At 53.7% G+C, this 276,098-nt stretch overlaps 13 protein-coding genes across 29 annotated transcripts in view; 8 read left to right on the top strand and 5 right to left on the bottom strand.

Moving 5' to 3' along the window:
* Nucleotides 1–7,729: 7,729 nt before the first annotated feature.
* On the top strand, nt 7,730–15,896 carry LOC141967534 (protein DGCR6). The gene is made up of 5 exons (XM_074921420.1): nt 7,730–7,871; nt 7,968–8,128; nt 8,691–8,791; nt 12,964–13,104; nt 14,975–15,896. The coding sequence occupies exons 1-5, from the start codon at nt 7,744–7,746 to the stop codon at nt 15,056–15,058; spliced, it is 615 nt and encodes a 204-aa protein (XP_074777521.1). The 5' UTR covers nt 7,730–7,743; the 3' UTR covers nt 15,059–15,896.
* Nucleotides 15,897–19,495: 3,599 nt separating this feature from the next.
* SLC7A4 (solute carrier family 7 member 4) lies at nt 19,496–25,853 on the top strand. The gene is made up of 5 exons (XM_074921281.1): nt 19,496–19,589; nt 20,733–21,783; nt 21,893–22,569; nt 23,381–23,489; nt 23,954–25,853. Exons 2-5 carry the CDS (start codon nt 20,802–20,804, stop codon nt 24,145–24,147), a joined length of 1,962 nt encoding a protein of 653 aa, XP_074777382.1. The 5' UTR covers nt 19,496–19,589; nt 20,733–20,801; the 3' UTR covers nt 24,148–25,853.
* Nucleotides 25,854–31,811: 5,958 nt separating this feature from the next.
* Nucleotides 31,812–41,398, bottom strand: LRRC74B (leucine rich repeat containing 74B). The gene is given in 10 exon segments (XM_074921559.1): nt 31,812–31,970; nt 33,385–33,480; nt 33,915–33,993; nt 34,673–34,788; nt 35,380–35,489; nt 37,469–37,627; nt 37,630–37,674; nt 39,545–39,677; nt 40,945–41,083; nt 41,259–41,398. Coding segments are annotated over 10 exon segments (1,176 nt in total).
* A 120-nt stretch (nt 41,399–41,518) lies between these two features.
* Nucleotides 41,519–52,476, top strand: P2RX6 (purinergic receptor P2X 6). Of its 2 annotated transcripts, none has more exons than XM_074921373.1 (12): nt 41,519–41,699; nt 41,816–41,966; nt 42,176–42,247; nt 46,358–46,433; nt 47,163–47,256; nt 47,550–47,630; nt 48,427–48,568; nt 48,749–48,858; nt 49,339–49,432; nt 50,425–50,490; nt 51,270–51,347; nt 52,055–52,476. In XM_074921373.1, the coding sequence occupies exons 1-12, from the start codon at nt 41,563–41,565 to the stop codon at nt 52,091–52,093; spliced, it is 1,140 nt and encodes a 379-aa protein (XP_074777474.1). In that variant the 5' UTR covers nt 41,519–41,562; the 3' UTR covers nt 52,094–52,476. The 2 variants fall into 2 exon arrangements, with proteins under 2 accessions (XP_074777474.1, XP_074777476.1); XM_074921375.1 differs by having other exon boundaries at nt 48,749–48,846.
* Nucleotides 52,477–52,814: 338 nt separating this feature from the next.
* On the bottom strand, nt 52,815–54,897 carry LOC141967512 (transmembrane protein 17B-like). 5 transcript variants are annotated; one of them, XM_074921379.1, is made up of 4 exons: nt 54,479–54,897; nt 54,073–54,176; nt 53,576–53,662; nt 52,815–53,168 (listed from the first exon to the last, which is right to left on the bottom strand). In XM_074921379.1, the coding sequence occupies exons 1-4, from the start codon at nt 54,699–54,701 to the stop codon at nt 52,986–52,988; spliced, it is 597 nt and encodes a 198-aa protein (XP_074777480.1). In that variant the 5' UTR covers nt 54,702–54,897; the 3' UTR covers nt 52,815–52,985. The 5 variants fall into 5 exon arrangements, with proteins under 5 accessions (XP_074777480.1, XP_074777478.1, XP_074777479.1 ...); XM_074921377.1 differs by having other exon boundaries at nt 52,817–53,213; nt 54,479–54,792; XM_074921378.1 differs by having other exon boundaries at nt 52,817–53,168; nt 53,576–53,689; nt 54,479–54,792.
* A 165-nt stretch (nt 54,898–55,062) lies between these two features.
* AIFM3 (AIF family member 3) lies at nt 55,063–105,724 on the bottom strand. Of its 4 annotated transcripts, XM_074921369.1 has the most exons (22): nt 105,109–105,724; nt 96,020–96,171; nt 88,512–88,725; nt 83,350–83,459; nt 81,266–81,375; nt 79,870–79,914; nt 78,494–78,590; nt 76,263–76,375; nt 73,618–73,704; nt 72,970–73,061; nt 70,931–71,061; nt 69,716–69,831; nt 69,297–69,368; nt 68,906–68,969; nt 67,881–67,957; nt 67,038–67,155; nt 65,945–66,043; nt 65,444–65,519; nt 63,550–63,609; nt 60,203–60,307; nt 59,189–59,209; nt 55,063–58,553 (listed from the first exon to the last, which is right to left on the bottom strand). In XM_074921369.1, exons 2-22 carry the CDS (start codon nt 96,048–96,050, stop codon nt 58,514–58,516), a joined length of 1,878 nt encoding a protein of 625 aa, XP_074777470.1. In that variant the 5' UTR covers nt 96,051–96,171; nt 105,109–105,724; the 3' UTR covers nt 55,063–58,513. The 4 variants fall into 4 exon arrangements, with proteins under 4 accessions (XP_074777470.1, XP_074777472.1, XP_074777471.1 ...); XM_074921371.1 differs by lacking the exon at nt 63,550–63,609; XM_074921370.1 differs by lacking the exon at nt 59,189–59,209.
* Nucleotides 105,725–108,770: 3,046 nt separating this feature from the next.
* LOC141967273 (caspase recruitment domain-containing protein 8-like) lies at nt 108,771–119,709 on the top strand. 3 transcript variants are annotated; one of them, XM_074920895.1, is made up of 11 exons: nt 108,771–109,048; nt 109,592–109,624; nt 109,910–109,974; nt 110,382–110,444; nt 111,341–111,402; nt 111,486–111,706; nt 112,994–113,253; nt 113,860–113,985; nt 116,027–116,171; nt 117,230–117,271; nt 118,380–119,709. In XM_074920895.1, exons 1-11 carry the CDS (start codon nt 108,772–108,774, stop codon nt 118,643–118,645), a joined length of 1,560 nt encoding a protein of 519 aa, XP_074776996.1. In that variant the 5' UTR covers nt 108,771; the 3' UTR covers nt 118,646–119,709. The 3 variants fall into 3 exon arrangements, with proteins under 3 accessions (XP_074776996.1, XP_074776995.1, XP_074776997.1); XM_074920894.1 differs by having other exon boundaries at nt 112,994–113,240; nt 113,838–113,985; XM_074920896.1 differs by lacking the exon at nt 109,910–109,974 and having other exon boundaries at nt 112,994–113,132.
* Nucleotides 119,710–120,242: 533 nt separating this feature from the next.
* On the top strand, nt 120,243–151,422 carry POLE (DNA polymerase epsilon, catalytic subunit). The gene is made up of 48 exons (XM_074920893.1): nt 120,243–120,482; nt 120,640–120,720; nt 120,795–120,839; nt 120,990–121,082; nt 121,704–121,858; nt 123,294–123,435; nt 123,744–123,824; nt 124,105–124,212; nt 124,631–124,741; nt 125,023–125,108; nt 125,692–125,811; nt 126,572–126,704; nt 127,362–127,475; nt 128,141–128,353; nt 129,208–129,315; nt 130,125–130,253; nt 130,632–130,734; nt 130,829–130,975; nt 131,601–131,746; nt 132,632–132,780; nt 133,153–133,245; nt 133,509–133,653; nt 134,168–134,325; nt 135,760–135,955; nt 136,667–136,881; nt 137,129–137,231; nt 137,400–137,480; nt 137,559–137,681; nt 137,764–137,982; nt 138,273–138,482; nt 139,714–139,857; nt 140,215–140,355; nt 144,258–144,411; nt 144,523–144,629; nt 145,429–145,605; nt 146,001–146,224; nt 146,338–146,558; nt 147,273–147,477; nt 147,930–148,103; nt 148,390–148,515; nt 149,068–149,200; nt 149,313–149,499; nt 149,617–149,745; nt 149,849–150,042; nt 150,261–150,461; nt 150,706–150,831; nt 150,957–151,046; nt 151,250–151,422. The coding sequence occupies exons 1-48, from the start codon at nt 120,243–120,245 to the stop codon at nt 151,361–151,363; spliced, it is 6,894 nt and encodes a 2,297-aa protein (XP_074776994.1). The 3' UTR covers nt 151,364–151,422.
* Nucleotides 151,423–169,478: 18,056 nt separating this feature from the next.
* LOC141967470 (apelin receptor A-like) lies at nt 169,479–170,592 on the top strand. Its single transcript, XM_074921287.1, has one exon. The coding sequence runs from the start codon at nt 169,500–169,502 to the stop codon at nt 170,568–170,570; it is 1,071 nt and encodes a 356-aa protein (XP_074777388.1). The 5' UTR covers nt 169,479–169,499; the 3' UTR covers nt 170,571–170,592.
* Nucleotides 170,593–176,350: 5,758 nt separating this feature from the next.
* MORC2 (MORC family CW-type zinc finger 2) lies at nt 176,351–225,828 on the bottom strand. 4 transcript variants are annotated; one of them, XM_074920975.1, is made up of 26 exons: nt 225,624–225,828; nt 219,483–219,536; nt 217,974–218,008; nt 216,937–217,005; nt 210,202–210,292; nt 208,555–208,663; nt 207,100–207,259; nt 206,907–207,018; nt 205,096–205,221; nt 199,739–199,818; nt 194,970–195,052; nt 194,009–194,094; nt 190,623–190,763; nt 189,925–190,079; nt 189,654–189,782; nt 188,211–188,316; nt 184,113–184,245; nt 183,688–183,753; nt 183,180–183,569; nt 182,655–182,783; nt 182,496–182,550; nt 181,566–181,707; nt 181,034–181,225; nt 180,845–180,938; nt 179,405–179,584; nt 176,351–178,502 (listed from the first exon to the last, which is right to left on the bottom strand). In XM_074920975.1, exons 1-26 carry the CDS (start codon nt 225,689–225,691, stop codon nt 178,434–178,436), a joined length of 3,054 nt encoding a protein of 1,017 aa, XP_074777076.1. In that variant the 5' UTR covers nt 225,692–225,828; the 3' UTR covers nt 176,351–178,433. The 4 variants fall into 4 exon arrangements, with proteins under 4 accessions (XP_074777076.1, XP_074777075.1, XP_074777077.1 ...); XM_074920974.1 differs by having other exon boundaries at nt 176,357–178,502; nt 179,396–179,584; nt 225,624–225,825; XM_074920973.1 differs by having other exon boundaries at nt 176,362–178,502; nt 179,396–179,584; nt 182,643–182,783; nt 183,679–183,753; nt 225,624–225,820.
* Nucleotides 225,829–243,635: 17,807 nt separating this feature from the next.
* Nucleotides 243,636–266,608, top strand: SMTN (smoothelin). The gene is made up of 21 exons (XM_074920690.1): nt 243,636–243,818; nt 248,883–249,043; nt 249,290–249,383; nt 249,663–249,741; nt 249,833–250,170; nt 251,832–251,937; nt 252,163–252,425; nt 252,576–252,639; nt 253,933–254,031; nt 254,533–254,889; nt 256,036–256,139; nt 258,201–258,317; nt 259,385–259,543; nt 259,636–259,711; nt 259,944–260,108; nt 260,699–260,761; nt 260,929–260,992; nt 261,327–261,497; nt 261,573–261,696; nt 261,770–261,921; nt 265,716–266,608. Exons 1-21 carry the CDS (start codon nt 243,768–243,770, stop codon nt 265,864–265,866), a joined length of 2,958 nt encoding a protein of 985 aa, XP_074776791.1. The 5' UTR covers nt 243,636–243,767; the 3' UTR covers nt 265,867–266,608.
* Nucleotides 266,609–267,306: 698 nt separating this feature from the next.
* On the bottom strand, nt 267,307–269,039 carry SELENOM (selenoprotein M). Of its 3 annotated transcripts, none has more exons than XM_074921121.1 (5): nt 268,884–269,039; nt 268,767–268,802; nt 268,595–268,629; nt 268,114–268,192; nt 267,307–268,022 (listed from the first exon to the last, which is right to left on the bottom strand). In XM_074921121.1, the coding sequence occupies exons 1-5, from the start codon at nt 268,998–269,000 to the stop codon at nt 267,810–267,812; spliced, it is 480 nt and encodes a 159-aa protein (XP_074777222.1). In that variant the 5' UTR covers nt 269,001–269,039; the 3' UTR covers nt 267,307–267,809. The 3 variants fall into 3 exon arrangements, with proteins under 3 accessions (XP_074777222.1, XP_074777221.1, XP_074777220.1); XM_074921120.1 differs by having other exon boundaries at nt 268,878–269,039; XM_074921119.1 differs by having other exon boundaries at nt 268,767–269,039.
* A 3,474-nt stretch (nt 269,040–272,513) lies between these two features.
* INPP5J (inositol polyphosphate-5-phosphatase J) overlaps nt 272,514–276,098 on the top strand; it is an 8,604-nt gene continuing 5,019 nt past the window's right edge. For both annotated transcript variants that reach the window (XM_074921207.1, XM_074921208.1), the window contains exons 1-3: nt 272,514–273,335; nt 274,272–274,382; nt 275,913–276,021. In XM_074921207.1, coding sequence (XP_074777308.1) covers nt 272,551–273,335; nt 274,272–274,382; nt 275,913–276,021 — 1,005 coding nt within the window. In that variant the 5' untranslated portion in view covers nt 272,514–272,550. The remainder of the gene's footprint in view (nt 273,336–274,271; nt 274,383–275,912; nt 276,022–276,098) is intronic.

The raw sequence follows: 276,098 nt of genomic DNA on the forward strand, positions 1-276,098 counted from the left end.
GTGCCACCAGCCCTAGAGTGACATGAACACCTTGAACCAGCACCTGCAGCTTTCCTGTGGGATGAGGGAGCCTTTTGGTGGCTGTCTGCACCCTTTCACCCCATGGAGGGCTGCCAGGGGGCTGGTTTTGTCGCTGCAGCATTTCCTTGTGCCCAAGATGCCACAAGACACAGGACATCAATATAAATATATACAGCAGGAGTAGATATCTTTTAATATATATATATACACAAACACATAAATACATATATATGTAAAAATAAAAGTATATATACACACATTCCTATCAACTCCAGGAATAGATTTTTTTCTATGTGTACATACACATATTTTCATACACACACACACACACACACACACACACACTCCTATCTACTCCCGCAGTGCATAATATATGCACTTACAAATATGTGTGTAAGTATAAATATATATACATTTTTTATATATGCATTTATATTTTTTTATATTTTTATATGCATATATATATATATATATTTGTGTGTGTATATATACACACTTACATATTTATCCAAGCTCCGGGAGCTGAAGGTGAGGATGGCCAGGCCGGGCCCCCAGCCTGCAGCATCCAGGTGCCAGCCCCATGTCTGCCGGCCGCGTGGCAGTGCCACCCAGGCACGTCCCGACACCAGGCCCTCAGACCGGGTCTTTGTGACCTTGAGTCCAACAAGCGCCACACTGGGCGTCTCCCTGAAGATCTGGGGTTCAGGGAGCCAGAGGCATGGGGGTGCCCCAGCATGGAGCTGCTGGGGGAGCAGGGTGTCTGGCGGGGACTTGACCTCCCTGCACCCTTCTGGGCTGCACAGCAGCTCCAGGCTCTGAAGGCAGGAGCTGGCACCTCTCTAAAGCCATTGTGTCCCCACTGACATCATGCTCCTCTGCCCCATCCTCTGCTGCAGTGCAGCGCTTGGGCCCAGCTGCAGGGTGGGATTCAAACTGGGGATGTGCCCTCAGCTCATTGGGGTCTCCAGTGGACCCTCCGCAGCCCCCCTGACCCTCCAGCCCAAAGGATGGGATGCACATGAATGTGTCATTTTGAGGGGGACAGTGCTGTTCCCTGAGCAGCCTCGGGGCACTGGGGAACTGGGGGACTGTTGCTGGACCCCTTGCCTTGGCAGGCATCGGGTGGGCACACAACACCTCCCTGGGCAGCCCGCTGAGTAAACTCAGTTTGGCTCCATTTTAAGACTCTCCTCACCCAATGGAGTAGTGGAAGCATTTGCATGTGATCCAGGGTACCAATTAATCCCAGGCTGTAATGAACTGCGCAGAGCAAAGGGATGAAGCTCAGCAGCTGCAGCGCTTTGGGGCTGCAAACACATTTCTAGCACACAGAGCCATCCCTGAGCAGATCCAAGAGCTTGGGCCTTTATTGCAGCCTCTGGAAGCTCTGTCTGGCATCATTTGGGAAAAATCCCTGGTTTTGCACAGAAAGCACTAGCGCACTTGCATCTGAGTGCTTTGAGCAGGAGAGGAAGAATAATTAGGCAAAAGATAGGCAGAGGCATCTGCACCACCACTACCTGATTTATCCCCGCGCCTGCGCTGGCCCAGCTGCCCGCCGTAACGCGCCTGGCCTTGTTTAGTCTGTGTGGGAGCACAAATCACGGCGCAATGTCATCGCTCTGCCAGGATCTGGATTTCATTAGGAGCCACATGATCAGCCTCGGCTGCTGCCAGGGGCTGGCGGCGCTCCCCCCCCCGCAGAGCTGCACAGGGGTGACAGGTCGGGGCACAGGGCTGGATAAGCGCCCTGTCTCAGGTGAGGAGCAGCAGTCACCTCGCTGGGACAGGGGCTTTGTCCCCCTGGGAGGTTTGAAGACCCTGAAAATATCATTAGGGGGAGGGAGGGTGGCCTGAAGCTGTCCCCTGCTAGCGTGGTGATAGCGGGGGTACAGCAAGATGGATCCCCAGAGCAGCCCTTAGCCCAGAAGATGGGACCCACAAATTTGGGTGACTGATGAACTTTTGGGTCCCCAAAAGTCAGGCTGCTGAAACAGAGGGGCACAGCTGGCAAATGGGCAGCCGGACGGGGCTGCCTGCCATCTGCTGCATCCCACTGCACCCTTTGCACACCTTGCATCCAGTGCCACATTTGCAGTCTGCTGCACCCTCTGCATCCCGCTGTACCCTTGAATCCTCCGCAGCCCACTGCAGCTCCTTCACCTCTTGCACCCTTCGCAGCCCGCTGCACCCCTCCCATCCCACCGCACCCTTTGCGTCCCTTGCAGCCAGCTGCATCCCTTCATCCTTTGTACCCTTTCACCCCTTGCAGCCCATGGCCCCTGCACAGAACTCCCGGCCAAGCACTGCTCTCTCCCCCCACCTCCCTCCCAGGTACAAAGCACGCTGCAGTGACCCGAGAGCCCCCGCGCCGGGCGGCTGAGAGCCCCACCAGCAGTGTGGGGGAAGTAGCTCCCTTGCCCAGAGCAAGCCCAGGTTCGCCAGGCAGGGCTGCACTGGCAGAACTGGGTTGTCCACGGGGTGGTATAGACCTGTCACCCCGTGCCAAACAGACCTGACAACCCCTCTGCTCTGCAGGGAGTGGAGACACAAAGTGATTCCTGGGCTGCTGGGCCACGACTAACACAAATTGGCCGTGGCTGAGCATCCTTGTCTCCTCCCAGGGAAGGATGTGCAGTCAGGATGCCTGCGTGCAGCATCTCCCGAGTCCCCATGGATGCTCAGCCCAGACAACCAAAGCCCAGCCATGTTTTCCAACACTTTTCCAACGATGCATGCTCCTCTTGGCAGGTCAAACCCAGCTTTTCCAGCTCAGTAGCCCTCGTTCCACTGGCTACATCAGCAGTTGGTCGTGAAGGGAGCACGGAGATTTCACCCAGCGCCACCAAGAGCCAGCGACCACCTCAATCCAGATCTTATTTTAGCTGCAGCTCAGGGGTGAAATTCCCGTTCAGATATTCAGCTCCAGAGGCCAGAGCGGGGGAAACACTTTTACTTTGCAGTGTTTAAGTTGGAATAAATCCGGTGAGCCCGAGGCCGTGAGGCTCCTGCAGTCCCAGCCACACTCTCCCCTTGCCCAGGGGATGAACGTGCATGAGGCTGAGGCCAGACACGAGGTTAAAGTGCCCGAAAAAGGAGGGGATAGGCAGCAAAGCCACCGTGGTGGGTGGCCACACACCCAGTGCAGGATGGAGTTGGTGACCTGGGGCTGGAGCCTCTTCCCCGAGGGTGCAGAGGGCTGGTGCAGCTCTTGGAGGGTCCGAGAAGGAGCTGGAGGATACTCAGGCAAACCATCCAAACTAAGCCAGGTGAAGAGAGTAGGATCCAGCCCCAAGGAGAGGAACCACCTTGAGACCTGGACTTGCAGGGGTTGCTGCTCCAGTAGTGTCCCGGCTCCATCCCCAGCTCGGGTACCAGCCAGGGACGAACCAAACGCGCCATGGCCTGGGCTGAGCTGCTGTCGAGTCACTGGCTCCAGCACAGCCAACCCAGTGCTCCTGGCCTGAGCCCTGGATGATGCTGCCTTGTCCCCGGCCCCACAATAAAAGCAATAAAGCCACGTTTGGCACAAAAGCCGCAGTGCATCGGCCTCTTTGGGTGACAGCTGGCTGCCTGGTGAAACCATGCTTCCCGAAGGCTGAGCGGCTGAGGGGGGGGAACTCCCAGCTCCGGAGCAGTGACTCAGAGCTGTGGTGACGTGGCGGCTCTCCCACGGGGACACCAGGCTCGGGCAGCCCTCTCCTGTGGATGGGTTTGTGCTCAGATTTCCCCGGAGGATTATTCCTAATTGCAGTGTGCTCCCGTTGCAAAAACAAGCTGTCCTGCTCCATACATGTGTGCGCCCCGCTTCCACTGCCATCTCTGCTCAACTCAGGGTCCAGAAAGGCTATAAAAATGATGTTTTCCAGCATTTCTGAGCATGCAAACGTGCCTTTGGGGGAATGTAACATCCAGGCATCTCTTCCCTATATGGGCAGTGAACACCTTTGCAAATCTGTCCATCCTGGGAGATACTGTTCCTGCAGGTGAGTGCAAGAAGCCTGAACCCCACAGGGCGACACTTTGATCAGGGGTGCAGTGGTAAGCAGAGCCCTTTGCCCCCCTGGATGTCCCCGCATGTCCCATGCCAGAGCATGGGCTCCATTCCATGTGTGCTTGTCCCACTGCTTCTCACCACCCACCTCTGCACCAGCAGTGTCAGAAAAGCCCTGAGGTTGGTTTGGGGGCTCGAGAAGAAGTAGCAGGCCAGGACCACCCTTAGCTCCCTCTGTGCCAAGGCAAGGAGCACCCTGCTTCCTCAGTGCAGAGCCCCCATGGCCATTAGGACCCAAACGTGGCCTCATCCTGCCCGGCAGGGCACATCGCTCCATGTACATGGGCCAGTGGCATCTGGAGCAGGTGGGGACCATGTGCAGGTCCCGTTGGGCTCTTCCCCAGCCCCTCTCATCCGGGTGAGCTCCGTGGTGGGGGTGGCAGGGAGAGGAAGGACAGAAGAGCTTTCTCACTCTGTCGCTCCATAGCTCAATCCATCTCAGGTTGAGGTTCTCCCTGGACATCACAAGCCAAGTGCAGGGTTGTTTCTGCTCTCAAGCCCCTGGATCCAGCTGCCATGATCTCCTGCTGGGTGCTAGCAGGTCCTGGGGAACATGGGAAGGGCCCATGTATCCTCCACCCATGTGTCACCTGAGCTGCTTGTGGTACCACTGCAGACAGGTCACCTGGTCAGGGACTCCCCCACCCCAACTTGAGCCCACACCCCAGGAGCCTCATGCATATTCCAACACATCATTTATGTGCTCCCTGCCTGGACCACTGTGATGGTTTGACCCAATACAACCACCTGGAGCATACAGAGCATGGGGGGGACGCACCCGGGTCACCCATGTTCTCCAGCCCCCGTCCCCATGCACATCCCCCACACTCCCAGCCAGGGACTGCAGATTGTCCCCAGCAGGCGACCCAGCTGCAGTTCAGCTCACTGAGCTTCTTCTCTCAACTCAGAGCCCCTTGTCCCTCTGTCCCCATGGCACTCATGGAGGTCCCAGAGGAATGCCCTGTCCCCCAGCTCCAGTTCCATCCTCTCACCCTGCACCATTTCCAGCATCCTGGCCCAGCCACGAAGGCAGCACAATACCTCTGCAAAGCAGGGCCAGCTACCTTGGGGTGTGCACACCAGCTCAGATATCTGCACCAAGTCCCCCAAAAGCCCAGCTTTTGCAGGCCCCAGCCGACCAGCCTGCAGAAGGCAGCGCCCGGAGCCTGCTGGGCTAATGAGAAGCGCATGGGACCCACATCTGGTAGCGATTGAGCAGGGAGCAGCACTGGGAAGGGAGGAAGCGCAGATTTCCTGCAGCACAAAGGAAGGGAGAGGAATGTCTGCACTGAAGCAGAGGCCCCGCGTCCCCCTCCCTCCGCCAGCTCAGCTGTGATGCCTTCAGTAGGGGTGCAAAGGCACTAGACCATGCCCTGCTCCTTTGCTGGCAGTGATGGAGCACATCTCTGGGAACATGCTCCCCCTTCCCTGGCCTGAGCCCCTTGTCTCCCTGGCTGCCCCACTTTCCACTTGCAGGGGTGCATGGGCACCCCACAGCCACTGCGCATGGCTCATGCCCATGCAGGCTCTCCAAGCCCTCATGCACAGTCTCTCCCGTCTAGTCTGGTGCTGCTCAGGGCCAGGGTCAAGACTCTGCTGCTCAGGGTCTGCTGTCACGACAATACTTCCCATGCCCAGACACCACTGAGCTTCAACTCCCCCCTCAAAGCAGCCAGCAAGGTGGTGAAGGTGGCAAGATCAAGGCAGGGTCTGCTCCCTTCCATGTCGATGGGGATGTGACACTTGGAGGGGACGAGGCAGGTTGCATTTAGGTCCTCAGCCGTGCAGGCAGCTATGTGGGGGACAGGCAGCTTGTCCGGTCCTGTGTTAGTACCAGGTGAAGTCTTGGCCACCATACCCAATGGCTGCTGAAGGGATTTCGGGTTGAACTGCCGGGGAAATACCTTGGGACAGTGAAACCCTGCAACAGCAAAACCCTGGCTTCAGGTGACACTCAAAGAAAGATATTAGCAAAAGCTGCCATCAGATCTTCACTGCAGAAGATGGTAAAGTGTCAGGGATGCTTTTTTCTTGGTCTTTCATGTTGCCCCAGCTGGAGCTGAGCAGCATGCCTAATAGCTTTTAATTAAAAGACCCTTTTTATCCCTCCACAGCAGCTCAGCAGGCTGCAGCCACCCAGGCTCCGTGCCATGGCTCTGCCTCCAACAGCTCCAGTACAGCAAAAACCTCCTGGCAACTCCCAAGGATGGGGTTGGGGTGATCTGCCTGTTCAAAATGTGGGGCAGCTATTTCATGGGGAATTGCTGCCAAGCTGGGGAAAAAGCAGGCAGGGGATGGGCAGGACAGACAGACACGGCAGGGTTAACTCTATGAGGCAGCAGCCTAAGCAGCCCAGAAGCAGAGGGATCTGCAATCAGCCCACCCAAAGCCTCTCCAGCACTTGGGATTTAGGGATTCTTGGATGGAAATCCAAGGCAACCAACTGGGGAAAAAAAAAAGGGGCCAATTTATATTCAGGGATCTTTGAGGGATGCCCCATTTGCCTGGGGATGCTTTGTGTCCTTCTCTAACATGCCCATTTCTCCTCCCCGCGAGCAGGCAGCACAGCTTTTGTAGGCTTTGAAGTCATATTAAAACCAATACTTTTAAGGCATTTTTAATACATTTCAGTGGATCTTTCATTTTGCTAATTCAAGCCAGGAACCTTTTCATGTGTGCCACTGAAATGAATTTGCAGCTTGGCCAGCGCTGAGCACTGATCTCATTACCTGCACCCAAGAGCTCATGAAAAGAAACCAGTGGTGTGTTTGAAGTCGAAACACGCTTAACAAAGTCCGTGTGTTTTAAGGGATTCGAAGGGTTCCCTGCAGCCGAGTGGCTCCCCGGTGAACACACGGGTGTTGCCTGGTTTTGCTCTGGGGTGGTGGCTGTGGAGAACAGTCCCCAGCTCATGAGTTGGAACGAAACCATGAAACCAAGTACCCAGAGAGTGAAATTCCTCTGATGACGGTGATTGTGGGGGTCACCGCATTTTTGGCCAAGTCACCCTGCACCATAACTCGAGAGCTGCCAGACTCCACCTGAAACACTCGCTCTCTGCAACTCCCTGCCAGGAGGGGGCAGAGAGGGGGGATGAGTCTCTGGAGCCAAGGAACCAGCGCCAGGCCCCGAGGGAATGGCCTCAAGCTGCCCAGGGCAGGGTCAGGCTGGCTCTGAGGAAGGATTTCTGTGCAGAAGTGGCTGTGGGGCGTTGGAATGGGCTGCCCAGGGCAGGGGGGGAGTCCCCATCCCTGGGGGGGTTGAAGAGTCGGGCTGACCCAGCGCTGAGGGATCTGGTGGGGTTGGGAACGGTCAGGGGGAGGGTCATGGTTGGACTGGAGGAGCTGCAAGGGCGCTTCCAACCCAGAGGATTCGGTGAAATCACTGAGCACATTTTTAACGGCGCCTAGGCCCGAGCAGCGGGACACCCTGCGGATACTCTCCCCGCGCGCCCCACGGGATGGGCTGGTGAGCGACCGCCAGCAAAGCCCCGGCGCCCCGGCGCGCGCAGACCTGCGCCCAGCCGCGCGGGCTCCGAGGGGAGGCGGCCCGGGCCGCGCGGGACCGGCCCCGCCGGCGGCGCGGGGCGGGGCGGGGCCAGGGCCTGGGGGCGGGGCCGTGCGGCGGGGCGCAGGCGCGCGCAGGCGCAGTGCGGCGCGGGGCGGGCGATGGAGCGGTTCGGCGGCGGGGCCGGGCCCGGGGGGTACGAGGCGGCGGCGGAGCAGCTGTCCCGGCAGCAGGAGCGGCACTACCGGCTGCTCTCGGAGCTGCAGGCGCTGGTGAAGGCGCTGCCCAGGTGAGCGGAGGGCGGCGGGGCCCGCCCTGACCCGGGGCCGGGGCCCGCCCTGACCCGGGGCCGGGGCCCGCCCTGACCCGGGGCCGGTACCGGCAGCCCCTGCCAGCAGCGCCTCTCGTACACGACGCTGAGCGACCTGGCGCTGGCGCTGCTAGACGGGACCGTCTTCGAGATCGTGCAGGGCCTGCTGGAGATCCAGCACCTCACCGAGAAGAACCTCTACAGCCAGCGACTGCAGCTGCACAGCGAGCACCGCGGTGCGCCCGGCCGGGGCGGGGGGGGAGCACGGCGGGGTTAGATCAGGAGCACCGGGGGTGCGGGCGATGAGGACACGGCGGGGGGGGGGCACCGGGGGAGGGCAGCCCCGGAGCGTGCGGGGGGTAAGCCCAGGGCACTCGGGCGGGGGGGGGGGGGGGGGCACGGAGGGACACAGACCGGGAGCACTGAGGGAGGACTGGGGCGGGGAGGAAGGCGGGGGGACACTGGGGGACAGCCGTGGGACACTGAGGGGGGCACTGGGTGGCACTGGTGAGACACTGAGGGGGCACTGGGGAACAGTCGTGGGACACTGGGGGGGCACTGGGTGGCAGTCGTGAGACACTGGCGAAGGGCACTGGGAGACAGTCACGGGAGACTGGGGGGCGGCACCGGGTGGCGGTCGTGGGACACGGGGGGAGGGAGCACTGGGGGACGGTCGTGGGACACGGTGGGGGGGGACGGGGTGGTAGTACGGGGGGTGTGACCCGGGGGGGCGGTGGGGGGGACACTGGGGCCGGAGTGGCGGTGGCCGTGCCCTGACCCGCTCCCGCCCCGCGGCAGGGCTGAAGCAGGAGCTCTTCCACCGGCACAAGGAGGCCCAGCAGTGCTGCCGCCCCCACAACCTGCCGCTGCTCCGCGCCGCCCAGCAGCGCGAGATGGAGGTGAGGGGGGGCCCGGCTGGGCGCAGCGCTCCCTGGCGCAGATCCCCGGGGGGTCACAGCAGCACCACCCCTGCGTCCGGCATCTCCAGGGGGTTTAACTAGTCACCCCCTGCTGCCTTGCGAGCCGCCAGCTGTCCTGTCTGGCCTTGCTAGCGCAGCCCTAAGGTCCTCACCCTGACTTGGGGGTCCCCTCCTCTTGCTCTGCCTTTTGTCCCAAGATTGTAGAGAGGTTGATGCTGGTCTCCTCTCACAGGTGATTAGTGACAGAACAAGAGGGAATAGCTTTAAAATGCAACAGGGGAGGGTCAGACTGGACAGAAGGCCAGTGGCATCCTGGCTTGTGTCAGCACTGGCGTGGCCAGCAGGGACAGGGAAGGGATCTGAGCCCTGTGCTCGGCACTGGTGAGGCCGCCCCTCGCTGAGTGGGTTCAGTTTTGGGCCCCTCACCCCAGAAAGGCCATCGAATGACTCGAGCGTGGCCAGAGAAGGGCAACGGAGCTGGGGCAGGGTCTGGAGCACAGGTCTGCTGGGGAGCGGCGGGGGGAACTGGGGGGGTTTAGTCTGGAGAAGGAAGAGGAGGCTGAGGGGAGACCTCCTGGCCCTCTGCAACTCCCTGCCAGGAGGGTGCAGAGAGGGGGGATGAGTCTCTGGAGCCAAGGAACCAGCGCCAGGCCCCGAGGGAATGGCCTCAAGCTGCCCAGGGCAGGGTCAGGCTGGCTCTGAGGAAGGATTTCTGTGCAGAAGGGGCTGTTGGGCGTTGGAATGGGCTGCCCAGGGCAGGGGGGGAGTCCCCATCCCTGGAGGGGTTGAAGAGTCGGGCTGAGCCAGCGCTGAGGGATCTGGGGGAGTTGGGAACGGTCAGGGTGAGGTTCATGGTTGGACTGGAGGAGCTGCAAGGGCGCTTCCAACTGAGACGATTCTGTGATTAGGAAAAAAATTTTCACAGGAAGAGTGGTCAGAGAGTGGAACAGGCTGCCCAGGGAGGGGGTGGAGTCCCCATCCCTGGGTGTGTTTAAGGGTCATTTAGATGAGATATTGGGGGATGTGGTGTAGGGGAGAACTTTGTAGAGTCGGGCTGAGGGTTGGACTTGTATGATTCCGAGGGGCTTTTCCAACCTGAGTGATTCTGGGATACTAAGATGAGGGCCCAGGCTCTTGCCATCTAGGATAGCTGCAGTCCAGGTGTGATCTGGGAGTTGTGGAAATTCAGGAGTCCACTCCAAAAGAGCAGTGGTGTTTCCCACTGTGCATTCATGATTCCTCATTATTTGGCAGGCTGAAGCCTGTGTACAGATAGAGCAAGTTTATAGAAAACACAGAGAAGGTACGTGAAATCCACTATTACACCACAGCAAGTAGAAAGCAGAGAGTAGTCAAAAAATAACATATTTTACTTAGTAGCACTGATAAGGAGGAACTTCCTTGAGATATGTAAGCATAGAAATAGTTTCTGCAAGCATCCCGAGGCATGTGGAGAAAGGCACTTCAGCAGGAGCGGTAGGTTCAGTCCCAAAGGACTTATCTGTACATTGGTGATAAGATAGAGGCAGTTTTATAAGGTAAAGGAAATTGCAAGTAGCTATTTATCTTAATCAGTTTAAATGTAGGGGGGAAGTTACTTTACTCCACGTAAGGCAAACAAATAACTGTTTAAATAGAGGCTCGTACCTGACCTTTGCCCATCACAAGCACTACATCAGCGCTTGCTCTTGTGTCTTTTGTCTTGGTGTTCCCACGTCCCTTGTTCTGTATTAAGGTGGCTAAAGCCAGGCTGGGCCTCTATTAGCTGTCCCTGTTACTTCTGTCTCTAGCTTATACTTGCAGCAAGTAATAATCTATACTGCCTGTTTTAAAGTGATTCCAATATTGTATTCACTCATTAAGTGGACCATATACAGGTCATTTCTCCTTGTCTTACATGGTGTGCAACTTCTTCCTACTTCTTTTCACATTCCCCCTGCCTTTCTCTTCTGTTTCCTCTGCCACATGTTACTAGAGTTACTTCTTCCCTTTTCTATCTTCTGATATTTCTGCTGTGGAGCATTTCAGGAATAGATTGATCATCTCTGTTACAATTGGTACCTGTCTAGTCAGAGCTGCCCTGTGTGGTTGAAGGCTTCAAAAACCAGCTCCACAAGATAGCTTGAGATTGGTCTCCCAGTAGAGGTGATACAAGATGTAGTTTTTAGATGTCTCTTAGTGAAACCCATGCCCCTCATAGAGGGTCATCAGCCACCAGAGCTGAAGTAAAAGCTTGTGTTTAAGCCTTAGTTTTTTCCAGGATTTTGGAACTTTTCTGTAGCCCAGAATCAGATGCCAGCCCTAGCAATATGTTATTTGTATGTTTGAAAAAAAGAGTATCTGTTTTTTCCAAACCCATGTAAAGTCACTCGTCAAGCACAGTAAGTGAAGGAGGTGATGGTGTGGTGCCTCCTTCCCTCAGGGTGATTGGGAGTGTATTTGGGGAACAAGGGATTTGAATCCTTCATACCTTCCACAAAGCTCCACAATGAGCCCCTAGACTGAAGGAAGCTTTCTTAGGTTCACTAGCATCCCATAGTGAAGGAGGCAATTCTTCCTTAATAGCATATGGTTCTGTGAAGCTTTCTCAAACCTGTGGACATAATTAAAAATGTAAGATGCTAATTGCCTGCTGTATGTACATCCAAGAAAGATTACATGAGGTAGCTCCTGCTTCATGTAAGTAATAATTGCTCTTGGTTTAGGTCAGGCCCTTTGCAGAGAACTACTGATATGTCTGTGATGTAGACAAACCTCAGCTCTTTTCCAGACTGTCCAGGGCTGAGACCTCAGTCATTCAAATTCTGGCTTTTCCTCAGGACTTGTAGCAGCACACAGGCTTTCAGCTCCCCTCTTGAATGGATTTGCCCAGGTCTTTTAAACCACCAGCCGCTGGCGTAGGAAATCCCAGGCTTTGTGACTTCTCCCTTCCTGTGCAGTCAGGATAACCTACCCCCATGAACATTTCCAGCTAAATGCATGCCTCTTTACTGTGTTACACAGGGGCAGCGTTGCACGAGTAAAATGTTGAAACTTGTGTTGTTTATTTCTTGCAAGAGAATGAGCCTCCCTTTGTATTTAGATGGGATTTGATGCTTCCTGACTTCCCCTGTGTCTTGCTCAGTGCAGTCTGCTCAGGTTGAATTGTCTCACCTCCAAACACATTTGGCTTTTTATTTGAGCTGGACTGTCCTCATCCTCTGCAATCTTTCTGCTCTCTTCTCCCCTCTGGCAGGGTTTCTGGTAGGTTGAGGTTTCCTCCAGAGCAGTACCCCACTCTGCAGCTAGCAGATCATCTGAGTGCTCCTGGAACAAGCCCACCACTCCAGATTTCCAACGTGGTTTTGATGTAGCATGTAGTCTCTATGCTCCATTTCTTTTTCGGGGGCAATGCAGACATTTCTCTGCTGAGCTTTAGGCAGATGTTAGCAAGGTGGGAGGGGCTGCGTTCTCCTGGTTGGGGTTATTTATCCTCATTTGATAATGTTCTCAGTCTGCCAAAAATAGAAGCCCAGCACACTGTAGTCTCAAGTGAGACTTCAGCTTGCTGGTGTCAATATAAAATAAAGTGGCTTTCCAGCTGTAAAGTTAGGTTTTTGAGGAGTTCGGCTCCTTTGATGACTAAATGGGATCTGTGTGTGATTTACAGCTCCAACTCTGTGTTTTAGTGTCCAGGGAACATAGAGGCTTAGGGAGGTGTCCAAGCTGGCCCCTTGGCGAGCTTCAGTGGCCTATGTTACTCCTCCATGTCTGTCTTCAGCCTCACCAGTCCTGTGAGGACTTATTTTGAGCCCATACTGCTGGAGTGCTCAACCATAACCTGCAGCTTATCAAGAAAAGTCGTTCAGATACGGATCTGTTGCTCGTGTTCTTTCCTGGCCTGCCAGCACACCGAACGGGGGCTGCTCCCAGTGCTTTCCCTGCACTTTCTTGAGTGGTAGCTTTGCTAGGAGACATGGCAAGAGGAGGAGGTAAGATCTGGGGCTGTGCTTGCTCCCTCTGCTGTCCTTGGGACTCTTCAGAGCAGGAGTGCTTCAGGTCTAGTCACCATTAGACTTAGAGATAAGAAAAAGAGAGAAGGAAGGAAGATACTCCACTGTTTTGTGTTTTGTTTTTTTTTTTTCTTTCTGTCGACGGTTATCTTTTTTCAGGCTGTGGAGCAACGAATTCGAGAGGAGCAGCGAATGATGGATGAGAAGATAGTCTTGGAACTGGACCAAAAAGTGATAGACCAACAGAGCACTCTGGAGAAGGCTGGGGTGTCTGGCTTCTACATCACCACCAACCCACAGGTTAGTGTGTAGGAGGGAGCGTAAGATCTGACAGTACTCTTGTGTCAATATCTTTATTTTTTAAAAAACCTTACTCTTAATTCTGAATCACTGGGTCAGAAAAAATGATCCATCCTTTGCCTCATCAGCTGATGGGCAACATGCCCTGGGCAGATGTAGTACCAGGTTCAGAATGAAGGAACGGAAGCCCGTTAGACAGGGCAACATCCCCAGCTTTCTGCAATATTTTTCCCAGTGTGGAGAGAAGAAACACTCTGCCAGCAGCCTGCAGTCCTGTGACTCTTGAATGGGTCTGAATAATACTAAAATAAGTGGCTGTGTAGTTTTATCACTCTTGTACCTTGCCTAGCTGTACAAATTGCCTTCAGAAGTCTTTTTATTAGACATCTTGTTAATCCTTGCATGTGACTTACTGGAGATGATGATCTCAGACTGTGATTAGAAAATTGTTCTTGGTTTCCCAGTGCATCTGCTCTTAAAACTTGTGAGCAATTGCCTGGGTTTTTCTCTGTTGTCTTAACGCCACCGCAGGAATGAAAAAATAAAACTTCCAAAGTCTCATTGTAAGGCCACAGAAGTTTGCAGGCAATGCAGAAACAGGCTGTTCTTAACTCTTGTTTTTTCAGCTGATTAAATTTCACTTTGATAAAGAGCTACTAGTGAGAAAAGATGGCTTTAAGTTAGTTAAACAGGCATTTTCTAAAACCCACACAATTCCTAGCTGTGTAGCCTTGAACAAGCCTCTCATTTTTCCTGTGCTGCTATTCCTCATCTGTATAATGAAAGCAGTTCTTTCTCTCCCTTCCTGCCCCTGCCTTTTATGTTATTTTTGTAAGTAATAACCCTTAGCAGGGTTCCTATTTGCTGGGTTTTGTTTATGTTTGCCTTTACAATAGCTTGCAAACCAGACCCAGACCTTGGCTTGTACCTGTGAATGCCACCATCATATAAGAAATCACTGCTGGAATCTGTTCTCCATGCGTTTCCTATCAGCCGATGTGTTTCCCTTCAGTCTGTTGTATAAGATGCCTGCTTATGCAGTTGCTACATCTTTACAAAAATAGATTTTTATTTCCATAGTGTAATGTCTGCAAGTCTGAGTCACAGAGCAGGCTTCACTGAATTAGCTACTCCACCGTGTAGTCTGTGTGCTAAATGGCTGGTGAGCTAAATGTGAGTAAAGAACAAGCAGATGGTAAGGAAGCCGTGAGCTGATGTTGGTGACTGCAGGAGGCAGCAGTCTCTGCTTGATTACAGTCACGGAAGAGGGAGTTTTTGAAGGGGAAGTAAATACCTGGAGGAAATTTGAGGCACCAGCACAGCAGTGTGTTGCACATGCCTTAGACTCTGCTTAGCACCCAAAGCAATCCCTCCTGCTTCCTGCCTGTCTGTGACGGAAAAGGATCAGGGTGTTGAAGATCCTGTTGAAGGACAAGGGGAGGGAGCTGTGCTGACCTGGATGGAGAAACTCCTCTGTGGTGTGTGGCTCTGGGTGGGCAGGGGGGTGCTGCTGCCCCACTCCTGGAGGCTGCTCCAGAAGGGGAAACCTGCCCAACTGGCCAGCCCTCACAGCATTTATCACTAAACCATCCTCAGGAAGAAAGAACCTTTCTAAATCCTTAATGAACTGTAAAGCTCCGGGGTTCCCAAGGCAGCTGCAGTTTGTAGCAGATCTGTTAAGATATTACTGACCTGAATTTTATAGAAATGCTTAAACAAAATGAAGCCTTTGTTTTGTATCTGCATGCTTTTTCTTTTGTTCCCTGAAGATCAGTGGCTCTTGAGTGGGTGGTATAAGGCAGTCCTTTCTGCTTCCTGCAGCAGGGAGTGGGATCATCTTATCCTTACAAAAATGTCTCTTCCTTTGCAGGAGCTGACTTTACAGATGAATTTACTGGAACTGATTCGGAAGTTACAACAGAAGGAATCCGAGTCAGAGAAGGCTTTTTCCTGAATGAGCAAATCTGCTGTTTACTTCCCAGAGTTTTCTTCTGACTTCCCTCTAAAGAATAGACTGTTAATGCATTTGCTTTATATTGTGTCAGGAAGAAGCTACTGGCTGTAGAAGAAATAGCTGAGGCCCTTAGATATCCTTAGAGCTGGGTGAAGCAGACCCCCAGAGCAGGGGGTTGGCTGGAGAGCATCAAACTGCCTCTCCGGTCCTCGGAGCAAGATGTGTCCTGTGGATCTCGCTAAAACAAGAGTTGATGGAGAGGGTTCATCTGCACGTACAGCCTGTGGCACTGGTGACACCTTTTACTAAGCCGGGGGAGACAGGGCCAGGCTCCCAGGCTGCAAAGCCAGCCTAGCTGTGTATGGGTGAGCCCTGTGCTAGGGTGACTCAGCTCAGCGGGTGAGCAGCGCGGTCTCCTCTTCCGATTCAAGGAGGAGGAGTGAGTGTCTCTGGCAGGGGATGGGAGAGGGAGCAGCTGCCCCATCGGACTGGGAAGCGAAGCGGACTCGCCGTCCATTGCCACCTCACCATGGCAGATGGTTGGCAGCTGGGAAGAAAAAGAGTTCAAGGTTTGTCTACAAAAAGATGCTTCTCTGTGTGTTGAGGCAAAAAACAGCCTCTTGAACTTAAAACCCTTCCCAGTGAGACCTCTAGGCAGATAACAGCCCTGGCTTTATTAGAGGAGGATTTCAGGCCTCTGCCCGCCATTACTGGACTGTGACATTTGCAGTGTTCCCACCTAGCTCAGAAAGCAGAGAAGGATTGAGGGCTTTTGCTTTGTTACTTTAAACCAGTTTCCAAGTGGAGAGAAATAAAATATTCTGTCTTGTCTTCTGGGGCTGCAGCTTTCTAAATGTCAATGATTGTGATTACATTTGTCTCCTCCCTGCTCGATGAGTGTGGGGTTTGGGGTGTGCTAGGTTAAAGGTGGGGGGGAACCTTGAGTGTTTCTGAGAACTTTCAGGGCTGAGCTGATGACCCCGAGAGCCCAAGTCGCATCCTCAGTGGACAGGAGTTGGGGCACTTGCTGAAAATTTGGTAAAAGATCGCTTCAAGTATGTAAGAAATGTGTTGGTGCCAGGCAGTGGTGCCATGGCTGCTTGTAGGAAGCAGGATGGTACACGGGAGAGTCTGTAAGCAGTTCTGCTCTACATGTATGAAGTTCAAGTTGGAGAGGCTGTTGGGGGTGGCTGAAAAACTTGGGCCGTTGTGTGTTAAAGGGCATTGATTCCACCCAGGTTACTGTTTAAGGGTGTTCTGGCATTCCCAGAGCAAGGCTCGTGTTTAGGAGACATCTCCTTTGTCTTACTGGTCACTCTTGGCTGCATCCTCCACTGTTACTGCAGCAATCTCTCTTGGCAGCAGAAGGCGGTGTGAGAAGATTCAATGGGTCAGCCAAGGTACTGTGAGCCCTCGTGTTCCCGTGAAAGCAGGTCACTGAAGCTGGGGCGAGCCAGCTGTGGAGTTGGAGAACCAGCTAAAGTGAGGAAACCTGCAGAGGTGTTGGAAGAGCTTGTGGGTGGCCTTTGGGCAGGGCAAGGTGGTGGTAGAGGAGTTGCCTGCTGCTGTAGGCAAACACTGAAGATCAGCAGCTACAAGGACCAGGGAGACTTTTGCAAATTCAGGGCTGTTGCCATCATGGGTGGGTGTTTCCTCCCCATAGGAGTGTGCAGCTGGAGACAAGAGGTACCTCTCATGGGGTCTCTGCCTCCTGGAGGAGAATCCCCAGCTGGAAGGTGGGACCTGCATTGTTGCAGAATCTCCATGAACCACCTTGAATTGTGTGGCTGCTTGACTCGGCTGCGAGCCCTGCACTCGACTGCTAAAATGGTGAGGAGCAGAGTGGGTAGCATTCCCCTCTGGAAACACCTTCATCCTGCCTGTGAGGACACGTACAGACAGTCTGTGGTCCTGACCGGGTGAAGAAGGCATCCGTATTCCTCTGTATTGGTAAGGAAATTGCTTCCCGAGGTGAGGGCAGGGGAGGCAGAGATGAACGATGGGTGCTATTGCAGGAAAGGAGACACTGCCTGGGTGCTGGGGGGACAGCGCTGCCTCCCAGAAGGACCCCCCCTCCCCTTCTTTGGCATGAGCACTCCTGCATTGCTGGAGCAGCGGCAGAGCTGCTGGTGTGGCTGGAGGAGCTCGGGGGCAGCCAACGCAGCAGGTCGGGATTGCTGGAGGTGGGGTCAGCCCCGCTTCACTGCCCGCCTTGGTCCAGAGCTCCCGAGGAGCCGGGAGAGCTGGTCACTGCCACCTCCGCTGCCGTCTGTCCCGGGGATCGCAGCGGCTGCTCCAGCACTGCCATGACAACGGCAGCTCTTGGGCTTCCCGCTCCCACCATCTGGTTGCGGATGGCTCTGCCAGGCAGCTGATCCGAGCTGAAATTTTCCATGCCTGTGGTCAGGTTGTGTTTCAGAAAGGCTCTCCGCGTGAGGTGGGGAGCAGCAGGGTGGTCAGGCATGGCTAATTGGTGGAGAAGGTTATCTTAAGGGAATAAAGCGCCTGAGATAGCTCATGACCAGGGAGTATTCGCTCAGTGCGATTTCAACGGAGGAAAACTTGCTCAGCTCCCCCCCCCCCCCCTCCCAGCATTGCTGGGTGCTACGACGCGGAGGATACACGTATTTTTCCAGGCAAGTGCTTTTGTGTCGCTAGAGGGTGACGCCTTCTTACAGCACTGGCTGTGCCTGTGCTACTGCAGTTGTGTTACTGCCGGTGAAGGCCAGGCAGGGCTGGGACCTGGTGACAGGATCTGAAGGAACTGCAAGTGCTGCCAAGGATTAGTGGATTTTGGCTGTCTCAGCTCCTTGGTTCAACCACCTGGGCAGCCCCCGAGCTCTAGACTGGTGCCCCAGGAAGATGTAGTTGGGGACCCCTTTGGTGGCAGCTCAGGTGGCTTCAGCCACCCACGGAGCTGGACCTTAAGTTCCCCTTGTGTGCCAGAAGCAGTGTGGAGAGGGGATACACAAGAGGATCAAGTTCCTCGTTCTGGTGCAAGGTGGATGGGAGAGCTCCGGCTCTGTGCCAGCCCCGTGTTCACCCATGAGCTGGGGGAAGGTGAATGATAGGTGATAGGGACAAGTCCTGTTTCCTGCTTCCTTTTCCTATACTTTGGATGGAGGAGGAGGATAGCAAGGCCCCCTCCATGTAAGGGGGCTGATTCAGCATGGATAAGGGTGAATTTATGCAGGTGGGAGCCCTCAGTGTTGCATGGTGGGCTACGAGTTGACCATGACCACTCAGGAGTGACATTTGGGGTGATGACTGATGGGTCTGTGGAAACATCAACTTTAGAAAGAAAGAAAACCTAATGAGACGTTAGGAAGGGAGCAGAGAAGAAAATGAAAAACGTTTTGTTGTTGTCAAGCTGCTGGCGCACCGGCACCCAAACACAGGTCTCTTCATCCCGAGAAGGGTGCAGCAGAGCTGGAACAGGCTCTGCAAAGGCTGTGGGTACATCAGGGGTCTGAGCCACCTTCCAGCCAAGCTGGACTCCTCTATCTGAAAACGAGGTGCTCAAGAGGGGACAGGACAGAGATAAAACTACAGGTGACATGGAGAGGGACTTCACTCTCTTCAAACACAAGAGCTGGGGTGTTAAAGGAAGCCTGTGAAAGGCAGGTTTAGGGGGAAGAGGCGACTGTTTGGGAAATTCCTTGCCACGGTAGGCTAAGACAAGTGGAAGGTTTGTGTTGGTTCAGGGGGAGGTGAGGCACTTCTGGAAAAGAAATGTCTTTGGACTTAGGGAGAGGGGTGATTCCTTTCCACCGGGCTGTAGGTACTTGGAGCCAGGTGGAAGCACTGCACACTTGCTCGGTTTTTGTGCCCTTGCTCAGACAAGGGCTTGCTTCAGTCCTGGGCAGCAGGACCGTGAGCTGGTTGGGCCCGTTCAAGCACTCACCTTCCGCTGCTGCCCCTCCAGCCGCCTCCCACTACATCTCTGCTTCGTCTGACAAATAAATACCCGAGCGTGGAGGACGTCCCCATCCTCCAGGCAGCAGCTCCAGAGCAGGGCGGGTAGAGGCAGATTCCTCCCCGGAATAGCCACGGAGGAGAGGAGCAGGGTCTCCATCCAGAGCCGCGCCCAGCAGCCGAGGGGCGGTATAACGGCTCCCTCAGGCTGCAGCGCCCAAGCCCAGCACGTACACGGGGGGGGGCGGCCCTGAGGTCGTGGGGACGTTGCCAAAAACCCGTCAGCCGCTCCGGGGGGCTCGGGGTGCCCCCACCCCCGTTACCCCCAACCTCCGCTCCCAGCTCCGCTGCAGACGGCGCTGGGGCTGGCGCCGGCCGCGCTGCCCCTGCAGCATCCCGGGGCCCGGAGCAGCCCCGCTCCGGAGGGCCCTGCCCCGCCCGGGGTCCCCCCGCCCCGCCGCGGCCCCCAGGGGCTCCCGCCGCCGCCGCGCCGGGCCCCCGCCCTTCCGCCGGGCCGGGGAGGCGGAGCCGGGGCGGGCGGCGGCGGCGGCGCGGAGCAGGTGGGGGCCGGGGCCGGTGGCGGAGCCGCGCGGTGCCCCCGGCCGCGCCCGCGCAGGTGAGCGGAACCCGCCGGGGGGGGGGGGCGGGGGGGCGCCGCGGTTCGGCGGGAGCGGGGCCGGGGCCCGGCATCGCGGTGGGGCTGAGCAGGGGCGAAACTTTCCCCTCTCCCCGCCTAGGGGTGAAGCCGGAGGCTGAAGCCCCCACGGCCCCCACACCCCAGCCGGGGGGTCCCCACCCAGAACCACCCCCCCAGCCTGGGCGGGATGTTCCCTTGCCCGGGGCCATCGAGCGCCGAGTCCCGCCCGGCTGCGGCTGTTGGGTGCGTTGGGGTCGGGCACCCCACTGCTGCCAGCCCCTCCTCGGGGACCCAGATGCAGGCGGCAAGCGGGGCCGGGGGGGTCTCAGCCAGCACGGTCGGTGCCAGCAGGCCTGTTGTCCCCAGGGACCAGCGTCATGCCACCGGCTCGTGGTGGCCTTTCCAGGACCTTTTGGCCCCGGAGGCAGATGGACCCAGGGAGTGGGGCTGCACCGAGAGGCATCAGCCCTCTGAGCTCGACCCACGGTTTGGGGGTGCAGGGAGACGTGTGTCCTGGCACGGGGAGGAGTGTGGCTGGAAGGGGAGAGCATCCCCAAAACCACAGACAGCCCTGGCGCAGCCCTGAAACGGCACCTGAAAGGCCGCAGAGCTGCGGCCTCCCGCTCTCCCGGTGGCAGGTGCCACCTGGGGCTGGTCCCTGGGTGCCGGAGTGTTTCCCGCTTTGGCTGGGGCCTCCCATGTCCTTGCTGGAGCTGCTCGGGACTTGCTGCTGCACGTCTGCATGGGCCACACCTGGGCTTCCCTGGGGAAGCAGCGAGATGCTGGGGGCAGGGAGATGCTGTGTGTCCCCTCAGCGGGCTCCCGACACACCAGGAAGCTCAGGTAGATGCTGAATAAGGTGGAGGGAAGCAGCAAAGAAACCTTCAGCAGGGCCAGAGCAGCCAGGTTTGGGCTTTAATGCAGCTCCATTTTAAAAAGAAAAGCCTGGGAGATGCTGCCCCAGGGGTGCTGTGGTTTCCCTCTCACCTGGCACACAAGCACGGGTCCCTGCCCGGGGAGGGGGGGGGGCTGGTTGTCCTGTGCCACCACCCTGGAGGAGGATGTGCCACCTGATACCTGCCTGCAGGAGGGGATGCTCACACCTTCCTGCTCCTCTGGCAGGTCGTCAGGCAGGGTCTCGCTGCTGTGGACCCCTCACCCTGCCCCAGGGAAGGGCCCGCTGCCTCCAGGATGGCGAGATGGCTGCCTCGTTCAGCTGACCTGACCCGCTTCTGCCAGAAACTCAACCGGGTGAAGACCTTGGAGGATGACATGATGGAGACATCCTTCAACAGATGCCTGTCCACCATCGACTTGACGCTGCTGGGCATCGGGGGCATGGTGGGCTCTGGGCTGTACGTCCTCACAGGCACCGTGGCCAAAGAGATCGCTGGCCCCGCCGTCATAGTCTCCTTCATCATCGCTGGCTTTGCTTCGCTCCTGGCTGCTCTCTGCTACGCCGAGTTTGGTGCCCGGGTACCCAAGACAGGCTCTGCCTACATGTTCACCTACGTGTCTGTGGGTGAGATCTGGGCCTTCCTCATCGGCTGGAATGTGCTGCTGGAGTACATGATAGGGGGAGCCGCGGTGGCCAGGGCCTGGAGTGGCTACCTGGATTCTATTTTCAACCACAAGATAAAGAACTTCACCGAGACCCATGTGGGCACCTGGCAGGTGCCGTTCCTGGCCCGCTACCCTGATTTCTTGGCAGCCGCCATCCTGCTGGTAGCCACTGCCTTCATCTCCTTTGGGGCCAAAGTGTCCTCCTGGCTCAACCACGTCTTCTCAGCCATCAGCATGGGTGTCATCCTCTTCATCCTCATCATGGGCTTCATCCTTGCACAGCCCAAGAACTGGAGTACCCAAGAGGGCGGCTTTGCCCCATATGGGCTGTCGGGCATCATGGCTGGCACAGCCACCTGCTTCTATGCCTTTGTAGGCTTTGATGTCATTGCAGCCTCCAGCGAAGAGGCCAGGAACCCACAGAGGGCTGTCCCCAGGGCCATTGCTTTCTCCTTGGGGTTGGCCACTGGGGCCTACATCCTGGTGTCAGTGGTGCTGACGCTGATGGTGCCCTGGCACACACTGGACCCCGACTCTGCCTTGGCGGATGCGTTTTACAGGAGGGGCTACGCCTGGGCAGGCTTCCTGGTGGCCGCTGGCTCCATCTGCGGTGAGTACAGGCAGCGGTGGTGGGAGATGCCCACCCCGCTCATGGTAGGGGCTGGGAACCGGGGCAGTTTGGGTCTGACATGGTCCTCCTCCTTCTGCCTGTCCTTCAGCGATGAACACAGTCCTGCTGAGCAACCTCTTCTCCCTGCCGCGCATCGTCTACGCCATGGCCGAGGATGGGCTCTTCTTTCAGGTCTTCTCCCGAGTGCATCCCCGCACGCAGGTGCCCGTCATTGGCATCGTGGTCTTTGGGCTGCTCATGGCCCTGCTGGCCCTTGTCTTCGACCTGGAAGCCCTGGTGCAGTTCCTGTCCATTGGCACGCTGCTGGCCTACACCTTCGTGGCCGCTAGCATCATCGTCCTGCGCTTCCAGCAGCAGAAGGTGGATGTCCCCGCACCAGCAGCTGGTGGCCGGCCCAGCTCTGAGTCCCACGAGGGTCCCTCTGCCAGCGAGCTGAAGGAGTATGAGTCTTTCTCCGACAAGCTCCAGCTGGTGGACAGGGACAAGAGCAAGGAGCACCGGGAGCCAGGGCAGCTGAAGGCAGCTTTTGAACCCTACTTGGAGTTCCTCAGCGACTTCTATCCGGGCGAGGTGGTCACGGTGGCCGTGGTGACCCTGATGGTGTCTGCCATCTGCCTCTGCTCCATCTTGGTGTTCGGCAACACCCACCTCCACCTGCCCACCTGGAGCTACTCCCTGCTGCTGGTCCTCTTCAGCCTGGGCTTCCTGCTCAGCCTCCTCCTCATCTGGGCGCACGAGCAGCAGCGTGGCACACAGACCTTTCAGGTACGCACGGGGGCCCCATCCGGGTTGGTCCCTCTGCCGGGGTGGGTGGGGTGGCAGGGCCTCTGGTGGACCCATGGGAGGCCCCAGTCACACGGGGCTGGTGAAAGTGCTGAAGGAGGGCGGAAGGTATCAGCGAGCACTGGGTGTGGGGAGATGTTGATTCCTGGGGTGTCACTCTGTGTGGTCACTGGTCCCCAGGAGGGGACATCCCCAGCAGCTCTGTGTCCATCCGACAGGATCACTCCTGTCCGCCCTGGGTTCCCTCCTTCGCATCCCGGCAACCCCCCACTCCCCTCCTGCCCATCCCAGCTCCTCCTGCCTTTGGCCTGCCCTGGAGCTACACAGTGGAGCTCTTCAGCCTCCAAACCACTTTTGTGCACTTGTGCTTCCCCCTCTACAGTTTCCAGCCTGTCTGGAGCCCAGTGTGGTGCAGCCGTGTGGACAGTAACACCACCTCGCTGCCCTGTCCCTGCCCCAGCTTCTCCAGTGAGGACCACGCTGGCTCTGGATTGTGCCGGGAGCTTGTTTGGTCCTTGTAACGATGCCCATGGGCTGTTTCCAGAGCCCATGCCCACCCTGCCAGCCTGGCTCCCATCTCCTGGCTCCCTAACTGTCTGCTGTTCCTTTTGGTTGCCGTTTTCCTGGGGAAAAAAAAAAAAAAAAAAAAAAAAAGTCATTTTCCGAAAGCCCAAGGGGACAGTCTCTTTATCCCCCACATTTACCAACGCTGGCTTTTGTTTCTGTGGTTTTAAGGCTGGGGAATGAGGTGCTGCAGGTCTCACCCCCTCCCTGGGCTCCTTTTCTCCTGCAGATCCCCCTGGTGCCCCTCTCCCCAGCACTGAGCATCGTCCTCAATATCTATCTGATGCTGAAGCTCAGCTACATGACGTGGCTCCGCTTTGCCATCTGGCTGCTCTTAGGTGAGTGCTCCCGTGGCAGCTTCCCTCGGGGCAGAGGGGAACTGGGCCTGTCCCAGCACTGGCCAGCTGCTTCAGCAGCTCTTCTCCCCCAGCGATGGGTTTATAAAGCACATTGTGCCCCTTTCTGCCCCTGGTTCCCCTTTGGCGATATAAGCTGACGTCTCCCAGCATCTCCCTGACCCTCTCTGGTTCCTGGAGTGTTACGGGTTGGATCCTCCTTCAAGCTCTGGATCAGACCCCCCCTGCTCCTGAGGCACTCAGGAAGTCCTTCCCAGTGAGGGGCTTCACCTCCCCGGGGACTGGGGGTGCCCCTCTTGCTCTTAACTGGCTGCAGGAACCTTTTCCTCCTGCAAGCAGCAGGTTTAAGCCCCCCCACCCTGTGCCGTGGCTCTGGGGTGCCGGCCGCCTCCCTGCCAGCTGCTGGCCTGCGCTCGAGCCGCTGCTGTCCCTGTCCCCCGCTGCAGGCCTGCTGGTGTACTTCGGTTACGGGATCTGGCACAGCAAGGAGAACCTGCGGGAGCCCAGGCCGCAGCGCGTCAGCGCCCGCTACGTGGTGTTCCCCAGCGGCAGCCTGGAGGAGAGGGTGCAGGCGGTCCAGCCCAGCTCCCAGCCCGCCGCTGGGCTGCCAGACACCGACACCGACGACTGCAAGAGATGACAGCCTCGGGGATGGGGGCACCTGGCTACGGGAGCATCTGAACCCCTCCCCACGGTGAGGCCAGAGACCCCCCCTCCTCCTCCTGCTGGTCCCTTCGACAGCAGAGCCACTGGCGCTGCCCTGGGCGTGTGGCTCCATCTGGAGATGATGGAGATGACGAGGATGCTTGCCCTTCCCCACTCACTCCCCACAGAGCAGGGGGCGGGCTGGCTCCCTCCCTCCTCCCCATCCCCATCCCTCGGGAACTGGGTCCCAGCCCCCTCAGCCCAGTGCCTGCCCTGCTCATGAGGAGCCGCGTCCTCCCCCCTTTCCCCGAGCACACCCAAGTGCTGTCAGCATCTCTTCCCGCTGGCCCGTCGGCGCAGCCGGGGATGCAGAGGGATGCAGCGAGTCCCCGGGGCCGGGACAGGCAGGCCAGCGCTGCCCATCCTGGGTCTCATCCTGGCTGCAGTGTGGGCTCTCGCTGCAGCCATGTGCAGTCCTCCTGCGGAGGCAGGGGCCAAACACACTTCCCTGCCGTCATCCCTGCCATCCTCATCCCCAGGGCTGCTCAGGCTGGGGCTGAGGGGACCGAGGAGCAGCTGGGGACATGAGATAGAGTATGAGCAGCTAGGCAGAGACCCCAGGACAGCCTGGCATGGCAGAAGCCAAACTGCATCTTCCCAGGCGCTGGTGTCGGCTGTTTCAGGGTGGACTGGGGGCCGTGCCCGGCTGGAAGCTCTGCTTTAAGGTCATACTAGGGCCAGGCTCTTGCCTCAGCCCTGAGCTGGGTATGGGCACGCAGGACCCCAGATTTATGGCCTTGTCCCCAGAGGTCCCCAGCAACAGCCATGGGCTGGTCTGCCTGGAGCCAGCTCCCCCCTCACCCTGTGCCCTGGCAGCACAGCCTGCACTGTCACCCACCCCAGCATAGGGGGCTCAGCCTCCTGTGATGGCCCCTCCAGGCTCTCTGTGGCTCACGAAGGGCTCTGTGGGCGCTTTTCAGTATTGCCTCCTCCCCGGCGAGCACCCCGTGCTCTGGGACTCACCCTGGCTGCTGTGGTCCTGGTGAGGGGAGACCTCAGCAGCACTGCTGCAGCCACCCCTGGCTGGTTTGCTCATGGGCAGCCTGGAGTGGAAGGGAAGTGGGGGGGGGGGGGGGTTAGCACATTTTGGAAGAAATAGGTGGAGGAAACAGTCAAGCACAAGGTTGCCAAACTGCCAGGCCTTGCAGCATGGACACTGCTCCCTGCAGCTGTGCTGGATGTGCAACATCCTCTGCATCCTGCGAGGAGCTGGGGACCATGGGCAAGCTGGTCCCATTGCTTCTCACTGGCCAGTCCCTGGGGGGGCCCAGAGGGGCCACGGGTGGGTCTCTGTACAACACCCCACTCCCTGGGGAGCCCCTCTGCCTGCCAGCACTGCTCCGCGTCCTGCCTCGCCCGCACGCTGCCTCTGCTGCCCACAGAGCAGCGGTCCCCGCCGTGCTATGGCCCTGCTTGGCACCTCTGTGTAGTGGCTTGTGAGCAATGGGCTGACTCGGTCACCCTCATAAATACTGGTTCTGCGATGGCTCTGGTTGTTTGTGCTGTCTGTCCCCCGCCAAGAGGCCGCGTGGGGAAGCTGCTCCCCCAGCTGATGCTCAGGAAGGGCCCCCAGAGTTCAGGGAAAGGGAGGGTGGTGCTACCCTCTGCCACCCTGCAGCCACGTCCCTCCTGAGCTGTGCCAGGGCAGCACGGGCTGTGCCCGGGGCGCGCAGACCCTGCTCTTGGGCACCGTGGGGCAGGGGCTGGGCTCAGCGGGTCACCGTGTCAGGAGCCCAGTTCCCAGCCACTGGCACGTGCTTCTGGAGCTGGGCTGGCACACGTGTGAGCTGCACAACGCCTGGCTGGGCCCACCGGGAGCAGCTGCTCTGCTGACACGGGTGCTTCATTCACCAGGGTGGGCTCTGGCAGGACTCATGGACACCGGGACCCCCGAGGAGCTGGGGCAGCCTGGCAAAGGTAGCCTGGAGCTTGAGGTTTACAAATTGTGTATTTACAAATACACAAAGGTTCAGGCCCCTTTGTCAACAGCGAGGACGATGTTGAACGGCACCAGGGCAGGTTTTCAAAAGCTGCCAAGGGGTAAGAGCTGAATGGACAGGAGATCTTGGGAACCAGCGCAAATAATGGGAGTTAAAAGTGAGATAATCCGTAGATACTCCCGTCCCCATTGTTGTTGCTCACTAGGGAAATTTCCTTCCATGATAACAAACTCATTCTTTATTAAAAAAATATTCAACAGGTATCCAGGGAGGCAGATAGACTTAACTCTCCTTATCAATTGTTGGCTTTTAATCTCTGCTGTAAATCCACTGTCAGCAGGATAAAGGAGAATAGAAAGAACTGTAGTGATGGATCAGGAGCAAGGGAGTCCAGCACAAGGCTGGGGAAGAGCAGTAGAAGTCCTAACAGAGCAGGACAGGCTGAGGTTCAAAACACTTTTATGTTCTCTTTAGGAGGAAATTCGATAGAAGTCACATCACAAAATACTCTCAGCTGCCGCTGGCGCCGAGCTCACCCAGTGTGGGCTCTCGGTCAACCTTTTAAACTAGTGAAGAGCTGTTGAATGAGCCTCATAACCATCGATATTTAATCTATTTTTAAATGTTCATTTGTAAAAATGCAGACAAGTTACTGTAAGGCTGTGCCATAAAAAGCAAGCATGGATATGGGGTACCCCCCAGCACAGCCAGGGAGAGGCAGGGAGTGACGGGGATATGGCTGGCAGGGAATTAAAAGCTTGAAACATAATTAATGTCAGCCTGGGAGGCAAGTGTCCCCTCTTGAGCACACTTGCGGGTTTTTTTAAAATAGGACTACAAAATTGGTCAGTTCACCCCTGTCATACACCATCCTATTGCAGTTAACATGCCCTGCACAGACACAGAACATGTATTAATCGATTTTAAATTGCCTACCCATTAATGCACACACAAAACAAGGGGGTTGTCAGCAGCCACTGCCACCAAGGGAGCCCTCCTACAATGATCTGTTCTTGAAAACTGTGTCAGCAGGAAAAAAAAAAACAAAAAAAAAAACCAACCAAACAACCAAATTAAATAGCATCATCAGTGCACCCCTGTGTGTGTGATCCAGCCAGACTGATACACAAACCACCCCGTGTACAGCTCACAGAACCCTGTTTCATGGAGCATGGGGAGACAGGCACTCACTGGTTTACACTGGTTTTCCACAGGAGTATCTTTATCCAAATTAGCTTTAAAAAAGCAAACTTCATATTTTCTGGGGCTCACGGAAGTGGTCTAATCAGCCTAGCTGGACTGCATGGAAATCGAATTACAGTGCCTCAGGGAAGTATGTAGGTCAGTGGTGTATCGGCTGGTGCTGGGCTCCGGGAACCTGGCAGGGTTTAGGGCCATGGGGCAGGAGCAGCCCCAGCACACGTGCTCCCGGGCTGGGCTAAGAGGGTTACTGTGATCTGGGGTGATAATCCCCCCGGACTGCATGGCAGTGGGCAGGCAGGGCTCAGGGCTGGCAGAGGAGGAGGATGTCGGAGCCTTGGGGATGCAGGATCACTGCTGTCACCCACACGGCCCCCGCGATCTGTGGGAGCTCCTGCAGGGATCGCGGGGGGGTGGGGGCCGCAGGAGCATCCCAAACTGTTTCAGAGACAGTTTAATCACAGAAAACGCTGAAATAATCAGGCACTGACCCACTTGCATACCTGAGCCCTTGTCCGTGCTGGAGGGAGGAAAAGGGGAGCCCTGGGCACTGGAAGCGGGCGGTGAGCTGGTGCTCAGGAGAGGGCAGCTCGGTGTCCTGATTAAATAATTTCCCAGCCTTGTGTTTCTAAATTATCCCTCCCCCCACCCCAGCTCGGAAAGCAGCACAGCCAAGCTGCAGGGCCCGTTTAAGGCTGGCGGTAAGTAATCCTCTCGTTATCCCCCGCGATCCTCCCCCTGCAGATACAGCCGGAGGATGAGGTAAGCACCCAGCTCCAGCCTCGACATATCTGCTCGTATCTGCTCCTTCTGCCGGCTGCAGGGCAAGAAAAGATGGCACAAACCCTGGGTGCTGTTGTCCCCTCGTCCCCCCGCGGCCGGGCCCGCAGCCGGTGGCTGAGCACAGGGTACCCAGAGCATTCCCAGGGGCGGTTGTGTTCTGTCTCAGCAGTCCCTGCAGCCAGGCTGCCTTGGGGCCGCAGCTCCTCCCGGTCTCACCACGCAGCGCAGATGTTTTCTAACGAGTGGTACGAGCGTAGGCATGAATGATGCAGTCCCATCCCAGCAGCAGAGGCTCCTTCCCGACAGCAGACGGCCCAGTCTCCAACCACGCAGCCACAAAAGGAGAATAAATTCTTCACCACAGGCACAGGAGACAAGGCAAGAAGCAACGGACTTAAACTGCCATGAGGGAGATTTAGGCAAGAGACTAGAAAAACTTCCTCACGGTGATGACAGCTTTGCCTCAGAGGTTATGAAATGTCCATCAGATGCTGTCAGGAGTGGGCTGCAGTGAGCTGCTCCTCCTCTGGAGCACAGACAGCTGGTTTCTCATGATCCCACCTGCCCAGACTTCCCTCACTAGACTGGAAGCACTTCAGGGCAGCACCAAACACTGTGGACCCCGATCCTTGCTGGGACAAGAGCCGGGGCACTTTTGTGCACGGCAGCACACTCAGTATTGTAAAGGAGATGAAAGTGTTAATGAAAAACCTCTCTCCTGCACTGGGGGAGAAGCTAAGAGTCATGTTGCAGAGTCCTCTGCCCCAGCCCTGTCTCCAAATGATGCTTATTAGTAGCTGCTGTAGCTAAAACTTTTGTGATCACCTCGATAACTTACAGGCAGCTGGAGAAGTCCCAGAGCACAAGCTGGCTGATCTTTCAAAAAGGTGAAGGGGTGCGAGGAAATTCAAGGCCTCCAAAAGGACACTGATCAAAATGAGAGCTGCCAAGAATTAAGGAAAAAATACCATTAGTGCCAATTAATATGATTTATGTAACCTCTGTGCTTTACTGGGGACAGGAGCCTGGAAAGAGGCAGCAGTGCTGCTGCACTTACAGTCCCTTCCACAAAGCATCCACCTGGCAGCTTTGTAAAGAAACCAGAAAGGAAAAATACTGAAATAACACTCAGACACACAAAAAATGGCTCAGTACTTGAAATGACATCGTGAGCAGAGTCTCAACAAATCTTCTGGTGAGTTATTCCATGATTAATTCCCAGGCTGAAAGAGAACACAGCTGAGTGTGGAGGAAAGAGGAATAATGATACCAGCTGGGGAGATCACCAGGTAAATTGGGAATAACTGGTACTTCAGTATAAGAGAAATACAGCTCTCAGTGTAACTTTCCACGTGTTAATTCCTCATAACCTTTTGTAGCAGCTGCCAAAGCACAGCAAATCCCTACAGCTTCACACACAAAACCTCCCGCAGACCAGCTCTAGCAGCCTGTTCCCCCTTCTCCCTGCAGCCCTCCAGAAGGGCAAATCCTGCCTGCGCAATCCTGACTGCTCACGGACCGGGCAAGTGCTCAGTTTTCCACAGCCACCTCCTGCTCTCATCAAACCTGCAGGAGAACTGAACATTCAACATATGTACCCCAGTTACAGCGCCCCATAAACCACTGCTGGCTCACCAGGTATTCCCAAACGGTGTATTGGTAGGTTTATTGAGCTTAAAACCACCCAGCTCTGACTCCAGGGACTAATGAATGGATATGTGTCAAGGCAGGGGCAAGTGGACCTTCTCTAGTTACAACAGCTGGTGAATAAGGATGGACTTGGTGTGTAAGAATTTTTTACCCACCTTATTTTTTAATACAATTTTAATTTGCATCACTTCTTTGGAGAGCATGGTAAGGGCTAGGGGCAAAAGACATAATAGAAACAATAAATGGTGACTAAATTTTTTAAAATATAAGTACTTATACTGATTTAAATCTAGCCCCATAACAGCTTCTGTGTTTGATACACAAATTTTTCACCTAGAGATCAAGGGGGAGTCAGGATGGTTCTGAAATTTCTAGAAACAATCCAGATTGACAGACCTTACAGCATGCAAGAGGCCTCTCCAAATGGTGTGAACAGACATGTGTGACTCCAAGGCTCAGACATTATTTATTAGATACATGACTGTAAAATAATTTGAACATTTATAGGACAAACTCCATTGTGTAAATCATAACTGCATAGAGTTATTTTCAAATAAAGAGGCAAAAACTCATCTTCTTCTAAGAACTAACATTAAGTGCAATTTCACTGGTAGGCACACTTACTAGGTAAACAAAATACAAAGGTGAGCAAGGGGCTTATAATGCTTCTGTTCCAGGGAAAAAGCATAAGGCAAAACACAGGGCACCAGCCAGCTACTCTGGAAGGAGACTGGCAGAAGCTGTCTTGAATTTTGGCCTCTGCCTTTGCAAGCTGCCTTCTCAGAGGGGTGTCACCACTGCCTTACAGCAGAGCACTGCCTGGCTGTCCCCAGACCTCGTCACCTGGTGTGTCAGTGACAGAGGGAAGCAAAGCCAGTGCACGCCACCATGCCAGGGCACAGGCCAGGCTCGCCTAGCTGGAGCCACAGATAAAGCCAAGGGTGTGGCACGTGCTTTACAAACCCTGCCAGCCTCCGGGGAATGAAAGGCAATTATTTGTGTATGGCCACAACTCGGTTAGGGCAGCACTGCAACACCGCTGGGGTTTGCTGCCCTGATTGTGGGGCGGAGCTGCCGGCACCTCCAGCCCAAGCCAGGCAGCCAGAGCCCCTTGGTGACCAACCTCAGCCCCTCTCCCACACTGTGAGAAACCACTTCTTTACAGAGACCAGGAGAGGAAGAGTTAAGCCAGGCTGCTTAGAGCACAGACAAGATTCCTGCCCAATGCTCCTCAAGAAGCTCACAATTCCTCCCCTCCCTGAATCCCAGTGCCCAGGGGGTTCCAGAGGAGGATCCTGGATAACACCAGGATCACAGAAAACATCCCAGGGAGGGGAAAAGAGTTACAGCCCACGTGCTGTTGTCATTCCTGAACTACCACAGAGTGCCTGTCCTATTTCCAGGCAACTTGTAGTATCCATCCTATGTAACACTGACAAAAGTAAGGGCATGCATCCAGGAAATAACACCAGTCATGACCCAGCACAGGGCTCTACTCTGGCTCCATGTAAATCTAAGGAACTGTGGTAGGAAGCAGCTGAAAATGAGTCACCGGTGCATCTGACCGGCAGTTCAGCAAAGGCAACCCCGGCTGTGTAACAGAAGGAGCCTAAGGCAGGAAGCATTTGTTCACAGCACATCTCTGATAGGACTTTGCTTCCTACATAGTAAGCACACCCTCAGGCTGCACAGACCCCACTGCAGCGGGCAATGGAACCAAGCACCACCAGCAGCTGCAGCACATGATGTTCCACCAGACAAATGTCCCTACAAACAAAGACGATGATTAACAAGGAGCCCCTGGACTCTCATCCTTAAGGTTGCTCTTGCATGTGCTGGAAGAGACTCAGAGCTGGTCGTAGCAGAAATCTTAAAGTGAAAAGACAAAACTTCCAAGTGCCAGCAGTGATGAAGTAGCCAGTACTTCACAGATCCTGCCCTGGCACGTCCTTGGGTCACAGGCTTGGTGTGTGGTGCTGTGGTGTTAGGCAGGGGTGCCAAAGAAGCAGCCCCAGAGAGACTCATGTTAATTCTGAGAATTACCCACCACTTTGGGCTGAGTCCGAAGCTCAGCTTTCAACTGACTCTGCAACTTCACATTTCCACCATATCTGAGAAGAAGATTTGGGAAAAGTATTTTCACAGCACCACACAGCTCTGCAAGCTCTTTGTTCACAGGGATGCCCTAGAGGGGAAAATCACTGCACGCAAGCAAGCATGTGGTATGATTTACCCTCTCTCAGAAAACAGATACTGCAATATATCCTGTACTTTTCTTAACCCAAACACAGAATTCTGACACAAGGTTGTGAGATCCAGGGCTGTTAGCCAACACCACTGTGACACAGCACAGAGACCATACAGGTGACAGCACAGAGATCACAGAAGATATGGGTTTTCATGTAAGTTCCTCACTGCACTGCCAAAAGACAGTGAGCTAAAGTGGATAAAGGTGGAAAACAGGCAAACAAATAAAAAAACACCCGGAGAGAATGTCAGGACAATGCCAAGATGGAGAGTAAGCTCAGAAGAATGGTCTACAGGAAGAGAGGTTGAAACAGCTGAAGAGGGGGAGGTACAAGGGACAGGCACTTAATGACAGAGGAAGGCTCAGCATTTCAGGGATCATGAGGTGGTCGGGCAGACACCTGGATTGTTCACAGCAAAGGGTTGTGAAGGACAAGATCCACCCGATTAAATGCTGGTTTGCTCATTGCTGCAGGGCAACCCTTTCCTCTGAGCTCAGGTCTCCCTATGCGGTCTCCAGGGAGCTGAGGTGCAAATCTCCTCATCCTAAAGCAGACCTCTGCACTTTGGTGTGTTAATTTTGCCTTACATACCATTGATTAAACCTCCATCTATTAACAGATCTTATGTCATCACTTCAGACATAGTCACCTATATTGGGTATGAGTTAGGCAAGACAAATCCCTCCTCAATCAACAAGTGAGTAACTGATTTCTCTTTTTAGAAATTAAAAGGAGTTGCTAACTAATTCATCCTAAGGGCATTAAGTGGCTACTGGCCTGAAACAGAGCCTCTGTTCCAGAAGTGATGCTCTTTGGCAGGGTGTATGAGAGGCCTTGTGCTGAGACCTACCTGATGACAGAGGGCTGCCTTCTTAGATCTGGCACTGTTCACAAATGGGCTGGATGTTGAAGTGGAAGCTCTTGTGTCATAAAAGTACCATTTAGCTTCATTGGAAATGGGACAGAAATCCTTTCAAAATTATTGCACTGTCAGAGCAGAGAGCTCAAGATTCCCAGGGAATTTCTGAATTCACAGGCAGCCAGATTCCTCTCAGTGCCCAGCACCTTTGCATGGAGGGCTGAGCCCTGCTTCTTCCATACCCTGCTGCTGCCCAGCACCTCAGCAAGGCCCAGATTGGTGCATTCACACGCTTTGGTGCTGCTGCAAACACACAGCATGGGGCCTGGGCACCCACAGGTGTGTCTGTGTTTTCAAGTAGGGGGCCACCCCCCGCATATACAGTCCTCACTGGGCAGTGATGACGACAGAGCCAGAATCCCTCTGGCAGCCCTATGCCATGCGTTCAACCTTTGCCTTCCCTTCCCTTTTCTTGCTGATGTAACACTTACTGGCAAGTCCAGGATCTCAATGCCAGTGCCAGAATTTGCTTGCTAAGCTTTGAGGACCCCATGGCAGCCTTCACTCTGCATAGGATTTCTGGTCATCTACAGCCAGAAAATAAACAACAGGAGGGCATGTGACAGGTTGGGGTTTTTTTTTGTATGATCTTTGGCAGTACCAGTGGTCCCCAGTGGGTGAGATACCAGCGGGGTTTACTTCAAGTGCCAGTAACAGTGGGCCAAGGGCTCTCAAGAGGCCATCCCAATGCCACCCACCATGCCAAGCTGGACACTACTGCTGCAGAGATAGGATGGCAGGCTCACAGCAATCTCTGTTCACCAAGGAAAGTGCTGGATACAAGCCCTCTGTCCTCACGAGAGCATACTGCAACCAGAGAAGCATGGGAGGAGACAGGCTGGGCAAGCTCCCGGATTTCGCTGTGGGTTTGTTCTAAGGGGCTCCATCCAGCACATACATGCACCAGTGATATTTAAATATGTGTGAGAGGTTCCAGTACTTTCCTAGGGAAGTAACTCACGTTAAGTCTTTTCAGAGTCTTGTTTTCTTTCAGGCCAGCTGCAATGTGCAGAGCTCCTTCCACCAAAATACGGTTGCTGCTAAAACCAGATATAAGGCATTGCTTCACATGCTGAGCTGCAGGTTTTCCACATCCACGTTGCTCAGGCAAAGGATATGCAACCTCCTGCTTCACCCAGCACGGAAAACCTGTTCTATCCAGAGAGAATTTAGGGCAGCTCCTTCCAACTAAACACTTATATTTGGGAGTCTGGAAGTGGTGAGGAATTGCTAAACCCCACAGGCTGACAGAGACAAGGCTGACATGGCTCCACGACCCTGGCAGTGAGGCTGACTCTGCATTCCCAACAGGGACAGACACAAACATATGTGAGATGTGCACATGGTCAGCCACACAGATCAACACAGACAGAAACACTCAACATTCACACCTCGTCCCTCTCTTTTCCCATACTTGCTCCTCCCCACACCACCTGGTTTCTTACCCTCAGCCTTGGTTCCTCCCCTAAACACCCCCCAAAAGGCTTTCTGCATTTCCCAGATGCTTTTCCCCTGCATCCCATAACATATTCCACAGCCCCTCAGAAGTGACCCCAAGTGTAAGGAGAGGAATTGGGATTTGGAATGATACCAGCAGCACTAATGTTCTGTAACACTCCCTGCCTTACACACGTCCTGCACTCTGCAGGTAGATCCAAATGGCTGCTGCGGGCTTTGCCCACCACTGCAAAATGGGGGCAGGACCAGAGTCCGACTCACCTAACACTGAGCTCCTCCAACACTGTGTTGGCTTTAAGAGCCTCCCCCAAGGCAGCTGCTCCACTGTTGCCAAAGCCATTGTAGGAAACATCCAGCACTTTGAGGAATATGTTTGCCTGTGGTGTGACATAAACACGCAACTGAAAATCTCCCTGTCACTTGATTCAACCTTGGACAAATATCCTGCCTTGCACTACCATCCCTTCTACTGTCCAAAAAGCAGCTGAGGCCTTGCTCCCCTAGTCCTTGAATGGCACATGTGATTTGTATTACACAAGAGGTGAGATCAAATTACTTTAGTGGCCTCCCCTTCAGCCTAAGAGGCTTCAAGAACTGTTTGGTATTTTAATGAGAGACTTCTTTCTTTTAGTAGAAAAGTAAAAGCTGTGTATGGACTACAAAACAATTTCTGTATTGGTTTATGAATCAGAAGTGAAATGAAACAATTCAAAGCATTCATTATCATCATTTTGACTCTAAAATGGTAAAGAACTAGAAATAGAGAAATTCAAACATATGTATATATCAATGGACAATGGATTTAACTCTCTTAGTTCCAAGGTCTACGTGATCCCAGATTATAGATGGCTGTTGGACAAGCAAGGGCACAAGTCAAACAGCACATCATGGCATTTATGCTCATTTAAGCAGATAAAGCTTCATGTGTGTTCTCTAAATTTAAAAACAGGAGTGAAAACATTTTCTACTGCCAAGCCTTTGGCCAAGGCAGCTGCCCCTTGGCTATGGAAATGGTTCCGGTTGATTTTAAATTCCTTTAATCCAATGTTTTCTGCTATTGCTGTCCCAAGAATTTCACCTAAGAAAAAAATACACAAAGCCAAACAGTTTAAGAGTTAAAAGGAAGCTTGAGTTAGTTTAGGTATTTCTCTGCAACTGTCTGTATTACCTCTAGGCAGGTACAACAGATTATTTTCTTTTATACATTGTTTATCATAAACACAAAGCAGAAGCTGCAGGACAATAAAGCAACAAAGTGTATGTGTTCTCCGACCACAGGTTGCAAAAGTAGCGGAGAGGAAAACCGGTCACCGTATCACCAAGCCAGGGTCTGCTGCTCATGTGTGGAGATCTGACTGCACAGGCTCATTCTTTAGCCCGCTGCGAGTCTGAAAGCTGACACCAAGCAGGCAGGTAGCTTCCCACAGTCTCTCACCCTTCCCCAGCTCTGGCCCCCAGCCAGCTGAAGCCTGCTGGTCTGGCCCCTCTGCTCTCTCTTTAAGCCCTCCCAGGGCTCCTGTGTCATTATAAAATCTGAATAGGTTTCCTCAGCAAGTGTTCTGTGAGTTTCCAATGAGGCAGGAAAGAAATGAGGTTGTCAACCAGCACAGAAGGAAGCCATTGCTATGCTTGAAGACCAAAAGACTGGGAAGAGCTTTTTGCCTGTGAAGGCAGCAGGAGATGAGCAGGAGGATGTAAGGTGGAGAGAAAAGCAGCCACTGCAGCCTTCAAAAGCAGAAACAAGGGAAAGAGCATAACTGAACTGGGAAGGAGCGAAGTGAATAGCTGGTGTGTTCCTGGTGGCCAGAAGAGATGAGGATTATGGTTGTTTCCTCTCTTCTGAGCTAGAAAAGCCTACTGAAGACATGGATATTCAAGGAGGAGGCTATAGCAGGAGAGATTAAGGGTTGTAAAACAGTGGATGGAGAGAAGATGGTGAATTTTTCATGAAAGACACAATCCAGGGAGAATGTGGGTCTGACAGACGGCATGCCATGTGGCACAGAAGAGAAAAAAATCAGTATCTCCCTTTTTGAGTGTGTACCCATCAGACAGTGTTGGAAGTAGAGGGATTTGGAGCACAGTTGTAGGGTGAGACCGTGAACAGGAAGAAGATAAGTGAATCTTCATCCTGGAGATAGTAGCAGAACACATGGCTGGGGTTGCCCAAGGACAGCCACAGATGGAGAAGATGAAGCATGTGCCAGTAAGGTGCAAAAAGGAGATGAGCATAAAGGCTGAAAAGTCAGGGACTAGCAATGACATCATGAGGAGTGTTCTGTAGAAGTGGACAGTCAGGAAGAAAGGATGGGGGAGCTCAGGCCAGCACAAGTGAGACTGGTAAAACCAGTACAAACTAAGGCCGAGAGAGCAATAACTGGGTTTCATCACATCACACAGCAGCACAGGAGCAGTGACAAGGATGTGATGTTTAAATAACAGCGTGCTTAAAAATCAGGAGTCAAAGACGAAGAGCAATATGCATTAACAAGGTTGAGACCAACAAGAAAAGAAATAGCCAAAGTCACTAGCAAAGGAAGTCCCCAAACCAGAAGCTGTCAAAGGTGGCAGAGTGTCAGGGAAGCACTATCATCTGCTTGTTCCACTCTCACACCCTCCCCTTGGCACCTGCAATCACCTCTCAGTGACAAGGAGCTAGACAGAAGGGCTGTTGGCAAACTCCATTTTGCTGGGGGTTTTCTGCTCTTATTAAGCATTTTACACACCTGTGAAAGCTGAAATAATGATCGAGAAGAAAAAGCAAATTATAATTCAGTGAAAGAAAGACCATCAGAACTTGAGAACTAGGAAGAATGAGGAAAGAAACACTAGAGGTAAAGCTTGCAATGCTGTAAGAAAGGGCAGAGAATGAAGATGAATGAATGATGATAGCTTGACACTTGGTTTTGTCTACAAAAAGCCAAAAATGCTTTTCAGGAAACTAAAAACATTAGCAACCCTGCTCCCCAAAGTTCTGAAGCAGGCAAGCAACTCATTAAGCTGCATTGCTACCTGCCACAGCACCGCTCTGTGCAAGTGGCACAGACAACGCTTTACCTGCTTTGTCACCAAACGTGTTGTAACTCAGATCCAGAATTTCCACTTTGCTGTTTGCTGTGATGGCATCCGCTAAATACTTTGCTGCATGATCGTCAAATTCATTTCCTGAGAGCTGGAGGAACACAACTGTAGTATTTTCTAGTAGCATAGCAGAAAGGCCTTAGCTCCTTCAACACCTAATTTGTTGTCAGATAAATCAACATCTGGGGAAAGCAAAAGACATTATCAGCTCATTGAATCATATCAGATGCCAGGGAGGCACCTGACCTCTACACTGCAATGGCAGAAGCAGTGCTAGACTTCAAAAATAAGAATACTGAACCTGGTCTAACACAGTATTTTAGTACGAACAACTTCATTTTTGAATTCACAGCCTGTCCCTGAGATCGGGTTATTGGAGTTTTGCCACATGACTATGGGACATGAGACAAAAGTGGTCCTTGTCCATCTGTGCTTCCCACTCCAGGTGCAACCTATACTCAGCAAAGTTATAGCAGGTTTCTTGGCTCCTCATCATGGCTTGAAAAAAGAGAGTGTAGGCTGGGAGAGACAGCAAAGCTAAATGTAACAACATGGATGGATGTGAAGACAAACACTGAGACCCAAATATGAAAGCATGAACTTCTCTGCTCACCTACATACAGGACAAATTGTCCTAGCACAGAAGTAACAGAATCCTAAACCTCTAATACTGAATCCAACCACAAAAATAAGGAAATCCCATGTTAAAAGGGGTTTCACAGCACACAACCTGCTCCCTTCGTCCGTGATCAATTCCCGACAAAGCAGATCAGGGTTGTCTTAGTTATATGAGAGTTGTGTCCTCAGCTGTCTAAACTGACCTTTGTGAATAAAATACATCCTTCAGTGCAGCAACCAGCATGACTTACAGTGGAGTTCTGCCTGTGTCATACAGAGGCCTGGAGATTCAGACACTGAAACAGGAGGTTAATGCAAGTGCTGGAAAATGTGACACAGAGATACAACAGGGCTCCACACAGACCCATGCTGGGTCTCTGCTCTGCACTCTTTGCACAGAAGCACAGCACAGGGACTCCTAGACTGCCTCTGCACCTAACAATGCCAGGTTTGGGTGGGCTTGTTAGTGCTTCTGGGTACGTGCTGGCACAACCAGCTGTATCCCACCAAACTGCCTTCACTGCACCTCAGCTCTGCAGCCAGCGCAGGACCCTGCCACATGTAACCCACCACCCAGACAACCTCTCCACCTGTAACTTGGAGTTGCTACTTGAATTATATCAACCCTGAAAAAGCAGGGACTAATGCCATGATCCCTAGACACAACACTGCCTGAGACTGAAATTCAGAAAGTGCTGCTCTGCTTCTGCTCCCTGTATCTGTAGTATCTGTAGTCTAATACTACAGAGGTACTAGACATGTAGACATGTCCCTGGGAAGAGCAGATGTGTGTTGCTGCTGGAACAGAGGAAGATGGGCTTCTCTTCCTCCTGTCCCTGCTTAGAAGCCCTGTTTTCTTAGATGCCAATCATGCAAATTCAACTTACAAAGCTTAACCATTTCTGCTGGTTTTGGCTGGGATAGAATTAATTTTATTCACAGTAGCTAGTTTGGGGCTGTGTTCTGGATTTGTGCTGAAAACAGTGTTGATAACACAGGGATGTTTTCCTTACTGCTCAGCAGTGCTTACACAGCATCAAGGTCTCTTCTACTCGTCACACCAGCGAGGAGGCTGGGGGGGCACAGGAAGTTGAGAGGGAATACAGCTGGATGGCTGACCCCAACTGACCCGAGGGATGTCACACTCTTTCTGCTGGCTTCCAGCAGCTTCACAGGAATAACAGGACTGGGCTGACTCCAGTTAGTGGCATCCTAACTTCACAAAAGTAAATGCTAAGAAAACAGGTGGAGAAAGATGATGAGGCAGCACAGTTTTAACACTCACCGTTCAGCCAGCACCCCAGATCTGGTACCCTTTTCACACACACAGAGTCACTACAGCAGCAGGACTGGTTACATCCACAAAGAAGCCAACACAATTTCCTCCTCTACAACAAGTGTCTGCCAGAGAGCGGCAGATGGGAGAACACAAACCTGAAATGTAGCAGTTTTCTTTCAGCATCTCTGCAATTGCAGCTGCCCCTTCTCCCTGCAGCCAGTTGTCACTCAGGTCTAACGTGAGGATAGAGATATTGACCATCAAGGAAAGAGCTAAAGCCTTGGCACCCTGCAACAAAAAAACCCTAAACTGGGTCATTTACAGTTTCACCGGGTTCACAAAGCTCTTGTGAATATTTCTGTTTCAGCTTCCCTCCATCTGGCTGGGCATGGGGATTTCCCAAAGGCATCAGCAGAATTGTGCAAAAAGATTCCCCTTCAAAAACAATTTAGACTGAATACGATTTAAGATATTTCTTTTCATTTGTTATAAAAGAATTAATTTTGCCTTCCACAAAAACGATGGAAAATCCTGCTGCCAATATTCACCACACAGAGGGAAAGGAAAAGGTCCCAGCCCACTGTGCCTGATGATGTATCTCTTTGGACAGCACTTCCACCTGCCAGTCTGAGTACAGCCATAATAAGCACCTCTTTAGTTACTTATGGCTGCTCTGAAGCCTGACCTCAACATTTTAAAAGCCTATATTGTGCCAGTATCCTGATCTGTCAGTGGGAATTCTTAATTTTAGAAATATTTACAATTAAACAGACATATGGCAGTGACCTTGTGATTACTCCACAGATACTGCAAAATCAAACTATTTTCTCCAGCCTTGGATATCAGACACAGGAAAATGAACTGGAAGGGACCTCAGAGAACTATTCCAGATAAAATAACAGAACAAAAAGGTTTATCACCAAAAATTAGTATGAAGGGCTGCACCCTTTTCATCGTCCAAACAACACATTTCCAAAATGTCACACCCACAGAAAGCAGCTTTCATGGGTGGGACTACCTGACACGAACCACTGTATGATTGTGCAGACAGTTTATAATTTCTTCCTAAAAATATTAATTACAAAAATGTGAAGTACCCCAGGGGTGACAATACATTCTCAGGAAGAATTCTCAACCCAAGGGATGACACACCTGCACACTTCATCCTGCCTCCTCCCCTCCTGCATCTGAGGGAGGAGAGGACACCCACTCCTGGGCCCTGCAAAACAACCTGCTGACAAATCCCCACCTCATGTGGCGTAACACCAGCCCCTAACCGGTATCTGAGCCGCTGGCATGGCAGGGAGAAAAGGGTCCTTGACACATCCTTGACATAAAACTTGGGTTGCTCCGATACCCAGAGGAGTTACAACAACGTTTTCATTAGCAGGAGAGACAAAACTGACAGTCCCTAGGTTGGGGTGTTTGCACTGGTTTCTGCAGAGGGCCCACGGCCAGGCAGGCCGGCAGGGTGTCGGAGGGGACAGCCCCCTGACACCCCAGAGCCCCGCAGCGGGTGTCCCTCACGCCGGGGGATGGTGCCACCGCCCCTCACCCGCGGGCCCAGGCCACGGTGCCGCAGGCTGAGCGCGGGGCCCGCCGTGCGCCGCAGGAGGCTGGAGGCCGGGGTCGTGCCGCGGGTCCGGCACGCAGCCAGGTACCGGCTCTCTCCCGCCGGGCCGCGTACTCCTCGCCTGCGGGGAAAACGCGTTGGGGAGAGTTTAACCGAGCGCTCCGCGAAGCCCCACAGCCCGCCGCCTCGTTGCCCTTCCTACACTGCCACGGCGGGGGCGCGGCCTAGGCCCGGGCCCAGGCCCGGCCGCTGCCTCCCAGGACCGGCGAGACAAGCCCGGCGTCCCCTGGACCCACCCTGGGGACACCGGTCCGGAGCCAGCCCCAGCCGGAGGAGGCCCCTCACGCCGCACCCGAGCTGCCCCCGTCCGCGCTGCTCCCGCCGCCCCCCGCCGCCGCCACCACCACCGGCCCGGGCCCGCCGCGCTTGTTGCCATGGCGACAAAGAGCAAGGCGAGGGGGCGTGCCCGTGCGGTGGTGGGCGTGGCCGGACGATGTGGCACGGCGGCGAGGGGCGTGTCCGGGGCGTGACCTAGTGGCGGCGGGGGGCGCGGCGGCGGGGGGCGCGGCAGGGCCGGGGCCCGCAGTCCCCGGCGCCGCCATGACGGGCGGGGCGCCGGGCCGGCCCTGCGCCGGGCTGCTCCACTACAAGACGGCGAAGTTCGCGCTGACGCGGAATCGGCGGGTCGGGCTGCTGCACCGCCTGCTCCAGCTCGGCGTGCTGGGCTACCTGCTCGGGTAGGGCGGTCCCCTCCCGCCGCGGCGAGCCGGCCGCCTGCGGGGCCGCGGCCCTCCGGCGGCGGTGGGGGCGGTCGGGGGTCCCCTCAGCGCGCCTCGCCCCCGCCCCTCCGCAGGTGGGTGCTGCTGGTGCGGAAGGGCTACCAGGACACCGACCCTGCCCCCCGCGCCGCCGTCGTCACCAAGCTGAAGGGGGCGGCGGTCGCCGAGGTGGGGGGCGCGGGCCGGCGGCTGTGGGACGCGGCGGACTACGCCCGGCCCCCCCAGGTACGGCCGGGCCCCGCGCGGTTGGCGCCTCGGGCGCCCCGGGGGAGGGAGGTGGTTGGCAAAAGCTGTGGTAAAACCCTTTGGGAAAGGAAAGGCGAGGGTAGCGTTGTGAGTTACAGAGCCAAAAGCAAAGAGAAAACTTGTTTGTTTTGCTGCTGAGGACTGTGACGGTGTAAATACCCTGCTGAAGGTGCCTTCTTGTTTCCTAGGGAGAAAATGTGCTTTTTCTGGTGACCAATTTCATCGCTACAGCAAAGCAAGCCCAGGGCACCTGTCCTGAGGTAAGTGAGCTGTGCTGTTCTTCGGCCAGCACTGCGGTGGGATTAGATTTATGAAGCTGGTCAGTGCTGCTGCTCTGTAAGGGTACAGGAGCTCAGCTGAACCCAGTGCAAGACCAGATAGAAGGGAGAAATGGGCTTTTATTCCAGACAAAGCTGATTCCCCTTGTTCTCATTGCTCTATAGATCTTAACTCACTCATATGTACTTGCTTTGCCCTACCTGCATGAACCAAGATGTGTATCCAGGCAGTCTGGCCAGAATCTTTTCTGGTGACCATAAGGACAAGGGATGCAATCTGCTCGGGCCTCATCACCTTTCTGCTCTTCTTGAGGGGTGGTGATGCTGTTTGATCTCTACAGCTTTCTGCTGCCTTTGGACAAGGGCCGCTCTGGGGAGGCTGAGCTGTGTTGCCCCGTTGCTATTCCATCTCCACAGTGCAGCTGCCATCAGCACTGCCATCCCCAGCTAATACCTCTGTGACCTGTGTTCCTTCTTGACCCTCACACATTCTTGGTTTCTTGACTTGCCGCTCCATTCTCTTACCTCTGTTCTGCCATTTTTCCTCATGCTGTTACACACACTCCATGGATATTTGTCACATTTCCTTCATAGCTCTTCTGCAGGACTCTCCATCTTAATGTCCTATTTTTAGGAGGAACAGAGCACAAGGTAGTCAGCCAACACTTAGTGGTATATGTTTCCTGGGAGAAATCTTCCCTTTAAGGCTGGATTCAGGCCAGCTTTTCAATTGAACTCTCCTTGGCAGACAGGAGCAAATGTCTTTTAAGCTAAGTCACTGCTGGCAGCTTGTTGCTAAGCCAAGCACTGTTTGTCCTAATGGTCCCTTCGGCTTTTTCTGTGACCTGCTGTGCTGTGCCCAGCCTGATCCTGCTTCCTAGCCAGGCTGGGCTGCTCTCCAAAGACAGCCCAAAAGCTGCAGGAGAGGAGGAGCAAGCCCTGTTTTGGGTTGGGGAAAATGGTGCTAATGATCCCTCTTTAAAATGTTGAGAACTCCTGAAGTACTGATAGCTGCAGGAACATCACTAGGGGAAGACATGCAGTAGAGCATTTCAGGGCTCTCTCACAGGCGGTCATGGGCATCTCTGGATGCTTATTTTTGCAGTGTGCAAGCCAAGGATACAGGAAGAGCAGAGCATTTCATCCCATTACAGTGATGTGCTGTGTCTGGGTGCCTGTCACAGCCCTTACCCCCTGCTGCTCTCCAGTAGTTTCTCAGTTCCTGGCTTTGGGACTGTAGCTGGCATTTATGTTTGGGAAGCTTTGAAGATTTAGCAGTGACAGATTTTGACTTTGCAGGAAGTTCTGAATATTCTTGATCACCAAGGTATTCTGTGCTGACATACCAGGGAAAAGTCTGCCTGGGGCCAGAGGCAGCACCTGAGCACAAAATGGGTTTTAGCAGCTGATATCTGTGTTGAGCGCAGTTCTGTGGCTAAGCTGTAACTTCTCTCTGAGGGTGACCTTTCAGTGTTGATCTCAAATACTTTGGGTGGTTGGAAACCCTCTGCCTCTGTTTGCAAGGTGCTCCGAAGGTTAATGAAGGTGATCAAAATAGATGTAGAGCCAAAGTCAGAGAGTGTATCTGCTCTGGCTGGGTGCAAGCTCTGGTGCTAAGGGACCATTTTTCTTAAATCATGGTCTCTGCCACATCCAGCTGTGTGCAGCTCTTACCTGTCCAGATGCTGCTGATGGATGTGGATGTGAATGGCACTGGTCCCAGCCCTGAGCAATGCAGGACCATGTCTGAAGGGGATGAGGGCGGGTGTTAGATTTTGGGAGAAGCATCATCCTTTTTTGCTCACATGTGATGCTTCTGGTGGTTTGCTCTCCAAGAAGGTGCACTTTGCTTCCTGGCCCCTGGTACATGGCTGCGTAGCTGTTGAGGGCTGGGAATCAGCAATTGTTTCTTAATAAGATTAAGGATAAAATAATTCTCTACCCACGTATTTGTGACTAAAAAAAATAAATATAAACCTTTCAGCCATGAGGTTCCTAGTGTTTATGTACAGATCTCTGCTGTCAACACAAGCACCTCTTTGTGCCCCACCCCTGTCCCAGGAACACAAATGCTGCCAACTCCAAGCAGTGTCTGATCTCTGCTGTGAGCACCTCGGGGCATGTCTTCTGAAAACGTGTAGTAGTTCACCTGCTTGTCAAGAAACCTGTTCTAAATACTGGTGTGCTCATATTCCTGTCCCAAAACTGCAGTTCTTAGTTAGGTTCCTAGAAAAATTTGTTACTCCCAGTTTTCCCAAGCTTACACAAGCAAGATGCATCAATGGTGTAGAGAGATTTAGGAGCACAGATCCAGGGCTGCAGGAGGGCTTTTAAGCAAGTCTAGATCTCTGGTTCTCTCACAATGCACTTGTGGCACATGTGACCTGATTTGGATCATGTCTGTTGAGAATGCCAACACTGACAGATTTTTTTTGAGGCTCGTTTTTACTAAGAGGTGGTAGGAAAGGTTGAAGCCTTCTTGACTAGGTTTTAGGTTTTCTGTAATGCCATCACAGACTTCAGTACTTGAAATTCTCCCAGACTTTGCAGCTTGCATGCCCTGAACACCCAGAAATGTCTGTCTGCCAAGTGGCACTTGTCACGTGTCTTGTTACCTGGATTTGGGAAGGGACTGATACACTCATCCACAAATACCTGTTGTCCAAGTCCTTCTGAAGGCTGAATCCTTGACATCTGATTTGATCTAGGACGTTGAAGTGCTCTCATAAGTGCTTATTACAGCATTGCAGGTGGGTGCTGCAAGCTGTGAGTGGGCCATCAGTGGGGGTGAGGGCATGAATCCAGTAGCCACCCTTCTCCAGCATCTGGGCACGGCTCTCTCGTCCCTCTGGTAGTCCTGTGGCCTTGTCCTTAGACACCCCACCTCACTCCCAGGCCTCATCCTCCCTGGCTCATCTGGCCTGACATTTGCTGTGGATCACACGTTTCCCTGCACGCCTACCCTCGCACCCTGTGACAAGTGGTGGTCCCACTCCAGCTGCTGGCACTCAGACCCCCGTACACATGAGGTACATAGGGGACGGAGCCCCTTGCCCAGGATAATAGGAATGGAATTTAGTCTGAAGCTGTAACAGACTGTGCTGATGGGGAGCAGGGCATGGATGGGTCAGTGTACTGACCAGCCAGCTCTGTACATGCAACCAGTCCTTTGCGTCCTTTGCATCCTTTTATCCCTCTAGTTTCCAATCCTTGTTCCTTCTCAGATCACCTAGATCCCTCCTTTTACATGCCTTCTCTTCTTCCCCTAAACATTCCATCTGCTAAATGTCCTGTGCAATCTCAAAATGCTGTTCTCCTGCATCCCATAATGATTCCCATACCCCTAGGCAGTGCCACCCACCTTCAGCCCAAAGGTGCTTCAGAGAGCTGCTCCTCTTGTCTCGTTACGGTGGGTTTCATACCTGGAGCAAGGGGCTGAGCCTGTCCTGGGACAGCCCTGGGAGGGCCTGGACAGACCCTTCTGACTCCATAACTGGGGTTTCCCCACCTGCCTTTGGGGTTCTCTGTTAGTGATGGGCTGGTGACTCCTGGGAGTAGCTGGGGGAAGGTGTTACTTATGTCCCTCACCTGCCTAGATCTCTCTGTGTTTGAATAGGAGCTTTTTGCTGCTCCTGGCAATCAGATGGGTCCAGAGTGAGGGTGAAGCTTTCTGTGTCTAAAATTTGTGTTATGCTGTATTTAGGGTCTCTTTAGCTCTTCCCTAGGGGAATTGTGGTGTTGCTTTACTAGGTGCTTAATGGGATCTGCCATTAAAGCCCTCCTGAACCCAACTGTGCTTGTTCCAGTCCCAGCCAAAAGGTCTGAGCTAGCTCCTGAGGCTTCCTCTGCCTCCGAGGTGGAGTAGGTGAGCGCCCCAGGGAGCGTGGAGACAGGTGAGAAAGATTGTCCTCGGAGGTGCCTCTCTCCCCGCTGGCTGGAGGCTGCCCAGGGTCTGGACATGGCAAAGGTGTTCTGTAAGCGTTTGGGAGGTGCTTGGAGAAGCAGGAGCAGCGGCACACAAATGTGGGTGAGTGACAGCGTGGCCTCGGGCAGCTGGGCAGTGCAGTGACCGCTTCTCTCTGTCTCCCTCAGAGCCCCTCTGTTCTCGATGCGACGTGCACTGAAGATGCCGACTGTCCCGTGGGAAACCCAGTGGTTCATGGCAACGGTACTGGGTGTTTTGCTAAAAAAATCAAAATCATTTAATTCCTCGTAGCAAGCAGACATGCAAAGGTGCCTGACTGCCTGAGTTCAGTGCTTTTTGTAGGTGTGTGTGGAAGTGTTCTCCAGCCATTTATTCTTGACAAAACTTTATGGTGACCTGTCACAACTGGGCGAGCAGATGCTGCAAGCACAAGGCGCTGTCACAGCAAGTACAGGGGTGCTTTGTTTCTGATGTTGGTTGCTGGAATTGAAACCAGTGTGCTGTGTGATTGACAGGTTTTCCTTTTGCAATAAAACCTGGGTCTTATTTCATGCTGATTAATATCAGCAGGCTGTGTGAGCTCAGCTGGAGAATAATATTTGAGCTCTAGGAGGTCGTTTGCCAAAGCTTTGTGTGTGGTATTGCCGCAGCTCGTTGTGTTCCCATCCCAGGAGTAGGTAGCTCCAGCAGCCATGGGGCAGGAGGGGCTGTGCTGGACAGACCAGACACTGACAGCAGCAAGCAGCTTCTTGTCTTTTGTAAAACAGTTCCTGTCATTTGGTGTGGAGGGAAGGTTTCACAAGGAAGTTGCTGTGTGGGGAAAACCTGAAGATGATCCCAGATTTTTCTTTGTCATTCAGGTTTTAAGAAGGCCAGAACAAGCTTGTGGCCAAGGCAGTATCCCAGTAAGGGAGCTGCAGAGAAGACATTTCAAAAAGGAACAGTAAATGATAGACATTGTCTTATTTCTAGGGATAAAAACTGGGAAGTGTGTGATGTTCAACACCACCCATTCCACCTGTGAGATCTACGGCTGGTGTCCTGTGGAGAACAACACCCTGCCCAGGTAAGGCACAGGGTGAGGGGACAGCAGGCGTTGAGAGCCTTGGTTCCTTCCCTCTGTGCTTCGTGTAACCAGGGGCCTGCTGATACTTGCCCAAGGGCCATCCAGGCTTGGGAAGATCTTTGACATTGATCTACCTGTCAGTTAAGCCCACAGAACTTCACCCAAAAGTGTTTCTTATAACTGTCCATTGTAGCCAAAGTCCCAGGATCGTGGAAGAGACTGCAGAGCGACGGGAATGGGGACGTGCCTTGGCTGCTGTGCAAAATTTTAGTTCATTGGTTGTTGTTTTCCAGGAAACCTCTTCTGGCTGAGGCGGAGAATTTCACTCTTTTTATAAAAAATACTGTCCACTTCACCAAATTTAACTTCTCCAAGTAAGTATAATGCTTCTTCAGGCAGACTGTGTGTGCAGCCTAGTCCAGCCTCTGCGCTGAGCTTGCCTGCCTAGGGGCTGAGCAGCCAAGGTGTCCAAGAAGCCATGTGCCATCCAGGACAGGTGGTAGCCCAGGTAGTTACAGCTCAGGATGATGTGTTCAGGAGAATGGTGGTCGCTTCAGCGGCACCCGTGTTTGCAGATACAAGAGCAATGGGGTGGGGAGTCCTCAGAGAGAGGGACTGGTGTTCCTCTGCTTGGCTGAGCACCATAGACAGGCGGGCAAGGCTAGTCATCCCCAGGGTCTCAGTTTACCCCATATATCTTTGCATTTTAGTCCCTGCAGAATGCTTTCACAGAGGCCCAGTAAAGGGCCACACTGGCCTCGTAGTCCCAGGCATGTTGACTGTGCTGCCTTATTCTGGCAGGAGACTTGGCCTGAGGCAAGCTGAACTGCCCCTGCTGTCACCCCTAGAGCGCTGACTCAAGCTCACAGTGGTAGGAGCTGGATGCTGGGGAAGAAAGAAGCACAAGGGCAGAGGTGGAGGAGAGGAGCTGGGAGGGGAAGGACCATGGCAGGTGCTGTAAAGGGTGATAACTTCATGTGTGATTCTTCTGGGCTGGTTTCCTTCCATCCTCTCTCCAACTGAGGCTTTAGAAGAGGCAGTGACTGTCTCCCCCCAGAGCAGGAGCATCAGTGGTCCTGCTCCAGCGGGAGGGTCCCCTTTTCAGTCCTGCAGCAGGGCTCCCTGACCTCCCACACCCCACTCCACCCTTCTCTCTCTCTCCTATCTCAGGTGCAATACTCTGCAAACCAATGACCCTACCTATTTCAAGAGCTGTACGTACGACCCATTCTTCAACCCTTCCTGCCCTGTCTTCCGTGTCCGTGACATGGTGGAGGCAGCTGGAGAGACCTTTGGAGACCTTGCACTGCTGGTACTTGTTTTTTTAAAAGTATGGAGGATGACTCTAAATGCCCTGAGGATGTGGACAAGGGATGAGGGACAGGACTGATCCTGAAATGCTAAGGGAATGTGTGATCCGTGAATGTCTGAACAGGAAAGAACTTGACAAATCTGATCCTGTGCTTCTCCTGGAATAAAATGTGTTTTTCAGGGGGGGAGCATTGGAGTTCGCATCGAGTGGGACTGTGACCTGGATCACCCTGCTGCCCAGTGCCAGCCACAGTACTCCTTCAGCCTGCAGGACAGGAGGTACAATTTTAGGTGAGGATGCTGTGGCAGTGGCCGCACAGGCCTCTAGGTTGAGCACACAGCAATGGTTTGAGATCTCAGCTTTCTGACTGATGCTCTGAAAGGAGCAGCGGGGACAAGGGGATGTGGTAACTGAACGCAGGGTCTGTCAGTACCCGGGTGCCATGGCAGTTCCCACACCTTGTAGCTCTGCTCTGTTTGGAGCTGTGCAAGACCTGGGGCTGCCCATGCCTGTGCTGACCCTGCACTGGATGCACTGGGAGCTGTGTGCTCCCAGTGACCCTGGGCTGGGAGCTGTGTGGGTGCTGATGGCCCTGCTGATGCCAGGCATGAGTCAGCAGCACGTGCCTCGCCCCGCAGGCGGCTGGAGGGCACAAGGTGTGTGCAGGCACATGGTAGCCCTAGCAGTTGTAGGGTGCTGGCAGCACTCTTCCCTCACGGCCTGTGCAGAGCTGCCATGGCTTTCTGAGCCACATCCAATGTCTCCTGCAGAACTGCCTCCTACTACTGGGACTCACAGCGGCGGCTCTTCCGGAATCTGCTGAAGCTCTACGGCATCCGCTTCGACATCTCTGTGTGCGGCCAGGTACTGTCTCCTCTGCAGACCCTGCGTGTGCAGCCCTGGCAGCCTTGTCACTGGGGCTGAGTCCTCTCTCTGCTCCCTAGCTTCCTGCTGCCATCGCTTTTCTCCACCCCACTGAGCTCTTTACCTCTTTCCAGAGTGTTCCAAGCAGAGCAGGAAAAAGTGGTCTCTCCCATTTGAAGAGAAAGTTCTTGTAATGCCCTGAGCAGGGACGGTTCCCTTGCTGGGGATCTGCCAGGGGTGTTGTGACGTGCTGGGCCCTGTAGGCAAGGTGAGCTTGTGTGGGCAGAGGGCCTGTGGGCATCTCCAGGGGTCTTGTGATGGGAGCACTCTGGCAGCCTGGACTTCTCTGAACATGGACAGTTAATCCCTTCTTGATTACTGTACCCTTGGGGAGAAAAGGCATGGGGATGATTATGGCTGACGCTACTCTGTGCAGCATCACTGACAAACTCGGTACTTAATTGTGCAAGATGGAGCCTGTGCTGAGAGGATGTGATGCCCCATGAGATGTCCACAGCTGGTCTGCCATGCTTAGCAGTGGCCTTTTCACCTGAAGAGCACGAAGCACGCGGTGCAGGACAGGGTGCACCACTTCTGGGTAGTGAGACCAGGCCTGGGAGGTGTGTGGAGCAGGAAAGAATAGCCAGGAGGGAGACAGGAACCTGAAAATCTTCCCTCAGAGAGACCAGAGTCATTTGAGCAGAGGGACACTGCTGCAATGTAGTTCTGTGGGTGGCAGCTGCTGGGCTCCTGCAGCTAGAGGGAGGCTCTGCTGTGCCCACAGAAACCTCTGCTGCCACTGAGTCACAAGCTGCCTCAATCTCTTCTTCGGCAGCCAGCAGGGTTTTGAGTCAAGACAAAAGCAGTTCCTACAGCTGGGCACAGATAAATGACCCCTGTTTCCTCCAGCACCTCCCTGGCTTTAAGCATGCTGTCCAGCAGGGCTTGTCCCACAGCCCTCTCACTGCTGTCCACTCATTGTTTCTCACCAGGCCAGGAAGTTCAGCATAATTCCTGCTGCCGTGAGCCTGGGCACCGGCATCGCATTCTTTGGTGCCGTGAGTACTCCAGATACGCTCTTTTCCTCCCATTTGTGGGTTGGGATTTACCACTTGTTGTTTCCGCGGCCTGCCTGCCTGGCACAAGGCTTCCTGGGTGTCTGCCAGGGAGGGGAGAATGTCTGGCAGGGTGTTAGCTCCCGTTTTCCTGTTTGTGCTCGTTAGTGGCAATGACACTGCCGGACTGTGGATCCTGAGCACTGTCGGGCACACCTCGTGGAGGCCGGGTGTTTGGGTTGGCCCCGGGAAGCGCATTGCTGGGCTGTTGCTGGCCAGTCTGCTCAGCTCTCTCGGCCAGCAGCAGAGTGTGCTTCCTCCCTGTGTTTCTCCCCTGACTCTAAAGGCAGCCGGTGTCTGGCTCTGGCAGGGACATGGCATTGCCGTCATGGAGATGAGGCAGCCCCTTGTAAAGCACTTCTGTGGCTCTTCCAGCAGACTAACAGGCAGCCTGGGCTCCCCCTCCTGCCCCCTCTTTCCTCCCAGACATGCTCATCCCAGTCCCTCCCGCAGCTGCAGCAGGGGCCGTGCGCTGGACCAGCCCTCACCCTGCCCCCCTGTGTCACAGCCCAGCTGATCCCGTGCCGCTAATGGCAGGAGCCTGGCTCAAACAGGACCTGGCTGGGTGGCCTGGGCTGGAGGCTGGTTGGGCTTGTGGCCCCTAGCGCTGGCCAGGTGCTGGAGTCTGGCCTGCTGCAGGGCTCGGCGGGAGCTGGGGCAGAGGGCTGGCGCTGCTGTGGGAGCTTTTGGTGCTGACTGCCCTGCTGCTTTTGTGTCTCCAGACCACGGTGGTCTGTGACCTGGTCCTGCTCTACCTGGATGCGAAGGCTGACTTCTATTGGAAGGAGAAGTTCGAGGAGGTAAGGATGGGGATGCTTTGGAGACATGAGGTTGGAGTGAAGCTTTGCAAGCAGATTTAATTATTTTCTGCCACTTGGTTAAAACTCAGTTCACCAAATCTGAGAAAACCCCAGTGGAGCGGTTCTTAGCCTGGAGGAGAGGGACCCAGCTGGTGCCCGGGCTGGAGGGAAAGCTGTACCACGATCTCAGCCTCTGTTGGACAGCAGGGAGTCCCTGAGGGGGCCTTAAAACCCGACCCAGGTCCACGTGTATTCACCCTCCAAACAGAATGTGGCTCCACTCCGTGTGGAGAGGGTGCAGCTCTTCAGCCTGTGCCCTGCTGCCATGTCCACTCAGTGACAGGTTTTCCTGCCATGGGTGATTCTGGCTTTGGCACTGCCCAGCCCTGGTGAATCGGGGAGTTGCAGGGTGTGGGCTGGGAGGTCCCTGCAGAGCAGGAGAGCTGCTAGCCCCAGCTCGGGTTGGCTTCGTCTGTATCTGGCCAAGTGTTAGAAACCTGAGGACAGAGCTCCCAGGTGAACTGCCTCAGGGCTGCACTCTCCTACTGGGGGGAAAAAAGCAATTCCTAAGTCCTAATCTCAAATCACGAGTGGGAGTCTCCAGCAATGAATCTGGTCACATGGGACCGAGGAGAGCAGTGCAGGACTGCCCACCTGGGCTGTACCCTTGTTTCTAGGAAACTGAGATGCCCCCGTTCATTTTGCAGGCAAAGCCCCCTAAAGGTAAGACCGAGGCCGCAGCTTAGGGCTGCGGGGAATGCCCCGCCCTGAGCACCCTTCCTTGCGGAGCAGCCTCCAGGTAGATGCGGTGGGGGCACAGCCAGAGCCCAGGTGGAGGTGGCCCAGTTCTCCTGGCCTGTGTGCACTGCTGGGGTTGGGATCTGCCTTTCCTGGAGAAATATTTGCATCAGCAGAAGTTCTTGGCTGGTGGAGCACCAGGCTGTGCAGCTCCCAGCACCGGCCGGGCAGAGCTGTGCTGTGGGAGCTCCACCTCGCCGGGGAGCAGCTGGCCCGCTCTCCGCACCAGAGCCTGAAAGCACTTTGCGTTCGCTCACATTCCAGGTAACTGTGGGCCTGGATTTCCCGTGAAAAACAGGGACATATCACAATAAAGCTGTTCAGAAAGTGGGAGGTGGCTCTGCTGTCTGCTGCCCTGGCTGTGAAGGTTGGGTGTTGCCGCTGGTGCCTTGCAGCACCCTGCACCCTTCAGCTGGGGGGGGCCTCAGGAGCTGCCCACATCCTTGGGGGCTCCCCTGGGAGCAGCAGGGCTGTGCTCTGCTTCTTCCTCCATTTGGGCTGTGCTTGGGGAGGGTTCAAGAGCGGATCTTAAGGCAGCAGCCTTGGGCTGGTGCTTGCCGGGGGGTGGCAGTGCCTCCTGCCCCCCCGGGTCCTGCCCTCTGCCAGGGCTGATGCTCAGTGAGGACAAGTGCAGGCCTGGGCTGAGCCTGGGAGATGCTGAACCCTGCTCTGGGCTCTGTCAGCCTGGCCTACAGGGACCGTCCGGGTCTGTGCCCATGGGGTGCTCCCGGAGGCCCTGCAAACTCAAAACCACTGTGGAGGCGCAGCAGAGGTCTGAGCACCGTTTAATGCTCCCTGCTGGGCCTGACTGGGTGGGGTGGAGCGCCCATGCCCCCCTTCTCAGCTGCCCTTCAGCTGCCGCAGGTAGAACTGTGCTGCCAGCTGCTTGCTCATGGTCTTCAAGGCCAGGAAGGCGGCTGCCATCTCGGCGATGAGGAAGGCCAGGAGGAGGCTGTGCAGGGCCAGCTCCAGCGGCAGGAGGGTGACGCGGCTGTCCGTCAGCAGGAAGAGCAGGAGCGGGAGCTGGATCAGGAAGGAGAGGAGGAGGAACCCGGCCAGCTCGGGCACCTGCAGGAGCAGAGCCCACTGAGCTGGGGGGCCGAGCCAGGCCTGGCCTGGGGGCCCTCTCTGCCCCAGGAGCCCCCTGCAGCAGTGGCACCTGGGTACCGGGGCTGTGGTGGGATGCTGTTGGGCCTGGTGCTGGAGCATCACACCTGCAGCACAGGGAGGGATGTGGCAGGAGAGGGAGTGGGTCCCCTTCGCCCCTGCCCCCAGGTCCTGCCTGCACCCAAGCTTCCCTCCCGGGACAGCTCCTGGCGGGAGTCCAGCAGGAACGGGCAGTGAGGGGCTCTCAGGTCCTGCGTGAGGGGGTGTCCAACGTAGCCAGAACTATGGCCGTCCCTGCCCGAGCACAGGGGGACGGTGCTTACCTTCTCCTGCAGGTTCCCCACGTAGCCCAGGTAGAGGCGGGAGCCTTCGGCCACTGAGAGGATGAGGAAGGCAGCGACCAGCAGGAACTGGTAGTGCCGAGGCAGCAGGTGGTACTGTAATGGGGATATGGCCTCGTCCCCCCCAGCCCTCTCCCCTGCACCCCATGCCCAGCTCTCCAGGCCCAGTTTCCCACCCCCTGTGCCCCATGCCCAGCTCCCTGCACCCCCCCTCCCGTCCCCTTTGCCCTGTCCCCAGCGCCCCAGGCCCTGCCAGCTCCCACCTCAGCTGCTGCCCGGCCCTGCCTGCTCTGCCTTCCCAGTTGAACCTCCCCTGCCCTGTTCAGTGGTTGTTCTCAGGATTTCCATTTCTGGGAGCTAGAAGCAAGTCGTCTTGTGGGGGACAGGACATTTTGCTCATGTGGGTGTGGACCCGTTAATTTTGAAGAGGCTCTCCTCCCCTGCTCAGCGTGGCCTCTACGTGCCCCATGGGACAGTACCTTCAGCAGCAGCAGCATCCCCTCAGCCAGGCACCAGACCGGGAAGTAGTAGACGTTGAAGTAGAGCATCATCTGGAGGGGCAGGCTGGCCAGCACCTCGTGGGCTAGGCAGGACAGTCAGGGGTGGGCAGGGATGCCCAGCACCACCAGGGTTTTGCTGCCCTGAGGGAGCCCCTGCCTCATAGAGGGCAGAGCGATGGCCCCCACCATGCCAGGGGGGATGGCTGGGTAGCAAGAATGGCTGCTTGCAGCAAATGCATTTATTTTTGCTCCCCCTCATCGGTGGGTGGGTGCAGGGACCCTTCAGGTATTCCCGGCTCAGAGGCACCCAGGTGCTTTGGTGATGTGCTGAGCAAGCTTGTGGTGATGAAGCAACAGCAACCCCCTCCCTGTCTGCCGCCTGTACCTGGGTGGTAGCTGTGGGCAGCGCCACTGTCCCGCGTCTTGTTGTTGATGAAGAGGGAACTGCTGAAGGCTGCCAAGCTCCGGCGGAGGTGGCGGGGCAGAGGGGTATGTGCAGCCATGGCCAGCAGCTGAGCCTGCTTCCCCCAGCCTGGCTTGGCAGGGATTAGCCAGAAGGTAATCAGTGGGATGACAGGTTGGGCTAATGCATGGGGCCACCCGGTCATTGGCTCCCTGAGGTCAGGGCTGCTGAGCCGGGAGGAGGATGTGGGGAGGGAGAATTACCCCGCCCTGGGATGCCAAGCCCATGCAGGAGACACAAGGATACAGAGCGTGTCTGCTCTGCAGCAGCTGCAGGGGTGAGCAGCAAGTTGTACCCTGCCGTGATGGATTCACAGCAGCGTCCCCAGGGTCACACACCCTGCGGGCAGCACTTTGCTCCAATGCACCCTCTCCCAGCCAGGTTGTATCGATATAATTATTGCTTCAAACTCCCACAGACGAAGATGCCCGGGAGGGGGATGGTGCTATTTGCAACAAATGCTTCTTCAAAGCCTCCAGACTCAAGGAGCATTTTACCTGTCACTCTGAGCTTCCCTGCTAAGGGCTGACCCTGGGGGTCTCCATGCTGCTCAGCCCCCCAAGCCCCATCCAGGCTCAGAGGTCCTGAGGAGAGCAGTGGGGGACAGTGTGTGAGAGGGTGGTCGAGCCAGAGGTGACTAGCAGGGGAAGGGGATGGTGCTTTGGGACCTTCACAGTTAGTCCTACACAACAGGCATGGCCTCACCTCATGATCAGCCTCTGACCCATCCCAGAAGGTGCATCAGAGCAGCTGCTGCAGATGTTGGGACAGAGTACTGTAAATGTGGGCCTTAAGGGCCAAGCACTGGCAAAGGACATGAGAAACCGCATAAAAAGAGAATTCTTCTGCTTGATAAAGCCAAAAAGAAGCTGCAAAGCTCACTGTCATATGCTGCAAAAAAAAACCCCAACAACCCTTCAAACACCTGGGGCTGAAAGCGTGGTTAGACCAATGTGTGACTGGCTGAAGTCCATGAAGGGCTTCCATGCACAAGGAGCTGGTCTCTCAAGGCAGGTCCGTGCTGTGAGCACAGCCCAGGGTGCATGTCCTTCTTCCAGCAGTGCTGAGCAGCTGTGCCACCAGTGTGGCCCCACAGCCCGGCTCAGGGCAGCTGCTCCCCTGTCCTGACAGTAATGCTGAAAAAAAAACAACCAACCAACCCATAAACCTATGCAAAGTGGATTTCACAGGAAAAAAAAAAAATCTAACTAAGTGTGGAAAAAACAGACCTTGCTATAAGCAGTGGCCTGCTATTAGATAAGGACACTGAGCTAAGGCAGGACAATGGCTGAGCAGAAAGGCCCATGAGGTCCTTCTGGTCTATTTGACCATGCCTGGACAAGACATCTGAAGGTGCCACTGGTGAGAAGAGTCTCTGCTGCCTCAGGGAGAGTGTTTGCCCACAGCTGTAACACTGAACACCTCCCAGCCTCAGATGTGACACCTGGAAGACCTGCCCAAAGATGGTTTGCCACCACCACTCCGCTCAGCCCAGTTCTAGCCAAGACAAGGGCAACCAGCCCACAGGACAGGCCAGCAAGCGTGCTACTATGGCAAAGGAAGGAGCAGCTATTTGTGTTGCCACGACCTCTCTGAGGGCAGTAAGAAAGATCAAAGCGAGGAGTAAATGCCAGTACCTGAAGAGGCAATGTTCACCCAAGCAATGTGCAAGGTGTGAAAGCCAGGGCAGAGATGGACAGATGAAGGGTGAGGCCACACTTAATGGCTGGGAAGCCACCTCGTGAGGAGCAGTGAGGTTTTTTTAAATGAAGGCTGAGGGCACAAGAGAACTAAACTTAAACCTGTCACCTGGTGCAATGCTGCAACGAGATGTCTGGAGGGGTTCTTGGGTGTGTGGGAAGGGAAGGTGTGCTGTGCCCACCACGTGGCTCCCTGGGTCCTGCCAGCACACAGGGCGAGATGCAGGCAGGGAGAGGCAAAGCCCAGCATCTGAGGAGCAGGAGCTCGTGGAGAGCTCTGGGTCGGGGGGCATCACCTCTTGTGTGGGCAACAAGCTGAGCAACCTAGAAGATACCTGGGCAATCTGGTGAAGCTAAATGTGATGGGACAATGCAGCCAGGGGTCACTAACAAGTTGCATGTGCCCCAGCTGGTTCTAGCTAACAGTGCTTGTTCACAGTGGGAACAAGTGGTTTGCTAAGGGCTGGAAACTTTCTGTCTTGGCATGGGAGGTTGCAAAATGTGCCTGGAGAGGCGGCAGAGGAGACAACCTAGCCTTGCCCAGCTCCAGGACGTGCTGAGGCACTGGACAAGGGGTCCAACACCATCCCACCCCATGCAGAGGAGCAGTGCCTGCAGGCCCATGTCAGGATGCCCAGCTGTGCTGGCAGCCCTGCCCATGACCTGGTACGTGTCCTCAGGAAAGCCATGCTGCTGACTGGGGTCTTGTGTCATGGGGTGATGCGCCCAGCCCTGGCTAAAACAGCTCCTCTGTAAAAAAAGGGGGAATGGGACTTGTTCCCCACACTGCAGCCATAAGCTGGGGCAGAAGGTCCTTCCTCAGCCCTTGTATAGTCTTCAGCCCTGTGAAGATAGGAGTGATGCCAACTGTGGATGGCTCATGCCTGATGCTGGGTGAGGCCCCAGCAGAGGTGAAGTAGTCACAGGGCACCTTCCCAAAACTCTGCCCAGGAGGACTGCAGAGGATGCCAAGCATTTGGGTGAGCAGGAAGGCAGAGGCCTTGGAAAACCTCAGCCAAGCTGTACTGGGGGAGCACATGGGGGGTGAGAGCTGCCAGTCTCACTCAGCGTGGAAGATGTGCCAGAGCCCAGGGGAAAACCACAGAGCTGCAGGGGGTGTCACCATGTGGTACCCCAGTGTCCCCAGGCACCTCCAGCCGGGTCCTCTGGGGACCTGCTGAAGCAGACTCTGACCATCCCACTAGCCAGACACAGGCTGCAAAGCCACCTCTCACCCCTGAGCATGCCGAGCTGGGGCAGCAGCCTTGGTTGGCAGTTGCCTCCACCTGGGCAGCATGCACAGCCCCGGCCCCTCTGCAAGGGCCCTGCCTGGGGCAGAAGGAGCTGAGCAGCCTTGGCCACCTCTGCCCTCACAGAAAGCCCTCACCCATGCTGCAGTGGGGACAGGGACATCAACATTTGCCTTTTGGGACCTAAGATGAGACTGGCGAGTTCACATCCCCTTGTGGATCCAGTAGATATGTAATGGGGTTCAAGAAACAGACCCCGTTCATCGCCATGTGCTGGAGCATGCACATCCCTGCCTACCATCCCCTCTGGTCACACCACCTGGGAAAAACATTGCAGGAAAACCAGAAGAGACCAGCTGAAGACATGACAGATGACTGGTGACGTTTCTACACAGCACAGATCAGGAAGTCTGGAAATAAATACAGGTGAGTTGGATGCAAGTGGGAAACCTCCACACAAGAGGTGCTTGCACCACCCAGCAGCTCCGCAGGGTGGGTGGGCATGGGGAGAGCTGTGGCAAGCACTGCAGCCATGTGGCAAGGGAGCAGATGTCAGGCTCTGTGGGGATGCACATCAGAGCGCTGCTGGAGCAAAGAGGTTTTGGGAAGGGGCAACATGTCTGAAAGCACAGGGAGCAATAAAAGGCACTCGCACTGTTTACAGGGGTGAGGGATGTGCTTGGGGCAGACCTGCCTGGGGACCCCCTGGCCCGTTGGCAGCATCCTCAGCCACACAGCGCCCATGCCAGTGCCAAACCGTGCGCTCTGGGGGCTGCTTTTCCAGTGTTCGGTGGGAATTGAAACAGCAGAGCCCCAGCCTGGTAGGCACTGGGGCAGAGGAGCTGGTGGTGGTCTGCTGGGAAGGTAAGTGTGCAGTGACAGGCGCTGGGTGCATCCAAGTCTCAAAGGGAAATGACTCAGCTGTGGCGTTCCCCCTTGTCCGTGGAGCTGCCGTCCCGTCTCCCCACGGCAAGTGCAGCATCAGGAGGGCGCAGCTGCCAGCAGCGTTAGGAGCCTTTCCCAGTTAGCCAGGACATATCTCCAGTCCTAAGAAAGAGAAAAAAAACAGCAGCGCTGTGAGATGTCTTCCAGCATCCACATGTGCAGGCAAATGTGCTCGGGGTGCCTGGGCGCTGCCCAGGTCATCGGTCGTCTGTCCCCACCCTGGCAGCACCAGTGCTGCTCGGCGCAGAGGCACAGCCAGCCCGGGCAAGATGGCAGCACCCTCTCCTCACATGGGACCTGAGCCCTCACTCACATGTCACTAAAACCGTCCAAACACTCGTTTGCAGGTCCTCAGTTCCACGTAAAACTGAGTTCAACTATTTTTTTTTAACTATAAACACGGCCTTCTGGCATTCAGCTGAAAATTCATGGAAAGCCACTGAATGGCAGTCACCCCCCCAGCCAAAAGGCAGCTTCCTGTTCCCAGCAGATCAGTGCACCAACACCCTGCAAAGGGGACGTAGCAGCCGTGCCCACCCAGCCCCAGCGCAGCTCCTGCCACCCCCAGCCTCGCCACTCAGCCCCGCAGCATGGCACCCCGCGGGGGGGTGGCCGAAAAGCAAGCATGCAGCCATAACCAGTGCCCCCACACAGGAATTAGGGACACGGCCCAAGCAGGGGGCTGGCTGTCCCTCCCCTGCCAGCCCTTCACACCCAGGACCCCAAACCAAACGTACTTGCCATGATGGACAAACAGCCTAAAAGGTGTGAAAGCAGCAGGAGACAGAGAGAAAAGAAGTTCAGGTTTAGGCAGTCTGGCTTCCTCCAGGCTTGCTGAGCTCCACCGTGGAGGCAGCAGCTCCCCCCACTGCTGGGTTGCTCGTGAGACGCCACCTCCCTCTCAGCTGCAAATTGGGCAACCAGCAACCACTTCCCAAGGTATCGGAGAGGATGGACACAGCCCTGCCCCGGTCACTGGTGGCTGCGTGGATCCTTGACATGTTCCCCATCCCAGGGGTGCCCGGGGTGTCTGAGCTGGCTCGGGGCTGCCTGGGGACTGGGAGTGCTTCTCTCCCCAGGCTTTTGAAAAAGTCTGCTTTTATTCCAGCTGTGGAAACACCTCAGGGAGAGGGACCCAGATTCCTCCCTCAGCTCTGATTCCGACTCTAAAGGCTCCTTCCTGGCTCTTGTCACCTCCCTAGTGTCTGCCTTCCAGCACAACATGTTCTGCACCCATGCTCTGCATGCTCTCTTTTCTGTGCAACGTCTTAAAAACAAAGTGAAGGGAGAAACTAGAACTTTGCCTACAATCTACATCCCAACGAATTGGAGGCTGAGACACCTGGCACCGTAAGCTCTGCGGGTTATGCTCTTGCAGAGTGTTGGGGACAGGCTGCACACTCAGCCCCTCCCTGCGGGTCCCCTCGACTGACTGGGTGCCCAGGGGCACCCCAGCATCAGGCAGTGACACCTTGGTGATGTGCCAGCTGTCCCATCACATGTGTAAGGATTTGGGTCCTGGTGTTAAAGACAAACCCCCTGTGTGCAGGATGCCAGACCTGGAGGCAGCTGAGAGGTTGGAGTGAGTGGGACAGGAAGGAAGATGCAAGATTACAGGGTGGGGAGCAGTGGAAAAGAGCTGCCCAGTGCCTGTTGGGGTCCTGCCTCGGGGTGCTCACCCCTGCCCTGCACCCCACGGCTATGCTCGGCCCCTGCCCTGGCACTGCTGGTTCTGCAGCGTGTCTACTTACTCCACATCACGCTTTCGGATGGTCCTGCCGGCAGCCAGGACCTCAGCCACCTTGGACACAATAGGGTCATAGTTCATGCTGGCTACGGCCATCACCTCGTCGCTCCTAGGGCCAGACAGAGCAGAGCAGAGCTGTTAGGGCAGCCCAGGGTGGCCATGACCCCATCACCTCAAAAACAACATGCTGGAGAGAAGCAGGAAGCAAAGAAAGAGAAAGACCCGCTCCAGGGTCAGGACGCATCCCAAGGCGTGAGCACCACGGGGACTGTGATAGCAGTGGGGGACAAGGGACAGGAAAGGGCTCAGAGCTGGCACTGCAGGCTGGTCCCTCTGTGGTCTCACTGGTGCCCACGTGCTGGCATGGTGTCACCAGGGTGCCCAGGGGACAGAGACAGCTCTGGGCACCCTGGCATCTGTGGGAAAACGCCAGCAGAGATGGATCTGATGGTGGATAAAACCCTGGCCATCAGCAAGGATGCCCAGTGGTTGCGGCCCTCCGGGCGGGCGATCCATGCTCTGCTGCCTGTACCACAGGAGCGGAGAAGCGGGCAGTTAGGATTCCCCTGTGGGATGCTCGGTTGTGCCACTCCACATCCCCTTCCTGACCCCCACCTCTGAGCCGCTCCACAGGCGTGCTCCTCCCAAAGCACTGGGACAACTGGAGTGTCTGACGCCAGGGTCCCACCAGCCCCAGTGAGGAAACTCCTGCCTGTATGGGGTGTCCAGCAGCACTCCCGGTCCGGCTGACCATTACCCACCAGGACGTCAGTGCTGGTGGCACAATGCCACCTGAAAGGCTGAATGGGAAACAAATGAAGCGGAAGGGAAGAGGATGTAAAAATGCTGGAGGAGCTTTGGCTAAAGGTCACAAGGCAAACAAAAAGGGTTCTTCTGTTTTGAGGCTTGAAAAGATCAACCTGAGCATAAGTCTTCAAAGACAGAACCCAGGAGATGACTCATAAATAGAAAACTGAATGGAGAAAAAATGTGAAGATCAGAGAAGGTGTGTGGGTAAAATATTAAACATTGGTGATAATGTTGGGTAAGTTGAAGAGTAGAAGCACCCAACAAATCAAGATCTGTTCTTCAATCCGCTGCCAAAGAACTCCGTGACCAAGAGCAAAGAACAGCCAGGGAGGAAAGGGGGAAACATGTACTTTATTCCCGAGAGGAGGAGAGCAGAAGCCATGCTTCATCTCTGTGGAGCCATGGGAGCTGAAGCAACCTCTCCCAGCTGTCCCACAAAGCCATGGGGTAGCTCCATCACAGAAGACTATCTTTTGCAAAAGGCTCTGATTCCTAAATAAGCTCACTACAAATAAGGGAGAGTCAGTCAGAAATGGAGCAGCAGACTGACTTCCCTGTCCCATGGGTGAGCACGGGTGTGCAGAGCAGACCAGGAACCCAGAATGTTCTCTGGAGCCACTGGAGCTTGTCCACAGCTTAGTCCATGCCAGCCAGACCCAGAGAGGGACCAACACCAGCCAGGCTCCAGCACAGGGGGCTGCTCCTCAGGAATGGCTGCAGGAAGGGGGAGCTGCTGCACTGCCAGGAGCTCTAGGACAAGACTTGGATGCCATCAGAAATCCCATCTCAATCACCCTTATCTCGCTGCAGAGATGTGTACCTACAGCAGAGGGGATTGCTGATCCAGCAGATGAGGTGAGAATAAGGAGTAACAGACAGATGTTAACAACAAATACATTCACACTGGAAAACAGGTGTCCGTGGCAGGCAGTGAGGGTAATTAACCACACAAGAAGATTACAAAGCACGTGTGTGTTCAGCTGAACTGCCTGCTGGGCTGTCACGTTCAAGGACTGCTGCTGTGATTTAGAAGAGCTTTTTACTTTCTGAGCCTGCATCTTCTCTGTTGTGATGCTTGATGTCCCACCTGATGTAACGAGTTCCTCCACTCTCCCCAGGACAGGACCCCATTCTCTAGGGGTGTAACTCCAATTGTATGTGCAGGGACTCAGGAGTCTTCTTTACAGGATCTCCTTCCAAGACTCTTGCAGCAGTACCTGATGGCACAGCAGTGCAGATTGCCTCCCAGGTCCAGAAACACAAACTGCCAATGAGAACCCCATCCCACCATGAACCACATCCCAGGGAGGCCCCACAGGTAGTTGTTTCCATCACACAGGGCGCCTTGGCTACTTCACCATCACTTGATGTCTCCAGCACACAACGGGGGCTGAGGCTTCAGGACTCCTGGGAGGCTCTGCACAACCTTCACATCATACCACACAGTCCTGAAGTTCAGTAATTTCCTCTACATTTAGTTTCCTGAGCACAGGCAGCTCCCAGTTGGGAAACACAAAGTGGTTGGAGAGACCTATCCATCAGAACCAGGGGGAGATGTGCTGTTCCAAGGGAATGAATAACCAAAAGCATGCAAGAGAAAGTAAAGGAAAATGTAATCCTACCAGTCACCCACCAACTCAGCCTTAAGCCCAGCCAGTGCTGACACGACCACCCGGGAAGGTAGATGCAGCCCAAATGTTTCCATCAGTGGGGAACTGGTCCTTTTGTGAAATAACTCATGGGGCACTGGTGAGCTGAACATCCCCACATCAGCAGTTGCTTTTAAACATTTTGTCTAACAGATGGGAAAACCTCTTTTTCAAAAGCTCCTCAGAGGCAGGAAGAGTGCCCTTCCTGAACCTGGGTCTTGGCATAAAGGCTGAGGGAAGATGGAGCGCTGTGGATGAGCACCATGTCTACACCGTGTCCCTTCCTCTGCAGGGTCCAGTGCAACAAAAGTGGGGAACTGTGAAGACGACAACCACAGCAATTCCCTGTATCTCCCAAGATCTCCAGGGTCTCAGGGGTGGGATGACATTGGTCTGTTCTGGCTGAGGTGCTGGGTGAACACAGGGTCCCATGGGGACATCTGCAGAGCACCGTCCCATACACCTCCTGGCACAGGGCCTCACGCTGACCCCTCCACATGTCACACAGCCCTGAACGAGGATAAGGAAACAGCTTTCTTCTTCAAACTCTGAGGAAAAAAGAGCCTTATTGTAAAAGTCGATGATGAAGACAGGCTCCAGGAGTGGGAACCACCAGCGGTTCATGCAACAGCCAAGACAGGGCGCACCAGGAGGAGAAGAGTCCAAACCATTGGGTGAGCATGGCAGAAGGAAGCAGGAGGGGATGGTCAATCTGGGACAGAGTCCTCAGTCCAAAAGCACCAACCAGAAGAACTATCACCAAATGAGAAAAAGAGGAAGAAATGCTCCCAGTGGCCTCTCACAGATGCAGAGATGGGGGCTTGATTACAGCTGAGCAAAGCAGCAGGAGATGCACTGGTCAGCCCCCTGCCAGCCAGCACTCCCCCAGTACCTCCGGCTCTCAGCGCAGGACGCCGTCCTGGTACCCAGAAGCCATCTCCAGGAGCTCCTCCTGAGCAGCAGAACAACACGCGCTTAGCTGTGGCCCCCCACTGCCTGCCTGCCCACCGGGGAGCTGCTGCCCACCGAGCCCAGCTTTGCTGCGTGCCCGCAGGTCTGCTGAGCATGGGGCCGCTGCACAGAGCAGGGATTTGCACCTTGCTCAGGGCTTTCCTTTTGAACAGGCTCTACAGATGTTTAATTAAAGCAATCTGACATTTCCTTTCTAAATAGGGCTGGGATGAAGAGCTAAATGCTCTGGTATGGGAAGGAGGAAGAGGATTCAAAGATTACATGCTGGAAAGAAATGTGTGCCAGTGCGGTCTGTGGATACTCGACCCCATAATGCTGCACACAGGGGACTGCCAGTGAGGCCGGTGGACCTGAGACAGGGCAATGCCACGGCAGTGGAGTGGCTTCACAGGGGATGCAGGGGCAAAAGTACACACAACTCTGCAAATCACTGCAGCAAAACTGCCAAAAATGGGGTTTTATCTTCTGCTGGCTCACACTCACTAAGCAAACTGTGTGTTTTTAAATGCTGCTTTGAGAGTTATGTAATTTAAATGCACTTCAAAACATCAAGAGGGTGGGTAGAGATAGACCCGTGGCTGTGGCTACAGAAGGGGAATGTCCCCTTGCAGCAGCTCTCCCCAGCACAGGTGGTGCCTTGCACAAACCCACCCTTTCAGGGAATTTTGGACACGGTGCTAGTGAGCTCAGAGGTATGCCCATGTGCAAAGGGCCCCTGGGTGCCAGCAGGTGCTGGAACCCCACTGCCTGCAGCAGGATTTTATCTGAGGTGCACAGGCACCAGGAGAAGGAGGGCGAGTGCCAGTGACCTGGCTGGCTGGCGCCACGGTGTGCCTCTCCAAACCCGATGGACACATCCAACTGCCAGGCTCCATCCTGGAGCCACGGGGGCAAGCAGCCACCCTCACGGAGTGGGATGCAGAGGGGAGGCCATGAGGGACACTGGGCAAGGGACAGAGGGGCAGCGAACCCTGCTGAGATGATCTCTGCAGAGCAGAGCTGGTGCCTGCCCAGAGCTGCCTCCTGATCCCTGCCTGAGCGCTGCTGCCAAGTAGTTTGATTCTGAGCCAGGCAGACCTTCGCTTCCTTGGTTTCATGCTCCTCATCCTTAATATTAGAAAACACTGGAAGAAATCCCCTCCATCTCCAGGCAGGAGGAGGCTCTGTGGTCATTGATTTCAGATTGGGATGGAACAAAGGCAACAAAAGAATAAACAGCAGTAAATATTTTGGGGATAAATTCATGGTGCACAGTTTTGCCAGTCTAAACATCCAGCATGGCTCAAGAACAGCAGAGGCAACACATCTCAGGAAAATATTCCCATGTAGGATCCCAGCCTGGGGAGAGCTGGGTTTCGCTACAGGTTTAATGAAAGCTCCTGAACTCTTCCCAACCATCACAGCTTATTAATTGAAGAGTTTTTTGAGCTGAATGTGTCACACCAGGAGCAGAAATGGTGATGTCTGAGCTCTCAGTCCAGCCCTGGTCACAAATCATTAACACAGTGATGAGATGGCAATGAAATCTTTGATGGGAATTGCCAGCAACAAATTAATAGAAGCCATTATCTGCTCTCAGATACTATGTGAACAGACAAAGTGCTTACGTCTGGCAGAGACATTAAGTCCAAAGACCAGTTTAACTTGCTTTATGCTTAGCACATCATTTTTCTAGGGCATTTTACTAATGTCTTGCAACCTTAGTGTCCAGAGAGGAACAAAACCAACTGACAGAATCTGTGGCAAAAATATTTTCCAGTCTAGCGAAACAAGTTTGGGTGAATGCCTGTGTAGGAACATGGAGAAACACTTACTTGGTATAGAATGCCACAAACTTCAGCTCATCTAAATCTCCCTGAATGACAACATCATCAAATCCTTCCCCGTGGCCTGGAAGGCAGAGAAGTGGATTCAGCAACAATTCTCCTGGATCGATCTCTAGCCCGTAAGACAGAGTTTCAACCCAGAGCTACAGAAATTGTGTCCCGCAGTTACCAAGAGACCAGCACCAGAAGGTGAGGGTATCAAAAAGCACCCCTTATTGTTCAGAGAAGTTCAGGGAGACTGTCTCTGTCCATGCTGGGCCATCCCTTGTGCCCACAGCCATCCCTCCGGCCCTGCACCCCACGGCCATGATCAGACAGGTTTCAGGGGAGATACTAAACCCCTCAGGAGCCAGGAAGGGAAGCAGACCCGAAGCAGAGGTTGTCATGGGGGGTCCACAGCAAGGGAATGGCTGTGGCTCCTCTATCCCTCTATCCTCTATCCCATCTCCACCAGCACAAACTCTACAGCAGCCCTGGGGACGCCCTTACCCGCGTATCGGATGCTCTTCCCGAACATAGCAGTCCACAAATAGGGGACCGTGCTGATCTCCATGCCGTGGGCCAGCATGTTCAGCGCGGCTATTCGGCCTGGAAGTGAGAAGCAGCAGAATAAGCGAGGAAGCTCCATGCTGGGGCAAGCGTTGTGGTCTGCCCTCAAGTTGCAGCACAGCATCGATACCTCTAGTCCCAGAGTACAGGGAAACCAAGACCTTCTGATTAGGTGGAAAAACCCAAACACAGAGCACCAAGCACCAGTGAGGAAATGCATCGTGTCATCCGAGGCTGGGCTCAGAGTCCCCCCGGCAGTGCAGCTCCTCCTGACTTGTCTCCCCCACTGGCATGAGTGATGTGCTCATGAGCCTGTTGCAACCCAACTTCTGCAGCAGTGAGAGGGCTGAGAGCTTTCTGAGCTCCCACTGCAAATGGGGATGGGATGGACAAACCCCCTGAGGGCATGGAGACTGTTAGGGTACAGTCCATGACACAGAGGCATGCCTGGACCAGCGTTAAGGGGGGGCTGTGTCCAAAGGCTAACTTTGGAGATGTGGTTCCAAAACCTCTCACGCAGGGCATCGACCCAGAGGTCAACCTCCCCACGGGGTTGTGGCCTTGGAAAGCTCAAGGGCAGCCAATCACACCAGGGTTTCCAGGCTTGCTGCTGTGAGGGGGAGAAAGGTCTCAGCTGTTCCTGGGCCAGCCCGGAGGTGTGGGCAGCCCAGCCGGGGATGTGAGCTCGAGCTAACATTAGGATGTGAGCTCCTAAGTGTCCTAGGGCAAGGAGATCAGGCTCCTGCAGCAACTGCAGATGTCAGGGAGGACATGGCGTGCGGGAAAGCCTGTCCCTGAGCACCTCTGTGTTTGTAACGAGGCATCGTTAGGCAATGCACATCAGAAAGGCTGACAAACGAAGGCATATCGGACAGGATAAAATATACAGGCTTCAAAATGTTTAACACAACTACCTAGCTGGCAGTTGTCTCATTCTCTTGCTAGAGGGCTTGGGAAATTCCCACGGATCTGGAAAAGGCTATTTCCATAAGAAATTTACTGTTGCAAAGAGAAGGAACTGAAAAGCACCCACCATGCATATGGGCCATCTGCCAGTGAGGGACATTCACCTTCTTATTATTCCTTAAGGCCAGCGGGAACGTGACAGCATCACCAGCTGCAAAGACTCCAGGGATGTTGGTTTGCATCATCTGCAGGGGGAAGCAGAAGTGTGCAGTCAGTGGGGCTTGCACTTTCCTAGACCAACAGAAACAGGGAACTGCTCTAGAGCTGCCACAGTCCCCGTGAACACAAGGACAACCTCTGGTCAGCTGTGGGACCCCCAGGTGGGATTTGTTTTAGCGTCCTTCACTTTCAAAGCAGACCATGCAGGCAGGACCTACAGCATCCCTCTGCCAGCGGGTTACTTGGTGAAAAGACACAGACTGGTATCCTGGAGCCCCTCTTAGAAGAGTGGGATCTGTCAGTGCTTGCAAACAGAGCCTGGCTTATTGCACATATGAGCAGTAAGCACAGGAGTGGGTAGCAATGAGTCCCAGCACCCCCAACATACTCCTGGCTCCACCCACCAGCACCAACACCGCTCCCATTGGAGTCACTGGTGGTGAGGAGGAAGGATGAGATCCTCTGGGATCCCTGAAAGGGTGGATCTTTCTCCAGCTCTTTACCCTCCAAACATCCACACCATTCCAGGACAGCTCAGAGCTGGGCCCAAGCCACAGGATCCAGGGCTGGGATTTGCAAACCCCTCGCTTGCAGGGGGTTCCCAGGTACTCCAGCATGATGTTCCCAGCACTTTGGCAGATGAAATGCCCCTGCAACAGCAGTTTGGAGCCCCAGGGAAGTTCATTTTGGAGGAGAGCAGACTCAGCTCCTCCTGTTCTTCCCCCTGGCAGGAGCTGCCCCCCAGACTCACCTTGTTTACCACAATGAAGCCTTTGGAGTCGATATTGATGCCACTCTGCTTGAGAAAGCCCGTTGCTGGGACTGCGCCTGCAGGAGAAGGCAAGGGCTGCCGGTGCTGTAACCAGGCATCCCCACAGCCCCTGGGGGGCTGATCCCGAGGCCAGCAGATCTCCCCCCCTGCCTGGGCAACCTGTCTGTGCCAAGGGAAAGGCAGCGGGCTGCTTTGGGAGCAGGGAGCAGAGCCACATGCCTTACAGAGCCCCCACCACTCCCACTACATCACCCTCTGCACCCCTGAGGTCCCTACTGCTCTGCAAACCATCAGTGCCTCACTGTAATCTGCCCACCACCTTTTTCTAATGTTTGAAGATAATTTTCAATCCACTTCTCTTTATAGACATTTTGAAAAAAATATATTTAAAAGGGAGCCCTTGGGTTTCCAGACAGGGTTCCTCCACCTCCTGTACAATCTGTACCTTTCCTTCAGCTTTCATTTTCTTTTTTTGAGCTTTTTTTTCCTCTAGCCTTCACAAATCAGAGTAGCCAATAAAACAACAAAAGCAGAATTGAACAAATTCTGTGATTCTTCCAGTTCACAACATTTTGAAACGTTACAGAGCAAGAAAGGGATTTTTATTTCCCCCAGATATAAAGGAGAAAAATACCCTCTTCTATGGTAGTGACAGCAATTAAAAAAAAAGAAGAAAAAAATTCAGTTTGGGGAGGCTTTAAAAAAAAACAACTTGAGAGGATGAAATTGGTTTGAATAGGGTTTTTTTCTGGGAAAAACAAAACCATTACTATTTTCCAAATATATCTTGAGTTGCATTTTTGGGTGGAGGGTATAAAGGCCCTCTTCAGCTTTTCTACACAGACTCATGTGTGGCAGCTGAGCAGAGCTGGCACATCATCGCCAGCACCCCCCGCTACCTGGCCCTGGGGACCCATCACTGCCACGTTCCCTCCAGCTTCTCCTCCACTGAGCAAAGCACGACCAGCCCACCAGGCTCTGCACCCACGGCAACAGCCCCTTACCAACACCAACGACACACACATCGGCACGCAGGACCTTCCCGCTCTTCAGCACAACCTCCTTCAGCTGCATTAGACACAATGGGACATCACAGTTATTTCAGGGACAAGCCCCCGCCTCCCTGTAGCAGCAGCAAGCCAAGCTGGCAGCTCGCTTCATTTTTGACATGCAAGTTGACCATAATTCATTATAACAGCAGCAGGAAGAGGGTGGGAGCAATGAAACCACCCCGCACACCATGCTGGAGCATGTTTGCTCCTAGGGACTAAATCCAGGAATAGGAACTTCAGAGGGTAGGAAAGAGTGGAGGGCAAAACCCCAGTGGCAAAGGGAAGGGCAGCCCTGGGGGGATGCTGTGGTGGTGCCCCCAGGGAGCCCCTGCCCACACCCTACCTTGCCCTCCTGCTCCCGCAGCTCCGACACCTCTGTCTGCATGTAGAACTTCACCCTGTTGCTCTCAAACATCTGGAGGAGGGACATGGGACAGAGCAGGGGACATCAGGATCCTGAACCAGGCCCACCCCTGGTGTCCCTCTGCCCCCCACACTGCCCTGCCCACCCTCCGGGCTCGCCTCAACCCCTGCTGCAAAGGGGGTCAGCACCACCTCCGACCCCAACACGCGTCCAGAAGGAGGTGCTCTACAGCATGTGGACCACGAGAGGGAAGATGCAGCCTGTTCTTTCTTTCTAGAGACTGCTACCATCACAGCTTAATCAATAAACATCAAATAACACATTAATTAGTGCAATAAGTGAAATAAGCAGAACCCGCTGTCACCAAAACCACCCCCCGGATGGGAAAGTGAGGTCACCTTCATGACAGCACGGCCAACCCTCTCTCCAAGGAATTTCTTGAAGGGGACTTCCTCCAGCTCCACCAGGGACACAGAGTGGGCCCTCTCCGCGAGGTAGGCGGCCACCTCCATCCCTGGGAAACAGAAGCAGGTCCGAGCGGCCGCGGGAAGCCCCCGGCGCTGGCCACAGCAGAGGAGCAGCCCCGTTCGCTCCTGGCTGGAGAGGTTGGAGCTGCTCTACTGGGAGCTCTGGGGTGCCATCAGACCTGGTGGCCACAAGGGCACACACCATTTCAGGTGGGATTTATGATTTATGGCAATTTGTTCTCAGATGCAGGTTTCAAAGACTGAAGGGAGGAACTGGCCATGATGAAGTCCCAAAGTGCCCTGGGAAGCTGCAGCACTTGCAGCAACGGACCTCTTAGGGCTGGGACTGTCTCAGCAGTGGTAATGAGCTGAGGGCTGAAAACAGCCCTTGTGACTAGCTGTTTTCTCTGGTCAGAATGGGAGAATTTTGGTGCTGGTAATTGCATGGGAATCTTCACCAAAAGATTTTCTATCTATGGGGTTTTTTTGGAAATGGATCTTTTTGATGACCAGTAGTTTACAGTTGGGTCATCTCCCCCAATGCTTTGCTGTAGGTGGGATTGATTGGACCATTAAACCAGGATTTTTTTTAAAAAGAAGAAAAACACACACTGAACATTTTATAATAAATTCCCTTACTAATAGCCATTTACGCTTAAGGTTTGCAGAACAACAATTTTGTTAGAAACATATCAAGCAAAAAGAAGAACCAGCAAAGAAACTATAATATTTTTCCTGTGCATTTAAAAAAAATTCACCACCCTGCTAAAAAGCAAAAGATAAATAAACCCACGGGCTTTCACCTACCAACAACACCCTCCCAGCTGAAGCCAAATCTTGACACACCAGATTTGAAAGCACCCAAGCACCAGCACTAGACTTGCCCAGTATGCTTTTCAGACTGGAACAGCAATACCTGTGTCCATGCAAGCTGAACAGCCCAGTCTCTTAAGTAAAATCAATTTCTGCAGCAAGGAGATGTCCTTACCACCCACCTGGGCCTGGAGGTTGGACTACCCCGAGGTCCAGTTTAGGGGGTGCGGGGTTACCTCTAACTGGGCAGTGACAAACTGGGTGAGGGACTGGGACCATCTGCAGGAAAATGCGGACAGCTGAGGCGCAGACAGCCGCAGAGCAAGCGCTCACCCAGGAAGGATGCACCCACGATAACCACATTCTTGCTCGTGGCCAGCTTCACGACACGGTTGGCATCTTCAGGCGTCCGGATGTTGAAAACATTTTCCACCTCCTTGCCTTTGCAGCTGAGAGCTTTGGGCCTGAAAAACACACATTGAGGGCGATACAGGTGCTTTCCTTGACCCTGTGGTGGCAAACAGGACTGCAAGCCCTCTTTCCAGGCCTCCAGCAGCATCTCAGCCTTTCCTTTTTTCACCTTTCTCTGGGCTGGAGATGTAACACAGAAAACCCCAAATGCTGGTGGGCAAGGGGCTGCTCAGCGGCCGCTGCCGACCCCGTCCCTGGACCCATGTAGCCATGGGGCTGGGGTGAGCTCCCTCTGGGGCAGTGCAGCACAGCACAGGACAGGTACCGCTTTTCAAGCTTGTGCTTTAACTGTCATCAAATGGGACACAGAAAACTCACTCTGTCCTCCAGCAGACACTTTGGAGCCAGATACTGAAAGTTTCATAAGCCTCTGCAGATGCAGGTTCCACTATCCGTTTCTAGGGGCACACTGCTGATGCTGTAGCAGATTAATCATGTTCTCCCCACGTGCCTACTGGAGCCTATATATTTTTAAATATCTGGCCCCTGCATACCTGACTCACATCTGGAAGTGGGACAGACGATCTAAAAAATGTAGGTATCTTAAAAACATTTATGCGGTGTATCTGGAGCTTGTGCATAAGGATTTTGAAATTATTGCCAAAGGCATAATCCTCTTTTGAACATAATTAGGTGGTGGGTGCAGAGGGTGTTTTGGCTGCGGCGCTGCACAGCCCAGCACCAGCCACTGGCACTTGGTGGGGCTGTTGCTGTTACTGGTGGCACACTGGGTCACAAGGGGAGTCCCTGCTCCGGCTGTTCAGCAGCATCCCTTCCCCAGATGATAAATTTTGCAGGGGCTGCATTTCTCCTACTTCATTTTGACCCCTTGTGTTAGGAGCACAAGAAAAGGCAGCCAGGATGCCTTATTTTCATTTTAAAGTGCCAATTTTGACAAATCCCCTATCAAAAACAAATTGACCCGCTACTTCCAGGGTGCTAGGGACGATGTGGTCTCTGGTGATGCTCTGGGTCCCAGCAGCCGCTGTGTGGAGCACGACAAGCTCATCGCTACTGCTTTTCCCTATGGCTGGACCAGGTTTCAGTCTTGAAAACTTTCCTCCTGGGGGCAAGCCTCACAAAGGGGTCTGTTAGGCTGAGGCAACAGCAACATCTAATTAAAACTGCAACAGAGAAGCATTAAGCTTTCACTGTTGAGAAAAATCTTAAGAGATTGGCAGGAAATGAAAAATGGAAATTCAGATGGATGAATTATCTGATTGTCTGATTGAGGGGTGAAAAGAAGAGCAACATGGTGCTAAATGACCTCTAAAGAAAAATTCCGGATACTTCCACTTTGGAGGCTTTTGCTAATGAAAATATGTTCAAGGTTCTGGGCATTAATTTTAACATTTTAAGGTGATTTACTCAGGGGAAATTTCCTGAGTCTCTCCCATATACTCTCGAGCCAGCCCCCAGGGAACAGAACAGTGTTAGGGTGCTGCTGGCAAACTCCTCCACATTTTCAAATCTCAGTTTGTACCAATTTCTTTAAGAGCAAACAACACACAGACCCCAATTGCTTCAGGGGATACTTTTTGTTAATACCCTTTTGACCTTGACACTGACCATAAAACACCCCAGTAGCAAATCCCACAGCTGTGCCACCAGCCCCCATGTCTGGTGGTTACCTGCTGTCTGGGTGACTCTTGGGTGACACAGGCTTTTCCACTTTGGCTGAGCACAGCACCCAGCACAGCTTTACAGAGATAGAGATATACACGATATAGATATACACACAGACGTATCCAATAGGTATTCCTTGCCTTTTCTGCAAACACTCTTGCAAACAAATTCAGTGTCCAAATTCGACCACCATATTTGACCCTGTATCCCCAGGCACAAGCTCCTCACATTCTCAGATAAAACAGTTTCTCATGAAATGTTTGCTCATAGCTTACGTGTTTCCAGTCGCTATCAGCAGCTTGTTGTATTCCATCTTAAATCCATCCTTAAACACGGCTGTCTTGTTCTTGATATCCACGGCCGCAACCTGAAATCATTCCTAAATAATGTTAAGGGATGAAATCCCAGATGTTCACTGGGCTCCCAGCCCAACTAACTTCTCTGTTAGGTTTTAGTCTCCTGTGTTCCTGTCCACAGTTTAGCCAGCCCAGACTGTAAATATTCCTAATTACCTTTTCACAAATCCTTGAAGACCTCCCAGTATAAATAAAATAATGGGGAGAAATGTTTAAATGATCGCTGTCTGCAGTGCTTGCAGGCTGATTATTCTAGTCAGAGGCCAGTTGGTCACCCCCGATCCACGTGAGGATGCTCACAAATGGCAGGTAAGAAACAATGGCTACCACTGTCTGTGCAGGGTGTGCTTCCTGCTCTGGGAGGAATTGCATTAACTGTGGTTTTGAACAACCATGGGCAACCTGTGCTCTGGGGCATAAAACAGGGGGGCTGGGGGAGAAGCAGTGTTTCTGCAATGGCATCCAGTAAGCCAAGAACAGAGACAGCTGCCACATCTCCTAAACACAGCCTTTGCACACCGGCACTTGTAGGATACGGCCTGCAGGTCCACATAGGACCCCCCTTACCTGCATTTCGGTCAGGACTTCAATGTCATGGGTGCGGAAGAACTCCTTGGGGCGCAGGGCGATCTGCTCCGGGTGGGAATCCATCGACTGCAAAAAAAAGCCATTTTTGTCAACCACTGTGGGTTGAACAGGCGAGTGGAGAAACGCCTGTTACCAACACAGGTCAGCAGTAGTCTGAAGTCAGTCCTGATGACATAGGTTAAGAGAGAGGCTCTACAGGAGCTGGGAATCAAAGCCTGTTCAAGCAAAAGCCATCACCAGATGCTGGACTGGGCTCTGGTTGCTTCTCTGCTCAGTGTGGGGGTGGCACTCGCTGGCTAAGGCAGGACCACAGCAAGTGCTCCCAAGTGTTGGCAAAGCAGCTCTTACTGCAGCCCCTCATAACACAAATTTCATAGGAGCAAAGGAAGGGCCCCATTATTTGGAAAACAGCCAGTTGCCAGGGGGAGTGGAAGCTAAATTAACTTCAGCAAAGGCAACGCTTTCAAAAGCACCCAAGTTACGCAGCACAAGTTCCCTCAAAAGCTGAACCAGGGGCATGCGGCCCGTATCTGCTCATCTTTTGCTGCAAGATAAAGGCTCTTCCCAGCCTTCCCTGGTCACTTGGGTGAGACCTACATCATCTTTACAGGCAGGGTTGAGCTCACGTTTGAGCCCAAGTTCATCTGTCCTAACCCTGTGGACAGAACCTCAGACGTAGGGTGAGGACAAGCTGAGCACCAAGTGACCTGTGTGCGGGTTGTTCCGTGCTCCAGCACACCCCTCCCTGCCTGCAGCACAGCGGGGACAGGCGAGGCCACGGACATGCCCCGGCCAAGCCCTGCAGCATGTCCCCCAGCGCTGAGCTGCAGCATCCTTCACCTGTGCCAGAGGCATGGCGTCTGGGCTTGACCCAAGAGGGACAGGGGATGCAAGGATCGGGGGCTGCACCATCTGCCCCTGGGGATGGATGTGCAAGGGAGGGATGGATGGATGGATGGATGGATGGATGGATGGATGGATGGATGGATGGATGGATGGATGGATGATAGATGTGCAAGGTCCTTCTCCCTGGAACCGTCTGTCCACGTCTGGGATGAGCCCTGCAGGACGCTCCCTTACCGTGACTTCAGGTAACACCGCGCTCAGAACAGACCCTTATCTTAGGGCTTGAGGCAGGTGCAGGGTCATACAGGTTTTACTGCAAATTCTTTAAACACCCAAATGTTTACAGAGAGGAATGTCTGACCCCACGGCTCGGGAGCGGCAGCCCCCACCTCAGCATGCAGGGAGGGCAGCTCAGAGCAGGGCACAACCACCACAGGTTTTGCTGCTGCTGAGTGCTCCAGAGACCATTGCAGGGACGTTGAAGCACACCAGGGAGCAGGTCATGGTCCAAAGGGGACAAAGAGGAACAGCCCGGCGGGACCTCAGGACATACTGATAACTGGTGTTCAACGGGGCAGAGGAAGGGCAACGCTGCAGTAACAGGAGACAAGAAGTCTAATGCTTACAGCTTTACACACTCCTGCTCTAAAGACTCTTTCCAGGGCTAGTCCCACTCATAGTAGGATTAAGAAAAATTCTCTTTTTTCCTGGCCTGTTCCCAAAAATTCTGCCTTCTCTTCCACAGGCTTTGTGCACCAAAAGCAGCTACAGCCAGAGGTGTTTAGCGGAGAGTTTAACAAACGATGCACAATATCTCCGGCATGTGAGATGCTCTTACTATTTAACAGAGAGTAGAAAAGGCAGTTTAAGACTCAGAGAGTGGGGATATGTGTTTCAGAGAGCTGCCTGCCTGGGACAGTGACTGTGAGCTTCTCTGAGCTCCCCAGCACAACCTCTGTGACTCTGGGATGCAGGTTCCAGCCAGCTGCTCCTCACCCCAGACAGGTCTGGTCCAAGCACAGAAATGGTTTGAATGCTGCCAAAAAGCTACATGCATATTTGCTTTCGTTTGAAAATAACTTTATCTTGGGGCTGGAAGCAGAGTTAGCTGCTGTGACTGTAGAGTACCAATATGCATCCCTGACATAAGGGGCAATACATATACCACCTCCAGGCTTCAAGATCAGGATCTGTTGTCCAACCTGAGTTGCTGTCTGATATCAGGTAAATCTCAGGAATCAGTAATAAAAAATGTGATTAGAAGATCACCCTGTGTCTACAGATTGGAATGCAGACTGGGATGTGTGCCAGAAAAAGTGATCTTTGCACTGTGGCCAAGTTACCAAGTTGTGATGATGACTGATAATCGTACTAATTATGGCATGGAGCATCACTGGGCAGTAAGAACCATGCACTAATAAATAACTTGGTAGACAATTCAATTTTTTGACAATGCCCCATTTCATTGCCCTAAAGATTTTGATCCAGAAACATAATAAGAAGATCCATCCAGGTATGTGCTGGTCAAGACAGCTATTGCTAGACCTATGAAGAATGTCCTTGCTTCTGCACTGGAGTACTCTTAGTTCAGAGTTTGAACAAATCCTCTTTTGTGTTTCATATTTCAGTCACCAACAGAAAAGAAAATTCAAGGAAAAAAAGAGACAGGACAAATAAGGAAGAAGAAACATGCTGCTGCAATGCATAACAGTGGGGAAAGGTCCTAGGTCAAATTTTAAAGCTGGGGAGGAATGTGACATACCCAAAGTGATACAAACCTTACTGAGCTTTGGTCTGTCGTAGGGCAAGTGTCTGTCCATCGTGCACATCACAATCCTGTCTGAGAAACCCTCCTGGCGCAAGGTCTCTGCACAGACCAGTCCAGCTGCCCCTAAGGGAGAGGGAAGGCTGTTGGCAGCCGTGCATATGGGCCACTTAAAGGTCTGAACCCTTTGTTCCTAAACCCCGCTGGGGCTGACTCCAGAATCGCCATCTCCACTAGCCCCGGCCTTACTCCGTGGCCCTTCCCAAATCAAACAGCTTGCATGGGGAGCCAGCTGGGGTGGATGCACCAGGCAGGAGCAGGGATCCTCTGTCCGTGGAGCATGACACTGATCCTCTGGGGCACTTGTCTGTCCCTAAACTCACACATACGCACAAAAAGCACAGCTGAGGAGTGCTGCCAACACCTCCACACCTCTCACAAGCTCAGAGGCACGGGTGGCTGCTCGGATCCTTGCACTCCCCTAGTCGGGGAAGGGTCTTGCAGCTTCCTCCCTGTGCACTCAGCTCCTGGTGAATTTACAGCCGAACACATAGGGCAGGGAGTATTCCCTTCGGACAGCTGAAGTGTCGGCTGTGTGCTTCACTGTAGAGGATTTTTCATGCAATTGCTTTGAGGGTTTTTTTTGCTTGTTTTTAAACACAGAAAAAAATGCTAAAATAAACAAAAAGCTGCCTTGGGGTGTGCTGTCCCCCTGCAGCCAGTCAGCCTGACGGGCAATGTCCCTTCTTCCCTGGCCAAACTGGTGAGACTTGAGAGCTCAGGTGAAAAGTCCTGAGTCTCTTCTCTACCAAGGAAGCCTCACTCAATGATGAGTGTAAGGGCCACAGTTTCTGTACTACCAATGAAAGAAGATGGACCTGGACAGTACCATGGTTTGGTCCATCAACAAAATGCCCCTGTTGATGGAGGTGGAGGATGATAGTGGAAGAAGAGACAGGTGGGTGGGCATCCTGCGCATGCTGGCTGGAGCATGCTGAGCCAGGACTGATGCCGCACTGCTACCAGGATGACCCTCACATCAGCAAGCGGCTGCAGTCGCCTGCCCTCAGCTCTGCTGGGCATGGCTGGATCTTGGTCCTCGATGCAGGGCTGGATGTGTAGTCTCTTCCCAGAGCTTCTTCCTCACAACCCCAGCTTTGAAATCTCTTTTCCTATCCACCAGAACAGAATTTTGTCTTTAACAGACCTGTAAATTTAGTGGGTTAAGCCTGAGAAAGTTCATTCAGCAACAGCTAACATGGCCTGTGGAATGGCCTCGTTGAGGGTTTTGAAGAGTGTCCAGCCCTGCCACACACCCAGACAGTCCAGCTGACCTTGGGAAAAAACAATGTCACACCCTGGCTTTCAGTCAACAAACAGCAGGAGCACAAGGAAGGGAAAAATGTTACCCAGCAGCAAGGGAAAAGCCAGCCAGGCTGGTTTTCCCCTCTGCTCAGGCTGCGAGCTGTAACTTAGATGGCAGGAGCAGGAGACTGCAATGTACTCCCTACTTCCACAGCTTGGATCTAGTGACCTGGAGGCTGTAATCAGGTAAGAACAACCCATATGCCAGGAGCAGCCGTCCCCTCACAGCCTCAGGACCAACACTGGACAGCTTGTGTCCTCCCACCCTCCATTTCACCATAGCATTCCAGCATCCATTCCAGAAACACAAATTCAGCAGATGGAATTCACTTTCTACAAAAATTGCATTACACAAATGGAGTTGGGACAAGAGATAAGAAAATATAGCTTGACAATTTTGCTATTTCATGCAGGGATTTGATATTTTCTGGAAAGATGGAAGAATTTATCTTCAGAGAATCACCTTGAGGTGGAGCTTTGGGGCTGCAGGCAGCTCCAATGGGATGAGACAGAGATGTGCAGGCTCCAAGAGGAAAATGTGTATCCACATCACAGGAACACGTGAGAGGACTCTACACTTCTCAGTTGTGAAAATCAGGGGTAAATGATATATCCATGGAGGGTGCGCAGGGAAGAGGGTTCAGGACACACACTACAAAGGGCTGTGACAGGGAACTACAAAGCTCCACAGACGAGAGGCACAGGGCACCTTTGGACCATTAGTGTGTAGGACAAAACGGCTCAGGAAGCCCCTCTGGGCTGACCCCTTGCACAGGGAGGGACGCGGGAGGGGTGACAAAGGTGAATCGCACACAGACTCTCTGCACACCTGCCTGGGAGGGGACACACACAGAGGTCCCAGCACACGCCACCCGGTACCTGCACCGATGATCAGCACATTGGTACTGCTCAGGTTATAGTTGCTCAAGGAGATGCACTTTGCCATCATCTTTGTCCTCCTTTGTGTCTGAAGAGCCTGTACCACCAACAAGAAGAAAAGTCAGTATCTTTTCTCAGCTTTAACCTGGGTAGCCAGGCAGGAACAGGAACAACTACACTACTGTCATAAACCAGCTTGGATAGAAAGGGAATAACGGTGCCCTTGTACCCAGCAAGGACTCCAAACCCATGCTCATCTAAATACCTTTCTACCATCCAGTGCACTACCCCCTTACAAGATACAAAAGGAAAAAAACCACATCATCTTCTGCAAATTAATACATACACACAAAGTGGGGGACAAAAAAAAATTAAAAAGCAGTCCAGGTGTGTCATTGTGCAATTCTGTAACCAACAGGTGAGATGGAAATGCAGAAATCCTATCAGGAACTTCATACTGTGCCTGAGCAGAGCTTGTATACCTCTGATATCCAAAGCTGATGGACTCATCCAACCTGCCAGAGCACACCCAAGGGCCTATGCCACTGTAGCCCTGCTGCACAGACCCCTTGTTGCCAGCCACTGGGAGTCCAAAATGTGTTTCTGTTAGAGGAAACCCTCCTCATCACATCCCACCTGAATCAGCTGGAGTAGTGCTGCCATTCAGGTGACCTCTCTGGATCTACAAGTGCTATAAAGGTCCAGCTGGTTCTGAGCCCCTGGCTTCACATACACACACGTGCAAACATGCATCAGAAGGTAGCTTTTCATGGAAAGAATGAGAAGTGGCCTTAACAGGCTTCCTCCTGCATCCTGTCTTGGGGGATGAGAGCCCTTCCTGCCCATGCACCAAGTTCCTCTCCAGCAAAAGCTGCTGATGTCTGGGCTCAAGAGGGAGCACAGATGACCTCTGTCATCGCTGTGCCACATCCAGACCCAGCAGACAAGGCCAAAAGGCTGGTGGAAAAGGCCTGTTTCCATGGACCAGCTAAATGAAAAGCTGCTATGAGCTTAAGAAAACACAAGACAAGATCAGGACAAAGATCCAGTAAGACCTCCTGAATCCATGGACACCCCAGGTCAGGTGTCCAGCAGCTGCAGGGAGGCTGGATGAGCACAGGCAGGATGGGAGGGGGACAAAACACCTCTGCCCTGCTCCACTCATGCTCCCATACGTACTTTGGGCTGCTGCCTGAGACAGGACCGGGCTAGGTGGACCTTTGATTTATCCATGTTGGATGCTCACGCATCCTTCTATGCAGGCACTGCTTCCCCTGCCAGAGAGCCCAAAGAAAAGCATTTCCCCCCACTCCCACGCACACAAAGCAAAAAGCAAAAGCATGGGCCTTGATTTTGGGATGTCAGTGGCCGCTCACCTGCTTGCTAGCTCGGATGTACACCTTCTCCTTCTCGATCTTCACCTGAGGGTGACAGAACAGCAGCAGTTTGCAGGACAGTGAGTGCCTCTGGCATGAAGAGGGTGATTATTCCCTCTGTCCAGCAACTAATGAACAGAACAGTGATCTCACCAGGCCTCCTGCCAGAGTGGCTCAGGCCATGCAAATCTCACCCCAGATCAAGGTTGTGCGATGTTCCCTGTCTCATGCCAACTATGCACTGATGTTCAGTGTAAAACCTGATTTCTATCTCAGGCTTTCGGCTGGTTTCTCAGTTCCACCCCACTCCTGCTCAGGACACCTCCCACATTGTGCCCCTCACCCTCAGGAGGTGTCTGGTGCCCGTGGCTGGAGGCAAGGGCAGCTGAAGGGAGGAAGGAAAGCTGGGTGAGGTGCTGCTCTCCACTGGTCACCCCAGCGTGCACTTGGAAAAATGTGTGCTCCACACTTTCAAAGCGCATGCTAATCCCAATGCAAACAGCCATTCTGCAGATGACACCAAGCTGTGGTGCAGTTGCTACTCTAGAGAGATGGGATGCCCTCCAGAGGGACCTGGACAAGCTCAAGAAGTGGAACCACATGAACCTCCTGAAGTTCAGCAAGGCCAAGGGCAGGGTCCTGCATCTAGGTTGGGGCAACCCTCAGCATCAGTACAGGCTGGGGGATGAAGGGCTTGAGAGCAGCCCTGAGGAGAAGGACTTGGAGGTATTAGTGGATAGAAAGCTGGACATGAGCTGGCAATGTGTGCCTGCAGTCCAGAAACCCAAGCACATCCTGGGCTGCATCATGAGAAGTGTGGGCAGCAGGTCAAGGGAGGGGATTCTCCCCCTCTGCTCTGGTGAGACTCCACCTCAGGTACTGTGTCCAGCTCTGGGGTCCTCAGCACAGGAAGGTCACGGACCTGCTGGAGCGGGGCCAGAGGAGGCTGCAAAAATCAGTGAGGACAGGCTGAGAGAGTTGGGGTTGTTCAGCCTGGAGAAGAGAAGGCTCCGGGGAGACCTTATGGCAGCCTGTCAGTACTTAAAGGGGGTTTATAAGAAAGATGGGGACAGACTTTTTAGTAGGACCTATAGCCACAGGACAAGGGGCAATGGTTTAAAACTAAAAGAGGGTAGATTTAGACTGAACATAAGGAAAAAATGTTTTACAATGAGGGTGGTGAGACAATGGAACAGGTTGCCCAGAGAAGTTGTGGATGCCCCATTCCTGGAAGTGTTCGAGGTCAGGCTGGAAGGGGCTTTGAGCAACGTGATCCAGTGAAAAGTGTCCCTGCCCACAGCAGTGGGGCTAGATTAGGTGATCTTTAAAGGTCCCTTCCAACTCAAACCTGTCATTTCTGTGATTTCCTCTGCTGCTGCAAGAACGAAGGTCTTACCTGGAACCTGGGTAAGCTGTCCAAGCCAGGAAAGTCCTCTATGTCACCTGTGCCAATGTTGAAGCAAGCTCCATGCCAGGGACAGCGGACTCTTCCTTTGGACAAAACCCCTACAGGAAACATGGCAGAGCAGAGTTGGTGCTGCCTGGCAGCTGCCTCCCATCCCTGCCTGCAGCCCACTGAGACTGAGCTGCCGTGACCTGGCCGGGGCAGGGATGGCAGAGGCCAGGTCTCCTTCCTGCTGTCCCAGTGATGGTAGACTCAGCTTCTTCACAGTGTGAACACCACTGCTGAGTGAGGCTGACCTCCTGAAGGCTGAAGGTTGCTGCCCAGGGCCTCCTGCAGTAGCAGGAGCTGTGCTGCTCCATGCAGAGCAGCTTCAAAGTTCAGACTGTGCAAGCATGTCCCCGTGACGCTCCTTCTTTACTCAGAGGTGTCACCTCTCCTACAGGACACATGGAAGCTGTTGTGGACCTGGATGGTCAACAGCATCTTGGCTACTTGATGTGGAGTTCTCCTAACCTGTACATGGGACTGGTCCAGCCATTTGGGATAAAGGGTGAACACAGTTACCAACTGGGATCCTGCATGAGGGATCCCATCTAAAATGCCCTTGCTGGCAGTGACCTTTCAGCATCTCTGAGCACAGATCCAAAGCAGTCTGCTCTACTTTGCTCTCCATTAGGGCCTGGGGTAGCAGTCTCCGAAGTCTTGCAGTCACCACCACAAGACCCAGTAGCATCTGGACTAAGCAGCACCTCAAGCAGAACATCACTTATTTAGAGCAAGTGTGTTTCAGAACAGATCCTGACACAGCAAGGAGTCTGCATACCACTAGGAAAGCACGGGGCATGCCCAAACCCACAAGTTCAATCCTCACAAGTATTTGCTCAGAGGCTGCTACCTTGGACTTCGGCTTTCCCTGCCTGAAAGAGCTGGCTCACACTGCTGGGACAGAGCAAACGGCTACAATTTGGCCATCCTGGACTAGTCCTGAGCTTGTGCCTTCACTTGCCGAGGAATAGCAGTGCCATGTCTCATCACCCACCATACGTGGGGATGCAGGGGCAGCCCCTGCATTTACTTCTGCAGAAATCCTGTATTCCCCAGCAAGATCCCTGTGTGAGCAGCCAGTCTCAGGGATGTGCCTGCAGGTCTCTGAAAGGCAGGTGGGCTCTCACCTCCATTGGTCACCAGACCAGCGTGGGGCTCTCGTGCCCTGCTCAGCCAGCTGCTAGCCCCAGGCAAGGGGCTTGAGAGCATGGTTGCCTGCACCCTGCACCCAGCACCGCTGCTGGGCCAGAAATGCCCAGAGGGCACTCAGTAGGGTGGTCTGCTGTCTTCCCCAGGATCCCACCTCCAGCAAAGTGCACCCTGTCCCCAGTTTGGGTGAGACGCTTCTCCAGCACGCAGACAGGCCAGCACTGCCTGATGCCATTACTGAGACTCTGGGGACCTGCCTGAAGCTTGTGCTGAGAAAATGCCAGGACACAACATTTCTTTTTGCTACTGAAAGGATCCCATCAGCTCAAACAGGATTTTGATTTACAGGGAGCTGTGGTTTTGTGGGTTTTTTTTAAGACTGAGTGGCCTGAAAAATCATAAGGTGACTTTTTTTTCCCCTTTAAGACATTCTTTTAACTCCTCAGTGGCTGGGAACTGACAAACAGGACAATATGAAAAGCCCCATAAAACCGAGCTTTGCATGGGGCCAGTGAGCTGCAGCTGTTTCATAACATCCAAGAGAGGTTCAGTTCCAGCTGAAGAATGAAGATGAATTTAATGGCCCATGCCATTTTGTTCTCCAAAGTCACCCAAAGAAGCCCCAGCTCTGTGACCAGCAGTGGCAAGCTGGGGTCACCAGCAAACCAGATCTGTGGCGGAGCGCTTCCAGGAGGTTTGTGCACCCCCAGCTTCCTGCCCATGCCTTCCTCCAGTGAGGAGACACCAAGATGATGCTGAGTGTGTGGGGCAGCACTGCCGCACACCCAGCAGCACACATGAACACCACGTGAACACCAGGCTGACTTTTGCCAATACTTTGATGTCCTTGGTTAGACTCCTCGGATGTGATGCAGACTGACCTTTGACCAGCGGAGCCCCATAGTGGGGACACTTGTGTCCCACGGCGTGGAATTCGCCGCTTTCCTTGATGAGCAGAGCCTTCCCGCAGCCCAGGTCTACTTCCCGCATCCTGGGGAGGAGGAACACAGAAAAGACATGGCAGAGCATCTGCCTGGCAGCGGACACCACCCCATCACCCTGCACCCAGCACTGGTTCCACCAGGCTCCCACCGTCCTTCAACTTGTTCACCACCAGCTGCAGGTGACTCACAGGTGTGGGTCATTCCTGTCACCAAGGCAGCTTTGGAGGTGCCTCTACTGCTTCCAGCCGGGGGCACATCCAAGCCAGGCCACTGAGTGGCAGCTTCTTCCTCCATCACTGTGCCAAGAGGTGGCCTAAAGCTCCTCCCCAGCTGCTCGGGAAGCGGCTGGTGGTCTCCACCCAAGTCTGGGGGGTCAAAGTAAAGCTTTTCAACATGGAGTGGGACCAAGAAGCCAAGCTGGTTTTACAGCGACATCACCTCCCCTCCTGGCCCCAGCAGCTCAGCAGGTCTCTGCCAAGCTTGTGTTCGCTCACTCAAAGCAAACACATTTCTGAGACTTGAAATCCAGGAGAGGCAATTCTGACCCTTGGCATACTCTGGCCTTGGGGTCTGCCTCCCTGCGGCTCTGGGGGTTGTGCTCTTGTCCTGGCCATATCCCAGGGTCAACAACGTGGGTCATCTTTTCCTGATAAATCCCTCAGGAGAGCAGACACCTATGTGTGACCTCCTTGCTGTTTCCCTCAGCTGTTTTTGCAGAATAAAGCTCACACCGTGACCTGCACACCCGCTCTGGCTGCTGGCCCCAGCTCTGCATCACAGAGGGGCTTTGCCTCCCTGCTGTTGCTGGCACTCAGCCCTGGCTTTGCATAGGAGCCAACTTAACCCTCCAGCTATGCACCCGGAGAGGTTCAGGTGCTCTTTGAAAGACCACAGTTGCTTGTGTGGTACCCTGGACAAAAGCATGATTAGCACAGCAGGAATCCTTTACACAAAAAGCTTTGCAGTTTGGGGGCTCTCTGGGTCACACCTGTGGCAGGCACCTGGTCCTTGACAAGCTAAGCCAGGCTGAGGCTCCAGCCACCCCTGTCCTAGCCAAAACCATCTCTTTGCTGATCATGTACCTTGTCTGCAAAGACAGAAAAAGCTACTGAGCATCCCCATCTGCTGAATGAGTGATTAATGATGCCAATTGTGCTGGAAAGCAGCATTTTAGAAAATCCTTTCTAACTCCCTTGGCTAGGCTGAGAGCTGGTCTGCAGCCCTCCAGCTCAGCAGGGCTGTGCTGAGTGATACACACCTCTGCACCGGCTGCAGCGTGGGTGCAGCATCCCTGAACAGTGGGTTCATTTGCCCACAGCAGCCGGCTGCCCAGGGCCCCCCAGGCATGGCATGCCTCCCCCCCAGTGCCCAGTGGCATCCATCCAGCTGTGCTCCATTGCTCTGCTTGCTGGCCGGGCATGCTGTTTGCAATGCAGCTGCAGCATCTGTTTTTGTTTGCAAGAGTTTCCAAGCCCTGCAGACCCTATACAGAACCAGGCTGCATTTAAGCAGATGCATTACTCTGGGCAGTTGCACTATCCATTGACCTTCAACCATTCAGAATTTACAGGAGGCTGCCCATTTTTCATCTCAGCAGAGTGTGGAGATTGGGATGTAGGAGGCTCCAGTGCTGAGACCCCCCACTCCTCCACCTGCCCAGATCTTTGCCAGGGGACTTCTGTCGCTTTTCAGCCCCAACATTCTTAAGTGAGAATGATGTTGCGCTGCACTAAGCAGATGTTTACTCTCTGCTCTCTCACTGTGTGTCTCTACCAGCTCTTCATCCCAACATGTCCTGTCCTCAGCGCCTTTTCTCACCACTCAGGTGCTCCCCTTCCAACCAACAGCCCCGATACAGCCTGTGCAATCCATGGACCTGTGTGAGGCACTGAACCTCTTCCCAATGCAATTATCAGCAGCTGCTTCCCTACAGCAGAGCCCTTCAGCTAACCATGAGGAAAGCAGAGAGCGGGGTGCCAAGTGCAGAGCTGCTGTTCCCTGGAAACTTTCCCTCTTCCAGATAGAAAGCCCCGCACAACTTGATGTTTATCTGGAAACCCTGGTTGCTCTCACTGCATGAAGGGAACCGTCTCTACAGCAAAGCCTGGCACCTTGCATTTGGTGAATTGAATACCTCACTGTGCACACAGCAAATCCCATGTGCTCAAGAAAGCTGCTGGCCCATGTGTGATCCCTGAATGTTGTTCATGTGTCATAGGTCTCAGAACAATGGGACTCACTTTGCATGCTCATTCCTCTTTGGGTAACATCCCAACTCTATCCTATCACTTGCACCCAGGCTACAGAGACACATCACTTTCTGCTTCACAGCCATGGAAATGAGACCAGGGCTTAGTCCACCAGCACCCCTGTAACACCTTCAAACCCGCCTTGGACAAATCTTTGCGCAGGTTCCCGCTTCACCTGCCATCAACTGTCCCACCCAGAGTAACAGCAGATTTCCTTGCCACCTTGGTGAAAACAGCAGCAGAGGTCATCACGCCTGCCCTAGGGAGCCATATGATCCCAGTAAATTGACAGCCCCACTCCCGAGCAATGCAGCTCTGCTCCCTCCCCATGTAGGACACTTGGCACTTGGAGGATCTTTTGTCAGCACAAGGGGAATAGAGCAGTACAAGTCCTGCTGCATTCCTCAGCTGTGAAGTGCTTCAGATAAAACCTGCAGTTAAATGACAGCCATAACTCTATAGGAAGATAAGATAAGTGAAAGAGTTTACCACTTACTCAAGGAACTGGGTGATCTGAGAGTCAAAAACAAGACCTGGTGTCTTCAAGGCAGCACACAGCACCTGCAAGGCTCCCCCATCCCACACTCACTCCAGAGCCAACGAGAGGATGATTTACGCTGTGCTGCTCCCCACTGAGCTATTTACTCAGTTGGGAATTTGTCCTGTTGTCCCACTCCACTCCCCGCTTGGGAAGCACCAGCTAAAACTAGCTCTGGCCTGCAAAGGACCTTTGCTCAGGAGCGGAGAGAGCACTGGGGCTCTGTCTGCAGCTCACTGACTTCCCCCAGTTAGCCTGCTGGGAGGCTGGCTGGCTACAGCAGCACCAGAGTTTATCCTCCAGTATCTCTGGTAAGTTTTGCTGAGACCATCTTAGTACCAGAAAAATAGAAAGGGTGGGTAGGAAGAGTACTTTGTGCTCACAGACTCCCCTAACACAAGATAGAGGTGCCCAAACCCTTGTGCCAGTGCCCCAAACTGCTGCTGTGCCCATGCACACCCCTGCCCAACACACTCCTTGAGAGAAGCTTCCCAGAAAATCCCTCTTAGGTATCAGAGAAGAGAATCCTTTGGTCCAGCCTGTTGCTTACACAAGCCATGGGACCTTCTTGCAGCACATCGCTTTTGAGCTAGACTCAGCCTGCTTGGAAAAAAGCTGTTCTCAACTTAAAATATCAGTGATGGCAAGTCTGCTGCTGTACTTGGTTGCACATTTTAGTAGCTAGATACACACACGGCTGAAGCGTGAGCCCAGTTTCCAGACTGAAGCCAGTTTCTAGCCTTGGCTTTAGCTGAAGACCTCCCTGCTACAGCCACACCTGCACCCAGGTATGTTCTCACAGACTGCAGCCCAAACCGTCCTCACCTTCCCCATGACCAGCAGAGCATTTTGAATCTTTTCATCTACTATACCACATGCCTTCCAGTCAACATATCTATCACAGCTCTTATTTTCCAACATTCTTCTTGCACTCAGGCGCTAAAGCAGAGCACACTTGGTTAGTAACACCCCAAACAGAAAGTCAGCAGAAGCTGGCTCCATGAACATTTGGTGTTCAGCCATTAGGCTACGTCTTGACATTGGAACAGGACCCTTCCTGTGCAACCACTATTTTCCAGGATTGTCTCCCCTTTTTTGCTTCACCCCAGCCTCAAGGCAAGCCCAGTCACTGCCTGTGCTCTGCCCCAGGTCCCCTGTTCTCCAGCCTTGCTGTCACTGCTCGCCTGCACAGGAGGCAGTGGGTTGCCCATCACCTCTCAGAAGCAGCACTACAGCCCCTGTGCTTGCCTTCCAGCCCAGTGCATCTCTCACCCCCACCCCTCACTGGAGGAGGCCATTTGCCTCCAGGTCCTGATGGCCCTCCAGCACTTCCCTGAGCTGCAGCAGAGCTTGCAGACTCAACCACACCTCATTACGTGAAGATTTAATCCATCAAAGTCTGGTGCATCCCTTTATAGAAGGGCATAGCATGTAAATTCCCATCACAAACTAAAAAACAGTTTATTCCTGGATGAACTTACCTAATGAGAAGAATTTATAACCCATGAAGTCCCTTAAGTTTAGCACAAAGTAGCTTATAATACATACATTATTCTAGATTATCACAAGTAATTCAAGTTCGATTTAAAGCAGATCGCTGCCAGACTCCTGCTATGTCCCACACACTTGACATCACTCCCTTATTGGAATAAAAGCTATTTCATGTTTTCTTTTATGCAAGGACAGAGCCTGCTGAGATGTTGACCATCAGACCAACAGAACATGCTGCAGATAAGGCACATCTACCCCAAAAAAGAAACACCAGCCTGTAGAGCATGGTGACTGAGACGGGAGCTTTTTAGACTTCAGAAAACTCTTAAATCAGGGTAGTGAAACTGTACACAGCTGAAGTGTGTTGCCATTAGCAAGAAATTTGGAAAACTGCATTCTTGGTGAAAGAGCAAATTGAAAGAGATGGGCTTGGCTAGAACAAAGCACCGCAGAAGCGATGGAGCACACGATCTGCCCCATCAGCTCCACCCATGCGCTACTCATGCTGCTTTGTAAAACTAAGGCTATAAATTTATTAAAAAATGTCAGGATTGTCTAATACAAGCTGAGCAGAGCCTGTTGAGAAATTATGCAACAGAACATCACATCTTTCTAAGAAGAGTCACAGAGCTGACCATGCAGGGAACAGCAGACCTTCTGGTAAAAAACAGTTGTCACTTGTCTATGGTGTCATTTTTTAAGATGAAAAAAAAAATTATTTTACTAAGTTAAATTATCATCTCCAGAAACTCTAATGAACAGGGTTTGGTTCGGGTTATAAGGTCTCTCAAGTTTTACCTGCAAAAATTTTAGGCACTTACTGTCCATTCTCAAGGTCCTTCACATGACACACGGACGCTTCCACCACATCCTTTGGGTTGTGGTAGGGATTGCTGGCAATGGGATGCTCCTCAAGATGATAATGCCGGGCAGTCCCGTTGACTTTGTAGATCAGGGGGCTGGCTTTTCCATTGGGCGACATCTCCTCCTTGCTTCTCTCCTTCTCAGGTATCACAACTTCAATTTTCACTTCAACTGCAGGAACAAACAGAAATCTTCATTAAAATGAAGCCGGAGGTTTTGCTGCCATTCTGCCTCTCCCTCCTTTCCTGGAGTTTGAAAGGGTCTGATAGACATCAGAAGACTCATTTTTTGTTGGCTCACTTGGGAAGATAAAAGACTTAATATCAAACTTGGCTTGATTACTCAAGCCCATTATTCCACTGCTCTTTCTCCATCGGGCACCTCTGCATGCATAAAGTACATATTCTTGGAAGCAGACATTAGCAGTTGGTGCAAAACAATCCCTCAGTCACAGTTCCTGTCCTGTTTAGTGAAAAACAGCTTCAGGCAGCTAAATGTGAGGCACACCAAGGCTTCTAGGGCTCAGACAGACTTTAGAAATCCCTTTAATTCTTTGTAGATAACAATAACTGAGAGAGAAAGCCAACACTGCATGGTGTATAAAGCTGCTTCATTAGATGGAGATCAATTAATAAGGCACAAGAAACAGCCAAAATTATTTCTTTATGAGGTTTTTAGCACAGAGTGAATTTTCAGCGTCAAGTGAGAAAAGCAAGGATTGTCTGCTTTACTTAGGTGTACACACTGACAGGTTTGACAACAAAAGCATCCTTGGTCTGGGGACCAGGGGACCCAGGGACACACAGGAGAAGTTTGCGCCAGCTCAGCACATGCCCCTGACCATCAGAGGGGACACCGAAGCCAGTGGGCCCCCTTGGCTCCACTGCCACCCTGGGTGCTGCCACCGGGCAGCAAGGGAGAGAGGCAGTCCCTGGCAAGGCACAGCCAGGGTGCTGCCCCTCCATTCCCCCCCACCCTCCCTCTGCCTCGACCAGAATGTGCTGCCAGTCCTCCCCTCCCCACACAGGGACAGGGGGAGAGCACAGGGGCTCTCCTGGCCACCCCCAGGTGAAGACATGCAGGTGTTCATCTGAGCTCACCCAGCCTCGCCAGGCACCCATCCAGACACACACCCCCACCCCACCCCGTGCCCAGGGGGAGCAGGCTGGATGCAGGAGCATCAGAGGAAGTCAGCTCTCACATCATAAAGAGAAAATCACTTTAGATCCTAGGGACTTCATTAAACTAAAGCCATTAATATTTATAATAAACTCCAGTGGAGTTCTATAGCGAGCCAGGGGTGTGGAGACTGGAGAAGTGTCTCAAGCAAATGGGAGACTGCTGAGCTTTCCCTGTCTTATAAATGTCATGAACAGGAAAAGCTGTGCAGAAGATAAAAATTAAAGCTCATGACCTAAATAGGTTAAAGAAAAGCAAAAACAGGGGAACAGTGTGCCCCAGAAGAGTGGGATGAGCCCTGTAAGGGTGGTGGGTCTTCCCACCTTTGTCTGTTGTCCCACACCACTTACTGCAAGTCCACTGAGAGGACGATGGAAGAAAAGTCAGGGGGAAGGTCTTTCATTTAGGAAGGGAGAAAAGCAAGTGCCATGGCCATCCAGGCACCAGTGGCAAGCGGCTATTTCAAGACTCCTGTGAGGTTCAGCTTTTTGTGCCAGCTCAGCAGGGCAGGGGACAGGGCAGCTTTTCAGCAAAGTGCCAGATCCTCGCACTCACCAGGGCAGGATTCACTGGGGGCTCTGACAGAGAGATCCAGTAAAGCAATCTTCTGTGCATTCATGCTGAACCAACAGAAGATGGGAACTTCTGTTCTGTTATTGCAAACTAGGAGGCCCAGCACCATGTATTAGGAAAAAAAAACAAACAAACAAACGTTGCTATGAGCAAATTCATTCCTGGAACTCTAGAGAAGCAGCCCAGCTCCCTGCAGGTACCCAGCAAAGAGGCTGCTTTCCATAACCACTGTTTTCCTATGGTGTTTGGAAAAGCAGACACGAATTTTCCAGGATAGAGTTAGGGAATACAACCACCATCCATTTATGCCAGTCCCTGTGAAATATTTTTGGTCAAAGAACCAGGAGGATCATTCCACGCGATTACGCAGTCAGTCAGACACTTATGTGGAGCGACCATGGCTACACATCCCTGTGGCCAGACCCCGGAGCTGGGCAGCGGTGCAGGGGGAGGCCAGGCCGGCACCGGCGGAGCCGGCAGCTCCGAGCCCTAATGGTGAATCCACCCCGCGGGAACAACCCCCATCTCTCGCTTGGCCCATTGCCCCAGAGCTTTGCTTTCCAAACAACATTTGGGTCAGGTGAGCACCCAGAGTGCTTGCTGATCCACAGGCATATGAACCTTCAGGGATGAAGATGGAAATTTAGCTCTGAGCTCCTCACTTCTTTCTGGGTCAGAAAAACATGCAAAAAGCAGCAGATCTCTGACAGTGTTCCCAGCCACAATGGCTCGGCGCTCACCAACACTCCTGGATAAGCATCCAGAGGAAAAGAAAAAGAGGTATAAGTCTTCCCCTCTCCTATTTCAGGCCCCATACTTCCCCACTTGCCTCCATGAGGGGCAATTCCCATTTGCCTATCCCTGACCCTTTAACCCCACTTCTCCTCCTCCTCGCCTCGCCCTGGCCCTGCAAGGGTGTCCCTCTGGCCAGAGATCTGCATTTCCAGGGGATGATCCCTCCAGGAATCCAGGGCTCAGTGGCACCTGAGCTGATCCAGCAAACTGCTGCAACTGCCATCAGGGGAAATTATATTTAAACAAAATATTTATAAACCCAAGTTTAATTCTGAAATCCAATTGGCACGGTGTGGCTGGGTCCAGCGTGCTCCATCCCTTTGACAGTCATTTTCCATAACTGCTAGAAGAGGTTCCCGACTTTAAATCAAGCTGTTTGGGAAGTTTTAGGCACGTGCCTACAAATCTGCGTGGTGGCTGACTCCTCAGGGACCAGCCAAGGCCACCACTGTCACACAGCATTGCTGCCCCATCCACGGCTGGTGGGAACAAGGGTGACACGTAGCTTCCAGGTCAGAGCAACTGCTGCTCTCCGAGCATGTATATGTATGCATCTAGAGATAGAGATACGCCTGCTTGTCCTCTGCCACCAGCATCACTTACATACATATGCACGTGTATGCATGTGTTTTTGTGTCTTCATGTTTATTTTTAATATATATGTATTTTGTATCTATATTTATATAAACACACATATATGAAATATCAGAAGGCCAGGGCTGGAAGTATTTTATGAGAATATACAAAAAAGCAGATGAAACAGCTGAGCATTAGCAGGTGCTAATACCGCACATCCACATACACCTCAGCACTGCCAGCTCTTAGTACTCAAAAATCCTGAGTCAGCTCCCCAAGATCATAGAACTGCTTAAAATACACTCTTGTCAAGACTATGCATTTTGACCCAATTGTTGGGGTTTCTTTTCCTCTCAGGTTTTCAGCCTTTAGGTCAGAGCACTGCTGGGACCTCTACATGCACACCCACGAACAACATCCTGACCCCATTGATCACAGTTGGCTCAGGGCTTTTTTTTCACATTGTGCCCACAATGCTCTTGTGCTTTGCCTCATGTCATTAACACCTGGCAGTCGGTCATTAATACCCCATTACATCTCCCATAAATCTATTCCTTCTCCATTGCCGTTCACAGCCTTGTGGGAAAAGTCAAAGCCTCTGCCTGCTGTTAGGCAGGTACCTGAGACATGAGGCTGGAAATGCTGGCAGAGACCCCTGGTCAGGGTGCTGGCAGGTGGAGGGTGTCTGGACTGCAGTGCAGGGCCATGGTCATTATTTTAAAAAAACTAGAGCAATTAAATGACCCAAGACTTCTTTACTACAGGATTAGGTTCCCATGTATGGCTCAGTGGCCTTCTAGAGGCTAAATTTAAACTACAGGTATCAGGCCACTTAAAGTATCATACTTAAAAAAGTAGAAACAAGAAAAATACTGAATTAGTGTGCCAGTGCTGGGGCAGAGAGAATTGGCATGAGCCAAGAGTTGGCTTGAATCTGGGTGAGTCTAGGTAAGCTGAAGATGCCTGGTCATAGGGGATGGAGGAGCAGGGCCAGCAGAAGGAAGAGCTGAGCGTCTGCCTTCCCCAAACACAGAACCCTCCGATGGCTCGGGGTTTGCTGCTCAGAGGCTGCAGGCACAGGGTAACTGAGCACTGAGGGCAGGGAACAGCCTTGTACTGACCTACGGTGCCAACAGCTCCAACAGCAGTGGAAGCCAGAAAAGTATCAAGGGTAGTGAATGATGGAGGGACCAGCAGGGGATGGTGGGCACAGCCACAAAGCCTGGTTTACCCCAGAAGGGTTTACTTTCCTGCAGCCAGCACAGGGGAAATCCACCACTGTGGGACATGTCTGGGGTCTCGCCCTGCCCTGCCAGAGCTGCACTCCCCAGGCATCCCCTGGGCTCACTCACGCTGCCTCATAACTGCAAACCTCGATGACAACTACTTTAGGTGGTCTCAAAAAGAATCCAAACTGTTTCTATTAAAAGTGACAGAGCTAAAGACAAAACCATCACATCCAACGTACCTGGCTCTGCCCTCCCTCTCCAGATGTCCTATTCAGCAAACACCACACTCCCAAACACCGGGAGGTGGGCCTTGCCACCCCACGGCTGACACACAGCCCACGGCACCCCCTCGAGAAGCACGCAGCATCCCCACGATGGGGACACATTCCCTGCTCAGAGCCAAATGCATCCTCTGCGCGAGGGCAAAGCTCACCCACAGACATGACGTGCCGTGCCGTGCCAGAGCTGCTGCTCTGCCCCACCATCAAGTGCTGAGCCCAGCAGAGAGTGCAAAGAAAAATAATCAGAACTTGATAGGTTCTGCAAGCTGCTCTCCCACGCCTGGTGCAGAGATGTGCTGCTGCAGCTCACAGCGAGCAGTCGCTGGCGCACGATGGTTCCCTTTACCCATCATCCTGACCCGGCTGCCTCTCCTGGAGCGGGTGCTGGGATCCCACGCAGACTGCCAGCTGGCAGCTCATTGCGTATGCATCACGCACCCAGAGGAAAAATGGAGAAAAAAAATTATGCAGAGATTGAGAACTGGGCCTTCAGAAGAGGATCTGGCATCACGGGACTGCAGCACTAGAGACAACAGAAGATTACCTCACCGCTTGAACATAAGCTCTTAATTAAACACTTAAATATCAGGATGGGGTCGGGCACTGCAGCAGCAGCCAGACTTTGGGACTGGCCTCTGGTACAGCCAGCATAGTTAATTACTGTTGCAGGACTCCACTCCCCAAAGCTCTTATACCAGTGATCTGCTCATCAAAAGGTCTTCCTGGCACACAGCAATGTGTGTGCAATGTCAAGGTTATCTCGAGAAGTGCTGAGGGTGCTCAGGGGGACTCTCGGATATAAGATGGAGAACGTAAGGACCTCATATACATCTTTCAAAAGTGTCTAAATAAATTCTGTTGACTTCAGGCTGCATCTGAAATATTGCCTTCATGTCAAAACAGCACTGATGGAGAAAATAGCTCTGTTCTGTCCCTGCATGATTGCTTCTCATTTGTACAGGGAATAGGTGGATTTTTAAAAATAGGAAAGTGCGCTACTTAGCTCTGATGGGTGAACAGTTCCCTCAAGAAATGGGAGTGACAAATATCATAAAAAGTCTGTGAGACCTCTTTACCAGAACAATTGGTATCTGCAAATCCATGTTTACCTCCCTGCATTTGGTTTTATAACCACGGAGATGAAGCACCACAGTCAGTGGTGTGCTAACCAGGGGCTGGGGAAAGGCTTGTCAGAAGCCTTTGAAGACTGCTAATCAAAACCAGAGCTGCAGAGAGCACGTTACATTACAGGATGGCATTTTCAGTCATTTGGCCCTGCTATGCAAATAGGCCTCGACATGAAAATCTGCAGTTCAGGAAATCTGCCTGCAGAGTGCTTTTATTCCTCCACTGGTCCAAGATTAAACACAGTTTGGCTGATGGAATACAAAATAAAGTGGAACTGCCAGCAGAGTTTGTTGCAAGTTTAGTCAACAACGACATTTACTCCTGGATGCGTTTTCACTCCTTAAACATTTCAGGGAAGGATATAAACAGCATGGGTTTTCACCACAGAAAGTTCAGTCCAATGCCATATGACCTCAGCACTGCAATGACCTACAAAATCATCACAGTATAGGCCAAGGGCAGAAAACCACCTTTATTTTCTCCTTGTGCCTTGCAAAGCAAAGGCAGAGGACCTCACTCGGTGCCTGCTCGGTGGGTTGCAGACACAGCTTGTATCGCTCCCTGACCTTTCAAGTCCTTCAACCCAAAATCCCCCCTGCCTGAGGCAATGAGGACAAAGTGCCAATAAAAGGTCCCCAAAGACCCACAAAGGCTGTGTGCATGGATGCTGGCTGACCTGGTGGACCAGAGGGACTATCTGATTCCCCTTGCACTTGGGCACAAGCAGGCAACAAGGACAGGGTGGTCCTTCAGCTCCCTCTCAGGTGACCAAAGCAAGCTAGAGGACGGGAGCTCTCCTCAAAGGCAGCTTCGGCAACGCCGACCGCGCCAGCCTCGGTGCGATGCCAGTGCTGCCAGGTATGACGAGCCCGGCCACCACGCGGTGCCTGCTCGTGCCCAGGCTGCTGACAGGGGCTCAGGACAAGGCTTAACGTTGACACTTCCACACCAGCCCTCCCTCGTTCAGCCAGCTTGCCTATGCAGCCTGCACCACAGCCCCTTCCTCTCCTATATAAGCCCACCTTTTTCAAATGCTGAAGAGCAGGGGCCCACCCAGCCCAGCAGCGGAGGGAGCACACAGGGCAAGGGAATATCCTTAATGTCCAGGTGCCTACAGCTGCCTGGAGGCAGCATGCATGGAGAAGCTTCGCCAAGAAAATAAAATCCAGAGAGTGGAGAAGGACCTTGCCTGGGTGATGGGACTGAGAAAACACCAAGAAATCAAGCAGTAGGTGGTCTCGCTCCTTCCCTGATCAGTCCCTTCCAACGAGAACAAAATTAAGGGTTGGCCAGTGAGTGGCAAAGCCACGGCAGCGAGGAAGATGCTGGACCCACACACGTCTGGACGGGGGATGGCCATTATACAAACCCACCCTGGCGCACAGCAGGAAGGCAGAAGCAGGGAGGGTGGTGGGGGTACGAGGGGATGGGATGGGGAAGAGCTGGCGGCAGCTGTTTGGATGGGGTTGCAGGGTGTGGGCTGAGCTCTCCTCCTGCCTGCCCACCACCCGGCACCGCTGCAGCCCCTGCACAGCTCCCTGCCTGGCAGTGAGAGCGCTGAGGAATTTGGGGGGATTAACGGGCCTGGTAATCCTCTCTGCGGGCGCTGAGAAATAACATTCCCCTGGCCAGCGTCCACTGCCTCTGACCTACTTCTGCCCATGGGGATGGCGGGATGGGGGCACGGCACCAGCAGGCAGTCACCTGGTTTGGGCTTCGAGAAGCATCCTCCCATGGCGCTGGGCAGGACAGGCAGCGGGGACAGCGGGCAGGTCAGCGAGGGTGCGGGCACATCCTCGCATGATAAACCACCCGCTCGGGCCGTCCCGGGCTCCAGGCGTCGTTCACAACCTGCACTGGGTAGAAAAGCTCCATGAGAACTGGGACCGGCAGGGAAGGCGGGTGCTGCCGGGAGCGGAGGGAAAGCCGGCGAGAGCTGCTGCCTGTGCCAGGAGCTGCAGGCAGGAGCTGGGCAGCACGAGCACAACGGGTACACGGAGCACAGGGGCAAGTCACAGCCAGCCCCGCACACCCCCCGTGACCCGAGTGACAAGGGGAAAACGTAACACTGGGGTCACCGTGCTGGGAGTCACCAGTAAATTCAGTTATGAAGTTTATAAATTCAATCATCTTTTCAAAGTTTAAAATGACAAAAACCCTCACATCATTTATGTTCAAACTTTAATAACTTTCCAGAGTCCTGCCTTTGGGAATTAAATCTCTAAGCACGTAGGTCACAGCCCAAATACAATGATTAAACTATAAATACATTTCAGTCAGGTTTTTTTTCTTTTATGATAAAGTGATGGAAAAATGAAATCTACTTGATTGTCTGGTCCTGAAAGTTCCCCCTATCCAGTAATGCTCACTCCAGCAGAAATCCCATTCACTTTGGAACAATTATTTATTTGAGAAAGGGTTTTCAGTGTCAGGCCATTTTGCAACAAAAGCCAATTTTTTACACTCTTAAGACACGATTTTTTTATGTTTAAGCGGGACAGGCAAACCGTCCACTTCAAGTTGTGTTAATCTCATTAGCTTTGACTGATAGTGCTCTCAGATTTAGTATAGACAAAGAATTAGGATAAACCTTTCCATTTATACTCCTTGACTGAAAACAGCAAAAATTCATACAACACAACTGGCAATAAACCAGAACATTTAATTAATTTTACATATTCATACCTGTAACTGAACTGATTTACTATGCTTTTGCCATATATCTTTTACAAAGTCTTCTGATCTGGGCAGGAAGTTAAAACCATTTCTAAAGCATATTTTAACACAGGCAAAGTAGGCTTTTCTGCAGCTTAGAAAGTGCCTCAAGATCTTTACAATGAGAAGAAAATGCAGAAGTGCCAGGAGACAGATGCCAAGCACTGCAATTTCTCTCCTTTATTTAAGCACCAACTCAAAATTATCCACACGTACCCTTACGTTCTCAGGTATATCCCTCTAGAACAGGCACATTCCTTCCTGCAAACCTTCATACTCCCCTTCTGCCCTGCATGGCATGACCTCCACCAAGTCCCACATGTATTGCAGAAGCACCTTCAAAGCCTGAAGTATCTTGAATAATTTGGGCTATAGAGGAACAAGAGAGTGGTGCCTTGCCGCGTGTCGTGCAAAACGGACACACAGACACTTGATAATGGTCACTGAGGGGTACCAGTCTGGCACAGACGAGTAATAGGATGGAAAACACACAAGCTTGTCCGCAGACTACAAAGAGCAATCAGACGTGTGTGCAACCACCAACAAGCTCATTTACAAAGGGGGAACATTCAGTGGAGCAGGGAAGAGGCAAGAGCTCTTCTCACAAGAGCAAAAGCACCCAAGGAAAGCATTCACGCCAACATTCATGCAAGAGCAAATGCAAACAAATGCCATGTAAGAAGGTGCACAAATGCAGGGAAGATTTGGGAGCACCAGGGAAAAACACAGCAGAAAAGTCACATGCAGTAACTGCTCTATGGCCCCTTGCCAAAACTGTCGGGAAGAAAGGGAAAATGGCTTTGTATCACACATCAGTCTCAAGCCATTCATGTATCAGTGATACAGGACAATAATTTAGTGCAAAACATATAATAAAATACCATGCAAAGGCTGGCAGAAAAGGAGGTGGGAGGTGAGTGCCAGAGAGGAGCAGGTGACAGGGCATGAGCTGGGGGGAGCATCCAGGGCATCTTCAGCATCAAGCCAGATAGGAAAGTAAGACCGCACCTAAGTGAGTTCATACCAAAGTGAGATACTGCTGTGAGCAGAACGTGCCAGTGAGACAACGGGAGGCACACAAAGGAGAGCAGGGAGAAAACTGAAACGAGGATACTGTCACCTACACAGAGGCTGGGCTTTCTTCTGGAAGGCAGCCAGCCTACTCCCAGGTCTGCCATAGCTGATCCCCACAACCAACTCAGGGGCAAACCAAAGCCCCTGCAAGCCCGGAGCAGCCGTTTGCTGCGGGTTTCCTGCCGGCAGGACAGGGCGATGCTCCGGGCAGGCTGCATCGAGCAAACCCTCAGGATGCTGCACGTCAGGGATCACAGCCGGGACCCCCAAGCACTCGGGCAGGCGGTGGGATGGATGCCTGAAGGGTGGCTCCCGAATGTGCCTCACCAGAGGGTGCCTCGATCTTCTCCAAACCCCCAGAGATGCTGGTGGGACTGGTTTCCAGCTGGTCTGGCTAGTTTTACAGGGGACTTTGGGAGGATGTCAGAGCTCCTCTCCTTGAATATCAGCCATTTGTCTGAGATGCCTTTGCTTTGTTTGGAGCTCAGAGATGGCAATCTGAAGCCACCGCCTCAGGCCCACTTTCACATCCCCTAATTTCCCCATTGATGGTCCCCCCTAGGCCCTTCAGAGGCACCCGCTGTGCTCAGGCTGACTGAGCCACCCACAGCCTCCTAAAGCAGCTCAGAGCAGGGCACAGTGCACGTTTCTGGGTGTCCCCCCCGCCACTCCTGGTGTTAACCAGACAAAAACTTTTCTGGTTGCAGAAAGGCACCAGCCTGCCCTACCAGACGGACTCATGAGACACAGCGGGATTGTGTCACCACTAGCAGCATCCAGAGGTACCAATCCAGATCTGAATCCTGCAGGAGTCACGCCCAAAATCTTCTGTTAGGAAAGGGAAATCAGCTCATATACAACATTATGTAACTGAACCCAGCTAGCAAGTAACACCTTGCTAGCTCTTGAAGAGTAATGCACTGACCTATACAAGGTCACGTGGCTGATGTTCATGTCTCAGTAAACCAGCTCATAACCTGTTCCCTGAACAAAACAATGCTCTGTGCTTCACTGCTGTACAGGAACACCTTCAGCATCTGCTCAAAGAAGGCAACAAGGAGTGGGTTATCAAAATATGAGACAACTGTTGTAGTTCTGAGGAACATACTACCCCATCTCTAAAAACTCCCGTGTGAATGGGGAATCAGCCCTGCAACAGGCTGTCTGCAAAACGGGACTCCAGCGTCACTCAGAGAGCACGGCCTGAGAGCGCACCACCGGAGAAACCACCCTGCTCCCGAACAGAAGAAACATTGAAAATAATCCAGCACTACTAACCCCAAGCACTTCCACTGCACACCAATAAAACTGCGACATTGCAACATCAAATTTTCACTGCGGGCAAGGGATATAAAACCAGAAGGGCCATGCAGCTCAGCCCAGATGTCCACCTCTGACAGTGGCCAACAGCACTTCTGTGCCATGAGCAGGCAAGAACAAGGCAGGCACACCGTGACACTTCAACCCATGTTTCTTGACATGTTTGGGCAAGCCATGCACAGATCAGGATCCAGAGCTTGCACCATTTTTGAGAGATGGCACAGTACTGACAATGCTGTTATTAGCACTGTATTTACCCCTCTGCTTGCTGCTGAGCCCCAGGCTCCTGCTTTAATTGAATGCTTTGCTGCGACTCCAAAATCTATTCCAGATGGTAAGGTGGTAAGTATACAAGTATATAGTACATTGTAGGTATAATTAATATTTTTTTCCCTGAACATTAGTTTATGTTTATTGAAACAGTGTCATTTTATCACCTGGACACAAAGGTTCATCATATGCAGCTACAGCACTTCAGAGTCAGCATCTGTTTTGCTGCTGTGAATAAATCCGTATTGCCTGCCTAGAAATCTGGCATATGCCTGAGCACCGAACCATGCCCAGTGACATGGGCATCTCCCAGACGTACAAGTCTGCAATCCAAGCTAGCTCCATCTGGGGATGTCAGCTGGAGACCTCTGCCTGTGGAGCACTGAGCACAGACACACTCATGACACTGTTCACAGGGTCCCTTCAGCCATGATTCACCTGCTGTGGCCCTGGTGCATGTGACACCAGCTGCCCCCATGGTCTCTCCTGGCTCCTCCAGATCCCATTGCTCAGCTTCTGGTTGCACCCTCACTGTTCTACAGACACTGTCCTGATCCAGGTTGCCCCTGGCCTGCTGGCCCTGGACAAGGGACCCCCAAGTGCCACTGGAGGGAGAGGGGAGAAGAGACGCCTGCTTCTCGTCTCCTTCCCACTTGCCCAGCACAAGTCCCCACCCCTGGCCCACTGCTGTTCCCCCTGATCCCCCGGCCATGCTCTCTTGCGAGGGGTGTCCTGACACCTCGCAGGGCAGCTCCATCCCCTCCCCACCCCACTGAATCCCTCCTCTCAAGCCCTGGCCCCACATCTCACCTCCTCTCCCATCTCCTCTCCTCAGTGATTAGGGGGCTCCCAATGTCAGCGAGAAGGCAACTGATGTGATGTCCTTGCACAGAGGGCTGGTGAGTGCAAGGGCAGGGGCTGTGGTGCCAACCCACTGCTGGTTCCCAGAAAAGGGAGCCTGCACTGGGGTGGACCATGGGCCCACGGGGCCTGAGGATGGAGTCAGAGATGCTGGAGCAGCTGCCAGCTTCTGGGGATCCTGGTTGTGGCTACCAGAACAGGAAACACCTCTGGGTCTTACAACCTCCGAGCTTCAAGGCTTTGCAGGGGCACAGTCCCTGGTCCTCCCACAGCTGCACCTCCTCCTCTGCCCTATCCTCCTCTTAGGCCAGACTCAAGCCAGCCCTGGGGCTGTTGGGGACACAGTTCAGGTTCCCAAGGTCTAAGGGCTCAAGAATATGACCATCAGTCCAAGGTAACCAGACAACAATGGGAGCATCCTGCCACCACCAGCAACCAACCTCCAGTCTCCCAGGTAGTTCAGGATCCTGTGGTCAGCCAGACCTCCTGATTTCTGCTGGGGACAGGTTCACCAGGCACCACTGCCTGGACTTACTCCATCCCACAGCTAGAAATGCCTGTATCTTCTCTGCCATGGGTCCAGCAGGCTCCAGGACTGGCATGCTGGCAGGGATCAGCAGGCTTGTCCTCTCCACACAGATCTCCACCACAGCTGAACTCTCTATCTTTGCAGCGCTCTGCAGAGGCTCTGGAGGAAACCTGGGAGAGCACTTGGAAGATATCTGAGGAGGTTTCTGAGAAGCCACTGGAATTCATGGTGACCAAGTGGGACATCTAGGACGTGCTCTGTTCCCAGGGAGATGACTTCTGTCTCTTCATTGACACAACCAGTCTGGAGATGCCTCCAGGGGAGGAGGGAAGGGGTCTGGCAGTACTGAAGCCATGGCAGCCCCAGGGCTCTGAGCAGCAGGTCTTGCTCACATGCTCCAGGAACAGCCACTCACCAGTTCTGGGATCAGGCAGGAGTTTTTTCTCCTGGACAGGTTGGTACAAGTCCCTGGGAGGTTTTTTTGCCTTCCTCTGCAGCACTGAGCTGGGCCTGTTGGCCAGGGCTGCTCTGGGCCGTTTGCATCCAGCGATTCCCTGCTGCTGCAGGACCAGGAGTCCAGCTGTGTCTGCAATCTTTCCACCTCTCCTCCCTGTGGCAGCTTTGTTTTTCTAGTTTTCAGTCATTTGTAGTGTAGGTCTTCTAAGGCAACGTCCTACAGCTCCACGCTCCACAGGAGCTGCTGTTTTTTAACTGCCCCTGCATACAATAAAATTTTCTTTTTATTGTATCTTGGTTCTGTTGTCTGCAAACATGCCCTTTTCTGCCTCCAGAACTTTGTCCTTCAGAAGCATTATCAGTTACTGCAGATAGTATTTGGACTCACAGTGATGTTATCACCATTTGAAGAACTCAGCACTTTCTTGTCAGGATGTCTCCAAAGAGTCCATGTCAGAGCATGTCAGTCATTTCCTTCCTGATTAGTAAAAGGACACCTCAAATGGTGTCACCAACAGCCCTGTGCTCAGCACGCTTAGATCTCAGCAGCTGTCACAATGCCCCTAGGTCTGAGAGAAGGCCCTATGGCCAGGAGAAGAGAGTCAATGGGAGCACCTGTACTCAGGAATACCATCCCAGCAGACACCCAGAGTTTTAGGAAGGTCCCCCCTATCTATCAATAACAGCCTTTTTCTACCACAGTTACTGCTCAGGTGTGAGATTCTGGCCGGTTGTCACACACAGCTGGTTTTCCATCTGAACTTCTGGACAGATTCAATCTTCAAAAACAAGAAAGCAATATTCTCTTATCTCTAAGGCTGGACACATGCTCCCCATGCGTGCAACGCCACACACACCAGGGAGCAGAGGCCACAGGGCAGCTCCACATCTCCCGCAGAACTCGCTCGTCCGCAGACAGCCTGGCCTGCCCTGCAGAGCGAGGAGCCGCCTGCCTTGCCCAGCCAGCCAGATCTGGCCCCGCAGGCTGTGCCCCCCCAAGAGGAGGGGATGGCTGGAGGCTCAGAGCAACTGGTGGCACTCTCCATACTTGCAGGGAAGAGCTGGCTCTGACTCTGGTCTCCGCTGTGAAAAAAAACCAACCCTTGATCCCAAACCTTACCCTATCTACCACAGAGCTGCCTCCTTGCCAATTCTCCATATGTACAAAATATTGTCTTTGATACAAGGCCCAGCAGGAACCATGGAGCAGTCCCAGCAGCAGACCCATTTTGAACACACCCTACAGACAGAGTGAAGTACAGACCCCACCACAGCCTCTCCGGCACATCTAAAAAGCACAGCCTGTCCATGGGGCAGGCAAGGCTCTGGTCCTTGGGTGCAGGGCACCTCCCCTGCCTGCTGAGCCCTGAACTTCACCAGGACCCAGAGCCTTGGTTTCCCACCCACCTCTTCACCCCGTGCTACGAGTCTCCCAGCCCTACCATCACACCACACACAATCCTGTGTGGCTCCATCCCAACCAGGCACATACCCACCCCGACCTACCACATACACCCCTCCACCATGCACCAGACTCACACTCTTTGTGTCCTCCTAAGACACAGGTTGGCCCTTTCTCTTACTTTTCTGGGGATTTGCTCTAGTTTGACTCCCACAGTGATGGCCAGAACTATGCAGTGGGCCACCACCTTCCACCAAGTCCTCTCATATCTGACACAGCAATGTTAGAAAGATTTAAGAGTGGTGACTTCACATTCCCCTGCCCCTGATGAGCAGACCCAGACTGTCCTCCTCTGTCATCTCCTGAAGGTCAGGTTGTATTTCACTCTTGGTCCCCCTGTGCCCCACATCTCTATCTCTGCTTAGTGGGGCAACTCCAGCCACCAGCAGTGCTTCTCACCTCCGTTTCCTCAGCAAGTTTCAGCAGCAGAGGCAGAGTTTGTGGGCAGAGGCTGTTAACAAAAATATACAAGGTGGATCCCAAGAGTCCCTGCAGCCCACTGGCCAGCACACCTGCCTCTCTGCTCAGTAGCCCCCTGGCCTCCAAGAACTCTGGCATGACCACCAGTATCCTTGCCATGCCTCTTCAGCCCTGCCAGGGACCAGGCTTCAGCCCAGATGCCCAAGAGCACCCTCCCACAACTGACCCCCTTCCCTCCCCAAAAGCAGCCAGTCTCCGTGGGCCACCAGTTTGGAGCAGTCCTGGTCCGTGCCAGCACAGCCTGGCAGAGCAGTAGCCAGCACAGACCCCATGGTGCAGAGGAGGCAGTGGTGAAACAGCATTTGGGCTCTGGTTGTTGCCTAAGCGCAGCCACACCTACAGTGTCACGGAGCCCACAGGCACCTCTCTACTGTCTCCACCACCCTGCAGAGAGTGACTCCACCAAAAACCAAGGCAGCTGCAGGCACAATGTCCTGCAGTCTCCCTCTCTGCCCACCCAGGGGTCCATCCTCCACCCGCTGCATCACCCTGGGCACAACCCATGACCATAAGGAGAAACTCCCCTGTTTAGCACCAGAAACTACAGTTCCCTGCAAGGTCTGGCTCAGCAGAGTCAACCTGCCCCATCTCCAGGATAAGCTGAGCTCCGCTGCCAAGGAAAGCAGGTCTCTCCTCTGGACGCGGGACTCTGAGCACAAGCCCAGGCGTGGCTGGAAGCACCGGGGGGCCCAAGGCTCTTCCCCGTGCCCCAAGGATCACGCTGTGCACTCTGTGCTATCAAGGCAAGGCACAGCAGCCCTCCTCTGACCCCAGGAAGGTGCACAGGGTTCACCCACGACAAGAAAAGCCTGGAAAGAGCCAGTGGGAAGGCAACCAAGTCACACAAAAGAGAGCATGACAGGGGATGATGTTTTTAGGGCAGGGAGAACTTGCATTTTAAAAATAATTTTGGGGTGAAAATAGACAGGTCTCCATCCCAAAGCTATCATTTTTTTCAGGAATTGCACCACAAAGGAGGAACACAGGGCTCCCTCAGCCCCAGCCTCCCAGTGCACGGTGCCCAGCTGGGGGGAAAACACCTTCCCTAGTGTAACTGCCTCCTGTCCCTCCACCCCGAGGATGCTTCACCCGCAACACGGTCACGCTGCTCGCAGGGATGTGCGGCGCACCGCTGCCTGTCCCCTACCCCTGCAGCAGCTGAGCCAGACTCAAGGGAGTTGGTGCACAGGAACCCTCTTCTCTCCTCTCCCAGCACCCCAGCCTTCTCTTTACCTCTCCAGCTTTTCACTCCCTTTTTTCCTCCCGGACAGCTCTCCAGCCAGTTCCCTGTTCCCTCTGCCCAACCTTCCCACTCCCAGTTTCCTGCCATCCTGACCCTGATGCCTGGACCCTGCACTGCGGATCCCCCAGCCGCTGACACCCTCAGAGTCCCACTGGTCCCCTCCTTCCCCTCCTGCTCCTTCCACCACCACCACCTCGCCACCCCGGGAGCCCCCAGCCCCTGCCCACTCCTCAGCACACCTTTCCCCAACAAACCTTTCCCTCTCCAGCCTCTTCCCGGCAGGGACTGAGAATTGCTTTGTACCCACCTGGAGCAAACTGTGGGTTTGCCTTTGCCAGGTGATTTGCTTTCAGATGGCCCCAAGAAACAGAAGCAAAACTCACGCCGCAAAATGCCGAGAGCAGCTCCTAGCCCCGTCTCGCCGAGGATGGGGAGGAACGCGTCCTGGCGCACTTCACCTTGTCACCAGGGGTTTGTGGTAGCAGCAGCACCGAGAGCTACAAAGCTGCATTTAACGTGCCCCGCCGGCTCCCGCAGAAGCAGCGCAGAGGGAACACAGTCAGGCTACAATTAGCCACAACTGTTTTACTGGCTGCTGCTTCAGCAATTTATAGGCTCCAGGTTAAAGGCTCGTTCGGCAGCGCTGTCACTGCCACCCCTCCGAGCATGTCCTCTGCGAGCTGGATTGGAAATATTCAGAAATTAATAATTAAACATAAGATTTGGTTCTGATCTCAAAGATACGCCAATAAAAAGCGCAAATGCTGAAAATTCTCCGCAGGTGCAGAGCGCTTGATGCAAAAATCAAAACATTTCACGACACAAAAGAGTTTTAATTCTCGACCAGGGGCAGCCAAGCTCTCCCCTGGCTGGCGACCGCTGCCAGCCCGTGACTGCACAAGAGAAAACCGCCTTCCCTACAGGAGCCGCAAGCGGTGCAAAAGGAGTTTCTCACAGAAATGTTTTCCGAGCAACAGCAAAAGCACCACACCACCACATTCCGCCTTCCACCCACCGCACTCGGAGCCGCTGCTCCCTCCCAGAGGAGACCCTGCCTATGCCGCCCCCCGCGCCCCCCCGGCCCGGCAGCTCTGCCCCCGCGGTACCCCCGGCTCTCCGCGCCCTGCCAGTCCCGCAGCTGCCGGGCTGGGAACCCGGGGCTGGCTGCGGGGGGGCACAGGCCCCCGAAACGGGGACAAACTTGGAGGACACGCTGCGGGGGGGGAAGACCCAGGACACAGGGACCCCAAAACCGGGGGGTCAGGAGAAACGCGGCTTTCCCCCGACAGCTATCGCAGCCTTTTTTTTTTTTTTTTTTTTTCTGCTTTGGTTTCAGCAATCGCTGCATCTCGAGAGAGGTGCGAAAACAAGCGGCGCTCCCGCACCGCTGCGGCGGCCACCGGCCACCTCTCGCCCGGCCCCAGCCTGGCCGGCAGCTCCCGCTGCAGCGGAGCCTCGGGGGCCGGCGCGGCCCCCCGGTGTCCCCGTGCCTGGGGGGTGGGGACAGCGGCGGCCCCCCCGCCCGGCAGCGCAGACGCGGTCCTGGGCAGCGGCCCCGCACCCGGAGCCCCCCCGCTCCACCACCCCCGGGCCGAGCGCTGGGCCGGGCCCCGCCGCCCCCCCGCACTTACCTGGGCAGCAGCGGCGGGCGCCGGCGCGGCGGGCGGGAGCGCGGCCGGGACCGGGCGGGGCGGGGCGGGGCGGCCCCCGGGACGCGGCACCGGCCGCGGGGTGCGGGGGTCCCCGCCGGCCCTTCCCGCTGGCAGGGCTCACGCGGCGGGGGTGGCCACGCCGGCCCCGGGCACTCAGAGAGGCACCTGTGCCCCCTCGGTCAGCGCGGCCAGGCACGGCCGCCTGCAGGCAGGGATACTCCTGCCCGCTGGGAAACAACCTGCCCCCCCTTTCCCCACTTGTTTTACATGTTCCTTTTCGGATTCACATGTCTCTGCTCTCCCCTTGCAGGCAGGGATCTCTCTGCCTCCTGCCTGCCTGGCGCGTTTCTCCCCAGTAAACTATTTTCCTTCTCCATCATACCCCGTCTGGTGGAGTGTCAGCCTCTCCGTGTGCCTTTTCTTATTGCACGCCCCAGATATGTCCATAACTATTTTCCCTCTATGACTTTTTATATTTTATATTTTATATTTCATATTCTATATATTTTCTCTCTGACTTTTGAGACCACCCTGGATACAGAGGAAGGTTTTTTCTCTCCTGCATACAGATTGTTTTGAGTTGCTGCTGTCTTAACACCCTGATAATGTAACTCCCTGAGGTTGTCCAGGTGCTTCGCTGCCCTCCCCACAGCTTCAGCTCTTTGCTCCCTGCTCCAAATGAGATGAGAGGCTTAACTGGGCTGTTCAGCTGCAGTTTTCACTGCTCTTAGAAAAACGACCTACGGATGGAGCCTGCAAACGTCAGAGCCCCAGGGAGCCACATGCCTCCACAACCTTGCAAGAGGGACTGTGGATGCTTGTGGAGCTGCCTCAGTTTGAAGGCAGAAGAAATGACACCAGGCCCGCTGGGTGTGTCTGCAGGCAGCGGAGCAGGAGCATCCCTGCACATGGTGCTGTGCCTGGCTGGGGCACGATGCAGAGGGAGATGCAGAACTGCTGGCAATGGGGACCCATGGCAACTGATGGCCGCCTCCTTTTCCCTACCCAGCACGCAGATTTTTAACCTCTGTCGTGGAAAACTGTTCCCACACAGCTGCCAAGCAAACAGCAAGGACTGGGCCTTGGAAGGGGTCGATAAATTGCTTTGCAGGGAATTATGCCAAGAGTAAGCTCTGTTGGTGGGCCACGGGTAGTCAGACACGGCAGACGCTACAAGCGTTCAAGATTTGGGGCTGTTTCACTACATGTTGCATCACTCCAGGGGAGGGATGGTAAGACACTAGCAGCACTGTGGGGCTGCGCTGCCCTGGGAACAGTGGGAGATGCCGCGCTGCCTGCAATGGGGCGGCTGGCCTAGGACAAGGACCTGTGCAGGCAGCCCCAGCCCCGGGAGATGGCTGTGGGTCCTCCCTTCCCTGTAAACACCACAAAGCTGCCGGGCAGTTCATGACCCCATCATCGCTGTCTCTTGGAGTGCAGCCTTGGCTCCGGGCACTGACTCCATCACCCTGACCCCACTCCCACACTGGGCACTGCCTGAGCCACAGGGTTGATCACTGAAATGTGCCTGTTCCCGCTCTGCCAGGGCAAAGGGAGCCCTGAATGCCGCTGGCAGGTCCTGCCCTCCTGCCTGGCTCCTGGGCTGCCCTGGGCACCCCTGGGTGCATGGCAGGGTGCTCAGCCGTGCTGGGGCTGCTGGGGGGGGCAGTGGGTGCTGTGGGGCAGCGCCAAGGGGACAGCAGTGCCTCACTGGGGGGCTGACAGGGCCGTGCCAGCAGTGCCAGGCAGCTGCCCACCATGCTGCCCACCCTCGGCTCCCTCCAGCTCTGCAGGGGTCAGGGACATGATAACCCTCAGCCCTGCACCTCCCACCACCCTCAAATTGCACCCCCCCACCCCTCTGCCACTGCAGCAGGGACTGGGACGGGCTGGTCCCCCATGCAGCCTGGGCAGGCAGAGCTGGCAGGAAAGGGAGGGCAGGGATGGGCTGGGGAGAGGCTGAAGGACAGGCCCTGGGGTGACGTGTAACCAAAGGGGGGACACTGCCACCTCCAGACCCGCTTTCCTGCTGGATCCAAGGCTCTGCTGCACCATTCCCTTGGGAAAACGCTCTGCCCTTGCCTGCACAGCCCTGCCCTGCCTTCCCCTGCCTTCCCCAGGAAAGAAAATCCCAGAGGAGGAGCCGGGTTGGGGAGAGGGGGAAAGGTAAGGCACCAAGTGAGAGAGGCTGTGCGAATGGAGACAGGCTGATGCAGGCAGGGCAAAAAGCCCAGTGCAGGCAGGGGAGAGGAAAGCCGGGAGCAGGCAGGGACTGTGGGCGGGAGGAGGAGCACTCCTCCGAGGCCTCAAAGCGCTCCGACGGCCCTGACATCACCCGGCACTTTCGCTTTCTGGGGAAGTGACGGAGCGGAGCGGAAGGGCCGACCCTCGGAGATGGATGAGAGAGGCGCCATGGCAGAGCAGGAGCGCGGGGCCGACAGCCCCAGTGAGTTCAACGTCTTTATTAAGACTTTGTCTGGCAAAACTTTTGGCATCCCAGTGTCTCTGGATACCAGCGTCCGGGAGCTCAAGGACAAGCTGAACGCACAGGACCCCTCCCTGCTCCCCGAAGCGGGAAGGCTGATCTACGCCAGCACGCAGTTGGAGGACGACCAAACCCTGCGGTACTATAGAGTCAAACCCGAGTCCTCTTTGTATCACCTACGAAGGTGTAAGTAGAGGGTGGCCTGGGGGAGGAGGGTGAGGGTCCATTTGAAGGTGGGAGAGGGAGAATGTGCAGATCGGGGTGTCTCCTGAGGAGGGACCCCGGCCCAGTGCGCAGGCAGGAGCCCCCACAGGCAGGAGGGAAGGGGCAGGGCGGCTGCAGCCGTGTGTGCACCGGGGAGCGGCCAGAGCACTGGAAGGTGGGAGGGGTGCGAGGGCCCAGGGATGCACCTCTGCGGGAAGAAGGCAGGAGGGAGAGGAAGGACTCTGCTCCTGGAAGCTGAGCAGGAAATCTGCCCTCTGTATGGCAGTGGGGAGCGATGGAGAAGCGGAGCCGTGGACCGTGTTCTCAGCCCCACGGTGCACTGCCCTCCTGGGACGGGCAGCTGGGTGGGACTCCCGGTAGCTTGGTCCAAGTGGGCCCAAAGGAGCAGGAAGAGGTTTCATAGCAAAGGCGTGAAGAAGAGGGAGAGGTTGGTCAGAGGGTGGGATACTCCTCTGGACACGACCTGCCTCCTGACCTCTCCTCTGCTCTGTGTTGCTGTTGCAGTGCGAGGTGGTGGCGCAGGTCTCGAGGTTCCAGGTAAGGTCACGTCCTGGTCCTCACTGACAACCTGGTGCTGTGGGGCTGGTGGAGCTGCACGGTGGCGAGTGCAGGACCGCAACTCACTGCATGGTGGTGAGCATGTCCCTGCCACGGCCATGGAGGAGGATGTGGAAGTTGTGGTAGATGTGGGAGCATGCGGTGGTACATGAGGGGACTAGTGTGGTTGGTGGGATCAGGAAGGTTGGGTGAAGGCTGCTTCAGGATGGTTTCTTCTCCCAAACATGGGTCAAAAATGACAATGTCTTCCTGTTCTGGTCACAGAGTTCTTCTCACAGGGAGCAGTCTATCAGGGATCTATGACAGAAGAGGCCTTAGAGAGTGCAGAGGTGAGGTGTGGCAGGACACGATGCCTGGGGCTGGGGTGCCTGAGTGAGGAGCACCATGGGGCTGGGGAGGAAGGCAGAGCTGCAGCGCGTGGGCTCACAGCCAGCCCTGAGGATGGGCAGTCCGGCACTGCCCATCGCCACCACAGCAGCGTGCAGGGCGGCAGGAGCTGGTGGGCGCTGCCCTCAGCCCCCGGAGAGGGACCTCACGCTTCCGGCAGGCCAGGCGGGCACAGCTCCCGCCCCAGCCTGTTCCCCCCCTGCGGGAGCGGGGCGCAGGGCCAGCACTACACCTGATGCTGGGGATGTTGCTTATGCTCTCAGACCTCTCCTCCTGCCTCCAGCAGGCAAGCACAGCTGGAGAGGGGAACCATAGCTTGTGAGTGTTTTCCCTATGTTCCCCTCTGCAGGAGAGATATCACAAGGTGAAGTTGGGCTCATTGCCGTGGAAGAAATGTGGCTGCACGAGGGAGGTAAGGGCTTTGCCAGTCCTGGCAGGGCACTGTCACACCCAAAGGAAATGGCACAGAAGGGAGCCTGGGACTGACCCTGGCTGTCACCTGGGAGGGTGGGTGTGCCTTCAGAACTTGTTACTCACAGCAATTCTTCATCCTTCAAAAGAGTCTGGTCTCTTGCTACACAAGCTCGGCATGTGCTGCCCCAGTTCTCAAGTTTTTGGGAAGGCAAATTCCATTTGCTCGCATCCCAAATTTATTCTCGCTGTTAAACATTTCATCTGCCTGTGGCCACTGTCCTCTCTGCTGATACCCCATAGCAGAGAGGGAGCAGCCCGGGCTTTACTCACAAGAAAGTCAGCAGCCAACATTTTCTCTCTCAGGGAACAGAAACTTTCCTGTCTGGAACTCCCATTTGCAAAATACATTCTAAAAACCGGTGGGTGAAACACATAGTTTGGAGCTCTGGGAGCTGCTCTGTGTTCACCCATCACTTTCCGAGTGATGCGTGGGGGGTGCATGGACTCACTGATGCCTTCCCCACCCCCGTAGCATCTACCCAAGTGGGGCTCAGTGTTCAGTCCTTCTGGCTGTGCCTCCACACAGGCTTTCTCTTGGGCACCACTACAGGGATCCACGTTCAAGGGGCCAAGAGCCTCAGACATGGCCAGTGCTTGTTTCAGATCCCAGGGCAGAGGAGTTGACAGTCAGTGATTTTTCTGTCCTCTTCAATGATGAGAGTGATGCCTTTCTGGGCACCAGGCAGCAGCTGCTGATCCCCCCCCCACCGCTGTGGGAATCTGAGCTCCCATGCCAAGCTGCATTGTGCTTCACTGTAAATCCCAACATGCCTCGCACAGCACCCGGCGTGTAACACTCCATTCAGTCCAAAACGGCCCACACATGTGTTGCAGGTTCTTCCAGAAGTGATGCCAGAGATAACCCTAGATGCTTTGGAGGTCTGCACCGTGTACCGGTAAGAGCTGTTGGGTGAAGCGGGAGCACGTTCCAGAAGCCTTGTCCCAGGTGACATGAGCTTGTTGTCCCTCCCACCTGCAGGGCTCAGCTCTGGGGTCCAGGCGTCTTCCAGTGCTGCATCACAGGCCTCGGCTTCGAGGTGAATTCAGCAGCGACCATCACCTACGGATACGCCACCTGGAACAGTCACCTGAGCGAGGCTGGCCAGGAAATGTGGGTGCCCGCTGGACCCCTCTTCCACATCGAGGCGCAGCCCGGGGTCGTGGAGGCAGTGCACCTCCCTCACTTCATCTGCCTGGCAGGTACGGCAGCTGCAGGGACCTCGATCCCCTGAGCCACCACCCCTCAGCTTGTCCACCCCTGGGGACGTCTCTGGCTCCTCTCTGGGCAGGGCCAAATTCTCCCTTCCTTCTGAGGTACCCTGTACTCCCTCGTATTCTTCTGCTTTGCTTTGGCGTCCTTCGTGCTTCTCTCACTTTCTATCAAGCCTTTGCAGTGGTCCCTTCCCCAGCTCCCACTCCATACCACCAGCCCCTCCTCCCCCACCCTCTTGTCCCAGCTCCCAGCACGACCCCGGGGCACTACCCCAGCCCAGCTGCCGATCAGCCCCCGGGATCCCCTGGAGGGTTTCTCAGCTCTTTGCTGACAATGGCCATCTCTGCTCCGCTCCACCAGGACAGGAGCCAGACAGCTGCGCCCACTCACAGGCTGGGCCACCCCGGGGTGGGGTGCAATAGGTCAGAGCTGGCGTGGGTAGCAGAATAAGGGCAACAAAAGTGTTAATTTTCATGTAAGCAACTTGAGGAGCCGCAAGGCTTGGACTTGGCTCTTTCCACCCTGTTAATGGGCAGAGGAGCATCAGCACCCGCAGCTGGGCTGCAGAGCGTGCAGAGGAGTCCCTGTCCCCGTGCTGGGGGGCCCTGACACAGGCCCTGGGTGTGCTGGCCAAGGGACCCTTCCCGGCAAATTCGTTCCTCTTCCAAAACAGAGCACACTGCAAAAGTTGTTTCTTGTTGTGTGCCTTCATCTCCTGCCCAGGGCTTGGCAAGCACAGCCACGTCAGGCAAAAAGTGGCTCTACACAGTCTTCACTGACATAGCCGTGCTGAGCAAAATGATGTAATTGTATTAATCTGTCAGGTTAATAGCAAAGTGTGCTCCAGAGATAATCCGGGCGACTGGCATCAGCAGAGCTCTGTGACCCAGCCATCCCTAGGGATGTCACCTCGCATGTTCCGGCTGCTCTGGTGATCACCATGCAGTGACCGTCTGCCTCCCCAGGACGTGGTGGTGTGGCACTTGGATGCAGGATGCAGGGGGCTGCACGGGTACAGTCTGACAGTTTTCATGGTCCCAAGCTGCCACCTTCGGATTTACAGTTTTCTGAGCCTGCAAGAAGACTGCCAAAGACCTGCAACTCCCTTCTGAGCCCCAAAAGCCCAGGGCACACATGGCACCGAAAGCAGAGCATGCCATCATGTGTGGGCACACATCTCCTTTCTGCTGCTAACGCCTTAAAGAGAAGGAGACAGCCTGAGAGTGGGCCAGGATGACTAAACAGAACCTTGTTGCCTTTGCTGTCTCTTGCAGGAGATGTGGATACCAGCCTGTGCTCCATTGCCCACTTCAAATCTGGGCAGATGGCCCTGGAGAAGCCAGCCAGAGTGATTTCTTTCTCTGCTGTCCTGGAGAAGCCGAACTTCTCACTGCTTGGTGTGCTTTGGAGGAAGTTACGTTCGACCTTAAATTCAATCCCTGTTCACTCCCTGGTGCTGATCTTCCATCAGCTCAGAGCTGCAGATACAACACTTCACCTCTACCTGATCCCAGATGACAAGTGTGTGAAGCGGGTATGACAGAGGGAGCTAGGCGGGGTTAAAAAAGGATGCCATTGGGGTGGCTGCAGTAGCAGGGACTGGATTTGATAAGCAGAGACGCCTCCCAGTTTTTCTGCCACCAGCCTCTAATTCAGACAGAGCCCTGTGCCCCCACCTCCCACCACAGGACAGCATCCTTGTGCCTGCCTCCGTGCCTCTCCTCTTTCACAGGCGCCTCCAGGAATCACACTCCACGGTTTTGGCTGGCACACCATGTCCTAGCATGAGTGAAGCCGTGGCACAGGGTGCTGTGCAGCACGGAGCAGATGTAGGGCTTGCTGGCCGCTGCCAGGCACAGCAATAGGTGGCTGCATACCAGCTCTTCTGTTGTGTGCCAGCCCTTACCCTCTCTCACAGAGCGACGGTGCATTGCCCTGCCCGAGGTCCTGCCTGCACATGGCAGGTTCCTGCTTGCACCGAGCGAGCGGGGGCTGCCTGGCCCCTGAAGCACAGCACTCCTGTAATACACACTCAGCGGTCTGTTCTCCTTGGGGCGGTCTCTTCTTGACCTCCTGAGGGCTACCTCCAGCTCACAGCTCTTTTCCCTTTCCTCTCAGAAGCGATGCTTATTGTTTGCAGGCCATTGAAGAGCAAGAAAACAGTTGGAATTCAAAGTTTATTCCCAAGCCTCCTCCATGTAACCAGCTCTTCTTTGGCTGCACATACCGAGTGGCCAGTACAAATTCTGTGGAGATAATGCCTGAAGTAAGTGGGATATTTTTTTTTTTTTCCCAGTGAAATAGAAAATACAAGAAGTCTCTGTCTTTAGCCATGTTCTGCTTCCAGAATCTGTCTTACTGGGTCTCAGAGCCAGGGGTGCAGGGAGCTGTACTGGTTACAAGTGAGCATGGAGCACACTCCAGAGCCCCAAAGGGGCTGCGTTTGTTTTTCCTTATGGCAGAAATCCTAATGTGGGCCTTGTTGGCCTTAGCACAGATGCATATCAAGAAGGAATTTCAGAGGTGTTGACTCAGTTGTGGTCCCAAGTCCTTCATCTCCTCTGCAGTGAGTTTCCTTCAGCTTAGGAGCAGGACTGGGGAGACACCTTCTCTCTGTGCTGTGATGTGCCATGGCTTCTTTCTCTATTGAAACTCGTCTGAGCATTTCTGATTTTGAGCACCACAGCCCATGGCAATCAGATTGCGGTGGCTGGGAAAATCTGGGAAGATTTGGCCATTGAGCCCTTGTGTTTACTTGTTTTGGACAGCAGTTGGTGACATCCTGAGAGCAGATGACAGTCCAATCACACGTTCAGGGCTGGTTATGAAAATCTCCTTTCATAGGTCTGCACTGCATCATGATTATGAAAAGGGGATCAGAGAAACTTAGGTTGGATTGGGACCTCAGGATGTCTCTGGTCCAACCTCTTGCTCAAAGCATGTGAGTTCTAAAGTCGGATCAAGGTGCTCAAGGATGTGTGCAGTCAGGGTCGAATATCTCCAAGGATGGACCTACCACAGCCTCTCTGCGTCTTTAGTCCAGTGGTGTAACACCCTCACTGTGATTTTTCCCCCTGTTCTCTAACTGGAGCTTCCCTTGCTGCAGCCGGTGACTGTTGCCTCTCATCACATTGCTGTGCACGTGCAGGAGGCTGCCTCTGTCTTCTCTGTAGTCCTCCTTCACATTCATGTAGTTAAAGTCAGTGATTAGTTCTCCTTGTGACTTTCTCTCCTCCATGTTGAACAAACCCAAGTCCCTTTGCCTCTGCTTGCCTATCGTGCACTACAGCCTGGAGCTGGCCTTGCTCCGGCATGTCCGTGTCTTTCTTGTACTGGGAAGCCCCAAACTGGATGCAGTGTCCAAATGTGGTCTCAGAAGTGCTGAACAGAGGTCAGGAATCCTTGACCTCACTGTGCTGGCCATGGTCTTGCTAAGACAGGCTGAGAAGCAGCCAGCCTTTGCTGCCAGGGCACACTGCTGACTCCTGTTCAACTTGCATGCCCACCAGGACTCCCGAGTCCTTCCCTGCAAAGATGTTTTCTGTGTCCACCCAGTGCCCGGCTCTTGTCTGGCGCGGGGCTGTTCCATCCCAGACACAGGGCTCTGCATTTGCCTTTGCTGACTTGCACGAGCTGCCTGCCAGCTAAGTTCTCCAGCCTTTCCAGGTTCCTCTGAAAGGCACCCTCCCCTCCAGCTTATTCATCACCCCCCTCAGCTACAGCTGAGCCGCTACCGAGCTGAGCTGAGCTGAGCGCAGCCCCAAACAGCCAGGGCCTTCAGCTGAATTGAGGGACAGGCTTCAACCCATGAATCACAAGGTAGGGTTTGGTTTTCCCTTTCCTGGAATGATTAGGTAGTAACTGGGCACTCTGCCTCGCAGAGCAGTTGTAAAGATGACAGAGTCAAGCTCTCAGCAGTGTCAGGTAAAATCCATAAGTTGTAACCTGGGAAGTTCAGGCCAAATGTGAGGAAAAAATTTCCCACTTGGTGGAGATGCAGCCATCAGAGAAGGTTAGAAGGTGGTGAATCTCTACTTTTTGAGATTTTCAGTACTCTGACTGAAGTAGATCTAGACTTGACATTGGTCCCTCTTTGAGAGGCAGGTCTGACATGACACTCCAGAGGTCCCTTCCAACCAAAATTTCTGATATTGGCAGCATAACAGAGCCCTGGTGTGTGCAACTTCCCTTGTCTTTTCCCTTCTGGTATGGCCAGGAAACACAGGCTGTTGTGAATTCCCTGTGAATGTGAATTCACAGCGGCTCCTCACCGTGAGAGAGACTCAACTTGCTTCCTACGTTTACAGGCACACTTTCCATTCTGCTACAAGAGTCCGAAGGAGCAGCAGCTCTTTCTCGAGATCTACATCAAGGACATGGCAGAGGAAGTTGGGCTCCTTATGACAGACACCCGTGATGACACCGTGGTCTGGAGGGCATCACTGAGACCAGGTAGGAACAGCAGGTCCATCTAGGGGCTCATTCGCCTCAGATAAAGCAGAGGTGCACCACCCAAGCAGACCTCACGCAGTCTGTGGCCACAGTAGTCCATGTGTCCTGCAAGGAAAGCAAACCCTGAGTATGCACCAATTGGCCACTGAAGAGTAGGAACCTGAAAGGACACCCCAATGTCAGTATACCTGAGCATGAGATTTAATGTGGAGTTTCAGATGCTGGGGTTTAAGAGATCATGACAGCACTGTTGGTGTCTCTCTCAAAACTCGACACGTTCCAGGCAACGCTACTCTTCCAGATTTGCTGGGTGCGACACCAGTGTGCAACCACACCTGGAGCAGACAGGATGGGGGCAAGGCCAGATGCACCAGAGCCTGCCTTCACCACAAGTTTCTGCTCACAGTGGCATCACAAATGTTGCTTGCAGCAAGCCTGCTGATGGTGAGAGGACTGCTCTCGCGTGGCATCCGGAGACCACTGCTTACAACTATTCTGCTTTAGGGCTGACCGCCCTGACTTGGGTCCCATGCAGAATTTGGGTCAGGACAGCAGATGATGGAGGCAGAAGGAGCAGGGTTAGCACTGGTGGGTGCCAAAACTTGTGTTTGTGTGTCCTCTGGGGGGACAGGGGCACACCCAGCTCCAGGGCGGCATGTTCCTGATCACGCCTCTTCCCAGCTGCTGCCGGCTCAGCTCAGCAGCCACTGCACGGGCCATTAACTTCATGTAGCAACCCCCACGCGTGGCTTCCACTGTGGGAAAGCTTGGCAGAGGAGCTGCGGGCAGCAGCATCTCGCAGGCGCAGGCTATGGTGCTGCTCAGTGTGCTTTGAGACCCCTTGTGCGTTGGTGTAATCCAGCACCCTCTAAAAGTAACACCTACAGCCACACAGAGCCCAAGGCCTTTTACTGAGTTGTCCACAGATGGGGGGAACAGCAGGAGGAAGGGCTGACGGCTTCGTGGAGGATTAGGCACCTCGGGAAGGTGTCCTGGGAGGTTAGGCACCATCATGTCAGTGATGGCATATTCAGTGATCTCCCTCCTTTCTCTTTCAGGTGATATTGCTGTTCCAGCCTCTGCCTCCAAGGCCTTGTCAGGTCAGTACAGTGTTTCAGAGCTGCATTTCTAGAGTTTTATTCTGTTTCTCCAGGGCTGCAGTACTTGAGCATTACCTCTTGCATCTCATTTACCTAATGAAATGCCAGATCCAAGAGGACACCCAGTCAGCTAAGCCACAGGTTGAGGCAGAGAAGCCTGGCTCAGCTAGAGACAAATTTGGACATTTCAGTGTTACTCTTTTTCCTTGCCATGCACATGGAGTCACCACACTGACCTCCAACCTGCCTGGGAGCACTGGGAGAGTATGGTGGCAGACAAGAGCAAGGACAGGACAAGGGGCAATGGATTTAAATTGAAAGAGAGTAGGTTTAGATTGGACGTAAGGAAGAAATATTTTACACGGAGGGTGGTGAGACACTGGCACAGGCTGCCCAGAGAAGTTGTGGATGCCCCATCACTGCAAGGGTTCAGGGTCAGGCTGGGTGGGACTTTGAGCAACCTGATCTGGTGAAAGATGACCCTGCCCATGCCAGGGGTTGGACTAGGTGGTCTTCAAAGGTCTCTTGCAACGCAAACCACCCTGTGATTCTACAGGGAGATGCCCATCTGGGTGCCCACTTCAGCCCACTTCAGTAGGAGGACTGGGTGGAGGCTCGGGAGGAGACGCCGGGCAGCGCTGCTCACTGCACTGCCCCGCGGCTTGCTCAGCACCCCGCTGGCAACGGCTGCCTTTCCAGGTTCTGTTTATTTACAAGTGGCTTGCAATCCTGTGAGATTTCAGAGCTTTGAGCAACCTGTGCTCTGAGTTTGGAGCTCCTCACATTGCGGGGCAGGGGGCAGGATGGGAACCTCACACCCAGACACTGCAGGAGTCCCAGGGAGGGGCGGTTGCCGGCGGCTGATGGGGGCTGCCACCGACCTCACCTCCTCCAGCTCGGACTTCATGTTCCTGCCCCCTTCCTTGCTCTGTCCCCAGTGCTCCCACCGCTGGTGCAGCAGGTGCCCATCCTTTTTGGTGGAGGGATGGAGACACGTGGCTGTGGGACAGGGCGCACAGCCATGGTGTCTGTTGGCTTAGGCTGCCACGTACCGCAGCGTGGCACTCAGCTGCATGCAGCCCAGTAACATCAGCTTGGTGTATCCTAGGTGCAGCCTTCATGAAGAAGCACAAGACCAAGCTTTGCTCCAGGATGATGCAGCTCTCCACCATTCTGCTACACTTACGGGATGCAAATGTCATCAACAGCGATGAAGAAGAGGAGGTGTATAGTCAAGGTATGAGGCAAAGGAAGAACCAATTTTTGCTGGAGCTGGTTGAGAAGAAAGGACTGGAGGCCCAGGAACAGCTGTATCAGGTCCTCCTGAGGAAAGACCCATGCCTCATCTCAGACCTGGAGAAGTGCACCAGCTAGGCCTGGAAGCAGACTGCTTGTGCTCCGATCGCTCATCTTATGGGAGCAACAGAAGGGCAGTCAGGTTTAGCAGCACATGAATCCTGACCTTTCAATGCCAAATCCATGGTGCTGAGCAGCAATGAGCCTTCTGAACCAGCCCCATCTCAGGCCTGCCTTGCCTGGCTGACTCGGTTGCCAGCAGGGGAGGACCAGCGTCACGCCAGTCGCTGGTGCACAGCTGCTGGAACAAGAGACCCCGGTTCCCAATGCAGTGCCAATACCTTGGACCTGTCTGCCTCCCTGAGACAGGGCCTCTGCCTCTCCAGCAGCTCCAGGCACCTTCTAGCTGAGGAGTTTCCATCACAACAGTACCTGCAGCTCAGCCTCCCCATCCTCAGTGTCGATGGGCACCTCTTGCGGCTGGAAGAGGGGAGCTGCTTTACCACGCAGAGGGGTCTGCAAAGGCTCATGCACAAGCCACAGCAAGCCATAGATGTTGAAGTGAAGCCATATCAACATCAACCCTTGCGCTCATTTCCCTCCAACCTAGTTTACCCAAATGACCAAAATTCACCAAAGGAGCAAACAAGTCTCCTGACCCCAGCAGCAGCCAGGTGAAGAACCCCCTCCCAAAGAAGCCACAAAAAATAGCAAAGATCAGACATACGGGTTCATGCACCTTCAGGGAAAGTCTGACCCAATAGCAGCCACTTTACATTCCTAAGAACGCCAACAGATTTTTTTTGTAAATCACATTCTTCACATCAGTTCCTTTCTTGGATCATGTGGATGCTTTCACTGGTGGCATCCTCCTGCTGTTCAATGAGCCCGTCAGGGCAGGAGCAGTCTGCTTTGGTGTCCAGTATCGAAGAAGAGATTTTTTTGGTCCAGCCTGGGTGAAATGCAGGCTTGCCTAAGTGAAGGCAGTAACTTTTGGAAGCTCAAAGGAGCTTCCAGGGAGTGTTGAGTGAAATGATCCCCATCACACATTGTGCCCTGTGCCTGGTCACCAGTCTGTCCTATCTTTTGATATTTTCTTCATTATCTTTATACATCTAATTCTAATATATATCTATATTATCTTTATGTATCTGTATATATTCTATATTACCCTCGGGTGTGCGTGTGAACCCCGAGCGCGTCCGTGCTGCACTAGCGACCTGCCGTCGCTGCCACCCCAGGGGAAGAGTGCTCGGGGCTGGGGCGCGATGCGGGTCCTGTGCGTGGGGGCTGATGGCGGCAGCACCTTGCCCGTGGCCGCCTGCGTGTCCCCGCGGCACGCGCCCAGCCCCGCTGCTGCCTGAGTCCAAAAAGGAGCAAGCGGCAGGCGCATCCCCCAGCCCGGAGAGGGGCCGTCCCGGCGGGGGCGGCCAGCCGGCTGCACCGGGCTGCTCCCCGCCTCCCGGCCCTGGCAGACACCGGGAGCCTCAGCCGGGCCAGGGGCGCTGCCCGCCGCCCGCCGCTGGTGGGAGGCGCCTGCGGGCGCGGCGAGGCCGCTCTCTGATTGGTGCTCCCGCCGCGGGGGCGGGGCAGGCTCGCGCAGGTTTCGTTCTCGCGGGAACTGGTCGCGGCGCGGGAAGTTTCTCCCGTGGCGCCGTGCTGGGCCGCGCCGGGGATGCGGCTGCGGGGCGGCGGCGGAGCCCCCGAGGGAGAGCCGTGGCGGCGGTGGGCGGGGGGGCCTCGGGAGCCGGCGGGGGCTGAGGGCGCGGCCTCTGGCAGGGACGATGGCCCCGCGCTCTCCGCTCTCAAGCGCCTGGAGCGATCGCAGCGCACGGACCGGCTGGACGCTCTGTTCGGTTTCGAGCGGCCAGCGGAGCCCGGCGAGCGGACGGGCTGGCTCATCAACATGCACCCGGTACGGGGCGGGGGGGGCGGGCGGCCAACCCGCGGGGCCCGGGGGGGGTGGTTGTCCCATGGGGAGGCCCCCGGTAGGGCCCGCGGCGGGGTCCCATGGAGGGGTCCTGGGAGGCCTCACAGAGGCACCCCGCTGAGGCCATGGTGCCCGTGGGCAGACGGAGGTGCTGGACGAGGACCGGCGGTCGGTGAGCGCTGTGGACTACTACTTCATCCAGGAGGACGGGAGCCGCTTCAAGGTGGGTCCTGAGCCGGGCGGGGCGCAGAGTCCCTCGGGGGGACCTGCTGCCGTTACCCCTCTGCTCTCTCCTAGGTGGCCCTGCCCTACAAGCCCTACTTCTACATTGCCACCCAGAAGGTGAGGAGGGGACCCGGGGAGTGCCAAGATCCCCAGGGAAGGGGACAGCAGGTCCCTGGGGAGCTCGAGATGTCCTGGGCAATCCTGCTTTGGGATGGTCTTCTCCTGAGGGATGGAGCCACGATGCTCAGCCCTGGGGTCTTTCGGCAGGGCTGCGAGCGAGAAGTGTCCTCCTTCCTCTCCAAGAAGTTCCAAGGGAAGATTGCGAAGCTGGAAACTGTCCCCAAAGAAGACCTGGACCTGGTCTGTATTCCTCTGCCCTCTTGTGCTCTTGAGTAGAGATTTTTTTTTCTGGACCTTGCACAGCTCTGGTGAGGTAGGATGGGACTGAGTTGTGAAGGGAAGTGACTTGACTGCAGACTCGTAGTGCTGTTTGTGGTGCCTATCAGAAATGGGTTAGTTATGGCTAGCTGGTTATCAGTAGTGATTACATTCCTATCCTTGAGCACATCAGCTGTTTCAGTGTGTTCAAGATGTTTATTGCAGGAAATTTTATTATTTATTAATAATAATTATTAATTGCAGGAAATAAAGAATAATTGGAGGAGGAGAGGGTGCTGTGGGAGGGGGATGCTGCTTATGCTTGACCTGCTCTTCCTCTTCTCCCCTTGGTGAATCCTGCTTGTGGTCCTGGCCATGCGGGCAGCAGGGCTGGCTGGGCCCTTGCTGTGCAGCTCTTGTGCTCTTCTCTGATGTGCCCACCAGAGTCTTTTCTTGGTGCTTGATTCTTCCATCCATTGGCACCTCTTTTTTGGCCGTTTTTTCCACCTGCGTCAGCCTACTCAGCCATCTCCACTCTCTCTTGTGGTGGCCATCCCTCGGTCCTCATCCCCACTGAGCTGGTGTTGTCTTGCTGCTTTGCAGCCAAACCACTTGGTGGGCCTGAAGAGAAACTACATCAAGCTGTCCTTCAACACGGTGGATGATTTGGTGAAGGTGCGGAAGGAGATCTCTCCTGCTGTGAGGAAAAACAGAGAGCGAGACCAGGCGAGCGATGTCTACACGGCCATGCTGTCCAGGTGGGAGCTCACTTTAGGGTGGTCCTGCGTATTAATTAAGCTCCCTTGATTATTTCTTAGCTGTCCTCAGAGAGGTGTTGTCCTGCCTGTGGTCTGACCCCAAATATGCCTCTTTGCCACCCATCTCTGAGGTGGTTTTTCCAGCTCAGTGCTGCACATCAAGAGGCCCCAGAGCCTCTGGGATGTAATGTGCTGTGGTGGTACCTCTGCCTGCTGGTGAAATAGATTTTTATTTTTTTGTTTGGTTGATTTTTTAATTATTTTTTTTTCCCCTGAGTAAGGGTACTGAGAGGCACTGGGCAACCTTATTTCTGCCTGAGACTAAAGGGGGAAAAACCCCAACAGACAATTTTTTTATCTGAATAAGAATCCAGGCACTTGTTTACAAGATTGGAAACATGGTTGCAGACAGAAAAGAAATAACCAGAATATACACATGAAAAATCTGCCCCTCGGTTTCTTGGCCCTGAAGTCTGATTTCAGTTAAAACTTGAGGAAGAAGAATCAAGTGAGATGAGTGTTCCCTACTCACCCAGAAAGCATACTGTGTTAAAGGATTTCACCAGACTGTGGGTACCTCTAAGCTGCTTTATGAACAACTCAGAGCTGGGCCATCACCTCAGGGAGTGATGGTGCTAGCAAAAAGTGCCCTCTATATATATGGTAAAACATACAATACAAAGAATCTTTGGTGATTTTCCAGGAACTTTAAGCTCTCAGTTCATCATCAGTTTCAGAAGTCCATGTATTCCATAGTTTCAGCTAGTTCTTATCGTGCTGTTCTAATTCCTCTTCAGACACCACTGCTCACTGATGCAGTCTTCGGTCATCGTGGTTACTTATCTTCTGAACAATCTTCATCATAATTCACTTTTAGACTTCTGAGAAAAGACTCAAAATGTTCTATTTAACATATACTTAATCTATGTCTAGCTTTTCTAAGTTGCTTAAACTGTCAAGATTGTTCCTAGAGCACCTGTGCTCTATTGCAAACAATATCTATTTATTAATTATTCCTGCTATTAATAACATCCTAAGAGAAAACACTTTTCTAAAGTGTTTTCCTTTTACATACTGTCCCTGTTCAAAGTGTTTCCCGGGTTGCCTCATTATGCTTAGACTCGCTACCATACTTATAAATCCAGTGCTGTGAGAACTGTTCATTATACAGGCACATGTGGGTTTTATCTGTGAGCAGACACAGCTCACGAACATGGGAAAAGGTGAATTTCGATGGGAGCGATGTACTGTCTGTCCCAGGGACACCCCTGCAAGCAGAGGGTGATGGGATGGCAGGGAGGCGATTGCCATTCTCCCCTCTGCTGTCAGTGGCTGCCGCTGTCGGGTGTCACCGGTGCCACGTGCTGTCCCTCGTGGCTGAGCCTGCGGAGATGTGCCCTCAGGTAAGGCGGCTGCTTCTCTCCGCTCCTTGCAGCGCTCTGAGCGGAGGCAGCCTGAGCACGGATGAGGAAGGGGCCTCCAGAAAGGTTGCAAACCAGATGGACAACATTGTGGATATGCGGGAGTACGACGTGCCCTACCACATTCGCCTCTCCATTGACCTGAAGATCCACGTGGTGAGTAAGGAGTAGGGAGGCTGGAAGAGCTTCCCTTTCCTGCTGCTGGACTCCTGAATTGCGGGCAGGATGGAAACGTCTGCTCCCCAGCACCTTTGCGAAGGCATCAGTGATGATGAGTTCGTGTGTAAAGCTTAGTCCTGTACTGCTGGGCTGCCTGCTTAGCTAATGATACACAGAAAAGTTAAATGTTTGATGCACAGCCACAGTTTGAGCCTTTCTTCTGGACTGCACTTAAGTTGCACGGCTCGGTCCCCAGCAGCTGAAGCTGGCCCTGCTGTAAGGCACTGCCCTCCCTCTCTTGGCAGGCTCACTGGTACAATGTGCGATACCGGGGCAGCACCTACCCCCCCGAAATCACCCGCCGAGATGACCTCGTGGAGCGACCGGTGAGCCTTGGTCGGGCAGGTGTCAGTTTGTCCGGGTGCACGGCGGGAGTGTCTGCCCTGAGAAGCTGCTTTCTGATGGGCTGATGGTTTTGCACCGTGGCATGCAGGGGGGAGAGCTTTGTTTCTGGGCTTGGGCAGTGATTTTTGGGTTGATAAAGCAGTAAAATGATTACTGGGGAGGTCTGGCTCACTTGCTGGGCTAGCACTGGGCTTAAGGAGAATCATTCTTTAACTTCAAGTCAGCTGTAGAATATTTTCTAATTAATTTGGTCCTGCTCAGGATCCTGTCGTTCTCGCCTTTGACATTGAAACTACCAAACTCCCTTTGAAGTTTCCTGATGCAGAGACAGACCAGATCATGATGATCTCCTACATGATTGATGGGCAGGTAAGGGACAGCAGAGTGGTTTCCTTGTTCCAGCAGCAAAGTCAGGGAGCAGGCCAGCATTTTGCCTTCAGCCCAGCTCACTCCAAGCTTGCTTGGTGTGTGGCTGTGGGAAAGAAATTATAGTCTGAATGACACAGAAGATACTTAGCTTCATGGTACCCAGCTGAGGTTGCTGGTGCTCCTCTGAGGGAGCAGTTGTAACCCGGAGAGCACAGGGACAACTCTGCTGTCCCGTATTGTCTCCCTGTGGCCTCCTTAGCTGATGGCCAGCAGTGATTCAGCGGATGACTCCCCAAACAGTTGTTCCCCCTGGACAGAAGCTCTGGCTTTCAAGAGGAAAACATCACATCCTTTGGACAGCAATTTTGAGTTGCCTGCAAGCCAAGTCCTCCTAACTGCCTCCTTGTAACCTCCCTAGGGCTACCTGATCACAAACAGGGAGATCGTGTCTGAGGATATTGAAGACTTTGAGTTTACTCCCAAACCGGAGTATGAGGGTCCATTTTGTGTCTTTAATGAACCAGATGAAGTAAGTCAGTTCTGCCCAGCAGAACTTTTACCTGTCTGGGGCTCTTGTTGGCCAAAGAGAGCTAATTGCTTGGTAGGCTGCCTTGCTGGGGAACGTGGTGGGTCCGGCAGGGCTGGTCATACTTTCATTTCTTGGTAAGTAGGGGTAAGAGAGGTCATGTTTGGGCTGGATGCAGAGGAAAGGAGAGGGGTGGAGTTAACTGTATGATATCCACCACGTGTCCATGGAGGACGTAAGTCAGTTTATGTATGTATCTCTTCTACTCTTCTGTTTCACCCTAGGCTCATTTAATCCAGAGGTGGTTTGAACATGTCCAGGAGACCAAACCCACCATCATTGTCACGTACAATGGAGACTTCTTTGACTGGTGAGATCAGGAATGAAAGCTAAGCTGGAAAAGTGTCACCTGAGCTGTGGGGCAGGGTCAGGTACCAGACTCAGTGTCCTTCCATAGCTCACACAGTGATGAGGTGTGATCACAGTGGGTGATCCATGCCAACTGCCTGGTCAGTTTGAGCACCTCAGCAAATCCTGTGGTCGTTTGCTCGAAGTATGAGCTTCTGTAGTTTCCCATCTGCTTGGCTGAGCTGCTTTAAACCCTTGTCAATATGGCAGTGTTGGTGTATGGATGAGCCCAGTTTTGGGAGAGCAGGGAGAGGATCAAAAGAGACCTGGAGGATATCGGGGAGAGGGGTGCAGGCAAGCCTTCAGGAAGCAAGGGGGGAGGCACTATGTGCCTCCACCTCCTGGTGCAGGATAAAACCAAGCAGCTTTGCCTCTTGGGTCATGCTGAAATTCTGTCCTGCAGAAAGTTTTTCCCATAGCCAGGTATCACAGATAATTGCAGGAAAAATTATTTAGGTAGTTTGTTACAAAGCAGTTGTGAAAACATTGGAGATGAAGGAAAATGGCTGTTCTGTTCCTTCTCTTCATGTTGCCTCTTTCCCCAGGCCCTTTGTGGAAGCACGAGCAGCAGCTCATGGAATTAATATGTATCAGGAAATTGGGTTTCAGAAGGACAGCCAGGGAGAGTACAAAGCATCCCAGTGCATCCACATGGACTGTCTAAGGTACCAAATGCTGCTCCTCTGCTGTATAACTGTGTCTTTATCTCTTGAATTTATATTAAATACCTACAGTTGTATTTAAATACTGTCCTCCTGTCTGTTGGAAGCTTTCATGTGTCACACCTCCCTAAGCTGGTGTGCTAGTACATTTCTTTGATATTGCTGTGTCCCCTGGGCACTCTGTATACTGCAGGAGCTGCCAGGCCTTCCCCTGAAGCTGTCTCTCCCTGCAGCCTGCTGGTGGCTGTCCTCAGGTGTCTGTGGCAGCGGAGAGAGGGTGGGGTAAGATCAGGCTGTTGGAGTGGAGAAGGGCCAGTATCCTAACCCAACAGCCTCCTGGCACAGCCAGGAGAGGAAAGGGCATGCTGTGCATGCATAGGGGAGAGAGAAGTTGGGTTTTTTATGTGGGTTTCCTCCACTAAGGCAGTGTCTGGACTTTGGAAAGTGTCTGGCCATCCTTGCAGTCCTGGTGGTGTTTCCTCCAGTGCTTAAATGTTTATCTTAAAGCCACTGAGGGAGTTGGAGGGTGATTCTGAGCAGTGATGATGGTATGGGTAGTGGGGTTTGTCCTGGTTGGGATTTAAGTGCATAGGTAGAGATGCAGGGTATCTATCTAAAGCTGGGCAGCCTCTTACTCCACTGCACTTAGATGCTCAGCTCTCAACTGTCCTCAGTGAGAGGTCCCCTGTGCAAGCCTGAGCCCCTTGCTGAAGGGCAGGGCTGATTTCTCTGCGTAGGCTGATATTTTCATGATTTTGTCCAGGTGGGTGAAGAGAGACAGTTACCTTCCAGTGGGAAGTCACAACCTGAAAGCAGCAGCTAAAGCAAAACTGGGTTACGATCCAGTGGAGCTGGACCCTGAAGAGATGTGCCGGATGGCTACAGAGGAGCCCCAGGTATTCCCTTCCTGTTCTGTATCCCTCTGAGCAATTGGAAAACAAGCCTAGAGCAGTTGCAATGTGATTCAAACCTTGAGCTAGTGCTACAAAATGGTTTTGGTTAATGCAGTCAGTTTTGAGAAATTAACTCAATCTTTCTCCCCAGTTTGCCTTAGAAGCACTTGAGCTTGTGAGGAGAAAGAACAGGATTTCTTTGAAGTGTCTCTAGCACTGGCATTGCACTGTGTGTTTTCTGTGTTTATTTACATCGGTGCAAGGTGACAGGCACTACCTAAATCAGAAACACTACAGAAAGACATGATTTGCTGGAGGGACAGGAAATAGGTTTAGTGCTCCAGGTTCTGCTGGCAGGGGATTTCTGCTGAAGCCCTGGGAGCAGCCTCCTGGTTCCCAAATGGAGTGGCATCTGTCCCATGAGCTCATCTTCCCCACTTCTCCTCGTTCAAAGCTGATGTATTACTGGGTAATTAAAGCTAGAGCAGGATGTCCTCAGAAGCAAACAGGTTGTTCTTTACAACCTAGGATATGGAGATATACACCTTACCCTCCTTCCTGCTGATACATGCATGTCCAGCATGAAGCAATGAGCAATTTCCCTGAGCTGCTCTATCACATGTGATTGGGATTAATTTGCCTCTCACCCTTTCCTGACAGACCCTGGCCACCTATTCAGTGTCCGATGCAGTTGCTACCTATTACATGTATATGAAGTATGTTCATCCTTTCATTTTTGCCTTGTGCACCATCATTCCCATGGAGCCTGATGAGGTGAGTGCACTCCTGAAATGATGATTTCTTTGCTGGGTGAAGAGCCATGCTGCCCATGCTGCAGGGATGCTCTGGCCACAGACCTGATTCCTACTGCCTGGGCACTTTCTGTCTGTGTCAGGGAGGGAGGGTGGATTTGGAGGCTACTCCTTCCTCTCTGCAGCCCTGGGGTGTTTTGAGAGAAGTGCCTAAGAACAAGAGACCTGAGGGTTGTCTGGAGCAAGTATGGCTGATGTGGAGCTTAGCCAAGTTAACTTGCAGTTGGTTTTGGACTTGCTCCCATCAAGCTGCCTGCTGCCCTATCACACACGTGTCATCAGCTGAAGCCATCCTGCTCATTGATGTGGCTGTAAGGCCGGTCCAGTCCCACCAGTGCTGGCACAGCACTTCTTGCTGAATCACAGAATGGTTTGGGTTGGAAGGGACCTTCAGAGATCACCTAGTCCACCCCCCCTGCCATGGGCAGGGACACCTTCCACTAGATTAGGTTGCTCAAAACCTCATCCAACCTGACCATGAACATTTCCAGGGAGGGGGCAGCCACAACTTCTCTGGGCAACCTGTTCCAGTGTCTTGCCACCCTCATAGTAAAGAGTTTTTTTCTTATATATAATCTAAATCTACTCTTTTTGAGTTTAAAAACAGCTTTGACATCTCTCCTGTAGGTGTTAAGAAAAGGATCTGGGACATTGTGCGAGGCACTGCTGATGGTTCAGGCCTATCACGCCAACATCATCTTCCCCAACAAGCAGGAGCAGGAATTCAACAAACTTACAGAAGATGGCCACGTGCTGGACTTGGAGACATATGTGGGTGGCCACGTGGAAGCTCTAGAATCTGGGGTCTTCCGCAGTGACATCCCCTGCCGCTTCAAAATGGTAAGGGGCCTTTCACCCAACCCCCGTCCTCGAGCGTGGTGGTGAGGAACAACCCTCTGCTGGTGTCAACATCTCCTGTGTGTCCCTGCTGGGCTTGGGCAGTACCTGTCATACTTCAGGAGACCTTGAGCACCTGAAGCTGCATGGAGCTGGGGTGGGAGGAGGCCTCCAAGTAGCCATTTGTACTTCACTGGGAGAGCAAGTGTCATACGTATCGCAGGCTGGAAGCAAGCCAGACCTTGTTGACAGCAAGTGAAGCGGTGTTTTGGGTTTGTTTTTGAGCCAGTGGTTTTTGGAAAACCTGCCTCTGTCCCCTTGAGGTCTTGTCCTCCCTCTGTCCTTCTCCTACTCAAACTAAGCTTCTTCTGAACCCTCTCTGGACATCTTACCTGTTTCTGGTTCATGCTGCTGTCTCCATCACCCCCCACCTTGCTCTGTTTCACGCTTGTGTTGTGCTCACGGACTCTTAAATTTCCAGAGGCAGCTTCGCTCTCTGCCATGCGATGCGTTGCACTCCGTGTGGGACATTTTGATGGATATCATCTATCATGGGGGAGCACGCACTGGCTGTATAAAAGAATCTGCACTAAGTCTGAATCTTTGGACCCTTGCACCAGCCAGCATGCAGCTATGAGAGGTGCTGCACTACCAAACACAAGTGCAACTGACTGCTCATTACCTGCCCTTGTCTCTTCCCTTTGTTGCCTTTTTTTGACCTGGTGTCAGTGGTTTAGACCCTGCCTGCGCTGTGCTGCAGGGCCATGCTTAGAGCCCCCCTGAGGCAGGCAGGGACATGGGCAGCAGGGCAGGGGATGGCTGCTCGTGGTCTCAGTGCAGGCCGCACGTCCCTGCAGAATCCTGCTGCCTTCGACTTCCTGGTGCAGCATGTGGAGAAGACGCTGCAGCACGCCATCGAGGAGGAGGAGGGTTTGCCGTTGGATCAAGTCACCAACTTCCAGGAGGTACGTCGCCCACAGCGTGGCTGGGCTTGGCGGGGGGGCTGAGCAGCCCGGCTGGGGCTACAGCTTTGAAGGGCCTGTTTAGGTTCATCTTACACTCTACGGAGAGAGACCAAGAAGCCCATCTGTGGGCACCCTCAGAGGAGATGGTGTTAAGGGATGTTTTAAGCAGCTGCTGCCCCCAGCAGCCCCAGCCAGGACACCCCTGCCCAGCCACTGGAGCCAGCCTGGGGGTCCAGGGTCTGCCCCAGCTGAGGGACGTGGTTCCTGCTTTACTCTTTGCAATTTCAACCAGGAGCAAAGTTCCGAGAGAGCTGGGAAGGGATTTAGTGAGAAGGATATTGTGAAGATGTCTTTTCCTTGAGAAACCCTCTCAGATACCCCAAATATTCATGTTTCTCTTGTTCCCTGCTTTTTGCTGACTACAGTAGAGTGCAGGTCACCCCTCTCCAAAGCTGAGTCTGGAGTTTCTCAGAGACCATGATCAGAAGTCCCCAGTCACTAACTGGTCTTTGCTGTTGTCTCCATTAACTCACTTGCACTGGAAAGGCCCTTGGATAAGTAACCTTTAGGAAGTAGCGGCTCTCACTTTCCACACACCCCTACAGATAAAGCTTACCTTGGACATCCAAACCGAAACCCAAAGTACCAGTGCTCAAGGAGTCCCTGATGCTGCACTTTTGGTCCTCTTAAATCCTTCCTCAGAGGTAGTGGCAGGTGTCCCTGTGCAGGAGTAAAAGACCAAATTCAACAAGTATTTGAGTCATTAACTCCTTCCTGTCTGAGTCTCACTTCTTTTTGTCTCACCACAGGTTTGTGATGAAATCAAGGTCAAACTGAATTCCCTGAAGGATGTTCCAAACAGAATTGAGTGTCCTCTTATTTACCATCTAGATGTGGGGGCCATGTACCCCAACATCATTCTGACCAACAGGCTGCAGGTGGGTAACATCAACCTCATCTCTCCTAATTTGTTTTTCAGATGACCTTGGTGGTCCCTCTGATTGGATTCCCTTAACAGCAACGACTGAACTTTCTGCCTGGGGCAGGGGGATCAGATGAGGCTGGGTGAATCCAGACAAGCTGCCGTGGGTGCCAGGTCTCTGGAGGTTGAGCCACAGCTTTAGCTTGGACTCCTCCCAAAACCAGTTATTATTTTTGAGAGTTTTGTGTTCCCAAAAGGCTCTGGAAAGGAGAACTCTGAGTACTATCTCTGATATTCACACCTATGATCTTCTGCCACCCAGCCCCTGTTCTGGCATGAGTGGCGGTTTGGAGAGCTGTCCCCTCTAACACCTTTGTATCTTACTTGTGTCCAGCCCTCAGCCATAGTGGATGAGGCCACGTGTGCTGCCTGTGACTTCAACAAGCCAGGTGCCAACTGTCAGCGCCGAATGACCTGGCAGTGGAGAGGAGAGTTCAGTAAGTACAGTAAGGACCATGCAGTCCAACCCACAGAAATGGAGATGGATTCCTGTTTCTCTCCTGGGAAACTGATAGCTGCCCTCCTCTGCAGTGCCTGCCAGCCGCAGTGAGTACCACCGCATCCAGCAGCAGCTGGAGTCGGAGAAGTTCCCTCCCCTGTCACCTGAGGGAGGACCCCGCGCCTTCCACCAGCTGTCCCGGGAAGAGCAGGCCAAGTATGAGAAGAAGCGGCTGGCAGGTAAAAAAGAAAATTAAAAAAAAAAAAGTCAGCATCATGATTTGGAGAGATGTTTTGCAACCTAGACTGTGAGCAGCGCTTACCATTAGTTGGTTCTCTTATGGCTGCGGGGTTAGTTCAGGCTGGGTCTGGCTTCAGACCATGCTTTGGCAGACCTTCCCCAGTGTCCCAGCAGGCTCCTGTGTGCTTCCTGAAGAGGGGCCAGGCACCAGCCTATGTCAGTGTCTCTCCTTTTGTCTGTTGAGATCTATGGATTTCAGCTGAAAGATAAATGACACTGTTTTTTGGGAGGCTGCTGATTAAAGCTGTTATTGGAAGGAAACCATAAGGTTATCCTGTCACCTGGAGCGATGCTGTTCAGCAGAGCCATCCAACTGGTTGCGGGCAGAGCCTGGGTTTGTGGATGGGCCATACGTGCATCACAATGAGTTTACTTCCCCCATACGCCCCTGCTTCTCCATAATGAGGTGTCGCTTCTCTCCATGCTGGTATCTTCCTTCCCCTCCCTGTGCAGCAGTAGGACTGTCTCCCTGCTCACCTGTGCCTGATGCTGTCTCCCTGTCCATACTGTGCCCATTCCTCTGTCCGTAGCACAGAAGCTCCCTCTGCTTCTTCCCTTCCCTAGATTACTGCCGCAAGGCGTACAAGAAGATCCATGTCACCAAGGTGGAGGAACGAGTCACCACCATCTGCCAGCGGGAGAACTCTTTCTATGTAGACACAGTGCGAGCTTTTAGAGACCGCCGCTATGAGTTCAAGGGGCTGCACAAGGTACTGAGCTGTTTTAACTGGTTTATCAAGTTTAACTTGTCTTGGCAAGGCTGGGGATCTCTTCTCTGCTGAAAACCCCGAGCCCTAGGGGCATGGTGGATCTCCTGACAGCTGTGGCTGCTTTCTGCAGAATCTTCAATGGCTGCTGCCACGGCAGCATTTACTGCCTCTGGTGCTGTCAGAAATGAAGCTGCATCTCCAGTTTTCACTGGGTTTAGCAAATCCTCAGCTAGTCTCCGTTCTGATGTATCTGATCTGGCTGTGTTCAGTCTGGGCCATTCTTCCTGCGCAAAGAAAAGAGACAAGCTGAGGAGTAAAGTCTAGACCTCGGGTTAAGGCACAGTTGATTCCAGGAGGATACCAGGGCACGTTATTCTTGGAGTGTGTTGAAGGCAATGACAAAGCTCTAGGACTCTACCTCTGACCAAGTTAGTTAATGAGCCATTTGTTTTGTGGTTAGTCCCAGCTACCTCTCCTGCCATGAATCATGGAACCAGTTAAGAGGCTTTTTCTGCACTGGCTGTTCTGCTGTTTAGCCAGACATCATTGGTTGCTGCAGGCAGTGTATTTGATTCTTGCCCATGCACACGAGGTGCAGCACAGCTGATACAGACGGGCAGCGCTGCTGGTGCTGGTTGAATTCTGATCATCAACATCAGAGTTACAGCTGGTGCTGCAGGTCCCTCCCACCGTGTGGCAAAGTGCCTCTGGCCAACTCCTCCTCTGCTGGAGAAGAAAAAAGAATGTTTAGCCTGTACTACTGATTGATATTTGGCAAAGATACTGTTCTAGAGTTGTAACACTATACTGGGACTGAGGGGGAACCAGCTGGATAACCCCAGTAGTGATGAGTGGGATTGTCCTGACTCTGCCTGTGGCTTGCAGGTGTGGAAGAAGAAGCTGTCTGCAGCAGTGGAGACAGGAGATGCCTCTGAAGTGAAGCGCTGCAAGAACATGGAAATCCTGTATGACTCCCTGCAGCTGGCCCACAAATGCATCCTCAACTCTTTCTATGGCTATGTTATGCGGAAAGGGTGAGTCTTGCCCGCTGGGTGATGCTGGGGACTTTGGAAACCAGATTGTCCGGGAAGCTGTCACTTGCTTCACCTGCTTCTGAAGCACCCAGATGAAGGTGGGTGCTGCCTGTAACACTCCTCTTGGTTCTACCAATGACTTCTCATCCTGGAGACTCCTGCCAGACATTAACTGTTGGGCAGGAATCTTATCTGTTAGTGGGTGTCCAGCTTTTCTGAAGCATCCTAACTAGGGCAAGGAGAACAATCTACCGAGGGGCCAGTGTTGATGTTTTTCTTGCCCTTCTTCCTCTGGAGGTCCTTCTGCCCTTCCCGTAGCTGAGTTTGGGAGGGAGCACTTCATGATCTTCACTTTGACTCTTCTGCTCATAGAGCTCGCTGGTACTCCATGGAAATGGCTGGCATTGTCTGCTTCACGGGAGCAAATATCATCACCCAGGCCAGGGAACTGATCGAGCAGATTGGGTGAGTGTGTGCTGCTGGGGGAAGAAAGGTCTGTCTGCATTGGGGACAGATGTGGGAGCACATTAAATACCTGAGTTTTCAGCAGTTAATGTTGAAGATTCAGATTTCTGACACTGCTGTGGTTATTCTGTTGTATTATGAGGGTTTTCTTTGCAGAAGGGACCAAAGAGTGGATGCAACAGGCTGCCTTTGTCTTTGTGGGGGACACAGCTGATGCTCACCTATCATTCACTCTCCCCCTGACAGTGACCTTCCTTCCTTAGGAGACCTCTGGAACTGGATACCGATGGGATTTGGTGTGTCCTTCCCAACAGCTTCCCGGAGAACTTTGTCATCAAGTCAACCAATTCCAAGAAGTCAAAGGTGACAATCTCTTACCCCGGTGCCATGCTGAACATCCTGGTGAAGGTGAGTCTTGCACCCATCCAGGCCAGCTCTGCAGTCTGGGGAAAAGATGGAGGACTGGTAAGGGAGGAGGGCCTCTCTTCCATCTCTGCTCCCTGTGTGGCAAGTGGGATGCTGTGGCTCATGGCCCTGCTTGCTGCACAGCTGCTCTCTGCCCTGGAGAGTATCTGAGTGGAGGGAGAGGCTCCAATATCCCTGTAGCAGAGAGGGTGGTGTGTAAGGGGTCTGGGCTGGTGTGTGCTCATCAGTGCAGGCTGGGAGTCCAAACTAGAGCAAGCTCCCAAAACCATCCTCTGCTAGCTCAGCTTCAATAAGACAAAACAGTATAATTTTGGGGTCCCAAGCATTTTCCTTAACAGGAAGGTCAGATGTTTTGGTTTCTGAGTCTTAAATTGTGCTGTAGCTTTCAGAGGGATGCTCAGCGATCCCTTTGGGCAGGGTGTGCTTGAGGGGCATCTCCTGTTGGTAACCAGCCCAGCTGTTCAGTGAAGCTGTTCTCCTGGGGCTGTGCCCATAGGAAGGCTTCACGAATGATCAGTACCAGGAACTGCAGGACCCAGCCTCTCTCACCTACGTCACACGTTCAGAGAACAGCATCTTTTTTGAAGTAGATGGACCATACCTGGCCATGATCCTCCCAGCTTCCAAGGAGGAGGGCAAGAAGCTGAAGAAAAGGTGAGCCTGAAATATTATCACTTCCCCTAGGTAACAGATTGAGGGTCTCTTTCCCTTTGTGCATGTGGGGTACATTGGTCCTTTCCCTGGACGTGGCAGCACACTTGATTCACTGGCATTAGATGTCAAATTCCTTACACCAGATCATCTGTGAATCCAGTACATGGCCCTTGCCTCCAATGCCATACTATGGCAATAAATTTTAGAAGATAACGGCAAAACATTTCTCCAACTTGGTGACCAGATACGATCTCCTTGTTTGGCTCTGAAGTGTGCAGAACTTTGACTTCTGAGGACGTCTAATACTGTTTATATTCAACCTAATCTGTTTAAACTCACCAGTTTCTGCCTTCCTCTCTCTCTCAGGAGGTCACAGATCTCCTATAATGCTTTTCCTAGATGTTTTCCCTTCTTTCACTGTCTGGAAGAAGGAACAGGTCCTGCCACTACTGTCACATTATGGGATAGTTGTACTCAAACTTCACGGATTTCTCTGCAGCTTCCTAAATAGGAATGTTCACTAGATTAGTGGCGACTAGAGAGGTGCCCACAGACCTGGGTCTGGCTCCAAAACATGCTGTCACTGCCCTCCAGCACCCTCTGTCCTTACAGCTCTATGCTTCTTTGTGCTTAATGCCCCACTGGACAAGCTCCAGCACCCACCATCTCCTGTCAGTGCCTTTCTTTAAGCAGTGAGTCCCTGCCACGGGAGTTGAGGTGATTCCAAGAACTGAGCATAGGCCTCTTATCTCAGGGTCTATTGGTTTATTGTAGTTTGGGGATGTCAGCAAGTGCATTTATTTCTTGGTTTCTCTCCAACTGAAACAGCCTGGAGGTGCCTGGCAGGCACCATCGTCAGTGGAGAAGGAGAAGACTGTTCCCACAGAAACATGGTCAGGTGGGAGGAGGGCTGGCCAAGTGATGTGACGTTTGAGTATCTGCTCTCTTCTCTTAGCTGATGTTCCCATAAGGTTTTCCTTGAGCCATACAAACAATTGGTAGGGCTGTGAAATGCAAAAAAATCTAAGAGAAAGGGAGGAGTGTTCCTACAGTTGTCATGGCTACATTCTGTTTCTTCTGAGTCCCTTTGCCAGCATCTGAGCTGGCAAAGTTTCCTCTAAACCTCCTCCTAATCTCTTCTTCCATTTCCCCACCTGAGCACTCGCCTCCTGCCCTTTACTTGTGTGCAGTTAAGATCATTCTCCCAGTCGATGAGCTGGAGCATGACTGACGTGCTTTTGCAGGCCAAGTTGAAATGGTTGGTAGAGCAGCTGTAGATACTCAGAGACCATCCTAGTGCTGAGCACCACGGCTCTGTTGAACACGGCGGGCGGCAACGTGGTGGCCTGGAGCCCTGGCAGGAGGGACCCAGCAGGATCCTGGAGGATGTGGCCCTTGGCCCAGGCCAGGCTTTGCCCACGCTGTGTCTCCTAGGTACGCGGTATTCAATGAGGACGGGACCCTGGCCGAGCTGAAGGGATTTGAGGTGAAGCGCCGGGGAGAGCTGCAGCTGGTGAAGATATTCCAGTCTTCTGTGTTTGAAGCCTTTCTGAAGGGTAGTACGCTGGAGGAGGTCTACGCTTCTGTGGCCAAGGTGGCTGATTACTGGCTGGATGTGCTCTACAGCAAGGTAGGCACAGCCCGGAACGCCTGCGCTCCCGAGGGGGAGCCAAAGTGCCAGAGGCACTGTGGGGAGGGTGGACTTCACTTGCACAGAGTGAGTGATCCACTGTGCCTCTGGTGATCACTCCCATCATATTTCTGCTGCTTTGGTTCTCTAGGGCCGCTGTTTGTCTTTTAGTGCAAGGGGTCTTCATTCAGTTGTAACTGTGGGTGAACAGTGTCCTTCTCCAGTGATCTCCTTCATGGAGCTGGTCTGGTGGCCCTCAAGGGGATGTCCCCCAAGGATGTTGGGCAGGGGCATTTGCTGAGGCAGAGAATGACAAAGCCATTTGCCTGCAGAGTGTTTTATGAGGAGCACAGAGACATCAGCTATACAGTAACTGGGGGAGAGCAGAGAAAATGCAAGAAACCAGGGGGTGAGAGGGACTGAGAGCCTGATTGGGCCCTTCCATTTTGCAGTGACCTTGTACAAGAAGTTCTTGATGAGCCCAGCTACTTTTTGTATGCAACACAAAGCAGTGCTGCCACAGCATAAACCAACGCAAGCCTCAAAAACATGCTCTCTCCAATAGGTCATGTTAGCAGCTGCAACCAGGAGCAATTCCCAGGCTCCTCATAAAGAACCACACCAGCTGGGTGTTGGCGCTCCCTGTATCCGACAGCAGCAAGACTTGATCATTAGGTTCTTGATAGCTTTGGGGTTTTTCCTCCCTTTCAGGCTGCCAACATGCCTGATTCGGAGCTGTTTGAGCTGATCTCAGAGAACCGGTCCATGTCACGCAAGCTGGAGGACTATGGGGAGCAGAAGTCCACCTCCATCAGCACTGCCAAGCGCCTGGCAGAGTTCCTGGGGGACCAGATGGTGAAGGATGCAGGGCTGAGCTGCCGGTTCATCATTTCCAAGAAACCAGAAGGGTCTCCAGTCACTGAGAGGTAACCCCATCTTGAGGGGCCAGGGCTTTTGACAGGGCAGAGTAGCAGATGGTGAGCCAGGTGATCACCAGTCTCTGTCTCAGGCTGTCAGCAGGACGAGCAATGGGTAATGCGGTACCACCACTGCACGCTGGGCTCTCAGGAGTGGGAGGAGAAGCCTTGGAGGGTCTGCAGGATGGGAGAGGGGATTGTGTGCTGCTGGGACCTTCCTCTGGGTGGATGATAAGTGCTTTCCTGCCTTCATCAGGGCCATCCCCCTCGCCATCTTCCAAGCTGAGCCCAGCGTGCGCAAACACTACCTCCGAAAATGGCTGAAGAGCCCCTCGCTGCAGGACTTCAACATCCGAGCGGTGAGTGGGGCACCCCTGCGGGTGGCCCCGCCTCCAGTATAAGGGCTCCCCCTTCAGAGCAGCAAAGCAGGCTGCTGGGGGTGGGGGTCCTGGGGAGATACTTGGTCCTGCAGCTGGTGGCCTTCTGCTCAGCTCTCTTCACTACTCGCTGCTCTGCCCTCTTCACAGATACTGGACTGGGACTACTACATTGAGAGACTGGGTAGCACCATCCAGAAAATCATCACCATTCCCGCAGCCCTGCAGCAGGTATGGGACAGCACGGGGGCTGGAGGGTGGCTCTGGCTGGGGTACTCGGTGTGATTTGGATTTGTATTTGCTCTCCAGGTAAAGAACCCAGTGCCACGGGTCCGGCACCCAGACTGGCTTCACAAGAAGCTCCTGGAGAAGAATGATGTGTACAAACAAAAAAAAATCAATGAGCTCTTCACTTCAGAAGGCAAGAGACAGGTAAAGAGGGTGAGGGGAAGGTGCTGACTGCTGGTGGGGCTCTTCTGCAACCCATGTCCTCCAGCTGTCCGTGTTCCCCCAGGTCCTTGCCAACCAGCCCCCACAGGGGAAGCCCAGCTTACAGATTGGTGACATAGAGGACTTTGGGGCTGCCAAGACCCTTCAGTCACCGGTTCCTATCGCAAATAAGCGGAAGCGAGTCCCTGCAGCAGAGGAAAGCCAGCAGATGTCCCAGTACCTGGAGCTATCTCAGTCCTGGCGAGAGATCCTGGGTCCACCTCCTCCCCTGGGCACCACCAAGGTAGGTGGAGCAGACTGGGCAGGAGATGACCTGGGGCTGTGCTTGTCTATCCAAGCAGCTTGGGTGCTGCCAGCTGTGGGTCTTCTGAAATGCTCTGCACACCCATGGCTCAGGGCTACAAGGAGAAATACAACCACTGATGGAGAGAAGGGGGACAGCAGTGGCTTCACATCTGGGGCAGGAACCTCATGTGGCCTGGGGAGAGGGGGCCAGGCTCTATGCTGTAGTGTTGGGCTGGGAAACCTGCGCTGGCTTCTGGCTCGGCTACACTCACACTGTCACCCCCCCAGGAAGAGCGGCTGGTCTGGCTGCGCTACCACCAGAAGAAGTGGGAGCTGCAGGCTCGGCAGCGGCGGGAGCGGCAGAAGAGGCGGCGTCTGGAGGACGGTGGGGTGACAGCAGGCGGAGGAGTCGTCCGTGATGCCCTCTCCAAAGGGCTGGGCGGGTACCTGCGGAGGACAGCGCGCAGCATCCTGGACTTGCCCTGGCAGATTGTGCAGGTACCGGGGAGGGGACCTGCAGTCAGGGCATAACCCTTGCATTTACACTATCTGTGGTCAAATGGAGAAGTTTGACCGCGATGTCACTCTGGTGTCAACCCTGGGGCCAGGTGAGGCTGCAAAGCCTCAGGCTCATGCACATCTGTATGGAAAGAGAAACCCACGTGGTTGTTCTGGGTGGTGAATCTGGGATGTGTGTGTAGATCTGCCAGTGGGGCAGCTCCTCGTCAGCCCATGGGCAGCACTGTGCAGTAGTCACAGAATCACAGAGACACTGGTTGAGGTTGGTGGCAACTCTGGGGTCCATCTGGTCCAACCCCCTGCTCAAGCAGGGCCACACAGAGCCAGGTACCCAGGTCAGTGTCCAGATGGCTTTTGAGTATGTCCAAGGTGGGAGAGTCCACAACTTCCCTGAGCAACCTGTGCCAGGGCTCAGTCACCCTCACAGGGAAAATGTGTTTCTGACATGCAGAGGGAACCTGCCATGTTCTGATGTTGGCCTCTAGTCCTGTCACTGGGCACCACTGGGAAGAGCCAGGCTCTGTCCTTTCTACACTCCCCTTCAGCTATTTATATACATTGATGAGATCCCCCTGAGCTTCCTCTGCTCCAGGCTGGACAGTTTACACTATCCCAGCCTTTCCTCATGTGAAAAATGCTCCAGTCCCACCTTCATCCTTGTGGCCCTTTGTTGGAGACTCTCTAGTATGTCTCTGTCTCTCCTGTACTGGGGAGCCCAGCACTGGACACAGAGTGCCTGGATGCAGGATTCTAGTGATGCCTGGAAGCAGCCAACATACAAACACTGAGGTGCGGTGGGGTCATCTAGGTGTTTTCACAAATCCTCGTTGCACATGGCCATCTGAACCCAGCCCCTTGTCACCCACTTCATCTTCCAGAAAGGCTTTCAGAGCTGCAGGCAGTCCCTGTGCAAGCACGAGCTTGAGATGGGATGGTTAGTTCAGGATGTCAGAGTGACTTGGCTGACATCAAGGGTCAGCTGGAGTTGGTTGGCCAGCCTTAGCCAGAGAGTTTTCTCTGTGGTGCCCTGGGACAGTAGCAGGACATGGGGACTCCAGCACTGAGAGTGGTGACTCTTTAAGCCCCCTGCTGTCTTTGTGGCCACCAACTGGCCATAGAGATCCACAAAGTGCTCTGCAGCTTAGACATAAGCACTGATAATGTGTTGGATCTCCGTGATAACACTAACTGTGTACCCTGTGTCCTGTAGATTGCTGAGACCAGCCAGCCTGGGCTGTTCAGGCTGTGGGCAGTGATCGGGAGCGATCTGCACTGCATCAGGCTGAGCATCCCCCGGGTCTTCTATGTCAACCAGCGTGTCCCAAAGCTGGAGGAGGGAGTGGCCTACAAGAGGGTGAGGACCTGCTCCTTTGGGAAGGGGAAACAGCTGCTTGCTTTGAGATAAGGTGCTTCACCTCTGCTGCAAGCAGATATTACGAGCATCTGCCTTACAGGGCCTCACTGTCCCACTCCACGGATGTACCTGTCCAGTCCCTCTGCTAATCCCAGCCTGCCCAGAAACCAGGCTCTCTGTTGTGGGAATTTGTAATGTGCATGAACATATGCCACTGATTTCCTTAGGAGAGAGGAGCACCAGGAGCTGGGGTGGCTCAGACCTCAGCTCCTTGCAGCCCTTAAAAGTGCCCCAGCTCCTAGGAGTGATGCCACGTGGTGTGACGTGCTCCGCTAAACTTGTCCCTTACCTCGGCAGGTGAACAGGATCCTGCCACGCTCAAACTTAGTTTACAACCTGTATGAATACTCTGTCCCTGAAGACATGTACCAAGAGCACATCAATGAAATCAATGCTGACCTCTCTGCTCCAGACATCGAGGGAGTGTATGAGACACAGGTAACTCCTCTGCGTGCTCGTTTTTAAGGATTGCTAAGTGGCAGCTCATTAGTCTGAGTGCCAGTGGCACAGGAAAACATCTGGCACTTAAAAATTCAACAACTTGGTGAGACACCAAAAATCAAAGACCTTGCACAGCCGAGTACTGGAGAATATACCCTCATACATATGGGCAGAGACAGTGAGTATCAGCACATGGTTTAAGGCATGTTAGGGAAAGGGGATTAAGTTTGTGGGGAAAGAAGGCATTTAAGCATAAAGGGTCATCTTCCTCTAAACCAAACTAGAAACAGTGTGCTGGTATTTGAACTAGAAAAGTTAAGGGGTATTTAGAGCAGCTTAGCCACTTCATCTGCTAGTCCCCTCAGGACCTGCAGATGCATCTCATCAGGTTCCATGGACTTGTGCACTTTCAGGTCCCTTAGATGGTCTCAAACCTGATCTTCTCCTACAGTGGGTGGTTCTTCATTCTCCCAGTCCCTGCCTTTGCTTTCTTCGTCTTGGGCAGTGTGGCTGGAGCACTTGCCAGTGAAGATTGAGGCAAAAGTCACTGAGTACCTCAGCCTTCTCTATATCCTGGGTAACCAAGTCTCTCTTTCTTTCCAGAGGGTGCCCACATTTTCCCTAGTCTTCCTTTAATCACTGTTGTATCTGTAAAAGTTTTTTGTTGTTGTTGCCCTTGATGTCACTAGCCAGATTTAATTCTATCAGGCCTTCCTAACATGATCCCTGGCTATCCAGACTTTATCCTTCTGGGCTACCTGTCCTTGCTTCCACCCTATGTAGGCTTCCTTTTTGTGTTTGAGTTTGTCCAGGAGCTCCTTGTCCATCCATGCAGGCCTCCTGGCAGTTTTACCTGACTTCCTCTTTGCTGAGATGCACCACTCCTGAGCTTGGAGGAGGTGATCCTTGAATAAACCAGCTTTCTTGGGCCCCTGTTCCCTCCAGGGCTTCATCCAGCGGTACTCTGGCAAGCAGATCCTGAAGAGGCCGAAGTCTGCTCTCCTGAAGCCCAGGGTAGCGAGCTTGCTGTGTGCCTCCTCACTGCCCTAAGGATCTTGAACTCCACCATTTCATGGTCACTGAAGCCAAGGCTGCCCTTGAGCTTCACATTCCCCACCAGCCTCCCCTTGTTGGTGAGAACAAGGTCTAGCTCTCCTCCTTGGCTCCTCTATCACTTGGAGAAAGAATTTATCATTAATGCATTCCAGGAACCTCCTGGATTGCTTATGCCCTGCTGTGTTGTTCCTCCAACAGATATCAGGGTGGTTGAAGTCCCCCATGAGGACCAGGGCTTGTGAGCATGAGGGTGCTCCTATCTGTTTGTAGAGGTCGTCATTCACTCTGTCTTCCTGGTCAGGTGACCTGTAGCAAACCCCCACTATAACGTCTCCCATCCCTGCCCTCCCTTTAATCCTGACCCATAATCTGTCAGCCCCATCCCTGGGCACAGCTCCCTGCACTCCAGCTGGTCACTGACATAGAGGGTGACCCCCACTCCTCATCTCCCCTGCCTGTCCTTCCTAAAGAGCCCATACCCTTCCATTGCAGCACTCCAGCCACAGGAGCCATCCCACCACACCTCCATGATGCCAATAAGATCGTAGCCCTGCAGGTGTGTGCATGTCTCTAGATCCTCTTGTTTATTCCCCATGCTACATGCATTTGCATAGAGGCAGTTCAGCTGGACCCCTGGTGAGGCTGATGTACTGGCTGGAATTCCTCTGTGCTGCTCTTCAGGTGCTCTCGTGCTGCCCTGTGATCCCTCTCCAGGCTCTGGGCATCTATTACTGGTGCTGACATCAAGCTGGTAGGAGTGGGATGGATTGAGGTTCACCTCCCGTGGCAACTTTAGATGAAATCCCTCTTCACCACCTTGGCAAGCCTATAGCTGAAGATGCTCTTCCCCTTCTGACAGATGGACCCCATCAGCCCTGAGCAGACCAGGTTTTTTAAAGCAAGTCCCATGGTCTAAGTAGCTGAATCCCTGGCTGTGGCACCAGTCCCTTAACCAGACTTGCCAGATTCAACTGGTATTTTCAAACCCCTCCCATTTGACCAGGAGGATTGATGAAAAACCACCTGTGCTCCAGAGTCCCTTACTGCTGCTCCCAGAGCTCTGTAGTCCTTGATACTCCTCAAGCTGCCCTTGGCTGGATCACTGGTGCCCACATGAAACCCTCGGTGACACCCTGACACAAGCCCCCAGTAAGCAGCACCCCTCTCTATAGTGTGTCAGGTCGGTAGGTGAGTGTCTCCGTACCTCTTAGGAGTTGCCCACTGCTATCACCTCTTGCCTTTTCTTTGTTGCACTGGTTGTTATATGGGGAGCAGACTGGGCTGCCTTACTCAGTTCCAGCATCTCCTGATGTGACAGGTCCTTCCTCTTCAGTCTGCAGATGTCTCATTCTTGATCAAAAGTCTTTGCCTAAGTAGGACTTAGTGTGAGCATTGGTGCCATTAGCTACAAAATGCTTTGTGAGATGCAACAGACTGCAGAGGCAAAAAGAGCATCATAAAGTTGGGAGACTCCAGCTACTAAAGGTATTGGTATAGCTTGGAAAGTGTTACAGTGGGGCATGATGAAGGAAACCATTTTTAGTCACCTTAAATTTCTGCTTTTAGAAAATTTGGGTAAAGGTCCCACAAGGCAAGGAACAAATCTTAGTTTAGCAAGCAGCGCCCAAAATTTATTTCCAATTACTTGTCCAAAGTGCCTAGCATGTACACAAATTCATTGTATGTGTAGGAGATCTTCTGGTCGCAAATCTGAGTCCTCTCCAGTGGGATTAGGTAAAATCAGGAAGCAGCTAGCTAAGAGGAAATTAAAATTAGCAACTGAAATAAAACAAGAGGCATGGAGATGTTTTAGATATAAAAGGAAGTGAGATGTTCAAGGGGTTGCAGCATCTGTCATGCAAGGGGAGGCTGAGCAAGCTGGGAAGAGAAGAGGCTCAGGCGACCTTCTTGATGGGAGGGGTGAAGGAGAAGAGCCAGGCTCTTCTCAGTGGTGCCCAGAGAGAGAACAGAAGGGAGAAGCACAAACTGAAACATGGGAAATTCTATGTAAACATCAGAAAAAACTTCTCCTGCAAAGGTGGTCGAGCAGGTTGCCTAGAGGGTTGTGAAGCTTCCATCCTCAGATGCAAAGAACCCAGCTGGACACAGTCCTGGGCAGGGAAAGATCTGTCTCGATCTTTAAACATCTGCAGTGCAATTCTGAGCATGGTCTCCAGAAAAACACAGCAGGACTAACAGGAGAATGAGGAGGAGAATGTGAGGGAGGGAATGGCTTCCTTGCAGGGAATTCCTTAGGGGCACAAGAATACATTGGTTTGCTAAAGGAATCTGGAAATGGGGTGTACTAGGGGTATATGAAATCAAAACTAGCATGAGGGAAGCATGATTAGGCAAGGAGTGTTTATTGCTTCTCACTGTTTTTGGACTAGGTCCCACAGCAAGTCGTTCAGGACGGGTCTTCTGTAGTGGTGGAGTTCACAGCTGTAGGGTTAATAAAACAGGGCAAATCAGTGGTGGATCTCCCACTGTGCCAATTATCTGGTGGTTCAGATGAAGCCTTTGTCTCGAGGGAGTGCCAAACCACAAGTTGCAGGGCTGCAAGATTGCCCAGATATCACTGCACACATCCTCCAAAGTGCAGTCCTGCTGCTGCTGCCCTTGATGGTGGGATCTGGGGCTAGATAGGAACACATGTGAGTTAAGAATTGACATACCTGTTCTGTACCTCCAGCACTGGCAAGGGTGATGATACCAAACTCAAGCTGGAGGTGCCTCAGGTGTGTCTTACCTGTAGTTTTTAAGCTGGGTTGTTCTTGGTCTGAAACCCCCAAGAGGAGCTTGGTAGTGGAACGTTGTTCTACCACATCTCTCCATCATTGCAGGTGCCACTGCTCCTCCGTGCCCTGATCCACCTGGGCTGTGTGTGCATGGTCAGTAGGCAGCTCGTCAGGCACCTGGCAGGGCGAGAGGCTGAAACCTTTGACATTGAACACCTGGAGATGCGCTCGCTGGCCCAGTTCACTTACCTGGAGCCAGGTGAGGCACCCTGGGAGGGGGCTCGTGGGGCACTTGGGACCTGGTGCCCATGGTGTCACGTCCTGCTTTCGTCTCTCACACATGGGTACCACTGATGCTCTGTGTCCTTAGGAAGTATTCGCCACATCTACCTCTACCACAGCTCCCAGGGCAGCAAGGCACTCTTGGGCCTCTTCATCCCCTCGCAGCGCAAAGCTGCCATCTTTGTGCTGGACAAGGTAAGGTGGGACTGGTGGATGAAAAGCTGGATGTGAGCTGGCCATGTGTGCTCACAGCCTAGAAAGCCAACTGCATCCTGGGCTGCATCGAAAGAAGGGTGGCTAGCAGGTTGAGGGAAGTAAACTCTGGTGAGACCCCATCTCGGGTACTGTGTCCAGCTCTGGGGTCCTCAGCATAGGAAGGACACGGACCTGCTGGAGTGGGGCCAGAGGAGGCTGCAAAAAAGATCAGAGGGATGGAACACCTCTCCTGTGAGGACAGGCTGAGAGAGTTGGGGTTGTTTGGCCTGGAGAAGGCTCCAGGGAGACCTTATAGTGACCATCTAGTAATTAAAGGAGACTTATAAGAGAGATTGGAACAGACTTTTTAGTAAGGCCTGTAGCGATAGGACAAGGGGTGATGATTTTAAACTAAAAGAGCGTAGACTCATAAGGAAGAAATGTTTTACAACAAGGGTAGTGAAATACTGGAATAGATTGCCCAGAGAGGTTGTAGATGCCCTGGAAACATTCAAGATTAGGTTGGACAGGGCTCTGAGCAACCTGATATAGCTGAAGATGTCCCTGCTCGCTGCAGGGGGGTTGGACTAGATGAGCTTTAAAGATCATTTCCAACCCAAACCATTCTATGATGGGGATCAGACAGTGGCAGGTTTCTCTGTGCATCGCGCATCCCTGCCACGTTTCAGCAGGGCTCGAGGGAAGGCATCCCGTGATGTGTGGGGGGCAGAGCCTCCCAGGACCACGCAGCCTGGGGTCCCTTTTGCCCCGGCTCTGACCCAGTCCCCCTTGGGCACAGGTACGCAGCAACCAGATGCCGAATCTGGCCACCCTCTTCTCGGCGGAGCGCAGCGCACTGCTGGAGAAGGCAGGTGAAGAGCTGCTGCCCCCGGACAAGCACACCTTTGAAGTGCGCGCTGAGACTGACCCCAAGGCTGTCTGCAGAGCTGTTCAGCGCCTGCTGCTGGGCTACAAGGTGAGATGACGGTGTGAGGAAGGTCCCTGTGGGACCTTGTTCGTGCAGGCATGTGGGAAGGGGAATGTGTTTGGAAGGCAACTGGTGCACCAGTTCCTACAGCACCTGCACGTAGCTGCTGGGCTGAAGGTCGAGGGTAGAAGTGGGTGTTGCTTAAGGGCTTTTTCGTGTTTGGGGTGGCTTGCCTAGGGCAGAGCCAGCAACGAGGCCACCTCACTATCTCCCCCCATCCCTGTGCTCAGCTGGAGGGCTGATTGCACAGGGGTGGGTGCTTCAGGAGGGCTGCAGTGTGCTGTCCCCGCCGTGGGGATGGGGCATCTGGCACTGCTGGTTTCCCGGTCACCAGAGGCTCTCACTGGAGACATACATCAGGGCACGTCCTCTTCCTCACCCAGGATGAGCGCCGGGGCCCCACGCTGGTTGCCGTGCAGTCTAACTGGGACCTGAAACGTCTGGCCAGCGGGATCCCAATCCTTGAGGAGTTCCCCCTGGTCCCCATCCGACTGGTAGATGACATCAGCTACTCGGTCCTGGACTGGCAGCGCCACGCCGCCCGCCGCATGATCCGCCACTACCTCAACCTGGACACCTGCCTGTCGCAGGCTTTTGAGATGAGCAGGTGCTCAGGGCGGCTGCGTGCTGCCGGGGCTGCCGCACCCCCCACGGGAGGCTGCCCCCTCCTCTGAGGAGTATAGGCTCACCCCAATGACCATTCACCTCTCTGTGCCCCAGGTACTACCACATCCCTATTGGGAACCTCCCTGACGATATCTCCACCTTCGGCTCTGACCTGTTCTTCTCACGCCACCTCCATCGTCACAACCACTTGCTGTGGCTGTCGCCCACAGCCCGCCCAGACCTAGGGGGAAAAGAGGCTGATGACAACCGCCTGGTCATGGAGTTTGATGAGAGAGCTTCTGTGGAGATAAACAACCCTGGCTGCTATTCCACAGGTGTGGAGGGAGTAGGGTGGTAGTGCCAAGTGGGGACAGAGCTGGATCCTGTTCTGTGAGCCCTGTGGAGGGATGGATGTGGTCTCCACAGAGTTTGTGTTGACTGTAGTCACTAGCAGCTTGAGCGTTTGAGCAGCAATCTGGGCAAGGTGCATGGAAAGGGCATGTCCTGGGGCAGGGAGGTCACCTGCAATATGTGCAGGCATCCAAATACAGATTCTTCCCCAATTCATGGCCACCACCAGCAGCACTTGACCACCTGCACTGTGTCAGCCCAAGGACAGACTAGGTCAGCTGGGCATCCCTGGTGACCCTCGGACAGGTCTTCTTCAGAGGCAGAAGCAGCTTGAGTGGTAGTCAGTTCTTCTGAGCTCCTCTGCTTGACCCAGCGCTGAGCAATCTGGTGGAGTTGGGAATGGTCAGTGTGGGGTTCATGGTTGGACTGGAGGATCTTCGAGGTCTTTTTCCAACCGAGACGGTTCTGTGATTCCGATGCAGCTTCCAGAAAAAAATTATGGTCTCTAGAGGGTTAGTAGGTCCAAGTCTTGTGGGAAGACAGGTGCTGGTTAAGAGAGTCACAGCTGTGAAAGCATCTCCCCACTTGGTGTGGTAACACCTATAGATCACCTTTGCATTTCTACCAGAGGGGCAGGTAGGGTGTCCTTGTTGGTCCTTTGCCCTGCCTACCTGCTGAGAGGTTGTGTTTGCTGTTAGTGTGTCTGGAACTGGACATCCAGAGCCTGGCTGTAAATACAGTGTTGCAGTCCCACCACGTAAACGACATGGAAGGAGGCTCCAGCATGAGCATCAGCTTTGACGTGATTCAGCAGGCGTCCCTAGAAGACATGGTGACAGGGAACCAAGCTGCCAACATCCCAGCCAGCTATGATGAAACTGCTCTCTGTTCCAACACTTTCAGGTATGGCTCTAGGAGCTAGCAGGAGGTGGAGCATCTGGTCTCCATTCTGTGAGGTCCCCTTGGGGTCCTGCCTCTCAGTCCCTCCTGGCTTTAGCCTTTCCCGGACTTGTGCCAGCAATGGGGCTTGTGGGGTGCTCTAAATATAAAATCAGGCATCTTCCAACAGATTTCTGAAGATCTTGAGCTCAGAACTGCCTGGTGGCTCAGCCAGCAGATGTATGGGGATGTTGGTGATACTTTGCCCTTTCTTGTTTCTCCTTTCTTCATGCTCCACCAGGTTACAGAGGCTTATATTTACCCTGTGGATCCTGTGTCAAGGGCTCACACATCTCTGCTCTGGCAGAGTTCCTGCTCTGAATCCTCCAGCATATCAAAAAGCATGTCTCTGTCTGGAAGGGGGAAGGGGTCGCTTGTAGCCAATTGTGGTGATGCTGGTCTCTGCTCCCTGACAGGATCCTGAAGAGCATGGTGGTGAGCTGGGTGAAGGAGATTACTCAGTATCACAATGTCTACGCAGACAACCAGGTCATTCACTTTTACCGCTGGCTCCGCTCTCCTTCCTCCCTGCTCTATGACCCGGCTTTGCACCGCACACTCCACAACATGATGAAGAAGCTTTTCCTGCAGTAAGTGAGACCTGGAGCATGCCAGGGGTGAACGGGAAAGAGAGAGGCCTGGTGTTAGTGACCGGGATGCTGTTGGCACCCACAGTCACTCCTCCCTGCCGCAGCCTCCAGAGAGGTGGGCAGTTGGTTGGAGTCCCTGGACTGTTTGGGTGAGCTCCCTTGCATGGCATCACTGACATGCTCGACTCCTGATTGTGCTGGATCAGTGTGTCCTCCACGGGTTGCATCTGCTCCTTGGGCTTTGCCTTCCTGCCCTCTGATTCCAGCTCCTGTGCCCTGCCTGCAGGCTGGTGGCCGAGTTCAAGCGTCTGGGCTCCTCGGTGGTTTACGCCAACTTCAACCGGATCATTCTGTGCACCAAGAAGCGGCGCATCGAGGATGCCATCAGCTACATGGAGTACATCATCAACAGGTGGGGTGTGCTTGCCAGGGCCTGGACCTGAGGCTCCTGGATGACAGAGCTGAGGCAGGGCCCAGCAAGGAAAATGCTGATTTTTTTTTTTTTTTTTTTTTTTTCCTTTTGATGGGCTTCAGCACTAAATTTCTGGGGTGGGTTGGTTTTTTTTTTTTGTAAAGGTACTGAAGGGATAAGACATCCCAGTTTTCTTGGTGTCATACCTGGAGTAGGGATCTGTCCCTTAGCTGTCCTCTATAGGTAATAGTCTAAGAATACTCATAGGATTCAATCCAGAAGAGACCTTCAGGAGAATTTATGGTGCCCAGCACCTCAGCCCCTGGCTGGCTCTCAGCATCCCAACTGTGGTACAGGCACCTCGACATAAGCATAGGGAGCCAAGACTCCTGGGGCAGGGCTTCCCCTGGGGTCCCCTCCAGTGGTTAGATGGGAGGGGGGAACCCCCTCTCTTCTTGCCAGCACCACCTCCTCCCCACGGGCATCCCACAGAGAAGGCTCTGAACAAGGGATGATGCCAGTGCTGAGGTGACTGCAGTCTTTGCCCTCCAGCATCCACTCCAAGGAGATCTTCCACTCTCTGACCATCTCCTTTTCCCGTTGCTGGGAGTTCCTGCTCTGGATGGATCCAGCAAATTATGGAGGTATCAAGGGAAAAGTGGATTCTCGTGTCCACTATGGGGAGGTAAGAGCTGGGAAGCACTCAGTCCCCCAAGAGCAGTGTACTGGGGGTTGAGCTGAGTGGGGAGGCATTGGCTGGGCATGAGTGACCGCTGTGATAGCACTGCCTCCTCCAGAAGGACACCAGCAAGAGGCAAGCGTCAGAGGAGGAGGACAGTGAAGAAGAGGAAGAGGCGGCAGCAGGGGAAGAAGAGGAGGAAGGGGAACCAAATGTGGAGGAGCTGCTGGAGAACAACTGGAACATCGTGCAGTTCTTGCCCCAGGCCGCCTCCTGCCAGAGCTACTTCCTGATGATCGTGTCGGGTGAGCTGTCCCAGGGAGGGGATGAGGTTGCTTGTGCCCCTCCCGTGCCAAGGAGAGCTTGGAGTGGGGTGGCTGCTGGCACAGACTGCAACTGGAGCCTTGCCCATGTCTCCCCAGCCTACATTGTGGCCGTCTACCACAGCATGAAGGAGGAGCTGCGGCGCAATGCCCCCGGCAGCACCCCTGTCAAGAGGAGCACCAGCCAGGTGTCCCAGGAGGCCCTGGGGGAGGTGGGGGCCATGCCCGGTGAGTGCTGAGCCACAGGCAGCCCTGGTGCGGGCAGAGAGCAAACACCTTGTTGTCCTCATGCCACCATATGGCTCAAGTGCTCTCTGCTCCATCTCTCTAGGCATGATCACCTTCTCACAGGATTATGTGGCCAATGAGCTCACCCAGAGCTTCTTCACCATCACCCAGAAGATCCAGAAGAAGATGGTTGGTTCTCGTAATGCCACTGAGCCTTCAGACCTGTTCCCAGTGCTGCCTGGCTCCTACTTGCCACTCAACAACCCAGCTCTGGAGTTCATCAAATATGTTTGCAAGGTCAGCAGGGTGGGCCAGGCCCCTTTTCTGAAGGTATGCTAGTCAGGACTCAAATTCTGGTCCCTGGCCATGGCTCACATTTGCTGCAGCTTTCCTCCAGGAGTGATCTACAACAAGTTTGTCTTGCCCTGCATCCACATGAGGTCACGAGGATACGAGCTGTCCTGGTGAGGACGCTCTTCTCTGTTGGTAGGCTCACCTGGCTCTTGTTCTTGCAGGTCCTCTCCCTGGATGCCAACGTAACCAACCAGGTGAACAAACTGCGCCGGGACCTGCTGCGCCTCATTGAGGTGGGCGAGTTCTCAGAAGTAGCCCAGTTTCGGGACCCTTGCCGTTCCTACGTGCTCCCTGAAGTCATCTGCAGGAACTGCAACTTCTGCAGAGACCTGGACCTGTGCAAGGACCCTGCCCTCTCCCAGGTGCAGCCTCCTACCTGGGGACACCAGAGGCCCAAGCATGGCAATGCTGGAAGCCGGTCAATCACATTGCCCCTTTGCTTGGCTGCTGTGCTTGCTGCTGGTGCCTCACTAAAGGCCATTTCCCATTCACCTCCTTTTCTAGCTGCTTGTCATAGGTCTGAGCATCCCTTGGCTTTGGCTGATGCTCCATCCTCTCCAAAAACTTGGGACTCTTGGTTCTTACCTCCCTCCTCTTTGCCTCTAGGAGGGGTTGGTGCTGCCCGGCTGGGTCTGCTCCAACTGCCAGGCACAGTATGACACTGATGCCATCGAAACAGCACTGGTGGAGGCCCTGCAGAAGAAGTTGATGGCCTTTGTGTTGCAGGACCTGGTGAGTGTGGAGGTCCCCTGCCCTACCTGTCCCCCGAGCTGGCTGAGGCTGGACACATTTGCTCTGCTCCTGGCAGAGGGGCTCAGCCTCATCTCCTGGCCCACCTAAAACTCCTTGGCCTCCAGGTGTGCAAGAAGTGTCGTGGTGTGAAGGAGACGCACATGCCTGTGTACTGTAGCTGTGCTGGAGACTTCACCCTCACTATCTCCTCCCAGGTACACCTGTACCCTCTGGCCTAGCCCAGCCCCCTGCAAGCAGCTCCTAGAGGGACAGTAAGGAACCCTGTTCCTCCTCTGCTGCTTCGGTAACTCCTTGGCCTCTGGGACCTGCTGTGCTTCCCCCTGCCCCACCAGCCCTGCCTGGCCACCCCCCAGGGGTGCTGGGCAGCCTCCTTCCCTCCTTGCTCCCTTCTCCCTAGACTTTCCTGGACCACATCAACATCTTCCAGAACATTGCCCGGCACTACGGCATGGCCTACCTTCTGGAAACCATCGAGTGGCTGCTGCGAACCACTCCCCAGCTGCAGCAATGAGGGGGTGCTCCTCCTGCCTGCACTCCACCATGTGCCAGCCCCTCACAACACTGCCCAGCCTAAGTCTGCCGAGGGAGGGAGGGAGGGCAGGAGCCATGCCAGGGATGAGGCTGTCTTGCCCCCAGGGGCCTGGTGTGGAGGCCTGCAGGCACCAGAGGCTGGAGCTGTGCTGCCCAGGTCTGCTGGCCTCCAGGTGTTGTTTTAAAGTTGAATTTCTATAAATAAATGGATTGTAGAGGGCCGATGTAGTTTCTGGGGAGGGAGGGAGGGAAGCAGGGGCTGTGTCCTTGCTGGCAGGAAGGACCTGTCCCTGTCTGATCCAGGCCTCCTGGGGGGCAGGAAGGCAGCAGCCTGTCCTCTCCAGTGCCCCGGAGGGGTGATGCTGGCTCATAATGCAGCAGAGGACCTCTGCCCTCCAGTGTGGAGTGAGCTGCAGCCTGTGCTTCATTAAGCCAGGGGCCTGGCTCTGCCCCTTGCTCCTGCCCACCCTGGGGGAGAGATGCCACAGACAAGCAGCCAGTGGACCCAGGGGCTTGACTCCCAGAAATGTCCCAGAATATTCTGGACTAAAGCAGTGATATGAGATAGTCTGTAGCAGTGAAAGACCCCTCTAAGGAAAATACCCAAGATGTGTTTTCTTCAAAGACGAAAAGACCTTTGATCTCCTTTGATCAGATCTCCTTGAGGATTCACCCAACATTACTCTCAGGAAACTCTTGGACATTTTGACTTATGACGAAAAACTCAAATCTCAGGGAGAAGCCCCAGACTTATCCAAAGAATTATGATAAAATGGAGGACATCTGGGTTTCAAGGAGGGGGGTGGAAATCACTATGCTACAAAAAAACATAAGAACAGTCCTAAGGATCTCAGAATTTATTAACTTCTCCATCAGGAACCAGAGATCCCAGGTAGCAGATTAGACACCTCCAACTATGACACCTGAAAAATTCTTACCTTCTAGGGAACACTCACACCTCCAGCATCCACCCAGGCCTACCGAGAGGGATCTCCTGGTGTCTTCTCTCCTTACTTTTAGGGTCTTCAGGTCCTGATTACCGGCCCCATACTCCTCCAAGTGAGACACCTGAGACATGCTTTTGCCTGTAAAGGAACATTTTTTGCTCCAGGAAGCACCTGAGATTCCTTTCAGGCATGTCCATGAGTCTTCACCTCGCTTTGGGAGGCCTAATCCTGGGGAGCAGCCCCAGACTCCTGTGAGGAAGATACCCAGAGGTCTTTCTTTCCTAAAAGGACACTCTCTTCTCTGGGATCTGCCCAGAATTCCTCCCAGACATGGCCCACACTGTCCTGAGTAAGTACTGCAGTGACCAAAGATCACAGGTAGCAGCCCCAGACTCCTCTGAGGAAGATACCCAAGTTGGGCTTTCTCCTGTAAAGGAAGATTTCTGCTCCAGGATGCACCTGAGATTCCTCCCAGGCATGTCCACGAGTCTTTTCACCTCGCTTTAGGGAGGCCTAATCTTTGGTAGCAGTCACAAACTCCTTTGAGGAAAATACCCATAGGTCTTTCCTCCATGAAAGGACACTCTGTTCTCTGGGATCTGCTCAAAATGTTGGCTTATGTAGAACTGGTCAAGTTGCCTCAGGAATATATTTCAAGAGGTTGTTTTGAAACCCAAATATGCAAGATAGCCCAAGCTCAGAACTAGTGTCCAGTTGTAAAGCTACCTTGTCTCTAATACTGACTAGTAATTAGTTACTCCACTCTATAAATGTTGCCATCAGGATGGGACCAACTGCAGCTGGAGAGCACGCCAGGTGACTCTCCCCTTGAGCAGGGACACCTCCTGAGGTAGAGATGTCCCCCCTGACCCAAGGCCCAGAGATCCTCACTGAGTGACTGGTACTTGCAGAATTAATACTCATGAAACACTACTCCATCCATGGAGCTATTCAATATTATTATAATTGTTTTATAGGTAATTCAGTTAGACTTAACTGTTGTCTGAGACTGAGACTGAGACTGGATCCAGCCGCACCTAGGCTCCACCAGCAGTTTAGAGATCAAGGGGACCCTCTCGGAACCTCATGACTCGGCGAGAGGCTTTCCCTTACCCTTTGCATCTCCTGTCTCTGTGGAAATCATTCTAGCTCGATTCTAACTCCATTTGCCTGGTTAGGTTCCTTCCATGTGGTAAGTCATTCCCCCTGCTCACTGTGAATCACCGGGTGCAGCCCAAATTAACGGCTCTCCCTCTCCGCCACATTCAGGCTCCACTGAGGGTACAAACTACTGTGGCGGCGACTGTAAGAGAAGGTGAAGAGGGCGCTTTACCCCTGGAATTTAAAAGGAGGTCTGGGATAATGCCACTGAATTTGAAAGAGAATTCCACTCTTGGTGGCATCGAGTCAATCCCACTTAAGGGGGTTCTGACAACACGCAACGCTGCGCCACGCACCATATACCAGATCATTGTGCTGGGATTAAACCACCATGGAGCTGTGCTCTGTCCATCGGAACACAGAGTGTGGGCCCAAAAATGAGGAAAACTACTGGTTTTGGTGCACGTGCTCTAGGGGAACAACAAAGGTTTATTTCAGAAAGTAAGACCAATAACGCCCAAGACATTTGTCGTGACACTCAACAAAATGTGCGTCATTTGGAAATGCATCCTGATAAAACCCCCGAGACTGTCCTGGGGTATGTTGGAAATGGATGTATTTGTATGAGAACGCTTTATAATTCAACATTTATAGACAACACAACTGTAGAGGCAAACAGTCACTCAGATGTCTCTATTTGTACTATTACCAAAATCATGGGATGCAACTAACTGTTCAGCTCCTGACACAGCCTACCAGTTGCTACAATCAAACTACACATCGTATCAAGATTTATTACTTACCCCCACTGGGATGAATCCTACATTGGCAAGAAAACTCTTGCAACATGATGACCCGAGTCAATTGCTAACAGGAATCCAGAACAACGGACAAAGAACCCTGGTTACTGTCCACCACAGTGCAGAGAGGAAACACCACGTCCTAGAAAGAGTGAAAAAGGATGGAGAACGTCACTGGTGGGATACTTTATTTGGACGGTCACCGAGAGAAACAGGAACGTCGAACTTAACGCTTCATCTGATTGTGGTTTTGATAGCTTATTTCTTATAACCATTTTGCATGTAAAGGTCTGGTACACAACAAAGCAAATACTCCCTGCTCATCACAAGGAATCGCCCAATAACATTATTAACAGTAGTTTTTTATACTAAAAGGCATTTCCTTATCAGGGGCCAGCAAGCGTGCCAACGTAGTATATAAATAACACTAGTTTTGGCACTTAAACTAATCAGCTTATCAAATAATTGGACTCTTACCACTGCTCTGCAATATGCCACCCAGTTATGACAGGAGGCAAGACGTAACCATGCCTGTGAGCTGACCGAGTGGATTGACTGTAGTCACAGGCTGGAGTGTGACGGACGCACTCCACCCCTTAACCAAACCGGCCATAGTTCGGTACAGGCTCCAGAGGAGGTAAAGGCCTGAGCTGTAGCAGGGCCAAGAACTCCTCTAGAGACACCCAAAGGAACAGAGCGACCCACTGAGCCTCGATGCACATGAGCTGGCGTCACCAGTCACGCGATTAACACATGAATAGCAGGTGGGTTTTCCAAGACTCCTTTCTTAAGGAACAAAGACAGTTGTGGCTGCAAGGGCTGCCGTGCACACCTTTCCCACTGCGTGCAACTGGACTGTGAGCCAACCACTTTCGCCCATAAATACGACAGCCAAAAGGAGCCTTCTCGGAGCTCTCCCCATTGGCAGCGTGGCTGCACGGCGGTGATCGCCCCCTGAGCTGGGGGACGCCTCTCCAGGTTGCTCCTCCCGGCACAGACACCTTTTGCCAACGACAGATCATTGGATGAGCCCAATCCGAGTTCTCTCCACGTTACAACTGGCCCAGCGACTCTCCCCTTGAGCAGGGCTGTGCCTCAGGGTTTGAGATCCCTCACCGGAGACTAAAAGATCCTTCCTTACCCAAGGCAGAGAGACCCCTTATTCACAGCCGAGCCTCGGTAAGGGACTCACGGCATGCTGACGATATCTAATGAAGTCCACGTCGCTAATTCCGGTAGCCGTAAACCCTTCTCCTAGCCTGAGACTAAGCCCGGGCCTAGCGGCACCTAAGCTCCACCAGGAGCTGGGAAAGTTCCTGAGGAGGCCCACGCTGAACCTCGCACTCAGCCGGAGGCCCTCCCTTAGCCCTTTGCGTCCCCAGGCTCCGTGGAAACTGTTCCAGCTCGGTTCCAACCATCAGGTTAAGGGTTGGACTCCAGGGTCTTTTCCAGCCTCGGTGATTCTGTGATTCTGATCCTGTAGCTCGATTTGCCTCCGTAGGTTTCTGCTGCGTGGGGACTACAAATCCCTGTTACAGCCTCCTCGGGCCGGCCCCTTGAGGCGACTCTTTCCCTGCTCTGAACCTCTCCCGGTGCCGCGGGAGGTGTTGTGGTGCGGGGACAGGCCTTTGTGACCTCAGCAACACCTCTGGCCCCGCGGCCCCGCCGCCCGCCTCCCCCGCTGACGGGCCTCCCGCTCCCGGAGCCGCACACCCTCCGGCCAGAGGCACCGGCAAGGCCAGGCGGGCAAGGGGAGGGTGGCCCGCCGCCCCGACCGTGGCCCTGCCGCCCTTCGCTGCGCTCCCCGGGGAAAGGCTCCGGCCCCGCAGCCCCGGGCCCGCGGGGCCGCGCGTTCCCCCGGCAGCTCCGGGGGGGCTGCCGCCGCCCTTCGGGCCAGTGCGGGGACGGGACGGGACGGGATGGGGCTTTCTGCCGGGCGGGTCCCACCGCCGAGCCCCCGCCGAGAGGGCGCCGGCCCCCGGCCGCACTCACGCCCGGAGCCGTCCCGGTGCCGACGCCCTTCCCCGCCAACGGCCGCTCCGTCTGCCCGCGCTGCCCGCGGCGCGGCCGGTCCCGGCGCTGCCCCCGCGGCCGCGGAGAGCTCGGGCCGGGGGTGGCCGCGGCCCTGCGCGCCCAGGCCGGCCGGGCCGGTCCGGCTCCGGAGCGGCTCCCGCGGCCACCGGCCGCTCGGCGCCGTCACGGCGCGGTCGAACCTCCCGCCGTTGCCCTGGCAACGCCCCCCGCGGCTCCCGCGAGACCCGCCGGGGCGCCCGGGGCCGCCGCTCCGCTCCGCCGCGGGCCGCGCCGGCCCCGGGGCAGCTCGGCTCGGCTCGGGGCCGCCGGTGGCCTCCGCCCCGGAGGCTGCCCGAGGGGACTCTCCTCCTCCGGAGGACGCGCTCTCCTCCGGGACCCGCCCGAGGCTCCTCCCGGGCGGCTCCGGACTCTTCTGGCCTCGGCTGTGGGGCCCGGAGCTCCCGGGTCGCAGCCCCGGCCGGGGGCCAGGGGCCGGGGGCAGAGCCGCGGGGCCGGGGCTGGCAGGCGGGGCCGTGGGGCGGGCTCGGCCGGGGCTCCGGGACTGCGCGGCCCTCGCAGGGGTCCCGCAGTGTCACGCACGAAGCCCCGCAGGAGGGGTCGCACCCCCGCCGGGCGCTGGGGGCCGGCGGCGCATCCCCCTCGGGCACCCCTTCCCCAGGCAGAGGAAACCCAGCGCCCTCCTGCTGCCCTGGGCCGGCGCGGGGGGGGGAGAGCACAGGCGGGGGGGTCCCCCGCAACGCCCGGCCACGGGGGCTTCCTCCTCCGGACCTCTCCGCTGGGCTGCAGATGCCACCGCTGCCACGAAACCCCCGCTAGCAAGCGTGCCCGGGGTGACAAATGCCCCTGTGTGTGCACAGACGGGGGGGTGGAGGTCCCTCTCCGTCCCCACCGGCCGCAGCAGGACGCGTCCGGGGACCAGTCACGGCCGCGGGGCAGAGGGAGAGCCCCAGGGCTGCGCAGGGGCAGCCCCACACCCGCCGGCGCTGCTGCTGCCAGGCCACGGGCGGGAAGCAAAGGCTCTTCCCTCGTTTCTCTCTTCTCCCCCGGACAGTGTTTTTCTGACTCCCCGGGTTGCTCAGGAGCTGCTTTTCCCATTTGCAGGGCTTCCTGTCCCTCCGCGCCGCAGTTCCCTGTCACGTTTCCCCCCTCTGGAGAGCAAGCTGAGAGCGCCTGCCCTGCGCAGGGCCCGGCCCTCTCCCGCGGGGAGGAAGGTGCCCGCCTGGCCGGGCTCTCCGCGGGCGCTGGCAGCGGCTCCGCGGGCTCTAGACTCTGCAGAAGCACCTGACACACGGGCGGGAGCGTCGCGGCCACTACAGGGGCAGGCAGAGCCACGCAGACCTGCACACGGGAGCCATTCGAGGGCCGCAGGTTGCAAGAGGAAGGAAAAAATAAGCACAGGGGACCGCAGAGAGGCAGGACACCCCACCGAATACACCGAATGACCGGCAAAGCCAGAACCAGGACAAGCAGCACCAGGGCAGATGAGAACCCCCTTTTGCGGGGGTGGGTAAGCAGCGCAAAACTGTCCGGTGTGAAGAGGACACACGGAGAAGCCTTTTCTGGTTCCAGCTTCTCTCTCCAACGAGCTCCCCGGCCTGATGGCACTGACTTCAGCAGCCGGGAGCATCGAGGTCCATAGTCCCCAGTGCCGTGAGCCCAGTACCTCTGGAAGCGTGTGGCTTTTCCCAGCGCTTATGGGATGCCGAGGGAAAGAGAAGGGATTGTTCCCCTGAGAAACAGCCGGGCTTGCTTGTTTCTAAATGTTAAGTAACTTTCCCTTTCCTTTTAGAAGAAGGCCGCTGGTTTAAAGAACAAATGCTTCCTCAAAGATAACAGAATGCCGGTCCCAGTTGAAATAAAAAATGCTTTTGCTTAGATTTAATTAAACCACTTTCTTTATTGCCTAAAAGGATTGACCAGGATGGAGGCATGTCTTGAAAATATTACCCACCGTTCTGTAATGGCGTTTTCCAGGTGGAGAAATCAAAATGTCTTTGTGTGCATGCTGTAGCTTCAGCCAGCCAAGCATTCCTCCTCTGTCAACCTCACCCCTGACACCATCATATGGCCGCCTGCCTGCCTGCCTTTCTGCCAACAATTCATCACGCGTTTCTTCTCTTTCTGATATCTGTCCGACCCTACATTTGTCTGGCTAATTCTCAGCCAGATTCCCTCTACTGATTCTTGTCAGTGATTCAGGTCTAGAATCATCTCTGTCACCCTCCTGTTCTGTCCGTGTCTCCTGAGCACATGTCTGTCTGTGTCAGTCTGGTTGACAGGAACGGTTTACAGTCAGATGAAAACATTGGCTTTTGATTTTTTTTTTAATACATGCCACAGCTTTTGGTAACCGCAGGTGGCAATTCCTCCTGACCCTGCCTGCAGGTGAGTTCACAGGAAAGGCACTGGACAGACTTGAAGCCCTCACGGGACGTCACCAGGCTGTGTTCTGTTGTGCCGTGGTAGGGGTTGGTGAGAAGGGCGATCGCACAAGGTACAGCTTAGTCCTTGGTGCCTGAGCGGAAACGTAACCAGTGCCAGCTGCCCAGAAGATGCTTGGCCTCAGGGATGACAGTGCTCCATCGCGTGGGACAGTGTCAGATTCCCCGGTGGAGGCAGACGTGAACCACGCTCGCCTGAAGTAGAGCGCTTTAACTCCTTTCCTCTGTCGGGGAAGGCAGCTGGTCTGCCGACAACTGATGGAAGAAGAGTTTGACCTTGACAAGATTCCGCTGTACCCTTGAGATAAGGAAGCTTTGCTTAAAGCAAATAACTTTCAAGGAGCTGCTGACTACAGAGCAGGATGAAGCAAGCAGGGAGGAAACTGATAAAGGTTATCCAATGAGAATGGTAAAAACAAATTTTTGACCAATTATATTGTAACACTCTGGCACCTGAAATACATAAAAACGCACGGTTTTAGTAATAAAAGAAACAAGCCGCTTGTTCACCCATGTGAGCGTGTGTGTGTGTGTCACTTTGTCCATCTCTACAGCGACATTCCTCCCCTTTCCCAGGCTCAGCTTCGCCCCAGACTCCTCTCCTCCTGCTCGTTCCTGCTGCAGGTCACACTCGGTCCCACCAGCCGGGCAGGGAGGGGTGCAGGGCTCGGGGTCCCTGCGCAGCAGCGGGGTCTCTCGGGCTTTGCCTGGGCTCCTGCCTGGCTCTCCGCCGGCTGCAGCCCCTTCGAGGTGGGGCTGATCCAGGCTGGCTGGTGACACTCTCCCAGCTGCTCACTGCCCCCTCAGCGGGATGGGGGAAAGAATCGGAAGGGCAAAAGTGAGAAAAAAGTCATGGACCAAGATACAGATGGTTTAAGGAGGGAAGGAAACTCCCTCGGCAATATTCACAGGAGCACACCGTGGCTGAGTTCGGAAGGGACCTCTGGAGGTCATCGGGCCCAAGCCCCTCCTCGAGCGGGGCCACCTACAGCCACCGGCCCAGGGCCGTGTCTGGACGGCGCTGGACTGTCTCCAAGGTGGGAGACTCTAAAACCTCCCCGGGCGACCCGTGCCAGGGCTCGGTCACCCTCTCGGGGAAAAAGTGTCTCCTGACATGCAGAGAGATCCTCCCGTGCTTCGGTTGAACCCACGGCCTCTGGTCCTGCCGCTGGGCTCCAGTGGAATGAGCCAGGCTCCGTCCTCTCTGCGCTCTCCCTTCAGGGGTTCGCACACACCGACCAAACGGCCCCCGAGCCTTCTCGTCTCCGGGATAAACGGAACCAGTTCCTCAGCTCCATTTCTTCCTGGGGGAAAGCACTGTTTCACTGCCAACGGGAGCCCAGCAATGTGTATGTCGGTACGTGGGGTGCATAATCCCTGACCGGGGTGGAAAGAAGCCAAAGAGACCACGTGTTGCATTCTCTGACTCATTTAGAGCATCGGCTGGTTCTACCAGACAAGTTACCCCCGAGACACAGTTAAACAGCCGCACGTTGCTGCTGGTTAAGTACCAATCGCTCAGTGTTTTGTGGCAGACTGGCGCTGTGCATGGACGTGCTTACGCTGTCCCCGCTCAGGAGGTGGCTGAAGAACGATGGGTTATGGCAAGTGCGCTGGTGTGATGGCAAAGAGCTGCCTCAGCGTGCCCGAGGCACGTCTGAAACCTTAGCTCCCAGCCTCATCCCACTACATATCGAAGGCATAAATAATTACACAGGCTGGAGTGTAGTGGTAAAACCTACCCCAAAACATCTTCACTGATTTTCACCTTTTTAATGCTGCGAAGCACAGTCCAGGATGGCATCTAATCCCAGAAACCTCTGCTGCTTCTTGGAGGGACAGAGTGTTTCCCGTCAGGGTAAGGCTGACTAAAATAACACACACTTCCAAGTTGATGCTTGTTTTATTAGAATCTCATCTAACAGTTCTTAAATGTAAAATTCCCAGTTTACGACTCTCAAGGACCAAAATCTTAAAGCTTATTTTCCAGAACCTCTAGGTGGTGAAGGAAAAGGCTTTCTAACCCAGCATCGTCAGGACGTTGATTTGGAAATGGAAACAAGGAGAACTTAAAGTTTTTAGCAGCGGAGACAAGCAATGTGAAAAGCTGAATTACAGAAGACACAATACAACCCAACATTCATGCTACAAGTTTACCTTTCCACAATAATTAGTAGTTCCGGGTCAGTTCTTTCCACCAAAAAGATGCTGTAGTGGCGAAAAGATTATGCTGGGGAAACAACAACAAAAAGAGCACGTTGTACTTAAAATACTTCTCTGAGAATTGGAATAACAAGGTAATTTCTGTCCTCTGGAAGGACACAGCCCCAGCCTATAATAATATGGAGAAAGACGGAAAAACCAGAGGAAAGAAAGAAAGAAAGAAAGAAAGAAAGAAAGAAAGAAAGAAAGAAAGAAAGAAAGAAAGAAAGAAAGAAAGAAAGAAAGAATAACCTGTGCCCTGTTAGAAGGGTCTGTGACTGAGGTCAGCGACCCTCCCGTGAGGCATTTTCTTCCCAAAGACAGCTCGGAAGAGGAACATTTACTGGCAGCACTGCACCTTACCACAAGACAAAAGGACCTCCCTGAATGTTGCCTTGCCTTGGCAGACCTGGGGTTAACCACAGAAAAGAGGTATCCATGCTTCACGATGCTGTGGGGTCACCTGAACTGCCAGCGTCAGGCTCGGGCTCCGACACGGGCTGGGACAGAGCCAGGGCTGCAGCTGCTCGCAGCAGCAGCATTAGGACCTTCTCCAGACCCTGGAGAGACCTCTCCCTCCTGACTCCACGCTCCTTTGTTGGCCCTGTGGTCCGGCTGCTGCAGCGGCTGCACTGCACCCTCAGCCTGACCAGCGGCTGTTCCGTGGCCAAGGTCAGACTCCACAGGTGCCCCTGTAAGAAACAGCAGCAGGAACAAAACCACAAGCTGGCTCTGCCCGCGCTCCCCGCGCACCCAACGGCAGACCCTGAACTGAGAGGTGGGTCCAGGCCCCGACCGACCCCACGCCTGGGAGCTCCCAAGGCAGTCCCACTGCAGGCTGACCTGGAGGTAGGCTCCCATCTCCCGGCCCAGCTCTGGCTCAATGGGTGGGAATTCCTTACGCCGGGTGAGAGTCTCTGCCACAATCACTGGTGAGCTCCTGCTTCACGGTGCTTCTGATTCCTCATCTCACAGGCTGGAAAATACCAAACACTTCAATTTCTGAAGAAAAACTAATACCAGTGTAATCCTTAATACGACCAATTTGAACAAAACAATCCAGGAGTTCCTTACTTACAGAAACGCAGGTGTTTGCAGCCCACGGTAAGGGGTGCTGGACTCCACTGACACTCACTTGCTCTGGAGGATTCTGAAAGGAAAAGGAACCCCAGAACTGTCACAACCATGTAAAATGCTATCAGATGGGAGATTTTGGTTGGTTTGCTTGCTTCAAGAACTAAAAGGCAAGGCCTACTCTCTTGTTCTGTCATTTTGGGTTTTTTCCTGCGACCTTGAGGACTTTCTTCACTGATGTGTTCCCGCCCTTCCCTCCTCAGGCCATTCCTCAGGACCGCCCCGGCACTACGGCCCTTCCACGCTCCTCCTTCGGGATCGAGTGCCCGTGTTGTAAAGGCAACCCCACGTCTGCCGGGCAGACAGATTTCCTTCAGGTTTCACGAGACCCAGGCAGTACGCCCTGGACACCTGATGCTTTACACAAGCCCACAACTGCGTAAAGGCTCGGCCAGTTGTGGAGAGGTCCAAAAGCTCCTGCGTGTCACCGTGCAGAGACACGCAGAAATCCGGGTATTTGACACAACTCTTCACCTCCCAAGGAACAGTGGCAGAAGCAGCTGTTCCTTTTATACCACCAGGCAACTGTCTCTGGACAATCCCAAGAGGAAGGAGTTTGCTTCCTCAGAAAATACTCCCAGTAGTCACAAATGCAGGTGATGCAGGGGAAAAGGGAATAAAAATACCCAAAGGCATTGTTATGATTGCCAGTTTAAGAATCTAGGACTAAACAGATGCTGTTGTCTCTCTCTGAATATTCTGTAGCTTACCCTTTCAAATCCATGCTTTGCTTTACTCATGTGGTGAACACACTCCGCTCCAGTCCTAAAAAGAAGTCAAGTAAGTAAGAAATGAGTTTACAAAAAGTCACAAAAAGGAAGCAATCCTCTAAAAGGCTACTCCAATATTTCATTAGAAATCAGGGGGTTAGTGCCTCTAGCCGACAAGACAGATACCCTTAATCTCTAGTTGTACTCATGTTTCAAAGTCTTACTTAAAAAAAAAGATACACTCGTTCCAGTATTTAGTAAAGAAAAGAAAAAAAGGTCAAGAGGTGATCTGACCGCAAGAGACAAACTCCTTCCTGGTGTGAGGCAATGCTCAGGCTGAATGAGCTCTTCAGTCTAACAGAGTCATTCGAAGAAAATGACAGAAGGCTTGCAGTTGACGCCTCACCGACTTAATCCTGGAATCAAGAATACACTTTAAAATTATTTACTCTTTTAATCTTTTCTGGAACAGACTAACTTCCAGGGCAAGACACAGGACTAAGAGAGAACTGCCAGACTGGATCATGACAGAGCCATTTCTGGCCTTGTGTTTTCTGAATCTCCCACTCATGCCTTGGCTAGAAGAGATGAGAAAGCATTCTGGATCCTGGTCTCATTCTTCACCCATTTCCAGCAGTTTTCTTGTGACTAGAAACTGTCGGCGGGGGAGGGAAATGAAAGGATGACTTTTGTAGGAGCAGGAAAAGAGCTGGCTTCAGACTTCTCCCCTATCAGTCACTGCAGGAAATACGTTTGGGAAATGGGCAGAAGAGAAGGCAACAAGCAGATGATTTGACACCGTCTGTGCATCGCCACGGAAGGGGACAGGTGAGCAGAAACACTTCTGACCACAGCGCTGCACCTGGAACTGCCTGCTGCATGCTTGTGATTATTAAGCACGGGCACAAATTTTCTCTCTTTGGAAGCTACGCTCTGCGGAAGAAACAAGCCTGCTGGACTATAGTAACGGGCTTGCTCTGAAAGGGAGTCAGGACCCAAGCCTGAAGTCAGCCACCACGAGCCAGCACCGCACCCTCGCGCTGAAGGCGGCCAACAACACCCTGAGCTGCAGGAGGACGAGTTCTGCAGCAGGCGAGGGAGGCGATCCTTCCCTCTGCTCAGGGTGCGGAGGGCACTCTGCGTGCTCTGGCCAGGCTGGGCTCCCCAGGCCAGGACTCACCGGGCTGAGACTAGCAAAGGGCCACAAAGATGAGGGAGAACACATGAAATCAAATCTGAACACAAGAAAAATCTTTTTGACTGCAGCTGTAGTCAAGCATTGCAACCAGTTGCCCGCACAAGCTGTGGCATCTCCACCCTTGGAGTCCACTGCAAACCTGAGGGGACACGTCCTGGGCAACCTGCTCTGGGTGACCCTGCTTGAGCAGGACGGGTTGGACTCGATGATCTCAAAGGTCCCGTCCAACCCCAGTGATTCTGGGAAACCACAGATACAGGTCTCAGCCTGGAGCTGAGGGGCAGCATTCGTCAGCCGACTCAGAGGCACAGGCTGGGAGGCAGCGAGAAAACTCTTCTTCCCTTGTCACCCCTGGCTCAGGTGTGCCAGGCAGGGCACTGCTTGGACTAGTCGCCGAGTTCTCACCCCGCTGTGATCCTGCAGATGACATGAACACAGAGGAGGTAACAGGAAGAACCTCTGCTTAAGGACACGGGGACCTGAAAGCGTCGGACAGCTTTTCTCCAAACAGGGGCAACGCTGCTCCGATTCTGGCACCTGTGGAAGAGAAGGAAGCAAACGGGGCAAAGGATTACACAGGAATGAAACACGAGGAAGGTACAAGAGACACGCAAAATATCAAGATACGGGCCCTGGAAGACTGTTCTGGAGTCAGCTGACCTGTCCAGCTCCCCACGGCCACGTGCGGCTCTGCCCTGGCGGCTGCTGCTGCTGCTGCTGCCCTTCAGAGGCAGCTGCATCTGGGGGCTCAGAGCGCTTTGGGTTCCAGTGTGAGCCCAAAGCATCAGAGGAGTTGGCCTTGACCTTGTGGCAGGTCTTGCAAAGGGAGAGCCCAGGCCTCTCACGTCAGCATTAACTCTGGTGCCTAATGACAGCCCTGCCTGGGGTTCTGGAGAGGAAACAGCCTCTCAGACAGCGCTCTTGAGCCCTTCTGGCAGCCACGTTCTACTTCTAAACCAGACACAACTGGAGAGCTCCGATGACCAGTGACCCAGCTGAGCAACGACCCAAGAAGCAGCCCCTTTTTACCCCATGAAAGCCTAACGGCGACGTCTGCACGGCCTGCCGAGGAAAAGAGCAACTGCCCATCGAGTGGGCGTCCTGCAGGAAAACCGTGCCAACGCATCCGTCCAGCAAGGGGAAGGAACACTCCTGCGAGTGACGCCCCCAGGCGCTCCATGAGATCTCCAGTCCCCTCGGGTGCCGGCGGGAGCGAGGCGAGAAAATCCGAACGCCCAAAGCCAAGGAGCTTCTGCTTGCAGCTCCAGCGAAGATTCCCGTTCGTCCGCCCGAGGAAAGCCGGGGTTATCTTGGCCGGGCGGGCAGCAGAGCTCATCCCATCCACGCTCCGGTGCGACACGGAGTCAGAGCACAAGCCCCGGCGGAAACGGGCGGGGGGGGACGCCCGTCCCGGCGCCTGGGGAGCCCCGAGTGTCCCGGGGGGCACGACGCCCGGCACCTGCCCTTCCTCACGCTGCCGCCCCGCTCCTCCTGCGGCTCCTCCGCCCCTCCCGGGCACGGCGGGCACCGGCAGCGCCCCCCGGGCCGGGGCCGGGCCGGGCCGGGCCCGCCAGGGACAGCCCCGGGCGGCGCTGCCCAGAGCCCGCCCGGCCCCGCCGCCCGCCCCTCCTCCCCCGGGGGCTCGTCCCCGCGGCAGCGGCACCGCGCCGCTCCCCGCGCCCCCCAGCGTGCGGGGCCCGTCCTGCGGGCAGAGCCCAGCGGGGACCCGCGAGGGGAACCGCCGCCTCCCTTGCAGGAGGAGCTGCAGCGCCGGGGAACGGTGCCGAGGGGCCGGTTCCTGCCCCCACCACCGGCGGCGGGAGCAACCGCCCCGCGCCCGCAGGCAGCGCTGCCCGCTCGGCTCGGCTGAGCTCGGCTGAGCTGGACTGGGCTCGGCTAGACATCGTCTCCGTTCGGCTGATCTCGGCTAGAGTCGGCTAAGCTCGGCTTCTTTCGGCTCGAGTCGACATCGGCTGGGCTGGGCTCGGCTGGGCTGGGCTCGGCTCCTCTCGGCTAGAAATCAGCTTGGCTGAGCTCGGCTCCGGTCGGTTCGGCTGGGCTCGGCTGCACCCGGCTCGACGCAGCTACGATGGGCTCCGCTCGGCTGGGCTGAGCTCGGCAAGACCCGGCTGAGCTCGGCTCCGTTCATCTCGGTTCGGCTGGGCTCGGCTCGGCACAGTGCCGGAGCCCCCGCCAAGGCGAAGCGGTCAAGATGCTGACCTCCTTAAGCGGGGCCCGGAACATCCCTGCTAAACTCAGCCCAACTCTCCTGGCTGGGCAGCAGCTGGCAGCACAAAGTGATGGGCGCAGGACAGAGACACGGCGACAACGACCCGCCCTTCCCGGGAAAGAGAAGCCAGCAGCGGCTGTCCCGGCACTGATGTCCCACGCCCACCCGTGGGACCCGGGCACCAAACAGGGTGCAGAAGGCACCCGGCTGCCGTCCCCAGACGCGCTCCCCGCGGGAGCTACCCTGACCGAGCGGGCCCTGGCCGGGGGCGCCCAGCTCGGGGCTCGGGGCTCGGGGCGCGGAGCATCTCCCACGGGAGAACTTTCCGTCGGCGATGATCCCCGCTGCAGGCAGTGGGGTGGGGAGGGTCCTGCCGGTGACGCCCCACATCACACGTGGGAGCGCACGCAGGCGGCGGGCCCCACGTCCGGACGTGCTGCCCCGCGGGGACCCCCTGAGGAGCTTCTCGTGGCTTTGCTTTTCCTACTGCAGCGATGCGAAACGAAGGGGCCGCGGGCAGGGACCGGGGGGGCTGCAGGCAGGGCCGGGGGCTGCAGGCCGGGGCGCAGCACCGTGAGGGGGGCGGCTCGCTGAACGCAGAGCTCGTGTTGGCCGCGTCCCGCAGCGAGAACCGCGCTGCCCGGCTCCGGGCAGCGGGAGCAGGGCGGGTCGCGGCAGAAGCGCAGAGCTCCCGGCTGCCCGGAGGCAGGGAGCGGGCGGGACTCGCTCCGAGGGGCGCAGGGGAGGGTCCCCGCGGGAGCAGGCAGAGGCGCAGCCCCGGGCAGAGCCGCGGTGCCCCGGGGCCGGGCTCAACCGCGCTCCCGGAGAGCGGCTCCCGGTGCTGCGGGCAGCGCCGAGCAGCCCTCCGGCAGGACATCGGCACGGCCGTGGCAGACGCTGCCCCTCCCGGGAGGAAAGGGCTGGATGCTGGCCAGGCGCGGGGGGGGGGGGCAGAGGGGCTCCCCTCCTTCCCCGCAGCACCCCCGGAGCCCCTGGGCACGGCCCTGCCCCTGCCCGCTGGTGCTGGGGCCGGGGCGGCGGGCAGGGGTCTGCCTGCTGGGAGGTGGGGGTGCGAGAGGGGCCGGGCTCTGGCAACAGGCTCCTGTCCCATCCTTGCCCGCGGGGACAGGCCCAGGGGAACTCAGGCTGCCGGCAGGGCAGCGCCCGCCAGACTTCCCCGGAGCGGGCAGCATATGCAGGTGCAGCCCCGGGCCCAAGGAACAGGATCAGGCCGGGACCTGCACGTGAGCTGGGTTGGGGACAGTGGCCAGGGCCTGGAAACAACACAACCCTGCCCCGGGTGGCAAGGGCTGGGATGGTGTAAAACTCTTCTCCTCAGAACACCAACCTCCCTGCAGACATCACAGCTCCAGGTCGTCATCCAAGCCATCTCCAGAGTCTCCCAGGGTCCACCTCGTCACCACGCAGCCGCGAGGGCACAGGGATCCCTCCTGTGTGCACATGCAGCACGGCCTCGCGATGACCTCAGCGGCACCGACACATCCTCACCATCCTCAGCGCCCCAGCGCCGACACCGCTGCCCGCTCAAAAGCTGCAGCAGGTGTGTGACACCCTTCCTGCACCCCCCCACGGCCCCCGGCTTCGCGCAGCGTGGCGGCTGAGGAAAGGCTCTGCAGCGTCGGGCACACAGTGCAGAGGACGAGACACAGCAATGTCCCTGCTACCCAGGGAGGTCCTCTTGCCTGGCTCCCAGGTACTTACTGGCCATGGTCTGGGATTGTTTGTCCATTTCCCACTTCAGGACAGGAACCGCTCCCCTCCCAGTGAGCAGGCAGCCCACAGAGCCCAGCACAGCCCACAGAGCTCAGCACTCCCTTCCTGCTCCTGGCAGTGCTGCAGCTGGCCACCCGCCACCCCGGGACCAACACAGGGGAAGCATCTTCTGTAAGGCTCTCCTCGAACGAGGACGGTTTTATGGTGTGTCTGACGGGAGGAAAAGAAAGAAAGTAAAATTTCTCTGAAATACTGAGACTGTGATCCATAGGAAACCGGCCCAGGGGAGAGAGAACTTGCTTCCAGGGACGTTGCGGATGCCACTGGCTCCAGGACTCCCAACAACCCTGCCAATGCCCCATGCTCAGCGTGGCTGGGGGAGACTGCGGATGCTCAGTGGGTGTAGTGGGTGCACTGTCGCTGGAGAGTGTGTAAACACCTGACATGGGGCCCTGCTGCTGCTGAATGCTGCAAACCAGGAGGTGGCCCAGCACGTCCAGCTAACCCAGCTGCAATTTCAAAAATAATTCCATGCTCTCAGCCACAGCGTCAGCCTCTCCTTTCCCCTTGCCTGCACTGAGCAGTGATAAAGAGCTCCTTTCCTTGCTCCATGGCAGGCTTGCTCTCCAGTGCTCGCCACATAGATACTATTTTGCAGGAGGTGGCCACCTTCTCCTTATCACCAGGATCAGTGGGAAAGCTCTTAGAAAACACTGGCTAGGCCAGAACAAACTCACTTCTGCCTTTGAGGAAACACAGTAAATGTGCAAGTCTCTGCAGAAAGCAGTGGGAGGGACACCTTGCTATCTCTCCTTCATTCCTCAGCGCTTGAACAGGGAGGCAAGAGCAGGTTTGGTGCTGGAGGGAGCTGCTGGAGGAAGGCATAAGGGGATGTGGGGGGGGTGCTTCAGGCCAGGATGCTCTAAGGCTTGCTTCATCTCCTTCCACCAGACCTCCAAGTCCCACTCGGCCAAGGCTGTGCTCCAGCATGGCACCATCAAGGAGCGCCTGGTGCAAGGACACAGTGCTGACACGCCCAGAGCAGGAACCCCGCAGGTTCCCCACGCCGTGTGCTGCTCTGCTTCCCTGCCCTGCTCATCGGGAGGCTTTTGCATCCTTTACTTGCTGCATCCTTGCGTGTTCATCCTGCAGGATGCTCGGCACTCTGTTCCAGTCTTCAGCTCGGGCACCGCACCGGGCACCCGCTTGCCTTTAAAGGCCGCAGGGATGCGGGGTCCGTGGGCACCGCAACCCCTGGCGTGGCACTGCAGGAGGCATCGTGAGTTTTATACCAACTCCCCCCCCCGCGCCCGCCTGCCGTCGCTCCTCGCCCGCCGCTTTCGGTACCCCGCGGGCAGCGAACCACTCCCGCCGCCGCTCCGCTCCCCGCGCGGCCCGGTGCGGGATGCCCGCAGCCAGGCGGGCGGGGCGGGGGGCTTTCGGACGGCACCCGGCGGGGACGGATCGGGCGGGGGGTGCTGCGCCGGGGAGGAGCGACTGTCCCAGGGCCGCCCCGGGGCGGGGGTGGCGGCGGGGCCGCCGGCCCCTTATAGCGGCGCGGCGGGGCGCGGGGGGCGGCGGCGCGATGGAGTACGCGGAGGCGGAGGAGTACTACTACGGGGAGGAGACGGCGGGCAACGCGACCGGGGAGGCGTGCGAGTGGCAGGCGGACTGGGAGGCGTCCTTCTCGCTGCTGCCGCTGCTCTACCTGCTGGTCTTCGCGCTGGGGCTGTCGGGCAACGGGCTGGTGCTGCTGACGGTGTGGCGCGGCCCGCGGGCGCGGCGCCGCTCCGCCGACGCGTACATCGGGAACCTGGCGCTGGCCGACCTGGCCTTCGTGGCCACGCTGCCGCTGTGGGCCGCCTACACGGCGCTGCGCTTCCACTGGCCCTTCGGCGCCGCGCTCTGCAAGCTCAGCAGCTTCCTGGTGCTGCTCAGCATGTTCGCCTCCGCCTTCTGCCTCGGCGGCCTCAGCGCCGAGCGCTGCCGCGCCGCCGCCCGCGCCGCCCCGCCGCCCCGCGCCGCCGCCCCCCGCCGCCGCCGCCCCGCCGGGCTGGGCCCGCTGGCCGCGCTCTGGGCGGCGGCGGCGGCGGCGGCGCTGCCGGCGCTGCTGCTGCGGGAGGCGCGGCGGGGGCCCCGCAACCGGACGCTGTGCGAGCTGGCGGCGGGCGGCGCGGGGCGGGCGGCGGCGCTGAGCCTGGGCGCCACGGCGCTGGGCTTCGCCGGGCCGCTGCTGCTCATGGCCGTCTGCTACTGCTGCGTCGGCGCCGCCGTCCGCCGACACCTCCGCCCGCCGCGGGCCGAGGCGGCGGCGCGGCGGCGGCTGCTGCGGCTGCTGGCGGCGCTGGTGGCCGTGTTCGCCGGGTGCTGGCTGCCCTTCCACCTGCTCAAGAGCCTCTTCGCGCTGGCGGCCGCCGGGCTGCTGGAGCTGCCCTGCGCGCTGCTGGCGCTCATCGCCCGCCTGCACCCCTACGCCACCTGCCTCGCCTACCTCAACAGCTGCCTCAACCCGCTGCTCTACGCCTTCCTCGACGGCCGCTTCCGCGCCCGCTGCCGCCTGCTGCTGGGGCCGCGCCGCCCGCCCGCCGCCGCCTCCTCCACGCTCAGCGGCCCCACGCTGCGCTCCGACCTGCCCTCGGCCGGCACCAAGCTGTAGCGCCCGCGGCCCCGCTGCGCCCCAATAAACGCCCTTTTCCGCCGACGGGGCCCGCTGCCTCTTTCCTCCGGCTCCGCTCGGCGTCCCCGCCGGCAGGGCGGGACAGAGAGCGGGGACGGGGCGTCGGCTCCCAGCACCCGCGGCCTCGGGTCACCTCGGGGCGCCGACGGCCCCGTCCCCCCTTCGCTTCCCTGCGGCCCGAGGAGCGGGTGCTGCGCCCCGCGGGGCGCGGCCGGGACCGCCAGTCCGGTGTGGGGCCGGCCCCGGGCCCGTCCGGCCCTCGCCGCCGCCTGGGGACCTGCCCCCCCTCCACTGGAGGCTCCCTGCGGCCGGGGGGCTTCCGCACGGCCGCTGTCGCCTTTCTAAGCCACCGTTCTCACCGTCGTCCAGGCAGCGTCCCTCTGCCCTGCCTGCCTTCGGGGCCCATCCAACCTGTGTACAGCCGTGTCTGGAGGCTGCTCAGCTCCTCTCCTCGCGGACAGAAGCTCCTTGAGGGTTGGCCAAGACAGCTGGGTGAGGACACAGGCGTGCTGCCATCCTCCAGGCATGGTTTTCCTAAAGGGGCCCTGCAGTCTGCGGGACCCAGGTTGCCAGGAGCTGGGTGCGTTTTCCTTCAGCTCAGGTGAGCCAGCCTCTCCCCGAGCACAGTCTGGTTCTGGAGGTGTCCTCTCGGAAAACCCTGCCCATATCCAAGGGGTGACACCTGGGCCCCTGAGTGTCTGCCCGCTGAGCTGACACCAGGCCGGCAGCACGGGGTCTGTGGAGCGTTGCACTGAGTAGAAGTAGAAAAGTTACCCATCCCGTGCTGCTGTCAGCATGAGCCTGCCCTACTTCGGGCTGTGATGGTATCTCATTTCTGGAACGCCGTGGATGCATCACCCCTTTCCAGCTGGCAACGGGCAGCCCTTTTGTGGAGTCTAATGGCCATCTGAGGGTTGAACTTCTCAGAGGCGCAGCTGCTGATGGTGCTGCTGTGGGAGCTTGCGCCCAGCCAAGCCTCATGGTGTGGATGCTGCCCCACTAGAGGAGCTGCACTAGAGAAAGCTGGGCCTGAGTGGAGCAGACACACCATTTGGCAGTGCTGCATGTGCGAGTGGATGTGCTTTCCTCCTCCCCTGGCTCTGCAAATCCTGCTGGGTTTTTGCTGTCTTGTCTCGGCACTCACACCTGTGCAAGCACAGCCTGCTGAGCCCAGACCAAAGCAAGACCCGCACAGTTGCGGAGAGTAACAGACTGTTCCCCTTGGAGCCATGCACGTGGCGGACGGAGGAGAGTCAGGCAGCGCAGACGTAGGTAGGAGGTCCTCAGGCCCACCGGTCGTGGGATGTCTGGACCGGACATCAGGGCAGTGTAACATGGGCTGTAAGCACCGACCCCTGCCGGCACCTGGTGAAGAGTCCTTCCCTGGAGCAGCCCCCGCGGCTGCTCTCCTGGGGCACCCCTGGGAAAGCTGCCATCTCCCCATGCCAGCACACGACACCAGCACCAAAGTGGGGAGGCTCATGCTCTATAGCGCATGCTCTATAGCTTCCCGTTGCTTCTTTCCCCTTCAGCTCAGCTGGGCAGCTCTCTAACGGCATGTTAGAAACCCCCAAACCCTGCCCATGCCTCCTTCCGGGCAGTGCCTCCCCCTGCCCGAGCCTTGCTTCTGTAGGGCTGTGGACTCTTCTTTCCCCTTGGAAAGTTTGAACCAGAGTATTTGGGACACCTGCCAGGGCAGCCACGGACACGGCTCCAGACTGTGTGAAGGGAACATGAATCCTGGTAAGGAGCCCTTGAGGAAGGGCTGAGGGTACAGGGAGGATCCCAGGAGGGGTGGGCACCCACCCCTACGTCCATGGAAGCACAGCAGAGAGGAGATGCTGCCCATGGGACTGGCAGGCGGGAGCTGTCCCATTGCAGGCACTCCTTTCTGCGGAGGGAAGGCGGGGAAAAAGGGAAGGGTTCACGGCCCCGCTGCCCTGGGGGTGGACCCGCACAGTTACGTCCATGCTGGTCACCTGCTCTGTTCTCAGGCCCTCCCTGGAAGCCCCACTCTCTGCGTCCTGCCCCAGCACAAATCCCACTAGCTGCTCTCCAGCCCCGACCCCGAGGCACCTGCCCCACACCCGAACTGTGTGGGCTGCTGGGCTCTGTGCTGTGCTGTGGGGACAGAGCAGGCTGCCCTGTCACCCTCACCAGCCTTGAGCGATACTCGGGGCCAGAGCCTGTGTGGAGGTGACAGGGGCCGGCCCTGCCATGCTTCTGCAGCCACTGCAGCCCCTGTTCTGGGTGGAGCCATGTGGGACCCAGGGTGGTGCCACACAGACCCTGAGTGTGGGGACAGGCCAGGGCCATGAAAAGACGCCAGCCAGGGCACATGCCTTCCCTGCTCTGGGTGCAAGCCCCTGGCAGAGGAGGTGCAGAGACAGCTCTGCGCCCTGCCAGGGTTTCTGCTCCATGTGCATCGCTGCTTTGCGTTTGGAAGATGCATCCAGACTATGCGTGCTCCTGCTGCCCACGGGTGCTGCATCCAGCTTACAAACCAGCTTTAGCTCCCAGAGCTCAGGCTCTCTGGGTACCAGCTGGTTTGGACCTATGCCACAGGATGGGTCTGGGGGAACTGAGCAGTGGGAGGCTGGTCCTGCCCATGCCATGGGGCGGAGCAGCTCTCCTCTCCAGCTACCACTGTGCCTGAAGGCAGGTGAGCAGTTCGGAGGAGTGGAGGGCTGCCAGGAGCAGCCCCACCTAAGCCGAAGGACCACAAGGCAAGAGCAGGATCTGGGAGGAGCAGTTGGGAGATGGGCCCCAAAGGCACCCAGGGAGCCCCAGGGCAGCTGCACTAGTAGGAATGGGCCTTCCCCCACCCAGCACGGCTCCAGCTGCTGGATGCTCAGGTACATCCTCTCCATCCCACTGCAGCTGCCTCCCCCATCACCCCAGAGGGACACGTGTCTGTGCCACCGCCCTCCAGGAGCGAGCTGGGCTGACAGTGGGGGCGAGGAGGATGTGAGAAACCTCCTGTGGTCACACTCGGGTGCTGCAGGGCTGAAGATGATTTAAAATAAAACTACCCATCCTGCTCCAGCCTTCCCCTGGCTCAGTACATCAGGGCAGTGGCTTGTGCCAGGCGGGCAGAGGCAAGAGACAGGAGACAAGGGCATGTGGCAGTCTCAGTGGCCCAGAGCCAGCACCTGCACCCCAGCACCCATAGTGCTGCATCCAGCATCACCGCTGTGGCCGGGCAGCTCCTCCTTCCAGGCTGGAGCAGCTGAACTGGGCACAGGATGCCCAGCTGCCTGCAGGGCCCACAACAAGGCTCCTTCCAGTGGCTCCTGGTGCTCTGACAAGGGCCCCACTGTGTGCTCAGCCCCAGGTGCTGCTGCACCTTGGCCCAGGGCTGGATCCGGTGCCGAGTGTCTGCCTTCGCTCCTCCGGGGAGAAGCCAGCTGACCCTTTCAGGGCAAGGGGAGCCACTTCCAGGCAGCTGCAGCAGGAGCTGGCAGTTGGCAGGAAAAGGAAGACTTTATCCCCTTGTCTCCCAAAGAAATGCAGGGGAGCCAACAAAGGCAGGGTGGGGGTGCCCTGGCAGGGGCCGGGGATGCCTCTCCCACTGGGGGACGTTTCCCTGGAGACAGGGCAGCACTAGGAGCTGATGCTTTCACATGTGTCCCGTGTTCCCAGGCACTGGTGGCTCCTGCACAAAGAAGCACTTGATAAAGCAGTGGCAGTGCCCTCGCTCAAGAGGTCCTGCCATGCAGCCCATGCCTGGCAGCTGAGCATGGCCCAGGGCAGGCAGAAGAGGAAGAGCCCTGGTGCCAGAGCCACGCTGGGCAAGGAGGGCACGAGACTACCAGCAACACAGCACCACTGCTGCGGGCAGCCACAGCTTCTCAGGAAAAGACAGGGAAAATGAGGGCTGTAGGCTTGGTGCACTAAGCAAACACCCTGGACTGGTACCCGCTCTCCCTTCTTCCAGGCAGAGCCAAGGCTGCTGGTTTTTTTCCTTCCAGTCCCAGCTGCCCATGACACCAGGAGTCAGGCTCCTCCTTCCAGTAAGAGCAATGGGCTCTAAAACACTGTGCTCCTTCTGTACTAAATGACTCAACACGTCCCTCCCCGCTCAGATGCTTTGCTCAGCGTGTTCAACAACAGCAGCCTCAAAAAGGCCTCAGTATCCTCACCCTGTCCCCTGTGCTCTTCTGGGGCAGGCAGAGTGGGGGTGCCCTGCAGTGGGAGGCTCCCTGCAGGACCAGGGGACAGGGCATTTAGGATTTGTTCTGCTCAGTGGGCTGCAGCCCAGGTAGAAGAGGGAGGGGTCCAGGTTTCCACACACTGAATCCACAGGGCAGGGACCCCTGAGCATGGGGCCTGGGCTCCCAGAGGTCCCCATGGACCTGGTCTCTCATTTCACTGAAGTGTCAGGTGTCCTGATTCCCCCAGGCCTCCCAAGGGCTTTCGTGGAGCCTTCTCTCCAGTGCAGGTTTAGAGGAGGGTCTCGTGCTGTGCAGCTGCAGCTTTGCTGATGAGAAAGGGTATCGCAAGATCATCCAAGAGCTGCCTGTCCGGTAACTTCCACAGAGGGGGCACTGGTCAAGTGAGGTTGACCACTACGTATGACCAGAACACAAAAGACCACAAACAAATTCAGGTGCTGCTAAGAGGGATTTTAAGATAACTGGTACTCTCCTGAGTAGATAAAGACAGCCTGGGGCCTGGAGACCAGACTGACTTTCTTGGCAGAGAAGTTTGATGAGTCTTTCGGGTAAGGAAGGGGCAGAGAAGACAAAGTGTGCCCCATCACATGAGAAAGAATAACCCTGTAAGGTAGCTGAGAGCAAGCAGCACCCCAAAGCCCAGCTAGTCCTTGCTACAGACTGCAGGAATGACATAAAAAAAAAAAAGGCAATATTGATTTTCTTGCCATAAAAAACAACCCCAGATGCAATGCTGGTGACGTGGAGTTTCAAGCCTCCACGGAAGAACAGTCGCGATGCCTGACCCTTCAAAGATGTGGAGGCAGGACTGTCCCTCACACTGGAGAGGGACCGACTGCCACAAGCTCAGGTGTTCTTGTTCCTCTCTGCAAGAGAAACTGGGCAAATGTGTCCAAGGTGGAGGATCACCTCAGGTTCCAAGGCAGTGCTGGCACTCCAGTGGGTGAGAGGCCGAGGCAAATTGTCCTGGAACAATAATCATGAGATCCAAAAGCTAATGTTATTTTCCTGCCTCTTTATTAAATACATTAGCAACCTTACCAACAGAAATATGTATGCTTTGAAGTATCTAGGTGACAGCTGTGGGAGGAATTTCCAAAATGGGTGACTGTAACAATGGGCATAAAGGAGGGACTCAAGGTGCTCTATAGAGGGGATATGTTGTACAAAATGCAACTTCTGTACTTCTTAGTATTTCTGCTGTAAGAAACAGCTGGAAGATAAGAGGAAGACTGAGAGAACTGAGCAGAGACATGGTTACCAAAAGGCTTAACCTCAGCATGCAGGTCTAACTGCCAAGGCTGCAGCAGCTAAGATATTTTCAACAGGCCGCTCTAACAGCCTCCAAAGGTGCTCCGTTAGATACAAGGGAAGATTTTAAGAGCTCAACTGAAAAAGGCCCTGAACAATGTGATGCAGCTTTTGAGTACATCTTGCTTGGAGCATGTTGTTTAGATGACCTCCAGTGGTCATTTTGTTCCTATGTTTTTTAAAGGCATTACAAAAATGAAATGTTATGCATAGGTCTACTTAACAAAGTTTTTTTTTAAAAAAATCAAATAGAAGCAGCTGCAGGGGACTACCAGGAAAGTTTTGAGAATGAAAAACTTTATTGGCACTTAGAAGTTCTTGGCTTGCTTTTCCGAGCAAAATGGAAGTTTAGAGAGGACATATCAATTGTACTGATCAAAGTAACCCCAGGGAAGAAATGTAACTCAAACATACTTAGTACAAGATGAAGAAAATAAACAAAGTTTAAACTGGAAATGAGAAGTTTTCAGAGAACAGGAAAAAAGAGTAACAACACCTTCCTAACAGGAGAGCAATAGCAGGGGATCAAACTGTGTCAGGAAGCTCAAAACATGTAAGAGCTATTTGTGCCACATTGGTGTGTTACAAATTGAAGCTTGCAAGCAGCAGCATCTCTAAACTGTATTTTAATGAAATTAGGTTCTTTAGAATTTCTGCTGGCCACTTGGAAAGGACAAGGATTTCTTTTTTCACCTTAATAAAAAACTCAAGCTCCTACAGAAGGATCAGCTTCATCTAAAGCACTAGTGTGCCATCACAAAACCTCCAGTAAGGAAATCAAGAGTGGTGGAGCTTGCTCCTATGCTTAAGGAATGCTGCCCCTCTGTCCAGGAAGGTGTACAGGGGTCAGGGTGGATGCTTCTTACCTTCATTTATACTAGGATGTCCAAACCCAGACCCTGAATGAAAGCAGTCGGTCTCACTGTGTGCTGTTACAAAGACCTGAAATTCAGCTAATAAGCAGAAGTCTCCCCTCTCTCCTGTGGTATGTAGAACTCGGGAGTTCTCCAGGACTATAAACCATTAGTGCTTAAGATTCTGTAAAACAGATGTTTAATTTGGCTTGATTTTTTTTTAAAAAAACCCATCTATTACACATTCAGCTGTCGAAAGAATCCCACTGGTCCGTTTCAGTTGATGTACCTCCAGGCAGGCCCCTCTTGCTCATGCTGTGTTTCTTCAAACCACCAGGCTGTAGCAGATTTCAGTTTTCTGAGCACTGAGTTCATGGGCATCTTGTTCTAGCAGACCTGAGAAGCTGGCTAGCCAGCAAACTCAAACCGAATCACCTTGGCTACAAGTGATCTGCCAGGAGCTGTAGTGCAGCCTCCAGCTGGAAGGACGAGGGAAAGGCATTGTTCTTGCTGCTGACCTAGGGCCAGACCTAACTCAGTGATGCAGGGCTCCAGAGGCTCCCAATTCCAGCACTCTAATGCAATTATCTGGAAGAGCAAGCTGATCAAAGCAACACAAACCTGAAGGAGTGACAACAGAACAGAGGGTCACTTTATTTTCAGCTGGTTGAGCAGTTCTGCTGCTGTTGCAATTATGTCTCAAAGAAACAGCAGCAAAAGTGTGCAAAGGTCACTGCTAGAAAAGAGTCCGAACTCCAGCTTCCTCTGACGACCACAACCCACTGCGGGCAGCCTAGGAGGCCATCACCTTCTAAACTGATCCTCAGCCTCTGACCGTTAGCATGGTGACAACTCCACCTGCTCAGAGACCTCATATTTAGGAACCTCACTGCACTGGCAAGTGCCAATCCCCTACCCCCAAACCCCTCAGAACCACCGAGATTTCATCCCCTCCACTCACACAGGGACTGCATTTTGATCTCCTCTGTGTAGCTCAAATTTGTGACTTGGCTTTCTCCAGCCCAAGTTCAGTATCTTTGAAGTCTTAGTCCCAACCTCCTCTTCCAGAACTCAAGGCTTATTTTTAAGTTGGTGCCAGGTTCTTAATTGAGACAACCTGCTAGGCAGGATGTTCTGGTCTTCCAGGTTCAGCATATGAATATAACCTCAGATGCAAAAATGGTACTCACACTTTTACCTCACTAAAAACACACAGCAATCCTCCCATCATATCAGGCACAGTTCCCATTTCTTTTAAAAATAAATATTTATAAACAAAAGGAAGATATTCAGAGAACTACAATGTTAAAATTTTTCCTGCTAACAGCACAAATGTCTTTTTCATGTAAAGTCACAAGGACAAGTTGTACACCAACACGACGTAAGTACTGTCTAGAAACCCTCTCCTCATCAGCTGTCACAGTCCTCCACAGCAGGAATCCACTTCTGCCATCGCAGAAATCCGCTCCTCTGCACTTCTCTAGGGCTTGTACTGGGGCTGCTCAATCTCCTTTTGTGATTAAGTCCTCAATATATGCATCCAGTTCATCATCTGTGTTAATATCAATGTCCTGAAACGAAAGGCACAAGAAATACCACTGAAAAATAACTCTTGAAAAACAGTGGAAGAACAGATGACACAGAGCAGCCCAGCATCCTCTGCAACACCTGGTCAGCCTTTACACCCCAACTTCCAGCACTTTCCAGCTGTTGACATCCGCTGTGAAACACCACCAGCTTTCCTTGTCAGAGCATGATGGACAACGCCTGGAAACCTGTCAGTACCCGATGATCAAACAATGCACTCAAGCAGCAGATCTACTATCTGCTGATCTGGGTCAAGTTAGGTGTTGGGGATTTTTTTAGCTTTAACACACATTTTCCTAACAGGGAGCAACTGCTTCCATCAGCTTTTCCACTGGGTGGTCTTAATTTTATTTAAAGTAGCTTTTTAATTTAAAGTTTAATTATTTAAAGCTTTTATTTAAAGACAATTTGCTATTTTAATTTAATATTTAACAGTATAATAGATTTCACCATAAAAATATTATTGTTTAAAGGTTTGCATTTCTATACATGAGGTTCAGAATCCAACACCACCTTTCTGCTCAAGAATGGAGCAGAAATTCCCTGTAGAACACCGCCTACGCCCAGGGAAATTCTCCTGCAGCCCCACGTTTCATAGCAGAAAGCAGAAAACAAACGGAAGCTGTGCACTATGTACATGCCATGAAAAATCCATCTGTGAAAATTAACACTCATCAGGACCCCCAAGACATGGATCCCAAAGGGTGGGCAGCGACAGCATCTGCTTCTGATGGTGTAAACCTAAACTGCACCCAGCTGAGAGCGAGCTGAATCCCAGTTAAATACTGGACTAAAACATGTTAAGTGCCTGTAGGGGCCTGGGTCAGGTTGCCACGCTTGGGGCAGCTCTGGTTTTGCACCCCCCTTCCTCACCCACCTCCTGCACTTTCTGCAGAAGGGCCACAATGTTAGTCCTCAGCTTCTGCAGTTTCTCCTCTGTTTCCTTCAGCTTTCTCTCCGAGATGCGGAGGTTTTCTTCACAGGCTTTGGCCCGGGCATCAGCGCGTGTCTGATACGAATTGCACAGGTTCTGCAGACCTACCTCATACTGTTTGAAATATTCTTTCTGTAGAAGACAAAACACAACAGATGACATGTTAAGAAGAAGCACTGAGCGTCAAGAAAACCCCAGCACCCACAGCTTGTAGAAGAGTCCAGATACCAGCACTCCACAACCGAACACACCCACCTAACCCCCTGCCCCTGCTTGCCCTCCCCACCGTCGTTACCATGATGACATTTACATTTCTGATTTGCCTACTACAGGCAGCACAAAGATCACATAGGTTTTCACATTCCTCAAAGACCAGAACTGCAGCAAAAGCTGCCTGAATTCAGATTAAAGATACACTGTGTTTTAAAAAGCCTAAAACCACAGTTATGCTGTAGAAAGGTCTGACAGCCTCTGCAAGCCATGAGTTTCCTTAGCATAGACCACCCAGACAGCACAGCTTATTACTGCGAGGTAGGAACAAAAAAACACTTGCAGAAAACTCCAGACAAGACCAACACGTCCTGCAGAAGCAGCAGGACTGGTAACTCAAGCAGATGCTTGAATTAACAGAGACAAAAGAGGAAGGAACAAGAGGATTGCCAATATATACACTGTGAGTGAGGGAGCAGGGCACTCTGAAGACTACCAAATAAACTGTCTTTTGTCATTTGGTCATCCATTGATGACAAAGTCCTGAAAAGATCTCCCTTTGTGGTATGTCAGAGAAGAGAGGTCAGAGAAGCCAGTAGTGTTTCTCCACATCTCAGCCTGCACTGGACCTTCCAATAACAGCACGCAGATACTGGTGCAGGCTTAGCCTCATCTGTTCCTTGCTCAGATAAATGGAGGCCACACCAAAAGCCTAAAGATGAACAGCTGACTCGTAGGCAGTCAGTCTGCTCACCTGGAAAAGCGTGAGGGGGGTCGGCTTCCGTGTTCTCTCCCATTTTTAAGGTTGCCTCTGCATAAACTAGATTTATAAGGCCAGGGGCAGAACAGACAGGTATGCCTACATCCTACTTCTACAAATCTCTAACCTGGTCTCTCTTTTTCAAAAGCTTAACAGCAATGTACAAGTTAGGATAGTAGCAGTCAACAGCCTTCCCACACAGATGTATGGTAATTAAAAAAACCATCAGACACAACTGTCAGAAGATCTAAAGCATGTTTCAGAGGCTCTTGTTCTTTTTCTCAGCTACTTTAGTCTGCTAAGGATCCAAATAACCTTCTGCAGAGTGAGATCTTGCATCAACAGGATGCAAACTTGCCCTAAGAATGGAATGCGTGTGACAAAAAACCCTAAACTTACTTTTCTAGAAATACTGAACTCACCAAGGGAAACACCAACAACCCTTCCGAGCTCATGGAACTCAGCTCCTTCTTGGAGATAGGAAAATCTGGAGGTAAGAAGTACCGCAAACAATTTCTAAGCAGGAAAGAAAAACACAAAGCCAGAATTGGGAGTTTAAAAGACTAAAGCAATCAGACTGCAGCAGCTCACAATAACTGCAATGAACCCACCGAAGGATGTGGGCTAGTAAGTTTATGGTTTCTTGGCTGCTGCTGGGACCTGTGGTGTCTGGTTCAATTCTGACACAGTCTGAGGTAGAAGGTTCAGCCACTACAACCTCCTCTTTCTGCTGTGTATCTGGAGTCTGGTACTCAGGAGAGGGAGGCTTCATCAACCTCACATCCTCACTGCCCTTCTCTACCCTGAAAAAAAAATAAAAATGTTAAAGTCAGGTGTCTTTTTCTACATTGGTTATACCTGAAACACCACTAACCGCTTCATCAAAACCTGTACCCAGCTGTCACTCTAAGACCTCTACAGTACCCAACGGCTGCCTCTGCAGGAACGTCCCATCAAAGCCACTGGCAGACTATGGACTCTGTCATGCCCACTCTTTAAGAAGCAGCTGGACAGTCCTGAGCACACACATACTCCCTGACCAGGACAGCAACATTTTTCTCTTCAGTATCTATGGAAGTAAAATGGGGTCTTCCTCCTGAAAGCAAAACAAGCCTCCAAAATCCAGTAGCTAGAGATAGTTACCAGCGATCCCTTGGTGTGGTATCTGTAGGAACATAATCAAACTTCACCTTCCAGCGCACTGCATGCTTGCCCATTTTCACAGCTGTGACACGGCCTGTGAACCACTCCTTGTTCACACGCACTTCCACATGCAGCCCTTTATCTGCAAGGAGGACGACAGTAAAGATGTTAGCAAACATTCAGATGCTGGAGAGCACATTCTGCATGAGCTCCAGACAAGGCAGCCACCCTCAGTGCAGGGCAAACCTAAACCTGTGACAGTCCGTTCAAATGGTACATAAACCACAGAACCACCACTGTCACACAGTTCAACTCCTACTTAGAAAAACATTCAGATGCAAGGAAACGATATGGCATTTTCAGACAGAAGGTTTCTCCTGTAATCTGGGCTGTTCAGCACAGGCTTTCCAGGCTCATGCTGGCCACCAGGACAATCTGCCACGTGTTCCTAGCGGGTCACTTTCCAGACAGCCCCTTGAGCTGAAGAAATGCCTTGCTCTGGCAGAAGCTGCAGTGCCATCCTGGCTACTGTCTTTCCCAGAGCTGTGTCAGCCCCTCTCCTCTCACAGCAGTGCAGCAGGTCTAGACACAGTTCTCAGCATTGGTAGCTCCATGATCCAATCAGTCAGAAGGGGTGAGCACGACATCAGACCACACCACACAGCCAAGCATCACACCGTTAACGTGATGCAGCCCTCAGATTACAGATCCTCCCACACCACAGTTGCCTCTTGTCTCGTCAAGGGGTTCCTGGCCAAATTGTATCATGCAAGTTAGAGTCATCTCAGGGTTTGGAACCCAAATTTACACTAATTCTTATTTTAAAAAGCTCACTAATGAAACCACACGTTTAACCAGTGAGTCTAGTCCTGCAACAGTTCTTTACCACTGTGTTAGATCCCAGAGGCAGTTCAAGGGTTCATTTCTCACCTTTCTGAGCTTTCTTCAGTTCTGCCAGCTCTTCTTCCCCAGCACTGTCTGTGAGCTGTGGGAGAGAGAACTCAGATTAGCTGCCTCCCACTAAGATTATGAACACTCGACAAATACCTCGTGCTGAGGAAACCAGTGCACTCTCACCTCTACCACCACCTCACTGGAATCCTTCTTCTCTTCTTTCACTGCCACAAATTTGCCCCGTTTTGTCTTCTCCTTGTGTTCCCCCTCCTCCTCAGACCCGTCCTCTGTGGTGTTCAAGATCCTCTTCCGAGTGGTGGAGGTCTGTAGGAAGCAAACAAGCTCTAGCTATAATTCCAGCATGCTACCAACCATCTTCTTTTAGCCAAGTTAAAAAAAAAAAAAAAGTTCAGCATCCACTATTTCATTTGATAGTTAATTAGCTTTTCCAGAAGGTTTTAGCAGGTGCTACATGATCATACAAGTGCTCACCCTGCCACTCCACATTCTTTTTTTTTCGTGGTAAAACAGTCTGGTCTAACAGGAAAGAGATGAAACAAGTCTTCACAAGGGTGTAGTACAGCACCCTAACCCAAGAGTGAAATAAAAGTTACCTTGTTCTGTACAGGAACTACAGTGCAAATCCCATGCAACACAGCAAGACAGGCTATACAGAACAGGAGGTAAGGAGCTGACAGCTTTCATCCCATCAAGTCTCACCTGTGAGCATTTAACAGTTGCAGATTTCTTTAGTGCTGGCACCTTGGTAGTTTTTGGACTGGGTGTCTCACGTGAGCTTTTGGGGTTCTGCAGGACAGCAGAGGGTGGCTTTGTTGTTGTACCTGGTTTGGCAAGAGTTTTTAAAGCACTGTTAGACTTTCCAGATGTCACAGTGTGCTGGTGTGTCCTGGAAGTGCTGGCCTCCTCCTTGGAGAGCATGCTTGCCAGTTTGGGAGTGCTGATATTTGGCCAAGCTGTAGAGCTCTTTTTCAGCTGACTGATGGACTTGGAAAGAGGCATAGGTTGTGGTGGTCTGCTGGGAGCATTCTTGATTACATCAGGTAAAGGAGGAGATCGTGGGCGCTGAGGTCGGGTCTGTGCCTGAGTGCTCTGAAACAAATGAGGGTACAGAGAAAGGACAGAGGAGTTGGGCACTGCTTTTCAGAGCAGCTAAGGACAGCACAGAAGCGTACAAAGCCTATAGTGGTATCCCATTTACCTCCCCTGCAGGCCGTGTGGTCACTTCCAAAGGCAGTTTCTTTAAGTCAGCTTGAGATCGAATTGGAGTGGTTTTCTATTTAAACAAAAAAAACAAAACCAAAAAAATCAGAAAGGCCATCTTTAAAAGCTGTCAGAGCCTGCCTGAACCCAGCCCAGCAGTTTTCCAGTTTAAAATAAACAGTTATAAAGTGTGTTCTGTGTCCTTCAAGAGACATCCCTTCATTTGAACACTAGCAGTCACTCCCATTTTCCTAGCAGAGAAATGAAATGCAAGCTGAGATGCTTTTCTGGTATTAAAACAACCCCCAACCCATGAAGGAGCACAGGTGACATGAGAGGCTGAGACAGACATGACTCAGCATCATCCATCCATCTGCACTAAGAGGTCCCTCAAGCCTACTACTGTGCTTAGCTGGAGACCTCCAGATTCACCTGCAGAGCTTCCAGCTTTTCCTGCTGCTGGCGGATTTTCTCTGTCAGTTGTTTCTGCTTTTCCTCTTGTGATTTCAAGTCTTTCTTCAGAGTTCCCAGTGGTACCTTCTGCTTCTGCTCTGCAGCTTCACATCTAGCACAAAGGGAATGCAAGACAACCTCAGCAACAACAGCAGAATCTGCACTGTCTCACACAGCACTGTCCCCATATCCCATCCCAAATTCAGCAGTAAAACCACTTTCCTTTCTGCAGTATCCACAGCCTCAAAAACAGTGGTTTTCTTCTTGGGAAACACATATATGATTTAAGGATCAAAAACATAGTTGTTAAAAAAAAAAAAGCCATTTACACTGGGAATTATCAATTCAGAGCTCAGGAGCTAAACAAAGCTTAGGAATAGGTGCGTCTGGTTTTCTATACTGTTTCTGTACTCTGGAGTTCTACAGCAATTTTCCTTCCTACCAACTTATGTCTTCGTATCAATTGATCTTTTCACAGGCTTCCTTTCCATTTAGGAAGAAAAGCTTATTACCAGTAACCCGTGATTAAGACACTGTTTACACAAGCCTTCCAACAGATGTGCTTCGCCTTGCTGCCCAAGGCCACAAAGTGTTCCTTTGCAATATCCCTTAACTATTTGCTCTTCCCATCCTGTTCAGCTTATGGCCTACAAAACAGTGGCGAGTATCCTACTCCCTCAGGTTCTCTCAGATGTGGGATCCTGGAAGGGTCCTTGAGAGAGGAGGAAAATGCAGGTAGGAAATACATGTAAGTGGACTGGCATCACCTTTAAACTTCTGGGTGAGCAGCTGGCCATCAGGAGCATTGCCAGAGGAAGAAGAGGGGACTGAGAGGTTCCAAGGATCATCTCCTGTCACAGAACTGAGTCATGGACTGACACACACAGGATCAACCTGGGCAAAGGGCAAAGTCATGTAGGGATGATGTGAGACAGGAGGAAAGCAGCAGTACCAAGACAACTCTTGCACAACACAAGAGATCCAGCTGACTCCTCCAATGCCTTGGAGTCAAGCTAATACAAACTTCCTGCAAGTGTGGGTCTTACAGACAAAGGGAAGACCCTACTCTTGCTGTGGATCACACAGAGCTCCAAGAGGCTGATGAGAGATGATTTTATCAGTATCTCTGACCCTAAACCTGCTAACTGATGGGATATCCCCTAGTCTGCGAGACACACACTGTGATCAGCTTTGTCAGTGAAAAGGAGCACAAGCAGCAGTTTCTCCATCAGCCTCTTAGCTGAAGCACTGCAGGGTTGTTTTTTCAGAGCCATTACTTCCTAGGCTAAGAAAGCACCTGTCATCACTGCAAAATGACTGCCTGACACCAAAGCTGCAATTCCCAAAGACAAAGCTGAAAGTGGCACCATATACAAGTTTCCCAGCAGAGAAATGCCATCTCCCCTGCCGTTGCATGGACTGAGGCTGAAAACAAGCTGTATCTTACAGCACCAGAAAGTATGACAGCACCCATTAATTCTGCTGACAGGAAAAAATTAAGATTACATATGACATTCAAAACCACAGATTGCATCACTAGAGGCAGCAAGTCAGAAAAAAGGAATTATCTTTGTAGTAAGAATAGTCTGCAACTCAGCACCAAGGCTTTGGTGACGCACAAGGAGCTTTGAGCCAGACAGTCATCTTCAGCTGGTGTTTCAGCCATGAATCCAAACACCATTTAGGACCCAGCTGCATTTTAGGTAGAAAAAGGGAGAGTAAGCCTGACAATGAAGTGTGACATTGCCTCTGTGACAAGGTGAGAGATGGTGCCACTTAGTGCTGACCCCAGCATAGACCATGACATCAAAAACTGTGACGGCTTTACATGACAGAAATGGAGGAGAGCATTCAGCTCCTGTGATCTGGGACTACATGCCACCAGCAGAAACTGAGGTGTAGGTGGACAAGTCAGAAGGGTGGGGAACAACTCAGTGCAGGCAGACAATGCCAAGGCAGCCAAAACCACCACATGGTCTTCTGATGCCAGGAGAGGGTCTGAACATCAGCTCTGACAGTGCTTCCTCTTCAACCTGGCTGGATGAAATTCTGCACAGACCCTCATGACACACAAGCTTGAGGCACCCCACCCATGGTGGCAACATCAACGTTTCCCAAATCCTCACTCCTCCCTCGGACAGTACAAATACCTGAAATGGCACAGCTGGGGTACATGGGCAAGACACAGAGGTGAAGGTGTCCAAACCCATGACACAAAGACACAAGCAGGAAACATCAGGCAGTAGAGCACTTGGAAGGGAAGTTCAGAAGTGCAGTGACTGCAAGGAAGCCCTGCTTCTACTGGCACCAAGCAAGCCAGAGGAGTGCTAGTGCAGCTTCTGTAGAAAACCTTCTGGCTTGTGTAAAAGGACACAACCATACTCACTGTTGGAAAGTGCACCTGAGCCTATTCAATCCAGAAATATTCTAGAGTTACTTATCTTCCCAGAGCCAGACTCCTAGATCCCTTCCAAAGCAGCTGAAATGACCAGAAGTTTGGATCACCTGTCCAAAGCACCTCACCTGCCCCTTGCCAGTAACACATCCCTAGCCTTGCTACTGCTTCCACCTGGGGGGCTAGAGGTGTGACAGCCTCTTCTCAGGCTTGCAGATCCAGCCCTGCCCCTGCAGTTTAGCCTCAGCACAACCACACTCTTCTTAGCTCCACACCAGGGCACAAATACATGGAGCAACAGGGAAGTTAGCACTGGTATTCTAACAATGACCGGTGCCAAAAAGAAGCCAGAAAATCAGTACTTCCCAAATATCAACACAAACACTTCTTTGTAGCCTTTTCAGACACAGAAGTTAAAATTTTTATTCCAATTAAAAGTTACCACCTGGATTGATTTCCTTTGTCTTTAAGGACTGAGCCAAGGCACCTGAATTACAGCTGAGCAGCTTCCTTCATGATACAAAGACAAGAATCAGCTTTTAAGCAGTCTCTCTCCACAGAGAAGCAACAGCCTAGAGCAATAATTTTCCTCATTCAACTAAATACTATTTTCTACCTAAATTTTATAACTGTGAAACGAATCAATGTGTTGCTTGCTCAAGTGTATAAGATGCCATTCTTGAGCTCACTGCAACTTGCTGGCGTTGCTGCAGTTTGTGTGTCTAATGGGTTGGAGCTATAGTAGCAATAAAGACAATTGCAAAGACCCCACTGAACATGTATCCCTGGCAGCCTGTGCTTATGCCTAGTCTTTAATTGCTGTCTATGCTACCTACATTAAAATTAACATGCATAAACTAAAGCTACAATCCTATTTCCAGTGGCAGGGAAGTATATGGATATATATATATATCCATAAAGGAACTTATTCTCACCAGACCACTGGCTGAGGTCAGAGGGGCCTCTGGAGGTTGTCTGGTTCAAACCCCCGCTCAGGCAGAGCTATGGAACTGGTTGCCCAGGACCATGTTTTCAAGTATCTCCAAGGATGGAGACTGCACAACCTCCCTGGAGAACATCTGCCAGGGTGTGGTCACCTCACAGGGGAAAAATGTTTCCTGATGTTCAGAGGGAACCTCCTGTGCTCCAGCTTGTGCCCACGGCCTCTGGTCCTGCCCCTGGGTACCAATGAGAAGAGCCAGGCTCTGTACTCTTTGCAGCCTGCCTTCAGGTATTTCTATACATTGATGAGATCCTCTTGAGCCTTCTCTGCTCCAGGCTGAATAGCATATACTGGTACCTGGGTTGTTCCTCCCCAGGGGCAGGACTTCGTGCTTCTGCTTGAACCCATGAGGTTCCTGCCAGCCCATTTCTCCAGCTTGTTCAGGTCCCTCTGGATGGATGCACAACTCTGGTGTGTCAGCTACTCCTCCCAGTTTGGTATCATCTACAGACCTGCTGAGGGTGCACTCCGCAATCTGTACATTGCACAAATGCCCACCAACATGTCAGCTCCAAATACGTACATCATCAGTACTTGTTCACAGACTATGAGCACATCTTAAAGGTACAGAATTGCTGCCTATCCCTCCAACTGTTCTTTGAGAAAGAGATGACCAGGAAAAAAAAACGGTGCAGATAAGGCACACTGCAGAAAAGTCTTTATATTAACTGATGCTTACCTGTCTTGTTCAGGATCAGGGTTCATAGAGCATACCCAGCTATCAGGGTAGTTCTTCTCCACTGAACTCAGCTGGAATGGGAGAGTCCGCCACTTCAGACATACATCTGTTCAACAAACACTTTGCAAGTCAGAAATATACAGTCTGAGCACAAAATCATTTTTTTCTATAGCACTTCTGAAGCCCATTTAACACCCAAGGACCACACCGATTTCCAAAGTATATCCAGCAACAGTGAGACTAGTGGCAAAAAAAAAAAAAAAAAAGTGAGACAGCCACAGGATATACTGAGTCAGTTCTTGCTTTGTGCTCACAAAATGTTTGGAGGAAGACCTCAAACCTTGTACCAGGCATCCATAACAAGAATCTCATGAAGCCTGGCATCAACTGATACTAGAGGACCTCACACTCACTGCTGCAAAGACAATACGTACAAACCAAACTGAAGAGCCAGTCCTGAAATCACTGCTCATCTCAGAAGTAAGGCTGTCTCTTACTGATATCAACACAAAACAAGTCAGAGATTTATCCATTTAAAAAAAAAAAAGTTATAATAATCTAATAAATTTTAGATGAACCAGGAAGACAGATTTGGGTTCCAGAGCATTGCTGGCCTACCAGGAAATCAACAGCTAAAAAAAGAAGTTTTTCCACAAAAATACAAACATTCTTAAATCAGGCTCTGGAAGGATGTCAACAGCAGAGGACAAGAAGAATGACAGGAAAGCCCCTCCTCTTTGTGAGGAACTTGGAAAGGACTGAGAAAACTGATGAGGCAGGAGGGCCTAACAAAGTAATTCCACAAAACTGGCCTCACATTCCTTGCTACATCCTTATCCCCAAGTCCTGTGGGGAAAATTAGGTTGAGAGCATTGTGTCCCTCTAAGAGGCAAAGTGGTTGTGTTAAGATCTCCCTTACTCCAGTAAGGGCTTAGCCAGAGGGGTTTAGAGGTGCACAGAAGAGAACTTGCATTAAATTTGAAAGTCGACTGTAAATGGTTCCCTTCTGTGCTCACACCTAGCACCAGTTAGCAGGACAGCACATCAGAATACAAATGACTTGGCCACTTTCCACTGCCTATGGGGAAGTTTCAGATTAATGTTGAGATGGGTGGCTTTGGCCAGTTTTAGCTCACATTACATTTCTAAGCCTACTCTCAACACTGCTACTGGCCACACCTGCCCCACTCTGTAAGGGCACCTGAAGATCATCACAGTTGGTAAACTGCGCAGGACAGGAACCTTACGTCAAGATGTCTAAATGCACCATCAAGTGCAGACAAAGGCATCTCACAGAAGGAGACAAGCTCTAGAAGGGGATAATGATAGCAAAGTTCATCTCAAATCTCCTAGCCATTTAGCTGCTCGCCAATAGCAGGCAGGAGTCCCTCCCCGCTTCCCCAGGGAGGGCCAGCATCCTAATCCCAGCCTGCTCAGACGCACCACACTGAATCGTAGTGGGGATCTCCATGGCTCTCCGGCGTTTGTAGCGCAGTTCACTAGATGGAGGCTGGTTCCAGTTTGCTGACAAATAACCAAATTCATCCCAGAACTTGATAATACCTCTCTGGGCTGGAAAACAAACAAGCCCCCGCTCAGTACAGAGCCATTACCACAAAAATCACCACCTGCACTCTTGGCTGCCCTTCCCCTTTGCTGACTTCCAGCCACCGGTTTCCCCTTCCAGCCCCTGGTAATCATGCAGCTTCATTACCTATAGCAACATCCTTCCAATACTGAGCCAAATGCTCTCCCATGGCCTTCAGCAAGTGTCGATACTCTTTGGCATCAGCAAAGTCTTGTTTATTATGGGTTGGCTCCAGCACCAAATAGGGCACATCCACCACACCTACCACTCCACCACATGCCCTAGAAGTGGGACACACAGTCACAAACATCATTAAACTACCAGGTCATTGTTCAGAGAAACAATATTGAAATAGCAGGTTACACACACGCACACTCAATTACCAACCCAATCCTCCAGCAGTACCAGTTTTAATTTATCAGCTTTCTAAATCAGACTTGAGCTAGCATGCAAAAAGCAAGGTGGGCTCAAATATCTGTACTTGCTTTCATGACCCATTCTCCCCGTACCTAGAATGAGGCAGTATTGCTACCAGTATTCATCAGCCCCAAATGCCAGCACTGAGAACGAAAGCCTCATACTGCTGCAGGTATGACGAACATCTGTGTAGAGAACTCTTTTATCAAGAAACCAGGAAAATATCTGGCAATAAATTAAATATAATTTATTTGTCAAGAGTCCAAACTAAACGCTGACAAAATGAGTAAGCCTCACGCTCGTGAAGAATGATTAATGCAGAACAAGGTTATTGCACAGCTGAAGTTATAAGTAGGAACATGCCAGACTTAAGCAAAAAAATTGCTGAAAAATCTCCAAGAACTCACATGCCACCCTCCAGCTGCGGGCCCACCTTCTCATACATCTTTATCAGTCGACTGCAGTTATAAATGAACATGCCATCCAATTCACGCTCCTCAATATTCACACCAAAGATAAAATTCAATTCTTTGGGTTCTTTCAGTGCCCTGTAAGAGAATGAAATAGAGTCTCGGAGATGTTGGAATTAAATCTCATTATTTTCTGTCATTAGACAAACGGTATGGAAATCCAGCACCATTGAGCATTATGGGTTTACTGACATCTGTCCTGTAGTCTGCCATTTCTAAAAACACAAAGCATTTGTTGAATGTGCATTACGAGTACATGTGTACAGAATAAAAAAAACTTTGTAGTACATACACCAATTTAGGCTGGACAGTATCTGTTCAGATTATTTATTCATTTGGATATGTGTTCTTCAGGAATGGATTCTGGTTTTTATTTCAGATGGTCTCGTTCAAAAAAACCTAGTTAACTAGTTTTATGAAAGTACTGTTAGGTACAGACTGCTCTTCTCCAATGCTATTTCGGTTTTTATTTTCCATATGTAGATCTCTATGCTAGATAAAACATGGAAATGAAGAAGATTTTGATACAAAACTACAGTTAATATTCCAATTCTGGGAAAGTTCTCATAATTACAAGTTTTACAATGCTACTACTACAAGTTTGAAATCTGGAAGATACAACACACAACCCAAACACAGCTTTTTTTTCTGGAAATGACAGTATAGCATTTTTTAATGATTTTTGCTTTATTTATGCAGTAGATGACTTCAAAAGTTGGTCTCAAGTATGTTTATGAGCACATATGGATTTCTGAGTCTGAATCTTTGATTATCAGGAACTGTATCTCCTGCAATGCAGAAAGTCTCAAGAGATTCTGTTCTCTTTGCATTATAAATCAAACAAAATCCCTGTGTCTCACAAACAGAACTACTGCTCTTTAACAGACTAAATAAAGTAGTTTCTACAGCTTCCATCAAATCCATGCTGAGGATTTTTCATAATGAGAGCCCTCAGTTTCAGGATGAAAGTATCAAATGTGAGGTCCAAACTTAACTATTGTCCTACCCATCCCTCTAATTTCTGACGTCCCTTAATTTCCCCCCCCCCCCCCAAATTCTTAGCACTGATGTCCTTTATCCCAGTGAGGTACTTGACTTATCCTTAATGGTTAGTTGAAGACAGTAAATTCTTTAAAATGATCAGTTGACTGTCTGCTAATATCAGATATTAAAAGAACCTGAGCTGTGCACGTGTGAGCACTGCACAATAATAATCTGCAGTCATAAGATGTAAGTCTGTCTTAATGGGCAAGCTTCTCAAAATAAGAACCTGAAATAGATTAATCTCATGTTCATTTTCTGTTTAAAGCCATCCTCTTCCCCTCACATGTGTATAGGTACACATCTTTCTTTAAAACAGGTGATTCTAAAACAAGTTACTAGGAAAACACCTGGAATAGTAGCTTTCAGTAATTTTAAACCTAAACCTTTGCTAGGAGGTGCTTTGAACACTGAAGCATCAACAGAAGCTGGGCTAGAATGTTACCCTTTTGGTCTCAGTTCATCCAAGTGGACAACTGTGATTTGAGAATATGACCAGCTGCAGTAAAACAGCCACCTCAGGGATTATTTTTCTAACTGCTGGCAAAGGATGTAGAGCCTTAAATTTCTAGTAACAATGTGCATTCACCTACAAAATATAAAGGGCATCTCCTCATTTTTGTTGGAGAGGACAGGAAGCCAAATAATCATCCAAACCATGGAAAATTAAGTGGAGGGCCAAAAGCCCAGGATTTCATTAATAGGACTTCAGTATCAGTCCTACTCGGTTGATTTATAACCTGACCTTACTCAGGCTTTGGAAACCAGAAAGCATTTCTTTCATTGATGCACCCAGTACCAGGGAAACAGCAGAAAGCTGTCCTAAGACATTCTCTATAACTTAAGAGTTTTCTGACAGGCTACAGAAATTATTTCTTACAGAACGTTTCCTATTATATACACATTTTTCAGGAATTTCTTCTGTTTTCTGGATAAAGTACAAGATTATGGAATAGCCTGACCCTCTGAAGCGTCTCTGATCACCAGTGACAAATGCAGGGATGCAGGGCAAGTCATACGCCTGTCCAGAGCTGGCAGAGCACCAGCAGCTCTCGCCCGGGAGCACACATGGCCGAATCTGTACAGAAATCTGCACACAAGGCCTTTTCCTCTGCTGTTCATTAGCTGTCACATACATCTATTTTACTCATCATCACATATTTGAAACCTGACTAGAGATAACCTTTTGACGTATCTACAGTTGGGGTATTCTTCCAAACCAGCTGGTTACGTGTGGCCTACAAAACTTCTTAAGATTCAGACAGAAAGAACTGCTGAAGAAAACCTGCAATCTCTCATTTCCAGCTAGTCAATAAAGGACATAAAGAAGCTATTTTCAAACAAACTTACACTCTCCAAGTTTCTTCTTTGTTGTTTAGCTTTTTAAAAAGAAAAAGTATTTTGCCCATTAGCAAGAAGGCCAGGAGACTATTCACAACATTTTACTTTGTGCACTAATGTCATCAAAACCAAGAATTAAAAGACAAGCTGTACACGGAAGCTGAAGAAAACAGCTTCTCCCAAGAGTTTCTGCATTCTTCAGATCACAGGTCTAGCACTTTTAAATTAAAGCTTTATTTATTTATAGCATCTTAAGATGCATTAGATCTATCTCTGGCAACAAGTCTGGGATAGATCTGACCTAAGCAGCCATGTAAACTGGCATGCAAAACAACTAGGTGGGAACAGAGACTTGTTACATACAAATCCCTAACTTTCTCAGACTTTGCATTTATTTTAAGAGCATTTGTTTCTGCTTATGACTTAATTTGTGAAACGCATATGACAAATTTGAAAAAAAACCCCCTGTATACAGAGTGAAATATTCCTGTGAGTACATTGTTAGTGAAGTTAATTGCAACCAGAGCTAAATTAGAACAGTGTCTTGGGATTTCACAGCAGCATAATAGAACTCAACAAGTTTTTAGAAAATATCTCTACAATGCTAAAAGCCATTTCACTGTAACTTGCTAACATTTGTTTGCCTTCCTGATTCTTACCTGAAGATGAAAAAGCAAAAGAGCTGATGTGAAAACCAGGTAACCATCTACAAAAACCAAGCCAGACCCAAAGATCAGCAAGTAAGAGGGGAAGAGCAGAAGCAACCAGAACAGCAAACTCAGTCTCCCTGGTTTAACACCCAGGGCATACAGGACACCCACAAAAATGTAAGCTTTGAGCTGAACTGCTCCCTCCACCACACAAGCAAAGTAGGAGACACATCTGAGCACATGGAATGAACAGCCTGAGAAAATCAGAGGTCTGAACCACCTTACACTCACCGCTGCTTTGCATCCTTGATCCTTTTCTTGACATCAGCCTCCCGGCGCATGGTTATTGCAGAGTTTTGGACTTGACGTAGCATAACCTGCAAACAGGCATCACACAGTAATACGGCTGCTGTGAAAATCATGAAATTAACACTTCTCTTTGAGGGGGGGGGGGGGAAATCATAGATCTCAGAAATGTTTTAAATGTAAAGAATTAATGAACAGTGGAGAGTGACAATCAACATGTCTTTACATTGAAAGCGGCACTTGCTGCTGGGTTGTTTAAGCAGCTACAAAGTTACTCAGAAAAAAATGTCTAAACATAACTAAATGTCTAAGATAACTGATACAGAGAGTAACAGAAGCAGAGAAACAGCCAGGGTGCTTAGATACTACTGTTTCCATCAGATGCCACTAGGAAGTAGAGTGATTTTAATCTGGTGTCACTTGCTGACCCACCTGGCATCCCCCCCACAAGCCCTCCTCCCACCCAGCAGCAGACTGGGTCTCAGCCTTGCCCCAATCCAGAGCCACAGCCCCAGTGGGAAGAAGCAAACAGTCCCTCCAAAATGCTTTGGAGCCAGCTGCACAGGCAGGGAGAGGGAACAACCAAAAAGAACCCAGTTTTACTTCTGTTCAAATACCTCACATTCCCCTGGCCTCTTCTTCAGAGGCTGACATCAAACAGAGTGCATAGGGGCTAGGGGTGGCCTTCCCAGGTTGAGGGCAAGGGAATGTCAGCATGCTTCCTACTTGGGCTGGAAAACACACATAGATGTTGAAGAAACTGCAGTGGTGATGAGACCACAGAACTGTCTGAACAGTCCTGGCAACTCACCAACTGAAGTCGCCACCTGCTTAACCTACACACCAGGTGCTATCACCAGGACCAGCCAGTGCTGCTCCAAAGCCAGAGCTCTGAACTGTCCTTCACTGACTAAAACATAAAGTGCTGCCAAAGCATAAGGCTTACCCTGGACTCCCGTGTGAGATCCCCTCCTAGGCGCAGCTCAAGGGCACGGGCTTTACTCTCTGCCTCACGAGCCTTCTCCTCCGCTGAAACACACAGGGACAAGGATAAGGTCAGCCATTCAGTACAGACAGTGTATCATAAAGCATTCACCTGAGGAGACGGATATCCTGAGAGCCTCTGCTGGACTGACATGTACAAAGGTACAAGGCTAACACAGAAAAGTACAAACTAAAACCTTACATATGAGAGCGCACCACCGACATGCCATCTTAAACTTGTTCAGAGGTTGCAGTCAACGCCAGCACAATAGCAGGGCCAAACTCTACAAAAGCACGTTTAAAGGAAAGATCCATGAGGAAGTCTGTGAGCAAGGGGAAAGAGTATAAGGATGCAAGTGCAACTGCCTACTCTGCCCAGAGGTGTGAAGGCAGAAAAAGGCTCTCAATAAAGGAAGACTGAATTCAGGCTTGAAAGAGTTACAAAGAGCTATTTTTCTTGCAGACAGGAATGAAAAAGACTACTCTCAGAAATGCTTTTACCTTTGATAACTGCTAAATTTTCCCTGAAAGACAGTTAAATCTGTGCTACCCACAAAACAGGACAAAGTGTTCTGAAAACCTACCACTACACCTGATCTTTGCACACACAGTCTACCACTTAAAGAAATTCCCCTTTTCCCTTCTCTCTCAGACTACCAACAAGACTGCCTGGCAACAGGTACACATCACCTTCACATTGCTTAAGATTCATTCAATAAATTTATTTTTCAGCCAGGAAATCCTTTACTAAAATTGAGACACAAAGTGCTTTGGCAAATTAGCACCATAAACCTTGCATCAGCATGCTCTCCATCCAAAACCATGTTGGCTACAACTCTCTTGCGTTCCCTTTCAGGCCAGAAGTCTGTTCTGCTCACAGCTGTACAAGAATTAGTTAAGTGAGTGATCTTCCTCTGTCCCACAGGCTCTGAGGTCCACAGGGGTAAACATGGACTGGCAAGTAATATCCTGCTTGGGCAGGGAAAGTCAGACCTGCAAGCACCTGACTCAGGCACATGTGCTGCGGATGCAGCACTGACCTTGCCACAATGCTCACCTAAGCTCACTTCCGAGCACAGAAATTCCTGAAAGAGGATGCAGTGACACTGCAGACTTCATGAACTGTAGATATTTCTAACAGAAGCAGACTATTATAAATAAAGTATGAACAGAAATGTTTATATGCAAGATGACTAGAAGAAACGATAAAGCACAGGTTAGAAGAGTGGCACATGCTGACAGGCACAGACGTGATTTGTGGCACTATCCATCATATTTGAGAAGTCATGGCAGTTTGGCGAAGTTCCCGCTGACTGGAAAAGGGGAAACATAATCCCTGTTTTTGAAAAGGCAAAAAAGGAAGACCCGAGGAATTAAGGCTAGTCAGTCTCACCTCTGTGCCTGGCAAGATTATGGCATGAATCCTCTGGGAAACTATGCTAGAGCACATGGAAAATAAGACTGGTGACAGCCAACACTGCTTCACTAAGGGCAAATCGTGCCTGACAAACTCCGTGGCCTTTTACAACGGGGTTACAAAGTTGGTGGACAACGGAAGAGAAACTGATGTCATCCACCTGGACTTGTGCGAAGCATTTGACACTGTCCTGCACAACACCCTTGTCTCTAAATTGGATTGACATGGATGTGACAGATAGACTACTCAGTGGGTAAGGAATTAGCTTACTGCAGCTCCCTGTGGCTGCAAGACACCCAAAACAAGGAAACACAACAGTGGAGGAGCGACCTTGCCTGAGATTTATGGAGGATGAGGTAAACAAGACAACAGGACGACAGGATAGAACTGCCTCCTAGAGAGTACCAAGAGTACCAAGCACTTCTCCAAAAGGCAGCACTCAGTTGCCAGCTAGAAGGAATCCAGATGCTGTAGCCAGTGTTTGATAATTGGTATCCAACATCCTCCAGGCCCTGCTCAGCATTACTTGAAAAAATGCACAGTTTTGGTGTGTGCAGATATGGGAATGCAAATGAACACACTCAACTTAGATCATTACAATAAAAATAATCTTTCCCTTCTATGTAGGGTTACATTGAGTTTGATTCCACTAATTCCCACAGAAGCACACTCTGAGGTTCACCGCAGCTTTCCAAGCAACTCAGGGCAGAACTGCACTGTGTAACAGACTTCATCATCAAGGGACAGCTTGGCTAAACATGAAAACACAGGAGTCTGGAGACTGCTTAAACACTTGGTCCATTTAAGTCAAAGCGTGTATGGAAGGAGCTGGTGGGCTAAATGCAACTGTGTCTAGAGGGAAGAACACAGTAGTAACCCATAAGGGCACAGGTCAGATGTGACTCGTTAACACAAGGACAACTGAGAAGGCAGGGCTGACAGGGAACCACTCAGACACAAGTCTGAGGGATGAGGCCCTAATGAGCAAAAATGCACACCCTAAGCAGGACGACAAGCACAGAGCAGCTAGAATCCACATTCACGTCCTCCCAGGGGATAAAAGGCACAGCATACCCATGTGCTGCCAAGCAAGTCACTGGACATACAAAAATACTCCGGACTAATGCCCAGTGCAGAACACAGCTGCTAATGACTTTCAGTATTAGACACCCACATAATTCCTAACCTTTTCTGTTTCTTTGCTTTTCAGACTTTCTAAGATGATTTCTTGAAACCAGACCATGACCATACTGAGATGCCCCAAAGCAGTATTCAATCTTGGTTCAGAAATACACAGAAAGCAGCTGATGGTCTCTCACAGCTACCTTGTTCAGGAATGGTACCTTTTTCCCGGGTGCATCTGCTCACGGAGGGATCTGGATGCTACAGCTTACTAAATGAGCCATGAAGTCATTTCTCAGAGAATGAAGACTGCCTTTCCCTCATCTTAAATATATGTATTAACTTCACTCTTGAGCTGTGGCTCTTTCTGGATATGCCAAAGCCATGACACCAATAGTCAGAGCTGCCTATATGTCTTTTTTTCCTTCTTCCTCTGCAGCTATTTTTCAGTTATAAGTTTTGGTTCAGCAAGCTCATAAGCTGTTTTCAGAGACTCATCGATCCTACAGAAGAGCTCTACAGTAGGATGGATTTCAACACATCTCTGGCAAGCAGCCATGACATACTGAACTGCAGTTAGCTCAGCTGAGGCCCACTGTTTCACACAAGGCAAACCTAGTTCTGAAAGAGAAAACTGCAAATCATTCCCTGGTGAAGATCCCTCCTAAGAGTGGTGTCCATCCTCAAGAGAAAGCATATGCTAGAGATGAGAAGTTAATCTTTTCTAGCAACAGCAGAACAAGAAGCAAATACATGAGATCTGTGCCGTTGAAGCTGAGGTTAACGTAACAAGAATGTTTTAGTCCTGAAGGCTTCCCGTGGTCAAACCTTGCTGAAAACAGTCTGAGGTCTGCCGTGAGTTTTCACCACCATGTTCAAAGCCCTTTGTTCAGTACCTACTTCACCACCAGAGGCTGTGAGTTAGCTTTGGTGATGAAAATCCGTTTACATTTCTGTGCCAGTGGTATCTGTTCTTAGCACTAGGACACAAATGGCATTATTTTTGAGTGTCAAGACACTAAAGCTCACCTTTTAAACATCATGAAAGCCTCATAGACTGCAGCAAGAAAGAAGCCTCTCTAAATCACCTTCTTGAAAGGTAATACAAGTTTGTGCTGAACACCTGCTTTGGCTAGAAGAATCAATCTAAAAAATAAATTCATCTATGAGGATTGAGGCGCAGGATAAAATCTGCTTGAATGTCATAGTTTCAAGTCTATCTTGTCAGGTTGTACTTTATAAAGAAGGAATAGAGAACATAGCAATTTACACTATTTCACTTTGCTGCTTTGCTTTGGGCAGGGTCAAAATCATGCTGCCCTTAGTGACTGCACAGGCTAAATGTGGCATCATCACTTGCATACTGACCTGCACACACACACACACACACACGTGCCCAGAGCAGCTCTTACACAGGGAAAAAGGACACAGGTCTCTGATTTATGAAGTTGATTTATGAAACATACCACAAGATATAGGTCAATGTCTTATAACTTCCAAGACTCCTCCCTCACTATGGCATTTCCCCATCAGGGGTTAGGGAGACTGTTTTGTATGTTAAATTCATGCAAATTTAATGAAATTATATGGTATATTTATATACTTATGCAATTTTTGTATGTTGAACACCCAATAATGTCAAATTGGATTTCTCCCGAGGACTACAGGATGCAATAGCAAAGAAAGACTAGATGGACCAAAAGTGTATCTTGAAGGGGAAAAAAAAACCCTAAGAAACAAACCAGGACTCCCTTGTACACCCACACCAATCACTTTACATCAAGTGACAGAATAAAAATCTATTTTTTGAACAACTGTCTCAACAGGGAAGGAGCAGAAGGAGAAAAGAACCAAAAGCTAATGATATGCAGACAGTGAGAGCAGAACTGGGGGGTAAGGGGCAGCAGCACAGCCAGGCTTCAGATGGAGCAAGGGCAGACAGCTGGGTTATTCAAGGGTTATTCTGTACCTGTATTCCCTAGAGGAATTGGTCTTGGGGAACAATATATGTTCCTTCTGTTGCATGGAAGTAGGTCTGCATCATCTGTAGTCGATATTATAACTAATTTCCTGAGCAACCATAATGATCACAGAAGCAAGCAATTTCAGGTCATACCCAGCAAGGCAGTCTCTTTTCAGTCCTCTCCTTTGCTACAGCAAAATCATGATGCATGCATACCTCCAAGACTCACCTATCCTTGCCATGTGCTCCGCTTTCTTCACCTCTTGCTCTGCACGGGTCTTGAAACGGTTTGAAGTATATTTGTACATCCTGTGACAACCAACACTTATTAATGAGCAAACTCAGCAGTAAGGTCAAACCAAGATTTCAGCATTGTATGAAAGAATAAGGTCTCCACATACCACTTTACTATTCTCAATAGACTCAATAAATGGAAAAGGAGGTTTACATGTCAGGAACAGGGCATTTTTGGATGCAGCTAGGCAAAAACTTTTAAAAGATGCTTTAGTAGTAGCTGCAACCACAATATCCCCTTCCGCATTAGCCAGTGGGGGAGGAATATATCCATGTTCCTGGAAGAAACCACAAGGTTTAGAGGAGTAACTTCTTCAGAAGCAGAAAGGAGGAATGAATATATACAGAAAGCTTCTCAAAAAACTCCCATTACAGATAAATAACCCTTCCTTTCTCCTGCAAACAGCTGTCCACAGGTACAGGCTGACAGAGCCCATCTCCATACAGGGCTAGCTCAAAGCCTCTAAGTGGCAGAGCAACTCTCTGAATGGAGCTTCAAGTTTCAACTCTGAAGTTTTAGGACCTTTCTGTATGTTACACATCTGACTCACAACCTTGTAAACTGCTTGAGTTGCAGTGGCTTGTTTCACCTTCCCTCTATCATAACATGCCAAATGCAGATCACAGTCTGACCAACTAATGCAGAGTGAAAGAGGCAGGCATGTATAAGAGGCAGAGGCTCGTGCGTGTCACCTCTTTGCAGAGGCACGTAATTGGGGAAGAGATGACATCAAGAAGGTTGATCAGAGCCTGCAGGAACTCAAACCACCTTAAGACACAAGGTTGTTCATGTATTGAGAGGAAAAATCCCATCCCAAATAACTTTTACATAAAAATAAACCTCTCCAGCATTTAGCCAATGCAAAAGCTAATAGAAACACTGTTTTTACAGAGAGGCAGAAACACAGAAGGACATAAGGCTTGATTGATCAACTCAATGTAGAACGAACCACACTTAGATCCCAATGAGACACAAGATCCCCCCAAATGGCAGATAATCTTTCAAGATCCATGAGAAATCACCTTGCACAGATGAAAAATTTCACTTAGATATGTTTCTGTGGGTGAGCACACAGGGATGTCGATACTGATGTCAGAAAGTCACAACAACAGAAATACTTTGTTCCTAAATCCAGAAAATTCACACCACAAGCACAGTCCACTTAAATACATTCCTGCATTTACTAAAGTAATTTTCTGTTATTCATAAGGATCTCACTGGGGAAAAAGCAGGCAGGTGTTAACTCTTCCAGAAATCACCCAATAACCATGTTAGAAGATGCAGAGTCAGGTTTCTGATGGCACCATCTCCTCAAATCTACTTAAGGGTGATTAAAGCCACCTGGGGCTGAGAGAGAGTACACATTCTGAAAACTGCTTTCAGTGTGCTGGCATAATTAAGATTACCTCATCCACATCCCACCTGACTTTCCTGAGGGGTGGGGAAAGGGCAAAAAAGCAGGGTGAAGCTGAATTAACACACCCAGCTCATAAGGTAGGGCAGTACCTGAAGGGGACCCTACAGAGAGCACCCCTTTGCAACAGGGTGCAGCACGAGCAATTGCAGGGTATAGGCACTGTGAGTGATCACTGTGTCCACCTTCCTGTTTCACTTTGTTTTCCAACACCAAATTACTTCAGTCAGAGACAGTGGTCTGGAACCGTGTATCCTAGCAAAGATGTACAGAAACAGGTCAGACAGACAAGAAGTCTGAAGGACACAATAGTAGAACATACTCTCCCAGTTTCGAGATGTTCATTATGACTGCCTTGGAGTGCCCTTGTGAAGGAACACCCTTGCACTTACTTGGGCTGGGTACTTCTATCTGCACAGCCCACACTGCTAAACAAGCTGAAGTAATGTTGTTACTGAGGGAGGGGACAGATGGAAGCAATCCTGCAGGAGCCACAAGCCATTCCCAGGGAGGCTGGTACTGTGGTATCACACCTGCAAACACTGGTGAAGAATCTGCACAAAACCAGCCTGCCTCTGCCACTGGGACGTTACAGGCTCCAGAAAGGTATGGAAAAGCCTCTACCCACAGAACCACAGCTTTCAGAAAGGCTGACGACAAAAAAAAAGTGTGTGCCAAGCTCAGGAATCAAATTGTTATTCCTGACAAGGAAGGGTGCAACAGCTGCAAAACCTCTGTTTTCAGTAAAGGCACATAAATATCCTAAGATCTATGATAAATTTCCATTCTTTCTTCTCTAACACCAACATACTAACCTGCAGACAAGCAACTGTACAAGCTTTTCCTTCAGAGACAAGGCAGTCTGACTTACAGCCCTACTGCAGGAAGGCAGCCACCACCTCCCCAAGGCAATCCTCCCCAGCAGAGCCTGGAAGCAGGGCTGTACCTCCCAATGCCCAACATCAGGCATGGAAGCATCACGTCAAACAAAAAGACACCTGGCCCAAAGTTCACCAAGAAGTATGTAAAAAGACAGCAATCAGGAGTAATTTGTCAGCTCACCATCAGGTAACAACCTGTCCTTGGCATGCCAGGCTAGTTTACAACAGACTTTCTTACAAAACCAGCAGTGTGGATGGACAGAGATGTCTCCAGACTGACAGAGGAATGGCATTCCCTCGTGGTAGTTCACTCACCTTTATCAGGAGGATATGAATAAAACTAATACCTGTTTAGGCTCAGGTATCATGACACTTCCCTAAAGACTAGCAGAGAACCCTTAAGTATGTACCACACACAGTGCACCACCTACTTGGGCTGTGTGACAGGAGAACCTTTACTCCCCTTTACCACATCCTTTTGCCAGATCAGGAGAACTGAACAGTTACCTGGCCTAAGCTACTGAAGCTCTGCAAAAACCAGCTAGGCTAAAGAGTTGAGCACTGCTGATGCATCAACTGCCCTCTAAAGGAACACCTTAATGGTGGTACACTTCCCCCATGTGCCCCTATACAAACTGGAGACCCTGTACAAGTGCAGGGGAGCAGTGTTACCCTGCAGGACACTCAAAGCCCAGTAGCTACATGGGAACACAAGAGCTCTGGCTCCAACTCCAAAAGGAAAACCCAGTGCATAGGCAACCTTCTTCAGCAGGTTCAGGGAGAAAAAAAGAAAAAGTCACCTATAGCTGTAAAAGCAGAGTAACTCCACTCTCAGAAAGGACTGATTTACTGGTTTTCCTTCAGGAAATAGCCACCCAGAGCAGACTAAGCTCTACTCAGGTGCCTGAAAGTAAAAGACTGAGTTTCCACAATCTGTCCAGGGTACAGTGTTGGCACCTACCCCAGGGGCTCTCAGGACCCATGGTGAAGGCTTCGGTGGCTTGTCCCGATGGCCACGTAGTTTCTGGAGTCCAAATCTGGCACCAGGAGTTTAAGACCAGAAGGAAGCAGTCTGGACACTCTCCAGAAAGACCTAGTAAGGCTATAATAATTGCCCCAAGTCCAAGATGATCTACACTGTGCTCTACAGGAAGGCCTTGTTTGCACAGTCTCTACTACTCTGTTGCAGGAGTGAGGATTTTAAATTGTCTTCACAGTGTTGGTGAATTTTTACTGGCCCACCACCATAAGCAGATCTACAAGGAGTCTGCAAAGATGCAACACAAGCAGATTTGCTAGATACACATGCACCAGCACTGATCCTGTGAGCTTCAGCATGCGGCACCTTAGCCCAGCACCAGCTCCATTTACCATAACTAGCCCCTGAGCACCTGGCATTACACCATTGTTAGGAGACAATACTGCAGCATTTCTGATCTCATCAGCCAGTGTAACCCATTCTGTGATTCAACCTTCATGCCCTCCATGCCAAATCATTCCTTGGTCACGAATTACCATTGCTGAGCAGTCACAACTTTAATTTCCCCTTTGACAGCTGCAACTATTCCTCAAAAACAATGAAAAGCAGATACAGAATTGGTGATAGGGACCCAGAAGAACTGCTGTCTAAACTGCCTAAAAACACAGTCTCTTTTCAACAGAAAACAGTCTTATGGTATAGAACAAAATTCTTGTGTTCCTCCCCAGACACTGACTACTGACCACTTTAAAAAGAAGACACTGAGGCAGATTAGCATCTGGGGTGACCCAGTCTGTGTTATATTATCATGAAAATGCTAGCACCATCCCATAGCGATGACATCCTGTCTTTGAGTCTTGCAGGAAGCTGCTCTCTGATGGGAAAACCTGCGCCCTCCTCCTCTGCTTTCTCTCCATAGTACTTTTGTTAGACTGCAACACAAGGCACTCACATGTAGGCAAAACACCGTCAGAAATTCAGAGACTCTCTACCCAGCAAATCAGGATTTACAGTGGCAAGTCAAGCTGCACCTACCAACTGCCTTCTACAAATGACTGGCTTGGTCAACATGGGGGGAGCACTGGATGTAATCTCCCTTGACTTCAGTCGAGTTTCTGATACCATTTTACACATTTTCATTTAAGAAGCTGAGGAAGTACAAGCTTGACACAGACCACGCTGTGTTGAAAACTGGCCAGGCTCTCAGGACAGCAGTCAAAGGCATGCCATCAGTTTGCAGTTAGTGAAAGTACCCAACAGGCTGATAGGGGACCCATACTAATGAAACACTACTGCAATCCAAAATGCTGTATTGAACCAATCTGCAAATACTCTATAAAAATTACTACTATTTTATTAAGACATATTAAGGTATCTAGAATACAGTCTGTGTGCTCCCAGGGACAGAAGAACACTACTGCCTCGAGCAGACTTAAATAGATGTTTTCCTTTCAACTTCCATCCTTGTAACATTTTCCAGTTCCTGTTAAGCCACCTGGCAGCACACCTCAGCTCACTTTCAAATTTTTGTTTACGGGAATTTAAAAGCAAGATTGGGAAAAGTATTTCCCAATCTCTAATTCAAACCTAGATCAGCTACATATAAGTTAATTTTCAAAGCAACTGTTTTAAAGTTCTCCGTCTAGTTTCTTTTCAATAATAATTCTAGATAACACCTACCATATGTACTTCCTTGTCCTACTTTAAAAAAAGCAGTTACCCAACATTTTTGTATGGATATGGCATTTTGAACGGCCAGTATCTTTATCTCTCCATTTGCTCTGAAAGGAAGCCAAACTACACAAATTGCTCATGCAATTTTCAAAGGCATGAGATTCTCTACTACCTAGCTCTTTCTCCATGATGTGAATACTACATCCCATTCTCTTACAATCTGTTTCTGTGGCTTTAACATGGAATTACACTGGATACACCTGGAGAGCAAAATGCTAAACGTTTTCTGTAAGGCAACTCCAAAAGGTCCCACACATCTGCAGATTTTGTGTCCAACACTGACCTTGGCTTGTACAGGCAGCATGAAAGTCGTTTGGTTTGTACTTTGTGTCCATTTATGAAGATCCTCATTCTGGGATCAATATAAAGCACAGCAGCATAGGCACGGAAGGAGCGGCGCTCGGGCTTTCTGCAAGAGAGGGATGCTTACAGAGATGGAGCAGTTAGTTCAGCATTTCCTTGTAGGACTACAGGCAAACATTCTCCTGGTCTGCTCCATCAATTCACCCCCTGAGTAATCAAGTGTCTCTTTAGTCAGTGCTCATCTTGGAGTCTCTTTCAGTCTGGATTCCGCTTCCTCTTTTCTTCAGTTTTTTCCCCTTCATTCCCCTCCAACTGAGAAGAGCAACTACATACTACTGACACAGAGCCTCCTCCTCTATCCAAACCAAATGAACAAGTTTCTCCACAGACAAGACTTGTTAAGATTCTCATTTCCCAATAAACTGCTACCTAGGAGCCAAGGGTCCAACAGAAGCACCTCCCCACACTGGTCTGCACTACCCCCCATGTATTTTAAGCACCTATGCCAGGATTCACATCTCATGCAACTGTAACTATTATTTCAGCTCATCCATCTCCTTCAAAACATGCCAAAATATGCTTTCTTCAGCAAGAAAGCTAGGCAAAAGAAAAGGTCTTTCTATTTTAATTACAATGCAGCTACATTAAGTGAGGCTTTTCTTTTAAACTTTTTCTACCTGTCTTCTACAGAGATTTTCTCTTGAGCTGTATATTTTAAATATTGTTACAAAACAGTGATGCACATATTACTGTAGCTTGAAAAGGATGTTTTGAATACAGGTGGATAATAAAGGTCAGACCTATAAACTGGACTATTTAAAACTAAGGGTGTACCCCACTTGCTAGTGAATTCTCTTACCATTTGGTTAGTCGGGAGTATGCTCTAACAGAAACTGCACTGATCACACACAGAAATGGTATCACAAGGTCAGGAGGAAGAAGCTCCTTCCAGTGATCAGTGGTAATTCCAAAAGCAGGCATTAAAAAAACCTGAGAAGCATACTGGACCCCTGGAGGTCCCTAAGGAGTATGCTGCACCTGTGTACTCAATAACATCAACCTCATACATACAGAAATTGCTAGGTTTTCAGTGCTTCTATGGGAAATTCGAGGGAAGCAGGTACTCTCATTAAAAAAGTAAAGCTTGCTAGATGTGCCCATGAAGGTTTGGGGTTTAACCAAGCATTTGGCTCAGTTCATCTCAGTTTTTCCTTTTCAGGCTACAAGGGAACAACTCAGCAGTCAGCTCTCCCTGAAGAAGGTCCTCTGAGTGCATCCTTTCTCCCCTGCAGGGAAGTCCAGGAGCTGCTCCTGCTCCCAGAAAGATGTGGTGATACACCCCACCTGTACTCAACCATACCTTTTGCTTGGGGAGGCTGATCTGCACAGCACCCTGCATGTTTCAAGGGTTCATTTAATCACAAAACTGAACATCAGTTTGAAAACAGCACAGACTCACAACTAGCTGTCACTCTAGACAAAAACATCTTTGATGAGTGCAGAAAATTAAGCCTATTAAGGGTCCTTTGTTTTAAGGTGCCTAAATAAGGGCATCAAGTTTGCTGCTTTGACTAAGCTGAGACAAGCCAATGCAGGCAAACGCACAACCATAACACCCACGGGCCATGTACATGTGTGAACTCCAAACTGCTAAAGAACAAACGAAAGATCATTTAAATTTTCCAATTCACCATAGAAAGTGAAGCTTTTAAAAAACGCATGCACACAACATATAGCCAAACCCTACACATCATCTGATCAGAGCCCAAGGGCCTGTAACATCACACTTACGTTCCTTCTGGTGGTGTTTCTGCCATCTGAATGTCTCGGGGGTCAGAAGTCACATCCAGCTCTGGCTCTCCGTTATCCATTAGTTTGAGGTTAAAGATGATCACCAGAGTGCCTGAGCAAGGAACAAGTTGATCAGTTGAATCCCAGCCAAACCCCAAATACCTTGCCTGTGACCAGCACTGTCCATACGTACCTTTCTCACCACAGATCTTATTAAACTGCTCCATCACTTCCTGTTCTGATTTGAAAGGGGAATACTTGTAAATTAGCTCTGTCTCAATAGCAAACTTCTCCATGTTGTCAGTCACAGGCTCCCGGCTTCGTGTGTTCCAGGTGGGCAGAGGAACAATGACCTGCAAATCACATCGTACTAAGATCGACTCAGGCTCACCCCCTCCAGTAAGCCCCTTCCTGCCAATCACAGCCAAACAACATATGCCTTTCAACAGCCCCCTAAGTCACTGCAAGAGCTCTTTCTAGCTTTTCAGTGGTTTGCACATCTGTCAGTGCTCAAGGACCCCTCTTTTCCAGCTTCTAAGTTGACTTCCTACAACATCTAGTCTTAGACTGAACCATTCCCAAGTAATCTATATGGTACTGGTACTCACACACTCGTCTTTTTTCCACTGCTCTCGTAACATCTTTCATAAAACTAAAAAAACACCCAAACTTTGCTTCTTTAAAAATGCCAACCTCTGTGCTTAACTTCTCTCTTGAACTCCAATATCCTTCCCTTGTATTTATCCTGATCTCACTCTTGTTATTTTTATAGGATTCTATCAAGGTTATTGGTGTTTTCTGTCATTTAAAACAGAAACACAAATAGACCACAACTGCCTATCAAGGACGGTGAATCCCATTCTCACTTTAGAACTGAGATCAAGCCAAAATTTCTAGCTCCAGAGCCACTGTGGAAACTACATCACTGTTCCCAACTTGCTTCAGCCATCAGCTGGCTACTAGCAAGCACTGCTCCCTCAACAGCTTCTTTGTAGAGCTCCCTTCACTATCACAGTGGAAAATGCTTTCTTAGATACTATCCCAGTGCAAATTTAAAACCTTTCATTATCGGCCTTGCCTGGAAAATACTTGTGCTTGAGCACAAAAATACTTCCATGTTAAGCGCCTGGATACAGAACAACAATGCCTGAATTGTCTATTAAGATACACAAGTTTTCAATAGGTAGAACCACACTGATTTTTGTTATTTAAAAGAAAAAAAAAATCTAAAAGAGACATGGCTGCAGTTTATGGCCTGGGGATAGCAACTTCAAACACACCTTTAATTCCCTACAGAAAATCAAAAATAGAGCAATAAATTTAAATCCATCTCAAATTTTGTGGGAAAATGAAAATGCAAGAAGCCTAGGCGTGTCCTGAAGTCAACATAAGCAACTAAGTGACTGAAACAAGCCCTTCACACTTGCTGTAGTTTACAGAGACCTCTCAAACAAAATTAAAACTAAAAGGAAGAAAAATCTTTGATGACTCTGCAGAAACCCTACAAGTGTATCCCAAGAGAAGACCATACACTGATCCAAACACAGTGGCAACCAACACTGACACACACACTTCTCCTGTGAGGGCCAGGGAAGTTCAGATGAGACAGCATTCACCACATTAGTTCATTACAACAAAGTATGCAAACCTCATCAATGCCTTCTTCCTCATGGAACGTCCGTGACAAGAGGAGGCAAGTCATGGTGTTCTCCTTCTTCGTGAACAGGATAAAATCCTTCCCAATCCGCATGGAACCCCTGGAGACAGATTTCAGGCTGGTTTTACACCTGATGAACAATACTTTCTAGAAAGCAGACCACGTTACTTAGTTTCCTTCCCATTATTTTCAATTATGAGATGCCAACACCAGGTAAGGCAGAAGAAAGGCTTAAATAGCAATTACCATTTCTCTCTAAACATCTCAATCCTTTCAAAAAGGCATCTCAATCTGGACATTTTCACAATGTTTCAAAACATTTAACACTAGTCACAATTAAAAGGTGCAGAAGTACAGCATGGCATTCCAGGCTCATCCAATGTAGAAAGCTTAAATCTAAAAAAGTTGACTAAGGTGAGATTTGACAATAACCTTCAAATATATGAGCAGAAATGTGAGACATCAAATGCACACTTCATTTCACTGTACACAGAATTAATAGCAGCAGACAAGCTTCTGGGAGACAGACAATTTGTATCCTAATCTCTAACTCAAAAGACTCACTGACACTTCAGTTAATGCAATTTAGTAGCTAGGTGTCACAAAACAGACAGTCCCATCTTCCTCCCCACACTCATATTCCCAATAGTGCCTTCCACATCTTCTCTTTTATCCTACTACCCAATTCATCCAAAAAGACCTTAACAGAGAAAAATTAACAGTGCATCAAAAGAAGGATTAGTGTTCTGTCAGTTCAGTTCTCTGTAGATTGGCGTAACATGTTACCAAAGCCCACCTTTTGCCTGTCTAGGCCTCAGTCTGCATTTTGCAGCTGTAATACAGTATGCCTCTTGCTCAAGGTTAAGAACAGGACAGAGATCTGTCATTTGTCCTGCACTGCAGCTGGATCAATAGTACCTCAAGAGCCCTTACATCCCCTTTTTTTTCTTTCCCCTCAGATTATAAGAGTCCCACAGATTTCCCCAGAGGGATGCATATAGATAATTAAGCCACATGGAATAGCATAAAGCAGAACAGCCAGAGTAAGCCGCAGAAGCCCTCAAACTTGCACAGACATCAGTTCACCACAGCAAACACCCTTCTCCTTCCTAGCAAATCCCCTCCAACCAGTAAGATCTCCTTCCCACCTCTATTCCTCTGCCACTTAATCCCACTCCTCCTCTCATTCCTTCCATCATTCCCCTCCTTCTCAATGCATTTGTTTGATTTAAGAAAAAAAGAAAAGGTTTATGTCCATCTGACTTGCACCAGACAACTTTCCTAGTGACAGGCTGCAGCACTATTTTGGTCCAATCTTCCTATCTGTCTGCCACAGGCATATGAAGGTTTTGTTTCCTGCTCTTTCATTTTACTTTACTCAGCTCTGATCTGTAACCTCTGCATCATGCAAACATAATGGCAAAACACTGACATCAGTTTTGGACAGACTTCTCTGCCAATGAAGAACTACAGCAGATGTTCACAGAGCTTCCATCTACCAAATGACGGTATCTTTATTTGGATTTCATCTGCCTTTTTTTTCCTGCGAAAAAGATACACACCTCCAAGCAAAAAATACATTTACTATCTCAACTCTAACCTCCATAATCTCAGGAGGCTGGCTTTTGTTATACCTACGATTTCAAGCCGTTCCCATACTGCCCAATTTGAGTTGACTCAGGTGACCGCTTAGCTGATTTACCAAACTGAATAACACTGGCAGCTTCATCTGGAATGAGAGACAGGGAAAAAAAAAGTTTATTTGAATATACTCACACACATTGCTGGATGGCATTTACATTATCAAAAGCTTTGTACAGATGCCATTATGCTGACAAAAATAATTTTAAATTTCAGACTAGCCAAGTGCTCCATCTGAACTGCACAAAGACATGTCTTTTTACATAAAATGTCCACAAGATGATCTGTTGTGTCCACCACAAATATCAACATGATCATAAACCAAAACATCCCCTGGAACACTGCAGCTCTGCTATACTGCTGACACCACAGACGCGAAACCACTGGCACCAGAGCATAAGGCAGTACTATAAAAAAGGTCTTGAATTTGGGATAAACATTACTTTTTCTTCACGGTGTTGAACTGAACACTAGGATTAATTAATGCACTAGTAATACAAAAGCTAATTTTTGCAGCAGATTGCTGGACTACTGACAGCAGACTGTGAGTGAAAAGGCACTACAAGCAAGTACCACAGCAATTAACAGAGTATTTTATTAGCACAGGACAAAGTGAAAGGACATGATGGCTTTACAGCTGAGAGGGTCTGTCATTTTTAGTTCAAGCCTTTCTATTGTTCAAGAGACAAAGCCTTTTAACATCATCCATAGGACAGAACAATTCCTCTCCCTTCCCCCAAGAGACTGCAATCATTTGACCATAGAATTTACTGGGAGAAATTAAATGCAATTCCAGAGACAAGGAACACAAAGTGCCTTAACAGGAAGGCTAACAACAATTACAGCCCTCAAATGCGTACACAAGCGGCGAGGGAGCACCGGAAAATACTCACCCCACCAGCTAGCTACACAGAAGCTGAGTCCATGGGACAGACTGGGTTTAGGCATACAGGGAACTTACCCAGGTCCACTAGTACTGACAGTGAGTTTTTACAGTAAGACATTTAGTACTAATACCATTGGTCCAACACATGATCAATTTTCCATTGAAATGACATTCAGACTTAACACCACAAATTACAAGGCAAAACTACAGGAGAACAATTGTGCAAGCACCTCACTGCCTCAGTTCAGTATGTTCATAACGGATGTCCACAGCTATTTCAAAACCAACTTCTGACTGGATGACAGTCCTTTCCTTCAGTCTACTATAGTATTTTCTAGCCAAAAAAAGAAAGCATTAAATTATCTTTTATTTAAGATCTGGGGAAGGATATTGATGGTAATATCACTATTTTGACTACTACTGTGTTAGTTTTAAAGTCTGGTCAGAAAAGGAGCTACCGGAACCCTTTTGCTATACAAAGTTGTATCCACATCTGTTTTTAAGAAAACTTTGAGAAGCCCAAGAAGGGTAAAGAGTAGTTGTCCAAAGGATTTCCTCTCTCAGAAAAGGTGATCATATGATTTATCACTCAATGCTGGACATCCAATGCCACCCTATAAAGATTCTTCTTTCTGGGCAGAAGGACGAAGATGACAAGCAGAGGGGACGACTCAAGAGTGAGAGCATCTCTCTCTGCTCCAGGCTTGCTGTCTTTGGAATAGATTTAATCTTTACCTTCTCTCAAGAATCAAGGCACAAATGAATTTGTTTCCAGCTTTGTAGAGTTAAGGCTCTGGAGCAAGTTTCACTTAAGGCTATCTCAGTCACACTGTTTTCACTTTGTTGTGTCTCAGTTACTGCGTTTAAAAAACCCAAACTCCCTGGCAACAAAAAGCAGGGTGATGTGATCTACGCCAAACAGACGAGAAAAAACAATCTGAAGGAATTTGCTAAAGATGGCAGATTAATCTTCAGAGCCAAAGAAAAGGAATCAAGGGCACAGATAAAAAGTTTCATAATAAGAAACACCAGACTCCTGGGATGAAGAGCTGCAGGACAGAGCTGATTAGCTCCTGACTGTTGGTCCTCCAGGACAGCAACAAAGCACCCTCCTGAACGACAGACAGGCTGTTAAAGCACAGGCGCTGGCTGACACAACAAATGCAGCGCCGACATCCCTGCAGGCAGCTGTCTGCTCCCCCACTATGCATCACAAGGCAGCCACGGAAGGCAGGTCTGCCTTCACTCTCTGAGGCAAGTCCTCTCGTATTTCCAAGTTCTCCAGTTAAGAATACACTAAAGATGGTCCTACTGAGCACAAAAAAATCATCCTTCCTGCATTTTTCATAAATTCACCTCTTCTGTTTGCATTAGGTAGAGTACTTGCCGTGGACTCAACAGCATCCTCAAAAAATATTCCAGAGCCAAAGTATCTCCTTTACTACCTATGGGAAATCAGCCTAAACTAAGACTACTTCCAGTCAAGCTTTCCCTAGGACAGATCAACAGGAGAGAAGGTCTGACGTCTTTCATCACTGTAACAAACACAAGACACCCAGCCACCTGAGATGGCTGAACACAGCTAGTGATTGACAAATCAGTTTAACATATGTTAGTGCGATTTATTTCAAAAATCTGTTAACTTGAAAGGAAATGTCAACGTGCTACAAGGTTAAAGAGACATTTTCCTCTGAGAAATATGTAGACCACTCCCCTGAGAGTGGTCTCCCTGATGTCACTGCCTACACATAAAAGCACATACACACACTTTAAAATAAGCGCTAGAATCCCAGTTACATTTAAACATTGTTCCTCACCCTTGTGAGCCTTGGATAAACAGTGTTTTAAAAATATAAGATCTAATAAAGCAACCAAGACATTAGTGCTTAATTAACTGCATCCAGTAAAACAAAAGCTCTTCTGAACTTCCAAACTTCAAAAATACAGTTTAAAGAGCGAGAACTGATATATTCAATCCCTGAGAAAGCAATGGAACTAGTCCTCTTAAAAAGTATTACAAGCCAAATGAAACAGATGATTTGGATAGGCCAGCACAGATTTCCCACGGGCAAGTGACACCTGACTGATCTGGTTACCCTCAACACAGTAGCACCTCCTGTCCACATGGTGAGAGCAGCGGATGTTGTTTAGCTGGGCTTCAGCAAAGCACTCGACACCGTTTCCCACAGCCTCTCCTGGACAAACTGGCAAGTCACAGACTGGATGGGTGCTATGTAAGATGGGTAGGGAACTGGCTCACAGGCTGTGTCAGGTGATCATCAATGGTTTTTACTCCAGCAGGCAACCTGTCCCAAGTGGGGTCCCCCAGAGATCACTGCTGTGCTGGACACTGTTCAACATCCTCATAAGGGATCTGGATGATGAGAGCGAAAGCACCCTCACCAGGTTTGCTGAGGGTGAGCTGGACACATCAGAAGGGAGAGCCACCTTAGAAAGAGACCTGGAAGAGCGGGCAAGCAAGAACTGTATGAAGTTCAACAGAAAGGCAAGGTCCTGCACCTGGGATGAAATAACCCAAGAGCCCAGCACAGGCTGGGATCTGCGTGGCTGGGGAGCAGCCTTGCTGAAAGGGACCTGGCGGTCCTGGTGGATGACATCTGAACAGGACTCAGCAGTGCACTGCTGCAGCAATGAAGGCAAATGGGATCCTGGGCTGCATCCACAGGGGCATTACTATGGAGACAGAGATGCTATCATCCCACTCTACTCAGTGCTTGCCAGGCTGCATCTGGAGTACTGTGTCCAGTTCTGGTCTCTTCAATTCAAGAAACACACACAGGCTGGACAGGGTTCAAAGGAGATGATCATCAAAGGGCTGGAGAACCTGCCCTAGGAGAAAATATGGAAGGAGCTAGGTGTCTTCTTCCTGGAGAAGAGAGGGTCTGGGGGGAATCTCATCACAGTATTCCAGTACTTCAAGGACATCTACAAAGAGGATGAAGGCTCTCTCTTCACAAGAAGCCACATGGAAAAGACAATGGCCAACAGGTACAAGTTGCACTGGGAAAGCTTTCATCTCAATATAGGAAAGAAATTTTTTAGAGTGAGAACAATCAATCACTGGAATAACTTCCCCAGGGATGTGATGGAGGCTCCATTACTAGAGGTTTTCAAGACAGGATGGGACACTGTGCTAAATCGTCTCATGGTAGTGTGACCTTCAACAGCACCATGGCAAGTCATGTAGTTATTTTTAACATGTCAGTTTTATGTACAATAAAAACAATCCTTAATTAAAATTATCATGCAGAAAAATAAAACACTCCCAAGCTCTGGTTTTTGTTGAACAAAGGTCTGTATGGATGTTGATGCTATTTTCAAAATAAAAAAGGAGAAAAGTTTTCAATAAAAGGTTTTCTGCTGACATCTCATAAAATCAGCTTTCAGGTAAGAATCTAGTAGATCTGCATTATAAGAAATTAAACCTCAGACCCTTATAGCCAGGGACAGAAACAGAGCGAGGCCCATGTTGGGACTTAGAATAACAGACTCTCCCCAGCCACTTTTGTCCATGTTGACAGGCAAACAGAGCAGCAAATGCAATTTCTACCTCGCTGCCCTTGGTCAAGTGACTGTCAAATGTATATCAAGCTTCCTATGAGCATCCAGCGTTGAAGCCATGAAGATGTGATCGCTAGAGCTAGACTCTGCATCAAAACTATGTCTCAGACTACTGAAAATTAAGAAGGGCTTTTCTGAAAGCGCTAAAAGTTGCATACCAATTTTACATTCTGAAAAGCAATGTCCTGGAAAGGGACGAAGATAACTTCACAGCCTATTTTTGAGAAAAAAATTTTCAGACACAGAATGAACCACACTTTATCTTTGATCTAGGCAGTCAAAGGACATAAATTATATAGTATTTGCTGTGCATGATGTATAGTGCTGTGAAATACCACTACAATCTACAGTATCTGCCAATCTCCTTTACTAAGTATCTCAGATTATCAAAGTCAGGATAAAAATTCTTCAAGATCTGGCAGAAAGATCAGTTAGAAGAAGTAACTTAATACTTAGACAATACTTAAGTCCCACTTTGTCACAAAATCAGCAATACAGGAGCAACAACAGCATAAAAGCTGCTATTAGACTCTGCAGCATCAGAACAGACATCTGTCACCTTCTACTCTCAATACTTTTTGAGGAAGTTTCCAATACATGCAGAAAAGGTTGTATTTCTTCTCCTTGATCCAAAGGCTTGTGAGAAGGCCACAGGTAAGTCTCTAAACTTGTTTTATGGATGGGCCTCAATTGCTTCCTTCAGTTCCACTGGTGACAGAAAAGTGCCCTCAGAAGACCTGATAAGCACCCTTAATCGTATTCCAGAGAATACACAGAAGGTATCTAGAGTTCAAACTAAATTCCTTCATGCAGGTCACAAATCTGTGTATGAAATATGTTAATGTATTTTTATAAGGATTAATAAACAGAACTAAATGCTTCAAATCTGTACTGGTTTTGGCTGGGATAGAGTTAAATTTCTGGACAGTAGATTAGATGGGGCTGTGTTCTGGATTTGTGCTGAAAACATGTTGATAACACAGGGATGTTTTCCTTACTGCTCGGCAGTGCTTACACAGCGTCAGGGCCTCTTCTGCTCCTCACACCACCCCACCAGTGAGGAGGCTGGGGGGGACAAGAAGTTGAGAGGGGACACAGCCAGGATGGCTGACCCCAACTGACCCGAGGGATATCCCAGACCACAGGATGTCACGCTCAGCAATAAAAGTGGGGGGAAGAAGGAGGAAGGGGGAACATTCACAGTGATGGTGTTTCTCTTCCCAAGTAACCATTAGGTGTGATGGAGCCCTGCTTTCCTGGAGATGGCTGCACACCTGCCTGCCAATGGAAATCAGTGAATGAATTCCTTATTTAGCTTTGCTTGTAGATGCAGCTTTTGCTTTCCCTGTTAAACCGTCTTTATCTCAACCCTTGAGTCTTCTCTCACTTTTACCCTTCCAACTCTCTCCCCCATCCCACTGAAGGGGTGAGTGGCTGTGTGGTGCTTAGTTGCTGGCTGGAGTTAAACCACAAAAATATCACAAGAGGATCTTAAAGTACTGAGAAATCAGAACAAAAATGTTAGTCAACCCTTATTTACCCATCTCCCCCACTTTCTCCAAAACCTTCCAATTTAGCCTAACTTGTCTCCTGAATAGAGAGCTCCTCACAAGGAGGATTTACTCACCTTCAAGACACAAAGAAAGTGATGTGGGTTGACAGTGCTGTTCACTGATGTAAAGCAAAGCAAGACTGCTTTTCTCCTGCTAGATGCAACCTGGATTTACATCAATTCTTACAACAATGCAGAAGTACATTTGTTACATTCTTCTCATACTCCTAAGATCTTATATTGTCAAGTACTGACCTCAATCACAATACCAATGATGAAACAATTGCTAAGCTTTTCAATTTTTGCCATGGCATGGTTTCTTATTAAATCTGACATACACTAACCACTTGGTAACCTCTAATGGGGAGAAGGCTTATGCCCATCAAAGCTTATGCTTGTTCCTTTTTCTGGCTAGCTACACTATTCTCACTCCAGCTCCAAGGTCAACTTTGGTGTGCTGGAAAACCACAGGCCAGGCTGACACAACTCTATAAAGCAGCAAAACAATCTTCTTTTGGCCAGATTAGTTTTCTGCAACTGAAGAGGTGAATAGTTTGATATATGATACAGTGCAAAAGAGCCAGTGCAGAGGCAAGAACACATATCCAGGCATGGAACATGCCCCTTTCTATAGAACCAAGCTGTTAATTCAACTTAAACCATAACATGAAACCTCAGCTTGAAAATGCCAATGTAACTTCCTGTCACTTACTTGAATCCATTCCTGTTCCATCATCCAAAAAACACAGCATGAATCCACCTCGTAGGTCGTCGCGTTGCTCTACAAGAGAAGAGTTATTCACTACTCCCACAAGCAAAAGTTAAAAGTTCCATAAAATAGAATCAGCGTTCACAACAGAAGTAACACAACAAACAGGACTTTCACAACCCCAGTATGGCTAAGCTGTAAGAAAGAGCATGAGATTTTTCGTTACGGAATGACTAAGAACTTCTGCACTTCAAACTGTACATAAATATATGCTACAAGTACATTGTAAAAGGTTTCTAATGCATCCAGTATAAACAGCTACTCACTTTATCTGACAGCTGAAGGCTGAACTAAGTGCTTGCCTGAGTTATTTGTAAATGTACAACTTTTTGAAAGACAAGCACTGGGGCACAGGACAAACAGTAGAATCACAGAATTATTTAGGTTGGAAAAGACCCTTAAGATCATTGAGTCCAACCATAAACCTAACACTGCCAAGTCAACCACTAAACCAAGTCCCTAAGCATCACATCTACACGTCTTTTAGATATGTGTAGATGGTGGCTCAACCACCTCCCTGGACAGCCTGTTCCAATGCTTGGTAACCCTTTCTGTGAATAAACTTTTACTAATATCCAATCTAAAACCTCCCCTGGCACAGCTCGAGGCAGTTTCCTCTTGTCCTATCACTTCTTATTTGTGAAGAGAGACTGACACCCATCTCACTACAACTTCTTTTCAGGTAGTTGTAGAGAGCAATAAGGTCTTCCCTCAGCCTCCTTTTGTCCAGACTCAGTTCCTTCAGCTGCTCCTCACAGGACTTGTTCTCTAGACCCTTCACCAGCTTCATCACTCTTCTTTGGATGTGCTCCAGCGCTTCAATGGTTTTTTTTGTAGTGAAGGGCCCAAAACTGAACACAGCATTGGGCATAAACACCCTGACTCTTATTCTACCAGGTACAACACACATTTGCAGCCTAAATCCAAGTTAACCACTGACATAACTGCTGACATGCAAGGAAGCAGCAGGAGTGACTTACCAGTATAAATGTCTATTCTTGTGGCATCTGCATCTCTACAAAGCAATAAAACCACAATCAATATTCAATGTCAAATAGAAATGAAGCTAAAATCCAGGCAAACACAGTAATTTCCAAAATGAATTGGCTGCACAGTTCGAAGTCCACAAAGGCCCCAGACTGAGCAGTAACTAGCAAGTTTAAAGATACATTGCTCTACTTTTTGCCTACCTGAATCCAAACTATCACTGACTTTTTAACAAAAGTCATATTAAAGGGGGCAGGGGGGGGGATTCAAATAAGCACAGATTTCTGAGCTCCCTCCTGTAGGAAACAAACAATACCTACACTTTTTCTGTCAAGCTGCCTATGAAAAGTTTAGTAAGTCCACACAGAACTCCATCCAAATACATTCAAGGCTGTCACAGGAAACTGTCATTTCAGGATCATTTATATAAAGCCCTTCATACGCTGTGCATCATCCTCTGTATTTGAAAAAGCATCATATACAGCACTACTGCCCTCTTCTCAAAACCAATTTTTTTTTTTTTTTCATGTAGACCATCATATACCCTTGGTTAGCTGATCAGAGAGTGCAGTTGTAGTGCTGTAATAAAACCTCACTTCCCAGATGTCAAGTCACTTTGTCTGGTCTTTGTATCTCCAGCCAAGTATAGCTACCTCCTTCCCAGAAGGCCAACCTCACTTTTGCCAGAGGAAGAACCAAGAGGTTTAAGAGAAAACCACCTATTAATCTCAAAGACACTACATTTAACTATGTTATAGCAAAAGTGAAAACAGCAACGGTGCGCGCACACACACAGTTGATTCCCTACACAGAATTTTTCCCACACAGAAAACTTCCAGTTTCAGGTCTCTGCATTACAAACTGCATAGTGTGACTATTCATATCTGATAGAAAATAATCTCAAAATATTTCCATAATGCCTCATCAGAATATTTTGTGAGGCCCAAAGAGAGAAGTATTCAAGGCTTAGGATGCAGCTATAGCCTGGATTCCCTAATGGAAATGGGAGAAATGTGACCTAAAACCTGAGACTTCCAAATACCAAGTCTCTTCTCAAGTCTCTCTAACTGTTCCTGCTCTACTTTTCAGCATCCCGCTCCTGATTTCATTTTCATCCAATCACTATGCTTGATACTAAGAGTCAAGGATCAGCTAAGTGTCTTAAGAGTCCCAGCTCCAGTAATTTAAACAAAAAGGCAGGCTTACTTTTTCCTTATAACAATCTTGTGTCTTCTAATAATTCCCCTTCCAATCCGAGTTGTTCTACCATTCATTCAAACTCACCTTTTCAGTAATAATATCTTTTTTTTTTCCTAATGGGGTAGATGTAGTGGTATAAGAGGATCAAGGGAAACATTTATACTAAACTACAGCAAAATAATCTGGTTTTTATTTTTCATAAAGTGTATTAGAAGTGAAAATTGCTCAAGATCAACAAATAGACCGGCTAATTAAACCTTTGCCAAATTCCCAAGGTAAATTTAGTTGTCTCAGGTACATACCTGGCATTATCTACAAGTTCTGCAAGGGCACCAAACAAAAATTCATGCGTAGTTCTGCAACAAAACAGAATCAGCAGGGTTACACTGACACTTAAAAAGAGACCTTTAAATAAACAAGAATCTCAACCACATTTTAAACAAACTCAATTGTATGCCTTCAATACTAGCATCTGGCACTGAGAACAGACTAGAAATGAGCATTTTACTGTCTACCAGAGGTAGACACGCAGCAGACGGGTTGCCCCATGGAGTCTGATACAACAAACTGCTGCCCACTATGGTCTAAAAAACATCACATAGTTAACAGACACAGCAGAGAAAATTGGTGACCTGATGAACCAGCCTACATACCAGTCAACAATTCATGTAAATCCTTAATTATTCACCACACTGACAGGCCTCTTCATAGCAACTAAACACAGACAGATGAGGATGACACAAAGTCCATTTCATTCACTTTGTAGAAGTAATTTCTGACATGAAGAAGCTTCCAGATCCTGGGAGACTTCCAATAGCTGCAACTGTTCCTAATCCAGAGAAAGACCACCACTATACAACACCACCTTCCAAACTCAATGCTAAAAATTGCCTAGTTGGGTGTCACTTCAGCACAATCTTGAAAGCCACATTTAGTTTCCAGCCTCCTAACTGCCACCTTTTATAAGCAGCACTTGTTTGAAAGCCATTAGTTATGTGCCTCAACCTTGAAAGAAGATATGTGGTGAGAAAACCTTAAAGAGCTAATAAAATCAATACGTTGTCTGCCAGCATTAATGTACTATCTTCACTGAACACCCAACTTGGTGATCTATCATCAAAATCTAATAATTATTTCAAATGTAGATGAGCCACACTGACTGCAATACTAACAGCAGCTTCAAGACCTGAAGAAATCTGTTGCTCCTCTAGGATGCTCAATGAAGAGACCGAGTCCTCAGACACTGTTTTTATCAACATTTCAGTTTGCATGAAATCTCCGCACTTAGAACCTGCTTTCACTACTACACAAAAAAGGCCAACGGGTGACCAAACAGAAAGTTATGCGTATTTTCAGCTTTTGAAGAATAGACACGCAGGTACTTCCCACACATAAAAAACTATAACTGTCCATAATGCTAATAATCACAAAATGAACTTTCATAATCAACCTCAATGGCATGGCACCTAACCCATCAACACAGTTCCAGAGGAAACTGGTCAGAGGTAAAACACGTCAGTTTTGGAAGTTATCACTTGAACGACAAGAATGGAGATTTCCATCTCTGCAAGCTCCTGCTTGCCCAGGCAGAGACAAGAGACAGAAGGGAGACTATCTTCCCAGTCAGAAAGCTTCCACAGAAGCTCCAACTCAGTGTTCTTTCCTTTGAGCAGGATTTCCTGTGCAGATTTCAAGTGCCGCCTTGAGTTTATGAGCACCTATTCAGCTCCACAGATCAACAGCCCAGAAGTTTATTTAGGAAGAAACCCATGTCAGGAAAAACCCATAAGCAAATGGATGGTTTAGCATAGTAACTATGCTTCATTAGCAGCTTTTACTCTACAATTTTAAAACTTCAAACTAAGGAAAAGATGCACATAAGATACAAGTAGGGATTTCCAAAGAAAGATACTGGAACAAAATAGCTGAAAATGTGGCTGTAGATGATAAGAAGAGAGGCAAGATAAAACTTCATTCCCACATAGTCTGACACCATCCTCAACTTGAACATCTACCAGAACTGGAACCTCTTGTGCTGACACTGGCAAAGTAAAACCTTGCTACAAGCAAGTGAAATCTACTCCAGCTATTTATCACGAATGAAAAATTACATACACTAGAAATATCTTCTATTCGGTGTATTAAGCTCAACATTTACACTTATCTTGTCAATATCTAATTGAAGTCTGGTCTGATTCAATCAGTCTGGCCTGATTCTTTGGCCTGATTCAATCAACTCAGCTTTAAGAAAAAACATGGTCTTGCCTTACAGTCAAAAGTTCCCGAAACACTTAACATCCACCACTAACTGGTGACAATTTGCCCCCACCTCCCCAAAAAACTTGGGGTTATTTTACTTGCAACATAAGTTTAAAAAACATGAGGCAAGCTGTTGGCAAAATGGAGTCTATCAGAGCCTGCACATAACCTGGAAACACTTAAGCATGAGCTAGATGGGCATCATCAGAGGCAACAGTAACTTCCATCAGTCAGAGAACTTGAAATACAACTATCACTGGTCATACAACTGATGAAACGACATGTGGATGGAGGGGAAGTGTTATCAAAATCTGTAGTTTCAGCAACAACTCATCTTGGCAGAAGCAGAATGGCTTGGATCTTCCTACAAATTCCAACTTTCATATCAGACAGCTCCACACAGGAGTGCAGACTCGAGAAAGAACAAAGAAGGGAGGTCCAATGCTGCCAATTTATTGAAATTTGGGTTACAAAAGATCAAGTCAGACAACTCCACAGAACATGGCTGATTTCAAACACCTCTACAAACAGCCATTCGGAGTAACATCCCAAGGGAAGAAAAGCTTATTTTGTGAGCAGTTCTTAGAGGATTACCTCTGAACCCAACTGGACTTCTGATCCCGCAGTCACCTATGCAGGTGACTAATTACCCAAGTACATAATTACTAACAAAAGGCGTAAGAGTTTATTTTTATTCTGAAGGAGGCCACATCTGGGAAAATGCTAGTCTGACATCTGCATCAGTGGCAGGAGCTGTCCTCTCAGTACTGCACTCTATTTCAGCCCAGAACAGAAAACATGCACAAGAAGAAATTGGAGAGCTTGTGGGGTGGGCAAATGTTGTTGCTATGTTATTACTAGTATTCCTAAGGTCCACCATTTGGTCACTTTGAATTCTTTCTATATGAGTGACCTTCTTCCACTCCAGCTGTATTCAACAGGACAATCCTACTTACAGAAAAAGAATCCTCAACTTCCAACACAAGTTAAATCCTACCTACTGTTAGAAGACAATTTCAGCTGTTCAACTTTTAAACTACTTCAATTTTGCATTACAAATATTCAAAATATATAAAAAAAAGTTGGCTGGGCTCAGGTGTTTTTGAGATAATTTCTATGAATAGCTTTGGAAGTATCTTAAAGTAGCAGCATTTGATTTTTAAGGAAAACCAATGTGAAGGCAAGCAGGTAACTTTAGGAAGACGTAAAAACAATGCACAGGTAATTTTTACATGCTTATGCAAAGTGATTTTCCTATGATCTAGAAGAACTTTAACAAAGAATCATAGAATAGTTTCGGTTGGAAGGGACCATTAAAGGTCATCTAGTCCACCCCCTACTGTAATGAACAGGAACATCTTCAACTAGATCAGGTTGCTCAGAGCCCCATACAACTTGGCCTTGAATGTTTCCAGGGATGGGGCATCTACCACCTCTCTGGGCAACCTGTGCCCAAGTCTCACCACCCTTATCATAAAAAATTCCCTTCTATCTAGTCTGAATCTAGCCTCTTTTAGTTTAAAACCATTACCCCTTGTCCTATCACTACAGGCCCTACTAAAAAGTCTGTCCCCAGTCAACCATTCATCAAGAAAAGCACTTGGAAAAGCACAGTGGTATTCTTACTAAAAAAATATACAGCAACTGAAGATTCAGGTACATGCTGTGAAGTCTGCCATCAGACACGGAAGCATTAAGAAGCTACTGAACAGATCTGCTGCAAGTCCTCAAGTTCAGGGACCAGATAAACTGGCCGCTAAAAGTAAAGCACTTCAGACTGAGTAGTCCGAGTTAGACATACTAAATTTTCCTAAAGGAAGTCTTTTAAGAGAAAAAAAAAGTAAGTTGTGGTTTCCTTCTGCACCTCAACAGCTAGATGGCTAATTTTTAACTGCAATTTAAAGAACTACTTCCATGATTACGAGAACATCTTTAGCACTGAAATGAAATATGTCTGAGATGGTATAGTTTTACTCAGCAAGAGAGAATAGTCCAAAAGATGAGAGTCTCCATTATCAAAAGCCCTATGGTGTTCTTGGGTTGGTTTTGGGTGTTGAGGGTTTTTTGCTCATTATTTTCTTGGGAGGTGGTTTATTAGTCATAGGATGTGTTTTTTTTTTTCTTCTTTTAAAAATGACTTCCACTGTTTCCATTCCCACTCTTAGGAAAGCATTTGGTTTATACCGATCCCCATAATCAGAACAGGTTCTTCACTCATGACGGACAAAAAGCCCTGGCTTTGCCTTATTCATACACATTAGCCTCCAGCTCCTCCTAACAATTGTGTAATGCAGTTATGCATTGCAGACATACAGTACACCAGAAGTACACCATCAGTATAAGCAGAACAGTAAGTATGGTGGCAACATGAAGTAGCTTTAATATCTAATACTTCAGGGCAGCAAAAACACATCAGCCTTTTCTGCAGCACAGACATTATCTTCTTATGAAGACAGCCAGAGTTCTTATATTCCGCAGGCAAACACAAGCTTCTGACAGAGCTCTGCCACATGGTCTTCTGATCTGTACCTTTGTCTTCTGCAGCTGGACATGAGAATTTTACAAATTAGCGGCAGCACAAGGAAGGTGACTCTACTGTCCATCGTTGTCAGGCACCCAGCTGTTCACTCCACATGCAACTGCCACTAGCCAAGCCAGAGAGTGAAACCACAGGACACAGACCTAAGGGTAACACGGGCTGTTACTAGGTTTCTTCTGTGCAAAACCCATTACCTTCCTCATCCTGAAAAGAAATGGATCATAATGCTCTTGGCATAAGTGAGATTTGTCTAGTTGCTCTTGCAGATGTATACAATTACATCTTGCAGATGTATCTGCAGATGTATACCAACAAAATCAGTCAGATCTACTTTGAAATCAAGTTGTCCACATTTCTGTGCATCCAGAGTCTTCAAACTGTTGCAGACCACTGCAGTCCTTCACTCTAACCTTGCCTTCACACGCTGAAAAGGCAAAGTGAAAAGATAAGCCTGGACTTTATTTATTCTTCTATTGACAGTAAGAGTCAAATCTTCCACAAAACATTAGAAGACAATCATACAACAGTGACCAGCCGATCCAAATGAAGAAATGCCAAGTGCAGTTCACACTGTTCTTCCAGGGCAGTTTGGCCAGAACAAGCTCTTTAAACTCTTCTGTATGTAGCACTACAAGGCTTATGTGCAATCGATGGGTGTTTAACCCTGCTAAGCACCACTTCCTGGTGGCACTTCCCATCTTCTAGATGTGCATTCAGAAGTAACCCATTTTAAACAAGAACTTTGTCTCTTCTCAGGAGATTTTACTTTGGGGGATTCATGAGTGTCATGGTTCCGGTTCATCTGGGAACTGAGCACCACGCAGCCACTTGCTCGCTTCTCCCTCCGCCATGGGAGGAGGGGAAGAATCAGAAGGAAAAGGTAAAAACTCATGGGTTGAGATAAGGACAGTTTAATATGACAACACAAGAACAGAAGTAATAATAATAACAATAGTACTAATGAAAGAATATACAAAATGAGCGATGCACAGTGCAACTGCTCACTACCAGAAACCTGATGCCCAGCCCATTCTGGAGCCGCTATCACTCCTCCTCCCAGCCAGCTCCCCCAGATTACCGATCGAGCATGAGCATGACGTCAGGTGGTATTAGATATCCCCTGGGCTGGCTCAGTCGGCTGCCTCGGCTGCATCCCCTCCCAGCTTCTTCCGAATGTTAACTCTATCCCAGCCAGACCCAGGACAATCAGCAACAAACAAGAGCTCCAGCAGCTTCAAAAAGCTCATTAGAAGAAAGCCACGCTCCTGCTTGAAATATATCTGCACAGAATATCTGGGCACAACTGAAACACGATGCTGAGGAGGGATGACAGCGGCTGCAGCCAGCACAGATGCTTCTCCAGAGAGGCACAGCCACACGGTACAGCTGACCTAGAGGCGACACCCGCCTTCTCCCGTGAACCCCCTCCCCGGGACCCGTCCTCTCCAAAGCCCGTTATCCTCTATAACCCACAGGCCCGCCCGCAGTACGACAGGGCCGGAAGTGGCCCACGAGGCGCCCAGGACGCGCGGGCCGGCGGCGGGGGGGGGCGGGGGGGGGGCAGCGCTGCCCCCCGGAGGGCGCTGGCCGCGGCCCTGCCCCACCGCAGCCCCGCCCGGCGGCCGCGGCCCGTCCCGATACTCACGAGTTCGTGTGCAGGTATTCGAAGGTGAGCTGGGCCCGGTTCAGGCTGCTGTAATTGGCCAAGGCCATGGCGGCGGCCAGGCCCGGGCCGCGCTCCGCGTGCGCCTCGAGGCCTCCCTGCCCGCCACCCCCCCACCGCCGGTCACTACCCCCGCCGGGGGGCCAGCGCCGCGCGCAGGGCCCACCCCCTCGCCCCGGGCCAGCGCCGCCGCCGTCTTCACCCGCCCGCCGCCCCCGCCCACCGGCCCCGCTTTGTCTCCGCCGCGACTGCGATCGCGCCCCGCCGCAGCCCGCAGCCCGCAGCCGCCCCCGCCCGGCGGGGCGGGGCGAGGCCGCTCGCCGCCCATTGGCTGGGCAGCGGCACGTGACGGGAGAGCCATGGCGCGGGCCGCCGCGGCTTCTCCGCGGCCGCGTGACGGGCGCGCTGGGCCGGCGAGACGCGGGTGGGAGCGGGTGAGTGCGGCGCGCCCCGGCAGCGCGCTGGGGCGCGCGGAGGCCCCGCGGCCGCGCACGAGACCTCCCCGGGCCCCGCCCCCTCCCCCGGGCTCCCCCCGCTGCCGGGAGCCGCCGCCCCCCACGGGCGGGCCGCGCCGCGCCGCGCCGGGAAGGCCGCGCGGCAGCGGGAGCGGCGTCCGGCACGCGCGTCCTGAGGAAACCCCGCCGGAGCTGCGCGTCCCGACCGCGGCAGGGGCCGGCGCGGAGCGGGGGGGGTGCCGAGCCCCGGCACCGCGCCGCCCCGGCGGGGGAGGCGGCTGCGACGGGCGGGGCTCGGCGGGCCTGCCCCGGTGACTCTCGGTCGCCGGGTTGGAGCGGGAGAAGCCTCCGGGGAGTCGGGGCCGCGGCGGCTTCGTGCGGCGTGTGCAGGGACCGCGGCTCTGCTGGATGGGGACGCTCCGCCGCCGAAATCCGTGCGGAGACCGTTGGCCTCTGCGCTGCGAGAGAGCGCGGGGACCTCAGCGGCTGCCGGGTCCTGAGCTGGCAGCGTGTCCGATCGGTGAAGGCTCCGGGAAGTCGTTGAGGAGAAGCGGCTGAATGTGCCCGCACTTAATAAAGCATTAATAGAGAGGGCATATAAAATCATAAGTATTCTTCCTTAAATCCTGTGCCTTTAATTCATCTTGAAATCCGAATGGATTGAACCAAGTGGGGCTGACTCCTTGTATCCTGCGCACACCTTGTCCCCCTGTAAACCACAGGCTGAACCTGGGAATCCCGAAGGCCAGAAATACTGAGCTGAACGCTTGAGCTGCCCAGTGGAAAATACACTAAATTCTCCTTCTGGACTGTAAAACAGGATGGCTCCATCTCCTGTGTCTCAGTTATAGGAATCTGAATTAAAGACCCAAAATATGAAGGAATTCAGTCTGCAGAAACCAGTGTGGTGTATCTGAGCTATGTGGTGAAAAGTTAAATTTAATGATCTATTAATTGTGATTGGTGAATGGCTAAAGTCTGAGCTTTAGATTGGAGTTGCTTGCCTCCCATTTTGTTTGCAGTGCCTTCTGGTCTGTACGTTTGTGTGAAATGGGTCCCCAGTGCATATTCAAGCCAGAGCTGATGAGTCTGTAGCTTTGACTTGAGAACTTTACTTCCCAGCACAGCATTACTTCTCTTCATCCTCAGTTCAGCCTGTTCAGGTCTAAAGATTTCTTCAAGCCAGCAAGACCAAGTCATGCTGACAGGGATTGCTCTGTGTGTACTTGTGCAGTCATCAAAAAGTTGCTGCATGTGTGTGTGCAGTGACTCTTTTTGGCCTTACCTCTGAAGCTATGCATGGCAGAGCATCAGCGCTGCCTGAAAGAATTCGCGATATTACTGGCAACAACTGTGTTTAGGTGTCATTAGCTTTATGATGGAATATAACACATCTACTTGAGTCTTTTAAAGATTGTAGCATCATCTATTCTGCTCAGCTTTTATTTCATCATATTGCAGTCAATATCGGAACCAGATGTTCAAAAGCAATATAAATCTCATCAGTGTAAGGGCAAAGTAATTACCCAGATACACGTTCCTAAGGGACATCAACCTGAACTTGGGTGTCTTGTCAGCCTTGCCCTCTTCTGTACTCTCTGTATCTCCTCCTGACAGGAGCTTTGTTTCATCATCTTACCTTGAGGGAGGAGGCAGTGTTCCTTTCCTGTCATTGGAGAGGTTGACAACATCAGCAGAGTACTGCAGCACTCCAGAGCAGAGCAGTTGGACACCTTCCTGCTGCTCCTGTGGGATCTGACCTGCTGCTAGGACTGGCTGGCTGGATGCCAGTCCTTCCCATCTGACCCCTGGGAGGAGACCAGGACATTGCAGTTCCATTTTATTTGGCCAGTCAAAGGCAGGATGTTAATTTTTTCCATCCCACCATTTGGTGGTGGTGAAGTCCACATCTTTTGAATTTTCTTTGACAAAAGTGAAATGAAAATCTAATTCTTACACTTTCCATAGCCTCTCTGAAGTAGGTTTCAGACATGTTTCTGACTTTTGCTCTTCGGTCTCTCTCTTGCCCAAGTCTTGAAAGGATTATATCATTGTTCAGTGGCCCTCTGAGCTGCCAGGCATTATCCCAAGGAGTAATAAAATGAATCTGCCTTTTGCAAAACAGCATTTGGATCACACCACAGCTCTACCTTGGCCACAGCAGAGCTATTCTTTGGTGGGAACCTCTCTAGTGGATGCAGAGATTGTATGTTCTTGTTGCTCATGTGCAGTGCTGCAAACTGTTGAGTTCCTCAATGCTTTTGAGAGGGAAGTCTTCCCACCGGCAATCCACATTTACCCTCCTTTGGGGCAACTGTTTTATCTCGGAAATTCTCTTTCCAAACTTGGCTTAAACAGTTCTAGATCTTTGTTATACTGATTATGACAAGCAACTTCCCTTTTTTTCTATCTGCTACCAGCACCATGTCTCCTGAGTTCCTGTTCAGCACCAGGGTCTCTGCAGCCATCTTATGTGAACAGGCACAAGTCTGCCTTCTTAAGTGTCGCAGGCAATACCCTCTCACCCTTGAGGGCTTCTTGTTGCAGTAGAAAGCAGCATGTGGTGCACATAACTTTTCTGATAAATGACCTGTAGATTGGTGGCTTCTCCAGCCTGTACATGTGGAGCTTGAGGCAAACTGTACAGCTCTTCTTTAACCCATGGCTGAGTTTCTTATTCTGAAATAAACCCAAATACCCTTGTAACACTAGTCTTTTAATTCCACACTGGTCAAATTCTGTGTGTCTAGGTCGGGGAGTGAGAGTTCACATCCAGTCTTGTATAGTGTTTGTGGGGTCCTTAGAGTATTTTGCTGAGCCTCTTTCCACTGGAGCCTGAGGTTGTGAATCACATTTATGCGGCCCTTGTTCTGAAAATTGGAGATAACTGTTTCTAACACCTGTGTGGGCCTTGAATCAACAGTTACTCTTTGTCTCCCCTAGTTTCTAAGAAACTAGACTTCCAAGCCAGTAAGTACTTAATGGGTGAGTAGCCATAGTTGTAAGTACTATAGTCTGCACCAGACAAGTGCCATGAGTGTAGCAAAGTGTCTTTTCCTCAATCCTATGGGGTTCCCTGAGTTAACTGTTAGTTACTTTACTCTGTGTTTATGCACACAAAGAAATGTAAACCTTTGCATTGTATAAATGAGGTTTTCACTGTCTGAAATAATCACTGCAGGCAGCAGAAGATAAATCTGAGAACATCACCAGTGATCCTCAAGGACTTACTAGTCCTTTATCCTTCCTTTTTCTGAAAGGAAAAAATAGCATCCAGCACTGTCTTTGGGTACAAGGTCCTCTGTATACATTGTGACAGGACTAGCTGAAGTTCTAAGTCTGTGCTGTTCTTCTGCTGAGCATTCACTTTCAAGATACTTCCCTGAAGAAGTTTGGGTGTAGTTACAGGGCCCAGTAATCTAAGTGGCATGGATCTCTTCCCTTGCCCTGAATTTATAGTAAGAATTTCAAAGTACCTTCCCTTAACAGGCTGGGAAATCATCATGTTGGCTCACAGCTTTTTGTTTCATTCCTTCATGTTGTGCCACATGCTGGCTCTGCTACATGATTTGCTCTGATTATCTCCCTGTACAGAATGGAAACTTCATGCCATGAAATACACTACTCCCTCAGAACAGCATAGGTATTCTTTAAATGGAGCTTGCCTGTCTCATGCACAGAGAGGAGCTGCATTATTAATCAAAACATTCTGACTTTTCTTGGGCAAGAGTTGAACTTCAGAGTTGACTCAATACAATACAAGAATACATGCCATGAAGTCAAGAATTTAGAAGAAGGAAGTGTTCCCCCTGGCTTTTCCTAGTAAGGAGTTCTGCCTTACGTGACCTGGGGTAGACCTGTTTCTTACAGTCACGTCTGTCCAGCCTCTCCGTCATTCCTGTCAGGTAGCAGAGCAATTTGCCGACTAAACGCAAAGGAGTCATGAAGTGAGGTATCTCTATATGAAAGTATCTTTTTCTCCTATATTGGGAGATAGTCATTTTGTGAGCAGTCAATGAGTCAATCTTTATAAGACATACAGACCAAGATGTTCAGATGCGAGCACCTAAACGTGTAGGGGAGACACCGGCATAAAAGTTCAGAGACCTTTTCCATAGTGCCAAGTGTCAGTCTCTCACTTGTTTGTTTCTAGAGAAAGTCACACCATGGATTTAAATTATTTCTAAGTATCCTCAGTGAGACTGGCTGTCAGAAGTGACCTTGTAAATGAGTTTGCAGGAGAATGAAAAGAATAGATCAGAGCAGAGAAAGACCTTGAAGTGAGAATCGGGAAACTGTCAGTGGAATAATGGATGGTGAGAATCCTCCACAACCAGGCTCCCTCTGTCCCGAGTCGAGCTTTGAAGCAAAGAATGGAATTAACAGACATGAAAAAAAATGTAAAATGTCAGCGTAGCATTACTTCACCACCTCAGGCCTAAGACAGAAAATACTCTGTGTCTTTGTGAGAATGACATGCAGAAGAGCCCCAGAGAAGCTAGTAGAAGAGGAGCAATGGTGGCGTCTTAAAAGAATTTAGCTGACAAGCTTGGAAGAGTTATGAATGGCATGAACCAACCATTTGTCAGAGATTTACAGTTTGGCCTAGGTTGGATAGTTTTCCACAGGGATGCTGAGAAGGACCCAAGTCTGGAGGCTTCCTTCTTTTTAAGCTGTGGTTGAATGCCATTTTTAGTGGCCTCCATCAACATGAGAAGGAGTTCAGGCTTCTTAACAAGGTGAGCAACTAGCAGAATTCTTTTTTTTTCATGAGTAGATAGTTTTCCCTGTCTCATTATTTGAAATGTGTGGACTATGTTGCTTGTGGGTTTTTGTTCAGTGCAGTGTCTTTTTAAACCAGCCTGATGGATGTGCCTAACAGGGGCGGCTCAAGTAATTTCAGCTTGGCAAACTTGCAAGCAACCATAACCAAGTTGTAGTGAAGAGCTTATGGAAATCTCATGTGTGAGTACCTCTTAGTATAGCATCCAAGTAGTTTGAGCTGTGATACAGATGAAGAGATGAACAGCCGTGTGACCGCATCCGATACAGAACACGCTTGGGGAGTGCTAAGGAGGGAGTAAGGCTCTGCAGGTTCTTTGTCAAAACATCTCTCAGTAGATAACTGCTCCTCTAGCGTGTGCTGTGAATGCTACCACGTGTTAAACACCTCGTCATCTCTGAAGGCATTCATCTCCCATAATATTAGATGTAGACAGGTACAAGGTACAGCGGAACCCTGGACTGCACTTCTGTGTTATGTGAAGCTGACATCAAAGAAGACAGGCTTGCCTGCCTTGGTGAGAGAGAATGAGCAGCACTTTACAGATGCATAGCATCTTCTCTGCCATGTGGTGGTTTGCAGGAAGCTGGTCAGTCTGACAGTTGCAAACATGAAGGCAAGAGATGGCCTGAGGAGCAAAAGTACTGTAACAAAAAGCCGTCAGTCAGCACTGTGTCAGTACACAGCTCCAGAGACTGTCCCTGGCCTGACCAGGAACTGTCAGGGAGCTTGGACGTTCTCAGGAGGAAAAAAAAAAAGAAGCTGTGGAACAATGACATTTTCTTCAGCAACTTCATCATGAAGTTATTTGTTCTTGTCGCTCAGACCTTTCATCCAGACATGGTTATTTTCATTAAGAGAAATCAACTTGGGAAAGGTTTTATCAACACAGTTGGATCATCTCATGTAACGGTTTGACCAGTCCTTAGCAGTCCTGTAATCCCATCAATGTCCAGTTTGGAGTATGTGTGGAGAGGTCACCATGCTTGTTCAATACTTCCTGAGCTCCTCTTCTTCATGGGGTCTGGCTTTGTCCTGTGCTAACCTACATGGTATTTTCTCACATGAGCTTAACTATTTTAAAAAGACCAAGACCTTTGCTCTGTAAAGGTGGCTTTGCCTGTGTGCCTCTCCCAAATGATTTCTCTCCCACCTCCCCACCTAACCTGACCTGACAAGAAAGAGCAAAGTATCTGTGGGCTCACAAGGAATGTGGTAGTGGCATGTTTCCTACAGGAATGTGGGATAGTGGGTATGTGAAAGCCAGTGAAAATAGTGTGCTGAAAGCTTAGATGCTGCAGCAGCTGTGGTGGCAATTGAAACATGGGATAATACCAGCTTTAATGACATCAGTGCAAAGTTGCAGGCAGATGGCCCGAGATTAATTGGAGGGGTGGCTGCCAGGCCTTGCAGAGAGTGGAGAGGCTAAAATGGGGCCTCACACGGGGCTGAGCAAACAGAGCAAGAAACAACCAGACAAAGGGGTGAGAAGCATGATCAGGCCTGCCCTGAATGGAGAGTGCCTGAGGGCAGTGCTGCCTGACTGGGATCACTCACCAAGGCCCTAATTACTGAACAAGGGTGCAAAATCAGCAAAACTTGAGCCTGCAGGGGAGCAGGTGGGAGGGGGAAAGAACTAGGGTGGGTTGTTCATATGGCAGGGGGAAATGGAGGCAAAATAGCAGGCAAAGCAAAGCATATGGTTGGGGCTGTTTGAGGCCAGAGTGGGCATCAGATCCGATGCAGTCAGGAGCAGGACAGTAAATGTGCTGTGGCCATACAGGTGGGTTTGCCGTACTTCTGCAGCCAGGGAGATGGGATATGGCCACCTAACAACTTCCCTGATGATGTCCGAAGCATCTCAGTTCATCTGTATCACAAAAAAGGCCACCTAAGGCTTCTCATTTGTGTCCACATCCGTCTGCATAGTCCTGCATACAAAAGGAATGGAGGAGGGAGGAATGTTACGAGGTGCCCCCTTCTCCCATCTCCTGAGGAGAGCTGCCTGCAGGCTCTTCCCCAAGCTGCTGCTGGCAGTGTCTTTGAATTCAAGGCAGTACATCTTCACAGACCCCACCACAGACTCTGCAGCACACCCAGGCATTCGGCTCAGACTGGGAGGTGATCCTTGCCAGGAGGAGCTCCACCATTTCCAAGCAGCAGGGACGTGTGGCACTGGACCTTGCCAGTGCACCTCAGTGCCATGGAAAGCCATCCTGACTCCAAACCCTACACAAGGAAGCTGCCTGAGAAGTGAGGGAAAACTTTTGCATCAGGAATGACTCAGGGCTTTGGTATATTGCATTCTTAAATATTTATTTCAGTGTTCTTATAAATGTTTTATTTGAAGAAAAATATTGTAATTGGCCAATATTCCACAGAATCTAAATATTTTTCTCTAAGACAGTACTTCCTTCCCTGCTTGCAGAGATTTGATCCTTTGCTGATTATGCGATTCACGATGAGGGCTTCCCCCCCACTCTGCTGTCGGTTTACATGTGACTAAGGCCTTAATCCAACTGCTGTCACAGCAACAGGGAGAAAAGACAGTTTATCTTTGGTTAATCCTGAAACACAGCTTTTCATCTGACAGACTTTTCCACTGAGAACGAAGAAGACGGGAAGAGTGGTTTTGTAGTGCTGGAAGGCTGTCAGACACACTGCGTGGCTCCTGCTGTGGAGAAGTGTCCTACCCTACACCCAGGGTTCTGCTGTGTGCTGGTTTTGTGGTCCGGAGATGCACCAGTCAGAGGGGGTACACGCCTGCACCGAGGTTGCTGAGGGCCCCACCTCTGCAGGACTCCCATCAGAGCACATGAGGGGCTGGCCCAGCTCTCTTGAGCCCGTGGCAGAGCTGAGGTCAGGCTGCTGGCTGTGCCTATTGGAACACAAGGTCCCAGGCATGCAGACAAGTGAAGAACGCCTTGCTTTTAGGAGTGCTGATAACTGATAGGAACTGGACGTCTTTTGAGCAAGCGCTTCCCCGAAACAAGGAGAAAGATGCAGGTGCTGGAGGCCAGGCCGTTCAGGGACAGGAGCAACAGCATGCAGCATGTTGGTGCAAACTCTGCCCAGCATGCGGAAGCACACTCAACTGAGAGCCCACCACCCCAGCCCGCTGTGGAGCTGCAGCTAATGAATTTTGGATCAGCTGGAGGTCCCTGCTGTCACTGAGAGGTCATGGCCTTCACAGGGCCACCAGACTAGGCATGGTGTGTGGTTGTTAAGGCAACCTGGAGTGATGGTGTCCTTAATTGCACGTGGTAGTTGGTGGGACTAGTTGCCTACTTTTTTTGCTTCCAGCAGGACCCAAAGTATAGGGCAGTGTTTGTTCTATGGTGCCTCCTAAGGGACCAGTCTGGAAGTACTCCCTGTATTTACACTGGGTGGATAGGAAAGTTCATAGCATGAGTATCTTAAAAATTTTTAGCGTTTTTTTGTAACATCACTTGGAGACTTTGATCCATTGTATGGTCTCAGTGAACGTTGCTGGTACCCTTCATCATTCTGCTAGGTTCGCTTTACCGTGTGTCCCTGGGGCCAGGAAACACATTAACAGGTACTGGGAGAAGAGAAAGAAGCTAACAACAACCTGCTGATTCACAGGATGGCAAAGGCATGTATGTGTGAGAATGAAAGGTGCAGGTGGATCAGAAGAAGCTTCACTTTGGACAGCTGGTGGAGTGGGAACAAGAATGGGTGGCTGGCAGAGCACCTTCCCTGAGGGACCAGACACAGCACAAGCAGCCTCCAAATGTGGGCACAACTTGTGAGAAATGTCAGAGGTTTTGTGAAAGGTTATTGTAAGATTTCTGCATGTGCCCTCGTACCCATGAGGAGAGAGAAGCAATTGTGTAGTGGCAGGCAATAGCTGTCAGTCAGTTTTTCTGTGAAACATGTCTGGTGTTCAAGAGGTGTCTGGGGATGTCAAAATAGCAAAACTTCTCAAGAGAGCAAACTGCAGCATTCAAAACTGTGAACATAAAATCGCCAATGGCTTTTACAAGTAGAACTGGAAATACGCTTAGGAAAAGTCTATTGGCCTTGGAGGGTGCTGTGAGGCATCTGATGCTGGGAACACTGGTGTTCCTGTATTGAGGTTTGTTGCTCCTCTCCCCAGAGGCAGAGAAACCCTTCTCACTCCTTTGCATTGGATGGAAGATGAATTCTAAAATTACTTCAAAGTCATGTCCACTAACTTCCTGCAAGGAGGTCTGTTGTAGTCTTCATTGCAGGTAACAGTCTCTTCCCTCACTAAGGCTCTCAGTACTGGATATTTCAAAGGTGATGGTGGCAGAGGCAGGAAGCCCGAGACTGCCGAGCACCACAAACAGGAGGCAGCTTCTCTTCTGTCCCCATGGTATGGTGAAAAAGGATGGAGAAACCTTCCAGGCAAAGCCTTTATTCTGGAAGAGAGTGAAGAGCCCCTGAGACACAGAAAATAACTAGCTCAAGAGCAGGAAATCCAGGGGGTCTGGCCAGGATGGGCTCCAAGCCCCTGCAGCATGGCCATGCTCAGGGCCACTGGATATGCTCTGCAGCCAGTGTCCACGTCACTGGCTGAGCCAGAGGGCACACAGCTGGCTGCAGTGCTGTGGGGGCACTGGCAGCTGACTGTAGCTACACTTGGTGTGGGAGTGAAGAACTTGGGTGCTGGTCTGCATCTGAGTTGTTTGCAGCCCAGGTAAGTGGAGCAGGTGCAGAAGCACAGGATCTCCTTTTGGATTGTGTACAACAGTCAGCTGGACCGAGTCACAAGGAGTACAGCGCTGGTTTGCGACCTCCACATGTGCTGGAGCTGTGGGTGACCCAGATTCAGTGGCTGAAGTTGGGACTTACAAGAATGGCCTCCAGAAAAGCAAAGGGTGGGAAAGCACATCAGAGGGAGCCAGCAGAGCAACATGAGATGCTGGTGGGAGCATTTGCTGTGGGATAAGGACCTGTTCATACTGGCTTTGCAGTGGATGAATTAATCTTCCATCTCCAAAGTGAATTTAAGACCACACGGTGTGCTAGCAATCTTTCTGTGTGTGGACAGGGGGCATTTTGATGCAACATAGCTTGGCCTGCCTGCAGCAGACTAGACATACCAACAAGTATTAAGAGTCCAGTGCAAGACTTGGCAGAGTCACAGCTGGGCAGGGAAGACTCCCAGCCAGGCAGCTGTTCGGTTCTTTCTTACATAAGCTGTCTAGACCAGACAAGAAGAAATGAAGCCAACCCTGGCATAAGACTGTGGCTCCCTGCACAGACGGTCTCCAACCTACAGCTTTCATATTTGAGCTTGTGCAAAGCAACGGGGTGAACAGAAGGATGTTAGTAGTCAAGCCAGCTATGCATCAGAGAAAAGTCGATGAACAACCATAAAAATAATGAAAAATAACAGTAACTAGTGAGATTTATTACAACTAGGAAAACATTTGATGTTTTCCACACAGAAGGAACAGCATTGCCAAGAAATGTCTCCTCACAGTGGGCCCGTGGGACTCAGTGCAAGAAGACAAAGCACAGAGCTGTTGGAGAGGGGAAAGATGGTCCTGAGGGGGAGCAGTCCTAAAGTGTGTGCCTACTCGGAAATATTGCCCCAAGTTGTCTTAATTCCTTGTGACTGTCCCAGTGGAGAATCATGTGAATATAAGGAGAAAATATGATCAGAAATGAGCCTGGTCTTGGAAACGGTTCACATGGCAAATGAGACGGAAGGGCCTGTGGCTGGGACAGGTGCTGAAGCAACCAGAGCTGTCACCAGAGAGCAGCAGAACAAGACTCATGCTCTTGGTCTGGTAAGGACCATGATAGAGTCCTGGAGTCCAGGACAGCCATCACCACCTGGCAGGCTGGGGGAAGCCTGGAGGTGTGACATGCAGCAAGCTTTGCACTGAGCGGCAGGATGTGACCCACTGGGTGCAGCACACACAACGGCCCTTTGTCAACGCATGATTAGGCTTATTAGCAAATACCAAGACTGGTCTCTAATAGGCTTTCCATAATGTTCCAGCTTCCATATTTCTTGGAGTAACGTGGCACTGGTGCCTGTGAGGCTGTTGCCATGCTGCCAGAGGCCTATGAGAGAGCAGCCACTGAGTGTCAAGGCACAAGGGGCCCTGCCTGGATTTTGTACCTGCCCAGAGCCCCTCTGGGACTGTTCTCAGGAGCAGATTTGTCCCCAGCTCGCCAGTCCTGGAAGAGAGGCTGTGCCCCTTGCTGGGGCTGCCTGCAGCCTGCCTGCGAGAGTGGGCTGTGCAGAACCCCCAGGGTACCTCTGGGCTTGGTGCTGCATCTTCCTTGGCACAGGTAGCTTTGCTGCTCTGGGACACGTGGTCTGTTTGCCTTGGCACCAGGCTTCAGAGAGGACCTGGGGAGTACAGGGGCTTTGGCCACCTCTGCCCGGGACTGTTTGGCCTTGCTTGTGGCACAGCAGTGCCACTTTTGTGGCTCTCCTCTAGTCCCAGTGACCCATGAGGACCTTCCCCGAACCCATTGCTGCAAGAGCCAGCATCCTGTTCTCGACACACAGCTTTTGAATGAAGCCAGTTTTTAGGGCAGTCTGAAAAACTGATTCCTTAGCCCCTCCTCAGCACCCCGATGGCCAGAAACCCTAACTGACAGGCAAGGTTCTTGGAGATGCAGGTGGCTGCTGTGAGGTCTTCTGGGAAGCCCCTGGAAGAGTTGGCATGTTTGGGGGTGTCTGGAGCCTGGGTTTTAGGGATAAGTTACCAGGAGTTGCATCTTTCCTGAACCCCTGTCCTTTTTCCAAACCCTTCCTTTCTTGGCCACAGCAGATCTTGGCATTGTGATTTATGGGCTCTAGAGGTCCCAAAAAGGGAAAAAATAGCTCTGTTCACTCAGTGTGACAAAGAAATTGGAAAGGCGGGGGGGTGAAGGGTTGGGGAGGGACAGGTCACCTCTTAGGAATGTCCTGCCTGTGGAAATACTGAAGCTGCCTTCTTCCCTGTCACACACAGCCAGGGCCTTGTGCAAGCTCCCAGAGCTGAGGCTCAGCTGGAGCCTCCCTCCGGTCTGAAAGCACTGAGGTCTTTCTCTCCAGCTCCAGGTGGGGCTTTTGAGATGACCAGCAGCTATGGTCTCCTTGGGCCCTGGTTTCCACAGCTGCTTTAGGTGCAAAGCACAGTGGGGCAAGACCCTGTGAGTCAGTGCCTCTGTACTTTGGGAGGGTTACAACCCCTTGGAGGAAAGGCAACACCAGTGACACCTGGGGGTCTAGGCAGGCTGGAGGAGGAAGCTCTGCAGCCCAACAGCATTGGCTGTGTAGGGTCAGAAATGCCAACATACAGCAGGAAAAGGAGGTTTCTGCGCTTCCTCACAGGGTGGCAGCCCTGTTGGTGCTGGAGATGCTCACACCAAAGTTCTGACTATTCTCAAGCGCTCCAGGTCCGCTGGGCCCACTGCCAGGGCTGTGACCTCAGGGGCCGTGTCTGGAGCAGATGCCAGCTCTGCTCCAACCTCTGCCTCCAAGCTCCCTCTGCTCGTCGTGGACACAATATCCTCCCTGCAGCAGTGTCCTACACCCTAGGCTTCTGTGCAGCGCCGTGGTCCATCCCTGGGCTGCTGGGCTCCTGCAGTGCTGGGGACCAATGGTGTTCCCCTCTCCTTTCTGGGGGTATAGGCAAGGGGGATTCATCGCCAAGACATCCCCAGAGAGGAGCAAGCAGGGTTGGAGGCACTGCGGCAGGAGCAGATCCAGGCTCCAGTGGTGGATGTGGTGCTAGAGGACAGCCCAGGCAGAGGGGTCTGCACAGTCCTGCTGAGCCCTTCACAGGCTCCTTTAGCTGGGCAGGGAGCGGGCCAGGCTGTGCTTGCTTCACAGGATCCCCAGGGGACTCTGCACAGGACAAGGGCCAAAGGTGAGCAGAGGGAAAAATCCAGGCAATGGATTCACTCATTTGGGGTTTAACTCTTGCTAGCCAAGGCCATGGCAGGGCAGGAGCTCAGTGCCCCAGGGCTGCAGTTCCCACAGCAAGACGTGAGCTGGACTAGGGTGGGCATAGTGCAGGCGAGAGGGTGTGCTGGCTGACACAGCGCATGCGTGTGCAGTGCAGGATCTTCTCTGCAAGAGCTTCCCACTCTTCCCAGAGAGTGTGTGTGTGCCCCACACAGGCTGAGCCCCCCACGCACTCACCAGCAGTCGCTCCGGTTTGCGGCATGGCACCAGAGCAGAGTCAGGCCCCTGGCACAGCAAGATGTGCGACGAGCACTGATGCTCAGCATGTCCCCACTCTGCAGCACACTGCAGCCGCCTGACCTTAGGCCAGGGTGCCCTCAGTTCCACGGGCAGCCGTTTAGGCCAGGGTGCCCTCACCTCCATGGGAAGCATGAACAGACAGACTGGATCCTGGAGACGTGGACAAACCTGCCCATTCTCTTCCTGTGGGCAGATGGAGAGACGCGTCAGAGATCCAGCCCTGGAGAGCCACACCTGGGGCAAATTGCTTCTAGCTCGTAGAGAGGTGGTGTGCGCTTTCTGCATGCTGGTTCTCATACGTGCCAGCCAGGCATGACAACTGGAGTCCTCAGTGCCCACAACAGCACTGCTCCTCCTCAGGCAGCGTGACACCCCAGGAGTGGGACCTTCCCTGTCACACAGCTCCTTCCCGTCCCGGTGATGCAGCAACCCCGGGCAGGCAGGAGGCTGCCCAGTGCCCGTGCCAGCAGCAGGATATGAGGAATCCATCACACCTGATCCTGCCCTGGCTCCCAGCAGGACGTGAGTCACACCTGAGAAATGGGGACATGTGCTTAGGCACGAGTGCCCTGTCCTAAGCAAATGGCACCATTCATCAGTTCTGTGCAGAGGGATGGTCCCTATGGCTGGTCTGGCTGCAGCAGAACCACACTGCTGCCCTCTCCCACTTCCAGCTGTGCTGCTTGTCCTACAGCTTCACAGACACCCTCCCATGCATCCCCCCAGCTGTGAACCCTGTCCTTGGCTTCCATCCATATCCCAGGGGATGAGCTGCGGGGCAGCCCTTCAACCATCCCTTGTCCTGCCACATCTCGGGGGTACACCCACCCCCAGGTCCTGACACCTCTCTGGGTGGGGACAGCCCCACACCCATCCCCAGGTCCTGACACCTCTCTGGGTGGGGACAGCCCCACATCTACCCCCAGGTCCTGCTGCTCTGGCCTGTCTTCCTGCCAGTCTCAGCACTAAGCCAGGTATGTGGTGCTCAGGGACCTGCTGTCTGGGAAGATCTTTGCACATCCTCGCACCCAGGGGTGCAATCCCCAGCAAGAAAAGGAGGAGGAGGAAGCACAGAGAGCCCTGCTGCTCCTGCAGCCCTGGAGAGTTGGAGGACCTTCTCCCTTGCCCAGGAGCTGGGCACCACCATGGCCTTCTTGCCATGGGGTGCCCTGGGAAGTGCCTCAGAACTCAACCAGCATGATGTCACTGTTTATAACAGCACAGGTCTGTGGGACCTGCCCTGGTGTTGGCATGCAGAGGAGTGGCAGCATCAGGCTACATGTGTGCTTGCCACAGGCAAATGGCACAGTACAGTGAAGCCAAGAGCTACTCTCCTCCTTCTCTCCCTCCTCTCTGAGCATGTCCAGCTGCTTTGTCAGCCAGGGGTGGGTGCCCTGCCCAAATATCCCCCTGGGGTGGCAGGTCCCCCCTCCCTGGCTTCCTCTGGGAGATGAGGCCAGTCAAGTCCAGCCAATTCGTGACCTTGGGAGTGGTCACAAAGTGTTGGGTGTGGGGAGAGCAGAAACAACACAGGTCTGTGGGTGTCAGGTGTTCCCAAGGGAGGAAGGATGAGGCCAGAAAAGCTCCCGTGTGCTGCTGAAGCAGGCAGAAGGAGGGAGGAGAGAGGGGTCCCAGGACCCTCCTTCCCCCATTGCCAGGGCTCTGGCAGCCTGTGCAGCCCGCACGTCTGTGCTGCCAGACCAGTGCTGGCAGGGCAGCAGGGTAATGCCTGCCCCTGTACTGCTCTCTGCTGCTGTGCCCAGGGGAAAGGCCATGGGCTCAACAGAATCTGAATTCTCCTTGCCTAGCGCTCAGCCACATCCCTAACCTGGTCTGCGTCGTCCCACCCTTGAGTCAGGCAGGTGTCCCTGGCCCCAGGTCCAGACCAGTCCCAGACACATGCTGGCACAATAAAATTCCATCACTGGTATTTAACATTACATTTAGCATCTACAAAGGGAACCCAAAGGACTCCTGACCCTCCTCCCATTGCTGCACTTATCCCCTGGCTGGGGGAACCTGCAGGGCCCAGCCTCCCTGTGCCCACCCAGGCCCCTGCTCCCTGCCCATCTGCTGGGCAATCTGCCCGCCTGCCCCGACACTCCATAGCCACCCTGTGGCTTCTGCACGCTGCTGAGATCACACTCTCACCTGCCTGCTGCTGATGTGCTGGGTAGCGGCCTGTGGCCTTCCCTGCTCTCCCCGAAACCCTGTGCTCCCCAGGGGGTTTGTGTATCTCTCCTCACTCCGATTTCACAGGAATAAAGAGGTCTACTTCTTCAAGGCTGCACTGGCCATACACAGGCACACCTCCCCGCCCTGGGGAGCCCTGGGGGGATGGATGCTGCATGGAGCAGAGCAAGGCCATGGGCTCCCTGCTGTGCTGGCCCTTTGCAGTGGGTCTGTGAGGATGTAGCTGGGTCATTACCTGGGGGGAATGAAACCATGGGAGGGGTAGACCTGCGGGAGCAGAGGCAGGATAAATACTGCTGCATGTGCTGAGAGCTGTGTACCCAAGGCTGCTTCATCAGCATAGCTTAGTGTGTTTCTGCAGGTGGGTGCTCTGTGCAGGAAGCCAAGCATCAACGCTGCCAGCTACCCACTACTACTGGGTGCTGTTGCCCCAGTGCTTCTGGCAGAGGTGCTGGGGGACAGACCAGTTGTGCTCCCACCAGCTCAACGTTGCCAGCGGGGTGTCCCACATACCCTGAAGACAGGACAGCTGCTGCCAGCTGTGCTGCCCAGCAGCTTGGATTTGGGTCTGTGTCCAAGTGTCTGATCTCCAGGCACATCCTCAGCCAAGGGACTGTAGTGAGCAGAGCTGCAGGCGGAGACCCCTACATGACACACATGGCAGCCCAACAACGCAAGGCTCATCCAGCCAGTGAAGAACATGTTGCTTCTGAGGATAGGAGAGAGATAGGAAGGGCCTGCTTGGTGACACAGTGCTTAGAGGAGTTGGCTTTTGCACAGTTGCTTAGGAAGGGACCATCATGCTCCAGCAGAGCCCGATGGTGCTCAGGGCCAGAGAGCAGTGAGCTGCCAGGGAACCAAGGGGAGCAGAGAGCTCTGGGATGCCAACCTGGCTGGAGACCCACACTGTCAAACCAACAATGCTCCCAGCACGGAGCCTGCTGGACCCTCTAGGCACCTCCACCACACCCCATTTTTCTGGCCTGCAGCTCCACTCAATCCCACACACCTCCCCAGAAAGCTGGGAGCTCCTAGGGGCGCGGTGACCTAGATCTCAGTGGCCTGCTCTGGGGAAGTCCTTTGGTCTCTGGGCTGCCAGAACCAGCGGGGGTGCAGCACCTCTGCCCCTCGCCTGAGAGCTGGAAGCAGGTGGCAGCTGCCTGCTCTGCAGAGCCCACAGCACCCCCGGGAAAGTGCAGGAGTGGGCCAGGCTTGCTCTGCTATAGGGAGTATTCTGGCCTTTGCCAGAAACAAGATTGAGCCCCACCAAGTCTGTCATTTGCTGAACAGGGCTGCAGCCTCGCAGGGGGGGAGTTTGGCATCTCCACGGGATTCTCCCTCCACCTGGGCTTGGCCATGCTCCTGGCACTTCCATCTGGGATGGGACAGGAGCCTGGGGGAATGTATACCTCCCTAAACCCCCATATCCCCCATTGCTTCCCCTCCGACTGGGAAAGGGGGCCCGCTGCGAGTGGCACGAGAGTATTCATCCTGTGTTGTGGGACAGCAGAAGTCAGATTGGGAGAGGTACGGGCAAAGGCAAGCAGGGCTGAGGACACCACAACAGCTCCTGACTGCAAGCGAGCCCTGGGACTGTGCGGGGCAACACCCCCTGTCCCCAGGAAGCGCTTGCAGGGTGGGGGCCTCTGGCAGTACCCTGGGAATTAATCCTGGGGAGGTGTCAGTAAGAGACTGAAACGAGCCCCAGCGAGCGTGCGGGGGTGCCTCCCACGGGGGGCCGGCGGGGACGACAACTCTCCACCCCGCACCCCGCGGGTGCAGGAGCTTCTCTTGCGGGCCCGAGCAGTCCCGGCCCGAGCAGGCACAGCCTGGGGGGTCCTGGGCTGCGGGGCCCCCTGGGCTGACCGGGGAGGCGGATCGCCCTGTTCCCCCCCGCCCTGCGCGCAGGGCCGCGCCGCCGGCAGCGCTACACCCGCCTTTGGGGGGTGGTAGAAGCTGCCGCGAAGGGCCGCGCCGGGACCGCCCGCAGGGAGCGGCCAGACGCACCGTGACCGTTCGGGGGGGACGACCCCCCCCCGCCGGGCCGGCACCGGCGCGGACGGGACGGCCCCTGGGCTCTGCGAGCGGCGGGAGGGGGCCGGAGCCCGGAGCGCCGGGCACGGCGCCGGGACCCCCGGGGCAGCGGCCGCAGTCACGGGGCCGGGCCCGGGGCCGCCCCGCGCGGGGGGGGCGGGGCCGGCGCGTCCCGCCCGGCGCAGGGAGCCAATGGCGGCGGCAGGCGCGCGGGCGGGCGGGGCCGGCGGGGCGGGGCGGCGGGAACCAGCGGGCGGCGGCGGCGGCGCGGCCGGGAGCGCGGGAGGGGAGGGGAGGGGAGGGGAGCGGAGGGGAGGGCCGGGCCGGGCCGGGCCGGGCCGGGACGAGCGGAGCGTGCGGCCGCGCCGCCCCGGCTGCCCTTTGTTGTCTCGGCCGCCGCCGAGCCCCCGGCCGGCAGCAGCGGCGGCGGCGCTGGGCGCCGGCCCCGGCGGGGCGGGATGTCCCAGGAGAATCTCCTGGGCATGGACGAGGGAGCGCTGCGGAAGCTGGTGAGTCCGCGCTGCCCGCAGCGCCTCTGCCGCTCTCGGCGGGGCCCGGGGGGGCGGTCGGTGTGTGCCCGGCGGGGCCGCGGCTCGCTGCGTCCCGCGAAGGGCGGGGGGTGGCGGCCGTCCGAGGCGCGGGTGCGGGGCTGAGCGGCAGCCCGGGCCCGTCCGCGCTCCGCAGGTGGTGGAGCTGCCGCCGCCACTCGGCCCGGGGGGGCGAGCGGGGTTGCCGGCGAGGAGCTGCCGCAGTGCTTGGGAGGTCCCGGGCAAGTGGCACCTGGAGGGACCCGGGCTGGCCTGGGCCGGGGCTCGGGGCACGGGTGAGCTCTAAGCACAAGCCCCCGTCCTGTCCCCGTGGCTCCAGGGGATGTGGCCCTGCTGCGCTGAGCCACGCTCGGCCCTCTGCTGGCACCGCGTTCAGGCTCTAACATCTGTTCGCTGGCTCCTGGTCCTTGGCCGGCGGCTCCTGCCGGAGGCGTTTCCCACTGCCGGCTCAGTTACCTGCTCGCCGCTCTCCCGGTGCCGGCTGCCGTCTGGCCCGGTGCCGCGGGCTGCTCCCCAGGCTCTGTGCCGGCACGTCTGGGCAGCAGCAGCTGGAGCAACGTCCCTGTGACTTCCCTGCTCCCTTCGCTTCCCCGGGAGTAAGAACTGGAGCCGAGTCCGGGCCTCGAAGCTGCCCGGGCCTGATGGGCTCGTGGTGGACAAGCCCCCGTGTGTCCCAGAGGTGGGCTCTGAGCTGCTCAGCCAGGGCTATTGCGCCGGGAAGTCCTACAAAGTGCTGCCCAACTTCGGGCGGCCCCTGCCACCTCTCCTCGAGCCCTGGGGCACCGCGGGCTCGGGGCTGGGGCTTTGCTGGGAGCCCCCGGGGGCTGAGCGCGGGTTTGCCTGGGCCAGCGCTGGGCAGTGGCTCCAGCAGGAAGCTGAGTCAGCCGGGAAGGCCCGTCTGGGGGAACAGGAAAGAGTCGGGGTGCTGCACTGCCGGCGGGAAGCTGGAGCTGGGCCATGCCCTGGGGTCGGCACGGGGGCTGTGCTGCCCTGCCAGAGCCTCCCGACATGCCATCCCCTGCCTGCTCTGGGCGGCAGCGTGCGGACCTACCTGTTGTTCGTGGGCTGAGGACCCTGCTTGCTCTCTGTGGGGTGACGTCGGGGCCTACAGGCTCCCCGGAGGTGCAGGGATGGGTGGTCTGGGTTTCTGTGTGTTCTGCTCTGCCGTGTCCCGGCTGGGGTCTCTGGGCTGAGCAGAGCCCTGGGAGTGGTGCTGGGGTAGGTGTCGGGTCTGTGGTGTGGCTGGGTCTCCAGCCAGCCCGGGGAGGTGGATCTTACCCACGCTGGAAGCGCCGCTGCTCCCTGGGGTTTTGTCTTTGACCTGCTGGAGCTCCGCATCTCGCAGCTCGGGGCTCCCTGTGCCTGTGCGGCGCAGGCAGGGGAAAGCCTGCTCCCAGCTGACGTGAGGCGGAGAAGGAATTATTTTTCTTTCTGGTTAGGTTTTGGCTCCACTCAGCTGGAAGAGGATTAGCCCATATAAGGGAAAACTGCCTCTCCCACTGCTTCCTCCGTGTTCCTCTGCTCTCCTCAGCCTTGGCTCTGGGCTGCTTCTCCTCCTTTCTCCCAGCAAGTGAGACCTTGTCAGAAGTGTGTAATGTCCGTGGGGGTCCTGGAAGAAGGAGGCTGGAGAATGTGAGCAGATCCCTGCAGCCCCTTCTCTAGGTCCGTTGCTGTGTTGGCTGTGCTGGGAGCTGCTAGGGAGCCTCTGCCCCTCATCTCCCTCCCGTAGGCACCTACACAGTTCCCTCTCCAGCTGCTTGCTGGTACCCCAGTCCTGGGGAGACCAGTTGGGATGAACCCGTGGTGCAGCATGAAGGTGACCAAGGGCTTGGAGGACTTTGGGGAGGGAGCTGCGGGGAATGGGATGGGTGCTGCTGCAAGATGGCTCTTAGCTGGGTGTCTGGAAGCTGGGGGTTATTTGGGCGCTCAGGGCTGTGATGAGCTCCAGGCTGTAGTCTGCTGGCCTCAGGCTGGGGATTATTTCCCTCTCCTGGCCCCTCCAGATCTCGGGCTGGTTAATTAGACAGACCAGTTGCAAATTGCCTTGCCTGCAGCGGCAGGGCAGGCTTGAGCTCGGAAAGTCATGACCGTGAGGTCCCCTTCTCCTTACACCTGGTGGCCTTTGGGCAAGGCTTCAGTGGCCCCAAGGAGTGTTGCATCCCTGCCATGTCCGGGTCACCCAGCTGTCCCTCCTGCTTTCCTTTTTCCTGGGAGGCAGCCACATTCCCTGTGGCTCCTTCCAAAGGTGACAGTGAAGCCTGAGGGCTGCAGGAGGTGCTTGATGTGCCTGACTCCTGTACCTAGAGCAGTTTCCCTGTGGCCAGGCTCCAGTCTCCCAAATGTGCTGTGCTCAACTGCTCCAGGGAGCTGGATGGATGCAGGGCTAGTTATAGCCCTCCCAAAGGAGCTGCTAGCTGTGCTGGGGCTCTGAACAGTGCTGAGCTTGGGCATCATTGGGAAAGCAGCCCACGGGTGCCTTGCCAGCACCCTTTTCACAAAGCCACTTTGTGTGTGTGCCGAGGCAGGCGTTTGCTTGTAACCATTAATTTGCTGCTGGCTGGGCAGGGCTGGTGGGGCCCTGGCATGTGCTGATCCCTGTGCCGGCAGGGTTGGGCCCCTCAGCCCTTTCCCACCCCCTGGCTCCAGCTGTGGTTTCCAGCACGCTCCCTCTTGCTGCTGGCCACAGAACCTCCAAAGCCACTCATTTGCCTCATCCTCATTCCCTGCTGACGTTGGCTTGGAATGAAGCTCTTCCTCTGGCCCTGCTGCAGTTTCTCATGTGGGGTGAAGTCTCCTGGAGCTGGCAGGCAAGTAAGTGTCATGCAGCACATGGGTGCCAGGGTGTCCCCTGCTGTGGGGTGTGCAGGGATGGTGTCCTGTTGTGTCCCCCCCTTCCCCGCGCACCTGGTTCCTGCAGTTGCTGCCACCAACCCCATCGCCCCGACCTGGCTGCCAGCGCCAAGCCATGCACTGCCAGCAGCTTATTTAGGGAAGGGCTAGAGCCTTGGCTTCCTGGCCTGCGGTTGGAGAAGTGTTTTTCTGTCCTCTAGGCCTTTGCGTGGCTGCAGGGAGAGCCGTGCTTGCCACGGGGCCTCTGCTTCCAGCCCCACGTTTAGGGCTGGACCAAGCTCCATCGCTCCCCCAGCCCATTGCTGCCACCCCACGCACAGCAGAGCTGGGCTTCCTAGCTGGCCAGGGTGTCTGCTGTCTCTGCTGGAGCAGCAGCAGGAAAGGCCCTACCTTGTGCCTTTGTCCTGGCAGCCATCGTCCCTGCCTGCAGCAGCATCCCCAGGGTGCAGGCAGCTGCCCAGGCCAGGCAGGCCTAGTGCAGACGGGAAATGGGAGGCCCATGTGGCCGGAGGGGCTGGTTTCCGTCCTGACATCCCCCCGCCCTGGCAGCACAGTGGCTCCAGCTCTTCCCAGCCGCTTCCCTGCCCTTGTGCCAGAGGAGGTGCCAGCTCTAGACAAGAGCCTGGGGGTTGCAGGCCCCAGCTCTGTCCAGGAGGCAGATGCTTGTGCTGCTGCGGGATGCGATAAGCAGCTGCAGCGTGCTGGGAGGTATGGCACTGCCAGCTGGTGTGGCAGGGGCTGCCAGGGGAGGAGGCAGCACCTCAGCTTCAAGTGGCTGCCCCTGAGGTTGACTGCATGTTCAGTGCCAGGCTGGCTGGGGGGTCAGTGGTCCTGGCTGCTGAGCATCCTGCCAGAGTCTTCCCAGCTGAGGAAGGATAACGTTCCCAGCTGGGCCTCGAGGCTGGCAGGGGCTGGGGGATCACAATTTTGGCTGCCGCTAAGACTGGTACGTGATGGCTCTTGTCTGCTGGCTTCACTGGGATGGAGATATCCTCCCCTGGTCCCCAGACCCCAAGCAGGGGGGGCGAAGGGCGATGGCTTTGCTGAGGACTCTGTGCAGGAGGGTTTCTGTGGGCAGGTGGTGGTGTGGGTCCCTCGGGACTGCTCAGCCTGGGTTCAGCTGAGGGACCAACCCTGGATTCCTGCTGCAGCAGAACCTGAAGAGCCTGGATGGGCAGCCTGGTGGTGGTCCATGGGACTGAAAGGGAGGGGACTGATGCTCTTGTCCCGTGGCGCAGCCGCGGCTGCTCCCAGCATGCCGGGGCTTGACTTGCCGGGCAGCTGCTGTGGGTCATGGGGTTTATTTTTAACGAGCTCCATGGGAAATCGCCTCCCGGGTTCCCAGCACCGGGTCGGTCCCGATGTCCCACAGCGGGACAGTGGGAGGACAGGGGGGCTGTGCCTGCCCTGGCTGGCCTTTCTGTGTGGATCTGGCTGCGTTCTGCCTCCCTTCAGTGTGTGTGGGCCTATACATGGTCCCCTCGAAGCACTTGGGACAGTGGCAGGACTGGGACTGTGGACCTGATCTGGAAGAGGGGAGGCAGCTCTGGGTGCCCATGCCAGGTCCTGGTGGGCGGCCTTGGGTGGGCTGAGGAGAACTTATGAGAGGTTCAGGGTGGGGGTTGTGACTGCTTTCCACATACAGTGGGTTGAACGTTGATTTTAGGACAGATCCCACTCAGGCTTGGCTCTGAGAGCCACCCACCATTCCTAGCGCTGGGGGTGGAGGGAGGGCTGTGGGGATGGGAGGAGGACAGACTCTGCTGTTACCCCCTGATGCTGGAGGGTCTGGTGTGGCTGAGAGAGCTTGTCCCTGTGCTGGTGGTATGGTGGGGCAGGGCTGCAGGGAACTGACCCTTGAGGGCTACGTGGGCCACTGACAGGCATCCATGCCACACACCCCTGTCTCCTTGCCCCTCACATGTGTGCAGGTCTCAGTGCCACCATGGCACCCCCTCTTTGCTCCCAGCATCCTGCCCGGGGGGGCCGTGCCCACTCCCCACGGGGACAGGCAGTGCTGGGCAGTGTTCGCTGCGTGCATGGGCCCCGCCAGACAGATGCCCCATTGTGTGGCGTGTGGGCAGCCCGGGCAGCCGGGTGGAGGCGGCACCAGGCCCCGGCCGAGGGGCCACAGTGGCTGGAGCCGGTGCTGAGCCCCTGCCCTGTCACACCCAGCTGGAGGCGACGCTGGATCTGGCTGAGCGGCGCCGCATCCGCTCGGCCATCAGGGAGCTGCAGCGGCAGGAGCTGGAGCGGGACGAGGAGGCGCTGGCATCCAAGCGCTTCCGCCCGGAGCGTGGCAGCCACCGACAAGACAACAAGGAGAACTGGCCACGGTGAGTCTGGCGTGGGGCCGGGGTCCTGCTCACCCCCTGCTTCTGTCCAGGGGACGGTGGCTTTGATGCCTGGCCCCACTCTGGCTGGGACAGGTTTGGGCAGACACGAGAGTGAGAGCAGCCCAACGGCGAGTGGCTTGGCACGTGTGGGGGGCCCATTGCCTGAATTTGCTGGTTGCCCACGAGGGGACTTTGCTCCCAAGTACCCATGGCAGCTCCCAGCCAGCTGCTCTTGCTACTGCACAGGTCCCAGCACCTGGAGGAGGAGCAGCAGACAGCCCTAGCTGCCTTGGCCCGGCAGCTTGAAGCCATCACTGATGTGGAGGAGCTGACCAAACTGGTGAGTGACCGTGTGCCGGGCCTGACCGTGTGCCGGGCCTGACCGTGTGCCGGGCCTGACCGTGTGCCGGGCCTGACCGTGTGCCGGGCCTGACCGTGTGCCGGGCCTGACCGTGTGCCGGGCCTGACCGTGTGCCGGGCCTGACCGTGTGCCGGGCCTGACCGTGTGCCGGGCCTGACCGTGTGCCGGGCCTGACCGTGTGCCGGGCCTGACCGTGTGCCGGGCCTGACCGTGTGCCGGGGGGACTCTGCTTCTCTCCTGGGTCTATCCCTCTTGCAGCTGCGGGCGGCGGGTGAGTACGAGGAGCGTAAGCTGATCCGAGCTGCCATCCGCAAGCTGCGAGCTGAGGAGATCGAAGGTGAGACAGTCCCTGCATCCCAGGGTGGCTACCCTAGAGAGCCCAGGACATGAGCAACTCCTTCCTAAATACCACCTTTGCTCTCATCCAGCTGCAACCCTGGCTGGGAATGCACAGAGCAGCCAGAGAGACAGCAGCAAGCCCCACACTGTGCCGGGGGATGTGAAAAGCAGCCGTAGGGATGATACTGAAACACCAGCTCTGTCTGGCAGCAGGAAGAGCAGCCGGATAGGTGATACTGAACTGTCGGCCGGGACCGGGACCAGGGAGAGCAATGGCGAGGAGAACACTGAGCCCCAAGCCACGGCTGGGAGCAGGGAGAGCAGCGAGCAGGATGATGCAGAGCAGCGGGTGCTGGCTGGGCCTGAGGAAAGCAGCCGTGTTTGTGCTGCAGAGCAGCCCCCTGCCCAGGAGCCCGAAGGCTCAGCGGTGAGTGTGCGTGGCACTGCTGGCGGGACAGGACCACTGAAGACTTCCTCACCTTTCCCTTGGGCTTCTGTCTCAGCCTGCCTGGGGCACAAACTCCTGGGCATGCCAGGCTTGCCCAGCCAAGGGACCTGGGGCAGGTGAAGCTGGGGTCTTTGGGGATGTGGTGAGCTGGGGCCTGGGGGCTCAGGCCTGGGTGCCCCTGGGTTACTCCCTGAGGATGCAGCCTGGGTGCGAGTGCTGCGGGCAGGGGTCTGTGGGGCCCCTCAGTGTGCCTGGTGTACCCCTGCCTGCTGCGGCTCTGTGGGGATGGTGCTCTTGGGAGGTGACGGCTGCTTGTCCTGCCTGTGGCAGCTGCCTGCACGAGGCCCCTTGCACAGGCAGAAACCTTGATCCCCCCATCCCGCTCCCCATGCTGGTTGTTCCTGTTGGCCTTTGAGGGGCCAGGGCCCACTCTGGAGCGAGGCTGGTGTCTGCCAGGCGTGGTGGGGGGCTCTGGCCAGAGGAGGGATGAGCTGGTGGGCAGGGCTGGAAGGGGCCGGTGCAATCCTGGGCTTCCTGTGCAGCGGTGGGGACCCTGCAGGGGACTGTGGCTCTTGTGGTGGTAGGAGGCCCCTGCAGAGACACAGATGGGGTTGCCGTTTGGGGAAGAGGGTGGGGAAGGGAGAAGCAGTGGTTATAACCACAGTTGAGTGGGAAGGCATGGGTCCCCGCATCTGCCTCCATTCAGCCCAGCTTTGCTCTCTGCCTGCCCTGAGGCCGTGGCAAGAGGCTGCAAGGGGGATGTGGCCCAGTGCCACCTTTCGGCACTGTCTGTCTTTCCCATCTGGATGTGCTGGGACAAGCAGCCAATGGGTCTGTTCCGCTCTGTCCAGCTGATTACTCCAAACCTGAGGCTGTTTCCCTTAAACAGTGGATGCAGTGGTACCCGGCATGTTTGGGTCCTGGTTCCCCTGTGCCCCCTTGGGGTAGAGGCCTCTCTTCACCCTCCCCTGCCCTGCAGCCTGCAGTGCTCCAAGAGGCACTGACACAGCCAGAACTGGTGCCCTGTGCTCTGACTGGTGACACCAGGACACCCTGGCCCTACTCAGGTGTGTGTTAGGGATGTACTTGTCATCTGCATGTGGTCCTGTGCCCGGAGCATCCCATCGTTGGCCAGGCAGAGCTGCTTGTGCCACAGGCAGGGATAGGGTGATGCAAAACTGGGTGCTTCCTGCCTCACAGAGCCCTGAGGTGCCTGGGCTGGGGGACAGGAGGGGACAGGGGCACTGGGCAGGGACTGTCCTCTCCTCATGCTTCTTGGCATCTATGCTGGACAAGGTTGGTGTACTCGTGGCCCCATATCACCCCTACACAGAGGAGTGCCAGGAGCCTCAGGGTGCACAGGGTTTGGGCTTCCCTTTCAGCAGATCGAGCACCCTCCTCCTTGCCTGGTGGAGACTGTGGGGTGTGGGGACACTTGCCACCCTGCCAGCCTCCTGCAGTGACCCCTGTGTAGGAGACAGCTTGTCCGTCCCCCACAGTGTGCAGGCAGGGACCTGGGTGGCATGGGAAGAAGCCATAGCCTGTGGTGTGTCCCTGGCTGGGCAGCAGGGATGGGACAGGGTGACCTGGTCAGAGACTGGAATGGGTCTGGCCCTGCTCTCACCTGCTGCTTTCCCCAGGCCCCCAAGCGAGGTGATGCAGTGGAGCAGGAGGAGCATGTCCCAGCTGAGATGCAGGAGCTACGCAGCCGGCAGGCAGGAGACTCCCAGAAACCCAGCACCCAGGGTGAGTCCCCACGAATGCTGGTGGCAAAGTCCCATCTGGCCGTGTGCCTGGGGCCAAAGCAGCACCAGGACCAGCTGCAGGTGGGGGTGAGGGGATGGAGAAGGCAGCATGGCGTCTCCCAAAGGTGCAGGCAGGGGAGATGGGTGCCTGGTGGGGCTGCAGGAGCAGGGATGCTCTGCAGGTAGCCACGGGCTTCCCCCATGCGAGCTTCTTCTCTCCCTGCAGCCATGGTCTCGGGGACCCTCGTGCTCCTGGAGCTGCAGCCGGCCCCAGAGCACAGTCCAGAACCTGAAGATGGTGGTGAGGAGCCGGAGCAGGGCCAGCCATGCTCCCCAGGCGCTGCCCAGCCCAAGGGGCAGCACCAGGCGGCCTGGAAGGAAGCGAGCCTGGGCAGCCCTGCCACTGCCCAGGACTCCGGTGCAGGGCAAAGCCACCAGCTGGAGCAGCCCCCCCTGGGCCAGCCCAGTGCTGGCTGCCGGGGCAGCCAGGTACAGAACTGGTGGCATGGGCTGCGGCTGCCACTGCCCTCTTTGCCAGGGGCTGGCAGTCCCATGGGTGAAAGCAGCTTGATGGCATGGGGTGGGAGTGTGTGTGTGCTCCCCCTCTGCTGACTGCTTTGCTGTTTTTCCTCCCTGCAGCTTGGTGCCGGGGTGCGTGGCCAGGGGCCAGGGCTGGTCGGGAGGTGTGGGGAGCTACCAGTGGGTAAGTGCAGCTGCGTGGGGAGGGAGTGCTGGGGCCGGGGCTGCCCCCCAGCTGGGCAGCGCTGCCCAGGGGCCCCCACTGCCCCCCTGCCATGTGGCACATGCAGGGAAGGGCGTCAGCCCTGGGGATGTGACTTAAGCCCATGCAGGCTGGGACAGGAATGTAAGGGCAGGCTGTGGCCAGGCCAAGGGCCATCCCCAGCTGGTGACCATTTGCCGCCCAGCCGTGTGGTGGTGGTGCTGGGGGAGCAGGGTGCCAGGCAGGCTGTTTACGTGTCCCCCAGCTCCAGGCTGGGCGGCAGCAGGGCCATGAAAGGGAATTGATGCTGGCAGCAAACCCCGGCCTTTTGCATTCTTTGTCCCAATAAGGCCGGGAGCTGTGCACTGGCTGGCCCTGACCCCCCCAGGGCCGCACTCACTGGCCCAGCTGGGGCCCAGCACCCTCTGGGTTCTCCCCACAGCCTTGAGGGATTGAAGTGACCAGCAGCTGCCCTCTTCCTACTGCTGGAAAAACTGTCCCAGCAGCTGTGCTGGGAGGAAACGAAGGGCGGGGGGGGGGGGGGGGGAACCCAACCAGAAAGTAGCTCTCTGTCTCCAGGGTCAGGGTTCCCACTCAGAGCCACCCTTGCAGGCAGAGGTCCCCTCCCTCCAAGAAGCCCTGGGGGGCTGCTGGCTCCTGGGAAGGCAGAAACCCTGAGGAGATGCTCTGGGGATGTGGGCTGCTGGGTGGCACAGGGCAGAGAAGCATGCAGGACCTGCCCCCCCTTGCCTCCCCGGGGAGCTCAAACGTGGGTGCTGGGGAAAGGCTGAGCCCCGCCACTGGGGCAGCAGCGACTCCGGCCCCAGGCCAGAGTGCTGCCTGTTCAGTGCCTGTCTGTACCCTGGCTGGGGTGCTCCCTGGGTGGGGGCTTAGCCACTGAGACCCCTTGCCCCCCCCTCTCCAGAGGTGATGCTGGGCTGGCCCTGCTATGCCAGGACCTGATGAGTGCAGGGGTGGTCCTGATCTTTCAGCACAGACCACTCACTGCCCTGCTGGGGTGCAGGTACCCCAATCTCTGCCTCGCCCTCCTCTGCGTGTGGTTTGGCACTGGGGGGCAGAGCCAGCTGCCTGGGGTGTGAGGCAGCCCCTGAGTGCTGCTGGATTTTGGCACTGTGCTCCGGGGGAGTGTGGGGTGACGGGGAGAGGGACCCCAGGGTGCTTTGCTGGGTGGGGATGGTGACAGCACCCTGTGCTGTGCTCACCTGCTGCTCCCCTTGTCCTGTTCCTTGCATATCTGGCCTGTCCCTTCCCAAGTGGCAGTGCCCACCCAGGATGTAGCGGGGACCCCGGCCCGCCTGAACACTCACCGGTGGGAGCAGACGTCCTCCTCCCTGCGCCCGGCTGTCCGCACAGGTACGGTCCCAGCGGTGGCTGCCTCTGCTCTCAGCCTCCCAGGCAGGAGGTGCCTGGCGGAGCCCAGGCAGGCACGCAGCTCCCAGTGGCTGCCCGCTGCTGGCTGAGCGGGGCTGGCGCCTGCCTGCCCACCTGCTCTCTTGGCCCCTGCCCAGCGCCCATCCCTTCCCACCCCTGTGCGCAGGCACCCGGGTCCCTGCAGCAGAAGGGGCAGAAGCTCTGAGGGGCTGCAGCCGCCCCAGCGGGGTCAGCACGCGTGGCGAGGCGGCCGGGGGGGGGGGTTGTGTGTGTGGTGGGGTCTCGGGGGGCGTGTGGGGTGACACATGCATCATGTGGGCACCCTGGGGGGCAGGGCAACGTGCACGGTGGGGTACCGGGGGGGGGGGGGGGGGGGGGGCTGCATGCAGCGTGCGGGCTGGGAAGGGGGTTGCAGCGTTGTGTGGAGGGGATGCCCCTGGGTCGCTGCGGCCCCGGTGACCCCCCCGCGCCTGTCCCCCACAGAGCAAAGCCCCGACGGGCCCCTGCCGCGGGCCGCCTCGGTGCGAGAGCGTGCCCAGCGCTTCACCCCGGTGGGCCCGGGCCCGGCCCCCGGCTCGGCGGCAGCGGGCGGCCCGGCGGGGGCGGGCGGCGCGGGGGGGCGGGCCGGGTCCGCCCAGTGGCAGCGGGGGCCCCGCACGGCCCCGCCGGGGCCCGCTCAAAGCGCGCGGGGCGGCGGCAGAGCAGAGCAGCGCCCGGCCCCGGTCCCTGCCAGCCCCGGCCTCGACGGCATGAAGACCTTCGTCACCATCGAGATCAAGGACGGGCGTGTGCAGCCCCTCACGCCCCGCGTCGCGGCCGCCCCCGGCAGCCAGCGGGCAGGTGGGCACCGGGCAGGGCAGAGGGGCAGCGTGGGCAGGGGCACCCGCCGGGGTAGTGGAAGGAGGAAGAGGGGTAGTGTAGGCGGGTGGTGTCCCTCAGCAGAGGGAGTGGGGAGAGGGGCAGTGGGGGCAGAGGGCAGCCGTTGGGACGGTGGGATGGGGAAGATGGGCAGTGCAGGCAGCTGGGCACCGCAGGGAGGATGGGCGCGAGTGGGCATTGCTCATGGAGGTGGGACTGGGAAAGGTGGGCAGGGGGGCACGTGGAAGCAGCAGGCACCAGCAGGCAGGTGGGTCTGGCAGGGCTGTAAACAGTGGGACAGTGCTTCTGGTGGGATGATACAGGCAGTCAGGCAGCGGAGCAAATGGGTGCCAGTGGGCAGCTGGGCACTGACAGGGTGCTGGGTGCCAGAGAGAGGGTGGAAACCAGCAGGGCAGTGAGAAGCCAGGCAGGCACTGATGGGACACATCAGCAGCAGAAGTGGCATTTAGGTGCTCGCATCCCAGAGGCTGAGCACGGGTACTGCCAGAAGAGCAGATGCCATGGGCAGGAGTGTGCCGGCAGCCCTCACCCTTTGGCAGGGATGCTCAGCCTGCTTGGGGCATCTCAGTACTGGCCCTGCATCCTGTCCCATCCCCACTGTCCTGACACATTTGTGCCTGGGGTCCTTCCCCAACTCCTTGCCACTGTTCCTGCAGCCCTGCCCCATCCTCTGCCCCATGTTAATGCTCTGCCCCCACTGACCTGCTGGTCTGTGGGTGTCCAAACATGTCCTCCTCCATCCCACCTCCTCTACTGCACGGCGTCTGATCCAGCCCTGCCCCTGATCCACCCCTTCCTGCCCACAGATGTGGCTGGCTCAGGATGTCCTGGGCCATCCCTCATGCTGGGGGGGGCCTCGGCTCCAGCTGGAGCACTGCGGAAAGTGCCCTTCCTTGGGGAGGAGGATGAACCAGGATGGCGAGGGGGGCCTGGCTTCCCTGTCCCTTGGCTGTCCCCAGAGCCATTCCCCTGTGCCAGAGCTGGGTGCCCGCTGCAGAGGCAGGATGTGTGCAGCAGCCAGGCAGCCTGGCCAGAGCCGCTCCCCGGGCGCAGGGCTGAGCCTGCGGGGCTGGGACAAACCCCGTGTGCCTCTTGCTCCCCTTGCAGAGGTGACCCTGGGGCTGCGGAGCACCCCCATCCGCATCACCACCGTCCCCAGCAGTGTCAGCAGCGTCTGCAGTGTCAACAGTGTTAGCAGCAATGTCACCAAGGTGAGTGCCTAGAAGGGCTCAGTGCCATGGGGCTGTGCCCCACTTGGGCATGACCTGGGGGGTCCTGGCCTTGGGGTGGGGAGCAGTGACCAAGGCGGCAGGCTGGTGCTGGCAGCACAGTCTCAAGGCTCTGGCTGTTGTTGGTTTGGGGTTTTTTGTTTGTTTTTTACAAGGTGTTTTAAGAATACGTGGATACCCAGCCCCAGCCACGTGAGCCCCCTGGACTGTGGCACCGCATATGCCGATACTCGGGGGATTGGGGGAAAGTGGGCTCAGAGCCTTTTGCGGGTGTCCCTCTGTTTTAAACACCTTTTAGGGTGGCAGCAGCTCAGGGAAAACCCATCACCATCCACCCTCTGTTTTCCCTCCTGGAAATGGACCTTGGATGTGGCGCTGGGGAGCCTGTTCAGTAAGGGCTCCCTGAGGGTGTCTGACCCACCTGGAGCTGCAGGCTGGGGTCCTGCTCCCTGCTTTGCAATCCTGAACTGGTAGCAAAGCAGTAGCTCCAGGCTACCTGGCCTGGGAAGGATTCTTGGGTGCAACTGGAGAAAAAAAACAAAACAAAACTTCTGTTTTGGGGGAAGAGGGGGATGTGGCCCCCCCCCCCAGGTGCTGGCGGGAGCAGGGCTGAGTGTGCACGGGAGGCAGCCCCGTGCATGCAGCCCTTCAAGTGCTTTTATCTGCCTCTGGCCATCTAGGGTAATGCGAGGCACTTGCGCACACGGCCTTGGCAGAAGCTGGATGTCAAGTGTGCTGCTGCCTTGCTCGTGGCCCTGCGTGTGCCTGGCTTACCCTGCTGCCTCTGCGGCCACGGCACCACCAGTGGCCACGGCACCACCAGTGGCCACGGCATCGCTGGCTCGCTCCATCCTTGCCTCAGCCCTTGCCAGCATGAAGCAGGCAGTGCCCACAGGCCGGCAGGTTCTGCTGCCGGCTGGCAGCCCGCTGCCTGCAGAGGGGTGACTTCCCCATGCTAATGCACTTGGGCAGGCTTGGCCCGAGCAGCCCGTCAGCTCTCATTAAGGTATTAGCAGCACTGCCCAGTGGGGCTTGGGACCCGTCAGCTGCCTGTCGGCAGACGCAGCCTCCAGGTGTGCTGCCTGTGGGCAGGGAGGAGGAGGAGGCGGCAGTGGTGCTGGCAGCCCTGCCAGGTAGGGCTGTCAGAGGAATGGGCAAGGTGTGGGGAACTGGGGGTGGTGGCTGCTACAGCCTGTCCTCTTGCTGGTGGGGGCGCTGCCTATGCCCGTTGTGCAGGGACCTGGTCCCCCTGGGGCATTCGTTCTGGGTTGGGGGAGAGTGGGGACAGGCTGGGGGCGTCATCACTGGCACAGCCTGGGGCTGGAGATGTCGTTGTGTTGTGGGTGATGCCGTCCAGGAGTGGGAGGGCACTTGGGCAAAAGGGTGCATGGGTGGTCCCCGGCCCTGGAGCACACCAGCATGGTGATGATTGAGGCTGATCCCACACGGGGGCTCTACCCCTCCTGCTCTGCCACACAGACACCCCCCCGGCTGGTGTCTGGGGCTCTGGCAGCTGCCTGGGGTGGGGGGTGCTGCTTAGCAGGGTTCCCTGCCATCAAGCCACCTGGTCCCAGGGCTGGAGACGCTGCCAAGTGTCAGTGCCTGCCTTGCACCCCTGCGCGGGACCCCCAGCCGCAGTGACAAGAATAGCCCTGCAGGCTCGGGGCTGTGCTGGGCTGGCCTCCAGCCGGGGGTGGTGTCCCGGCGCCCCTATAAAGGGCAGAGGACAGCTGAGCGGGGCTCGCTGCAGTCGCCACCATGCCGGGGGTCAGCCTGGAGGGGCTGGTGCAGGTCGGAGCGGCCGAGCTGGTGGAGCTGCGGCAGGAGCTGGGCGCTTTGCGGGGGGCAGTGGAGGGGCGGCTGGAGCAGGCCCTGCGGCAGGTGCAGCCCCTGGCACGGGCGCTGCGGGCGCTGGAGGAGGAGCACCTGGAGCTGCGCGCAGAGCTGGCGCGCCTGGGCCACCGTCTCGACCTGCTAGTGCTGCAGCTGGGGCCGCAGGAGACCCCCGGGGAGGACCTCAGCACCCTCTTTTTGGAAGCACAGGACCCTTGCGCCCACTTTGAGGGCACTGAGGAGCCCGGCGTCCCCGTGGCCCATCCGCCCGCTTTCTCCAGCATGCGCCAGCAATCGGCCCAGCACCTCTCCGGGAGCAACAGCGGCGTGAGTGCGGGCAGCCCTGCCCCACGGCAGCACCCAGCAGGGGCGTGGGAGGGTGGCACTGGCTTGCAGGGCTCCTGGTGGCCCCTGGGCTGTCTGAAGCTAAGGCGAAGCCCCTGGCACGATGTAGGACTGTGGCGGCACTGCACAGGCGATGCAGTGTCACAGGCATCTGCCACCATTTGGGCTTGCTGCTGCAGGGAGCAAATAGTGCCTGTCTCTCTGCATTGCTGGCATGCCAGCCGGGTGGGCAGGCTGCAGGCAGCTGTCCTGTCCTCGCCCGCACACAGCAGTGGCAAGGCACAGGTGGTGGTATGGGGGCACGTGGCTGGCGTCACCTTCTGCTGGCGGCTTTGCCGTGGGCCGGGTGCCGGGCTGGGGCAGCGGGGTGCAGGATGGGCCCAGGTGTGTGGTGGGGCTGCTTTGGCCCCCACTGGCACCTCTTCTCTGCTGCCTCCATGCCCTATTCCGGTCCTGGCCCGCTGCCTGCCATGCATTGCTGGGGGGTCGTGCTGAAAGGGACTTGGCACCCTGGCTTTGCTCTGGCAGGGGCCAAGCTGGCCTAGATTCTGAGCAGGATGTGGGGGAGGCTCTCGATCTCCTATACAAGCTCTTCTCTCCACTAAATCCCTTAATTCCCTGGAAATCCCTTGTGCTGCTAAGGGCGCACACTGGCCTTGGCAGCACCTTGCCTGCTGCTGGGCACAGGCACTGCCCAGCCTGGAGCACCTGGGCAGCCCCTGCTTGCTGGAGGGGCCTGGCCGCCTCTGGTGCTGAGGGGTGGGGAATATCTGGGGAAGTTTTGGCAGCCAGATTGCGAGTAGGTCAGAGAATGCTGGGCCCACCCCCCAGGGCAGGGTGTGCTGTTGGGGGAGTGTTGCACGCCCCTGGCTGCCTTGGTTGCCACAGATGCCTGTGAGTTCTTATGCCGCTTGTTGGCACATTTCTAGGGTCTCTGCTGCCCGTGGCACTGGGCAAGTTTCAGGGCAATGTGGAGCTTGGACCCTGAACAGCATGGGGAAGGGTGGCCAAGCTGATGGGGGCTCAGTCAGTTGGTACTGTCCTTATAGATGGAGCCGGAGGTGGTGGAGCAGCCCCAGGCACCAAAGCTGGAGCCGGAGCTGCCCAATGGCATGGAGAAGGTCCAAGTGAGAGAGCTGGAGAGAAGGAGCAAGCTGAACGTCGAGGAGCTGAACAGGATTGAGGATGAGGATGTTCTGGATAAGATGGTACCTCTTCTGCCACCGGGCTCCTGGGGGAAGGCAAGGGGACCGTGAGCTGGTGGCAGAGGAGTGATGCTGACCTCCACCTCCTCCTGCAGCTGGATCGGACAACAGACTTTGAGGAGCGGCGGCTGATCCGAAACGCCATGCGGGAGCTGCGCCAGCGCAAGCGAGGTACTTGGGGATGGTGACTGCCACGGGAGCCGGGGCTCTGGTGGGGGTGGTGTAGGCAGAGCTGGCAGGGTGCTGGGATGGGGCTGTTCAGCTGTGGTGAAGCAGGAGGGTGTGTTGAATCTTCTGCCGCATCCCTGGCTGGCAGCACTCCGCAGGACCCCCTGTGTGGTGGGGACCGTCCCTGCCACCCCTGACTTTGACTGCTGACGCTGTCTTCCACCTGCATTTGCAGACCAGCGGGAGAAAGAGCGGGACCAGCGGCTGCAGGAGATGAGGAGCCAGGCTATAGCAGGAAGGGCCGGCCATGCCACGGAGACCACCACCACACAGAGCACCCAGTCAGCCGACGGCTCGGCACGCAGCACTGTCACCAAGACCGAGCGTCTCGTCCAGTCTAGTATGGGCTGGGGGCGGGGGGGGCACATAGGGCTCACCTGCCTAGCACAGCCAGTGTGCCAGCCCTTCAGGAGGCTGTCCAGAGCCTTGCCCAGTGCTCTGCCACTGCAGCTTCTCTGCTGCTCTTGCTGCTTGTCTTGGGTCTGGCTTGACTGCTCTGGGAGCAGGACTGTGGTTCAGGGCTGAGTTTTGCTGCATCTCCTCTGGCTTGTCAGAGCCTGCCTGGGGATCTTTAAGGTATCTGCTCTGTTGACCTCCAACCCAGTTCTTTGCCCTGCTGGGGTGGCAGGGGCCTTGCCTGCACCTTGGGCCTGTCTCCTGTCCCCTACACCTCTGTTCTCCTGGTCTCTTGGTGGCTCAAGCCAAGAGCTGCTGCAGGGGGCTGAGGGACACTCCAGCTCCTCCTTTGCACTGGCCTCTTTGCTCCGCCTGGCAGGCACATACCGTCCGTCTCCCCTCTGCCTTCCCTGGCCATGGCTCTCCCTCCTGGGACTTCTCCCTGTTGTGCTACATGTATGCAAGGGTGCTTGGCAGTGGTGGGTGCTGCTGCCCCTGGCCCCAGCTGATCCCCTGTTGCCTTGCCCCCTGCAGGCGATGGCACCAAGACCTCCCGTACCACAACCATGGAGTCGAGTTTTGTGAAGAGATCAGATGGTAAGGGAGCCTTTGCTGCCCTTTCCCTGTGGGATCCTCCGGGTGTAACCACAGGGGCATTGCTGCCACTGAGCCATCCCTACCTGTGGCACAAGCAGGGCTCCCACCTGCCTGGCACCACTTCCATCAGCCTCCTGCCCAAGGCCTCCCTCTCTCTCTCTCTGCAGATGGCAACAGCACATTTGTTCAAACCAAATCATCCTACAGCTCCTCTTCCAAGAAGACGGGCAGGTAAGTGGTGACGCCTCCCCAGGGCCAGCACCAAGCAGGCCCTGTCAGCCGTCTGCTTGCACAAACCCTCTCTGCTCAGCTCGCATTCTCCCCGTGTGGTGTTGTCCCCAGAGCTTCCTGATCCTTGGGGCATGCTCGCTGCCTCCAGCAGTCCCCATGGGTCCCTCCATGGGCCTGGAGACATGTCTGCCAGCTGGGGACCCTAAGCCACCCCTCTTCTGTCCCAGGGACATGGAGGTCTCCAAAGCTCCAGGGCTGGCAATGTGCTGAGGCCACCATGTGCCCTTCTCCAGGCTGCCCATAGCCCCCACAGCTTTGTCTGTCTCTCTCCCAGCATCTTTGACCGTGAAGATGAGAGTGTCTCCAGGCAGAGCAGCCTGGCTGCGCTGGAGCGGCGCCAGGCTGAGAAGAAGAAGGAGCTGATGAAAGCTCAGAGCCTGCCGAAGACATCGGCCTCACAGGCTCGCAAGGCCATGATGGAGAAGCTGCAGAAGGAGGGTGGGAGGTGAGGATGGGCCAAGGGCAGGCTGGCTGGCACAGCAAGTGCCACAGGAATAACACCCTGTGTCTTCTGCCACAGCTCACCAAACCCCGCGGTGGCACGCGCTGCCGTGCAACGCTCCTCCAGCTTCGGCGTGCCCAATGCCAACAGCATCAAGCAGATGTTGCTAGACTGGTGCAGAGCCAAGACCCGGGGCTACGAGGTGAGTGCCACCTCCTCTTCCTGTCCCCTGGGCTGGTCTCTCTGCCCCTTGGGTAACTCTCCTGTCCTTGCAGCATGTGGACATCCAGAACTTCTCGTCCAGCTGGAGCGATGGCATGGCCTTCTGTGCGTTGGTCCACAACTTCTTCCCTGAGGCGTTTGACTACAGCCAGCTGACGCCCCAGAACCGCCGCCACAACTTCGAGGTGGCCTTCTCCTCTGCAGAGTATGTAGCTCTTGTGCCATCACATGGGCTTGGGGCAGCTCTCCCACCTGCTGCCCAGGGCAAAGTGGGGACATGGGCAGGGGCAACGGTGCTGGAAGTGGGTGCCCATCAGCATCGTTCCCCCTGTGCCACGCAACGAGGTTTTGACACTGGGGGGAAAGCAGTGGCTACGTGGGCAGAGCCATGAGAAGCCAGTGCAGCCCAGTCTGGTGTGGCAAGGGTAGGCGTGGGGGTCTGGGCTTTCTGGGTGTTGGGTGGAGTACCCAAAGGCAGGGCAGCAGCCCCCCAAGCCTGCCCAGCCACAGGCAGTACCTCCCATCCTGGGGTGCCGGGTGCAGGACTGCAGCCCCTGGGGAGCAGGGTTTGTCTGTGCCAGGTGCCTCCCTTCATGATTGTGGGGGCTCAAACACCGTTGCAGCTTCTCCAGTCTCTTCCCTCCCCCTTTTGCTTCTGGTTTTCCTGGGTGCTGAGAGATGGGAGCGCATCCAGCTGGAGGGCTGGCAGCCAGCCCCTCTCTCCTTCCTTCTGTCTCTCTCCCACCCACTCCTCCTCCCCTCCAGCACCCTGCCCAGGGGCAGGGCCGGGCAGGTGGGAGTCCCATCCCAGCCGGTGCCCAGGGTGGTGGTGTGAGCTGGGAGCTCCTGCAAGCTCCCTGGGTGCTGTGGTGCTGTTCGGTGGAGCGAGAAGGGGGCCACTTGCCTGGCTCTTGGCGCTCTTGTTAATGGATTTTTTGCCTTAATTGGGGAACCAGTGTGTGGACTTGAGAGAGCCTTCGATCTCTCCGGCCTGGAAGCCAGGTGGCCTCTCGTCCTTCCTCCTCCTCCAGCTCTTGTGAGCATCTTCTCCCGAGCTTCCTGCACCAGGGCTGTGCCATGTGGTTCCAAGCGGAGCTGGGCAGGAGGGCTGGCCTTGCCCCCCGATCCTCCCAGCGGGTCTATATAGGGACTATATAGAGCGCCGCTCCGCTCTGGAACCCACTCCCCGAGCACCCGGCGTGCCAGAACACCTCACTCCTCCTCCTCCTCCTCCTCCTCCTCCTCCTCCTCTGTCTCCGTCTGTCCTTCCCTCTGGACCTCACGCCTCTCCACGCCACTCACCCACCCTTCCCCCCCCTTGCTTGTGCTCCCCCAAGTCTCACTGAATGGCCTTGGCACGGCAGTGCCTGGAGCCCTCCTGCCCCTGCATCGCGCACCCCCAGAGCATGCTAGAGCAGAGCAGCATCTGCCTGGGGGAGGGGGGGCGGGGCGGGAACTGCATTGATCCGTGTCTCTTGTTTTCTCTCTTCCTCCCCTCCCCGACTGGGCTGCGGTCACTGGCTTGCCCCTCTCTCTCCCTGCCCCCAGGAAGCACGCAGACTGTCCGCAGTTGCTGGACGTGGAGGACATGGTCCGGATGCGCGAGCCAGATTGGAAGTGTGTGTACACATACATTCAGGAATTCTATCGCTGCCTGGTCCAGAAGGGGCTGGTAAAAACCAAAAAGTCGTAGCCCATTTTCACCCCCCCGGGAGCGATGGTGAGAACCTTCCCCTCCAAATATCTGCCCGTGCCCCACTGCTGCCGCTTGGCCAGGGACTGGCCACCGCGGCGGGGGAAGAGGCTGGGGGATGCTGGTGGGCGAGGGGCAAGTCCTGGCAGTATTGGCCAGCAGGGCCAGGCTGTGGCCAGGAGAGGGGTGCAGGCAGCTGGCTGCCCTCTGGCCTTCCAGAATAGTACCTGTGGGGACTTGGGGAGGGAGGAACTGTCACCCTGGGGGGCTGTTTGCTCTCCAGCCAGGGGAGGGTGCTAGTGGGAACGGAGCTGCCACAGCTCTTTCCTCTGCTGTCTGAGGCCAGCCCGGGGAATCAGCTGCCGGAGACACCGCTCTGGGTGCTCTGCAGCAGCATGAGCCCGAGTGGTGCTGCCTGGGTGTGGGTGAGCCCCCCCCGAGCTGCCCCAGCACTGCTGCTTGCACTTGCTGCCTCCTTCCCCCCAGCCCAGGGTGTGCAGGGGCTGTCGGCCCCAGCCGGGGAGGGAGCTGCAGCTGCTGCTGCGGGGCCAGGCGTGGGTGATGGTTCCCTGCCTGCGAGGTGCTGCCTGCTCATATATGGGCAAGAGTGGGGAGCCTGGAAAGTGTGACTCAAGGCTTGGGTCCTGCCTCGTCTTGCAGTGTTTGTGCCTGTCTTCAGGGGCATCCCAGCTGGCGCTGGAGCTGCTGCTCCCCGGGCTCTGCACGGCACCAGTGCACCGGGGCTCAAACAATGGCTTTATAAGGGCAGAGCCGCACTTGTGCGCTGCCGTTGCTTTGCCATCACCTCCTGAGCCGGGGCTGGCAGTGACGGGGGGCCTGTGGAGCTCAGGCGGGGGCTTTCCCAAGGCCCTGAGCACGGCCCACCCCCACCCCAGGAATCACGAGGTGCGGCTGGTGCTGGCCAGGCCACGGGCTCAGAGCCCATTAACTCCAGTGCAGCAGAGGCTCCGTGGGAGAGCTGGGACAGCAGGTGCAGGAGCAGGGTCCTGGCAGAGCCCTGGGCCGGGGAGCTCTCCTTGGCCCTGGGGCTCCCCAGGGGGCTGGTGTCAGCAGAGGGTCCCACCTTGGCTGTGTCAGCTGGAGTGGGCTGTGCTGGGGGGCTGGGGTGTGCAGCCTGGGGAGAGGGCGGGGCAGGGGGGGAGTGTTGTGGTGGTGGGTGGCAGCTTTGGGTTCAGACTCTCCTTAAGCTCAAAGCTGCCCAGTGCACCCTGTCACTGGGGCAGAGCCTCTGCTGGAGGGTGGCCCTGGGACCAGAGCAGCTGGGCTGGCCATGGCATCAGTGGGGGCTGGCAGTGGGCACCAAGCAGCCCCTGGGTGCTGGCACAGCCCCTACCCTGGGTGCTCCCGGCTGCATTGGCCATTATCTGCAACAGCAGCCAGGGTTGCTCAGGTGCTCTCTGTCCACTGCCAGATGCTGGTACCTGCCACGCTGCCAGGCAGAGCCAGGGAGCGGCAGCAGTGGCAGGGTTGGTTCTGTGCCCCACCACCCGCCCTCAGCAGAAAGGCGAGAGGATGGAGGTGGCCAGTTCCCCTCCAGGCCTTCCCTGGCTGTCACAGTGACTACCCCAACCATGCTGGGAGCCCCAGCCTGGGGAGAGAGATGGCACCTTCAGGGTGAGTGATGCAGGCAGAGTGAGGGCAGAGCTGCAACCCCAGCGAAGGGGCACTGGCAGAGCCCAGAGGCTGTGGGGATGGGAGGATAGCTACGGCTGCTCTGCCAGGGCCCCAGCACTGCACCAGGACCCAGGCTGGGAGGTGGTAGGCACAGGCCAGTGCTGAGCTGGTTGCAGCTGTGTAGTGCTCACCCCACTGGTGGTGCTGTGCTGGGCAGGCAGCCCCCCAGGCTCTGGTCCAAGATGAGCGTGGGAACAAGACTGGCAGAGCTGATGGTAGGCAGGAGAGCAGGCCAGGGGTTTTGGCAGGAGTGATGGGCAGTGTGTGACCAGGCCCCCCTGCCTTTTCCTGGACCAGCTAGTGGGTTTGGGCCAAGGGCCCAGCATAGACACGTCCCCCTACTATGTACCAGCATCAGCTGGAGGAGGAGGGTGGGCACTGCCTGAGCAGGGGGTGACTGCCAGCACCAAGGATTGCTGGGGCAGGCAGCATGTGCTCTTCCTGGCCCTAGGAGGGGTAGGACTGTGGGTACTGAGGGGTGGGCAGGAGCTGAGCAGGGCTTAGAGCGGCGGTGCCCAGCGCCAGCCAGCTCTGGGCAGGATCGGTCCCCCGTGCCAGCCCCCAGAGCAGGGCACCTGCCCAGGGCTGTGCTGAGGGCTGCATCTCCACAGGACGCTGGTGGACTGCGTGCCCCTGGTGGAGGTGGAAGACATGATGATCATGGGGAAGAAGCCAGACTCCAAGTGCGTCTTCACCTACGTTCAGTCCCTCTACAACCACCTGCGTCGCCACGAGTTGCGCATGCGGCAGAAAGAGTGCTAGAGCCTGCCCTGCCTGCCACCCTGCTGCCCCCTGCCCTCAGGGCTGCCAGGAGCCAGGGGAGCTGCCTGCCCCAGGAGGGTCTGGGGGAGGCCACGGGCCTGGCGCTGGGGCCAGAGGGCTCTGCGATGGGGGCAAGCCCCCACCTCTGCCTTGCAGGACCTCCTTCTGCCCTGGCTGTGGGCTAACCCACAGACAGGGCAAAGCAGGGCCAGGCAGGTGCTGCCGGGGATGCGCCCCAGCTTGGCTTGCCTCCCGCGCTCCAGCGTGTTACTTGTTCTCCAGGAGCTCTTTGTCCTGTGGGGAGGCGCAGGCACAGCTGGGCCCTTGGGCCTGGGGCTGGCGTGGGCTGGCAGCCAAGCAGGGTTGTGCCGCCAGCCTGGCTCGCAGTGCATCCCCCAGGCACGTGCCTGTGGGCAGCCTTGGCCCCGGCACAGAAGCCCCTCTGCCCACCGTCGGCTCCCTTGGCGCCGGCTCCAGGGCCCTGTGCTGACACCCTGCTTTGCATGTGCACCCGGGGCACTTCCACACCGAGGGGCTACAGCACCCATGTGCTGGGGAGCGGGCGGGAGGCGAGGGGTCCCGGGGGTGGGAGGGGCCCAAGGAGCAAGCCGGGATGGCAGCCCCCGCTCTCCCCCCAGCTCAGGGCACCACATAGTACCACTTGCCCCTCCATCACCGTTCTCTACCCCTGCGTTGACACATGTACCAACACCAGCCAGACAATAAAAGATTATTCTATAGGGTGATGCCTCTGCCTCAGGTCCTTCTCCCTAGCCTCACCACTGCTTTGTGCCACCAGTGCAGTGCACGCCACCGTGCCCAGGGGAGTGCTGGCAGCCCTGCCTGCTCCTGGACCGCTGCCTGCAGGCCCACCGCTTGCCCAGCCCAGGGGAGACGCAGGGCGCGTGCTGCCCCTGCTCGGGGACAGCATCTGGAGCTAAGGGGCACCATCAGTGTCCCACCCTGCCCAAGGGCTGTTGGTTCTTTGCCCCATGCTCCCCCCAGGCCTGGCACAGGTAGAACACCCCCCTGGCTGCCACTGAGGCTGCGCAGAGCCAGGTCTGCAGCCTGTGCAGCTCTGCCCTGTTCCTTTCCCCAGGCAAGGGCCCTGCCAGGCCTGCACAGCCATCAGGCTTTGGTTTAACACTGTAGGACCCACTTGGGGGGCTTGTGCCTGTCTCCCTGCACCCTGTAAGAACAGCTCATCCCAAGCCGTGGTGCTCCATCCATCGCTCGCACTGGGGAGGGGATGGCAGAGAAACAGCTCGGTTGGTCTGTGGGACCATTTGTTGACTCACCAGTGGTAGCTATGACCCTGCCACCCTTCTCACCTCTGTGAACAGCTCTGGGGCACCCAGACCCTCCCAGCACCCTGTACAGAGCAGGGCAGGCTGCACCCCACCAAGCCCTCCCTGGAAAGATGTCACAGTGCAGTCGATTGGACGCAAGGGCTTTACTGGGGGCTGGATACAAGACAACCCTGCTGGGGTGTAAAGGCACATCCCCCTGCTGGGGGCAGCTCTCCCACCTTTGGGACTCAGCACATCTACCCTCAGCACCTGGGGCTTTCTGCTGAGGGTTTCATCCTGTCCCTCGCAGGTAGGATGCCGCTGCCCAGTGCTGGCAGTCAGCTAAACCTCAGGACACAGTGAGGGAGCGTGAAGAATGCTGCTCCTCCCCACTGGCCAGGGATGCTGGGCTACAGGGGAGGGAGGGCAGGAACAGTCACACAGGACCCCTGGGATGTCCGCAATGCCCAGGAAGCCCCTGGCCAAGGCTGGAGCTGCTCAGGGCATCCTCAGGGCACTGGCTACACAGCATCAAGCAACAGTGGGTGCACCTCTGCCACTCCATCGTGGCACCGTCCCCAGCTGCTGCGATGCCCTTGTCCCCATGTGCTGGGGACTGGCTGCAGGTTCCTCTCCCAAGCGCAGCACTCCTTGCTAGAGGTCTGGGTGTTCTCCCTCATCATGTTTTGGTTGGGTCTTGCCACCAGTGGTGAGAGCTTGGGGGGCCGGCAGGGTGGGCAGAGGCCTGGCAGGGGCAAACCGGAACTCCTCGGGCACAGGTGCATCAGGCGTCTCCTTGCGGTAGAAGCCCAGCTCCTGCACCAGCTGGTTGATCTCCTCCTGGGTCATGTCGCTCAGGGGGATTCTCTGCATGCAGACAGGGGTTGAGCCCGGTGCCAGTGGGGCACTGACCACCCCAGACCCTGCTGCGGCGGCAGGCGCCACACTGCCCACTCACCTCCAGCTCCTCGTATCGGTGGCTGAGGAGCACAAGTTCAGGGTCAGCTCCGGGCAGGTGTTTCATCTCGAGGTTGTGGCTGGACGGTGTGTTAAGGAGCAGACAGTACCGGGCAGGGAGATGCAGCCCCCTGTCCCGCTGTCCCCCATCCCATCCCACTCCCTCCCACCCCATCCTCCACACCATTCTATCCACCATCCCACCTCATCCTTCACCTCACCCCCTCCTGTCCCACCCCATCGCATCCTCCATCACACCCCATCCCCCAATCATCCTGTCCTCCACCCCTCATCCAATCCCATCTTCCAACTCATCCCACCTCTCACCTGTCTCACCCCAGACCCCATCCCACCCCGCCCAGTGCTGGCCGGTCCCATCCTGTATCCCCCCACCCTGTCCCCGTCGCGTCCTGTCCCCCGCCCCGCCCCGCCCCGCGCCGTGTCCCGTCCCAGCGGTGCTGCCGCGCCCGGCCGGCGGGTACTAGAGGGGGATGTCCTGGGTGACGAAGGCCTTCACCTGCGGGCAGAGCGGCCGGCGCGGCCCGGCCAGGCTCAGCGGCGAGGCGGGGCGGCCCCGGCCCCCGCCCGGCCCCCGCCCGGCCCCCGCCCGGCCCCCGCCCGGCCGCCGCCCGGCCGCCGCCCGGCCGCACCTACCTCTCTCAGGCGGTTCAGCCGTCACCCGCCGCAGGTCTGCGGGAGGAGACACCCCGTTACACCCGGCGGCGTCCCGGGTGTCCCCGCACCCCCCGCCCGCCCCGCGCTCACCTCCACCTTGCCCCGGGCCAGGTCCCGCAGCTCGGCCCCGCGGAGCCGGGGGGGTCCCGGGCCGCCGCCCGCCGCCAGCGCCGCCACCAGCAGCGACAGCGACAGCGGCAGCGCCCGCCGCATCCCGCCGCCGCCGCCACGTCACCGCCCCGCCCCGGCGGCCGCGGGCACGCGCACGGCGAGCGGCCCACGCACCGCCCGCGCGCGGCGGGCGCACAGCGCGCAAGCGCAGCGCCGGCGAGCGCACGCGCACGCGTCCCGGCGGCCCGCGCGGCGGGGGCGCGCGCAGCCCGTGAACACGGCGCCGCGGGCAGCCTGCGCGCACCGCGACCGCGCACCGCCTGCGCGCGCACCCCGCAGCGCAGCCGCAGCCCCGCGCCGCGGTCGGGCCGCGCCCGTCACGAACTGTGAGCGCACACCGCGACCGCGGCACCCCCCGCGAGCTGCAAACGCCCCGCGCGCACACGCAGAGATGGCGGACGCGTATGCGGGGCAGGGGGTGAGCACGCGCAGCTGTCCGGGCGCACAGCTGCGCGCAGCCCGCGCGCACGCGCAGCCGCAAACAGGCAGACGGAGCCGCAGGCAGCTGCCTGCACACGCAACCGCCCTGAGCGTGCCTCCAGCCCGCACGCACAGCCACGCACCGCCACACACAAAAACACGCGCACGCCAGCACGTGCCACTGAGGCGGCGGCGTGTGCGTGCGCACAAAGCTCCGCACGTGTGCCCGGCTGCACGCGCGCGCACACAGCTGCGCACAAATGCCTGCGCACGTGCACATCCCGCTGGTCGCCAAACCGCGGGGTCTCAGACCGGTTGAGGTTGGAGCTCTGGGGTCCGTCTGGTCCAAGGCCCTGCTCCGGCAGGGCCACCCAGAGACGGTTGGCCAGGGCTGCATCCAGCTGGGTGTTGAGTCAAGGATGGAGATTCCACAACCTCCCTGGGCAACCTGTGCTGGGGCCCGGTCACCCTCGCCAGGAATAAGTGTTTCCAGAGGGAACCCCCTGTACTCTAGTTTGAACCCACCACTTGTCTGGTCCTGCCGCTGGGCACCACTGGGAAGAGCCAGGCTCTGGCCTCTCTGCACCATCCCTGCAGGCTTTTATATACATTGATGAGGTGCCCTGAGCTTCCTCTGCTCAGGGCTGGATAGTCCCAGCTCTTGCAGCCCCTCCTCATGTGAAAGATGCTCCAGTCCATCATCTTGTGGCCCTTCATTGGACTCCCTCGAGTAGGTCCATGACTCCTGGACTTGCTCTTGGGATCCCAGCATTGGACACAGTGCTCCAGGGGTGGCCTCACTGCTGCCTCCTCAACATCCCTTGACCTGCTGACAATACTCCTGATGCAGCCCAGGACGTCACTCACCGTCTTTGCCCCAAGCACACACTGTGGTGGTGTCCACCAGGACTCTCAGGGCCTTTTCTGCAGAGCTGTGGTCCAGCCAGGTGGTCCCCAGCATGTCCTGGTGCCTGGGGTTGTTCCTTCCCAGGGCCTTTGCACTTCCCCTGAACTTCATAAGGTTCCTGTGAGCCCATTTCTCCAGGCTGTCCGGGTCCTGCGGATGGATGCACGACCCCCCGGTTTATCAGCTGCTCCTCCCAGTGTGGTGTCAGCTGCAAACTTGCTGAGGGTGCACTCTGTCCCATCATCCACATCAGGAATGAGGATGTTAAACAGGACTGGACACAGTGTTGATCCCTGGTGTACACTGCTAGTTACTGGCCTCCAACTAAACCTTGCGCTGCTGACCACCAATCTCTGGATCCAGCTATTCAGCCAGTCCTGCTCATCCCAGACTGTACATCAACAGCTCCTCTAGGAGGGTGTCCTGGGTTGCAGTGTATTCTATTACCATCCTCATGAGCTGTCGAAATCAGGTGGGGCAGTGTTTCCTTGCTTCCCCCCGCCTCCCCCCCCCCCCCCCCCCCCCAGACCGTCTTTCTGCTAACGGCCCATCAATGCCATGCAGCATGACTCCTTATCCCATGGTGAGATGCTCCACCCAGAGGGAGAAAACCAGCATTCCATCCTGGGTATAACCTGAGATTCTGAATACCAGAGGCCTCTCTTTTCCACTGGATTTCCAGAGGACAGGAGCTACTTAGCCACCACTGGACTTTTCTGAGGAAGAGCAGATCTTTTTTTCTACAGGATCACCGCTTCGGGGGGACTGCAGCCACCATTCCACCAGACTGCTACCACCGCCCTGATTAACAGGGTGTCAGGTTGTATCCTGACTCTGTTAGTTTAACCCAGTGCTATCTGCCTTTATATTTTTTTTTTTTTCTTATTAAATTGTTATTCTGACTTGGTGTCTCCCACTAGTTTGTTTTCAAACTAGCACAGAGCGTCTGATGGGAGACGCTGTCAAAGGCCTTCCCGAAGTCTGGGCAGACAATGTCCACTGCTCTTCCCTCATCTGCCAGACCACTCCCTTCATCACAGAAGGTGGGCAGGCTGGCCCAGTAGACCTTCCCCTTGGTGAAGCCGCACTGACTCCTCCTGATGATTTTCTTGTGGCTCATGTGCCTGGCAATGGTTCCCAGGACTAGCTGCTCCATCACCTTCCCAGGGATGGGGGTGAGGCTGACCAGTTCCCTGAGTCCTCCTTGTGCCTTTCCTGAAGACAGGAATGGCATTTGCTCCCCTCCAGTCCTCTCCCAGTTGCCATGATCGAGCACAGATTATTGAGAGCAGCCTTGCTATGACAGGGGCCAGCTCCCTCAGCACTCATGGGTCCATCCCATCAGGGCCCAGGGTCCTGGTCACTTGCCACCAAGATCCTCTCCTACACAGTGCTCCAGCCTTCCCTGGGCCCCTGGAGGTCGCTCGTGCTGGTACGGACTGGGGTGTAGGAGGTGTCTGGGACCTCTGTCCATGGCCTGTGTCACCAGGTCCCCCATCCGCTTCAGGTGAACTGCACCCCCACACGCTTTCACACCTGCCTGGACAAACAGCTGCCTGTGAGCACACCAGCGCGGCTGCACACAGGCACAGCCCTCCACATGGGTACACGTGCACACACACACACACCCCCCGGCCCTGCACACAGCTGCCCCGCGTGTGCATGTGCTCCGACAACTACAAACACCCCCCCAGCAGCGCACGTACACACAGAGGGGCATGATGACACAACAGTCACAGTGCTGCACACACAGTCACGCACACACAGTCACGCACACACACACAAGGGCAGGAGCGCACGCAGAAGGGATGATGTGCACGTGTAAGGCTGGATGTACGAGCTCAAGGGTAGAGGTGCATGTGCAAGGGTGGGCGTGCACGCACAAAGGCCGATGTGCACATGCACGGGCAGATGTGCACGCACATGGCAGGACGTGTACGCACAAGGGCAGATGCACACGCAGGGGCAGACGCGCACACGCAGAGACAGATGCGCGCACAGGGCTGGCCGTGCCCGCGCACGGCCGATGATGCGCACACGCGGGCGCTGCCGGTGCCCGCGGCGGGGACCGAGCAGGGGGCGGGGCCCCGCCCGTCCCGTGGGCGGGGCGGTGGCAGGTGCGGGCGGGCGGGGCCGTGTCGCCGTTGTCGCTCCTGCGCCTTTACGGCGCCGCGCAGGTGGCGGCGGGCGCTGCCATCGCGGCCGTGCGGGGCCGCCGCCGGGGCCGGGCCCGGTGCCGCGGGCGCTCGCTCGGGTCTCCCGCCGATGGAGCCGGCCCGGCGCGGCAGCGCGGACCAGGGCTCGGTCGCCGCCTCGGGGCCCCGGCCCGGCCCCCCGCGGGGCCCCGCGCCCGCCACCTCCCCCGCGCGGCCGGTGCCCTTCGGCCCCGGGGGCTCGGCCCGGCCCCAGCCCGACGGCGGGGCCCCGGCGGCGCCTTTCCTGGCGGGCGGCGGCGGCGTCCCGAGCGCCCGCAGGAGCTCCCGGCCGGACGCCGCCTACGACCCCTTCCCCTACGGCTGCCCGCGGCCCGGGGGGGCGCAGCGCGGCGGGCCCGAGGAGCGGGCCCCGGGCCGGGCCGCCCAGCCCCTGCCGCTGGAGGTCGGGCGGGCGCAGCCCGAGGGGGCCGGCGGGCCCCACGCCTTCCCGCTGCCGGCCCTGCTGCCCCCCAGCCCGGGCGCCGGCCCCGCCCGCCCTGCCGCGCCGGTCCCGGCGCCGAGCCGGCCCGTCTGCCCCGAGCACGGCGCCCCGGAGCACGCGGCCCCCGGGAAGGCGCTGCCCGCCGAGCGCCGGGAGATGCTCCCCAAGGCGGAGTCCAGCGACCACATCTCGGCCTGGGCCGGCTCTTCGCCCCGCGCCGCCGGGCTGCCCAAAGCCGTCTCCAGCGAGTTCATCGCCGGGGGGCGAGTGGGCCTGTCCAAGCCTTCAGCGCTCGCCAAAGCGGAGCCGGACGAGCTCTCCCTCTTCGGGAGGTCCCTCGGCCTGCCGAACGCCAGCGACTCCGGTGACGCACTGCTCGGCTGCTCGGGAAGGCTCCAGGACGGCTCGTTCCGGTGAGCGGCTATTGCTGGCGGGGGGGAGAGTGATGCTGGGCCGGAGCTGCCCTTGCGGGGAAGCAGCGAGCGAAGCCTCTCGTGGGCTGGAGTTGCCCCTTTCTTCCTGCTGTGGGGGGCGTGCGGCTGGAGGAGGTTCGGGGCGCGGGGCTGGGGACAGGCTGGGCTCACGGGGGGGTGGGGTGCCCGGTGCCCGCTGTGCAGGCAGCGCTCAGGGGAACGGGTGCTGCGTGAGGTGGAGCGGTGCCATCAGCCCCTGCTGTCCCCAGGCTCTGGAGATGCTGTGGCACTACCCTCCCTTGCTACTGAAATGTGCCCCCCCGTGACTGGGACTCGCCCCGCTGGCGCTGAAGGAGCCCCCGGGCCGCTGGTGCATGATGCGTAACGGCGTTAATGTGGTGTGACCGGCGGTGGCTTTGCGCTGGTGAAGGACACCGCTGCGGGGCTCGCAGTGCTGCTGTCACATGCCGGGCCGGGGTCTTTGGGGCTGGCTGTGCTCTGGGGCAGAGTCTGCGGGCGGAGATTCAGGTCCTTTTCCCCAGGAGCCTGAGAGATGTGTGAATGCTGGGGCAGGGAGGGGGAGCGGCTTCCCGGGGACACCGTCTCGCTGCTTGCCTGCTCTGCCAGCCTGACTGTCAGTCAGCGGCGATGAAAACGAGGGCTCTTTGTGATGGCTTCTAGAATTTCACCGGGGCTTGGGTTACAGTGGCGTTTGCCATGCACTGACTTGCAGACCCTGGGGGAATCTAGAGGCAAGGACCTGTCTCCCTCAAAGGGGAGTTGAAGACCTGGTGTACGTGCCCTGGCTAAGCTTCAGCTGTGGCCGCTTGTGTTGCAGGCAGAGAGCTTCCTTGGTGGGGCTGGGGGCTGAATGGGGGGGGACAGGGAACTCCTCTGAGCCCCAGTGTTAGCCTGTTCTTCCTTTGTCCTCTCAAGCATCACAGTGGTCACCTGGAATGTGGGCACAGCCATGCCTCCAAATGATGTGACATCACTGCTGCACCTCAACACGGGCGAGACAAATGATGCGGATGTGATCGCCATTGGGTAAGAGGGTGAGGTGCAGGGCCCCCTCCCCGGCCCCACCACAGCCCTTTTCAGGGGATCCCCATATCCCTGGGGGGTGGGGAATGGAAGAGCTACAGCCCCGGCCTCCTCAGGGCGTGGTGAGCAGGGAGGGGTGGGCATCACAAGCACTGAAGTATCCGAAAAGGTGATGGAGAATCAGGTCCTAGTAAAATGGGAGTGCTAAGGGGCACTGACACCCTTGAATCCTGGGTAGCCTCAGACCCTCAAAGAGCCTGTAGCTGGCTGTGCTGTGCACAGCTGGGCCTCAGCAAGTGCTGCTCTTGCTGTGAGCCCTGGCAGTCCTGGAGTCAGGTCTGTGGAGGCATTTAACTTGCCTGTGGGAGTCCTCTGGGAGCATTTTCCTCATTTCTGCTTCTGCCCATGGTATATGGGCCTCAAGGGCATAAATCTGCTGTTCTCTCACAGCTGGATTGGCTCTGCGCCCTTGGCAACACTTAACTGCTGGCAAGGCAGCACCACATTGGTGTGGTAAGGCTTTATTGGTGTGACTGGCAAGGCAAGCTCTGCCAGAGTCTAAGGGCAAACTGGTCCCTTGAGGTTTGCCTGTGGATTCCTCCTAAGGCCAGGGACATGCTGCCTTTGCCCAGGAAGCAAGAAGCAGCCTCTGGCCATGGGTCTGAGGTGGAAGAGCTGGATCTGCCTCCAGAAGGCTTCCAGGACTCCCCCAGTGCTCCTTGCCTGGGGGAGAGAGCAGTGTAAGGCTGAGGCTGCCAGAGCTGCGATGCTGTGTTGGAGCTGGTCTCCTGGTCCCCTTGACCTTGCGGGACCATCGGGGTGGGGCTGTGGAGGTACACCTGAGCCTGGATGGATGGGGTAGGGGGCGTAGCTGACAGCAAGGGACTTGCTGGGACTATGTCCTGGTTAGGACAGGGTGTCCTGCTGCTCCCCACCTCCAGGGCATCTCTGCCTGCCTATGTCCTTCCTCTGACCCGTGTCTCTGTGCACCGAGCACTTGATATTTTTGGGCAAGACATTTCCTGATTCTGCTATTCTCTGTGGACGTTCTCCTTCCCTCTCTTCACTAATTGCTGAGCCAGGAGGAGCACTATTAACCTGTTTGCTGCTGCTGCTCTGAGCTTGGTGGCTAGGATGCATTTGGACACCCTGTGCTGAAGGACTGGTGAGACTTGGCTTCTCTGTAGAGACCAATGCAGCTGAAGTGTTCCATACGCCCCTCTTGCACCTAGAGATAAGGCTTTAGACTGCTGCCCAGCCCTGTGCAGCTGAGCTGCTCTTGCTTTAAAAAGGGCCAAGGCACTTTGCGGATTCAGGGACACTTGCGCCTTCTGCTAGCACATGGCCCAGCATTGCTGGAGCAAGGATATGGCTGGTTTGTGCTCTAAACCCAGGGGCCTCCCTTGAACTGCCCATTCTGCCCTGACCCTGCTCCCCAGCACTGTGCTTTGGCATCTCTCCCAAGGAGCTCTTGCTAGCTGAAACACAGGCACCCTCCTGGTGTGGCTGAGGGACTGGTCCCTTTCCTCCTAGGCTGCAAGAGGTGAACTCTAAGATAAACAAGCGCCTGAAGGATGCCCTCTTCACAGACCAGTGGAGCGAGCTCTTCATGGATGTGCTGAGCCCCTTCCACTTTGTCCTGGTAAGGAGGTGCCGAAGGGGCTGGGCAGCTGGTGTTCCCTCTCTGCCTGCCAGGCAAATGGACCACTGGGAGGGAGA

The sequence above is a fragment of the Athene noctua genome, chromosome 17 (assembly GCF_965140245.1).
Source record: "Athene noctua chromosome 17, bAthNoc1.hap1.1, whole genome shotgun sequence".
Classification (NCBI taxonomy): Eukaryota; Metazoa; Chordata; class Aves; order Strigiformes; family Strigidae; genus Athene; species Athene noctua.

Excerpts from the sequence above, each read along its gene's own strand:
- LOC141967534 (XM_074921420.1), top strand. The coding sequence starts at position 7,744 with ATGGAGCGGTTCGGCGGCGGGGCCGGGCCCGGGGGGTACGAGGCGGCG. Across the intron at positions 8,129-8,690 it reads GCTGCACAGCGAGCACCGCG|GGCTGAAGCAGGAGCTCTTC; the intron begins GTGCGCCCGGCC and ends GCCCCGCGGCAG. Across the intron at positions 8,792-12,963 it reads CCCAGCAGCGCGAGATGGAG|GCTGTGGAGCAACGAATTCG; the intron begins GTGAGGGGGGGC and ends ATCTTTTTTCAG.
- LOC141967273 (XM_074920894.1), top strand. The coding sequence starts at position 108,772 with ATGGATGAGAGAGGCGCCATGGCAGAGCAGGAGCGCGGGGCCGACAGC. Across the intron at positions 110,445-111,340 it reads AATGTGGCTGCACGAGGGAG|GTTCTTCCAGAAGTGATGCC; the intron begins GTAAGGGCTTTG and ends CATGTGTTGCAG. Across the intron at positions 117,272-118,379 it reads TGCCTCCAAGGCCTTGTCAG|GTGCAGCCTTCATGAAGAAG; the intron begins GTCAGTACAGTG and ends GGTGTATCCTAG.
- MORC2 (XM_074920973.1), bottom strand. The coding sequence starts at position 225,691 with ATGGCCTTGGCCAATTACAGCAGCCTGAACCGGGCCCAGCTCACCTTC. Across the intron at positions 219,537-225,623 it reads GAATACCTGCACACGAACTC|AACTACGCATGAATTTTTGT; the intron begins GTGAGTATCGGG and ends GTTTTGTTGCAG. Across the intron at positions 199,819-205,095 it reads TGCTGCCTGTACAAGCCAAG|GATGTACAAATATACTTCAA; the intron begins GTCAGTGTTGGA and ends TGGTTGTCACAG.
- LOC141967470 (XM_074921287.1), top strand. The coding sequence starts at position 169,500 with ATGGAGTACGCGGAGGCGGAGGAGTACTACTACGGGGAGGAGACGGCG.
- POLE (XM_074920893.1), top strand. The coding sequence starts at position 120,243 with ATGCGGCTGCGGGGCGGCGGCGGAGCCCCCGAGGGAGAGCCGTGGCGG. Across the intron at positions 124,213-124,630 it reads CCTACATGATTGATGGGCAG|GGCTACCTGATCACAAACAG; the intron begins GTAAGGGACAGC and ends TAACCTCCCTAG. Across the intron at positions 129,316-130,124 it reads AAGTCACCAACTTCCAGGAG|GTTTGTGATGAAATCAAGGT; the intron begins GTACGTCGCCCA and ends GTCTCACCACAG.
- LOC141967512 (XM_074921376.1), bottom strand. The coding sequence starts at position 54,701 with ATGACCGGGTGGCCCCATGCATTAGCCCAACCTGTCATCCCACTGATT. Across the intron at positions 54,177-54,478 it reads TGCCCACAGCTACCACCCAG|CCCACGAGGTGCTGGCCAGC; the intron begins GTACAGGCGGCA and ends TGTCCTGCCTAG. Across the intron at positions 53,690-54,072 it reads GGATGCTGCTGCTGCTGAAG|TACCACCTGCTGCCTCGGCA; the intron begins GTACTGTCCCAT and ends TCCCCATTACAG.
- P2RX6 (XM_074921373.1), top strand. The coding sequence starts at position 41,563 with ATGACGGGCGGGGCGCCGGGCCGGCCCTGCGCCGGGCTGCTCCACTAC. Across the intron at positions 41,967-42,175 it reads ACTACGCCCGGCCCCCCCAG|GGAGAAAATGTGCTTTTTCT; the intron begins GTACGGCCGGGC and ends CTTGTTTCCTAG. Across the intron at positions 42,248-46,357 it reads CCCAGGGCACCTGTCCTGAG|AGCCCCTCTGTTCTCGATGC; the intron begins GTAAGTGAGCTG and ends TGTCTCCCTCAG.
- AIFM3 (XM_074921369.1), bottom strand. The coding sequence starts at position 96,050 with ATGGGAGGATGCTTCTCGAAGCCCAAACCAG. Across the intron at positions 81,376-83,349 it reads TGGGGCTCCGCTGGTCAAAG|GGGTTTTGTCCAAAGGAAGA; the intron begins GTCAGTCTGCAT and ends TGTTTCCTGTAG. Across the intron at positions 60,308-63,549 it reads TCCTGCGCTGAGAGCCGGAG|GAGCGACGAGGTGATGGCCG; the intron begins GTACTGGGGGAG and ends GTCTGGCCCTAG.
- SMTN (XM_074920690.1), top strand. The coding sequence starts at position 243,768 with ATGTCCCAGGAGAATCTCCTGGGCATGGACGAGGGAGCGCTGCGGAAG. Across the intron at positions 259,544-259,635 it reads AGGATGTTCTGGATAAGATG|CTGGATCGGACAACAGACTT; the intron begins GTACCTCTTCTG and ends CTCCTCCTGCAG. Across the intron at positions 260,993-261,326 it reads TCTTCCAAGAAGACGGGCAG|CATCTTTGACCGTGAAGATG; the intron begins GTAAGTGGTGAC and ends TCTCTCTCCCAG.
- SLC7A4 (XM_074921281.1), top strand. The coding sequence starts at position 20,802 with ATGGCGAGATGGCTGCCTCGTTCAGCTGACCTGACCCGCTTCTGCCAG. Across the intron at positions 22,570-23,380 it reads GTGGCACACAGACCTTTCAG|ATCCCCCTGGTGCCCCTCTC; the intron begins GTACGCACGGGG and ends TTTCTCCTGCAG. Across the intron at positions 23,490-23,953 it reads TGCCATCTGGCTGCTCTTAG|GCCTGCTGGTGTACTTCGGT; the intron begins GTGAGTGCTCCC and ends CCCCCGCTGCAG.